The 288,358-nt window shown below is 42.3% G+C and overlaps 2 pseudogenes; one reads left to right on the top strand and one right to left on the bottom strand.

Moving 5' to 3' along the window:
- The first annotated feature begins 12,496 nt into the window (after positions 1 to 12,496).
- Positions 12,497 to 190,943, top strand: LOC124594627 (annotated as a pseudogene).
- LOC124597089 lies at positions 180,605 to 180,721 on the bottom strand (annotated as a pseudogene).
- Positions 190,944 to 288,358: the final 97,415 nt, after the last annotated feature.

Genomic DNA, 288,358 nt, shown 5'->3' on the forward strand with positions numbered 1-288,358 from the left:
ACTTAGTTATAGGAAATTAAGATAGGGACTGCAGCGAATTGAACATCGAGGCCTGCCCAGTGCCAGGGGCATGCTCTTCGGGGTTAGCTCGAAGAGCAAGGCATACGAAAGTAGGTTCATATCCTCACTGGCACACATGTGACGCTGCAGATTACATACATAAATTAAATTAGTTGTAGGAATTAGGTACAAACAGTATATGTAGATAGTAGATACCCATTGTTATGTTAATAACTGTAGCTCACATACTAACTTTAAACTAGCTGCAAAATTTATATATAAATGTATAACTGTTTAGGACCCACTAATGAATTAAGGAAGTGGGTTGATTTGTATAGCTAATGGTTTAATAATAATAAAGAATAATGGTTTAAGAAAGTAGCAAGGACTAACATCTGATGCGAGACGGAAAGTATTTAATACATTACTGGGAGAAATTTTGGTTCCACTATAACTACAGTAGGTAACTGTAGTGACATCAGTGCATGAACATCAGGCCCGTATGTGTGTGCAACTTTAATGTGAAACTAATCAGATGAAAACTTGCGAGAAAAGTAGTGTAACTTTTAAATTCCGATTACAGTGTCGCTCATGTATTATGATCTATAACAGCTTTTGCTGCCCGACTTTCGAGCTCGAACATTAACTCTGTGTGGTGTCACGCCAGACACCACACTTGCTAGGTGGTAGCCTTTAAATCGGCCGCGGTCCGGTAGTATACGTCGGACCCGCGTGTCGCCACTATCAGTGATTGCAGACCGAGCGCCGCCACACGGCAGGTCTAGAGAGACTTCCTAGCACTCGCCCCAGTTGTACAGTCGACTTTGGTAGCGATGGTTCACTGACAAATTACGCTCTCATTTGCCGAGACGACAGTTAGCATAGCCTTCAGCTACGTCATTTGCTACGACCTAGTAAGGCGCCATTATCAATTGCTATTTATCTTGTGATGCATGTACCGTCAGACCGATGTTCACCAATTACGGATTAAAGTTAAGTATTCCAGAAGCTACGTACTATTTTACTAGACTCAACTCCTTTAACTGTTCCAGACCTCACGCCAGCCTGCGTGAGCTTAAACGTGTGCCTTTCGGCTACCTCATAGTGGCTTGGCTGTCTCGCCAAGTCACAACACTCTGTAAATTACTTTCTCTGTGAGTGGTGCAATTACTCTAAACTAAATTTGCCGGTCTGTAAGTGAAACTGAATAAAAAAAATGACAATCAACTGTACAATAACTTCCTCATCAAACAATCACAACACACTGGGTAATTGCCGTGTATTGAAACCGCGTCCTGTGCGCAAATGCGTGTACTGATTTATGTCAAAGATATGTAAATGAATACTATTGTCTGACTTCATCTTACCAAGCCCATTCGCCCCTATATCATTGTTTTGTACCTGCGCAACTGGCAAATGTGCTCCTCTATCTGCTCAGATGTTGAGCTGCTTGTACCTGAAAGTGATCCTTGCGCGACTAACTACCTCACCATCTACTTTAAGTTGGCTTGCCAAATGAGAATTTGTAATTTATTTCAAAAGACGCAGCTCGCGATCCACACGCTAATGCAAGGCGTGACAGCGCAGATGTGTTAAGATTTGCGTTCAAACTGCGAAGATATACTTAGTGAAATGTTCTCAAATAAAACAAAAGGTTGCTTTAAATTGAAATTGTGTTAAGCTCCTTTTAATGACAGAGTGCAACATGAGACTACGATCTACCTTTGCATTATTGTAAACAATGAACACTGATTCAGACAAACAATACTTAAGTTAGAGAACTTAATCTTTGATTTTCTAATAAGATACGTTTAACTGAAACTTGAGGGTGACAAATAATAAGAGTCTGAACACATGGCTATTAATTTCTCCTTGACAACAAAACTTAGATATGGAATCTTTCCACCACAATGATTAGACGGCTAGCGCTTTCACCAAATAAGAAATATATTAATGTTACCTTTTATTTCCAAATGTGTAGTCTCACTACGAAGTTATCCCAAAAACATCCTTTATCCTCGGTTACTTCAGGAAGCATCTCAAATGAAACTCGTTCTCTGTTCAGTACGCCCTCCGTCAAAGCTCCTCTCAACCGAATACACATCACACACATTCGATTTGATTTGATCTATTCAGTTCTCGTTCCATAGACCCAAAAAATTAGATGATTCTCGCGGGTATTGAACACGTCAGGAGGTATAACACTAAAACATAAAAGATTTGAATATAATACTTACCAGCCTGATCATATGTCATGAGATTGTCGAAACGGATGAAAACAATGTGGTACACTCAACAGCTAATATTTAAAGAATTAACACACTGTCAGAATGTAACACTGTCAGAATGTAACACTGTTAAGCACTATTAACAAATTTATCATACAGAAAATACCTTATCTTGACAGTTAAAACTGAAATCTAACAGATATTTTTACTTAAGCTGGCTTAACAGTCTCTGTTAAGATATTCATCTTATCACACTCTCTCTCTGTCAACAGGGATTACCCTGGAACGCCTCCTTCCTCGATCCAAATTCTCACTGCCGCCGCAGTCTACTTTAAATTCATTTCGCTCGTATAAGCACCCGCACCTGGGTTTCAGGATGATCCCCCACTTAGGTTCGATGCTGAGATGCTGTAACAGATTATGGAGAGCCTCGGCAATTCTCTTCGTGTGTAAGGGCGAATTTAAAGCAGACTGAAGCGGCAGTGGAAATTGGGATCTAGGAGGAAAGCGTGCCAGTGTGATCCGTGCCGTTGTCTGAACATCTGTGGCAAAGTGGTTTAGTGGCCAATGCACCTGCTTAGGAGACATGTGTTTGATTACAGAAGTATCACGTCACTACACTGAATAGATATTTGAATATTTAATGAAACAAAACTTCTAATTTTTGTTGTTTATAGGTCCCCTAACTCTGACTTCAGAGCATTTCTGCTCACGGCAGAGAGTGTTCTTTGTTCACTTTATAGGAAGTACCAGAAATTAGTTATATATGGTGACTTCGGTATTAACTTTGTATATGATTGTGCAATAAAAAGGATGTTGATAGATCTTCTAAATTCATATGATCTGGTGCAGACTCTGTTTTTTCCAACTAGGGTGCAGGGGAACAGTAGCACAGTTATAGACAATATTTTTATTCATTCTTCATTACTACAGGGGCATTCTGTAAGTATAAGAGTGAATGGCCTTTTTGACCACGATGCACAAACTTTAACACTAAAAGGCTCTTGTACTCAAACAAATGTCATATATAATTACAAACTGTGTACGGAAGTTAATCCAAGGCAATTTTTAAAGCTCGTGAAGGAACCAAGAGTGGCAGGATGTTTCTAGTGTCGATAACATAAATGACAAATATAATGCTTTCCTTAACACATTTCTCATGTTCCTTGAGAGTTGCTTTCCATTAGAACGTTCTAAACGGGGTACTAACAATAAAAGGCAGGCTGGGTGGCTGACTGGTGGGATAAGGATATCATGCAGAACAATGCGGGAATTATATCAAAATGTTGGAAGTAGTTATAATCAAGTTACAGCTGCCGGTTACAAACAGTATTGCAACCTGCTTAAAAATATTAATAGGAAGGCAAAGAGTTTGTGGTGCGCAAATAGAATAGCTGATTCACAGGAGAAAATTAAAACCTTATCATTACTTGTGAAGGAAGTGTCTGGTCAACAGCACAAGGTCGACAGTATCAAGTCAGTTGGTAGTAAGAATATTTCTGTTACTGATAAATCACACGTATGTACAACATTTAACATTCATTTTCTCAGCATTGCTGGTGAATTAAATAAAAATTTGGTTTCTACAGAGACTAATGTAACTCTTTGGCAGATGCCTTTCTGATACTGATGTCTGAGATACTGCTCTGTGATGCAGACAAGGGGGAGATTTGAGTCAGTAATTAAATCACTGAAGACTAAGGATTCTCATGGATATGATGGAGTGTCTATCAGAATGTTAAAGTACTGTGCTGCACATGTTAGCTCTGTACATAGCCATATTTGTAATTTTAGGAATTGTCAGTTTCCTGAACGATTACAGTGCTCAGTAGTAAAGTCGCTTCATAAAAGAGGAGAAAGGGATAATGTAGACATTTCAGACCTACGTCTATGCCGTCAGTGTTTGCTAAAGTTATTGGAAAGGCTGTGTATGTAAGGATAATTGATCATTTGATATCACATAGTTTGCTATCAAATGTACAGTTCGGCTTCAGAAGTCGTTTAATAACTGAAAATACTCTATTCTCTTTCCTCTGTGAGGTACTGGATGGGTTAATTAAAAGGTTCCGAACGCTAGGCATATTTTTTTGATTTAACTAAGGCGTTTGATTGTGTTGATCACAAAATATTGCTCCAGAAGTTTGACCATTACAGAATACAGGGAGTAGCTCATAATTGGTTTTACTCTTACTTTAACAACAGACAGCTAAAGGTCCTTATTCAGAGTTATGACAATGGCTGTGATGTGGCGTCTGACTGGGGTACAGTCAAATGGGGAGTGCCCCAGGGATCAGTGTTGGAGCCACTCCTGTTCCTTATTTATACAAATGATATGCCCTCTGGTATTACTGGTAATCCTAAAATATTTCTGTTTGCTGATGACACTAGCTTGGTAGTAAAGGATGTTGTGTGCAACACTGGCTCGGTTTCAAACAGTGCAGTTCATGATATAGGTTCACAGCTTGCAGAAAATAAACTAACACTGAATCACAGTAAGACTCAGTTTTTACAGTTTCTAACACATAATTCAACAAAACTGGACGTTCTAATTTCTCATAATGGGCATATGATTAGTGAAACTAAACACTTTAAATATCTAGGTGTTCAGATAGATAGTACACTATCACGGAAAGCCCACGTTCAGGATGTTATTCAAAGATTTAATGCTGCTATTTTTACTATTAGAATGGTATCTGAAGTAAGTGATTGTCCGACACGTAAAGTAGTCTACTTTCCTTATTTTCATTCGCTTATGTTGTATGGTATTATACTTTGGGATAAGTCTTCCCATTCTGAAAGGACATCTTTGGCTCAACAACGGGCGGTTCGGGTAATACGTAGTGTATGTTCGCAAACCTCTTGTCGACCCCTGTTCACTAGTCTGGGTATTCTGCACTGGCCTATCAATATATATATATATATATATATATATATATATATATATACTGTCGTTTCTTGTTAATATCAGCTTATTCCCAAGAATACTCACTTAATACTCGGCAGAAGTCCAACCTACATTTTGTTCGGACTTGCTTAACTCTTGTGCAGAAAGGTCTGCAGTATACTGCTGGATCCATTTTCAGTAAGCTACCAGAGGAATTCAAATAACTTGGCAGTAATGCACGCGCTTTCAAATCGAAACTGGAGAGTTTCCTCATCGGTGACTCCTATTCTGTTGAGGAGTTCCTTGAAAAATTAAGCTGATTTTTATGTTATATTGTTGACTGCGTTTACTGATACTTACGGCTTAACATTTTTGGTCTCATAAACGTTTTATGTTTATCTGTTATTACTTTTACTTTGTAATTTCATATACTGACACGTTCCATGACGTTGGAGATCCGCTTATTAACTTTATCCTACGGAACTTGAAGTGTAAATAAATATAAAATAAAATTATCTGCGTTTGTACAAATTTTCACTCGCCGCTTCAGTCTATACGCATAAAATCATATCTGTATGAGATCAGTAAAGTCTCTGAAAGTGTGTTATTTCAGTTGCAAGTTTGTCTGGTGTTGTGAATACAAGTAAGACGTTTCGAAATGTTTCCGTATGTAATGGATTAGGAACGAAACATGCTCAGAAAAGGCTGAACAAGTGATAAAGACATAAAGTTGATTTTATTATTAACCATCTCGTACATAGTTTGTTTAATATGAGCACCAGAAATGTTGATGAGATTTTGCACCGATAAAACGACGTGATCAACTGAACTCGCAGCTGTTCCAGTGGATCTCAACAACATCTGTAACACCCTATCTGTCACTTATCTGGTTTTGGCGTGTGTTCACCCCAGGTAATTGACTAACAGATCAACAGAGAGTGCAAAACTGCAGCAATGTCGGATAACGCAAAGAAGGTAATAAGGCCCTGTGACTCCTGATTGAACTGCAGTGGCAATGTTGACATTAATTGATTCAGAATTGATCCCTTTTAATTAAAAAGGGGTGCACATTGATGTTATATTCAGCTATTGAACATCAGATGCAAATGTTGAACACAAAATTAATTAAGAAAGTGACTTGGGATTTCAACTACTTGATTGAAAACAGATGCAGTCCATTAGTACAAATTTATTTTAACTCACGACCTTCAATCATCATATTACATGTCTCTGGTGGTAATAAATTGCGTTTGCGTGGAGTAAAGCGTGATAAATCAGAAGTAATTCCTATCGACTGACCCAGGCGTAATGCGAAGTGCGAGAGGAATTCTACAATACATGGTCCATGAAACCCTTGTGGAAACTTTGCCGACGTGATCCAATAAATTAGTCAGTGGCCTAACTCAAGCCGGAGCGGGCTCAATAACACCGAATTCAGCGTGACTGGGCGGCGTCGTTGTGTGGACATCGGCCGACCTTGTGGTGCTGCAAGGTTGCACTTGTCTATTCACTCCTGGATATCTTGCTCAGTACATAGCTGAACGAAAACTTTCTATCTCGAAGCTCAATCGTTCCGTTTGCTAAGTCCTAAACTGCAGAGATGCTCACTCTCTCTCAGGCAAGCTGGGAATGGAAGACTTCTACGGAGACTTCTACCAGTCCGCTCTTCACCTCGGTTTCCCCTCCAGCAAAATCACTTACGCCAATTGCAGTGCAAGTCGCGTTAATTATACGTCGCTTCCCAGCGCCGACCAATGCCTGCTCTGGGAAGTGAACAAATTTCAACAAAATTTCCCTTCCTCTCAACTTCTGCTATTTAGCTCCTCCCAGGCCACCCATCAAGTTAGCGTCTGCACAAAACACCAGTTTTTCCGAAATTCTGACTCCCAGGAGAGTTCTTCAAATTCCTTGGTCCTATGTTCCCATCGGAGGCTGGCGTATATCATCCTGTCGATCTTCACCTAATTTACTTCAGACTCTGTGGACCATGAATTCAGGGTGAAGTTGCTATAGTCACGAACACACACATTTTGGCTTCTGTTGACCGCACCACCATAGCTTTGCCCGGCTTTCTCGCATGTTTCACTGAAAATGGGACAACGGACATTTATCAACAGGCGTACAAGTTCTCCATCTGCTTCCCAGTACACCAGCATGGGGTCAACCCCCACCCCCCCTCTCCACTCACTGTCACTCATCTTAAGGCAGCTGGAGGCCATGCCCGTTACCGCTTTCTCAGAGTTTCAGCCGTCCTATGCTGCTATTGTCGCTTCCCTTCGCCGCTCCCCAGCCTGGCCATGGTCAACTCTGATTACTTCCTTGGGATAAACAAGCCTCCAGGAAATCGAGACGGTTTCCATAAAGTTTTCATGTCACGTGAATTACTTTAAAACCATCACCCAACATTAATTATTCCAATACGTCCATGTCAGTCATTTTTGTTCAGCCCTACTGTTTTTCACTCAATGTGAGTTCGGTGATCTTTAATGACTTCATGAAAGGAGCATAGTTCTTGCCATCTTACACATATTCCTGTATACTGACCTTCAAATCATTTGAAGATCACACTTGTTTCTGGCAAACGCATTCTTTTAGATATCCCCAGAGCCAAAAGTCACAAGTATTCGGATAAGGTGATTTTGCACGCCATGAATCTGGAAATATCTGCATATAACATGTTATTTGAAGGTTGCATTAACCAGATATTTCTCAGCTTGCATGAGAACAGTGGTTTTCACACAGCAGGAATCACGTTCTGTAGCAGATGGTACGCCTGACAGAAGTCTAGGTGTATTCTCTTTGGAGAAGGACGGACCGAGAATAAATATTCTTGTGAATCCACACCACATAGTCGCATGTGGAGAATGCAGCGGCTCTTCTTGTACAACATGTGGTTTGACTGTTACCCAAATTTGGCAGTTCTGTGTATACACTGAACCCTGTATTGTAAAATGTGCTTCATCACTCCATACAATATTGCCCGGCCACATGCCATCAACTTCGATCCATCCCAGAAACCGAAGAGAAATTCAGAGCGTTGCTGCGGAGAATGAGGTTTCAGTTTCTTCTCTGGGATCTTCCAAGGGTATCAGTGTAAAAAATAGACCCCAAAACGTCCGTAGTGTTGACCATGGGTTGGACAATTCTTGTGACACTGGACGGGCACTAGCACCATCCGAGGCATTTGCAGCATGGTCAGATATAGCAACAGCAAACTCGTCATAACTTCCGCTGGCATATAACTCTTTCATATTCTGGGTGTCAAACGAAGCTTACCAGTGATTTCGAATTTCGTTATCATCGCGCCTCACTTCAGACGTTTCAGTTGGTGGTACTCTATCACTGCAACACTTTAGTTGCTGCCATTCATACTTAAACAATTTCACTAACAGTGCACGGTCACTTTTATCAATAGTCATACGTTCATTCACGTTACGGCTTGTCAAATGAGAGCATGGATGTCATATCATCATACAAACGCTGTACACCGCCAGATTTGCATCTGATGACCAAAACCGGAAATACTCTGTTTTCCAGTGTAAACTGATATTAACGCGTTAGCGTTACTATCAAGTTTCACTGCCACGTGATAATTGCAGCCAACACTGGACTTCGTCGAGTAGCTGCACTTTCATTATAACTACCCAGTACAAAACTTTCAAGTGTTGTTGTAGTTATCTTCACTCAGAAAGCTCGTTTGTTGCAGCTTTCCACGTTAGTCTGTCCTCTGTAAACCTCTCCATCTCGGCATAATTACTGCAAACCTCCCACCCATTAGTAGCTGCTTTCTGTGATCAAGATTTGGCCTCCCTGTGCAGCTTTTAACTCTCCTCCTCCCTCAAACTTCCTTCCATTGCCAAATTTACTATTGCTTTGTGCCTTACGATTTGCACTATCAGCCGATCCCTTCTTTTGGTCGAGTTTACCACAGATTTCTTTTTTCGCAGTACGATGAAATACCTCATACCTACGCACCTAATTTTCATAATCATTCTACACCACCACCTTTAAAAAGATTCTATTCTTCTCTATTGGCCACGTTTGACTTCATTAGACGCCTACATTTATGACAAATATCTTCAGAGGAAACTTCCTAATACATAAATATTTTATTAGATGCTAACAAACACCTCTTGTTAATAAACAGTTTTCTCACTGTTGCCAGTCTGTGTTTCATATCCTCTCTGCTTTGGACGTCATCAGTCATTTCGGTGACCAAATAGCAAGACTCATTTACTAGTTTCAGTGTCTCATTTTCTATTGTAATTCTCTCAAAATTTCTTGGTTTAATTGGACTAGGTTGCATTACCGTTGTTTTAGGTTTGAGGTTCATCTTATAACTCCTTTTCAAGAACCAACCAATTCCGTGCATGTGCTCTTCCTAATCCTTTGCCGCCTCTGACAGAATTACGGTGTCATTGGCAGATCACTAGGGTTTTAATTTTTCTCCGGCACATTGACATCATTTTGGTTTCCTTTGCTGCTTGCTCGAAGTACAGATTGAGTAATACCGGTGATGGGCTACAACTCTGTTTCACTCCGTTTTCAACTACTGCTTCCCTTTCATGTCACTCATTCTTACAACTCACTCTGGCTTCCGTATAAATTGTAAATAACGTTTCGTTCCTTCTGTTTTACCCTAGCTACCTTCAGAGCTTGAAATAGTGTATTACACTTAATATTGTCCAACGATTTCTCTATACTCGCACATACTGTAAACGTGGGTTTGTTTTTCTTCGACTTACCTTCAAAGATGAATCAAAGGAGAAGTACTTCCTCGATGTTCCTATGTTTTCCCTCAACCGAAACAGATCTGCCCCGCGGTTGACTTCTACTACTTTTTCCATTCATCTATAAAAAAATCGACTCAGTATTTTGCCACCATGACTTATTAAACTGGTAGTTCGGTAATATTCACACCTGCCAGCAGCTCACTTCTTAGATATGGAATTATTAGATTCTTCCAGAAGTCGTTGATCGCTTCCGCAGCTAACTGACCAGCCATGCTGACTGCCATGCGAGGGATCCAGTTTCGATTTCAGGTACCGCCAAGGATTTTTACTAGGTGGAAGGGCAGCTACGGGGTGCACGCAGTCTCGAGAGGCCGACTGAGGAGCTACTCTATCGATTAGTAGCGATTCCAAGCTGAAGAAACCCGACAATGGGTGGGAGGGCAGTGTGCTGACTATATGTGATTCTTCATCAGATCCGATAAGGCCACTAGCAGAGGATGGCACGGCAGTCGGTCGCTCCCAATTCGACCTTTAGAGCCAGAACGTGGAACTATGAGGGCTATACTTTTTTCATATTCGATACCTCGTGAAATGGAAACCACGTTGAAAATAGGAAACGTTTCATTTTGCAGTTTTTAGCTATAGCTTTCAACTGCTTCTCTACACACCCGCTGCTCAGGCTTAGGCATTTTTCGTGGCGTGGTACCAACTTACCAATACTCTCATCATAGAAGGCCCTTGATTTTCGCCATTGCCTACTCTCTTCTGCAGCTGTCTGTCTGTGCCAAAATTCTGTCCTCGTAGCCAGTGGTTCGGGTGAGCAAATAGGTGAAAACCACATGGAGTCAAGTTCTGGCGTATGCTGAGTGATCAAACACATCCCTTCGAAAACGCTGCAGTGTTGTCATCGTTGCACATCCAGTACGTGGTCGAGAAGTAACATTAAGAAGGAAACGCATGACAGTTACGTTAATCCGGCAGCATGATATCAGGCGAAACGCCTCAGCAGGTAGTCACACTTGACGGGATACACTATTTTCTAGACATTACTATGTGCTCACTTTGTGCTCTGAACTGAAAAGAGCCACGTGACGCAATATAAAGCTATTCTAAACACACTGCACGACACATCCGTGCAAAACTTCACCAGATTGTCACTGTGACGTTAACTCGCGATCTATTGGAGTCTGATCCAAAATAGCCTTATTCTGTAATTTCCTAGAAGTTAGAAGATACGTCGCATGTCTCGTATGTGCTAAGCAACTGGTGGAATAATTTTATTATGGGCCTCAATAATTTTGAAAAAATCGTTTATTCCTTCCTTTGCAGATAGTTATCTCTTACAAAATCTGTTTCTTGTGTAAGGTATATCTCGCATTGACTGTGCTGCGTAAACGGTGTTATCTTTCCTACACAATAAAAACCAATAAATGTTGGAAAACTGAAGTTAGATCAGAGACAGAAATTTCGAGTAATTTTAGTCGCATAATGACAGGTACGTACAGGGTGACAATTATTGAACTATTATGAATAAAACGTAAATTAATTACAAACTACATGTCTGCCATCATTCGCTAAGGTATGGCGCACACGAATAGTGAAATGCTGCATGACCCGCTGAACTGTCGGGAAACCGATGCTACCAGTGACCTCCCGAATGGCTGCTTTCAGCTCAGCAACGGTTTTGGGGTTATTGCTGTACACTTTCTCTTTAATATAGCCCAAAAGAGGAGTCGCACGTCTTCAGATCTGGAGAATATGACAGCCAATCGAGGCCCATGCCAGTGGCTTCTGGGTACCCCAGAGCCAGAATTCGGTCCCCAAAGTGCTCCACCAGGACACCAAACACTCTCCTGCTCCGACTGTGTCGATGTCATTCTTGCATGAACCACATCTTGTCGAAATCAGGGTCACACTGGATAATGGGGAAGAAATCATCTTCCAAACGTTCACGTACCGTTCGCTAGTGTATCGTGGCATCAAAGAATGTCGCACCAGTTATTCTGTAACTGGGCATTGCACAACACACAGTCATCCGTTGAGGGTCAAGAGACTTCAAATACGGATTCTCAGTCCCCTAACTGCGCCAATTTTGCTTATTGACCAACCCATCCAAATGAAAGTTGCCTTCGTCACTGAACCAAACCATATATGCGCATACCGTGAATTTTAAAATTTTCCCGGCGAATTGACTGTGCAAAAAAATTTCGGGCTTGCAACCGGTCGTCATTCAATACCTCACACGATATTCCAACTGGGCACCTGCCAGAGGTGGCTCAACTGAAGAGGACTGGCAGGTGCCCAGTTGAAATATCGTGCGAGGTATTGAACGACGACCTGCTGCAAGCCGGAAATTTGTTTGGACATGCGCGTACTAATTTCCGTCATGACATGCGGCCAGTTTGAACGCCCTAAAGCAAACTGTTCAGAAGTCATGACGATTTAATTTCATATAGTTCAATAAATCTCCCTGGATAGTGCACGAACACCAGGCTCAGATCAGTATTCGTTCATAATCTATTGCAGGAGAAAGTCAGTGACAAAAATCGCAGTGGGAACACTTTACGCCGAGCCTCCCAAGAGCCGTGTGAGCGTTTCATCCCACGTCTTGCGCAATTTTATCTGGTGCTGCTGTGGCTGGGTTCCGCAGAATGTACGGGGGTCCGCTGCTGCTGCTGCTGACGGACGCCGGCTGGCAGCAGGCTCGTTACGGTAACCAGATTGGCTCTCATTAGCAACGCGGTTCGACTGCTTAGTCTAGTCGCCGAAATGTCGCGGTCGTGCGTCCAGAGTGAGTGTACAGCCGGCTCTCTCTCTGACACTCACTCTCTCTCTCTCTCACACACACACACACACACACACACACACACACACACACACACACACACACACATAGCAGGCAGCTGAGCGCCTGGACCGCCGCTCAAAGCCTCCGGATTTATGGTGCGTTCGCCGACTCACCAGCGCGAAAGGTCAAACGTTGCACGTGGATTCTCCAGGATGTTTTCTACACGACACTACATTTGTCGCCTGGCGAGCGGGTTTTGCCAACGTCCAGGAGGTGAATGTACTGTAGAGCCGGTGTGCGGTACGGACCGGTGCTACCTGGCCTTAAGCAATGATACAAATTATATTTTACGACCTTTCAGCAAGAAGTGTCCCACCTACAATTTGTATCGGACATTTAGCTGTCAAAACATAAGGACACATGGTAGTCACTGCTTAAAATTCTTTACTCTGAAGTTTACGACTAGAAGCCAGGCGATTCCATTAAAAAGTTAATGGTCTTCTTGTTCCTCTTCTTCTCCCTTTCAGTTTCTTATAGTCTCTCCAAATCACTCCTTTTTGAGAATAAAACTATATCGTTACCACCAAGGCGCTAATGTAAATGAGGATTTTTTACCCACACTAACTGCCGGCCGCGGTGGTCTAGCGGTTCTGGCGCTGCAGTCCGGAACCGCGGGACTGCTACAGTCGCAGGTTCGAATCCTGCCCCGGGCATGGGTGTGTGTAATGTCCTTAGGTTAGTTAGGTTTAAGTAGTTCTAAGTTCTAGGGGAGTTATGACCTAAAATGTTGAGTCCCATAGTGCTCAGAGCCATTTGAACCCACACTAACTAGTTTGAAGAGTGTGTTCACTAGTAGGCGAAATAGGTATTCGTAAACCACACATGTGGAAAACTAAACCTGTGAGATCTGAAGCAACAAGTAGGATGGATCAAGGAATTTGAAGAGGACATGGGAGAACTAGATAAACCATTGGATGACCTGCAAAACAAGACAGGAAATCTCAAGAAACTGAAGGCCAAGAAATAAGATTTAAACCGAAAGTAGACAAACGACACACAATGAAAAGGGTATTTACAGATGAGAAAACACAGATAAGATCAGAACGAATGAAAATATACTCGGCAGTTAAGAAAGAACGAAACATGCTCTTACTGAAGAAGAGGACCAGGGAATGATTGACTGAAGTTGTCCAGTGAGGCCATAAAAGCAAATTATAATAATCAACCACACATTGACTATTCACGATTCAGTCTCAAATGTGTTATACCGTATTTTTGCTAATACGGGTTATAACTGCGTATGTTCTGCTTTCCTCTTAATTATTATTATTATTATTATTATTATTATTATTACACTCTTTTGCTGGAATATTACATCATTATTCAGGCTTTTTTGTTTCCTTCTTGATTTTCTCTTCGCAAAATATCATCGTTCTTTGACTGTGTTACAGAATCTTGTGCTCTGTCCATATTTTTGCTGTTTTTTTTTTCCTTTCGTGTTCACAATCTTGTTTCTGAATTTTTCTCTTCCTTTTATCGTTTCCCTACTGAATACTGCATGTTTTAGGTCTTCTTCTGTTTCCTGAAAGCAAATGGTTTCTTTGATTGACCTGCTTACAACATTAAAAATATGCTGTTGTGCATTCTACGTATGTGTCCATCGGGAGTTAATCGGACTTTTTTGATCGTATATGAGAGCCTGTCTGTGCGTACGTACAAGTCTTCCATACGGCTCTGCATCCTTATACTAATACTGAGTACTGTCCCAAAAAATTTTCAGAGGATTTGATATTCAATTTTTTCTGTCTCTGCGGCGTCTAACGCTGCGGATTTGGTCGTTTCTTGTACGTAGAACGCTTCTGGTAGTCAATTGTATTGTAGTGCCCGAGTTTGGCATGTCTCTAAAAGTTTCTTTCAGTGTAGTGCATCAATGTCAGTTGTACGCTTTCTCAAGCTTTTCTGTTCGGTCTATGTTGGATGCCTTGTTTGATCCTCCTTTTGTACAATGAAGAGCCAAAGAAACTGGTACACCTGCCTAATAACGTCTAGCGCCCCAGCGAGCACGCATAAGTGCCGCAACACGACGTGGCTTGATCGTGGCGTGAAGTAGTGCTGAAGGGAATTGGCACCGTGAATCCTGAAGGGATGTGCATAAACCCGTAAGAGTACGACGGGGTGGAGATCTCTTCTGAACAGCACGTTGCAAGGCATTCCAGATATGCTCAATAGTCATGTCTGGGGATTTTGGTGGCCAGCGGACGTGTTTAAACTCAGAAGAACGTTCATGGAGCCACTCTATAACAATTCTGGAGGTGTGGGGTGTTGCATTGTCCTTCTGGAAATGTCTGGCAGACATGTTGCTGGAGATCATTGTAACAAAAAAAATTTTGAGGTGCTGCTTCCACACAAATATTCATATAATAATTCTTTATTGAACATAATGAGAATTACACATGAAAGAATGGTGTTTTATCTACACACCACATTTTTCCGCGTAATCTCCATCCCATTCTATGGCCTTCCTCCAGCGCGAAACAAGGTCGTGTATGCCCTAATGGTACCAATCTATTTCCTGGTGGTGGAGCCAATGCTCCACTGTGTGAATCACTTCCTCACCGTGCTCAAATTGTCTTCCTCGAAAGGTATCCTTTAATGGCCCAAACAAGTGGAGGTCCGAGGTGGCTAGATCGGGGCTGTAGGGTGGATGGGGTAACACTGTCCAACCTTGTTTTGCGATGTGTTCAGCAGTCCTCGGACTTGTCTGGGGCCGAGTGTTACCGTGTTGCAGCAAAACATCTCCTGAGTTCCTGTAGCGCCACAGTCGCAGGTAGCCTGTCTTTTGTTAATGTATTGACATATATTTCTGAACTCTTGGCATCACATCAATGACAATCATACCTTCACAGTTCCAGAACACGGTGAACATCATCTTGCCGGCGGAAGCAATTGCTTTGAATTTTTCTTCTGTGGCGAGTGGGATGGCGCCATTCCATCGACTGTCGTTTTGTTTCGGGCTCAAGATAGTGCACCCAAGTTTCATCATCTGTCCCAATCTGGGACAAGAATGCCTCCCCCTCACTTCAAAAGATTAGTACAAGTCAAAACAAATGTTACCTCTGTGCGATTTGTGATCTACCGTTAGACACCGCGGGACCCATCTTGCACACACTTTTGAACATCCGAGAGTGCGGATTATTGCATCCACACTTCTTTTGCTGATTAGTAGATTCAGATAATAACCGCACACTTTAAAACAAATGTGCGATGTGTCACTGTAATTCAATGCTATGCAGTTACTGAAATAGCAAAAGGAAAATTAAAAGATGCATTTTATACAGAGCCTAACGGAGTCCTTATACAAACAAATTCTGGGACATAAAAATTTTAATGGGTGATTTGAGCGCAAAAGGTGGTTCAGAAAATGAAGGGCTTGAACATATCATGGGCGTGCATGGAATGGGGATCACGAATGTAAATGATGAAATGTTGATAGATACATGCGCTGAACATGACCTAGTCATTGGAGGCACATTGTTTCAACATCGATACTGCCATAAGATAACGTGGGTTTCTCCAGACCACGATACCAAAAATCAAATAGAGCACATAGTCATAAGCCGCAAGTTCCGACTCTCTCTGTTAGATGTCAGAAATAGAAGAGAGGCTGACGTTTGAAGTGACCACCACCTTGTTTTGGCGGAATTCAGACTGAAGGTAGTAGCAAATAGAACCAAGCTCAATCACAGGTGCAAGAAAATAGATGTGGCTAGATTAAAAGACCAACAGATCAAAGAAACATTTGCCCTTGAACTACAAAACAGATTCCAGGTCCTCTCTGAATAAAACTTTATGGAAGAGGGAATTGAAAAATGCTGGCAAAAAATCAAAGACATTTATTTAGATGTGGGAGAAAAAATCTTAGGGTCTAGGGCACATCAATGGAAGGAATGGTTCTCCGATGCTACGTGGAATGAAATCAGCCACAGGAAAGAACTAAAACTTAAGTATTTGTAAGACAAGAGCGCAGAAGAGCGAAGCGCATAAAGAATGCATGGAGGCGAACAAAAAAGTGAATGCATTGCAACGTCGAGATGAAAGGAGATGGATGGATGACCAAGCAGAATTAGAGAACTTCAGACATGAAAGACCAGTGAAGAACAAGGATGGGGTGATGCTTACAACTCAACAGGCACAGCTACAGAGATGGGAGGAGCACTTCAAGGAACTATTAAATTGTGAAGACAACCAAAAGGAACAGGTAAGAGATGCTCCAGAGAAAGTCGAAGAAGATCAAGATATAAATTTGCAGTGCCCCACAATGGAGGAAATTAGGATTGCCTTGAAAACACTAAAAAATACAAAGGCTCCAGGCCTAGACAACATAGCACCGGAGCTCTTAAAAGCCGATATTGAAAGTACTGTTAAAATGCTCCATCCTTTGCTGAAGCATATTTGGCTTGAAGAGAAATCTCCAAAGGAGTGGAAAAATGGTTTCGTGGTAAGGCTCCCAAAAAAGGGAAATTTGTCACACTTTAACAACTGGCGTGGTATTACATTGTTGTCAGTGCCCAGTAAGGTCCTCACCAGAATTATTTTAAACAGAATTAAAGAATCCCTTGAAAAGCGACTGCGTAAAGAACAGGCCGGTTTTAGGGCACAACGTAGTTGTGTTGATCTTATTAACACTCTTAGGATCATTTTAGAGCAAGGCAAAGAATTCCAAGCAACCATGTACCTGTCATTCATTGATTTTCAAAAGGCCTTCGATTCCGCGAAACATAAAGTGCTCTGGCAGGTGTTGCGGAAGTATGGCATACCGCAGAAGGTCTTAAACATCATAAAAGATCTATATGATGGCTACAAATGCTGCGTACACCACAAGGGAAATATGACAGAGCCCATAAAAGTAACAACTGGAGTCCGGCAGGGTTGCATTTTGTCACCGACACTTTTTCTACTCGTTCTAGGCTCTGTTACGAGAAGAGTCCCAGCAGGCAGGAGACGAGGAATCCAGTGGGGGATTCACGAACGTCTGGTGGATTTGAATTTTGCAGACGACGTAGTTTTATTAGCTCCAAGGCTGACTGATATGCAAGCTAAATTAAACTTGCTGAAAGAAGAAGCAGAGACTGCTGGCCTCAAGATAAATACAGGCAAAACAAAGGATGTGAGAGTAAATTCAGGGAACATGGAGGTGCCATTGTTAATAGGGGATCAGTGGGTGGAGACTGCCAGCTCATTCCTGTATCTGGGTAGTATAGTGGAGGAAGATGGTGGAGCTGGAGATGACGTGAAAAACCGCATTAAAAAGGCAGTATGGAAAAATAGAAATATCACGTACAAAACTAAAATCCGTATTTTTAATACAAATGTGAAGGCTGTCCTTCTGTACGCCAGTGAAAGCTGGAAAATGGATGAAAATATAACATCCCAGTTACAAAGCGTCATAAATAGATGTCTTCAACGCATTATGAATATCTGGTGGCCAGAAAAATTGTGTAATGAGAAACTCTGGCGAATAACAAAACAGATACCTATAGAAGATCAGATACGAGAGAGAAAGTGGGGCTGGTTGGGGCACACCTTGAGAAAACCAGATGGAGACTTCGAGAAAAAAGCATTGGAATGGAATCCCCAGGTAACAAGGAAGAGAGGAAGACCAAGGGGCACATGGAAAAGGACAGTGGAAGGGGAAGCAATAAGACTTGGCAAGACCTGGGCAGACTTGAGGCAAATGGCCAAAGACAGAGACGGATGGCGAACTCTTCTGGATGCCCTATGCCCTCATAGGGGCCAAAGGAATTAAGTCAAGTCAAGTCAAATGTTAGTGACATGTACACGTCCAGCCTATATTCCATTCTGGCCCACATTCGCCCTATAATGTCCGCATTGATCCCTCATACCTCCTCGCAAGTCAGCCGATGTTATAGGGAAATAGAGAAGTGAAAGCAGTGTCTTTGATGTAGCCCCAAACATAAAAATCACATGGTTATAGGTTCGGGAATATGAAGGGTATGCCAGCAACTGGAGATTACCAGCTGATGCATCACTGATTCATTGTTGTAGTAGCTCAGTGCCCAAGAACTCACGAACATCATTGTGGAACTGCAGTGGGGAACCATCCTGTTGAAAAATGATCACTGTCCTCTTGAAATTGACACATGAACTGTGGAAAACGCATTCGCCACCGATCTGGCAGACATGTTGCTGGAGATCACTGTAACAAAAAAATTTTTTGAGTTGCTGCTTCCACACAAATAATTAGATAATAGTTCTTTATCGAACATAATGAGAATACACACACGAAAGAATGGTGTTTTATCTACACACCACATTTTTCCGCGTAATCTCCAGCCCCTTCTATGGCCTTCCTCCAGCGCGAAACAAGGTCCTGTATGCCCTGCTGGTACCAATCTATTTCCTGGTGGCGGAGCCAATGCTCCACTGTGTGAATCTCTTCCTCACCGTCCTCAAATTGTCTTCCTCGAATGGTATCCTTTAATGGCCCAAACAAGTGGAGGTCTGAGGTGGATAGATCGGGGCTGTAGGGTGGATGGGGTAACACTGTCCAACCTTGTTTTGCGATGTGTTCAGCAGTCCTCGGACTTGTCTGGGGCCGAGTGTTACCGTGTTGCAGCAAAACATCTCCTGAGTTGCTGTAGCGCCACAGTCGCAGGAAGCCCGTCTTGAGTTTTGTTAATGTATTGACATACGTTTCTGAATTAATGGTACCATCTCTTGGCATCACATCAATGAGAATCATACCTTCACAGTGAACATCATCTTGCCGGCGGAAGCAGTTGCTTTGAATTTTTCTTCTGTGGCGAGTGGGATGGCGCCATTCCATCGACTGTCGTTTTGTTTCGGGCTCAAGATAGTGCACCCAAGTTTCATCATCTGTCCCAATCTGGGACAAGAATGCGTCCCCCTCACTTCAAAACATTAGTATAAATCAAAACAAATGTTTCTTCTGTACGATTTGTGATCTACCGTTAGACACCGCGGGACCCATCGTGCACACACTTTTGAATATCCGAGAGTGCGGATAATTGCATCCACACTTCCTTTGCTGATTGATGGATTCAGCGCCAAGTGCCGAGTCTTAATGCGCCTGTCCTCGTGAATGACACAATCAGTTCCCTGCAACATGTCAAGTATAACAGCCGTGGATGGTCTCCATGACCGCTGCAAATCGTGGGACTTCGCCGAACAGCCTTCTGATGACCTCACCCTCCGTGCCGAGCGAGTAACTATTGTTGTTTCGACAGCAGATGATCCATGGACATTGCACAAGCGTTTGTGAATATATCCGACAGTTTCTTTCCCTGCAGTGAGAAATTCAGTGACGGCGCATTGCTTATAACTTATCACCTACAAGCGCCGTTTTGAAATTGCTCTACAGCTACGCTCTCTGTCGGAAGTGACGGAAACTTGGGCGCTCACTCAGACTTTAAATAATACATTCGTATCGTTTCGCATTCGTAGCATTGTATTCGGATGAGAAAAAAATACGGTGTATTACCTTCTGGTTAACTCTCTTACCCTACCTCTGCACGAATGTTTTTACAATAGACTGAAAGTGTTTAGACCATTTTCAATAACCTCTTCAGTCCCGACCACGCATTAAAAGTCCAAATGAGCTACGTCTACGGTAATTGCTTTTTGTTAATGCTAGTTACCAATGAATGACTCTCAATTTTTTTTAAACCATAGTGAATTTCTTGTAGACGGTATCATATATGAGACTCAAGCTGCACATTTATACACACACCAATATAGTTTCTGTTGTGTCGGCAGATTAGCCAACACAACGCACACTAATTGAGAGAGGAGGCCGAAATGCACGCGTTAACTCACGCAGGATGGCGTGAGGTCTGAAACAGAATCCGTAATGAATGGTATAAAGAAAAGTACGTAGCTTCTGGAATACTTAACTTTAATCCATCATTTGTATACATCGTTCTTGATGAGACATGCTTCATACGATAACTATCAATTGCTATGGCGCCTTGCTAGGTCGTAGCCATTGACTTAGCTGAAGGCTATTCTAACTATCTTCTCTGCAAATAAACGAGGCTTCGTCAGTGTTGCATCGCTAGCTAAGTCGTCCATACAACTGGGGCGAGTGCTAGTAAGTCTCTCTAGACCTGCCGTGTGGCGGCGCTCGGTCTGCAATTACTGATAGTGGCGACACGCGGGTCCGACGGATACTAATGGACCGCGGCCGATTTAAAGCTACCACCTAGCAAGTGTGGTGTCTGGCGGTGACACCACAGTTTCATGTTGCCTTATTACAAAAGAAATTACCAACATTACACATATTTTCCGCATTTGCTGTAGATTTCACAAAAAGGTCAAACTACTAACTTGGTACCAAGCATTTCGACAACTCTAAGTAAAAAATTCAAAATATTTAAAAAAGTTCTAAGAAAACTGTCTAGAGGAAGACAGGAATAATTTTAATAACACACTTATTCTTACTCATTTTTATGTTTCCATAACTCGTTTCTTACTCGTATTTGAGAGACAGGCACTGTTTCTTCTTCTGACGCACTGCATCAAAGCGTCATATTCATCATGAGATTCATCGATCTCTGTCAGACTCATCTCGATCTATTCTGTCGACGAACTGGGCGATCGCTTCATCAGTCAAGTCTGGGGTCAAGTGCAAAAAATATAACCACACTTCAACTGACACAAACAAAGTCCTGAGGAATCATATGTGATACCCTAAAGTTTTAATTTTATAAATCCGTTATAACGGTAATTTATAGTTCACTTCTAACTGAGGGATATCAGTACAGTTTTTTATCCTACATTAAATCACATGAAAACACATGTAATTGGAAAAAGCTGGATCTTTATTTTTATTTCGCTGAGACATGCTGTGCAGTCTCAGAATCCGAAGTTTCCAGTCAGTACTGCCATATCATGATGCTCGTCAGGAGGACGAACAAGTGAGATGACGCAAGTATGATATCTATTGTACGTGATACCACAGACCAGAAAAAGTTCAGTTACGTATGGGAGTGAGAAAAAAGTAAAACCTGGAGGCCCCATATATAATACCTCGGGACTGAAGAGCATAACCCTGTATTTGTCTTCTTACATAGTTATACATTGTGGCAAAGGCGTTCCCAGGATCTGAACTGGGGGGGGGGGGGGGGGGGGCAGGTCGTACTAGTCTCAGGAAACAAGGACTCGAGACAACATACAACACTTCTTATTAAATAAAACAGTAAACGAGTGAAAAACTGCTTTCAATAAACATTTTAAATATAAGAACAGTAGCATAGCGAGGTGCCCGTTTACACTGCGGGCTGAGCAGAGAGATGCTGAACAGTGCTGCACGGTAGCTCCGAGATTTGTTTCGTGCAATCGTTGGATGCGATTTCTTGCGATGGACGTCGAAAGTCCCATATGTACGTCAACATCCCGTGTTGTGGGATCAGAAAAACAAACACTGCCACGACAGAGGTCTGGTATGCCAAGCCTGGAATGAAATGTTTAAGTGCAAAAAATTAAAATAAATAACTACCAAAAATACTACAGACAAGAAACGCATAAACTTTGGTATATTATCATATTTGAGTTACGTACAAATTATATCATTTTAATAAAGAAATGGTAGCCCCAGTAGTTACAGTATTCAATAAACGATTCATGAGGTAAATTTGCAATAATGACAGTTGACAGGTTTTGAACACCTCTCCTCCGCTCCTCATCCTTCTTGAAGCTCCACTGTTTGCTTCTGAAAGCATGCTTCAAAGCGCTGTTTTCGATCATGTCCTGGTAAAAACTCAACTGAAGGGAGATTTTGTGTCTACCTTTATCGATTAATATGTTGTGAAAGAAGGATATGCACTGAATAACAATGTCTTCGTGTTTTAAAGGAGTTTTTTTTTCTTTGGGAGAATATGCAACTTGCTCGTCAAAAATCCGAACGTGCGTTCCACAAGCACTCTAGCCGCCGATAATTTCTTGGTAAATAATCTTTCTTCGTCACTTAGTAGCAATCCAGAAAATGGACTCATTAAATTATGTAAGTCAGCAAGGGCTTCAGGCACCCCTAATGGGGCTTTTACTGAAGTGCCCGATAGTTTTTTCGGTGATGGCCAGTTTTGTGGAACGTTCTAAAAATTATTTTATAAATCACTTGCACTAAATGTCTCGCCATCTACTGCTTGCCATAACCTGCACGACAACTGCTATTAATCTACAGTTAGCGTCAGCTGTAACTAAAAAATTAATAGTTTAGGAGCAGTAAAGCATTTTACATTTAAATAAGGTAGGCGAAACGATGTTGTTCGTTAGAAACTTCACATAGTCATGATCCCTGTGGTGTCACCGCCAGACACCACACATGCTAGGTGGTAGCTTTAAATCGGCCGCGGTCCATTAGTACATGTCGGACCCGCGTGTCGCCACTGTCAGGGATCGCAGACCGAGCGCCACCACAAGGCAGGTCTCGAGAGATTGACTAGCACTCGCCCCAGTTGTACGGACGACGTAGCTAGCGATGCACACTGACGAAGCCTCGCTCATTTGCAGAGCAGATAATTAGAATAGCCTTCAGCTAAGTCAATGGCTACGACCTAGCAAGGCGCCATTGGTAACATTGTATGTATCTAAAGAGTCTCACTTGTATCGCCACAATCTCCAGATGTACCAAAAGGATGGATTAAAGTTAAGTATTCCAGAAGCTACGTACTTTTCTTTATAGTATTCATTACGTATCCTGCTTCAGACCTCACGCCATCCTGCTTTAGCTTAGGGCGTGTCTTTCGGCTTCCTCTCATTGTGTCTAGACTGTCTTGTCTAGACACAACAATCCCTTACTGCCTACAAGTGAATACGCTCTTCCTTGGGGACGTAACATGCCTGTGAATAGCAGAGCGGATTGTTTATCGCTAAATTTATTATTTCTATAAACTTCCCTGCCGACAGTAACGTGCCGAAGACAAAAAATTTATCCCGGATCTGCGCGAACGAGTTCGAATATCTTCTGCCACTCGCTGGGTACGCCCATGCATTGTGGTTTATCTTAAATAGATGGGTGTTCATTCGATGCTCGAGCGTGTTATGTTGATATTTCGATTTGGGCTGTTTGAACAACGGAAGTTACTATCCTGGGGAGCTCGGTAACGGACTGCTGAGGTAGCGGCGTGGGAGAAACCCACGCAGGGCAGGATGGGCTGCCGAATGTCACGCACCAGCCCCTCCTCCCCACACCCCGTCTCTTTTTCGATTTGCAAACGTCGTACGCGATGTCACCTTCCCAGACCCGACGCGGGTCCAGGTCGGATTGACTATCGACCGAGGCGGCCGTCCTCCGGCGCCGCTATTAACCGTGGCGTCAGCTCGCACGGTGGTAGGGTGCTGACAGATGCAGCGCAGCCGCCCACGACAGCCGCGGGTACCCACCCACTCACCCCTGAGGGCAGATCGTCATTTGTCTGTGTTCGGAAGCGGGGTCAGCGCCAGTGCACCATGTTGTTAAGAGGCTGACCGTCTGGAATGAATGGCGGGAGACGCAGGCACAACCGCAACGGGGTGATACTGTGACAATTGCAGATTTGTCACAGCTGTGCCTATCCTCGACGCCATAATCCCGCCCCCCCCCCAACCCCCCCTAAAAAAAAAACAACTTCTCGTGAAACGTTTTTAGTGAATTGTATAATTTTGATGTAGATCTTATTGAAAATATGCATTTTTTTACGCTGTGGGAACTAAGCCTAGGTGGGAAGACCGGACTGGTCCCAACTACCGTGAAGGACACCACCTCCAAAGCGAAGTTCAGGCGTGAACTCTCCGCAAGCTTTCCCATCCAGACAGGAGTGAGGCAGGAGGATGGTCTCTAATGCATCCTCTTCAATTGTGTTCTGGAGAAAATCCTCAGAGAATGGACTTCCATATTGTCACCAGAAGCAGGACTGAAGCTTGGGTGAAAGAAAGACAGCCTCAATGTACCCTGTCTAGCCCTTTCTGATGATCTCACCCTACTGGCCAACAGCGTGGGGGGGGGGGGGGAGGGGGGGGAGGGAGTGTCTACTCACCAACTACAGAGCCTCCACAGTACTGAGGCAAACCCAGATTAATTCAAGTAATTCATTAATCTGTCTGTCATAATTGATTCTGTTGTTTTTGAGAATGGTGACTGCAGAGAAATAGGCCAGTAATTTTCTGTGTCCTCTATTGCCTTCCCGGAAATTTTTCTGATGTGAAGGATTCATTTATTATCTTTGTTAATGGAGTTGGCGTACTCTCTGTTCATTGTTTCCATTCACTGACTTCATCAGATTCTGTGTTGGGTAATAACATCATTATTCTGACTGCATATCTATTCACAGGTGTTATATTTGGCACTGGAAATTTTTGTTGTAACTTCTCTGCAGTACACGAAGAATGTTATATAATTTGTCAGACAGTATCATTATCGTTACATTCTCTCTCTCTTCCTCATGAGTACGGTGTTATAACACTGTCTGTCTCTTCCTATTTCTTTATTCATGGCATCCCAGAATGCTTTGATTTTATTTTCTGCCCTACCTATTATTTTCTCATTAAATTTTTTTCAGCAATCAGCGCCTTCCTATGAATTTTTTTGCACCCATAATGGAAATTTGAGAACTCTGCCTCATTATGTCTCATTTTCATGTAATTGAGGTTCTTAAGGGTATGGGGGCTCATTAATACCTGCTCTAGTCCATTTGTTTTGTGACATATTACATGGGGGCTTAATTATATAATGAATGCAAATACTTTTAAATTTTTAGTAGCTGTCTGTCCGATTACGAAGTCTCGTAAACGGTTGGCCCTGACTGGTATTAGTACGCAATCTGACTGCATAGAATAACAACAAAGAATGAGAGAAAACTTCCGTTAACACAATTTATTAATTAAGTCCCCAGCAACTATAAAACCTACGAAACAACAAAACACAAGTGTAGCTGTTCTGTGTGTGGAAGTGTGATTCAACGTACACATCTGGCACGGTTCTTCCTCAATAAGACCAGATATTTTAAACATCATTTATACTAAAGTAATTAAAAAAAACAGAAATACTATAATTGCACATGGAAACCAGAAATACAGTCTAATACAAGAACACGAGCCAGATGCTTTGTTGACTGAACCTGTAACCAATAGGTATTATTGTTCAAGACATTGAAATAATACAAAAAAAAGGAATTTTTTTACCTTCATATATATTGACGAAAAGCACAATACAGCATCCCTAATCCCACAACATCTGGTGTCTAGCCCATCAAAACAATATGACAACATCTGAACAAGCACTCTCCATGGGAACCTCTCAACAACGACTCACCACTGCTACATCTCAACAAGCACACCTACTGCTACTTCTCAATAAGCACTCTGCACCACGACTTCTCGACAAGAACGCTCCACTACCACATCTCAACAAGCACTGCCTACTGCTACTTCTCAATAAGCACTGCCCACCACGACTTCTCGATAAGCACTGCCAGTGGAGGCGGCTGAATAATACTCTTTGGCGCAATCTCTGGCGCTGTGGCTCAGTGTAGCCACCTTTCATATGCCCCTCCTCCACGGGCCAGAATTTGATGGTATTTTTGCCAGCATTGGTGATGAAAATACCACAAAATTCATCCAAAAGAAACGCAGACAAAAATAAAAGATAATATTAATAAGTAAATATCACTTCACTAAATAAATTTTGGCGTTGCAATGACCATTCCATAACCTAATATATAGAAATACAGTAAGGAATACAAATGATTTCATACATGTGATTTTACATAACAGTTTACACAAGTACCATTCAATCAATGGCACCAGCAATGTCAAATAGGTGTAGGTAAGAGTCTCATAACATTTCACAAACAGTAAATACACAAAAAAATCAGTTTATACAAATATTCACATAAAATGCTTTCCACAGTTCAATAAACAAGTAGTTGACAGCTCCAGCAGTAGCACCCAGCAATGGTCAACAGGTGCAGACACCAACGAGTGACATTATTTCAGTAGAAACAGTTCCATCAGTGGCACCCAGCAATGTTAAACAGGTGCAGACAGCAAGAAGTAACATCATTTCAGTAGAAGCAGTCCATCAGTGGCACCCAGCAATGTTGAACACGTGCAGACACCAACAAGTGACATCATTTCAGTAGAAGCAGTCCATCAGTGGCACCCAGTAATGTTGAGTAGGTGCAGACACCAACAAGTGACGTCATTTCAGTAGAAGCAGTTCCGTCAGTGGCACCCAGCAATGTTCAGCAGGTGCAGACAGCAACAAGTGACATTATGTCAGTAGAAGCAGTCCATCAGTGGCACCCAGTAATGTTGAGCAGGTGCAGACACCAACAAGTGACATCATTTCAGTAGAAGCAGTTCCATCAGTGGCACCCAGCAATGTTTAGCAGGTGCAGACAGCAACAAGTGACATTATGTCAGTAGAAGCAGTCCATCAGTGGCACCCAGTAATGTTGAGCAGGTGCAGACACCAACAAGTGACATCATTTCAGTAGAAGCAGTTTCATCAGTGGCACCCAGCATTGTGGAACAGGTGCAGATACCAACAAGTGACATTATTTCAGCTGAAGCAGTTCCATCAGTGGCACCCAGTAATGTTGAACAGGTGCTTGTAACAGTCAATAATATACACTATCACTAATTAGACAGTTCATTAGCAGAAATTGAACATTTCCAAGTGGCACCCATCAATGTTGAATAAGTGCAGGTACGAACCACAGTTTGAAGGCACACACAATTGCATTTACAAAATTATTATCAATGCTCTTACACAAAACATACAAATTATAATAAACACACAACTGATATCAGATAATTGTCATATTAAATATTACAATCCACAAATAACAGTTATCCTATAATATTTATGGGTGTCAGTGCAGACCACAACAAACAAGTAAAATAATATTTATGAGATAGGTCGGTACCAATTATTTGGGATTAGGAAAGGAAAACACACAAATCACACTCACTCATCTCTCATCCACGTTAAGTACTACTGTGTAATTGAATAGTGTTAGTTGTGTAAATGCAATTCTGTCCAAAATTTTATGTTCAACTTGTGTATCAAGTAGTAGTGGCAGCAATGTATAACAGTCAATAATAGTTAGTCAACGTCATAGTCATCATGTCAAGACCAATGTTTGCCAAGCCAAATCAAAATGTACGGTTGCTGAACAACTGTCAGCGTGCCAAGATATGCAAATGTTTCCTCTCTCCAAAAAAAAGTATATACTGCTTAGTGATTTAACAGAGTATGTGTGTAGACAATCTTCTTTCCACTTGAGTGTTCTAGTCTGCTATCTTCATCCTCCTCGTTCCATATAGACCAACAAACAAACAAAAGTTCTCCTCACTTTCTTCACGTCTTATCCACCAAAACTATAATAATAATCATCATCACATAATCTTAATACTTCAATAATACCTCTTATGTCGATACATATAAACCTTATCATCAATATCATTTACCTTAACTCTTGTCCACCAAAACTCTAATAATCATCAACTTCACACTATCTCAATACCTCAATAATACCTCTTCAATACGTCGACTCATATAAACCTTATCGCCAATATCATTTCACTTCCATAACAACTCTTTCCTCTAGCCAGTCTCCTCGAACAAGTACAGATAAAATCCTAGTGCAAACTTCAATTCATCATCCCATACAATCCGAAACACAATGTCCACACACAACCTCTGTGTAATCCATCTGACCCAAATCTTCTACTCGTTATGAATTATAAAATATTTTTTGGGTACCTTGTCCATCATTAAATAAAAGAAATGCATACATGACCTCTAACAGCCTTTAGTTCGAATAACTTCCAGTAAGTAAATACAAGTACGGAGTGTGTACAATCATAATATTTCACAGTGTGTACACCACTAGAAGAATCATGGCAAAGCAGAAGCAAAAATGTGGAGTATTTCTTGTGTCAAGTGTCACTTGCTATTTCAATTGCTCACGAAGAATGCAGTGTAATAACTGCCAATGGTCTAAACCTAGTGTTGGTATGTCATGTCGTTAGCTTCCTATTAGCATACATTTATACAGCTTCCATAAAACCTCCAGCTCATGTGACTTCTATGACGTTTCTTGTACTAATGTCGTTCGTCGAATTATAGCAGTTCACTTTCTTATCTTAAAAATATAAGGCACTGAGCGTAAACAAAACATGCAATAGCGAATAAATATACCAGTGGAGAACAGAATGTCAACAAGTGGATGCAGCACAATTCCTACAACGAGGCTCTGCCAAGTAAACAATCTATAATTAATACCATAGTGTAACCTAAACTCTATGTTCGTACACAGTATATCAGCATTTCTATATACCAAATTAAAGAGTAGTTATGACAACAAACAGAAATGTATAAATATGCAATCCATACGCAAAGCAGCAAATATGTATCTTACACAATAAACCGGTCTTTAGCATCATATCAGCATAAGCAAATAAATGTTCATATGTAATCTTAATAAGTAAACATGAAGGCGCAAGCAGATAAATCACAAAGTGTAACCTACATACATAACCACATCAGCACAATTAATCAAGTGACAATTATAATTTAAATAAATAAGCACAGCAGGCACATAATAGAAAAATATGACATCAGTGAAAAAGCAGTGCAACCAAGCGATGCATAATATACATAATTAACAACCCTGTTCGTTAATCAATCATTGTCAATATCAGTTAACGTACGCAAGCACGTCGCTTCACAAGTAAATTCATAGAACATAAAATGTAGCACAAAGTATAAATCAGTAATCGCGAGCAGCAAATTACGTCTAAAGTACGTACCTAAGTGGAAATAAGTTACCTGAAAAATAAACTCAATTAATAGTTACCTTTTTAGTTTATTACTTTCTTCTTCGAAATTACATTCTTCCTGAAAATTTCTCGATAGCAAGTCCTCTTAACGTCGGACATACACAGAATTTACCTGAAGTTCTTAAATATTTTGTACAACCGTATCCTGAAAAATACTGAACGTTAATAACATAATTTTTCAAGTCACTATAGCTTTATACTGAATTTAATCGGAGAAATTAGACTGTGTATTTATTTACGGCTGTCAGTGCATTCGCACTGAGCGCTCGATCAGCTGTAAGTACGCGTGACGTAGGAAGTAATTGTTTGCGGTCAACGACTGCCTTGTGCGGCGCGCAGACTTGACTGTTGCTTTGAGCATGTGCCGCCGCCGGAACACGGCGCGGTATCCTTGTACTCTCCGTATGTTTACATATAACTGTTAGTTTCTCAAAAGTATGTCATTCCACAAAAATTTTAACGTTCGATATGTGATGTATTCCCTCAGAGCGCCGAGATTTAAGAGTTTCTACTTCGACAGTGTTATCATGAATAACTTTGCGAACTCTATATGGACCGTTATAAAGCAGAAAAAATTTGCGACACAAGCCTTTTCCTTTGTGAGACAAACGATGAGACTTAACTAACACATTGTGACCAACTGACAAGGTTTTTAAACGACCAGGACGTTTAGCTGATTTCTCTCTTCTAGCAGCCGCAGATGCAATATTTTGCAGAGCCAGGTTCACAACTTCAGAATGCCACAGTTTCCGTGTAGGCGAAAAAGGAACGATTTCAGAAATGCGATTTGTCGGTGCTTAATTTTTTAATATCAATATCGGCGGTAAAGAAGTTGAATCATTAGGGAGTTCATTCAGAATGTTTTGAAAAATATGAAGATACTGATCCCAAGTTCTGTGATTCTGATGACAATAAAGTCGACACAATTTATTGATTTCCTTCATCCATCTCTCTGAAGCGTTAGATTGAGGGTGAAAAAGTGAAATGAAAATTTGTTTAATCTTCCAATGCCATAGAGTACGAAGCCAAATTTTAGAGCGAAACTGTGATCCATTATCTGATATAATCTTATCAACATGACCCACTTCTTTAAGAAAATGTTTGATGAAAGCGTTAGATACTGAACGAGCTGTTGCTTTGCGTAAAGGTGTAAAACACACATATTTTGATGTCAATTCCACTGCTACCAAAATGTACGCAAAACCATTAGTAGAATGAACCACTGGACCGAACAAATCGACTGCAGCCATCTCCTTTAATTTCGCTGGAATAATAGGAAACAACGGTGCTCTGTGAGAAATAGTTGGCGGCTTAGCCTTTTGACATAATTTGCATTTGGCAAGAACAGATCGAATACGTTTTTCCACGTTACTGAAGTAGCAATTTTCTCGTAATTTATGAAAGCATTTTCTGGGACCAAAGTGTGCATAACTGAAATGTGTGTACCAAATCAATTTATTGACCCACTCATCAGGAATACAAACTAACCAAACAGAGTTGTCGACCGATTTTCGTTTAAAAAGAATATCATTGCGAACTAAATAATACTGTCTAATCGCTACGCTTTCCTTTCTCCTCCATTTCTCCTTAAAGTCCTTCCAGATTGGATCCTTGTTTTGCTCCTTAGCGATGTCCTGGAGCGAAGACGAAATAAAATTCTCAAACGCAGCACCTTGAATATACATCAAACAATAATTGTTTTCTTTGCAGTCCTCTTCAGCACTTTGTTTCAAACCCATAGGTGCACATGATAAAGCATCAGCAATAATATTTGAAGAACCCTGTATGTAAACAATACTAAAGTCAAATTCCTCTAGATACAGCGCCCATCGTGACAATCTGCCATGAGTTAATTTTGTTGACATAAGAAATTCCAGAGCTCGATGATCGGTGTAAACCTTAGTATGTCTGCCAAACAAAAATGTGCGAAATTTTGTGAAAGCCCAAACAACAGCAAAAGCTTCAAGTTCCGTAATCGAATAATTCTTTTCTGATTTAGAGAGAACACGACTTCCAAATGCAATAGTTTTCTGTACTACAAAGCCGTTTTTTTCTATCTCTTGAAATAAATGTGCACCTAAGCCTTTGTATGATGAGTCCGTCGCCAAACAAAAATCTTTAGATAAATCCGGATGTGAAAGAAGTGGAGCAGGAACTAAAGCATCACGAAGTTGTTCAAATTCTGCTTGAGCTTCCTCATCCCAACACCAATTAGAATTCTTACCAGATAGTTCACATAAACGAGGTGTGGCCAAATTGTCCAATCTAACACAGCGTCTAAGAAAATTACAGACACCAAGAAAACTACGAACATCACGTTTTGTAGTAGGAACAGCATAATTACGAACAGCATCTAGTTTCTCTGGATCAGGAAGAATACCTTGTCTAGAAATAATGTGACCAAGAAATTTCACCTGAGAACGACCAATTTCAGATTTTTCCAAGTTCACTGTAATGCCAACTCTTGCAAAAATACGTAATAATGAATCCAAAATTTTGTTATGCTCACTCCAAGAACGTTTAGCAATAAGAATATCGTCAACATATGAAGTAATATTGTCACGAAGATAAACAGGTAAAATTTCGTTTAAATTACGAATGAATGCTGCTGAAGATACAGTAAGTCCAGACGGTAATTTCCGAAATCACTTTTGGGTAAAATAGTCATATCCGGTTATTCTTTACCGTCTCTCTAGATAGATTGATAGTCGAAGAGTAGTTTTGATAGATACAAAGAATAGTAAAAGAGTAGGCAGCAGTGCAGAAAACGAAAATGGAAATAGCACTACTGCAGCTCGGGGCCCTGTGCACGTTACGGCACATATTCACTTAGTGTAGTGAATCCCCTGAGGACATAAACAGCCGCACATAAATTCCAGTTTGTGACTTGGTGGCGAACTTGGCGGAAGTGCGTACGTAAATTGATCTAACCATGAAAATGGATGTATGTCATTCTTAGAATTGCGAAAGATCTTAAATTTCCGAACAGTTAAGAAGTGTTTATAGTCAAAGTTTTCTCCTCGTGGCGACAAAGACCTACCGCATCTGTCCCAGTCCGAGTTTCGATTATTGTCAAGTTCGCGCGCCTGGCGCTCTCTTGTTGCATCCCGTAAATGAAATAAATTACTTTCTTCAAACCCCTCTGCTATCTGTGATTCTAAATTTCTTCTGCTGTCTTTTCCTACAATTTCGCCTTCAATTTGTTTGAATTGCTTTCGTAATGCCTCAAATTCCCTTTTGATGCGTTCATTTTTCCTTGATTTTCAACATGCTTCTTTATGTTCTGGTACTCTTCGGTTTCTGCAAATGGCAATGGAGCTGTATCATCTGAATCTCTGTCCCCATTTAAACTAAGACTTGTCAATTTATCTGCAATCTCCTCAACTCTTTCCGATAAGTCACCTATTTGTTCCTTCTGTTTATTTACGTCTTCCGTAAGTGTCGCGACTCGGGTTTCAGTATTGACACATTTAGTAGTTAACTGTTCATACTGTTGTGTTAAGTTATTTATTCTGTCATTTGGTACGGATTCCTCGATTCTTTCAAATATTTCTTCCTTATTGTGTGCACGTTGTAAATTTAACTCTGAAAATTTTTGATCTCTTTCTTCCTGTTCTCTAGCCTGTTCCTTTTGTCTGATTTCTATTGAAATTAATCTATTATTGTGAGCATTCAAAATCGGTTGTACTTCTTCTCTAATTTCTTTCTTAAATTCATCTTTCATGTTTTTGAAACATGTCCCTATTCGTGAGTCCAACGGTGTTTCCATTGTTCCCATATCAGTTTCTAGCCGTGTTGCCACTGTTTTTAATTCAGATCCTAACTGTGATCCCAATGAGTCTAACCGTATTTCCATTGCTCCCATCTGTGTTTTTAATTCAGATCTTAACTGTGTTTCCATTGTTCCCATATCAGTTTTAATTGTTCCTATTTGTGAGTCTAACCGTGATCCCAAATTTCATATTGCACTCATCAACTGCTCCATATCTTCTGTCGTTAATCTCGTATTCTGAAAATTTTTTGATTGTGAAAAATTTTGAACTGTTTCCGGACTATTTTCCCGACTTGTTAAATTGTTTTCCACTTCATTATTCATCATCCTGTTCTCCTGTGTTGGCGAGTTCGCCATGTCAACAATTTCGTTATTCTGACTATTCATCATTTTTGCCTTTTTCATCGATCGCATAATCATTTACAAAATATACAAAACTCGTCACTATACGAAAATTACACACAATGACATTTTATCTCCAACAATACCATTCACACGAAATGTTTCCCGACAAACACGCCTAACGAACAATTAGAAGCTTCACAATTGCACAAAATTGTCAGACCTGTGTACAAGACATCAAAAATTAAATTCTGCCAATATACCATTAGAAGATTGACAATTACCAAATCTACACATGCAATATAGACTACAATTACTAAACTACAAATTACTACAACAATACTACTGTCTGCTATTTTTACAATCAGAATAATTCCAAGGGACGATCCGAAGCAGCGGTCGCCACGTGCATGGGGGCTTAATTATATAATGAATGCAAATACTTTTAAATTTTTAGTACTGTCTGTCCGATTACGAAGTCTCGTAAACGGTTGGCCCTGACTGGTATTAGTACGCAATCTGACTGCGTAGAATAACAACAAAGAATGAGAGAAAACTTCCGTTAACACAATTTATTAATTAAGTCCCCAGCAACTATAAAACCTACGAAACAACAAAACACAAGTGTAGCTGTTCTGTGTGTGGAAGTGTGATTCAACGTACACATCTGGCACGGTTCTTCCTCAATAAGATCAGATATTTTAAACATCATTTATACTGAAGTAATAAAAAAAAAACCAGAAATACTATAATTGCACATAGAAACCAGAAATACAGTCTAATACAAGAACACGAGCCAGATGCTTTGTTGACTGAACCTGTAACCAATAGGCATTATTGTTCAAGACATTGAAATAATACAAAAAAAGGAATTTTTTTACCTTCATATATATTGACGAAAAGCACATTACAGCATCCCTATTCCCACAACATCTGGTGTCTAGCCCATCAAAACAATATGACAACATCTGAACAAGCACTCTCCATGGTAACCTCTCAACAACGACTCACCACTGCTACATCTCAACAAGCACACCTACTGCTACTTCTCAATAAGCACTCTGCACCACGACTTCTCGACAAGAACACTCCACTACCACATCTCAACAAGCACTGCCTACTGCTACTTCTCAATAAGCACTGCCCACCACGACTTCTCGATAAGCACTGCCAGTGGAGGCGGCTGAATAATACTCTTTGGCGCAATCTCTGGCGCTGTGGCTCAGTGTAGCCACCTTTCAATATTGATACTGGTATGAGTACTTCTGGAAATAATTTTTAAAGCTCAATTTAAATAATGTTCAAAATTTGGAAAATTTCATATCGTCGTTGCTTCCCCCAACTTCATCCCAGGTTTGGTTTGTTAGGTCTTTTGAAAAATCAGGTACTTTGATTTCTGATAACTGTATTTTGTAGGCTCACAGCTTAAAGAATCTTTGCATACACTATTTTACTGTTACTACTTGGCGTAAATGGTCTGGGAGCCTACAGTCCTTCAAACTGCATCACACTTTTTTGGGTCTATATGTGTGGTCACATGATTAATTATTGATATAGTAATTGTACGTTTGGAGCACAGCACTGTGAGGTAGAGAGTTATGGACAGTGGGAAAAAAGAGCTGGATGAAAATCGAAGTTATTAATTAATATGAAAAATAAAATATGACAGTTTGACGCTGAGCTCCAATTATTTAACTCGACAGTAGTTTGTGTCGTTGAGCACTGGTGTAGAGATCAGAAATCAAATATGTAGTACTATCGTTCATTGACAGGGCTTACTCTTACTGTAGGACAAAGGACGGAGGTACATGCATTTATATCAGAAAAGGAGCACAATTCAAGTCATGACATGACCTTAATACAGTAAGTGAAGACTAACATTTTCAAATTTCAGCTATTAAATTAACAGAGATTGACATCACCAAGAAATTAATTATTTTGTGTGTATATCCATATCCCAATGGTAGGGTGGACACATCTCAGATAAATTAACAGAAGTTCTCCATGAAGTCTCAAGTGGAAAAGTCAACATTTGTGGAGACATCAGCACAAACACAAATATCATAAATGAAACCAACACCCGCTCATAAACATTTTTCATACTTTTGATATGTCCCTGTTTGTCAATAGCACAACAAGGGTCGCTACAATTACTCAGGAATTTCCTCAGACTAACGATAATGTTTGTTAGCAGTAGACTTCTTTTGGCCAGGAATGACCTCTTTTCCTGTACTTGTCTGCTTTTTATGTCCTCCTTGGTTGGTCCGTCATGTGTCATTTGGCATCCAAGGTAGCAGAGTTCCTTAATATCGCCTATTTCGTAACTACCAACTTTGACTTTAAGTCTCTCGCTGTTCTCATTCCTGCTACTTCTGATTACCTTTGTCTCATAGGTTCTACACATCAAATGGAATAGTCGTTTGGTGGCCACCTCCCCGAATGGATTTTCGCGGCTTCAAACAAATTGTACTTACATATTCCCCTACACAATAATATCTGTTCATTGTTTCAGATACTCGCTTTTTAATTCGTCCTGTCTCTCATTTTACGTAGTCCACATGTAGCGTTGCAAATCTGGTATCAATTTTAACATGAGGCTCTCGCAAAACCAGAGTCTTTCGAAACACATGGTCAGTAAAAGCTAGAGAAGCACATTGTTGACATCGCTTAAACAACCATCTATCATTTACTTAATTGTTTATTCAAACGATACTTTCTTACTTAGAGCAAAAATTTAAAATCTTAAATCAGGAGGCAATTTTATGGTAGTCAACACGGAAAAAATTAATTACACCTAGTCTATTTGTTGTCACATATTCTACGTAATATGGTCAACTTTCCATACACTACGAAGAGAAACTCAACGTAAGTTTTTAGATATGGAAAAAAATAAGATACGTGCGTATGTCTTTTTCCTATTTCAGGATGAAAGACACATTTATAAGGTCCAATGTAGCCGTATTTTTGCTATTTATTTTCATTTCATTGGCAATAATAAAAGTAAAGTGTACACTCAGGTCTGTCTGTAGCGGCTCAGTGCTACCAAAGACTACAAGAGTAAACGAACACGCATGTATTAGTCAGTGACAAGTGTACCGCTGTCGTTTTTCACACCCTAGCATCTCGCATAGGGTATTTAATCCCAAGCAGTTCATACATTTAGCATCCCTGCTGTGTTTCACGTGTTTGACACTGATCCCTTCAGTACCAATCTAATTACGACGACATTAATTCGATTGTTGTGAGTCTGAAGCTTAATTGCAGCGTATCATTGATGCTCACGCTTTATGTTCTCAGTTAATTACTGCACACATTCAACCGATTTAGCTGACGCTGTAAGCTACAGAACACAAAATCGGAGCGTATATCTCCGTGATACACCGGATGTAGTGCACCAGCGTACGATAACGAACTGATTACACTGGATTTAATGGGCACCGTATGTAGTTTGTCGTCCAACATGTGGGACAGAGGCGTCCCTAGATGAATTATAGGAAAAATGAAACGTTAAAGAGCAAGGCATTGTGTTTACAGATGGGTAGTGCCTGATTTTCTTAATTTACGTATACAAATGTCTTGGTACGATATATTTTTTTGTTATGTTCTGATGTTGACTATACGCTATTCTCGTGCCTACGGACTGAACGACTCTAAAGATTGTTCAACAGCTGGAATTCGACCTGGAGATATTCGGTTCATATATACATAGTGGAAGCAATTTGATTCATCCTAACTTGCATGACAGGGGAAGTAGTGGGAGTGTACAGCTTGCCAGGATTTTACTGGGTACCATGGTTTAGCAGTCACGACTTAAAAAACGTATTCTAACGAGCTCGATCACGAAAACTGTTTACTTGCTGAATAAATAAATGTCATGTCCTACGCTGGTCGAATGCTTCCGGTAGCCGCCTCATTCAACAACAGCCTTGTCAGGACGGGACGGAATAGCGGGTAGAGATTTAGGTCACACCGTTGAACTAGGGATGGAAACAGTTCCCATAGGAGGAAGACTCACTGTTGATCAACACGGTGAGAATGAAGAAGATAAAGAAAATCACTACGTTAATAACATATAAAGTGTATTCACATGATATGCAGTCTTCATCTTTGGAATCCAAGGGCGTGGCTTATCAGGACTACGAACGTCCTACTAATCGGAGCGTTTGATGTTATGAACTGAAGAATGCAAAAAGAGAGGAAAAGGTCGAAATTGGACTTAGTGGTGATCAGCGACATTAAATGCAATGGGGACAGATTTCTGATGCGATGTTTATCGGGAAATATCAGTAGCATCAGCAGATGGCGTAACTGTTATCGTCATTATTATTGATAGGAAAGTAGGGTACATGGTATTTTCCCGTGAGGGACGTAGGAATTGAGGACTGAAACTAAACCAACATCCATGATCATTAGAAAGTAGAGAGAATGTAGAAGGAATTCCTTAAATATCTGATCAGGTGTGATAAGTACATAACCCTAGCTGAGTGGAACACAACAACAAGAGACTGTAGAGTTTCCACAGAACGCGGACTGGAAGAAGGTATTATAATGGTTCTGATGTTCTGCCATAAATTTCTTTCAAAATCACGAAGGGGACTCACAGTGGGAAAACTAGAACAGAAGGAAATAGAAGCATCTGAGATGTGGTGCAGCAGAATAATATTGAAAATCAGATGGACTGATAAGATAAATGTGCTGGCATAAGCTGCTGCCAGCACACAAGGCGACAAAAAGGTTGCGAGAAAATCGATAGAGGCCAAAGACAGACTCGCAAGAAACGCGCCTCCAACGCCCCCTCGGCCGTTAGCATTTAGATCGCTGCCATGGACAAGAGGGCCCTGTCAGTTCCAGTCAGTCATTCAGCAAGTCAACGAATCGAGTCATTATTCGCAACCCAGTGGGAGTCGCAGTCGCAGTTAGATCAGCCTCTAGCTCAGAATCAGTCACTACTTAGCGACCAGATTAGTGTACATAGCGGACTTGTACTCCACCAGCAGTATGGATAACGTGGTTTATTATGGGAGAGCTAGACTATCTTAAGTAACTCCTTGTTCTTATTAATAAAGAACCCTGTTAATACATGCGTGCAGTTTGTGTTATAGAAAGAGGATACCGGCCACTAAGCAACAGCTTCTCGTTGCTTTCCATAGTACAAACCTACAGTTACATCGAGAGGACACAAAAAGTATGGAATGAAGAGGTTCTCTGCAGAATTGGCGAAGAAATGACCATATGCAAAACACTGACAGGAAGAAGCGATATGATGATAGGATATTTGTTAAGACATGAGGGAATAATTTCTGTGGTACTAGAGGGAGCTGTAAAGAGTAAAAACTGTAGGGGTACACAGAGGTTGGAATACATTCAACAGATAATTGAGGACGTCTGGCGCAAGTGCAGCTCTGACGTCTTTATAGGGTGACTAAGGCTTCCATAAGGATAGGACGGCTTTATTCGCTCTGTTAGACCCACGGAATATAACGTACAATTAGATCTAGTCACACACAGTAAATGAATGAATATTGGCACATACATTTAATTATATATTTCAATAATACTGGAAATATTGGATTACTAAAGCTTGTTTAATTTCTCCATCAGCAAACGATGTGTTTTATAACTGTACATGAAACGTGCCAAAAATAGTAACTCGATATCCAACATATGTTTTCATTGGGAAATGATATGCTTTCTTTCTCATATGAATCCCCCAAGTTCAATACAGTTTGTAATTAAAGAAACTAGTTAAATTGTGGGGCAAAATTACTGTGGGAGAGTTTGGCTGGGGATTGTGTAAGCATGGGATCTTAAACAACAATAGTTTAAGTTACTGCCGGCACCTGAGGCCGAGTGGTTTTAGGCACTTCAGTCTGGAACCGCACAACGGTCGCATGTTCGAATCCTGCCTGAGGCACGGATGTGTGTGATGTCCTTAGGTTAGTTAGGTTTAAGTAGTTCTAAGTTCTGGGGGACTGATGACCTCAGATGTTAAGTCCAATAGTGCTCAGAACCATTCGAACCATTTTTTTAAGTTACTGTCAAACAGCTTACACTGCCAAAACGCATACAAAACACAGCAAGAACTTGTGGCCAGTTTTCCTAGGTATTTAACTTTTCATATAAAATATAAAATTCGTAAAAATTCGCAGACTTCAGGAATAACTAAAATTTCACAGGGGAGAATAACGCATTTTTTGATAAAACCGCAATGGTGAGCTCTTGTGCCTGATTGAGTAGTCCGTTACAAGCAACAATAGTAATGTCAGATGATATTCCTCCTTGTAGACTGTTAAGTAACAGTCCTGATTTTATTCCAATTACTATAGTTGTAAAATTATTTTAAGTACATTGAGTTTTTAGTAAAGGAACGTCTTCTAATTGTATTATAAAAAGCAGTCTTTTGGAAAATTAACGTCTGAAAGCTTCTGACGTTCTACTGTTGTAATAATCTTTGTTTTACGAATGTGTAATCACATTGTCCAGGAAAATACCGAGATGTGATTGTTTACTTCCTTGGTCCCTGTCTGACAATGCACATTGCAGATGTAAGTGCATTTAGTGTAATGTTTTGCCAATAATAATAGGATCTTTCTATTTTAAACTATGTTTAATTTAGTGAAACGAGCAACCTCATACAGTTCCTGTTTCAAATCAATAACGCAAGTAGTTTGTGGCCGTTCAAGTAGGTTGGAAATAACTTGCCTGTTGACGCAATAATCGAGCACTTATAAGCACTCTATCGGTTATTTTATTTTTTGAAAGTCTAGTCTGCATCTTAATTCGAAGTCCGGTTAACTATTTACAGAATAATTTCTTATATGTGAACATTAACTGTATAACTCGTCACCAAGCATGCCGTTAACCAATAATGACCATTTTGGTCTGAATTTAATTTATGTAAATCTATGACACCAGTGAGCTTAACTTTATTCAAATTAAAAATAATCAGTACTTATAACAGTTTCAAATGGGGATGAAAACAACTGTATCTGCCCAATTTTACCAGCTGTACAGTGAAGCCTTTTCTTTGAGACTTTGTGATGTATGTGAACAGGGAATTTAATCAGCTTATTCGAATGGAACCACTTCGGCAACAAGGCACATAAATAAAGTCTTAGCACAATGTATGTATATACAAATCACCGAGATAAATTGCTACGCCCCATTGAAACTATCTTTGCAAAAGACAACACTGAAATAATTTTGCAACATCATACAGCTGATAGTACTACCACATGTATGCACGACCAACACCTTAGTCATGTACTGTGCAGCACGTATGAACATGCACGACCTACACTGACACAACGATCTAGCATACAGTCATCTACAAAGGAACATAGACTAGCAACTGAATCACTAAAAGCTTATCATTACATGACAACTAGATTACACCAGTCTCCACGTGTTTCATGACATAAAGCACTTTGCTACCAACATAGGCCCAACAACGGCACCACTGCATTTTACGAATTAAAATCTTGGTCACAGTCTAATGCTAGAACAACTTCAATGATGAACACATCATTCTTAAGCCCATATTCGAACTACTGTGTGTAGAGGCTTGTACTACAAGGATGCAAGGGAGGGGGTTTTGTTATTAGTGGCCAGTATCATCTTTCTACAACACAAGTGCACACGTGGATTAATATGGTTCTTTATTCGCATGAACAGGAAGCTGTTACTTAACTGTACATTGTGGTACAGCATCATCAGTAACAGGCCTCCTGCAGGCAATGTCAGTAATCTTGCTATCTCGAACTTTAGTCTCACGCTGGTAAAGTACAAGTCCTGCTATATTGAACAAATCTGATCGCTATGTACTGTCATAGCCTGTGATGAGCTAAGTCCGCTCTGTGAGTGAATGACAGACGCCATCATCAGAAATATATATTTAAATCAGTTCTTGACTGGTCTCAGTCATCGTCACTGGAAGAAAAATTATACATCTGTTTCATAAAAAATGCATGTATGTCATGAATGACGCATTAGCGTTCCAAATATAATTATGACGCGCTATGGTATGTAAAATAACAATAATTCAGCAGTGTCAATACATACAGAGGAAGCTTGCATTGCTAGTAGTAGTTAGTAAGAGAAATCATAGTACGTATGGAAGTATCTGTGTTAATTTTTCCTGTGCTCTTTTCAAGAGTGGAATGGTAGGGAAATAGCCTGAAGGTGTATGTTTTTGGATAGGGTCCGCCTTTAGCAAAACACAGTTTTGTTTTTTAACCCAAATATGTTTCGCTGCAGTTGCAGCATCTTCAGTGGGCTTTTATGTTTCATCTGTTAAAGATAAAGAATGTTCTTTGCTGTGTGTATTCATGTAAGTATTAGTTTTTAAATCGTAATTACAGATATTTGAAAAAACACATAAATTATGAATTCGTACCTTTTTACCACAAGGTGTGGTTTTTCTGACGTGTTGTGTTTCTACAGCGACTGTTTTGTTTTCCTTTCCTTATCTTCATCACTGCCACATACTATATATTGGGGTGACACTGTCACTGTCACTGTTTCTCTGTTTACCAGCTGTAAAAACAAGCATGGCGGGCAGTCGAACAGTTGAAGGTATAAAAACAAGATGGCTGACAGTGGAACAGTAGAAGGTGTTCCTGGCGGTTGTTCTCAATCTTTCAGATGTGTCTGTGAATTTGTGTGTGTGTGTGTGTGTGTGTGTGTGTGTGTGTGTGTGTGTTTGTGCGTGTGTGTGTGAGTGTGAAAAGGGAGGGAGAGAGAGAGAGAGAGAGAGAGAGAGAGAGAGAGAGAGAGTGAAACACATAAAAAAAATAATCCTAAAACCTACAGTCATATACTCTCTTTCTCTCCCTCCCTGCCTCCCTTTTCACACACACACACAAAATCACAGACACCTCTGAAAGATTCAGAACAACCGCCAGGAACACCTTCCACTGATCCACTGTCAGCCAACTTGTTTTTACACCTTCAACTGTTCCACTTCCATGTTTTTTTTTTTTTACAGCTGGTAAACAGTGAAACAGTGACAGAGACAGTGACAGTGGCAACTCAATATATAATGTTTGACAGTGATGAAGATGAGGAAAAAGAAAACATAAGTGAAACATTACGTAAATAGACACACAGACGCACACACACACACACACACACACACACACACACACATAGAATTATTTAATTTCAGGCATAGAAATAACAATTCTCAAATCGTAATTTTGGCTTAAACAATTTATCTACTTCAAGGTGTAAGTGGTTGCAGATGACAAACTGTGGAGCAAAACAGTCACTGTAGAAACACAACATATCAGAAAAACCACACCATGGGGTAAAAAGGTACGAATACATATTTTATGTGGTTTTCTTTCAAATATCTGTAATTACAATTTAAAAACTAATAGTTACTTGTATACAAACAGTAAAAAACATTCTTTATCTTTAACAGACGAAAAATAAAAGGCCACTGAAGATGCTGCAACTGCAGTGAAACATATTTGGGTTAAAAAACAAAATTGTGTTTTGCTGAAGGCAGACCCTATCCAGAAACATACGTATTGTTAAAGCAAACACGAAGATAAAAAAGCTTTAACCCCAAGATGATTATTAGCCTAAAGGCGGTTCAATGAACCCTCTGCCATGCACTTAAGTGTGAATTGCAGAGCAGTCATGTAGCTGTAGATGTATACAAGCATTATACAGGGAATTGTAACACCACTACGACCATGTTTAAAATTCCTTTATCTATTGCGACTGCTGTCGAACATCCTGCATTAAACGTTTATGTTGATCATGTCGCAACTATGGCATTTTACACTACTAACTCACATTTTGTTTACAAACAATTGTGAAGTGTGGGCGCGCTTAATCTATGTACGAATATCGCGCGCCTGCCCACGGGTCCATCTATCGCCTGGGAGGGGAGGGAAGAAACTGGAATTGCTCTCATTTAGTGCCAGAAAAATCGCTTAGAATCGCCGCAAACTAGACCAGTAGCATGAATCGCAAAAAAATCTCCATGTTTCCAACACAGAAATGAATATTTCTTGTTTCCGCACTTACTTGCGAATTCCTACAGAAACTATAGGATAAGACAACTCCTTTCCTCCGAAGTTCAAATGGTTCAAATGGCTCTCAGCACTATGGGACTTAACTTCTGTGGTCATTAGTCCCCTAGAACTTAGAACTACTTAAATCTAACTAGCCTAAGGACATCACACTCAGCCACGCACGAGGCAGGATTCGAACCTGCGACCGTAGCGGTCACGCGGTTCCAGACTGAAGCACCTAGAACCGCACGGCCACACCGGCCGGCTCTTCCGAAGTGCCTTCCAGTATTCACGACAGAGACAGTGAAAGAGGGAACATTTTTGTCTGAATGTTTGAGGGAGAACATCTTCCGGAGTCCCGTATCGACGTTTTCCCTAACTCTTCACACCAGTATTGGTACAGAGCGAGTTGCCGCACTTAGCACACTTGTTTCGCATTCGGGAGGACGACGGTTCAAACTTGCGTCCACCAGTCCTGATTTAGGTTTTCCGTGATTTCCCTAAATCGCTTCAGGCGAATGCCAGGATGAGCCCTTTGAAACGCTTCGGCCGACTTCTCTCCCCATCCTTCCCTAATCCAATATGACTGATGACCTCAGTGTTTGGTCCCCTCCATCGACTCAGTCAACCAACCAACATTGTCACGCCTCACTAACATACACTCCTGGAAATTGAAATAAGAACACCGTGAATTCATTGTCCCAGGAAGGGGAAACTTTATTGACACATTCCTAGGGTCAGATACATCACATGATCACACTGACAGAACCACAGGCACATAGACACAGGCAACAGAGCATGCACAATGTCGGCACTAGTACAGTGTATATCCACCTTTCGCAGCAATGCAGGCTGCTATTCTCCCATGGAGACGATCGTAGAGATGCTGGATGTAGTCCTGTGGAACGGCTTGCCATGCCATTTCCACCTGGCGCCTCAGTTGAACCAGCGTTCGTGCTGGACGTGCAGACCGCGTGAGACGACGCTTCATCTAGTCCCAAACATGCTCAATGGGGGACAGATCCGGAGATCTTGCTGGCCAGGGTAGTTGACTTACACCTTCTAGAGCACGTTGGGTGGCACGGGATACATGCGGACGTGCATTGTCCTGTTGGAACAGCAAGTTCCCTTGTCGGTCTAGGAATGGTAGAACGATGGGTTCGATGATGGTTTGGATGTACCGTGCACTATTCAGTGTCCCCTCGACGATCACCAGTGGTGTACGGCCAGTGTAGGAGATCGCTCCCCACACCATGATGCCGGGTGTTGGCCCTGTGTGCCTCGGTCGTATGCAGTCCTGATTGTGGCGCTCACCTGCACGGTGCCAAACATGCATACGACCATCATTGGCACCAAGGCAGAAGCGACTCTCATCGCTGAAGACGACACGTCTCCATTCGTACCTCCATTCACGCCTGTCGCGACACCACTGGAGGCGGGCTGCACGATGTTGGGGCGTGAGCGGAAGACGGCCTAACGGTGTGCGGGACCGTAGCCCAGCTTCATGGAGACGGTTGCGAATGGTCCTCGCCGATACCCCAGGAGCAACAGTGTCCCTAATTTGCCGGGAAGTGGCGGTGCGGTCCCCTACGGCACTGCGTAGGATCTTACGGTCTTGGCGTGCATCCGTGCGTCGCTGCGGTCCGGTCCCAGGTCGACGGGCACGTGCACCTTCCGCCGACCACTGGCGACAACATCGATGTACTGTGGAGACCTCACGCCCCACGTGTTGAGCAATTCGGCGGTACGTCCACCCGGCCTCCCGCATGCCCACTATACGCCCTCGCTCAAAGTCCGTCAACTGCACATACGGTTCACGTCCACGCTGTCGCGGCATGCTACCAGTGTTAAAGACTGCGATGGAGCTCCGTATGCCACGGCAAACTGGCTGACACTGACGGCGGCGGTGCACAAATGCTGCGCAGCTAGCGCCATTCGACGGCCAACACCGCGGTTCCTGGTGTGTCCGCTGTGCCGTGCGTGTGATCATTGCTTGTACAGCCCTCTCGCAGTGTCCGGAGCAAGTATGGTGGGTCTGACACACCGGTGTCAATGTGTTCTTTTTTCCATTTCCAGGAGTGTATCACGGCTTAGGATGGAACAAATTTTTTAAAGTGGCCCAGTCAAATTACTCGTCTACTTTTTTTGTCGGCTTGTTTGACGCGTTCCGCTAAGAGCTCCTCCCTGGGCTGATCTCCTCATCTCAGAATAGCAGTTACACCAAATTTCCTCAATTGTTTTGTTGGATTTATTCGAATCCCTTATTGAAAACACAGTTTTAGGTTATTATGTTCCTTATAGTGTCGCACAAGTTATTCCCTGACATCTTAGCACATTAAATATCATTCAGTCCAGTCTTTTCATTGTTTTCCACATACTTCTGTCCTCGCCGATTCTAACGAGAACCTCATACCTTACGAATCCACCAAATTTTCAGCACCCTTCTACAGCACCACATCTCAGACGCATCGATTCTCTTCTTCTCCAGCTCCCCCACAATCCATGATTCGCTTCCATGCAGTACTATGGACCAAGTGCAAGTTCATAGAAATGTTCTTCTGAAATTGAAACCAATGTTTGATAGTAGTAGACTTATTTGGGCCAGAAACGTTCTTTCTCTCTGATAGTCCGGTTTTTATGTCTTACTTCCCTCATACGTCGTACCTTCTTTTTATTCCAATGTAGCACAATACCTTCATTTCCCTTACTTCGTAGTTCACAGTTTTGATGTTAAGTTTATGGCTATTTTCACTTCTGGTACTGTTCAAAACTTTCGTATTTCTTCCGTTTCATCTCAATCCACAGTGTGTGCTCATTAGACCGCTCAATTCAGTCACCTTGACTGAGGACAGCAATGTCTTCAGCGAATCTTATCATTGACATCCTTTCACGTTGAACTTTACTCACACTGTTTAACCTTTCTTTCATTTCCATTATTAATTTTTCGATGCACAAGCAACAGCTGGAGTGAAAGTTTGATCCTTGTCTTGCAAGTTTTAACCAGAGCATTTCGTTCTTAGCATTCCATTCTTATGGAGCCTTCCTCTTCCTGCACCCATTGTCTATTACTCATCTTTCCCTGTAGCTCACACGTATTATCCTGAGAAATTTTACATTCTATAACTCATGTTTTATGTTGACAAATTCTATGAACACATCTTGATTTTCCTAAAGTCTGGCTTTCAATAATAAGCGCGGCGATAGAAAAGTTCTTCAGTGCCCGTATCTGCCAAAACCCAAACCAATCAGCATCTAATACATCAAGTGACTTGTGTTGTCGTTTTTGCAGCAGCTGCACATAAATTACAGTTGTTTAAAAGAAAAACGCCTTTTGCATGCTGCACATTAAGTTTCCTTCTATTATTATTATTATTAGTTATCTTATGCACCCAGACGCGTCTCGTCTAATTTACAAGTCATCTTAAGTGAGTGTCCTGAAATGTTACCTGATTGTTTGCATTTGCATATACAGGTTATCGTCTACCCGCCAGGGTAGCCGAGAGCGCTAACGCGCTGCTTCGTGGACTCGGGTAGGCGCGCCGGCCCCGGATCGAATCCGCCCGGCGGATTAACGACGAGGGCCGATGTGCCAGCCAGCCTGGGTATGGTTTTTAGGCGGTTTTCCACATCCCGCTAGGGGAATACCGGGCTGGTCCCCATGTTCCGCCTCAGTTACACGACTCGCAGACATCTGAACACTATTCCATGGGTCACAGTCGACGCAGACAGTTGGGGTACACTAATTCCATCCCGGGGGGTATGGGATGGCTTCAGGAAGGGCATCTGGCCACCCCTTAACCATTAACACGTCAAATCCGATTAACAATGGCTGACCCTGCGTAACTGTGGGACTAGGCTCTTATATTTAAAACAGTTCGTTGAAGTTTCTGTAATAAAATAGAGAAGTATCTATAGAACAGCGTCTGTTCATTATTTTTAAGCCACACTCCTCTCAGGTGGCAAACTGGTTGTGGTTCAAATGGTTCAAATGGCTCTGAGCACTATGGGACTTAACAGCTGTGGTCATCAGTCCCCTAGAACTTAGAACTACTTAAACCTAACTAACCTAAGGACATCACACACATCCATGCCCGAGGCAGGATTCGAACCTGTGACCGTAGCAGCAGCGCGATTCCGGATTGAAATGCCTAGAACCGCTCGGCCACAGCTGCCGGCGAAAACTGGTTGTGAGTTTGCACTTTACTTTTGGTCACTTTTTTCAATGTACAGCAATTTAACTGTAATTTTTTGCGTGTATCATGTCATTTGTTACTGAAGTGTTGCCAGCTCTCTCAAGCTTTGCTTTCGACGTTTTTTCTGTGACTATATGTGTGCTGATGTAAGTCCTGTGTGCGCGTGCTCGTGTGTGTGCTTGTCTGTGTGTTTAGTTATATTTTATTTCTTTTATTTATTTTTCTCGTACTTTATATTCTTGAGTGAGAAACAGTGTTTGTGATCATCCATTGGGATTACTGTCTAGCATATCATCAGTCAGTGTAAACAGAGTGTAGTTATATTCACTTGGCCATTTAGTAATACCTTCCTTTCAGCCTTTCTTTTGTATATGTGGTAATTTTCTTGTAAGATTAGCAGCTGTCTTTCATTATTTATTCTAACTGTTTCATGGCTTTCTCTCTTGTAGTAGTTTTGTGATTATTTTCCCTTGTGTGTTCTGCGAACGTTGAGTAGCTTGTCCCATATTTCCGTGCTCTAAAGTGTTTTTTGTACCGAGTGTCGAAAGTTATGCTGTTTGTCCTACATATCTTCCATCATATGTATTGCATTGCAGTTGGTATATCTAACAGATCTTCAATTTCCTTTTCCCTTTTCTGTACATCATTCTGGCCTGGAACCTGGATGCATGAGGTGCTGATTTACAAGAACACGAACAGAAACTCAGCTCCTGCTTCCACCCTGTAATTCAAATGGTTCAAGTGGCTCTAAGCTCTATGGGATTTAACGTCTGAGGTCATCAGTCACCTAGACTTAGGACTACTTAAACCTAACTAATCTAAGGACATCACACACATCCATGCCCGAGGCAGGATTCGAACCTGCGACCGTAGCAGCAGCGCGGTTCCGGATTGAAGCGCCTAGAACCGCTCGACCACAGCTGCCGGCCCCTGTAATTCCTACAATGATAAAATATCTGATTAGGCCTCAGTTTAGCATCGGCAGCAGTGCTTAAAATATTGTTATTGTTCTCCAAACGTCGTAGTGGACTTTTTTTAATTCATTTAGGAATATTCCCCTGCCACCCAGGACATTTCATGAAAAATGTATCATTTTATGTCATTTACGACTCCATTCTTACCATTTCAGTTGAAAAATTGACCAACACATACATGATGGCCTAAAGAATGACCTATTGCCAAACTACAGTTCAGGACAAAAAAAGAAAAGACGACACACTACGATGGAATGAAGGAATTATCTGAATGGATAGGGAATTGATAGAAAGAGCTTCACAAATTGAGCAAGTCAATAACGCCTTGGCTCTCCTCTGACCCTTACTCAAACTGTAATTCGGTTTGGCACCAGTTGACAGAGTTGCTGGATGTGCTCCCGAGGGATATCGAGCAAAATGGGCGTTACATAGTCAAAATCCTGAGCTGGTTGGAGGGCGCTGCTCATAATGCTCCATACGTTCTCAATAAGACAGAGATCCGGTGACCTCGCTGGCCAAGGTAGGGTTTGGCAATCACAAAGACAAGCAGCAGAAACGCTCACCATGTGCAGGCGGGCATTGTCATACTGAAATACTAATGTAAGAGCAGCCTTTTTCAGGATACGTGTGGTGATATGTTGCTAGATGTGATGAAGCGTCTGTAAATATTCAGAAGAAGTATCGCAAACAATGCTATTTTCCTATTCATTATTAAACCTACCCCTGCATTACCCCTTTTTGATTTTGTATTTATAACCCTGTATTCACCTGATCAAAAGTCTTGTTCCTCCTGCCAGCGAACTACACTAATTCCCACTATATCTAACTTTAACCCATCCACTTCCCTTTTCAAATTTTGTAACCTACCTGTCCGATTAAGGGATCTGACATCCACGCTCCGATCCGTAGAACGCCAGTTTTCTTTCTCATGATGACAACGTACTCCTGAGTAGTCCCCGCCCGGTGATCCGAATGGGGGACTATTTTACCTCCGGAATATTTTACCCAAGAGGACGCCATCATCATTTTTTCATACAGTAAAACTGCATGCCCTCGGGAAAAAATTACGGCCGTAGTTTCCCCTTGCATTCAGCCGTTCACAGTACCAGCACAGCAAGGCCGTTTTGGTTAGTGTTACAAGGCTAGATCAGCAAATCATCCAGACTGTTGCCCCTGTAGCTACTGAAAAGGCTGCTGCCCCTCTTCAGGAACCACACGTCTGTCTGGCCTCTCAACAGATACCCCTCCGTTGTGGTTGCACCTACGGTAAGAGGCTATCTGTATCGCTGAGGCACGCAAGCCTCCCCACCAACAGCAAGGTCCATGGTTCATGTTATAATATTTGTATTTCAGAATATATTGCAGATAGTGTAGTTACTACTAGCGTCAAAACAGTATATCTCATTTAATGGATAAAAGGAAGTTAAATAAATAAGGCCGCACTTGTACTAATGGGGATCAGCAATCTCCTCTCAAGACAGATATTGACCCAGGCGCTTGAAGTGTACGGTCTTCAGTCATTCTGTTCATTTAGTTGGAAGGCTTACGAAGAGCCTGACAGTTCTTTATTAGAACTGCAAATTAAAGTTGAAGCAGTGCTTAAAGATTCAAGGTGTGCAAACTCACGAGGAGCGGATCAAAGAATGACAGAGTCAATTCCCCCTCGTGAAGGAGGGCTCTCCATCTAGACAATGCCGCCGGCTACGGCATTTCGGCATTTACAGTGCTATCGAGGGAGTCTAAGTGGCGCAGGAGCTATATGTCCCATGGCATGACGTAACAGCATACATATTAACTCAGAATAAAGGCGTGCTTTTGGAAGATCTTGAAAACGTGACATTGAGAATTGAAGAAACAGGAGATACTAGGAGAACAATCGCTGGAGAAATGAGTTGCTGGTGAAGAACGGATTTTACGTCTTGAATATTCTGTCAGAACACAGTGGCTCGGATGTTGTCTCTGCCGTTTCCAATGCTGCTGTAGCACAAGACGATACTTAAAGATTTTTTTATGGACTGCACGGGTTTCCAAAAATTACGGGAAAAAGCGAAAAACCATCTTCTGACATGGAAATAGAGTACCCTGATCCTATAGCGTGAAACCATCGACGGTGTAATCTGTTTGTGGATTCGTTATGTAGCAAACATATGCACGGAAGAGCTTGTCACATCTGAGTTTTAATAATTTTACTATCCTACGGGATCTCGTACTAAGACCATAATCAAAGAACCTAAGGGAAGATAATAATTCAGAGAAACATTTATTCACTTACAAAACTTTTCTCGATAACATAAATCTAATACATTTAAAAAGCAGTCATAAGGAAAAAGAGTTCTCATGTTTTCATTATGTTCAGTGTACCTGACTGGTAAATTATATTTAATGTAAATGATGACGTTCTTCAAACAAGGCCTCTCGTGCAGAAAATGGGAGTCTGTCGTGTTCTATTATAGTAGCATCCTTCTAGGAAGTCGCCAGTATGTTACAGCTGCGCTAGCTGCATGCCATGGGATGTGGGCATGTTTTGATATGGACGTTAGCTGAAATAATTTTGTTGGAAACGAAACCTACCCGAATAATCGATATCATTATTTCGTCCTCATTGCACAGTAATTTTGGAACTGCGACTGCTTATGATACAGAAAAAACATTATATCGTTTATCTGTTCCAAGCACTTTTATTTTCTCGCACGATGTTTTAAAGGGCAACATCCTAATGTGATTAACAGAGAGTCTAGTCACGTTACCCCACCGCCTATGTTCGACAACAACGTGCAATAACCACTCATAGAGTGTAGCTGGCAGCACTAGCGGTGGAGTGTGTGTAAGCTTATTGCCATATCGCTGGCTCAGTTGCAGAATATCTTTGCGGGCAGCCGCGCCTGCAGAGTCGGGCACGGGACGCGGAACTATTATGGTGTGCTGTGGGTAGCTCTGCATGTGAGACGCTTTGTTATTATGAAAGTTCAAGTGTTACTACAAGTGCTATTACAGTAAGGTGATGAAATACGGAAGTGATTCAAAGGAAAGTGCGTAATGATGTAATTAAAAATGAGCAGTTCCGCCGATGACGTATTTGTGTATCCTCACGTAGCGTGTCGTACAACATCAATCATCCGCGCCGTGTTCGGTCTCTCCGCATGAACTAATGTGGATCAGTAAAAATTAGTTACCTTTTTTTTTTTGGTCATCAGTCTACTGACTGGTTTGATGCGGCCCGCCACGAATTCTTTTCCTGTGCTAACCTCTACATCTCAGAGTAGCACTTGCAACCTACGTCCTCAATTATTTGCTTGACGTATTCCAATCTCTGTCTTCCTCTACAGTTTTTGCCCTCTACAGCTCCCTCTAGTACCATGGAAGTCATTCCCTCATGTCTTAGCAGATGTCCTATCATCCTGTCCCTTCTCCTTATCAGTGTTTCCCACATATTCCTTTCCTCTCCGATTCTGCGTAGAACCTCCTCATTCCTTACCTTATCAGTCCACCTAATTTTCAACATTCGTCTATAGCACCACATCTCAAATGCTTCGATTCTCTTCTGTTCCGGTTTTCCCACTGTCCATGTTTCACTACCATACAATGCTGTACTCCAGACGTACATCCTCAGAAATTTCTTCCTCAAAATTAAGGCCGGTATCTGATATTAGTAGACTTCTCTTGGCCAGAAATGCCTTTTTTGCCATAGCGAGTCTGCTTTTGATGTCCTCCTTGCTCCGTCCGTCATTGGTTATTTTACAGCCTAGGTAGCAGAATTCCTTAACTTCATTGACTTCGTGACCATCAATCCTGATGTTAAGTTTCTCGCTGTTCTCATTTCTACTACTTCTCATTACCTTCGTCTTTCTCCGATTTACTCTCAAACCATACTGTGTACTCATTAGACTGTTCATTCCGTTCAGCAGATCATTTAATTCTTCTTCACTTTCACTCAGGATAGCAATGTCATCAGCGAATCGTATCATTGATATCCTTTCACTTTGTATTTTAACTCCACTCCTGAACCTTTCTTTTATTTCCATCATTGCTTCCTCGATGTACAGATTGAAGAGTAGGAGCGAAAGGCTACAGCCTGGTCTTACACCCTTCTTAATACGAGCACTTCGTTCTTGATCGTCCACTCTTATTATTCCCTCTTGGTTGTTGTACATATTGTATATGACCCGTCTCTCCCTATAGCTTACCCCTATTTTTTCAGAATCTCGAACAGCTTGCACCATTTTATATTGTCGAACGCTTTTTCCAGGTCGACAAATCCTATGAAAGTGTCTTGATTTTTCTTTAGCCTTGCTTCCATTATTAGCCGTAACGTCAGAATTGCCTCTCTCGTCCCTTTACTGTTCCTAAAGCCAAACTGATCGTCACCTAGCGCATTCTCAATTTTCTTTTCCATTCTTCTGTATATTATTCTTGTAAGCAGCTTCGATGCATGAGCTCTTAAGCTGATTGTGCGATAATTCTCGCACTTGTCAGCTCTTGCCGTCTTCGGAATTGTGTGGATGATGCTTTTCCGAAAGTCAGATGGTATATCGCCACACTCACATATTCTACACACCAACGTGAATAGTCGTTTTGTTGCCACTTCCCCCAATGATTTTAGAAATTCTCATGGAATGTTATCTATTCCTTCTGCCTTATTTGACCGTAAGTCCTCCAAAGCTCTTTTAAATTCCGATTCTAATACTGGATCCCCTATCTCTTCTAAATCGACTCCTGTTTCTTCTTCTATCACATCAAGTAAATTTTCACCCTCATAGAGGCTTTCAATGTATTCTTTCCACCTATCTGCTCTCTCCTCTGCATTTAACAGTGGAATTCCCGTTGCACTCTTAATGTTACCACCGTTGCTTTTAATGTCACCAAAGGTTGTTTTGACTTTCGTGTATGCTGAGTCTGTCCTTCCGACAATCATATCTTTTTCGATGTCTTCACATTTTTCCTGCAGCCATTTCGTCTTAGCTTCCCTGCACTTCCTATTTATTTCATTCCTCAGCGACTTGTATTTCTGTATTCTTGATTTTCCCGGAACGTGTTTGTACTTCCTCCTTCCATCAATCAACTGAAGTATTTCTTCTGTTACCCATGGTTTCTTCGCAGCTACCTTATTTGTACCTATGTTTTCCTTCCCAACTTCTGTGATGGCCCTTTTTAGAGATGTCCATTCCTCTTCAACTGTACTGCCTACTACGCTGTTCCTTATTGGTGTATCTATAGCGTTAGAGAACTTCAAACGTATCTCGTCATTCCTTAGTACTTCCGTATCCCACTTATTTGCGTATTGATTCTTCCTGACTAATGTCTTGAACTTCAGCCTACTCTTCATCACTACTATATTGGGATCTGAGTCTATATCTGCTCCTGGGTACGCCTTACAATCCAGTATCTGATTTCGGAATCTCTGTCTGACCATGATGTAATCTAATAGAAATCTTCCCGTATCTCCCGGCCTTTTCCAAGTATACCTCCTCCTCTTGTGATTCTTGAACAGGGTATTCGCTATTACTAGCTGAAACTTGTTACAGAACTCAATTAGTCTTTCTCCTCTTTCATTCCTTGTCCCAAGCCCATATTCTCCTGTAACCTTTTCTTCTACTCCTTCCCCTACAACTGCATTCCAGTCGCCCATGACTATTAGATTTTCGTCCCCCTTTACATATTGCATTACCCTTCCAATATCCTCATACACTTTCTCTATCTGTTCATCTTCAGCTTGCGACGTCGGCATGTATACCTGAACTATCGTTGTCGGTGTTGGTCTGCTGTCGATTCTGATTAGAACAACCCGGTCACTGAACTGTTCACAGTAACACACCCTCTGCCCTACCTTCCTATTCATAACGAATCCTACACCTGTTATACCATTTTCTGCTGCTGTTGATATTACCCGATACTCATCTGACCAGAAATCCTTGTCTTCCTTCCACTTCACTTCACTGACCCCTACTATATCTAGATTGAGCTTTTGCATTTCCCTTTTCAGATTTTCTAGTTTCCCTACCACGTTCAAGCTTCTGACATTCCACGCCCCGACTCGTAGAACGTTATCCTTTCGTTGATTATTCAATATTTTTCTCATGGTAACCTCCCCCTTGGCAGTCCCCTCCCGGAAATCCGAATGGGGGACTATTCCGGAATCTTTTGCCAATGGAGAGATCATCATGACACTTCCTCAATTACAGGCCACATGTCCTGTGGATACTTATCACCACTGTTTTTCCAAGATGCTGCTTAGAGAAATTAATTTCCAGTATGTTATTCTCCGTTAACCTCATGAAGTCCATGAAATTCTGTTTTGGGTGAATTACGGTACCTGAAATCCATCTCCAGACTCAGGCATTCACTCGTAAACTCTCGTGTCATGGAAATACTTACTGCTAGAAATTATTACTGATGCTAAGTGATGATTTATTTCATATGTGAATGAGAATTTTCCGCTTTTGATGCCGAGCACCACTATAACTTCTGGAAACATCTAATCACAGGGTGAGTCACTAACTTCACTAACTATTGCCGCCAAGAGTAACTCCGAAAGTGTGATAAAAGCTGAAAAGTTTTAGGACAAAAGTTGCATGGCGCAATGGGGGCCATAATATGACGTTGGTTTTTTATTGCTAGGTGGGGTCACTTTAGAGATATGAAGGTCAACTCTGTTTTTTTTAAATGGGATGCTATAATTCGGTAATTATTTTCTGATAGAGGCTATCGAGACGAATCAAATGATATGTAACAGTAAGGAATTTGAAGGCCAGCGATGGTCACAAAGGTGGCATGAACGTCCAATTTACTGAAGGTGTTCGAAATTATGACCGTTGGTATCATTGCAGTGCTGAAATCTTCTTATCATGGACTGAGTGGTATTTCTTATCACATCGACACTTATCGAAGCACATGTCCTGACAATTCTCCCTTGAATATCTTCAGGAGTAGTTGGAACGTCTTTATAAGCAATCTCTTTTACGAATCCCCAGGCGTCAAGTCTTGTCAACGAGCCGGCCACGACACATCTCCACCGCGTCCGATCCAACGATCTGGGATTGTGTCTGCAACTCATTTCTAGCCATCAGCGAGAAATGTGTCTGGCGCCCACGGTTCTGATACCACATTCTGTTCCTTGTTTCTAATGGTATTTCTTCCAATAACAGACATAATGTCTCTTGCAGGGATGTGGTGTAGTTCCTACCATTAAGATTTCCTTCGATGAAATAGGGGGCCTATAGTTCTGTCGTCCAGAACCCCACACCATACATTCACAGACCACGCTTTTTGGTATGCAGCTTGCCGCAGCCAACATGGGTTTTCGGTTGCCCAATAATGCATGTTAAGCAAATTAAGATTCCATGATTCGTGAATGTAGCCTCGTCAGTAAATAAAATCAAATTAATAAATGTGCCATCCCTCTGAATCTGAAGTTGAGCTCATCGCCAGTTATATCTTGGTGCACTCTGATATGGTAAGGATGATATTTATGGCGATGCAGAACACGAACAACACTTCTATGACTCATGCCAGATTCCTTGGGATATGACGCGAACTAACACAAGGATCTCTAACCACAGTGGCAAGAGTACCAATTTCCGTTTCCTTGTTAGTAACTTTCTTTTGCCGGATATGTTTCCGATGCGTTAAAGATCCAGTTGTTCTCTATTTATCATACGCACTTTCAAATGAATGACGTGTAGGGTGAGCACGTTGAGGATATCCTTCAGCGTAGAAGTCTCTAGCTCTCGCTGAATTTCGTTGGCATTCTGCGAAAATGAGAAGCATATCGACTTGTTCTTCGAAGGAATATATCATTCACATTCGCTTGATTCGACGATACTGTTCCTACCATTCCTATCAGTGTTGCATTGCGAAAGCGTGGAATGTTGTTTACATGGCAATGGCACGTTAGATGGATACACCGTATTCGGCAAATATTTATTATTTGCTCAATATACGAGAGAGAACGGTCTACCACTCAATCCATGATAAGAAGATTACAGCACTGCATTGACGCCAGTGATCATCACTTCGAAATCCTTCTGTAAATGGATGTTCTTGCAACCTTTTTGACCTTCCTTGACCTTCAAAGCCGTACTGTTACACGTCATTGGATTAATCTCGATAGCCGCTATCAGAAAACAAGTACCAAACTATAGCATTCCATTCAAAAAAAAAAAAACACTGTTGACCATATTCCTGAAGCGACCCCACCTAGCAACAAAAAACCAACGTCGTATTATGGCTTCCGTTGACCCGTGCAACATTTGCCCCACAAACTTCTCAGACGCTATCTTGATTTCGGTGTTATTCTAGATGGCAATAATTGGTGATTCGCCCTGTGTATTGAACTTCACCTCTGCGTCGATGAAGCTCCAGTCTGCGAAGACAACTGGCAGTTTTATCTTTTCCGGTCAAAATATTCATCACCTCTTCTCGTAAGCCGCGATTAAGCGAACTTGTATCTACAAATAATTTCACAAGGTATGCCACTGCGGAAGTAAACATACCATCTCTTACACCACGCATAGTAAGTAAGGCTGAATGAGATTTTCTCTTACTGTAAGGTCCTTTCAGATTCAACACTAGGCCATGTGACTGGAAAATGTAGCTTAATCATTACATGTGTGAACTTAACAATGCAGCTTCTTTGAATAACCCAGAATCTTTTCTAGCGAAGTCTGCAAGCATCTTTCAAAGCGGTCTTTAATTCCCTGGTCTTCATACTCTCGGCTTTTAACACTTTACTGACAGAACACAACTGGGATTTCTTTTAGCATTATCTCCTATCGTGGCAAGAACTCACTGTAGGAAAGCTTCCTTGTATGATGTTTTATCTTAATATTGCAATGTCCCTGAAAAAACAAAGAAATGTCTGAAGTACGAGTCCTTGAGGGCAAGAAGCGCACCATGACGCTTTCTTGGTGAAAGGTTTCCCGGAATTGAAACATTATTAGTTAATATTATAATACGGCTGATATTTACTGTGTTGGTGAGTCTCAGATTACATCTATTTGCAGCTGGATTACTGTAATTTAATATTTTGTCATACATGTACGCCTCAATTTATTATGAAGCACCTTCAGTAGCCTGAAGTACCCTCCCTGACCAAATAAGTGAAGCACCCAGATGACATGCTCACCCTTTCAATACAGCTTCGCACACGTACACACCATTACCAGGTGTGTAAACGATTAGAGCTGCAGTTCTATTTAACAAGTAGAGTGTCCACCAGATTGCATTATTATCTGTGCGCAACACGTTTCCTGTAATCCTGTGAGAACAAAACTTTTTTTTTCTTTTTGAGTCATCAGTCTTCTGCTTGGTTTGATGCGACCCGCCACGAATTCCTCTCATGTGACAACCTCTTCATCGCAGAGTAGTACATGCAACCTGCATCCTCAATTATTTTCTGGTTGTATCCCAATCCCTGACTTCCTCTACAAATTTTGCTCTCCACAGCTCTCTCTAGTACCATGGAAGTTATTCCCTAACATCATAACAGATGTCCTATCATCATCTTCGTTCCTTTTGTCAATATTTTCCACAAATTGCTTTGCTCTCCGATTCTGCGCAGGACCTCCTCATTCCTTACCTCATCAGTTCCCCTAACTCTCAACATTTGACTGTAGCACCACACCTCAAATCCTTCAATTTTCTTCTGTTCTGGGATTCAAACAGTCCATGGTTCACTTCCATACAATGTTTTGCTCCAAACGTACATTCTCAGAAATTTCTTCCTCAAGTTAAGGCCTGTGTTGGATACCAATAGACATCTCTTGGCCAGGAATGCCATTTCTGCCAGTGCAAGGCTGCTTTTGATGTCCTTCTAACTCCATCCGTCATTGGTTATTTTGTTGCCTAAGTAGCAGAATTCCTGAAATTCATCTAATTCGTGACCATCAATCCTGATGTTAAGGTTCTCACGTTCTCATTTCTGCTACTTCACTTCAGTGTTTCTTCGATTTACTCTCAATCCATATTCTTTACATGTTAGACTGTTCATTCCATTCAGCTAATCATGTAATTTTTCTTCACTTTCACTCAGGATAGCAATGTCATCAGCGAATTCCACTCCTGAAACGTTATTTTATTTCCGGTATTACTTCCTCGATGTACAGACTGAACAGCTGGCGCGAACTACTACATATTTGTCTCACATCCTTTTTAATCCGAGCTCTACGTTCCTGGTCGTCCACTCTTGTTATTTACTTTTGGCTCTTGTACATATTGCATACTACCCGTCTCTTCTTATAATTTGTCCCTACTTCTCTTAGAATTTCGAACACCTTTCACCATTTTATACTGTCGAACGCGTTTTCCAGGACCACAAACCCTATGAACGTGTCTTAATTTTTGTTTAGTGTTGCCTCCATTATCAACCCGAATATCAGATTTGCCTCTCTGGTGCATGCATTTTTCCTGCAACCAAACTGATTATAATATAACAGATCCTCAGTTTTCTTTTCGTTTTTTCTGCATATTATTCTTGTCAGCAACTTGAATGCATGAGGTGTTAAGCTGATTATGCGATAATTCTTGCACTTGTCAACTCTTGCAGTCTTCGGAATTATGTGGATGATATATTCCCGAAAGTCAGATGGTATGTCCCCTGACACATTCTATACACGAACGTCAATAGTCGTTTTATAGCCGCTTCCCCCAATGATTTCAAAAATTCTGATTTTATCTATCCCTTCTGTCTTATTTGAGCTTAAGTCCTCAAAAGCTCTCTCAAATTCTGGATCCCCTACCTCATCTAAATCGACTAATGTTTCTTCTTCTTCTACCACATCAGACAAATCCTCCTCCTCATGGAGAGGCCTTTAATGTACTCTCTCCACTTATCCGCTCTCTCCTTTGCATTTAACAGCGGAATTCCTGCAGCATTCTTAATATTTCCACCCTTGCTAGTAATTTCACCTAAGGTTATTTTGACTTTCCTGTATGCTGGATCAGTCCTTCAGACAATCATTTCTTTTTGGATTTCTTCACATTTTTCATACAGCCAATTCGTCTTAGCTTCCCTGCACTTCCAATTTATTTCATTCCTCAGCGACTTGCATTTCGGTATTCTTGAATTTCCCAGAACATTTTTGTACGTCCTTCTTTCATCGATTAACTTAAGTATTTCCTCTGTTACCCATGTTTTGTTCACAGTCACCTTCATTGTATCTATGTTCTCCTCTCCAACTTCTGTGATTGCCCTTTCTAGAGATGTCCATTCTCCTTCTGCTGTTTTGCCTACTGAGCTATTCCTTACTGCTGTATCTATAGCCTAGGAGAACTTCAAGTGTGTCTCGTCATACTTGCCGGCTGCGGTGCTCTCGCGGTTCTAGGCGCTCAGTCCGGAATCGCGCGACTGCTACGGTCGCAGGTTCGAATCCTGCCTCGGGCATGGATGTGTGTGATGTCCTTAGGTTAGTTAGGTTTAAGTAGTTCTGAGTTCTAGGGGACTGATGACCACAGATGTTAAGTCCCATAATGCTCAGAGCCATTTGAACCATTTTTTTTTTCGTCATACTTTTGTATCCCACTTCTTTGCGTATTGATTCTTCCTGACTAACCTCTGAAACTCCAGCCTACTCTTCATCATCACTACATTGTGATCTGAGTCTATGTCTACTCCTATAGTACGCCTTAAATCTATTATCCGATTTCGGAATCTCTGCCTGACCATGATGTAATCTGAAATCTTCCTGTATCAGCCGGCCTTTTCCTGGTCTACCTCCACGTCTTGTGATTCTTGATTACTAGCTGCAATTTTTTTACAGAACTCAATCAGTCTTTCCCGTCTCTCGTTCCTTGTCCCAGGCCCATATTCTCCTGTAACTTTTTCTTCTACTCCTTCCCCTACAACTGCCTTTCAGTTCCCCAAGACTATTAGATTTTCATCTCCCTTTACGTACTCTATTAACCTTTCTATATCTTCATCTACTTTCTCTGTCGGCATGTATACCAGAAATATCTTTGTCGGTGTTAGTTTGATGGCGATTTTCATAAGAACAACTCTATCTGTGAATTGTTCACAGTAACACTCTCTGCCCTACTTTCCTAATCATGACGAATCCTACTTCCGTCATACCATTTTCTGCTGTTGTTACTGTTATCCCATACTCATCTGATCAGAAATCCTTGTCTTCTTTCCATTTCACTTCACTGATCCCTACTACATCTGGATTGAGCCTTTGCATTTCCCATTTAAGATCTCATAGCTTCCCTACAACTTTCAAACATCTGAACAAAACATGCAAATCGAAAATCTACGGTATTTAATTGTATTATGCAAACTGTAAAATGTGTTCCGAAAAAAAAACAGCTTCAGGAAGGAATGCACCTTTTCTTTGTTTACATAAAGAAAATAATTTCAGCAGCGCAGCAGATGATTAAACTTATAGTTTTCTGCTTTTCTGGAATCAACCATACATTCGGATACCAGTTTTCACATGGCGGGTCGAAAAAGTCTGCCACAAAGAGTTAGCGTGAAAGAATTGTAGGAACGAGTTTGAACAATGAATCAAAGCTTTACAAGAAAAGTGCTGTCGCGGGCTACGCGTGTACGAGTAGATCAGGGGTGTTCAGGAGGCGAGCACAAGCATCGTTATCTAACTGGGTGGGCGGACAGCGTTATATAGCCCAAAGTGACGAGATATTAAATTTGTTTTATGTAGCCTTGATCGGAAGCAAAGACGATTACTGCGGTATGATGATAGTGCTTGAAATCATACATCTACGTTCACAACTTTTATTCTGCAGTGGAACATGTGGCTCGAAGCACTTGTGGAGTTCAGTCCTTATCTAGAAGTAATTTTATATTGTAACTGTGTATGTCCTTTATGGTGATATTTTTGTGATTACTGTGCAGTGGGACCACTACTAATAATAAAAACCTACATACCTACTTACATATAATGTACTCAGCTACTTATGTCCAATCTGAAATTATAGGTAGCTCTGTAAATTAGGAATTTCTCACCCAATAGCTGAAACAGTGAACGGTAAATATTTCACTCATGCCTCGGTTTCTCGTCTAAAAATCCGAAATATGTCTTGGTCGCAGGCATTAAAAAAACTGAATGCACTTCACATGTGAGTCAACTTCGTTGAACAGGGAATGAATGACTAACGAAAAGAACAACCAGTGGGTCAGTAACTCGAAGGAGTGAATAATGAACGTGGCGCACCAAGCAAACGGCTATTTGTCGTGACCGACGAAGCGTGGATTGTCGTTAATACATTATCTGTGCCATCTGACGCGTTGTGTCATGCATTAATGTTCATTTTTAGAAGTTTTTGAATTAAAAAGTATTAATCTAATGCAATAGATATGATATGATAGAGATGATAGATGATATAAACGAATAGATATGATAAGATATGCCGATGATATAGCTGTCCTGGCTGAAAGTGAAGAAGATTTTGTAGTCCTACTGAATAGAATGGATAAAGTTATGGGTGAAGAATATAATATGAGAATTAATAAAGCAAAAACAAAAGTAATGGCATGCGACCAAAAAGATCAAGTGAAAGTCCAAGTTCATGTAGGCAATGAATTGCTTGAACAAGTTGATAAATTTTCTTATCTGGGCAGTAATATTACCAGGGTTGGTTCAAATGGCTCTGAGCACTATGGGACTCAACCGCTGAGGTCATTAGTCCCCTAGAACTCAGAACTAGTTAAACCTAACTAACCTAAGGACATCACAAACATCCATGCCCGAGGCAGGATTCGAACCTGCGACCGTAGCGGTCTTGCGGTTCCAGACTGCAGCGCCTTTAACCGCACGGCCACTTCGGCCGGCTAGTATTACCAGGGATGGAAGGAGCAAGGCAGAAGTGAGAAGTAGAATAGCTCAAGCAAAGGCTGCTTTTAACAATAAGAAAAACATTCTAACATCTAAGAGCATCAGCCTTGAAGCCAGGAAAAGATTTTTGAAATCATGTGTGTGCAGTGTGGCATGCTATGGGTGTGAAACATGGACTCTCGGGACAGAGGAACAGCAGAAGCTAAATTCTTTTGAAATGTGGTGCTATAGACGCATGCTCAAAATAAAATGGATCGATAAGGTCACAAACGAAGTGGTTCTGGAAAGAGCAGATGAGAAGAGAAGCTTCTGGAGTTTCATTGTTAAAAGAAGAGTGCAATTTACAGGCCATCTATTAAGACATAAAGGACTCCGGAACACAATCAGAGAGGGATATGTCGAGGGAAAAAGACCAAGAGGAAGACCACGACTGAGGTACATGGATCAAATCGTGAAAGATGTGGGATGTAACACCTATAAAGAAATGAAGAGAAAAGCTGAAAGACGCACAGAATGGAGACAAGCTGCCATTGTAGTTGTAGCAAACCAATCCTCGGATTGACCACTACAGAAGAAGAAGAAGAATCTAATGCAGTCAGTATGATTTTTTAAAGCAATTTAGTTTCGTGACCAAACCGCAATCGAACTCTTCTTCCTTTTACCCATTTCAAGCCGGCCATCGGCAGTAACTGCCTCCATGTTGGGAACTACTGTTCTAGATAAACGCTACAACAGTACAGTTGTTGGGGCGTCGTCGACACGTAGGTCAGTTACTGTCCCCATCAACTCTCTCGGAGCTACGAATCCCTAGTTCTCCTGGAGTGTGAACTCTGCAGAGTACCGTGACATTATATCGCCGTAAAACTAGGTCACCGAAACACAATAAGCCCGACGTAATCCGATAGGCACACGGCCTTCCAAAGCGAGTTTCATCCAATTTTGTTGGCGTTATTGCATCGCACCACAGGCGAATCGATGCTCCCATGTAGACGGTGTGAGTGCTGGAAGCTCGGAGGTCCCACGCAGCCCCCACGCCTCCACCCCCTCAAGACGATTGCCTCTCAAATCGTAGCAGCGCCACGCTCCAGCTTATAGCGCCCATAATACACGGCATGAAATTCAAACAGGTTAAATGAAATGAAACGATAGTATGGCACTGAAGGCCTCGAAATAATTAGAAGGATAGTTTTCTAGACGTTTCTTGGCACTGGCAGTCTTATTTCTGTTTTCGAGTTGTTTTTCAAAAATGGTTCAAATGGCTCTGAGCACTATGGGACTTAACAGCTGTGGTCATCAGTCCCCTAGAACTTAGAACTACTTAAACCTAACTAACCTAAGGACATCACACACATCCATGCCCGAGGCAGGATTCGAACCTGCGACCGTTGCAGTCGCGCGGTTCCGGACTGCACGCCTAGAACCGCGAGACCACCGCGGCCGGCAGTTGTTTTTCAGAACGTTTGCTTTTCCAGCTGAAAGTGCCTTTGTGCATGTGCGGATTGTAATGGATCTTGCCTCCGCAGAACTTTCGTACTTCAATTGAAATATTCGAATCCGTATATATTTCGAATAGACTTGAGTCAATTTTTATACTTGAATTATATATTCCGTACCTATAGATAATTTTGTATGTATTTGGTCACGAAAACATTATTTCTCTGATAATATAATTTTTTCATATTGATATTGAACTATGAAAATTAGTAATCACAATTGTTAACTTAAAGAGTCAAAAACCATTTTACAGTGACTATTAGTATGTTTAATGTTCGTGGAAACGAAATTTCTGTAATAATTTTTATAATTTTACTATCTATAATTCAATCTACAATTACACAAAGACAGGAAGCTGTCAAAATTGCAACTTTCTTTATTAATTATCAGGGTCGTAAATTTTTATTTAAATAATTATTTCCAGAAAAAAAGTGTAAATTATACATGAAAAGTACTTCCAATTAAGACAGTTATAGTAAAATTCATTTGAACTACACCTATTCTAGAGGCATCTGGAAGCTATGGACGGACTACATATGGAAATTTTAGGCACAAACGATCGCAATAGTTTCAGTTGATTTCGAGATTGGTCACTGTAACTATCGAGTTCTTTGTGACACGCTGAGATGTAGCACAATGCATTTGCTTAGCAAGTGGTGCCGTAGAAACTGCCAAGAATTTATGAATAAATACTGATGATGTCGAAAAGCAACAACATTCCAGCGACATTTACTGAAAAAAAAGATCTGGGACCTGTTAACTGGAAAGCGTAAACAGAAAGCGACACCCTTGACAACGAGAGAATCATAGCAAGATAATAACATTTGTCTGCTAATATAATGTTTCTGAAACTATACAGCCTTTGACAAAACTACAGTAGTCAGTTCAACGCAGGATATTTACTATCTGTACATCAACGAATATTTTGATGAACTGATTGATCTCCGATGTGATTCCTGCTTTGAAGACAAACCCTTTTAATTCAAAATTGTCCAGGACGTCTCCATTGTTTTCCTGAGCCAGAGTTTCCATGTCTCCATGGTGAGTTTGGAAACGTGATAAAATATTTGGATTAACAGGTGTGTGTGAAAGGCCTATTTCAGTGAGCCAAAATATTAAATAATGCTAAACATTTTTTTTGATTTTTTAAAGGAATACGAATTAGGATCCTACTAGTATGCAGTACAACTACATTGCTACTTAAATGGGGCACGTTCAGTTTCCCCTCTTCCTTCTCCTTCTGCTCAAATAGCGTGTCGTGGCGATGGGGTAATTGTAAAGCCATGCCGAGTGGTACGGCATGTGACCAGGGGCACAGCTTACAAATGACTCTAAGCACTATGGGACTTAACATCTGTGGTCATAAGTCACCTAGACTTTGAACTACTTAAACCTAACTACCCTAAGGATATCACACACATCCATGTCCGAGGCAGGATTCGAACCTGCGACCGTAGCAGCAGCGCGGTTACGGACTGAAACGGCACTGCTCATATATTGATTTTTGACCCCCACTTCATAAAGAATAAAGATTGATTGGGTAAATGGGGAAAAACTACAGGAAACGATCCGTGAGAGGATAAGTGGCGCAAAGTTTCTTCGGAAACACCGCCAGAAATGCGTTCCAAGGAAGTACACCCACTTGAAAGTGGAGATACGAGGTGTAGGCTTAAATAACTGAAACAAGACATGAGAACACACCAGGCAAGTGGGCATATTCTGTCTGCTGTAGCGTTCAGGCGCCACACGGAAGAGGGCAGTGACCTAGAGCACCATCACTTAGCAGCCACCTTAGTCTTCGTACTGCCAATCCCACGTCTTCCAGCGAAGAGAGAGGATCACCCACGGAAAGAGCAGATACGCCTCACGCTGTGAGGCGTTGTAGAATGATGACTGGTCTCCAAGAGGCAGTCGTCAATAATCGACGTCCACATATTCAGTCTGAGCCGGCGGCAGTGGTTGCTACTAACATACCCTGTCGATTCTCCGTAGCCTAGAGATGGTTGACGATACAGGCCCATGCAAAGACAGCCTCGTCTGTGAACAGAGTGCATGGCAGATATCCCAGGATCGTGGTGGCCTGTGTGACGAACCACCAACGAAACCGTACGCCATAACGCTTGCACACATCGCAAGTGGCACGGATAGTAGCATTTACCGCAGAGAATGTTCTACATGGTCATCTGACCTTCGCCATCTGGTGGGCCACTTTCCCGGTGCTCATACCGCGATTACTTTCGAGGATATTTTACCTGCATCTTCAAGTTAATTACATCCCTTGGAATGCATTTACCGCCATCTGCCCGTATGACCTTTTTGCCCCTTGTTCTTTAAAGTTTTCCTGCACTTTGTCATCATTTAACAAAATTTGACAGGTAGGTTCTCTTCACATTGTAAGGTGTAAGTTGGAACGTTACAACTCTCAGATGTAGATACTAAAAATAACGATACTATGCACTCGGACTTTTTGCGTTGGGCTCTCTGTATCGTGCAGGGTGGATGTCGCGGGCAGTACTTTAAAGCAACACTTTAAAGCCGACTTGAGCATCCACAAAGTAAGAACGTTGGTGCACTTGGGCATTCGTCGGCAGCGAGGACCCCTATCGGTGTTCACAGGTAGGGCTAGCGCATGCTGCACCCCAAATGCAGCCTCAGCAAATCAGATAACAGCTAGCATTTGAAAAAGTACAGCAAAAATAACAATTAAAATTCATAAAAAAGAAATACACTCCTGGAAATGGAAAAAAGAACACATTGACACCGGTGTGTCAGACCCACCATACTTGCTCCTGACACTGCGAGAGGGCTGTACAAGCAATGATCACACGCACAGCACAGCGGACACACCAGGAACCGCGGTGTTGGCCGTCGAATGGCGCTAGCTGCGCAGCATTTGTGCACCGCCGCCGTCAGTGTCAGCCAGTTTGCCGTGGCATAAGGAGCTCCATCGCAGTCTTTCACACTGGTAGCATGCCGCGACAGCGTGGACGTGAACCGTATGTGCAGTTGACGGACTTTGAGCGAGGGCGTATAGTGGGCATGCGGGAGGCCGGGTGGACGTACCGCCGAATTGCTCAACACGTGGGGCGTGAGGTCTCCACAGCACATCGATGTTGTCGCCAGTGGTCGGCGGAAGGTGCATGTGCCCGTCGACCTGGGACCGGACCGCAGCGACGCACGGATGCACGCCAAGACCGTAGGATCCAACGCAGTGCCGTAGGGGACCGCACCGTCACTTCCCAGCAAATTAGGGACACTGTTGCTCCTGGGGTATCGGCGAGGACCATTCGCAACCGTCTCCATGAAGCTGGGCTACGGTCCCGCACACCGTTAGGCCGTCTTCCGCTCACGCCCCAACATCGTGCAGCCCGCCTCCAGTGGTGTCGCGACAGGCGTGAATGGAGGGACGAATGGAGACGTGTCGTCTTCAGCGATGAAAGTCGCTTCTGCCTTGGTGCCAATGATGATCGTATGCGTGTTTGGCGCCGTGCAGGTGAGCGCCACAATCAGGACTGCATACGACCGAGGCACACAGGGCCAACACCCGGCATCATGGTGTGGGGAGCGATCTCCTACACTGGCCGTACACCACTGGTGATGGTCGAGGGGTCACTGAATAGTGCACGGTACATCCAAACCGTCATCGAACACATCGTTCTACCATTCCTAGACCGGCAAGGGAACTTGCTGTTCCAACAGGACAATGCACGTCCGCATGTATCCCGTGCCACCCAACGTGCTCTAGAAGGTGTAAGTCAACTACCCTGGCCAGCAAGATCTCCGGAACTGTCCCCCATTGAGAATGTTTGGGACTGGATGAAGCGTCGTCTCACGTGGTCTGTACGTCCAGCACGAACGCTGGTCCAACTGAGGCGCCAGGTGGAAATGGCATGGCAAGCCGTTCCACAGGACTACATCCAGCACCTCTACGATCGTCTCCATGGGAGAATAGCAGCCTGCATTGCTGCGAAAGCCCGCATCTCGTGGTCGTGCGGTAGCGTTCTCGCTTCCCACGCCCGGGTTCCCGGGTTCGATTCCCGGCGGGGTCAGGGATTTTCTCTGCCTCGTGATGGCTGGGTGTTGTGTGCTGTCCTTAGGTTAGTTAGGTTTAATTAGTTCTAAGTTCTAGGCGACTGATGACCTCAGCAGTTGAGTCGCATAGTGCCCGGAGCCATTCGAATTGCTGCGAAAGGTGGATATACACTGTACTAGTGCCGACATTGTGCATGCTCTGTTGCCTGTGTCTGTGTGCCTGTGGTTCTGTCAGTGTGATCATGTGATGTATCTGACCCCAGGAATTTGTCAATAAAGTTTCCCCTTCCTGGGACAATGAATTCACGGTGTTCTTATTTCAATTTCCAGGAGTGTAGTTGCTTAAGATCGAAGAAAGAGTGACTGACGTAAGAAAATAGAAATTTAATATGATTGAGCCGTGGCGAGCTGGCGCCAGTGTCATTTTGTTCATGTATCGTTGAGATCGATTGTGGTTGAGCTAAGCTATCTTTGCTTTTCGCGTGTCTTACCTACCGCGTTGGCGGGCGAAGGGATTAGGTTGTTAGCCTTCGACGGGTAACCGTCGAGATCTCGTGACATTCGCTGGGAGACGAGTGTCAACGGCTGCCGAACGAGCGTGATGACCGTTAAATGTTGTGGTGTGAAATTGGTCGGGAGTTTCGGAGACATGGCCTGCTTGGAGATACAAGTTCTGTGACTTCGCTGGAAACAAGTTTTGAAGTGAGACGGTGAAGCTATGGAACCAGCTCCTTCGTATTGTGTAAGTGATATGAAGTAAGTGTTCGTAATTGTGTTTTGTTACCGACGCACTCAGATGCATTTAAATTTTATTGTTATTGTGGGACTTTCGTAGTCGAAGCCCGCCGGAGTGGCCGAGCGGTTAAAGGCGCTACAGTCTGGAACCGCACGACCGCTACGGTCGCAGGTTCGAATCCTGCCTGGGGCATGGATGTGTGTGATATCCTTAGGTTAGTTAGGTTTAAGTAGTTCGAAGTTCTAGGGGACTTATGACCACAGCAGTTGAGTCCCATAGTGCTCAGAGCCATTTGAACCATTTTTTTTCATAGTCGAACTTAAAGTTGGTGTGGAAGAGTTCAGTTGGCCTAGTTTAATGGTGGCCGTTATTTGAAAGTTTTTCAGAAGTCATACTAGTAATCTGTGTTTCTTGTAATCAAGTGATTTTATGTTGGCGTTTCCAAAGCCTGCACGCTATTAATACTGGTGTCCATGTGTAAAATGCTCAAGGTAAAAGTTACGGATTTGTCAATAGTGTAACGCATTCCTTTAAATGCTTACCCATATCTCGAGTCAAAGGTTCTGCCGCGTGTTTCTACGTTTCAGAGTTATTGGAATGACTTTGTGATTCGCGCAAAAACCTCTGATTGTGCCGACGCCTTGGCGGGGTGTGAAATGTCATCCGAGGTCTAGGCCTGACAGTGTTTAAGAACCTGGCCACTACCAGAGGTTGTTCACATACCGCTTTCCAAAGTTTGGTATTTATCTTCCTTCCGGCAAGGTGGGTTAAGCTGGAAGATATATAAATAAATACATATTGTATGTATCTTGTTCTTATGCGAACCTGTTTCCTTAAATATTAGCGACTGGTAACTGGCTAAACTTTAAATTGCATAGCATTTGCTGATTTCCTTGTGCAGCTCTTTCTAGTAGTCATTCATTAACACATCTGAGCACGTAAACATTCATTTTTAAAGATCAGTGTTTCTACTGTAGTATTTTATGTAAGTGGTACTGTCATGTTATGTAATTGGATCTTAGCTTGGCACTAGTGTTGAAGTGTCATTAAGTCACCCTTTATTGGTACCTGTTTTGATTATACGTATTTTGAGGGAAATCCTATATGGGAGTTTATATTTCTGAAGTTTGTCAGTAATTCTGTTTTCTTAATAAGAGAAAATAAAGCGAGGGGTATTAGTGCCCGGCAAAGTTAAGTTTGTAATTGACCTTTCAACAAGCACTTCTTTAACGGGTTGAAATAGTAAGTTTATAAGGGTATCTTAGTGAATAATGTTAAGTGTGGCCATTTTAATGTAACAACTGGTTTTAAGAAGTTTGATGAAGTGGCTATGTGAAGTAATTGATAATTGCTATGCTTAAGGTTCCTATAAAAGCCTGGTACATTAAGTTTTTATAACTTTCTCTTAAGAGACTGTTTATTTCAGTACTAAGTACGTTGGGTTTCTAACTGTATTTGCAAAGCTTCATTTAGTGGCTCGTCCACAATTTGTAATTGTGAAATTCCTTAAAAGGCGTAATGTCAATAAAGTATTATAGATTGTGACTACTAACCGTGATTCCATCCCGCTTCCTCTTTTGTGGTATCTAAGATATGGTCGATAAGTGTGGTACGAAAAGCGATCCACGTAACAATGATATCAAAGTGGACAGCAGAGTCGTGCACAGAGGCCCGGCCCGCTGGCTGCAGTCGCACAGGACAGCTTAAGTCTCCAGCCAAGCGAACCTGTGACGTCACCGCACGTGTCGAGCAGTGCTGTGCGAAAGCACAGGTGGGCTGCTGGGTCTTCAGAGCCGCGCATAGAGACGCAGCCCGTGGGTGGCGGCCGCAGTGCTCCGCACTGACGTGAACAAGCCTGTGACGTCACTGCAAGGGCCATCGAGGTCCTACATAATAGGCTGAACCGTCCGCCACATTTCCCAAACTCCGACGGTTCGGCAGTTGCTTACCTTGTGGGTGCTTATTCTATGCACGCAACGTTTATTGGATGTATGAACACTACCGATCAGTAATGACTTGTATAGAGAAATTTAGCATGCCCCTTTCACAAAATAGAAAAACTGAAATGTAGGCTTGGAACTTGGGTGTTAGTTTGTAAACATAAAATGTAATGTGTTAAGAACTCGGTACCAGTTGTAATGTGTTCAAGTCATTTTGATTTTTGTACGTCATCGATGTGAACAACAGAGGGAGCAAGTTAGGTTACGGTTAAACAATCTTTGATCTTGTCGTGGCACAGTCTATGGTCTATGCCTCTGTGCGCGGTCTAATACATTCTTAGTTGAAATGTGGTAGGTGATGGACTTTTTTGATAGTGTTTTTTTTTTTGGGGGGGGGGGATTTGTGGTAAGGTGTTATAAGACCAAACTGCTGAGGGCGTCGGTCTCTAAGCTTACACACTACTTAATCTAAACTTACGCTAAGAACAACTCACACCCATGCCCGAGGGAGGACTCGAACCTCCGACGGGGGCAGCCACGAGGACCGTGACAAGGTCCCCTAGACCGCGCGGCTACCCCGCACGGCTTGCTAATGTTGTGTGGACTTGTGATTGTATCTGTTGGATGATGGAAGGACAGAAAGGATGAATATGATGTAGACAAAGAAAGATGAAAGGAGTATCAATGTGACTGTTTTTGAAGAAAAGAAGTTTACGGTAAGACTGCCGCGCTGCGCACCTAATTTGCCGGAATGATTATTGCCAGCTAGTTTACTTGCCCAGAGCTGATAGAAAGGCCACCCAACTTCCCTGAATCATGGATTAATATATTGAGTGATTAACCTGTTTGATTTTTATAGGAATTCTCTGTTAATGTTGTACTCTTTTTAAAGCATTTTTCACTTTGTTAAGCGTAGTATTCTTCAGATCAATGTTCTGTGTGAAGATCACGTGAAGTTTTACTCTGTCTTTTGAATATATTCATCCTAAAACCGTTGTCTTCGCATATTGCCGCACGGGGTAGCCGTGGCGCCTTGCCACGGTTCGCGCGGCTGCCCCCGTCGGAGGTTCGAGTCCTCCCTTGGGCATGGGTGTGTGTGTTGTCCTTAGCGTAAGTTAGTTTAAGTTGGATTAAGTAGTGTGTAAGCTTAGGGACGACGCCCTCAGCAGTTTGGTCAAATAGAACTTACCAGAATTTCCCGTTTCTTGGAATATCATTTCATAGGAATAGTTACTCTACCCACCCCACTGTTTATCGTTCCGCATAAATATATGCAACAGTTTGAATGTTATAAAAGACATCTTATTTACGCCAGTGACTGTAACACTTTCTTTATTTCACGATTGCAATTTCGGCCTTAGGCCACTATCAAGCGAAGATGTTATGGCTATTAGGCGATCTCAACCTAAAATGAGCTGATACATTTATGTCTTTGTCATTACTATTAAATATATTTGTGACGCTGTTACATAGGGCTTGTTTTAGGTTGACATGTCCTAATAGCCGTAACATCTTCACTTGATAATGGCCTAAGACCGAAATTGCAATCGTGAAATAAAGAAAGTGTTACAGTCACTGGCGTAAGTTTGATGTCATTCATAAAGTTCTACATGACTGTGAATCCCAGGTACAAAAAGTTTGAATGAGTATTTAGAAAAAGAAATGTAATTTATCCGCTGTCTAGTTCCTGTTTGCCGCCGTGCTTTCGAAAAATCTGCAGTAGTATTGTCAAGACACGAAGGAAGTGGAAATTTTGATTAGTGCCAGATAACTGCTTTTTTTTCAGCTGTGTATTTAATACAAAGACAATCCGCATTCACATCAGTTACAGTTAAGTTCAAATTAGGTTCTGTTTAGTCAAAGGTTATCAAACAAGCGTAAGTTGGATAACAGTTTCAGAATACGTAGTTTTGGTAATACGTAGACTCTTATAGAGTGGGAGGTAAAGTTGTGCTAAATTTCATACAAGAACAATTTCCGCGGGCAGGTTACACAATGTCTTCAAACAATTGTGCTAACCAGTGCCTGTTTATTAGTTTGTGTCCGTATAAAAGCATTTACATCTACATCCATACTCGGCAAGCCACCTGACGGTGTGTGGCGGACGGTACCTTGAGTAAAAGTGGCACTTATTTCTTAATCACAATTAGGCCCCTACTGAAAAGTACATAAATTATCACAAATATTTCTCTCCTCTTCGTCAGCTGCGAAAATATCTCAGGAATCGAAAAAATCTGAGACGGACTGCTTCAGTATTGTTTTCGGCTTGGGGAAGAAACGCAATTCTAATACTACTGGTTTCATTTTTACAACTATTTTTATTAACTCATATTTTTTTTATTAACTCATATTTGCCTGTCCGGTAGTTTACGGCCCATCTTCTTCTGCATTCTGGGTCACTTGCAAATCCAAACATGCGAAAACCATTTTTGCAATGCTTAGTGCCGGTCACATGATAGCGGCGACCCGAATTTTCCATGAATTCTTCGATACATTTAATTAGAAATCTCCAGTCGCATTGTGACTCTCATGTAAACGAGCATGAATATGCAATCCGTTGGGGAAAACATGGCGGACAGTTCAGCTCAGGTTGTAGGCGACTTACGCCGGCTAGTGCAGTGAGCAAGATACGGTCTGCTGCGACTCGTAGTTGAACTGACCGCTATTGTGAACTACTGTCTACGAGCGGCGAGTAGAGCAGATGCTTAGTCTAGTGCCATTTTTTTTTCTAAACACAGAAAACGAGCACGGAAACTAAAGGTGGTTTGCAGGGGAAGGAGCGCATGTCTATAAAAAGAGAAGTAAAAGAGAAACTAATCAATGGTGAGTATAGAACCACACAGCATGAAACGAATCTTAAACGCTCAATTTGGTCGATAATCATGCCTATAGTGGATGGCTATGGGATAAACGTTAATTTTGTTTGCTGTTCGCTGTGCAGTGAAATTTACCCTCATGCTAAAGGGTCAAGCGTCACATCGCACTTTTTTGCCATCCATGCGCTTCGGGTAAACCAGGGTCTTGTGTGGACGAGAGACGCCTTCCAAAGCCTGCTCAGGAAATGATTGTCGATAAATGTATGGGCTATGTGTGGGTAAGACGTAAGGTCTTTCAGACCAGTAGGAGCTGAAGGTTTTTCAAATATTGTTCAAACATTAGTTGACAGTGGAGTGACTTACGTAAAAGAATGTGCAAAGCCTGTTATGTCTTATTCGACAACAGTGTTGCGGCACTTGACAGAAAGTACTAAAGGCCTAAGAGAGATAATTATGCCTTAAATTATTGCTCGTATAACAAAAGATGAATTCTCAGCAACTACAAACATGTTGACATGCAGCGCAAGAAGAAACTATTATCTGACGTACACTGTCTACTATTCACTGCCGGCCGCGGTGGCCAAGCGGTTCTAGGCGCTTCAGTCCGGAACCGCGTGACCGCTACGGTCGCAGATCCGAATCCTGCCTCGGGCATGGATGTGTGTGATGTCCATAGGTCAGTTAGGTTTGAGTAGCTAGGGGACTGATGACGTCAGATGTTAAGTCCCATAGTGCTCAGAGCCATTTGAACCATTTTTTTGCTAGGGTATAAATGTCACACGGAAGTGACAAGCTTTTATGAAAGCCCCTTGCAAATTCGCTCATGTTCAGATCTGGTACTTATTTATAATAATGAATACGAATTTAATTTAAAGCTGTTGAAGAGTTCAAACACACAGACAGTTGCAGTAATGAGAAACAACACGATATCTATCGATGTCTTCCCACTTCTGCGGAATGGAACTAGGGTGGCGAGAGTCACTAAGTTTTGTACAATTACTTTTTACCTATGAGAGGTTTGCAGGGGAGGGGAAGGGACCACATCAACTTTCGGGCTGGAACGGCGGTGCAGTGGCAGCGTCTTGTGTACTACTGTCCACGTGCCAATCATCTGCTGTGATAAAAATATCACACGGAACGATGCCAATACATGAAAGCGCATTTAAAAGATGTGCACGATCAAATGTGGTAGAAAATGACTGCAACAACACGCACACAGCTCACGTGCAAGTTTTGGCACCACGGTTATTCGAGTGTGTTTCAGTAAGAAGCTTCGAACCAAACAATAAATCGCTAAGATTGGTGGCAGTGAGCCAAGGCACGAAGTACAGCAATTTCTACCTAGCGGATCTAGGATGCCTGAACTCAACTCAGAGTGTAATTCACACACTGCATGTTGACGTTGTTTCTATTTTCCTAGACATGTGGCTTCATCGGGTTTCCCAAAAAATCAGCGTTGCTGGTCACCTGGTTAGTTTCTCATTTCTTTAATGTAGTTAATTGTGGTGATTGCCGTGAAGTGAATCACTGTTTTCTCGATAGTGCTTTATAAGAGAGTTGAAAAACATCTTAAACTAGTACCATTTTTGTAAAAATATATACTACTTCTCGCAATTAATTAAAAAGATATTTTGTCTTCTTTTGAATCTGAATGAAACTAAATGAAATAACCATATTGCTACATGTTTGAAAACTAGGGGTTCTGTAATGCAAAAACATAAGCCTGTGGAAAATGGTATTTATTTTTTATTAAAATTACGTAATTCCTTGTTTAACATTAATTCTCGATTGAGCATAACGAAGGCAGTTTTATAATAAATACACCGTATTAACGATAGATAATCGCGAAACTGGAAAACTAGTTTCAGGAACCGATCGATAATTAAATGAAGAGGATACAATAAGTAACTGTGAGAGATTCGAAGAAAGATCTTCTTGTTTACAAAATGGCTCTGAGCACTATGGGACTTAACATCTGTGGTCATCAGTCCCCTAGAACTAATTAAACCTAACTAACCTAAGGACAGCACACAACACCCAGCCATCACGAGGCAGAGAAACTCCCTGACCCCGCCGGGAATCGAACCCGGGAACCCGGGCGTGGGAAGCGAGAACGCTACCGCACGACCACGAGATGCGGGCTCTTGTTTACAAATTGACTGTACAGTGGGACCTCGTTTAACGAGGATAATTCACTTTTGAGTCTTACCTGCTTCGCGAGACACTCGTTATGCGAAACATGTTTTTCTGTTGGAATTCACGAAAAAAATGGATAATGCATTCCATTCCGAAAAAATACTAAAACAGTTTATAAACTGTACATCCCTTTTTATAAGAAGTCGTCTAAAGAGATCTGCTTTTACCTTATCTTCAAAACGATTCATAAACACAGAAGACAGCTAGCTGAATCAAACACTTGCCTTCGTGTTGGTTAATGCACAGCTTAATGGAATTCGTGTTGGTTAATGACGACATATTTAAATGGAATGCATATAGAGGTATTTCAAGGCCATGAAGTAAGCCTTGCTTGCAACACCGCCACAGAGAATTTGGCAATATCGTCGAGGAGACCCGAGCGTAGGTATCGGTTACAATAACTGCAACGTGATGAGTCGTTAACAGTACAGCTGAATATTGCATTGCCGGCGGCGTTGGCTTTGTCGGAGTGTCTAATGTACGCCGTAATAATAACAATAATAATAATACTGATGTAAAACAAACGCTCTTTTTTCCTCCGCGATTTCTGTTATTCCATTCCAGAGCATAAGCCATAAAGTCACGAAAAAAAAAAAATTGTGGCAAGGTCTTATGGAACCAAACTGCTGAGGTCATCGGTCCCTAAGCTTACGCACTACTTAATCTAACTTAAACTAACTTACGCTAAGGTCAACACACGCACACCCCCATGCTCGAGGGAGGACTCGAACCTCCGACCGGGGGAGCCGCCCGGGCCGTGACAAGGCTCCTGAGACAGTGCGGCTATCCTGCGCGGCTACCGTCAGGAGTAAAGTCAATGACAATAACGGTAAGATCCTGTGATCATACACAAATGCACAGCGCTTTATAGGCACAACTACAATTTTATGCCTAATGAGTAATGTCGCTCATTTGCGTTATTAAAAAGCATTTGTATTATTAAAAAGCATAGATGGAAGCCAGATGGAAGTAGGCAAGTTTTATACGTCCTACACTACAATAAACTGCAACAGTTTCAATGAGAAGGCTGTGCCTGTTTATTTATTAATAATTTGGCAAATCATGGTTCTATTTTTGAAGCACAAATCACCAAATCATTTTCTAGTTGAGGTCTATTTCTCTTCTTGGTTTTTATGTCCACCATTGAAGAGAACTGGGCTAGCACTTGGATGGGTGACCATTCAGTCTGCCGAGCGCTGTTGGCAAGCGGGGTGCACTCAGCCCTTGTGAGGCAAACCGAGGAGCTACTTGATTGAGAAATAGCGGTTCCGGTCTCGTAAACTGGCATACGGCCAGGAGAGCAGTGTGCTGACAGCATCCACTGATGTCTGTAGACTGAGGATGACACGGCGGCCGGTCGGTACCGTTGGGTCTTATGGCCTGTTCGGGCGGAGTTAAGTTTAGGTTATTGAAGAGAACACTAATTAAGAGGTAGGAAGTGGCGAATGGCACTAATAATTTCAAAGTTTCCTTGGCGATCTGTGGATACTCTTCTTTCTCTTCATCCAGAAGACGACAATCTTTTGCGAATTAAATTCCATTTTAAGCAACCAGCCTGCTGCTAAGTCTATAAGTGTTTCTTTCATCATCGTGCTCAAGTCAGCCAGTTGTACTGAAATATATAAAAAAGGATTTAGTATTCATCTATGACCGTTGTCAGCACCAGATTTCAGCTCTGGAAAGTAACATAAAAGTTTCCCTTCCAAATTATGCAAGCTCTGTGTCATGCAAGGAATGAAAGAACTTAGTATCACCGACTGGTCCATTGCACTTTCTTCGACAATCGTCTGCATACAAGGGAGTCAAACATCTTTTGTAAAGACGTTGACCACAAACTAAGTTTTTCGAGGAATCTTTTGATTTTATCCTTAGCTGTTATAATGTTTCCTTCTTTCCCTTGGAGGCTCTTGTTTAAAAATGTAAGTGGTTAAAAGGATCAACGAGAAATGCTAATTTTAATAGCCAGGCAGGGTCACAAAAGAAATTCGCATATCCCGATTTAGAATCTTGTAAGAACGTTTACGATTTACCTTTTACTTCCAGAACTCGCGTCATTACCTTTGCTTTGGAAAGCCACCAGACCTCTGTGTGCTAAAGGAGATTTTGATGGAGCGATCCCAGGTCTTCACAAATGATCCTTAACACTCGAGTCCTTTAATAGTTTACAGCTTTGATCACCTCTTTAAGCACATCATTTACACCAGAAGTTAAAATCGTGCCTGCCAGAGCTTTTCGATGAAGAAAAATTTGGCATTATTGATTTTAATTTCGTGACGAACCGACTTTTACAACCAGTGATAGCTTTAGTCCCATCAGTACAAATGGTGATGCATTTTTCCCCATCAATCTCGTAGTTGCGACTGCTTTCTAAAAACACTGGCCAGTAGTGTTCGCAGGGAGTGCTATGCAAAATAAAATGTCTTCCAAGATATTTTCATCTGCTTCAAAGCGTACAAATACTATAAGTTGAGCACAATCTGAAACATTAGTAGATTCATCAAACTGCAAAGCAAAATTTGGGCTCTTCTTTAATTTTTCGTCTAACTATTCTCGAATGTCACCGGGCATATCGTTTATTCTGCGTTCAGTGGTATTATCAGAAAATGTTACCCATTTAGCTTGATTCCCACTCGCTTACCTAAAATAGTTTCAACCATATCTAGGGCTGCTGGGTAAATAAGATTCTCTGCATCTGTATGCTGCTTCGCTGCGACTTCGTAGCTAGCTAGTAACGCTTTCTCGTTGACTCTGGATACCTAAAATGAGATAAGAGTATATTTAAATCAGAAAAACGAATAAAAAGTCAGAAACTTTATACTATTTTAAATCAACAAGTAACATTACTATTTTATTACCTGAATCATAGTAGTTTGCTAACGGTTAAGTGTTTTCAGTTTCCTTTCGAAGAAATCCAACGTTTTATCAACTTTCTTGGGATGTTTAGTTGAGAAGTGATGCAGTAACTTTGATGGTTTCAGACTCTCACGTGACAATACTTCGTCGCAAATTACACATTGAGGTTTATTGTTCGTGACAGTAAAACCATACATCAGGTGACTGTCGTCATAAAGTCTACTTCTTTTTCGATTTTGATTCACTTCCGCTACTGCATCTTGTACCAGACGTGGAGGGCTGTACGGATCTTTTAAGAAACTTGTCCATTATATGCTCGATCAGAACGAAGAGCGAAGGCAATAATCACGTACTTGCTGGCGTACTCGGACAAACGATTGAAGTGACCAAAAATGCGCGAATAAGCCTCCGCTGACCCCTTCTCACCCCACGCATCTACCGCGGCAAAGAATGTAATTGTACCTGTGCCCGCAAAGCACTGAGACCTCTTTTCTGATTGTATTTGATTTGTCGATCAATATAAAGAAATTAAGTACTTTGCCTTTGAAATCGCTTACATACTTTTATTATGATTCTGGGGGTCGCCAGAATATTTTTGCTTGGAAAGGGGTCGCGTATTCAAAAGGTTTAGCTGTTCAGTGCAATGCGTCAACTGTCCACAAGTTTATAATCTTCTTACTGCGGCGAAAGAAATCATCACCTACGCAAGGAAAAGTGGCATTCTTAATACTCTTAATAGATCATTGGAACAATCCCACGATAGTCGCTGGAGTAACTGGCCGACAATGTTAGAGTCGGTAGAAAGCCAATTTTCTTGTTTGTACAAAAAGGCCTCTCAGAAAGGAGAAATAGCTCGAACTGAAGGAATTGGTATCAAGCTGATGAAAGAACTAATTTCTCTTGTCACAGTATGGTGTTCTATTGTTGTAATTTTTACATGTTATCATTTATTTTATACCTCTTAACACATGAGGGCTTTTGCAGCACTTCAAACGGGCAAGGAAGGAATTAAATCTGGAGAAATCACTTACATGGCACTTGTATTGCCACGGAAGATGACAATAGTACATCCTTTGAGTCAGGCGTCCCAGTACAGAGAAGCCTCTGAAACAAGATTTCTACGGAAATGCCTCAAGTTATACTTAGAGGAAACGTTAATTATCCAGAGATGCCGCCACGAGATAGCAAGTTTTCTTTGTCCACTATTTCGTCATTTATAAATTACTTCTGAAGATAAAAGGCGTGAAATTATGACAGACGTATGACGTGCAATCCATTTACTGCTACGTTAATAGCTCCTCAGTGGTCAGTTTCAAAGGGAACTGGCGATTCTCAGTCGAAACCAGGGTCGGTCACAAAATCGAGTATAGCATCACAGGATCAGAGTCGACATTCCTTCGTTAAATAAAAGTCGAATACATAATACTTTATCAGATCGCCCGATCTAAATGATGAGCAACCTTGGCCGAGACCTGAAATTAAATGCAATCAAATACCTTCGACAACAGAACATTTGCTTTTATTTTCAATCAACTACCATCTTCAGAGTAGGGCTCATAATGGCATGGATTTGAAAAGTGATGTATTACAGAGCTTTGAACTTCCTCAATCAGGTGAAAACCGTTATGTTGGAAGAGGCAATTCTTTCATTAAATTCCACAAAAACCCCGTTACCAGAGATAGTAAAGGAGTTTGATTTGTGGGCAATTGTCGATAATAGTCTTGGTCGAATAGATGGGTTGAAGAGATATTTAAATAAAAACCGCTGCATGGAGCTCCGTTTTCTGTTGTTTGTAGTGATGGGACAGTTTTCGTTTATTGCACATTTTGTTGCGTGTCTTTATCTTATGTACACTGTTTCTCAAATTAGTTTTGAATTTTTTGAAATGAAATACAGCCCGCTTTAATTCCAGATTATAGGCTCTGAGCACTATGGGACTTAACATCTGAGGTCGTCAGTCCTCTAAAACTTAGAACTACTTAAACCTAACCAACCTAAGGATATCACACACATCCATGCCCGAGGCAGGATTCGAACCTGCAACCGTAGCGGTCGCGCGGTTCCGGACTGTAGCGCCTAGAACCGCTCGGCCACTCCGACCGGCTCCAGATTATTACTGAGCAGAAAAGCCAATATTGACAGCTTTATTTCAGTCTTAGTTTATCATGTTTTAAAATTAGTATTTGGAAAAATATGTCATTTTATTCACAATTATCTTGATCGCAATTATTATTCATTAACTTTGAAAACCGCTGAAACGACGTAGATGACGCTGAGACAAGTAATTTAACATAAGACACCCGGGGCCGCAAATGTCGGGAAATACCCGAAAAGTGGATGAAAGTTGTTGAACACGGGACGTGACCATATGACGTACCTCACCGGACGTGCTCCAGTTGGGTCTGTCGATCTTACGTCGCCGGTAGTGGGTTGGTTTGGTGGGGAAGAGACCAAACAGTGAGGTCATCGGTCTCATCGGATTAGGGGAGGATGGGCAAGGAAGTCGGCGGTGCCCGTTCAAAGGAACCATCCCAGCATTTGCCTGGAGCGATTTAGGGACATCACGGAAAACTTAAATGAGGATGGCCGGACGTGGGATTGAACCGTCGACCTCCAGAATGCGAGTCCAGTGTGCTAACCACTGCGCCACCTCGCTCGGTGCCGGTTGTGGGCAGCGCCGCACATCACCCCACGTCAAGTACTGACGTCGGTGTGGCTCCGGATCTGGTTGCTTCACTATAGCGCGTGAGGCTCTGGGTTCGAATCTCGCGCGTGGCAAGAAGTATTTTCTTCTCTCGGTTCGAAAATTATGGATTAACACTTAGTGTAAATTTTTAGTTTCACGGTCCACTCAAAAAAGATTATTCATATGTTATTACCTTAAAAATTGTTTTATTAAAAAAATATTCGCCATTAATATATACGGTGAAATAATAACAGACTGGTTAACACTTAGATACCATTTATTATCTCATTTATCGGTCTCGCAGACCGTGCAGATTTGTTGAAAAGAACAGTACAACAAAAAACTAGGATAACGTGTCCCAAGTAAATGAGTATAAGCTTCCGAATTGCATCGTTGCCAGTAAATGACCCACGTTTTTCTTCGTTAAATAAAGTCTGTAAACAAAAAAGAAGGGGCAAAAGCCAACAAAGAGAACTTTTGCTTGGTTAGAGCGAGAACAATAATTTTGTAAGTTATATATTTAGAACAGATCACATTTACAAAAAACAGTAGCCTACCAGGAGCGACGTGCAGTGCAATAACGTACCGTCGAGGATAGAATAGATAAACACGACTGCTACGTGTGAGGTCCGTTATCTGGTGACGTCACATGTTCCTAATTTGTCATTCACTTCTCAGACATTTCCCAACATTTACGACGCCATTTGTCTCATATTAAATTACTTACACAGTGTCATCTACCTCACTTTGAGGTGTTTTAAATGTTCATAAGAATTACTTGTATGGTAATTCTTATATATAAATGGTAATTCCTATTAACATTTAAACCACCTCAAAGAGAAGTAAAATCTATGTATGGTGTTTATTTTAACTGAAGACATTAAAAGGAACTACTCATCGGATGAAAACAAGTTATAATTCCAATTTGTTTTTCTCAGAGGGGTACATCCAATGATACCACATTCGAGCCCCACCCCCTCCGCCCAGTGCATGCGGGCCGAGGGAAAACTTTAAAATCTTCAATGGGAATCACCGTTCTTTGTTAGAGATTTCGATACTGCAGAAAAATCTAGATACGTTTTGTCTGAAGCGTTTTCTTCGTTTCGCCACAAATAGCGCTATAATCAGAGGAATAGATATGCGTAGCACAAAGAAAAATCAGTCCAAAGTTGCAAATTATATTCACTCGACGATCTGCAGGCGCTGTAGCTGTTCGCTGCAGATTTTGGCATGGTTTTCACATCTTAGGGAATGTAATTTTGGGCATATTAAGATGATCTGAAAATGAGTCTCCGCCCGAACTTAGTCATCGAGCAAATAAAGAAAGTAAAATTTGCAACTTTAGACTGGTTTTTCGTTGTACTGATTAACAGAAGTTTCTGATACACAGCTATTCCCGCAAGTTCATAGAAATGGGTCCGCAGTCACAGCACGTGGGACACCACCTCCATGCTGCGCAGGTAGGACTGGCCAGTATTTCATAACTTCTAATAGGATACCCCATTCGCAACGTTGTAGTCCTCCGCCGTGCCGAATAGGGGACTAATCTATGAGCCACGGTGGCCGTGTAGCGAACTACGACGTATCATGACAGGTAGTACACTGCGACCGAAGCTCACGTATCATGCAGACGTCGAACAGATAGCGGCTCTAAACGTTACAATACTTGCGCAGTGTTTATTGTCTGCACACCTACCTGTCATTTGGATAACAGACGTGCAAGTGGATGATGAAATGATCCTGGTTGACGGAGAATGTAGATGAAATGGTGAGGCTGCTGTTGCCTTGTATGCTGACCGTTTTCCAGAGAAAACTCGGTCTCTTTCGTTCTTTTACAAGGCTGTGATCGCCTTTATATCTGACGGCGGGGTACAGACCGGTATACTTTGGTGACCACCTGAACATCGCAGTATAAATATTCTTCTTAATTTAAAGTCGTTTCATGCTGAAAGTAAGCGTGTAATGACAGTGTTACCAGCTACGTGCAACACACGCTGTCGACTTGTTTGACACTGCAATGCTATTTCAGACACACATAAATGAAATAAATGATATACTGACAATGATTTAATAACCATCAAAACTAGACATGTTTGTCTCAATGGGAATCCCGCGATCGTTCATTAAATAAAATATGGCGTTTCAGTCTTCGATCGCTATTCTTTATTTTCAGTTACCGATTTCGGGCTAGCTGCCCATCTTCAGATCATAAATTGTAGTTACAGAGTAACTTGTCCGTACAGAACATTCGGTTCGCTGTCATAAGTGAAGTAAATTTCAATGTGTTAAAACCTTATATCGCAGATTTTAAGAGTAACCTGATTGGTAACAGTAAAAAGTGTCCTCTACCTATAGCAATTGTGCATCTGTTATTATTTCATCGTACATATTAATGGCGAATATTCTTTTTAATAAAACAATTTTTAAGGTAATAACATATGAATAATCTTTTTTGAGTGGACCCTGAAACTAAAAATTTACACTAATTTAAAATTTCTTTATAAAGAAACATAAAATATAAATAAAATGTAGATATTCTTTCGAAAATGTGTGTTTCCTCTTCTTTGTTTTGATTGGTGGTGGAGTGGATTTACCTACGTCAGAACGTATACAACGCCACGCCGAGTCCTCTTCCGCCGCGCCCAATCAACACCGACTCAAAGGACGGCCTCGGCGCTTCTTGGTGACGTCACGTCAGCTAGGCACGGCGAACGCCAGGTCTGTTGCAGGCAGAAACGCCTGGGGGTGCTTATCACTATAAATCTCTTACTTTTGGACAAAATGTTTGGTATTGTTTTGGATTCTGCAGTTTTATTTAGATGAAAGATTTTCTTATTATCGTAAAGCTACAAATGAAGATCATAGTTCTGTATTACTGAATCCTGTCGAAACCAACGTAGATCAGTATGAGAAAATGCTTTGCCCCATTGCAAGCTTCGGAAATTTTACATTCAAGAAACTATATTTACTTGATCCATTTTGTTATCGAAACTTACCCCAACCCCCTTACAGTTAACTCGTTTCTTTTATTTATTTATTTGTTTTCGTTTGACATCGTCACTGGAAATGTGAACTAATTTACATGTGTAAATGTCCAACTGTTGCCAGTCATTAGATTTCAGTCGTTTTCAACGAAAGAAATTCTAACCAGGAAACAAAATAGCTTCATACATCGAAAACACTGCTGAGCTTAAACTTTTTTAAACATGCACATTAGAAAAGATTTTATTTATTTATTTGTTTTCGTTTGACATCGTCGCTGGAAATGTGAACTAATTTACATGTGTAAATGTCCAACTGTTGCCAGTCATTAGATTTCAGTCGTTTTCAACGAAAGGAATTCTAAACAGGAAACAAAATAGCTTCATACATCGAAAACACTGCTGAGCTTAAACTTTTTTAAACATGCACATTAGAAAAGGTAAATATTCCCCTCTTGCAACTGAAAGGAGAAACTTTATAAGATAAAAAAAACTTTATTTGATAAAACAAGTTCTCTTTTTTGCCTCTTCTTCTGTCCCCCATCCCCTCCCCCAACGTGTTAAATCGCAAGATATTTCATTAAAATTCAGTGCTCCTCACCCCATAGCCAACCAAGATACCTAAACAAGAACACCAATATGTTCAAAGTTTCTTGTAAAAGCAACCCAGTACAAACGTAACTTCCTCAGATTTACAAATAAGGCAAAGAAGCACGAATTCTGTTGCTGCTGGACCATGAAGTTGTTTTTGTATGTCAATCCTTAAAGCAGGTGGAATTTTAAGTTCAGGAGCACACTATTTGTTAAGAATTATAATGAATTGCTCAATTAATTGATTGCAGAAATCTCTCAGAACAATGTGTGTTGTTCAACTACCGCCAATAGTTTCACATTTTCCTGTGTCAGGGAGGGAGACACCACCATTGAGTATGCCTGCAACAGACCTGGCGTTCGCCGTGCCTAGCTGACGTGACGTCACGAACAAGCGCCGAGGCCTTCCTTTGAGTCGGTGTTGGCCCAATTCACCACGTCGCCAGTACGCTGGGGGCCGTTCCGCTGTAGCTGTTTCTTACTGGGGCGTGCAGTTGCGTTTAACAGTAAGCCTAAAACAGGTCTTTAAAAATCCCATAATTCCTGTGCATAAAATCACTTTGCTCAATAAATAGTAGGCCTGGGGTTTTTCTTTGATGAGCGTATATTTCAATCTCTTCGAGCACGTTGAGATAGAGACTTTTTGGAGCTTTATGTAGCACCTCCATTTGTTCATTTATATTACTCACTTCATGTCTACTTTCTTTTACATGTGTTCCAAATGCTGTTCGATTGCTATGACTGCAATGTTCCCTGTATCGAATTTCAAAATTCCGCCCTGTTTGTCCTATGTAATAACTGTCACATTCAGTACATTTGATCTTATATACTCCGGAATTATTATATTTCATTTGTTTTGTCGTTGCTGGTTTATGTCTTAGTCTATGTGCCATTTGCTCTTCATTCTGAAATGCCACTGCGATGTTGTTTAGAAAGCATTTAGCAATTCTTTCCGACACACGTCCTTTGTAAGTCAGGGTGACAAACTTCTTTTTAACTTTAATTTTCCTAGAATCGCTACTGATACCCGCGGATTTGTTTTTGATCTTGTTAAACATACGTGTAACACCTAGTGTCCTGTATCCATTAGCTGCTGATACTTGCTTAATAATACCTAGTTCTTTCTGCAACTCATCTTCCATTAGTGGCAATCTGAAGGCTCTGTTGCACATTGCATGAAAGTACGCTCTTTTATGCTGTGCCGGGTGGAGCGACGTAGCTACTATGATGTTGTCGGAGCAAGTGTCTTTTCTATAGACGCCGAAAACGTGCCTGTCTCCCTTTCTGAGCCATTTGAGCCACGTCACACTCGGCAGTTCGAATCTTCCTTCAACATTTTCGGTATTTTTTTCGACTTTATGCTCATTGACACAATCGTTTGTTTACACAGAATTGAATAACGTACTACAGTATACATCGACCAGCTAGAATATTATAAGCACCGCCTACTCTCGACATAAATCCTCGGAAACTTCACAAGTTTTCGCGTGTTCTAGGAGTGCTTTGGCGAGTGTATTCAACACGTCGTGAAACCAACGTGAAACTATGTCCAGCCGTCGTGCGATTGGGCGGCCTCCCTTTATTACAGCTGTCGTACGTCGTACGCTGGGCAGACTGGTAAAACATGCAGGCGCCGAACTGAGGTGAAACTAGCATCAGACTTTAATGCTGGGTGGAGTAAAAGTGTGTTTGAACACTCAGTGCACCTAAATCTCCTAACGATGCCCCCCCGCAGCCGACGATCCATGCATATGCCAATGTTAGCTACGCCTGAAAAGGGCACGTGACCATCGGCACGGTTCTAAGTGCTTCAGTCTGGAACCTCGCGACCGCTACGGTCGCAGGTTCGAATCCTGCCTCGGGCATGGAAGGGTGTGATGTCCTTAGGTTAGTTAGGTTTAAGTAGTTCTAAGTTCTAGGGGACTGGTGACCTCAGATTATAAGTCCCATAGTGCTCAGAGCCATTTGAACCATCGGCACTGGACGTTGTCGCAGACGGAGAGCGTTGCATGATCTGATGAATCCCGATACCTTCCTCATCGCTTTGATGGGAGGGCGCGAATCCGTCTTCTTCCAGGGGAGTAGCCCCCTGACACCTGTACCGCGGAATGGACACAAGGTGTCAGCGGCTCCATTATGCTCTGGGGAAGATTTACGTGGGCATACATGGGTCCCGTGGAGCTTATGGAAGGCATCATGACGGCCAAGGAGGATAGAACACTTGCTGCAGACCACGTACACCCCTTCATGACGATCATGTTCCACGACAACAGTGGCACTTTTCAACAAAATATTGCAGCACCATGTCACCAGGCCAGGAGTCGGATGGAGTGGTTCGAGGAACACAGTGCTGGTCCCCCCATGTCGCCAGATCTGAAGCCGATCGAACACATCAGGGATGCTACTGGACGTGGCGTCAGAGATCATCGTCCCAATCCCCGGAATTTATGGGAGTTAGGTGGCTTGTGTGTGCAGATGTGGTGCCAACTCTCTCCAGTGACCTACTAAGGCCTCACTGCTTCCGTATCACGATGCGTCGCCGCTGTTACCAGACCGAAAGGCGCACACTCCGTCTCTTAGATAGGTGGTCATAATATTCTGGATGATGTAACAATGACGCCCAAGAAGCACAAATCTTTCAACTTCGCAGGCCCCTCTTCCTCACTTAGTCTTCGTGCTCTTATTGCGAAATTTGCAACAATACGCAGTCTCCACCGCATGAAGGATTCGATGCGACGGCGGCTTGATGCGTGTATGATTGCTATCGGGCGGCATTTTGAACACGACGCATAAGAATGTGTTTCATTCCGTGCTGATATGTTTTTCCCCTGCGTGTTTCCTACGATCAACTTGTTGAAGATTGGTAGAACCAGCACTCTGATATGGAAATAGAGCGTTTTCGGTCCTATGTTTATGTAACATATTTTCCGGCTCTGACCACACCTAATAGTTACACCATTTATTACGATCACTTGAGCAAAAACTGGAATAACGCACGCGCCTGTCCTCACTGCAGCCGGCCGCGGTGGTCTAGCGGTTCTAGGCGCTCAGTCCGGAACCGCGCGACCGCTACGGTCGGAGGTTCGAATCCTGCCTCGGGCATGGATGTGTGTGATGTCCTTAGGTTAGTTAGGTTTAAGTAGTTCTAAGTTCTAGGGGACTGATGACCACAGATGTTAAGTCCCATAGTGCTCAGAGCCATTTGACCCTTTTTTTGTCCTCACTGCAAGCAATAAAACCTTCACAAACAACACACGAACGAAAAAATCTCTACGTATGTTCAGCCCTAGCTACTACTCCCTCTACCTTCCTACCCCCGCAAGTGTAAGTCCAAACCTCTTCAACAAAAACCTGTGCTCCCCACACAGTCGCGCGCACGCACACACACACACACACACACACACACACACACACACACACACACTGTTGATAAAGCCGCTCCACCGCCCCATTTAAACAATTCATCATAAAAGGTATCATCCCATTCGAAACCATAGTCCCCTAAAGTATCCACACATGTGAAAGAACACACATTGTACATCAAATAACCCTCCTGTACCTTCTTCCATCTCAGTGGGTATGCCACATGTTTCCAAAATCCGTTCCATTTCTGATCGCCTCGAAACACTCGTTTGAACCTAACTCTCATCCGTGCCGTCTGTAACTGAAAATGGACCTCGTGGAATATACTACATTTAAACATCCGTTCCGTCAGCTGCAGTAACTATCTTCTTACTCGTACCCTCTTACGACGCGAGATCCATCCCTTCCTTCCCAAGGAAACCTTCCTCCATTGCCACCATTCCATACACATGTCTCCCAACATCCTACGTGCATAGCACTGAGAATCCCAGTCCTACCGCATGCTGTGTAACCATCTAATAAACATGCACATCTACATCATACTCCGCAAGGTGTGTGGCAGAGGGTACCTTTGGCACCACTAACTAGTCCCCCCCTGCCCTGTTAGACTCGCGAATGTCCTGCGGGAAGAATGATTGTCGGTAAGCCTCTGTATTAGCTCTAATTTCTCGGATGTTCTCATCGTGCTCATTTGGCAAGAGAAAGTAATGTGTGGTCTGACTCTTCATGAAAAGTTCTCTCTAGAGTTATTAATAGTAAACCTCTCTTGTAAGTATGCAAGTGGAAATTGTTGAGCATCTCTGTAACGCTTTCGCGCCAATAGACGACCCCGCGACTCTCTTCATTGGATCCTCTCTATCTCTTCTATAAATCCTACCTGATAATGAAACCAGATAGATAAACAGTACACAAGACTCTGTCAGACAAGCGCTTTGTATGCAGCTTCCTTCGTGGATCAGTTACATCTCCTTAAGATTCTTCCAATTGATCTCATCTTGGTATCTACCATTCCTAGTGTCTACTTGATGTGGTTATCCCACTTGAGGTCGCTCTCGATACTTACTCCTAGATGTTTTACGATCGATATGCTTTCCAGCAATTTGTCATCAGTAGTGTAGCTGTGCAGAAGGGATTTATTTTGCTATGTATGCGCAGTATGTTACTTTTATTCACGTTCAGAGCCTGCATTATTCATAAATCCTCAGCACCTCAGTCTGCAAATCGACATTCTTTTCTGGCGTTGCTACTTTCTTATAGATAACTGCATATTCTGCGAGCATTCAAAGAGCTTCTGACGCTTTCTACTAGACCATTTATTTACATTGTAACAGAAACTGTCCGATCACACATCCTCGGCGATCTCTGCAAATTCCCTTTACATCTATCGATTTTTTTTTTCTCTAAGAGCGACGTGTTGAGTTCTGTCTGCAAGGAAGTCTTGAATCCCGTTACAAATCTGGTCCGATACTCCGTAATGCTCGTAGTTTTTCACTAACCTTAGTGCAGGACGGTGCCAAATGCCTATCTGATGTCGAAGAACAGGCTGCAGATACCGGCTCCCAGGTTGATGCGATGTTTCTCGACTTTCGAAAGGCGTTCGACTCAGTGCTGCACTGTCGCTTGCTACAAAAAGCGCGCGCTTACGGTCTATCCAATGACATATGCGATTGGATAGAAAGTTTTTTAACAGACAGAGCAGTATGTCGTCCTGAATGGGGTAACTTCAACAGAAACACACGTAACTTCAGGTGTACCCCAGGGCAGCGTAATAGATCCGCTGCTTTTTACGATTTAGATAAACGATTTGGTTGATGGTATTGACAGCGGCATTAGACTGATTGACGATGATGCTGTAGTCTACAGGAAAGTAGTAACACACGAAAGTTGTGAACAAAGCAATGAGGATTTGCAGAAAATAAATGCGTGGTGTAATGACTGGCAGTTATCTCTCAATATTAGTAAGTGTAACCTACTGCGTATAACAAGGCGATAGTCCCCATTAATGTACGAGTACAAAATAAATGCCCAGTCCTTGGAAGCTGTAACTTCCGTCAAGTATCTGGGTGTGATTATTCGAAATGATCTCAAATGCAATGATCAGATTACACAAGGAACGGGAAAGGCGAACTCTAGATTTAGGTTTATTGGTAGAATCCTGAAGCGATGCAGTCCTTCAGCAATTGCTTACAATACGTTAGTTCGTCCAGTCTTAGAGTATCCTTCGTCTGTTTTGGATCCTTACCAGTTGGGTCTGATTCGAGGTTGAGAAGGTCCAAAGGATAGCGGCAAGATTCGTGAGTGGTACATTTAGCCATCGCGAGAGCGTTACAAATCTCATAGAAAGTTTGAAGTGGGATACATTTGCAGATAGGCGACGCACTAAACGGAAGAGGCTGCTCACTAAATTCCAAAATCCGATCTTCGCCGAGGATGTAGAGCATATATTGTTACCACAAACTTTCAAATCGCGCAATGATCACCATTCAAAGATAATGGAAATTAGAGCTCGGACTCGGGCGTTCATACAGTCGTCTTTCCCCCGTGCGATCCGCGAGCGGAATACAGGGGGGAGGTGGGGGGGGCGAAGTATGCCTTTGGTGCGAATTCTGCCCTCCGCCACACACCGCTTGGTGGCTAGTGTATATATGTAGATGTAAAAAGAACATTGCATATCCTGAGCGTCTTTCTCTATAGCAGTCTGGATCCTATGGAGTAACGGTACGAGCTGAGTTTCGCAAGGCCACTGTTTTCGGAATTCATGTTGATTTTTACGAAGCAGAATTTTGTTTTCTAAAAGCATCATAATTCATGAGCATAAAACACGTTCCACAGTTGTACAAAAGATTAATGCTCTTGTAGATACATAATCAAGTGCACCTGTCCTGCGACCCTTCTTGAAGACGAAAATGATCTGAAATGATCTGCGTTTTTTTTTCTTCCCAGTAGCTAGATGCCTTTCGTTTGTCCATCTTTCGAAGTACGTCTACGCCACCAATCACTCCTAAATGACCCAAATGATCACCTCACCCTCACCATTTTTTTCTGTCAGAACTCACAATAACCCTTGCCACTATCTACTTCTGCCCTAATTAATATGCTTCGAGAAATTTATGACACACACTGTGCTGTCTTACAGTATACTTATTCACTACTGGTTTCGCTCATGGACCATCTACAGGGGCAGTGGAAGAATACCAGTTGTGACAACTTCACTTGCCATACATGCTAGTTAACCAGAAAAGTATACGCCATTCCTGACCAAAAAAGACAAAATGGTACTTAACGCCACAATACCGGATTAAGTAAGCAGAAAACTTTGAAAACATGAAAACATGTAACAGCACTGAGTACACAGCACCACTTCTCGGGGACAACATCCAGCAGGTTAACGCACAAGTGTTCAACCTAACACGTGAATACGTGTGTGTTAACCTGCTGGATGTTTTTGTGGCTGAGCACTAAAGACAAAAATAAAGAGGGAAGTTGATGCAAGCCATAGAGGCGTACATAATTTTAATTTTTTTGTTAATGTAATTACTGCTGTGGTTTCTTAGCACGTTAGTAATTCTATGTTATTTTTAATTCAAAACTATCCATGAATAAACAGGGAAACAGATACAAATTTTATCAGTGCTATGTCTAACGTTGATGTATATATTCGCTGCAGCTATAAACAGTGAAAATAACTTAAGATCGCAATTGCAATAGTGGATATTCTAATAAACAGTACAGTGAATGGCGAACACCTAGCAAAAAATTCAATTTTTCTATGTGTTCTTCGCTCCACCGGAGTTGATGTGAAGTCGGTCTTGTTCTGTTATGAAGAAGTGAAAATCTATTATTAAAAAGATCATCATATATCGAAATGTATACAGTTCATATGAATTTTCTCTCTATGGTTGTTTGTGAATCATTTGCGCTGTCGTAGGTGACATTACATTTGTCATTTGAAACAGTAATGCAGATACATTGAAGTAGATTATGTAAACAAGTTATGTAATGAATCAGTGATTAAGCACAAAAAATGTAAAATATATGATTTTATTTTGCTATATTGTACCACTATTGTAACTGTAATATTTTAAACTGATTAAGTACTCAATTTATAGTGAGAAGGGGTAGGGGGCGAAACGAGGAAAGAGAGCTGGGTGTGGGCAACGGGAAGTCCAACAGCAAATGAAATTTCCGTCCCAGAGGATGGTGGCCGCTAATGTGAGAGTTCGGAATTTGTAACTCCCTGTTTCCTGCGCCCGCATGTTCGCTGAGAGAACCCTCTACTGGATCTTCTGTGGACAGCGAGATAACCAGCATTTTCCTGCGAAAACGCGAAACGGATCGAGCCTCTCACATAGCAGGAATAAAGTTTTGAAATGCTTCTCCCCTACCACATTAAGATGCAGATGATTTCTGGACGTATTAAATACCGTACAGATATAACAGTAGCTAATAGTAAATTATTTACGTATATTTTAATAGGTAATTTAAGTTACGACACTGTTAATGACCTATTCAAAATCTCAGAATATGTTTTTAAGTTCCTTGAATTCAGGTGATAAATTGAAAAGTTTAGAAGTTTTCAGTACCGTTCAGAACACACTACGATGGTATAACTTCATACTGTCTGTAATAGAAAATATTTCTACATTATTTTAAGTTGCGGGCAACCGCAGCCAATTGTCAACATTTTTATAAAAAGGCAAAAAACACCGCTATGGCTGTAGAAAGTTTATTAATACCGTGACCGGTTTCATGCCAATTTAGGGGTTTGTCAAATTGATAGTTAACGTTTCCAGCGGGTGTTAATTTATTAATGGCGTGTAGGATGGGGAGGGCCTTCAGGACGACGTAAATTAATATTGTAGGCACAATTTGTATCATCTGAAGATAAACGTAAATTGGAGAAACGTAAGTTGGTGAAACCGTTCGTGGTTTCAATAAAAAACTTTCTACAGCCAGAGTGGTGTTTTCCGTCTTCTTACGAAAAACAAAAATTTTAGAGCAGGCATGGCGAGATCAAACCGCTATGTAAGTCATCCAGCAGCAATTCTTTCGAAGTGAATAAGCAATTTTCCTATAGCGTTGAAAATATGGGAGTATGTGATGTAAATTTACCGGGTTCCTCATGTGCATACGGTATTAGAGGTGCTGTAGTAAGAAAGTTTGAATTTGAGGCCTCCCTTGAAGTACACACTATCGCTTCCTTCGCACAGTATTCATTCAGTTTCAAGAGTATATCAACCCTAGGAATACCAAGGAAATTTCCGTAATGGGTACTACCAAGAGGGGTGGTACGTGTTGGCCCATCACAAAAAATTAAAAAAAAGCATGTAATTGCGTTAATTGTTATGTTTTATTAACAAAATCAGTTCTAATTATGCACTTATGTATAAATAGGGTCCAGAGCCTGATATTATCTTTCTGCACTATCTTTGAAAGACCGAATGTTTTCTGTAATGGTTGGGCCTGTTACATAGAGAGGAATGGTGCTTTATGACAACCACAGAATATTTTAAAAAAATACAATTTTCGTTAACTATTGTTGAGTTTTATGAACAACATAAAGATATATAGATGCGTAAGAAGGATCCTGAATTTGAAAATACGATTGTGACATTTGTTACAAGATGTCACATTCACTACCACGACTTAAGTTTTCGGATTACGTTTTACTGAAAAATTCAAAACAACTGCGTAATCCGTTATAATAAATCAATAAAAACAATAAATATTTGTTTTCAAAATTTTAAAATACAATGTACAAGACAAGGTTGCAATGTTTTCAAAAGGTGGGCATAAAGCATCCCCTCCCCCTTGCTACCGCGAACGTTAAATGACAAGCTCCATGGCAGTAACGTAGCACCTACGTTTATTTGGAACTAATGCCATGACAGCCGCGTGGAGTGGCCGCGCGATTAGAGGCGCTATGTCGCGGATTACGTGGCCCATCCCGCAGAAGGTTCGGGTCCTCCCTCGGGCATGGGTGTGTGTGTTGTTCTTAGCATAACTTAGTTTAAGTAGTAAGTCTAGGGATCGACGACCTCAGCTGTTTGGTCGCTTACGAATTCACACACATATGAACACTAGAATGCTGTGACGTAGCGACGTGACAGAAATACAGCCGAAGGAGTGTAAGAAAGCCCGAGAAATTCGTTGTGGAGGTAACCGTTGTAAATCTTAAATGATATTCTAACTAGATCGTCTTAAATGCTGCCTAGTTTTTTTGCATAAGCCGTATACGTCCGACGATCTTAACATGGTTAAATGCAGTAAGCTCAAGCAAAAGATACGCAAGGAAATGGAAGCTGAGACGCTGATAAAGTAAACGATACAAAGAAATTGATCTTCTTGAACCTGTGAGGTACACGTTGCGTAGCAACGGCGTGCCGGGAGTAACGCGAAACCGAAGACTGTCTCGAGCCAATTCCAAATTCGATCGTATCCGCCGCGCACTGTGACCGAGGACAGCTTCTGGTCTTGCGGTAAACGAGCACGTGGGGAGCGCTCGCTAGGCAGAGCCATGAGGAAGCACAGCAGGCTGAAGGTGGACCCTCTGACAGATGCGTGTTGCCAGCCAGAAGTTGGCGGCGGGATCGCGGCGGTACACGAGGTGGGGCAGCAGCGCAGCGTGGTGACACTGTGTGTGTGAGAGAGAGAGAGAGAGAGAGAGAGAGAGAGAGATTGTGTAAGACATCATAGCTTTAGGTCCGTAGTATCCTTAGTCAGTACATTTGGGATCAGGAGATACTTATATAACCAGCCGTCGGATTTGCCAGGTAATGGAAGACTGCTAAGATGTCACTACCTGGCGAGTCTTTTGAATTGGATGTTTAAAAAAAGATCTGACCCTTAACATAGACAAATGTAATGTATTGCGAACACATAGAAAGAAGGATCCTTTATTGTATGATTATATGATAGCGGAACAAACACTGGTAGCAGTTACTTCTGTAAAATGTCTGGGAGTATGCGTGCGGAACGATTTGAAGTGGAATGATCATATAAAATTAATTGTTGGTAAGGCGGGTACCAGGTTGAGATTCATTGGGAGAGTGCTTAGAAAATGTAGTCCATCAACAAAGGAGGTGGCTTACAAAACACTCGTTCGACCTATACTTGAGTATTGCTCATCAGTGTGGGATCCGTACCAGATCGGTCTGACGGAGGAGATAGAGAAGATCCAAAGAAGAGCGGCGCGTTTCGTCACAGGGTTATTTGGTAACCGTGATAGCGTTATGGAGATGTTTAATAAACTCAAGTGGCAGACTCTGCAAGAGAGGCGCTCTGCATCGCGGTTTAGCTTGCTCGCCAGGTTTCGAGAGGGTGCGTTTCTGGATGAGGTATCGAATACATTGCTTCCCCCTACTTATACCTCCCGAGGAGATCACGAATGTAAAATTAGAGAGATTAGAGCGCGCACGGAGGCTTTCAGACAGTCCTTCCCGCGAACCATACGCGACTGGAACAGGAAAGGGAGGTAATGACAGTGGCACGTAAAGTGCCCTCCGCCACACACCGTTGGGCGGCTTGCGGAGTATAAATGTAGATGTAGATGTAGATGTAGATGTCTGTTGCGTTTGAGAACCAAAATTCTGTCTCTTCAGTTTCGCTGGAAATTCTAACATTTCGTCGATTTGTCACCCATTTTTATCGAGAAACATGGCTGTCGTCTGGGTATTGGTGTTGCGACCTATTACGTTCACAATTTTTGTTTAAGTGTGAGTGCCGCTCGTGTGTCATTGTTCAAAGACGATGACTAGTATCCCAGTTTTTCACTTTATCCAACATGGTACGCGTGAAAGAGCACTCAGTGAATCTGTCGATTAATGACTGTGAGTGTCGAACAGGCACTTTCTTCCCAGTAGTCTTTTGACGAATCAAAGTAATAGTGTAATCTACAGATGTTGTCTCTGTTATATAAATAGTCTCTTCTTCGTAAGCCTTACCTTCCCTTAAATGTTCGCTAAGGACAAGGAATCGCTGTTGCTAGTAAAGCTGTTTTGTTTATCGTTGTGTGACGGCTTTGTGTTGCGAAGGCTTTATATCAACAACATTGTGACTCAGGCAGTCGGCATGAGGGGTGCATCTACATCTACATTTAACTCCGCAAACCACCCAACGGTGTGTGGCGGAGGGCACTTTACGTGCCACTGTCATTACCTCCCTTTCCTGTTCCAGTCGCGTATGGTTCGCGGGAAGAACGACTGTCTGAAAGCCTCCGTGCGCGCTCTAATCTCTCTAATTTTACATTCGTGATCTCCTCGGGAGGTATAAGTAGGGGGAAGCAATACATTCGATACCTCATCCAGAAACGCACCCTCTCGAAACCTGGCGAGCAAGCTACACCGCGATGCAGAGCGCCTCTCTTGCAGAGTCAGCCACTTGAGTTTATTAAACATCTCCGTAACGCTATCACGGTTACCAAATAACCCTGTGACGAAACGCGCCGCTCTTCTTTGGATCTTCTCTATCTCCTCCGTCAGACCGATCTGGTACGGATCCCACACTGATGAGCAATACTCAAGTATAGGTCGAACGAGTGTTTTGTAAGCCACCTCCTTTGTTGATGGACTACATTTTCTAAGCACTCTCCCAATGAATCTCAACCTGGTACCCGCCTTACCAACAATTAATTTTATATGATCATTCCACTTCAAATCGTTCCGCACGCATACTCCCAGACATTTTACAGAAGTAACTGCTACCAGTGTTTGTTCCGCTATCATATAATCATACAATAAAGGATCCTTCTTTCTATGTATTCGCAATACATTACTTAGCATGGAAGTTAAGATCCCCTGTAATGTCGCTCCTTAAACACAACTACCAAATAAATTACCTATTTATTCAAGACAATATTTTTAAAACAGTTAAGAGACAATCAACACGTGGCCATGTTTAAGACAATATCAAAATGTCACATAGCTTGCTTCTTAAGCAAGGCAGCAAATTCTAAATACCAATACTAACTTAAAGAGATAAACCATAAAGATTTCAATAGTTAAAAGAACAATAAATTACCATCAGAAGGTGATTTAAAGGTTAAAAATTAATACAATTCATTCCAGAACAAATTAAAAAATCCTTTTTTTCTTAAAAAAATAGGTGACTTAACTTAAAATGCCTGAAGCAGCAGACTAGCCGTCTAAAACAACACCCAAACGTCGGGGCCCAACAGGGAGTCACTTCCCATTAGACGGCACGTCACAGCTTCTGTGCACAGAAGCGAAACGTGGCGCCGCTCCAACACACCCCAACTCGCAGAAAACTGGAACACAAACAGATGGCAGAAGACACGGCAAACACCAACCAAACATCAATTAATATAAATTAAGAGATCAATAAATAACAATATAAATGCAGAAGCAATTGCTCTAATACTGAGTGAGTGCATTCAAATATATGAACGTATATAAAGGAAGTACGTATAAATGACTAGCATTACAAAATACGAGTCTTTACTACTAACTGAGTGAGTGCTTTAAAATAAATGCACGTATATAGGTGACTCAAATTTTACAGCAATAAACAAGGGACGTCGACTTGATGGCAATCAAAATATACTGAAAATCTCACACAGACGATACATAAAATTCTGGATACTGTCCCAAAAATCCAAAAAAATATAACACACACACCTTCGTGCTACTCAGCTTCCTAATAGTAATGCAACCAGTGGATTTTTAAAAGGAATTAAGTAAATGCTGGTCTCCAGGCGCTCATACATTTTGCCGGCTGCTCTTACTTCAACGACGCGTATATTAGGGCAACCAAGCAACAAATACACTCGCTGGAACGCGAATGGTTCTACGAAACGAAGGCACCAAAATCACTTACACCTTAAATGGAGAGCGTTGGTCGAAATGGTCTCCATGGATGGGTCTCTCCGAGAAAACAGGCACCAAGGCAATGCGACTAACAGCAGTCGGAGTTGACATCAGGCAGGTCCACCAGAAACTCGAGACCGTCTTACGAGGTAGGCCCGGCGTGCCGCTGCTGGCCGAGCACGCGTGTTTTCCCCTTTCGTGCACTCAAGCACGTCCTCGCACCCCGTAGCGAGTCCAACACCAACTGCCGCGAGCGCGAAACACCCGCGAGATCACAACAGGGGCAAAGATACTCGTACAGCCGGGTAATCGGTAGTGTCTCTCCCAAGAACTGGTATTCAGAAAAGGCGCACAACGGCTGAAACATAATGTAGATCATTGTTTAATGGTATGAAACGCATACTGGCTGTGTACATAAACAAATAGAGACCAAAGGGCACCACGTGAGCTGCAGGTAGTCTCGCTGGATCGTTGACTATCAAACTTGGAAGTAGGGTTATTGAAGAGATGCATGAATTTCCCGATAACGAACCTAGAATAGACAAAGAAAGAAATGCAAGTCAGATACAGTAGGGAATGATTATTCATGGCATTGTGTAAGAAGAAGCAGATCCTAACATCCGTAAATATATGCCTTGACAGAAGAAAAATATTCATACTAATTAGTTCTCTATCGGTACAAAATGTGGGCAACGGGAATGACAGTAATGAGGCTATTAGAAATCTGTGTAAAGACGCTTTCATGAGATGGTGGCATATCAGATAAATGAAGCAAATAAATAAAAAAGACATGCACCGAGCCAATGCTTGTCTTATTACAACGGTGAGTCACTGAAATGCATTGCATAGTAAGATATCTGTTTATGTAGACAACAATCAGGTTTCACTATCTGAAACGTATTTCAAGTAACCATCATTTATACAAATTATTATAGGCGCATGCCTAGATGGTTCATACTAAGACGAAATGGCACACATGATTGATTGTCCTTGCGTATTTTTAAGAGCTGAAAAATCAAGTAATCCCCTACAATATATGTTTTTAAATACTGGTGCTGTTTTCAGTATAATTTCTCAGATACATGTTTTATTATTCTTTTTCCTTTTCTTTCAATAAGTTCGCAGCGTGTTTTTCGTATTCCATAACATGGCGTCAGTCATGCGCATGTACATTTAAATTAGATTTATCAAGTATTATTACAAAAATAAATAAAATACAAATATCCTCTATACTTCTCAAACCCCAGAACAACTAAATACCTTGAAAAGTAATTCTTTTATCACTTAAAGCTGGTTCGTGGAATTTTTGTAGTAGACTTCCTTGGGGTAGTTTGCAGCTATCTTCAAGTGTTTGCCAATTAAGTGTTTTTTTTTTCTTTTTTCTTTTTACGCCCTCCGTTGGTTCAAACAAGCTGTGACTATTCCTGGCGTACTTACTTGAAATCATTCAATATCCCTTGACAGTCGTATTTCGTACGGGTCCCACAGTATTCTAGATTGTGTTACAAGAGTGCTTTCTAAGCCATCTCGTTTGTAGGCTGGTACATGTCGCAAGTGTTCTACCGCTGAGCCCAAGTGGGCCACCCGCCTAGCCTAACCTATGTGATCGTTCCATTACCAATCCTTGCAAAAATTATCACACCAAAGTATTTGTATGAGTTGACCAATCCCAATTGTGAATCTCTGATACTGTAGCCACAGGATACTACGTTCTCCTACGTCAGGCAGTGCTGCATGTGGTTAGCACGCAACCCGGCGCATCTTCCAGCAACCACCCACTCTTTCAAATACACCTGGTTCCATTCGGATTGCGTCAGAACCATCGCACGCATTAGTAACTCGCTCCTGTAACCTTTAGATATTTATGGATGCGTTGGGAACACACCAATGCCTTTAAATCGCTCCAAACCCTGTAATCAAACGGACTCACGTGCGGTAAACTGGGACGGCATGCTACACCGGACCTCCTCAACTAATCCGTCGCTCATGAAACTCTCGGGTGAGATACTGTCGCACGATAGAAAAAAAAAGTGAGCTGGTGCCCAGTCGTGCATAAAGCACAGTCGCTGTCTTTCTGTAAGGCTCACGTTATCCAATAACGCTGTTAATTCGTGAGTAACGAACTGCTACAATAAGACGGCCTACATCACCGATTGGAAATTATTCATCACAAGTAGAACAGCCCATATCTCAACAGATACTGGTAGTTATAGGACCTTTTCTTTAAGTTTTGACCAATACTGCCTGTTTTCGAAATGTGTTCCACTTTCTTCAACTACTCGTACAGCATACTAGCTGCAACACGCGTCTGCGCTCCCCTATCAGTAGTTTTGTAATTATATGTGCTGGTGAGTGAGTCATTTATAAGTGACGAATATCTGCGTACATAGTGGTGTAGACATGTATGTGTGTATGTATGCACTTATGTAGTGCCGATATATAGCAACATAATCAATGGGTTTTTAATATTTTTTCGTATGTCATTTAAGGCTACTCCGACGTAATTTTTGTAAATACATTTCTCGGAATTATCATCGGATTTTATTGTTGTATCTCCACAATATTTCGATGCAGAAACTGTCCAGCTTCGCTAGATGGTGTAGCAGCTCTTTTGAAAATTTTAGAAGCCACGAACACGGGTAAACATTGGGTGCCCACCGTCAAGGGGTAATCTACTATATAAACCCTCTTAGTCAACGAAGTCTTCACAAGTGTCGTCTGCATCCCACACAAATATACCATATTTAGAAATATCAATAATACTCAAATGTACGAGACAAGTACCCAACTCAAAGGAAAGATGGAGAGATTTTTTTTATATAGTAAAGATTGAAAACCCTTCAGAAATTGAAAACAAGACGTTGTTGTTACAGAAAAAAAGAAACAACTAAATGCTCTACAACTACCCAATTTAACAGGACCGTTGCAAAATTACAAGACAAAGAATTTTGCTAAGGGTTCTGCGACTTAACTTTTCTAAATACATTTCTCGGATTTATCATCGGGTTTTATTGTTGTATCTCCACAATATTTCGATGTTGAAACTGTCCAGCTTCGCTAGATGGTGTAGCAGTTCTTTTGAAAATTTCAGAAGCCACGCACACGGGTAAACATTGGATGCACGCAGTCAAGGGGCAATCTACTACATAAACCCTATGAGTCACCGAAGTCTTCACAAGGGTCGTCTGCATCCCACACATACACTCCTGGAAATTGAAATAAGAACACCGTGAATTCATTGTCCCAGGAAGGGGAAACTTTATTGACACATTCCTGGGGTCAGATACATCACATGATCACACTGACAGAACCACAGGCACATAGACACAGGCAGCAGAGCATGCACAATGTCGGCACTAGTACAGTGTATATCCACCTTTCGCAGCAATGCAGGCTGCTATTCTCCCATGGAGACGACCGTAGAGATGCTGGATGTAGTCCTGTGGAACGGCTTGCCATGCCATTTCCACCTGGCGCCTCAGTTGGACCAGCGTTCGTGCTGGACGTGCAGACCGCGTGAGACGACGCTTCATCCAGTCCCAAACATGCTCAATGGGGGACAGATCCGGAGATCTTGCTGGCCAGGGTAGTTGACTTACACCTTCTAGAGCACGTTGGGTGGCACGGGATACATGCGGACGTGCATTGTCCTGTTGGAACAGCAAGTTCCCTTGCCGGTCTAGGAATGGTAGAACGATAGGTTCGATGACGGTTTGGATGTACCGTGCACTATTCAGTGTCCCCTCGACGATCACCAGTGGTGTACGGCCAGTGTAGGAGATCGCTCCCCACACCATGATGCCGGGTGTTGGCCCTGTGTGCCTCGGTCGTATGCAGTCCTGATTGTGGCGCTCACCTGCACGGCGCCAAACACGCATACGACCATCATTGGCACCAAGGCAGAAGCGACTCTCATCGCTGAAGACGACACGTCTCCATTCGTCCCTCCATTCACGCCTGTCGCGACACCACTGGAGGCGGGCTGCACAATGTTGGGGCGTGAGCGGAAGACGGCCTAACGGTGTGCGGGACCGTAGCCCAGCTTCATGGAGACGGTTGCGAATGGTCCTCGCCGATACCCCAGGAGCAACAGTGTCCCTAATTTGCTGGGAAGTGGCGGTGCGGTCCCCTACGGCATTGCGTAGGATCCTACGGTCTTGGCGTGCATCCGTGCGTCGCTGCGGTCCGGTCCCAGGTCGACGGGCACGTGCACCTTCCGCCGACCACTGGCGACAACATCGATGTACTGTGGAGACCTCCCGCCCCACGTGTTGAGCAATTCGGCGGTACGTCCACCCGGCCTCCCGCATGCCCACTATACGCCCTCGCTCAAAGTCCGTCAACTGCACATACGGTTCACGTCCACGCTGTCGCGGCATGCTACCAGTGTTAAAGACTGCGATGGAGCTCCGTATGCCACGGCAAACTGGCTGACACTGACGGCGGCGGTGCACAAATGCTGGGCAGCTAGCGCCATTCGACGGCCAACACCGCGGTTCCTGGTGTGTCCGCTGTGCCGTGCGTGTGATCATTGCTTGTACAGCCCTCTCGCAGTGTCCGGAGCAAGTATGGTGGGTCTGACACACCGGTGTCAATGTGTTCTTTTTTCCATTTCCAGGAGTGTATATACCATACTTAGAAATATTAATAATATCCAAAAGTATAACACAAGTACCTAACTCAAAGGAAAGATGGAGAGATTTTTTTTAAATAGTAAAGATTGAAAACCTTCAGAAATTGAAAACAAATTAAAATATTGTTACAGAAAAAAAGAAACAACTAAATGCTCAAAAACTACCCAGTTTAAAAGGACCAATGTAAAATTACAGGACAAACAAGTTTGCTTCTTTAACTTATTAAAGATTACTTCAAAAAATCAGTAAAAATGTTTATATCGAAAACTGTCACAAGAAAGCGCAATAAATTGTTAAACAACAGTTTGAATTGTGACATTATTATCAAAGCTAAATCAAATACAAAACTGAGACTTACCAAGTATCTACTATCTGCTAGAAAAGGCATATCTGTTTCAAGGAATGAAAATAAAAAGTTAAACTTTCTAAAAGTGTCAAATAGCACCAAACTGACGAAGAAACAAAATAAATAATTTTTGGTTTAGTGCAGAACAAATTTTATAGTATTTCAACATTCAACAACGTCTGCTACTCTCATATGTCTGACTCCCTGCCAACTGTCACAACACACGATCACGCAGCACATGCCGCGTCACTGCCGAGTTATGCATGCAGAGGGGCACGGACAGGAGTGTGCTTCTATACGCCATTACGCCGTCCTACTGAAGTAGCTGTACATTGTACCATGTGTTTACTGCACAACAAATTTAATAATGTTATAACGTAGTTGATGTCCACTGACCTACTTCAGCGTCTTAGGAGTGGATCTTTTTTTTTCGTTCTAAAATAGTCTATGGTCCTCTTCAGGGTTCAGGCTATCTCCATACAAAATATCGTCAAAATCAGTCAGCAGTTTAGTAGTGTAATGTAACAGACAGCGTCACTTTCATATTTTACAACGTTAGTACGTCTGTCCACTGAGGTGACCGATGTCATGGGATACCTCCACACATATTGTGTCGGATCTCCTTCTGCCCGGCGTAGCGCAGTAGCTTTACGTGGCATGGATTGAACAGGTCTTTGGATGTCCCCTCCAGAAATATCCAGCCATGTTACCTCTATAGCTACCCATAAGGGCGATTGGGTTGCCGGTGCAGGATTCTGTGCACGAACTGACCTATCGATTACGTCCCATAAATGCTCAATGGGTGGTCAAATAATTCGCTCGAATTCTCCTGGATGTTCAAACCAGTCGCGAACAATTGTGTCCCAGGGACATTGCGCATTCTCGTCCATAAACGTTCCGTCGTTGTTTGGGAACATGAAGTCTATGAATGGCTTCAGATGGTCTCCAAATATCTGAACATAATCATTTCCACCGGATGTTCCAGTCTGCCCCGACAGATGACTGGTCAGCGTGATGGACTGCCGTCCTAAGGGGCCCGGTTTCGATTCCCGGCTGGGTTGGTGATTTCCCCGCTCAGGGACTGGGTGTTGTGTTGTCTTCATCACCATTTCATCCCCATCCGGCGCGCAGGTCGCCCAATGTGGCGCCGAATGTAATAAGACCTGCACCAAGGCGGCCTGACCTGCCCCGTAAGGGGTCTCCCGCCCAATGACGCCAAACGCTCGTTTCCACTGCCGGATGTCCCAGTCCATTGCATATGAAAACAGTCCACAGCATTATGGAGCCAGTGCCAACTTGCATAGTGCCTTGTTGACAACTTGGATCCATGGTTTCGTGGGGGTCTGCGCCACACTCGAACCCAAACATCAACTCTTACCAAATGAAATCGGGACTCATCTAACCAGGCCACCGTTTTCCATTCGTCTGTGGTCCAACAGATATGATCCGAAGCCCAGGAGAGGCGCTGCAGGGAATGTCATGCAGTTAGCAAATGCGCTCGCGTCGGTCGTCTTCTGCCATAGCCCATTGACACCAAAATCCGCCGCACAGTCCTAAAAGATACGTTCGTCGTCTGTCACACAATTATTTCTGATGTTATTTCACGCGGTGTTGCTTGTCCGTTACCACTGACACCCGGCTATGCAATCGCTGCTGTTCTCGGTCGTTAAGGGAGGTTTACAATCTTTGGCGCGAAAAACGCATGTCGTTTGAGAATTATTTTCAAGGGATGTGTTGTAGATATCAGTGTCAAATTTGGTGAAAATGTTTATTGATATCTCGTCTACAAACTGGAATTTTCTCGACCGGAAATGTCGAAGAGCAAAGGCGGACGTGCCGTGGGAACGAAACAAAATTTCGTTGTAGACATCCACGCCCGGTATGTCACAGGTCAGCCGGTTCCTCTGAAATCAAAATTGAGTTGACGTTAGCGAAGTATATAAGATTCTTTAGGAGTTGTACCTCGCTTAAGTTATTTGGACCATGAGAAACAAAATGGCGGCCATTTGAAAAAAATAGGTTTTTTTATCGATTTTTCGACTTCGTCGGCCAAGTAAAAATATTTATAGTTGATGGATCGGAATAAAAGTGGTTCAACTCCTAGACAATTTAGTTATCTCCGTCTGAAACAAAGAATCATGCCAATCGGTTCAGTAGATTTGAAGTTCCCATATCACGCGATTAATAACACGTCATTTCGAGAACAACGCGTTTGAAGTTTTGACAACATATAAGTGCAATATTATGCAACGTACGTTCAATCTGCTTTTCGGGGTCCATAAACTAGTCCTTTCTCTTCCTCACAGAGGGGGTTCTGCTTGATCTGGACCATCCTGCGCTGCTCCAGAGCCGCTCGTACGGCCGGTGACAAGCGGTTTTCGGCCGCTTGAACCTGGTGGTCGTCCGAATGCTTGGCGAACTGCGTCGAATAGAGTCCCAGGGTGACGTCCATCGTTGTCATGGTCTTCAGAACTGCCGAAAACCTTTCGATGAAGCTGCTCACTGCCAGGAAAGTCGGAATCTCCACAGTCTTCGCACCAGAATTCATATGCTTGGGGGCTATCTTCCAAACACATGCGTTCAAACTTTCATTTGGATTTTGGTGTGTTTCCTCCCAGCCTCCGGTACAATAATTGGTCCACCGAAAGAAAAAACTTGTGCGTGAAAAAGGCCGACTCCAGGCAGGTGCATTTTTTTGGTTCAACCGCGAATAACAAACGTTTCCGTTCCGTATTCGGAAAAACCGTTTCAGGTGTGGATTCTAAACACGTTTATCGACCCAAAAATGCAGTTTAAAAAATAGAATTTTTGAACCAAAAGATAGTAAAGGCCGTCGGCTACTGCGTTGTCCGTCGTGAGAGGTAATGACTGAAATTTGATACTCTCGCCAAACTCTTTACTCTGTGGATTTCGGAACACTGAGTTCTGTAACTATTTCCGAAATGGAGCGTCCCCAGCGTCTAGCTCCAACTATTATATCCCCTTTCGATGTCTGTTAATTCCTATCGTGCGGCCATAATGACGTAGGAAACGTTTTCATATGAATCGCCTGAGCGCGAAGGACACCTCCACTGACGCACTGCCCTTTCATACCTTGTGTACGTGACACTACCGCCATCTGTACAGTTGCATTTGCCATCCCACGACTTTTGTCACCTCAGTTGTAGCACCTGTGCGCCAACGTGACCGTCGTGTTGCAGCTGATCGTGCACCAAGAAGGTGAGTCGGCCAGCTGTGAGATGGAAGCAGCGAAGGACGAGCGGAAGAAGCCGCAGCCGCAGCAGGAGTCGCCGCAGCGGCCGCCGCACGCCAGTGACAGGGATAAGGGCAGGCCCAGCCGCGAGGACTCGGAGGAGCGGCGGCGTCGCCTCGCGCTCTTCCAGGTGCGTGTCCAGCGACCAGTGTCCAGTGTTCGGTGTTTACTGATCTGCACTGCGAGGCGGAGGGACGCCACTAATGCCGGTGATGGCATCCTCACGTTCTCCACACGTAATCTATCACAGTTGGTTGTGAAGACACTAACTCCTCGTACGTAATGTTCTTTCGTATCTAATTAAATGTTAATTTTTATAATTTTTAAACAGTTTCGGTCACTACAGTTACTGTCCTACTCGTGGTAAATGTGTTACTCGTTTCAAAACTTTTATCATTAACGTTGGAGCTCGTGGTATCAGCTGCATCAAGGCTTTATGGTGAATCTGTGGCGACGAGTGAAGACATATGGCGGCTTGGGACTCGCACTCAGGATCTCCTGTTTACTAGAGAGTTGCGTTAATTACTGCGGCTCTGGGACAAATCGTTTATCGTTAATGCGCGGACTATCTCGGCACGTTCCCTGGACGATCCACATTGCCGTAGATGAATGCATGGTATCTGTTTTTTCGGAAGAACTGACACCACGCATTCATATAATCGATGGGCAATGAGCCCACAACCTTCAGTGCGGATGTACATTAACGTTTGACTTCCAGCAGGAATCTAAAACTAGCGGTCATGGAGGACATGAATGGGTTCTGCTAATAAGCGGCGCCAGGTGGGAATGTGGATCGGCTGGGGAGCGTTCCGAGATAGTCCGCACATCTACAATAAACACTGTGTCCAGGTGGCTCAGTGTTAAACGCCACTGCCTAGTAAGCTGGAGATCGTGATCGAGTCCCGGTTCGGCACTCATTTTCACTCTCCACTGATTGTGCACAAAGTCTTCATGCAGCTGATACTATTATTCCTTCCCGTAATTTTCCCTCCCAGTCACCTCCAGTTTACACAATATGAGCCTGTTTTTCGGCTTGGTGAACCAGCACTGTCCTACATCACTCTCTTCATCTGGATTTCCACGTACACCACCATGGTCACCATTGTACGTTGCAAATAGTTATCGATCACATTCCGTGGACGGGGAAGCGAGCCACACCGGTTCGAATCCGCTCAGCGGATTGCCGAAGAGGGCTGGTGTAGCAGCCAGCCTGGGTCTGGTTTTTAGGCGGCTGTCCACATCCCAACGGATGAATATCCGACAGGTACCCATGACCCGTTTCAAATACACGCTGCACAATCATTTAGAAAACTGTCACCCCCCCCCCCCCCCACGTGCACATAGAATTATTCTAGGCCAGACTGATTCCACCCTTGGAGGTGAATGGAACACTGATGATCTTACAAAATAGACTTCGCCAATATCTAGATCGAGAGCTATCAGAAGAACAAGCTGGATTTAAGAAAGGAAGAGGAACTAGAGATCAAATTGCTAACATTCGGTGGATTATGGAAAAAGCAACAGAATTCCAGAGAGATGTGTACTTCTTCTTTATTGACTACGCCAAAGCCTTTGACGGCGTCGATCACAACAAATTATGGAACGTACTGAAAAACATGGGTGCACCAGATCACCTCATTCATCTAATACGGAGTTTATACCTTGACCAAGAAGCCACGGTGAGAACTATGTATTTAACAACGAAATGAATAAAGATTCAGAAAGGGGTCCGGCAAGGCTGCATACTGTCACCGTACTTATTAAGTCTGTATGCAGAATATGTTACGAGCAATGTGAGGCTAGATGAAGGAGAAACAGGAATTAAAATAGCTGGAATAAGTGTAAACAACCTCAGCTACGCGGATGATACGATCCTGTTGGCAGAAAGTGATGAAGAATTGAGAACACTCTTACTGAAGGTGTAAGACGAAAGTGAAAAGGCCGGTCTTAGGCTGAATGTGAAGAAAACGAAAATTATGGCTACTACTCCTACCAATTCGTGGGATATAGCAAGAGAAACCATTGAGGTAGTGACCACATTCAGTTATCTCGGTTCCCAGATCCATGATGTTTCGCGACTGCAGCCATGAAATCCGGAGACGCCTGTTGCTCGGTAGACAGGCGATGTCAAACCTTGACAAGGTTATAAGGTCCAGAGATATAACACTAGCAACAAAGATCCGTATTGTGAGGGCTATGGTCTTTCCAGTTCTGATGTATGGATGTGAGACCTGGACCATTAGAAAGGCTGAACGGCGAAGAATTGACTCCTTCGAATTGTGGTTTTGGAGGAAACTTCTTAGAGTTCCATGGACTACAAAGAGAACCAACAGATCAATATTGGATCAAATAAAACCAGATTTCTCCCTGGAAGGTCTAATGTTAAAACAAATGCTGACCTACTTTGGAAACACAATGCGAAGGCATGCCTCGCTGGAAAAAACCTTAATGCTGGGGAAGATGGAAGGAACTAGAAGAAGAGGACGTCAGAGGATGAGATGGATCCATGGCATCACAGAAGCAATGGGTTCCAACCTGGAAGGTCTACGGGAGAAAGTGAAAGACAGGAAAAAGTGGCGTGATTTGGTTCATGGGGTCACGAAGAGTCGGAACCGACTAAACGAATATATATATATATATATATATATATATATATATATATATATATATATATATATACTACGATGGAGGGAGAGGGCTGGTGGTTGGACTTATGTTTTTTTTTTTTCAGCCATAGGCCTGGATATTCGGTTTTGGATCCAATTATTGTATTTTACATGGATTTTTTGATCGAAGGGGTTAATTCTAATCTGGGGTTTCACCTTAAGGTGAGCAATTACAAAACGTCCCATTTATGGAGATCTATTGCGTCGTATTCTTCTCCTGTCCTCTATGTGTATTGTGCTATTGTATGTGGTAGTTAACTCTACTGAAATCTTCGAAAATTGAAAATAACGGTTTTCTTTTTAAATATTTCCGACGTCGGTGTACTGCTATTTGTTCTGTTCAGTCAGATTACACTGGAAATTTGAATAGATCAGTATTTTAAAGGTTTAGTATTCTTTGTTTTGTATGTGGCGTTGTTTCCCGTATATGTGCTTCAACCTGTTGCTGTTCTTAGTATTTATCTTACTGTGCTCAGTACCTTTTTTGTTTGGGTTTCGTTAGCCATCCAAACAGAAGCTTCGTACTCGAAAACTGTTCTAATGAAGGTTTTGTAAGTATGTTCTAACTTTGAAGCGCCGTTTGTGTGTCATTTAATCAGTTTTTTTGACTCCTATTCGTCGCCTTGCTTTTTCTGTGATGTTATCCATGTCAGGCTTCCATAATTACATAGTATCTATAGTCTATCCGACTTGATCAGCTTCCGTTTTTGGTGTCATTTCGTTCCCCAATTTCTTTAATTTTATATCTTTGCTTGTTTGCCTTTTATTTGTTGGATAGTTTTTGTGTCTGAAAATGCGATTCGACTGTTATGACTCAGCCATTTTTCTAGTTTGGTGATGTCTTGCCTGTTCATTTGTTGTAGTGCTTATACTGTCTTCTCGTCGCAGCAATATACAATGTCATATGCTTAGAATGCTAAGCTTTCGTTCCAGTGAGTTGAGTGAGATATATTGGCAGTGCATATATTACACAGTTATGGAGATGAGGTGATACCCTGTGGTACTCCAGCTTGGGATGAACATCACAGAACGTTTGTCACGAACTGTAGCGGTCGTGAGGCTGTCGTCTAGAATAGAGTTGAGTAGTTGTATCACTTTAGCGAAAGTGCCGAAACAGGGAAGTCTATGACATATTGCGGGATACCACATCGTTAAAATCGTTTTCTGTACAAAATGGCGGGAAAAAATCTCAACAAAAGGCAGGAGTTTTGCCACACAAACGGAAGGTGGTAGGCGTGTTTCTACATATGGCAGATGTGTTTCTACATATGGAAGATGTCTTCAAACACCACACCAGTCGCACAAGAGTGGCCCTCGTAGCCCCACTACGAGATGGAGATTGGGTTTGTTTTAAATACAGGCTGTAGTGGTCGTGAGCGTTACTTACCTTTTAAATGGGAAGTGATGAATTGATGTTTAGTCAGGAATGCCTTTAATGTGACATAGATATCATTATGAACACCTCACTGAGTTTGAACGAGGTCGTGTAGTAGAGCTACGAGAAGCATATTCCTTCTGTCATAGTGCAGAAAGATTTGGCAGGAATGTAGCGATTGTATGTGATTGCTGGCAGTGATGCTAACGAGAATGTGGGATCGCAATATGGCCGGGCTCCAAATAGCGACCTGGCACCTCTCTAGAGGAAACAGCCGATGCGCGGTCTGGGATCTTCATTGATTTTGTGATGTTGCGACAGGTAGTATAGTGTCGGTGATAGACTCCTGATTTGGAAATCCGATTTGTGTACCAAAAATTGTCTTCTGGTCTTCAACGAAAGGTTGGAGGCGCACATTTAATATTGTCTCGAAACATTTGCGTATTAAATGTATTAAAGTGATTGGTCTATATGAGACAAGGTTATTTAATAGTTTGCAGGCTTTGATAACATCATTACCTTAGTTGTTTTTCTGTTGGATTTTCATTTGTGTAAGTTTAAATGCTCCGTTGAACAGAGAGTGTGAAGTATTAGTTATTTATGTTCCTGGTGCTTTATGTGGGTGATATCTACAGGCTTCGCCGGTACCACGAGCAGAATTTTTCCCTTTGTCTGTTGCAAGTTCTTTCTTTTTTCTCTAGTGAGGTTCATTTGAAATCTCTGGTGCTGTTAGAATTTTGCTAATCGTGCTTGTGATTTCAGTTTTCTGTGTCTTGTCGAAGAGAGGGTCATTGGGTATTTTGTGTATCGCTGTTAGAACTACTCGAAAAATTTGTGTATTCGTTTGGCTGTCTGCAGCAATGTTTCTTTCGTATAGAGATGGAGGTTCCCATTTTGCATTAGAGACGGTTACACACTTGAAGGTGTTCCAAAATAAAGTTGATTGCCTGCGGTCCAGGTTTTCACTTAGAAAAATGAAGACATGGTGTACTACGAATCTCTTAACGTGAAACTATTTGATAAAAATTACATATCCTTCAGTTGCTAAACCTGAATCGGGGAATTAAACATAATTATTGTAAACATTCGTTACAGGTACTCATTTCGCTAAACTGCCACTGCTTCTACACTCATGCTCATAAATTAAGGGTAATTGCAGAATGTGGTGCCACACAACGTGGCACTACACGAAACTGGCGCTAATAGCATAGGCACATAGGGAACACACACGACACAGATCTGTAAGTCCACGGTATTGGTGATAAGTTGAGAAGACCGTCCCGAAACACATGTGCTACAAAACGCAACTGTTTCTTGCGCATGTACCCCGACATCAGTATGGAATATGATGACCATGCACACGTACACAAGCTGCACAACGGGTTGGCATACTCTGGGTCAGGTGGTCGAGCAGCTGCTGGGGTATAGCCTCCCATTATTGCACCAGTTCCCGTCGGAGCTCCTGAAGTGTCCTAGGGGTTTGAAGACGTGCAGCGATACGTCGACCGAGAGTATCCCAAACGTCCTCGATCGATTTTAGTTCTGGAGAACAGGCAGGCCACTCTATTCACCTGATATCTTCTGTTTCAAGGTACTCCTCCACGATGGCAGCTCGGTGGGGCCGTGCGTTATCATCCATCAGGAGGAAGGTGGGACCCACTGCTCCCCTTAAAATGCGAACATACAGGTGCAAAATGACGTCCTGATACACCTGACCTGTTACAGTTCATCTGTCAAAGACATGCAGGGGTGTACGTGCGCCAGTCATAGTCCCACCCTATGCCATCAAACCACGACCTCCATACAGGTCCCTTTCAAGGATATTAAGGGGTTGGTATCCGGTTCCTGGTTAACGCCAGATGAAAACCCGGCGAGAATCACTGTTCATACTGTACCTGGGCTCGTCCGTGAACATAACCTGGAACCACTGTTCGAATGGCCATGTACTGTGTTCTTGACAGCAGGCTTTAGGGGCTCTCCTGTGAGCAGGGTCAGTGCAATGCACCTTGCAGGTCTCCAGGCGAACAAACCATGCCTGTTCAGTCGTCTATAGACTGTGTGTCTGGAGGCAACTGTTCCAGTGGCTGCGGTAAGGTCCCAAACAAGGCTACCTGCAGTACTCCATGGCCGTCTGCGGGCACAGATGGTGAGATATCAGTCTTCTTGTGGTTGTACAATGTGGACGTCCCGTACTGTAGCGCCTGGACACGTTTCCTGTCTGCTGGAATTGTTGCCATAATCTTGAGATCACAGTTTGTGGCACACGGAGGGCGCGTGCAACGACCTGGTGTGTTTGACCAGCCTCCAGTCGCCCTAGTATTCTATCCCTCATAACGTCATCAATGTGTGTTCTTTGAGCCATTTTCAACACACAGTCACCATTAGCACGTCTGAAAACGTCTGCACACTTACTCGCTGCACCGTACTCTGACATGCACGAACACACTTCTGCGTATGTGGACTGTTGTCAGCGCCACCTTGCGACAACCACAGGTCAAACGCACTGCATGGTCATACCCCGAGGTGAATGAAACCCGCAAACCGCCCACCGGAGCGTTGTTTCACCATGTATCAGCATTATCCTTAATTTGCGGGCATGAGTGTACATTCGGCCCATTACGTGCGACTTTTTAGCACATTTATCTACGTTAACGTTAATTAAGCAATTATGTATGGGGAAGGTGCTTCAGAAGTCTTGGTGCGAGAAAAATGTCATCATATTTGACGGTTTTCCAAGCTCGCCAACAGTCTGTCGCCAAGAGCACCGTACCCAGGACACATCTGCAGCTTTCTGCACAGTGTAGCCGCGTTTCCGCGAACCGGAACGGGAGGGGGGCGGAAGCGATGTACGCCTTAGCTTACGCGAGGCAACAGTCAAATGTGGCTGCTTCGGATCACACCCACTGGAGTTGATAGCCAGAGCCAACTGGTGGAAGAACCGCTGAACTATGCATCCGCCTCGCCTCTTTGTCCTAAATGTAGCTGCTCAGTCGCTTGCAGTCTCCTCGGTCGGCGCCTCTGGCTCTTCCTGGACAGTCACACCAACTTCCCCACACGAGGTGAGCCTGTCTCGCCATTGACGTCCTTGCGACACACTGAATTCTCTGAATTCCTGTTAGGTCTTAGCTACTCCACAGGTGACTAGCTCTTGTAAGGCGTAGTTCTCACCGAGGCGATATGATATGCGATATGATACGTTGCCATAAAGGTTTGGCGACGTGATGTTATACGTGCGGCGCTAGCGTTTCTACAGGTGCGATACTGCAAGCAACAAGTCACAGCAGGCAGCGATAGCCTCGCCTCTGAGGCGTCACAGTCAGCTTCATCACGGACAGCTACCAATTATGTCACGCATTTACTCGAGACTGGTAAGAGTTAAGGCTGTCATTCCAGCTTCAAAAACAATTTCAATGCGTTAGCTAAATTTGTTATGCAACACTGTACGACCTAAAATTCACCAAACGTAAACTAGTCAGCAACTATCATTTTTACTGCAACCGTTTAAAATATGCACTGTGTTTCACTTAATTTCAAAGTATTACAGTAACAGAGGACAGTAACGAAATAAAATCAGTTTAGTGTCAGCCTCAGATAACACTCTAGGATGCAAAAATATCATTTTTTTACCGTTTAGTTTTCTCAAAATCGAATGAGAAATATTGCGTAGCAAAGAATGTGTCTGAATCCCACTACAGTGGGTTTTAATGTTTCATGCGAAAAGTGAAGGTTTTATTGAGAAACTAACTACAGTGAAGGATACAACTTTGCTTCATCTACATAATACAATTTTTTTCTGAAGCACATCAGATGACTTGAAATTTCACTGTCCCTGCATCGCACGATACAGTTGTGTCGAGCAGGTATCACTCCATGTTGCATCGGGCGATATGACAAATGGTTCAAATGTCTCTGAGCACTATGCGACTTAACTTCGGAGGTCATCAGTCGCCTAGAACTTAGAACTAATTAAACCTAACTAACCTAAGGACATCACACACATCCATGCCCGAGGCAGGATTCGAACCTGCGACCGTAGCGGTCACTCGGCTCCAGACTGTAGCGCCCAGAACCGCACGGCCACTCCGGCCGGCGATATGACAAACAATCGCTTTAGTTTTCTGTCGCTGTCGTCCCATTGTGAACCAGTTAAACAGCTTCAGCTACGTATCTGTATGCTCCACCAACGCTGGTTGCTTCTTCATGTATCGTTAGTCACGTCGCATATTCAGTGAGAACCGTGCCCAAAGGCAACGTTTTCGTTAAAACGTGCGTGTGTGTGTACGTGTCTGTACTCCCATGTATTGTTTTATTTCATTTATAGCCACCTGTTCCCCATAAAGCCAACGAACCTTGCCGCAGTGGTAGCACCGGTTCCCGTCAGATCAGCGAAGTTAAGCGCTGTCGGGCTGGGCCAGCACTTGGATGTGTGAGCATCCGGTCTGCCTAGCGCTGTTGGCAAGCGGAGTGCACTCAGCCCTTGTGAGGCAAACTGAGGAGCTACTTGATTGAGAAGTAGCGGCTCCGGTCTCGTAGACTGACATACGGCCGGGAGAGTGGTGTGCTGACCACATGCCCCTCCATATCCGTACCCAGTGACGACTGTGGGCTAAGAATGACACTGCGGACAGTCGGTACCTTTTGGCCTTTATGGCCTATGCGGGAGGAGTTTAGTAGTTTTTGTTCCCCTTACCTACGTGCTATCTTTAATATAAAGTACACGGTCCTGCTAAACAAGATTCCATTGGCTGCCCGAGGCAATAATAAATTCAGTTGTCATTTTCCTTACGAATGCCACTGTTTTTGTCTTCAACAACAGTAAAAGAACGGAGGTGAGCCTACCCCTTGTACGTCCATATTAGCAGGAAAGTTACTGTCATCGAACGTACGGGTCACAAACCTCTCCTGCAAGTATTAAAAGAAATCAAGATCGTTTCTAGGAGGGGGCAAGTTATGTTTGAATTGATAAAATCACCGGCACCTGTTGCTGCTGATGTACCATGAGCTCTAACGCGGAAATATGGCCCAAGATGCGTGGGTCGCTCAGGGTTTCTATGTTGGCTTCCAAAATCAAATCTCTCGATTTTTCTTTCTTGATTCACTCAAAACTGAAGTGTACAGCACTCATGTTGATATGACATAAACTAGGTCTCTGTTAGATGAGGAATTAATCTGAAAGTTTACTTTTCAAGTAGTCTTGTACTAACTAGGACAATACTTCACACTGAAGTCAGCGGCGACTTGTAACCACACGTTCGCAATTACGTCTACTATTGTGTATATTCCTTCATGTCAGTTATTGCTGTTGCTTGAGAGCAGTGGCATGGACATAAATAGACAAGTGAGACTAACCAATGCGTCTTGTGCAGATAATAAAAATCATGTATGAAGACACCAAAGCCGGCTGGGTTGGCCGAGCGGTTCTAGGCGCTACAGTCTGGAATCGAGCGACCGCTACGGTCGCAGGTTCAAATCCTGCCTCGGGCATGGATGTGTGCGATGTCCTTAGGTTAGGTACGTTTAATTAGTTGTAAGTTCTAGGGGACTGATGACCTCAGAAGTTAAGTCCCGTAGTGCGCAGAGCCATTTGATCCATTTTTTCCGGAGAAGAAAAACGTTATTATTAGGAAGACCAATAAATAAACCTTATTGAGAAATATTCCACATTTTCTACTACACGGTATGTTATCCCTGATCCAAAAAGTTGCATGTACCTCTCATTGAAACCGAAATGTCAATATGTATAACTATTGGACATGAGGAGATTCTGCTCAAAAGCGTGGATATGAGGGTTTTTAAATCAAGTACATTGCAACAAACTGCGTTTTAGTCTGATTTATTAAAGTATCAATAACAAAATAGTGTACAAAATGTGCTGCAGTGTATATCATGAGCTGTGGGCAAAAAGCCATTCTACTTCTAATTCTTGTGTTTCCTGTTTTTCAGTCTCACTTCTAATATCACATTTACGTTTGCTGTTTTGGTTCTACATCACTCTTATTTGAAGTGCTTTAATAGTTCAGAAGTAATGGACAATAATAATGTAATGAAAACTAAATATAACATTACTTGCATTACTGCCACATAACGTTTATGTATATTATTGACTGTCAGCTGTTTAGCAGTCAGATACAACAACCTTAGAAAACGAACTAAACTACCAAGGAAACCAATCAGAAACCAAAGAGAATGATATTTCCACTCATTAGGTGTATAACGCTTCATTTTGAGTGATATGAGGCGTTTTTGAAGAAAACAGTAAAATTTACCATTTCATAACACGAAAATCATTAGGTGGAAATGAGGTATTTCTATCACAATCAGTGTCGCTACCTTCAAAAAATACATAATCCGCAATTATCTCATTTTGCAAGAAAATGCGGACACGATGGGTTTCTATACTTGTCGATTCATTTATTCTAGTTGCGTGTGGTTTAATTTCACATGCACAGCAATAATTCCGAGTAGCTGCCATCTGTTCCCTCTACTTCGCCTCTCCTCATTGCCTAGAAATTCTGTGTGGTCAGGTCTGTTGGATTTGGTAAGTGGCTGTAAACACTCTATTCATCTCAGCTGTAGGTGCAGCTATCAAGTTTCTTGCTCCTCGCAAGCTGCTGGATACGGGACGCATGTTCCTCCCTCGGCCACAAAACACTCTCGCTTGTCACAGTACCATTGTAACCCGACACGTGTGTGACCTCTGGTGGAACAGCCGGCGCCATCACGCATAAATTGCGTTCTGGTCTTCCAGAACAATTCGGTCGTAATTCTGGTAACGAACTTTTTGCGGGTGCGAATAATTATTTGTGCGTACATTTCAAAGCAAGATAATTAATATGCAAAATGAATGATTAGCGTAGTGTCAGAATATGCATCAAATACTAAATCAGCATTGTAACATTCGGTAACCAAGCATTAACTCCTTATTGTCTATTGATGTATTGGTGCTGATTGGACACCGTGTCCGGTTTAGAATATAATTTCTGTGACACACGCTGCTTGTTACGTCTGACAGTGATATCTGAATATAACTCATATCAAAACATGATAACGAAATGGTTGTGTCCTACATCAGGTATATAAAAAAATTCGGAATAGTTTTCAGGCAAACTCATTTGCGTTAATGTCTTAAGAAATGAATTGTATGTGAGATGTATTTTCAGGTAATTTACTTCTCTCAAACAGTATCATTAATTTGGCTTTGTATTCAGTAAGTGAAGCGAATTTCTAAAACATAGATCGAATCTGTAGAAGAGGTGCACTGTAATTGTAAGGTCTTCCAATTTATAATATAGAATATGTATTCTGGACTATACCTTGATCTTGACATTCTGGTTTACATGATCCATCATATACTTGAGCCACTTACGAGAATGTCGAAATTCTTTCTCCATGTCCGCCCCCGTTAGCTGAGTGGCCAGCGCGGCGGAATGCCACGCCAAGGGGCGCGGGCTCGATTCCCTGCTGGGACAGGAGATTTTCTCCGCTCAGGCCCTGGGTGCTGTGTTGTTCTCATCATCATTTCATACCCATCTCCAACGCGCAAGTCGTCCAGTTTGGCGTCGAATGCAATAAGTACTTGTCCTCGAATGGGAGACTCCCGGCCCACAACGTCGTACGCTCATTTCCTTTCTTTCCCCAGAAAAGCATACCGTATATACCGTTGGTAATTTCCTCCTTCATTGTAGAATAAGTAATATCTTACGGAAACATACAAAGAATGTTTCTTATTTGAACATAGCAACGAATGGCAATGAGCTGCAAGATACTGCTGGAAAAACTATAGTCCTTTAGTATCAAACCTTTTGTCAAAATATGATGCACTGTCACTCGACAGTTTCAGAGATGATGTAAACCACCCTTCGTGTTATTATTGGACCGACTGTGTGGACATTATCTGCAAACTAAGTTTTAATAGGTGTCATTTTGCTAAATGTCATGTACACTCTGGTTAGTACATATCAGTGATAAACTAAGTGCTTAACCTCGCACGAAACATCATTATTTTGGTTTCTAAATCTAATGTCACGGCATCACAATAAATAGGGTTACTACAGGGAGACAATTATTGAACTACATCGAACATAGTCGTCATAGCTTCTGAACGGTATTCCTTAGGACGTTCAAACTGGACGGTTGGCCGCGGGGCATGACGAAAATTAGTATGCGCATGCGTGGTTTGGTTTAGCATCGAAGCCCACTTGCATTTGGATGTATTCGTCAATAAGCAAAACTGGTGCATTTGGGGGACTGAGAATCCGCATTTCGCGATCGAGAAGTCTCTTAACCATCAAGGGGTGACTCTGTGGTGTGCAATGTGCAGTCACGGAATAATCGGTGCGGGGACGGTGACTACCGAACAGTATGTGACGGTTTGGGAAGATGATTTCATCTCCACTATCCACAGTGACCCTGATTTCCACAAAATTCTGTTCTTTCAAGACGGAGCTCGACCTCGTCGAAAACTGGGAGTGTTTGATGTCGTGGAGGAACAATTTGGGGACCGAATTCTGGCTCTGGTGCACGCAGAGGCCACCGGCGTGGGCGGCTATCGGCCGCCATATTCTCCGGATCTGAACACGTGCGACTCCTTTTTTGGGGTTATATTAGAGATAATGTGTAAAACTATAACCCAAAAACCATTGCTCACTTGAAAACCGTCATTTAGGAGGTCATTGACAGCACCGACCTTCCGACACTTTAGCGGATCCTGCAGAATTTCGCTATTCATCTGCGCCACATTATCGCCAATGATGGCAGGCATATCGAACACGTCGTAACCTAAATTCGACTATCTGCAGAAGCGTTCACATGCTGAATAAAGTGTGTGTACGCCGTAGTTTGTAAGTAATTTACATTTTTTCAGATAGTTCAATAATTGTCACCTTGTATCTTGAAACACTGTTGTGCTCCACACACATTAATGATTTGGTGGACAGGGTGAGCAGTAAGCTGCCACTGTTCGCTGATGACAGTGTGGTGTATGGGAAAATTTCCTCGTTGTGTGACTGGTGGAGGACACAGGGTGACTGAGGCAGAACTTTTATTTGCTACGTCGAACGGCAGCGGAAAAATATTAGTTAATGCGTATGAGTAGGAAAAACTACTATGTAATGCTCGATTACAGAAAGTGGTGTTATGCTGTTCACCAGAGTCACTGTGGTTCAATATCTGGCCAAAACGTTACAGAGCTGTATGAAAAGGAAGGAGCACTTCAGGTAGGTAGTTCGGAAGTCGAATAGTCGACTTCGGTTTAATGCCAGAATATCGCCATGTCGGATGAAAGGAAGACATCAGAGCTGGTATAAATGTTTCCGGCAAGTTCAGTCAAGACGTGAGTGTTGTGGAGATGCTTCGTGAACTCCAATGAGAATCCTTAGAGGAAAGACGACGTTCTTTGTACGGAACAGTATTGAAAAATTCAGACAACCGGCTTTTGTGGCCAACCGCAGATCGATTCTACTGCTGCCGTCCTGTACATTTCTCGTAAAGACCGCGAAGCTGACGGAAACTGGGACTCATACTGAGGAAAATAGACAGACCCTCGCTCCATTTTGAAGTGGAACAGGAAAAGGATTGACTAGTTGTGGTACCAGGTACTCTCTGCCATGCAACGTATGGTGAATCGCAGTTTGGCACGCAACGTACATGTAGATCAATGTAAAAGTGTCATCAGTTACTTGAAATACGTGTCAATTCAACTAAAAACATATATGTTCAAGTGTACCTTAACTTTCATTTACAATCACCAGCAAGTAGTTTACTTACGACTCTTACAAATGATGAGCAAAGGACGATAATCGTACCTAACATATTTTATTCATTCGCACCAACTAAAAATTATAAAAACACGCCATTCGACAACACATCGGGAACTAGGTCACTGCTCGTAACTGCAAGAAACACATCGTCAGACGCTAAAAACGCTCTGGGGAGTATCTATGTGCCGTAACGATAGGCTGCTCCACAAAGAGGCCATTAAACCTAAAGCTTTCACGTACAACGTGTTATTAGTTCGTTATATGTGAATTATAAAAGTTGAAATGTAAGAATACATCGAAATAACCTATGTCCATATGAAATATAGTTTATGACACATATTACCGGAGTTCCCCATGGTTATTAACAGCTTTGCACGAGCTGAAACCTCACAGAAATTACCTGATTTCTACCGTAAACTATTTATATTTATGTAACAATAAACATCTTCCGAGTGCATTATCTGCACATATCATAACTACCATGCCTGTCAACAAAATGTGAAAGTACGTTAACCTTTTATCGCTGTTCTAGTCAAATAACGCACCAAAGAAAGGAAATCATCGCTACGAGACGAAATTTTTAAGCTATTCAGTACTAGCAACTTGCAGTTATAAAATATATTCCTGACAGTCACAATTTCAGTTCGTTTCTTCTTTTACTCAGTCATTTTCTGACGATGTGTTTTGACTGAAGTAGTACAACAACCCATTTTTACTGAAATGATCTATTCCGTTATATTTCTGATAATTCCATCCACTTCTATATTGTTGATGATTATGATACGAAATAACATAATTACAGTTGTCCAACATGGTAATGACATAAGATATACACAGGGCTGCCACAGCCAAGATGCCACTCCAAATACATCCAGTATGACAAATTTCCTGACGTTCGAAATACACTTTTATCATTATTGTCACCGGATTACCTCTCCGTTTTATCCCTACTGGAACTATATACATTAATCTGCAGCACTTTAAAGAAGCTTCTAAGAGACCTTCAACGACATAACATGTATGAGACGATAAAATAGTACCAAGATAACAACATCGCAAAACCAAAGTCCCGCCGTCAGTAGAAGAGGTTCCACTAACGTCTCCCCTGTTATGCAAAATGTAAGCAAACATGTAACTTAGATATACTTCGTGTGTTCGTTATCACGGCTGTACTCCACGTTGAATTTCATCAGCAGTTATCACCAGCACACGCCCACGTCACAAGACATTTCATTCCATTGTTGTCGTAGGTGTTTCCTAATAGACCTCTTCTTTTACTTTTCGCCGAACATAAAAATACAGAAGTGTTAAGTCTGGTGAGTGTGCTGACCATTTTGCGTTTCCCGGACGAGCATTCGAATGTTCTCCAAATGTTGTCTAAAGAGCGTATGTCATTAGGTGTGAACATCGGACGGACAACTGACACGTTGGTACAAGACTGATTGCTGTATGATTAGTGGGAGGTCCTCCAATAATTGCTGCAGGACCTCAGTGTACTCGTACTTGAGTGAATTTAGATTCCCATCAACAAAACAGTGACTAATAATGCGTGTCTTCAAAAACTGAGGTACAGGATTTCCCCATTACGTCCAAAGCTGGGGTGCTATTCCAGTGGCGGACAGAACTGCCAATAGTGACAATTTAGGGGGGAAATAATCGGAAGATATGAACTGAACTTTGTAATGGTTAGCATTCCTGCCTAGTAAGCAAGGAGACCAGAGTTAAAGTCCCATACGTGGCACAAATTTTAATTCATTTATTCATTTTCCACCATTATCTTGAAAACAACGTACCAGGCCTTGATAGACCAAGAGCGTTGTTTTTAACCGCGGATTTTCAGCTGACGATTAGCGCATTTGTGAAGATTGGCTTTCCCGTTGATTGTGAGTGATGCTTCTTCCTTAAAAAAGTTCTGTGTATATGCCGCATCGCTTTGCAATTTTCGAGGGTAACATTCGGAGGACAGTAACCAAGTTTGAAACTCATTTCCATACGCTGTAGATGCAGCTAAGTGTTAAGAGGACGAAATGTGATAGAATGAAATGTCCGCAGAACATTCGTTCGGAGGATTCCTCTAGTAGTTCCGAGATGTCTCTTAGTGACATTGCACGGTGTGTGACTGCTTCCAAAATCTTAGTTTTATATCTTTCACCATTTGCTCTCGTTTTCCCTCGGCGTATTTTATTCTCCACTTTGCAGTTTCTAGAACATTTTTTATAATGTTTGGAAAGACAGATTGTGAACGTCAATCAAATTCGTCTGGGATGCTGGCCGCATTGTCAGTATATAAAATTCTACAACGTTTCGGCAACTATTGCAAGTGGCCTTCCTCAGGACTGTGCTGTGCTGATCGTGAATGCTTGGCACGATCCTGATGCTTTTCAGCTTACAATCGCACCCGTGCTCCAGTAGTCTGGCGACGTTCGCCATTAACGGTATTCACTTTCTTTTCCATTTTTCGACTGTCATTTGTAAATGTCTCGAAAGCTTTACGAGCATGTTATCTGACTTCTACAACAGCAGAAAACAGTGACGGGCTTCAAGAGCATACGGAAACAAAAGTACCCCACCTCACGTGTTTCTTTGCATTCGGTATAACACAAGTAGGACAGACGTTTGTAGAACCTCTTCTCCTGATGGGGGGGGGGGGGGGGATATTGACTTGCGGCACTGTTATATTTGTACTATTTGACCAATTTCTGTATATGTTATGTCCCTGAAGTTCTCTTAGAATCTTTTTCCAAATACCAAAAAGGAAGGATGTGGTTTCATTACAACAAAAGAAACTTGGTGCATAATTAAATTTCTTGCGAAGGTACTGAATGTCTGATTGTGAAATATAATGAAAAGCAGATAGAAGAGATTGCTAATGTTAAATTTCTGTGATTACATTTGCTTAATAAATTCATTTTGGAGGATCATACCACAAAACAGCTAAAGAGCCTTCACAAATCTTTATTAGCAATGCGGATGTCGTCAGACACAGATGGTATAAAAATCAAAAAGGTCACTACGTTTCCCTTACTTTCACTCCAATACCGTACGTGATAATTGTTCGGTGGAACTCATAAAGTCGAATTGATGTTCTATACATTTTAGAGTCAATCGTCTTCTGACTGGTTTGGTGCTGCCCGCCACGAGTTCCTCTCCTATGCCAACCTTTCCATTTCAGTATAGCACTTGCAACCTACGGCCCCAATTATTCGCTGGATGCATTCCAATCTCTCTGTTTCTCTATACCTGTTTTTACCCTCTCCTCCTCTCTAGTACAGTACCAAGGAATTTATTGCCTAATGTCCTCTCATCCTGTGCATTCCTCTTCTCAGTGACTTCTATATATGCCTTCCTCACCGATTCTGCGGAGAACTTCCTCATTCCTTATTTTATCAGTCCATCTAATTTTCAACATACTTCTATAGAACCACATCTCAAATGATTCGACTCACTTTCGTTTTCCCACAGTCCGTGTTTCTCTACCATACAAGGCTGCGCTCCTTATCCACATTGTCAGAAATTTCTTCCTCAAATTAAGATCTCTATTTGATATCAGCAGTCTGTCCTTGGAGAGGAAGGCCCTTTTTGCCAGTGCTATTTGCTCAGTCCATCCGGGTTGTTTTGTTCCCTACGCATGAGAATTCCCTTACTTAGTCTACTCCGTGATCAGCAACCCTGAAGTTAAATTTCTCACTGTTTTCATTTCTGCTACTTCTCACTACTTTCCCTTTTCTTCGTTTTACTCTGTCAGTATTCTGTATTCATTAGACTGTTCATTCCATTCTACAGATCCTGTAATTCTTCCTCACTTTCACTCAGGATACTGATTTCATCAGTGAACATTATAATCTTGAAATTTAATCTCACTCTTGAACCTGTATTTTATTTCCATCATTGCTTCTTCGATGTAAGGAATGAACAGTAGAGGCGAAAGACTACATCCCTGTCTTATAGCCTTTTTAATTCGAGCACTCCATGCTTGGCCTTTCATTCTTTTTTTTTTTTTTTCTTTGTTCACGTAGATGTGGTAATCACCCATCTTTCCTGCAGCTCATCCTTATTTTTCTCAGAGTTTCGAACATCTTGCAGTATTTTACACTGTCGAACCCTTTTTCGACATACCCTATGAACGTGTCTCCATTTGTCTTTAGTCTTGCTTCCATTAACAATCCCGATGTCAGCACTGCTTCTCTGGTGCCTTTCCCTTTTCTAAAGCCTAAGTGATCGTCATCTGACGTTTCCTCACTTTATTTTCCATTCTTCTGCATATTATTCTTGTAAGCAACTTGGATGCTTCAGCTGTTAAGCTGATTATCGGACAGTTCTCGTATTTGTCGGCTCTTGCAAACTTCGGAACTGTGTGACTGATGTTTTTCTGAAAGCCTGATCCTCCTGTTTTTTCCTCTATCTCACCATCAGTCGTCCCCACCTTAAGGGCCTCCATTACATTCCTTCCACCTCTTCGCTCTCTCCTCGGCATTTAACAGAGGAATTCCCATTGTACTCTTGTTACCATGATTGATTTTAATTTCTCCTAGGCTGTTTTGACTTTTCTGTACGCTGACTCAATCCTACCGGCAGTCATTTCTTATTCTGTTTCTTCACATTTTTCATTCAGCGATTTCGTCTTTGCTTCCCTGCACTTCCCCTTTATGTCATTCCTAAGTGACTTGTATTTCTGTATTGTTGAATTCCCCTGAAAATTTTACGTACTTTCTTTTTTCTTCGATCAGCTGAAGTACTTCTTCTGTTATCTTTGGTTTTATCGCAGTTAGCTTCCTTGTACCTACATTTCTCTTTCCAACTTCTGTGATTGCCCTTTTTAGCTATTTGCACTCCTCTTTAACTGAACTACTTACTGAGGTATTCATTATACAGTATCTATAGCCGCCTACCTGTTTATCCCTTACAACTTCTATATCCCATTTCTTTGCGTAATGCTTCTTCCTGACAAGTCTGAAACTTCAGCCTATTTTTTCATCATTAGTTATTTCTGATTTGAGTCTATATCTGATACTGGGTACGGCATAGAATCCAATGTCTGATTTCCGAATCTCTGCCTGGCCATGGTGTAACGTAACTGAAATCTTCCCGTATCTCCCGGCCTTTTCCAAGTATACCTCCTCCTCTAACGATTTTTGGAGAGATAATCTAACTGAAAAATTCTCGTATCTCCAGGCCTTTTGCAAGTCTATCTCCATCTCTTGTGATTCTTGAAAACGATATTTGCCATTACTTGTTGAAATTTTTGCAGAACTCATTTAGTCTTTCTCTTCTCTCATTCCTACTTCTAAGTCTAAATTGTCCCGTATCCCTTTTTCCTTTTCCTTTCCCTACAACCACTTTCCAGTCCCTCATGAAGATTAGATTTTCATCTCCCTTTACGTACAGAATTACCTATTCAGTATCGTCACACAATTTCTCTATCTATTCATCCTCTGCTTGCGAGGTCGGTATGTGTACCTGAACTATCGTTGTCGGCGTTGAGTTGCTGTCGATTCTGATGAGAACAACTCTATCAATGAACTATTCACACTAACACACTCTCTACCGTACCTTCCTATCTCTAACGAATCCAACTCCAGTTACATCATTTATTGCTGGTGTTGATATTACACTATACTCATATGACCAGAAATCCTTGTCTTCTTTCCGTTACGCACCACTGACCCACACCATATCTAGAGTGAACCTTTTCTAGGTTCCCTGGCAAGTTCAAACTTCTGTCATTCCACGTCCCGATATGACTGCTAACAATAACGAAGAAAATATAGTTTGTCCATCACCATCTTATAACACGCGCAAGTATTTTTTGTCGTTACACATTACTGGATACTCCCTTCAAAACGGAGACGTAGTGATTAAAAGAGCCCTATCTTAGTGTCGTCACCTTATTCCAGCATTCACCGCTCCAAAATATTGGGTTCGTCTTGTGATGTTAAAGGCCGCCTGTCCTTGGGTTGGTAGTTCCTTAGTTCGGCTACTGGTAGCCTCTGGTCAGTAGTGCGTAATGGGACAGAATGTTGCCGCGAATCCATTACTTGTCTCGAATGCCAGGCGTAGATCTGAAGAGGCTACGGTGTGGGGATTCTCCCTCGTGATTGTCAGATGTGGTCGACTGGAACGTTGAAGACGAATATATCTGCCCTCATGTTCCCACGCAGTCGGAATGCACCACACATCTGGATTCTGCACTTATCGACCAATCGGCCGAATGGAGATGCACAGTGTGGAACCTTTCAAACTCTGGTAAAGCAGTGTCGCACATATACCTGACTGTTCTACATCCACATCTACATCCACATTCCGCAATCCAGTGTATGGTGCGTGGCGGTAGGTAACTTGTAGCCTTATTACTCATTTAGTTTCCTGTTCCACTTGCAAACGAAGCCACGGATAAAAGACTGTCTGCGCGGCTGCGTACAAGCCCAAGAGAGAATTGTCAGAGCATGTGCTTCGATGAGTGCCAACGCGATAAGGAATACCACTCAATCTATGATAAGAAGATTGCAGTACTGAATTGATACCAATGGTCATGATTTCGAACTCCTTCTGTAAAAGGATATCCATGCCACCTTTTTGATCTTCGTTGACATTCAAAGTCCGTACTGTTACACATCATTGGATTAATCTCGATAGCCGCTATCAGAAAATAAGCACCAAGCTATAGCATGCCATTAAAAAGCAAAGTTGACCTTCATATCTCTGAAGCGACCCTTCCTAGCAACAAAAAAAATAACAACGCCATATTATGGCCCCCAATGTCCCTTGCACGATTTGTCCCACTAACTTACATATTCCTACATTTAGAGCACGCTGCCATTCGTCACACCGGTGAGCATCTGTCAGAGCAATCAGTAAACATTTTACGCTGTCCACTCCCTTTATACACTCTACGAGGCCTGTCAATAACGCTAGCAACGAGCAACTCGAAGGCACTTTATTTGCCGTATTACCTGACACAGTGAATCCCATCTCCACTCCTTTACATACCCTTCGATGACTTGCACGTGGGCGAAGTAACATTGACAATAGATCACGTCATCTGCGCTCTTCTCTTTTTTTCTTTTTTTTTCGTCAAGCACTGTATTAAATTTTTTTCTTCTTCTTCTCCTTCCCAGCCTTATTCACTGTCCACTGAGGTCAAGCACTGTATTAAATTTTTTTCTTCTTCTCCTTCCCAGCCTTATTCACTGTCCACTCAGGTAGGCATGTTGTTTCGTTTTAGGCATTGTTAGTGAATGTTCTGATGCCCTTACTGCCGCAGTCATTTCCTGATTAAGTGCACCCCATCTGTCTGCACCTAATTTTATTTCATTTCGGAGACTGAGAACATGGTCTGAATGTTTGGTGAGTGTGCATCTGAGGCACAATGTGGGTACCAGTCCGAAATTTATCTGTGTAAACGTGTATGGATCGACAAAAAAATACTCGTTGGCACAGTGGTAGGTTCTTAGATTACTTGTGGGGGAGTTGAGGTGATACTGCAACACACACAGCATATTAGAATTCTTTGCTATAACTTTATCATGACGAAATACAACAATCCACATCCACAGGAATGTCATGAGTATTGGGTACCGTCACTGAACTGCAACTTATCACTTGATACAGTACAAGATAATAATCTCTTCTGTCAAAGTTAAGTCGACTATAAACTTAGCTACATGGTTAGGTCTAATACAGTTCTCACACTGCTGGCTGTAGTGAGATGCTGCTATTGTCTTTGGCGATGATTACAGACTAGGCTGAGCGGTACTCCCCTCTGGCGTAAGCAAGCATGCTGCTTTGCTGCAGCGGTGGCATATGGATCTCTTGATGGTGTATGTACGCCAATTTCGCTCATTCCTTGCTGCGACTATGCCTACTTGTGGTTCCGTCGCGAGGCACAAGCTTTGCCTTGGGACCTAGCTCTTTGGATCACGTCACATTTCTCCCCCTTCCCCCAAACTTTCGCATCGTCATCGTGTACTGCTGTGTCACGTGACGACAATGGGGATCAGGCCTGAATGCGGACGTAGTGAGGATACAGAAAGTGGAATGACAGTCGATTGCATTTCCTTGTCCGCACACAGGTGCCCACCTTGCGAATGAATGGGAACACCCGCCGAAAAACCGGCTACAGGGTGCACGCACGCATCCAGTGAGGCAGATGCTGTTACCAGGTTGACATCAATGGGGGAGCTCCTGGGGCGGCGTGATGGTTCTCCAGGGCCAGCGACTCTACAGTCAATGATTGGTACTTCTGGATCACGAGGTCTCGGTTTCTATTCCCGGCTGGGTCGGGGATTTTCTACACCCGCGGACTAAGCGTTTGTATTGTCCTCATCATTTCATCATGATTCGGGAAAGTGTCGAGATTGGACAGTTGGAAATTTGGGCATTTTTACGGGCTGATAACCACTGAGTTGAGCACCCCATACACCAAATGTCATCTCCATCATCAGTGGTTCATGCTGCAGGACGGTTGCCAGCGTTGGCTACGGCAATCACTTCTGCTGCAGCGTTGTATGAGCGGTGCTGGCCATAATTGGTGGAGAGGCAGAACTGACTGCTGTTGTGGACACCAGTGGAATGCCGAAACTGTCTGTGGCAGAATCATTAACAGCGCTGTAGCTATTCTGGTGACGCCATTGCTGCCCAGCAGACCTTGAACAATGTAAAATGAGCGTCACAAATCATCTGCGATGCCACTATGCTCCCAGCGCTGTTTCTTGCCAAAAGCTTCAAAGAAGACTTCATCCTGCAGCTGAAACTTTGTCTGACCTGGCGTAATGAATTGTTTCTGAGACTGACGCAGATGACGTAACACTTACGATAACGACGACCATGCAATAAGTCTGCCGCCGACTTCCAGTCACGTGGCAAGGGGCCGTAGGGGATAGGAAAAGTCTTTAAAGTTTGCTGCTGATTGTGGGAGGATCGGAATTTTTCCATGTGATTCTCGAACGTACGAATGAATCGTTTCGCTTCAATGGCGAACAGGAGGAGTGGTCACATGGTGTATCCCAGTGGCAGCACAAAACTTTTGGAAATCTGCTGATCTGAATTGCGAATCCACTGTCCGAGGCGAAGACCTCCAAGACGAAAACAGGAGGCAAAGCTGATACCGTTGCTGCAGTTGTGGCATATGTCATGGGGACAACAAAAGGAAATTCACTTTATGCATACAAGACCAACAATAATCACATGTTCCAGAATGGACCTGCGAGATCGGTATGGATGCATTTACACGGCCCTGATCAACTTCTTCACATATTGCATGGGAGACAAGCCTTATGTAAAAAAAATGAAGTTGCACATTGTCTTTAACAGTAATGTGCGCTTCGGAAGCAGCACTGAAACAATGATTTGTAACACATTGTCTTGCATGCAGAGGTTGAACAAATCAAGTCTGAACCAAAAAGGGAATTCTATCCATAACAAATTTAGTTGAACTCTGTGAATATTCCTTTATTGGGAAGAGTATAATCACCGTTACCAATCGCAATACATGGTGATTCTATCTATGTACGACCGTTTTCAGACTGGTGCTCATCTTCAGCTCGTTTACATTCAGTTGCATGTTTCAATACTCAATGTTGGAGAGCACTATTTAAATAAATAATAAATAATGTGATAATTATTATATAGACTAAACTGAAACAATCGGTAGTTTCTAAGAAATATGTGTTGTGAAGTATTACAGTACTTACACAGCTGTAGTATCCATGTCATTTCTACGTTACATTCATCACATTTTTTTACAAAAAGTATGTCGATTTTGTACACTTTAACTGTACATTACGCATCATTGTAAGTATAGATACCTCCACGTTATGACTTTCGTACAGCAGATGTTAGTAACTTTAGAAGCACATACACTCACATCTAAATGAGTTTACGTGGGTTATGGTCGAAGACATTAGATCTAAGAATTTCGAAGACTTTGTCAAATTGTTACATGATTATGGATCCTCACTGTATTCACAATACATAAAATGGTGCCAGAAAATTACATAATGTTGTTATCATTCTGTTTTTTCCTTTTACTAGTTTCAAGGCGGGACTGAGCAACATTCAAGATCTATAGAAACGACTTGTTTGCCAAGTCTACTTGTCCATTGAGAATGAGGTGCAGTGAGTTTGAGGTAGAGATGTAAGTTGCAAGTTTTTAAAAATATTCATTTTCTTTTCTTCCCTGACTGTGTAGTATCTGCAGGTTGTCGTAAATAATTAAGGCTGAGCGGCCATGTTCTTTCAGATGTGTTGAAAAAGTGGATTTATCGAAGTTACTTATCCGGAAGGCATCCATGTGTTCCTGGTAGCTTGTAGTAGAACTACTTCTTTCCTGACCTATGTAGAACAGTGTGCAATTAGCGCATGAAAATTTTTAACTATGTAATTTACTGTGACCCTGGGTAATTGTCTTGCTGCAGTGAATCAAGTGCAGTTGTAGCTTATCGTTAGCCTGAAATACATCTGAATGCCACGGTTAGGGAAAAAATTAGCAACTTCGTGTAAAATTTATTAAATAAAGGGTATGCGATAAAATGTGTATATTTGTCCTTGTGAATCCGATTTAGGAGGTGTGCATTGGTTCTTTTTGATTTTGTCGTTAAGTTGGTTATTTATATCTGGGTTGTATCCATACCTGTTTGCAGTTCCTTTGTTGATGTTAATAACTTTTCGTTCATCAAGAGGACTGTGTGGAACTTCGTGTATGCTATAAAGCGTAGATCGTAACAACCCCTTTTTGTGTTGTATCTGGTGACAGCAAGAGTTGTTCATGGCAATTTCACTGGTGGTTTGCTTTATGTAAGTTTCATAGGCATGTCTGTTATTTATACTAGAGGCAGTAAGATCATAAAAACTTATTCATCTGCTTGACGTTCAACGGTGAAGATGAAATTGTAATGCATGCTACTGCTAACATTTTCAAGTTATCTAACCTCGGCAGTTGCTTCAGAACTAAAACAGTCTCGATTGCGAAATTATTTAATGTCAATGACGCGCTTCACCCTTTCGGGACCTCATCAGATCGTCTACAAAATAAGGAAAACAATCAATTACATAAAGTGCAGGAAAAGGGCATGGTTCTACCTTGCACGGGTAAGCAGACAACGTGAACTATAAGTAATAAAAACTTACGTAAAAGTAACCTGATACGTAACTCATCAGCCATAAAATCACATGTAATGTAAAATGGACAGCAAGGTAAGCGGATATACATTATGAAGACTTCTATGAACATAAGGTTTAATAGACAGTGTGTCAGCGAGAAGCTTATCCCAGTGTATCTCTATAAACATCTTAGAATACGTAGTAGTCTGTATCCTACCAAGAATGTACTGAGATGCACAGGAACTCTTATTAGTAATGAAATTATAGCATTTTATAAAGAAAAAGATGGACGTAACAGTTAAGTGCTTCATGCTTATTTTTCTGCCGTGAAAATTTTGTCTTAAGAGGTCTTAGATGATATGATGAGAGTTCTGAATGCTGTTGTTTAGGAAAATAGTGAGTTGATCGCTCAGATTCATGAGCGAAAACTGCAGAAGTTAAGGAAAGTTTACTTTCGTCCAGTTTATGGATCCAATAATGATGAGCATACCCACTTCCCCTTTGCTGAGCGTGTAGTAATCTGACGGAGATAGACTTTAGTATGCAGTGGGACTTACTGAGTAAAGGGCTTCAATACAACATCAAACCAAGGCTGGATGACAGAACGGTTACCTCTCTGGCGGCAGACTTAAAAATCACGCTAGATGCGAACACATGCAAAAAATCCGAAAAACTAAAACTGACTTGTAAGGCCAGTGATCTTATTGAGGTCACGCGTAAAACTTCTATTACTAAATGTCAGGTAATTTTAAATTCTACTTCAAAATGGTTCAAATGGCTCTAAGCACTATGGAACTAAACATCTGAGGTCATCAGTCCCCTAGACTTACAACTACTTAAACCTAACTAACCTAAGGACACCACATAAATCCATGGCCGCGGCAGGATTCGTACCTGAGACCGTAGCAGTAGCGCGTTTCCGAACTGAAGCGCCTAGAACCGTTCGGCCACAACGGTCGGTTTAAATACTATTAATGAGAAGCTGAGTTCAGGAGAGGCATTACTTGTACGAGCTGATAAGAGGAAGGCGTCGGTCTTTGTTTATAAAAAAGATTATGTCGCTAAAACTTCGCGATGTTTTGAGCAGAATTACATCCAATAGATAGATTACGATCCCACTCGAAAATACGCGAAGGATCTTGAGATCTTTGGTTCAAATGGCTCTGAGCTCTATGGGACTTAACGTCTGAGGTCATCAGTCCCCTAGAACTTAGAACCACTTAAACCTACCTAACCTAAGGACATCACACACATCAATGCCCGAGGCAGGATTCGAATCTGCGACCGAAAATGTCGCGCGGTTCCAGACTGTAGCGCCTAGAGCCGCTCGGCCACCCCGGCCGGTAATCTCGAGACCTGTGTACGTGGTTGTCGCAGTATTTTTTGTCATGACCTTGTATCGAAAATGAAAGTGATAAATAATAGGGCACCGGCCAATTGCACTCAAATTAAGACTCATAAACCTGGATTCCCATACGTCTGATAATTAACGGTATAGGAAACCAAGGTGAACCTGCTTCTATATACACGCTACAGTTATTACGAAAGAATTTTGTCTATGAAGAAAATTTTGAAATGTCCAAAGAAAAGATTTGTTCGCCCTCTAGATGGTAAGACTTTCCAACCTGACCCTACTTTGCTATCCTTGGTTGCTAAAAATCTGTATACTTCTGTACCTCTGGATGAAACGGTCGTCATCTTAGAAGACAATTTCCTCAGATATCGGCGTCTGACTTCAGACGAAATAGCAGATTCTTTCACATTACTTAGGTTACTTACGTCCTACAACTACAATGAAGAGCCAAAGAAACTGGTTCAACTGCCTAATATCGTGTAGGACCCCCGCGAACCGCAACACGACGTGACATGGACTCGACTAATGTCTGAAGTAGTGCTGGAGGGAACTGACACCATGAATAATGCAAGGCTGTCGATAATTCCGTAAGAGTACGAGGGTGTACAGATCTCTTCTGAACTGCATGTTGCAAGGCATCCAAGATATGATTAATAATGTTCATGTTTTGGGACTTCGGTGGCCAGCGGAAGTGTTTAAACTCAGAACAGTGTTGATGGAGCTACCCTACAACAATTCTGTACGTTTAAGGTGTCGAACTGACCTGCTAGAATAGCCCAAGTCCGTCGGAATGCACAATGGACATTAATGGATGCAGGTGATCAGACAGAATGCTTACGCACATGTCATCTGTCAGATTCGTATCCAGACGTGTCAGGGGTCCCATATCACTCCAACTACACACGCCCCACGCCGTTACAGAGCCTCCACCAGCTTCAAAAGTCCCCTGCTGACATGCAGGGTCCATAGATTCATGAGGTTGTCTCGATACCCAACCACGTCCATCCGCTCGATGCAATTTGAAGCGAGACTCGTCCGACCAGCAACATGTTTCCATTCATCAACAGTCCAATGTCGGTGTTGACGGGCCGAGGCGAGGCGTAGAGCTTTCTGTCGTGCAGTCATCAACGGTACACGACTGTGCCTGCGACTCCGAAATCCCATATCGATGATGTTTCGTTGAATGATTCGCACGCTGACACTTGTTGATGGCCCAGCATGAAATCTGCAGAAATTTCTGGATGGGTGGCACTTCTGACACATCACTTGTCTTTGGTCCCGTTCTTGCAGGATCTTTTTCCGGCCACAGCTAGGTCGGAGACTTGATGTTTTACCGGATTCCTGACGTTCTCGGTACACCCTTGAAATGGTCGTACGGGAAAATCCCCACTTTGCCTCTACTTCGGAGATGCTGTGTCCCATTGCTCGTGCGTCGACTGTAACACCACGTTCAAACTCAATTAAATCTTGATAACTTGCCACTACAGCAGCAGTAACCGATGTAACAACTGCGCCAGACATTTGTTATCTTGTATGGGCGTTGCCGACCGCAGCGCCGTATTCTACCTGTTTACAAATCTCTGTATTTGAACACGCATGCCTGTACCAATTTCTTTGACGCTTCAGAGTATTTCACTTTCAACAGTCAGTATTACAGACAGGCTGATGGTCTGGCCATGGACAACTGTTTAGTAGGGTTTCTCGCGGATATTTTTTCTAACCATCTATAATTTAAATATTTTAGACAGAACAGCGTTCTGTCTAAACAGGTACTACTTACTCGTCGGTATGCAGATGAAATTATTATTGTCTTCAACGGTCCGATTTCTCACGATACGTTTCTACTTAAGAAATTTAACGCCTTACACGAAAAGATGATGGTCACTCAGGAAGCGATGGACCATGATAGGACTGTTAACTACATAGACTTGCAACTTCAGCTTGTTGGGGGAACTATTCGGTTTGACATCTATCGTAAACCGACGACTAGCTACTCCATAATCCACGCTTCCTCCTGTCATCCTCACAATATAAATTTTTCTGAAATCAATGGTGCACCTCATACTGAGATACCTTTCATCCAATCCTCAATAGAGAGAGAGTAGACAAATTTGAAATACGTTGTTGTGAACAACGCGTACAGTCCTGCAGTAATTGATAAGATGTATAAAGAAGAAACTTCAGTAGTAGAGCATAGAGATCTTACCGTCTCACGGTCCTAATTTGTGAAGATTCAGGTCGTGGGGAGCCTTTCTTATAATTTAGCTAAACTCTTTGAAAATCACGATTTGGTGTGTTTACACTACTGGTAATAAACTTCAGAAAAACTATATTCACAATGAAAGCCCCAAGAGCGACAGGTATGGATAAATTGGATGGTAGCGATTGCGGTAAGTCATATACAGGTATATGGTTCAAGACCAGGTTCTGGGAGTACTTGTTCACTACGAAAGGTCAAATAAAACAAAATTATGCGTTCGCTGAGCATCTAAAGTCCGGCGATCACCAGTCTCTCGCACTACAAAACCTAAGATTACTACGTCTTCCTCAGAAGGGGAAGAAATTGAATCTACAAAAGGAGCTGGACATTGTTAAACATCTCGATGTTGGCAGAGACAGACTGCTGAACGATCAGTTGATTTGCAGTAATCAAATATATTATGATGCAATGTTACCAGGGTTCCGAATGTTGTTGCAATGATTATTTTATGTCGACAGCATCACTCTCAATTTGTTAGTTTTTATGTGGGAAGTTGGGGGAACCATTTTTTAAAGGAGACTTTTTAATGACTTTTTATCGTGGATGAATTTACCTCTTAATATTTTTTGTAACTTATGTTTCTTTATTTTAACGACTGAGTAAATTTTTGTCTCTTGTTTGTGATACTTAACTCTGTCCCCATACCTGGTGTCTTGAAGTTTTATGGATTCAGAACTCATACGCTGCGAATGTATTGCAGAATTTAGCTTTTTACTCCGTATGGCGGAGTATTAAGGACGTATTTTGATTCACAGTTTTTCATGTAAGCATTTTACCTATTCTTTATATTGGGGTACTTTTATTTCATTTTCTTGTTTTATATGTCTGCATTGGTTAGCTTATATGCATTTTAATTACTAGTTTTATGCACTTTTATTTTTCGAAAATGAGCCTAAAGCCGGTCATGAGCTCCACCATGGTACTTCTTGCCGCACTATACGTGGCACATGTACCTAAGTTTGTCATAGTAATGTTTGGGTACGCTGCAGTACAGCCATCGTGCCATGTGCGGCTCGTACCACAGTTCTGTAAGAGTGTTCCTATCTTGTACTGTCACAGCTGAGCCGTCTGGTGCGCTCAAGGTAACATACGATGACCGTCGAAAATTTTTCCGCCAAATGTTTGTACTTTCTCGATGTTACTCTGGCTGTTTGTCTCCTCTCATTAGGTCCACTACAGGGTTTAAATGTTTCGTGACGGTAGATTATATAGCCGGTTACCTTGGTGCCCAGATGGATCACGTATCCAGTTATTTTCACGTAATTTTTATTACTTTTAGTTCACGTTCTGTGCGTAGCCGTACAAGATAAGACCATGCCATTTTCCTCCACTTGTACCTATTTGATTGGTTTTCGTATTTTTGTAGACAATATGATGATGCTCTAAAAGGGTGAAACGCGTCGTTGACATGAAATAATTTCCCAACCGAGACTGTTTTTGTTCCGAAAAAGATATAATTGGAAAATTTTTACTCCTCAGTTGCACCACTGTGCATGAGAATAGTATCATCGAATACCTCTCGTAATAACCTACTTTATGTCCAAACAAACCGTATGACCTGAGTAACTGATTTTCTGCGTGATTAATGTAAATATCTAAAAGGATGCTGTCAAACTGCTATACACTGCAAGACCATCTTCTTGCTAATAATTTTTTTTTGTTACGAGAGAAATAATGATGAAACTTGATTGATTCTAGCAGTTCAGCGAGTCAGTAAATCTCAGCCTTACATAACTATTTCTGTTCTAAGGCTTTTTTTTATAATCTGGATTGTGTCCTTAACAGGTATGTTAGTGTAAAGTTTTATAATGTCAAATGAAATAAATTTGGAACCCTTTACTGTTGGCATGTCTTGGATATGTTCTATGACACCATAGCTGTTCTTAATTAAGAAAATCTTTTCATAAATATAAAAAGTGAGGTGTTAATGTAAAGCATATCATAAACAAAAATTACAATATCTAGAAACTCACAACTGTGCAAAAACAGACTCCAGACTATTCAGAAATATTCATAGAAAACTACCTGAAAACAAAGTACTGGCAGTGAAATCTGTGAAAGGGAAATCAGTTGTAGTTAAGTATGAATCTGAATATATCAACAAAACTTTCGACCTTTTTCATAAAACAACGTACATTAAGCACAGATTGATCCCACACCCAAATATCAACCACAGCTAAAGAAATTACTGAAATCGACCGAATTCCTATTACCTGACTCTGATGGTCTAAAATACTTCGTCAGGAGCCCGTTTGCGCTAAAACTGTAGTCACAATCGAAAGTTCATAAGCCCACTTGTACTATATGACTTTCTGGTAACTCAAGCAATAATCTAGCATAATCATGTACGTGTTGAAGCTCTTTTTCTCTGTATTTGCTTTAACAATTATATATGTATTTGAGTGGGGTCCGCCTTTAGCAAAACACAATTGTGTTTTTTGTCCCAGACATGTTTCACTGCAGTTGCAGCATCGTCAGTGGTTTTTTTTAATTGTTATGGCTGTTAAACATAAGGAATGTTCTTTACTATTTAAATACATACAAATATTAGTTCCTAAATCGTAATTAAGGTTTTTGAGGAGTACATAAAATTGTGTATTCATACCTTCTTACCACATGTTTTGGTTTTCCTGCTCTATTACGTTTTTATAGTGACTGTTCTCCTTTCCAGTTTGTCACCTACAACTGTATACAACTTCATGTAGGCAAAACATATACGCAAAAATTACAGTTTCTCAACTGTTGTGGCTATACTTGAGATTAACAATTTATGTGAAAGGTTGTGTGTGTATGTGTCTATTTACATTATGTTTCGCTTACGGTTACTTTTTTCATCTTCTTCATTGTCAAGTTCAGTGTTTTGAGTTGTCACTGTCACTGTCTATCAGTTGTGATAACAACATGGCGGACAGTGGAACAGCAGAAGGTGTGAAAACAAAATGGCAGACAGTGGAACAGTTGAAGATGTAGGGCATAGAAGAGAGTTCCATTGCAGAGAGCTGTGTATTCATTTATTACTTGCTTTCCTGCAACCATGGCCTTTTGTTTTTGATAATTTTCTTCAATTATTAGTTTTTGTGGGGGGCCTGTTGCTGCGTTTGAGAATTTTCAAATCAATGTTGACGTCTATTGGGATATGTTTATTGTCTATAAGGTGTTCAGCAAATGTGGAGTGACAGCTGTTACTTTTTAATGCTCTCCTGAGTTCTGTGTATCTGGTATTAAAGTTTCTGCTTGTCTGTCCTATATATACTGATTATCAGTCCTGACACGTTAGTCGGTAACTACCAGATGTGTTGTTTTTGTCTGTGCTTGTGTTGGTTGTCCTTAGTTTCCTCTGTGTTGTGTTGTCTGTCCTGTAGTCTATTTTTAGCCCTTGTTTTTTTTTAGTATGTTGCCAATTCTGTGGACTGCTTTGTTGTTGTAGGTGAGAGTCAACTACACGCTCTATCGGACATCTCCAAAAGAACAGATACCATCCTCATATAGCTAAGGCTAACCGGCCATTGACTTTCTTCTTCTGTGGGGATGCACACGTATTGCCCGATCTCTTAAGGGACTCGGTAAGATTGTCTGCGACAAGTAATGAGTGTAATGGGAAGGGGCACTACGAATGTAGTGTGTGGACATTAAGTTGGGAATGTGGGTCTCACGGGGAGCGTGCAAGGGATAAATCCCTGCAGTCGCTCTATCCTCTGTGCCCTCGGTGGCTCAGACGGACGCCGACACGATAGCTCAGCGTGTTCGGTCAGTGTGTTAACTGCCCTCTGTAATAAAAAAACCTAGTTAATCGATCAACAACGCACTTAAGCGAGTGTATTACGGCTCCTCCCCGACCTGATGCAGCGAACGAAAGCGAAAAAAACGAGATAAAGAAAAATATGTATAGAAAGTCTGCCATGTAAGCAGGAGATCCCCGATTCGAGTCCCGGTCGGGGCACACATTTTCAACTGTCCCCGTTGCTGTATTCAACGCCTCTCGACAGCGTAAGGTCTTGATTTAATTATCATTTCATTATAGAGTGCTGCAGGGTCACCGATGGTATCTGTTCTTTCGGACATGTCTGAAAGAACAGATACCATCTTCATATACGTTACTTTTGTCTTCCAGAGTCATTCGCCAACCTTTTAGATCCTACAGTACCGCAGGACGTAAAGCCTGCGACTCCTGATTGCTTTTTTTTTCTTTTTTGAAGTGTTGGAGAAAATACTTTTTTGGAGGATTTATAGGGGAACGGAAACCGTGGGGAACTTTTCAGGGCGGGAAATTTCAGTACCAAGGGAACTGTGAAAGTACTTCATCAGCCTAGCCTTACTACCAATGCTATCTCAGACATTTTAGTCCGAACGAAACTATTGTTTTTCTATATATTCACCAGATGTCAGTCTCTCTTCAGATCAATCACTATACCTTTCCTTTTGCGGAAGATGTTAGTCTCACCGCGGTGATACTCTCTGTGACGTCAGTACTACGTGTACATGGCCAGTTTCGACTTTTTGGGATGCTATCGCCTTTCTTGGTCGTATCTAGTTCTGGGGAGACCGCAATTGTATTTAATTGTTTTAACTGAAGCTTAAATTTGATGGGTTTTATATTATAACTGATGTCCTAGGAATATATGTTGTTTCAAATATTGAGGATCTCTCGAAAAACATCGGTATTGGTATGATTTGCTGTAATTAAATGTAAGGTTAAGAATCATCAGGAGTTGTAAGTAAGAAACATATACATATATTTTATGTTTTCACAGTAGCGTAGTGGATAGAGGTGTCGATTTTTGAAGTGAGATGTAGGTGGTGCGAAAATGCTTAATCAACAGAACAGTGAAAAATACCCGCAGAATGTGAATGTGGCGCCCCTATAGCAGAAAACATTTATTTTATGTTCTTATTATATGTCCGATAATTTCTAGGCCCCGAACTCATAATTTCATGTCTTCGAGCTGCCATCACAGAGAAACCATAACAGTGTAAAGGAATAGCTAAGTTTAATATTTTGGGGGAAAGTTGCAGAAATGTTATCATCCTGTAGATTTTTCTTTTTTTTTTCTTTATACCGTCTTCTGTGCGGAATTTGAGAAACACAATATGGAACCCTGCCTAGAGCATGAGCTTCATTGCTGAACAGGAGGAAGTTGTGTAGGTGCCAGCTGTGTGAACCGAGCGCACTGTTGCCACATAAACCACATTGGCGATGCTCATGTGTTCGGTAGTAGTCGTTTCTTTATGATACTACTTGGACGAATTGACGCTATAGAAATGACACCGTGACAGTTACTTGCGTTTCTCTCTGAACCGTGGGAGGGACTTCTTGTATGCAGAAGACAGGAATAGGAAGAGTAAGAGAACTCACGTAGTTCTTCCGCTTAATTCGTTAAGTCTTTTTATCTTGGGTTTTTCTCTACTAGATTTTGAGCCTTCTTCGTACCTGCACCATTTATAGGAGCCATCTCTGCAACCCATCGATATGGCCATGTTTTTGATACCACCTGGCACAATGAAGATCGTACATCTATTTCTACGTACGTATTCCGCAAGCCACCGTACGGTGGGTGGCAGAGGGTACCATATACCACCACTAGTCGGGTACTTTCCTGTTCCGTCGCAAATAGAGCGAGGGAAAACCACTGTGTATGTATGCCTCTGTATCAGCCCTAATTTCTCGTATCTTCGTGGTCCCCACGCCGATTGTACGCTGGCGGCAGTAGAATCTTTTTGCAGTCAGCTTCAAATGACGGTTCTCTAAATTACCTCAGTAGCATTCCTCGAAAAGAATATCGCCTTTCCTCCAAGGATTCTCATTTCAGTTCCTGAGCCGGCCGGTGTAGCCAAGCGATTCTAGGCGCTTCAGTCTGGGACCGCGCGACCGCGGGGATGGATGTGTGTGATGTCCTTAGCTCACTTAGGTTTAAGTAGTTCTAAGTTCTAGGGGATTGATGACCTCAGATGTTAAGTCCCATAGTGCTCAGAGCCATCTGAACCATTTCAGTTCCTGAAGCACCTCCGTAACACTTGTGAGTTAATCGAACCTATCGGTAACAAATCTAGCAGCCTGCCTCCAAACTACTTCGAAGTCTTCCTTTAAACCGGTACTCAAGAATAGGTAGCAGTAGCGTCCTATATGCAGTGTCCTTTACCGATGAACCACACTTCCCCAAGTCCTCCCAATAAACCGAATTCGACCATTCGCCTTCGCTATCACAATCTTCACCTGAAGGTCCCGAGTTCGAGTCTCGGTCCGGCAGAGACTTTTAATCTGCCAGGAAGTTGCAATCATCACCTGCTCGTTCCATTTCGTGTCGCTTTGCAAATTAACGCCCAGATATTTAAAAGACGTGACTGCGTCAAGATGGACACTACTAATGCTGTGTTCGAACATTACTGGTTTCTTTACCTACTCACATCCATTCATTTGCATTTTTCTTCGTTCACAGCCGCGGGTTCTGGACACTCCACCGCAGTGATGAAAGACCTCAGGCTGGAATGCTGTCCACAGACGCAGCGGCTGCTGCTGTCGGCCAGGCAGTACGACCCGGTGGAGTACTACCTGCTGCAGCGCGAACTGCGACACTACCTGCGGCTGCGCGGGGGCGGAAGCGGGGGCGGCGGCGCGGGGGGCAGCGGAGGCGCCGCCACCAGCAGCGGCGGCTGCGGCGGCGGCGGGGGCGGCACCAGGGACAGCGGCAGCGGCGCCGTGTGCTCGGGGCCGCGGCGCGAGGCCTGGTGGCGCCGCCTCATGGGCTGCGTCTTCAAGAGCACCGCCTCCTCCGGCTGACCGCTCGCCGCCCTGCGTGTGTGCGCGCCTAAGGACAGTCTGCTGACACACGGAGGAGTTGCTTGACCTACACTTTTATTTTGTTCGTTGTCATCGACTTATTGTGAAAATAAATATCGAGTGTTAGTTTTCACCACAACATTGAAGCGTTGCCTCTGGCTTCCGAGGATCTGCTTTGCTTTTTACGACCGTGCTCAAACACAGTTACTACAATAAACAGTAGGGATAATGTGAAGTATGCTGACGTCACAGCAAGCCCTGCCACGAGGAGACAACACAGCAATCGGCTTTTTTTAAAAAAAATACACTGACGGAAACATATCGCAACACCATAGATAATTAATGCAGAGAAAAGCAATTTCGGGAATGCTTTTGTTCATGAATAGCAGCACAACAGGTCGACTTACTAGACTGAGGTAGGCTACAAATTTGCAGTCTGGGTCACAACGGTTCTAGGCGCTTCAGTTCGGAACCGCGCTGCTGCTACGGTCGCAGGTTCGAATCCTGCCTCGGGCATGGATGTGAGTGCTCTCCGTAGGTAAGTTAGGTTCAAGTAGTTCTAAGTCTAGGGGACTGATGACGTCCGATGTTAAGTCCCATAGTGCTCAGAGCCATTTGAACCATGTTTGGGTTACGAGAGTGATCCTGCTGTCATACGAAATCGCACCCCAGCCCAAACTCCAGCTGTACATCCAGTGTGTCTAGCACGCAGACAGGTTGGTTAAAGGCCCTCCACTGCCCTCCTCCAAAACCAACACACTTGACACCGAGGCAGAACCAGCCTTCATCAACAAGCACAACAGACCTCCACCCTGCCCTCCAATGAACTTTGGCTTGACATAACTGAAGTCCCATATGGTCATGGCTTGGGGTCAGTGGAATGCACGCTACAGTTCGTCTGGCTCGGAGCTGCCCTTGAAGTAACCGATTTGGAACAGTTCTTCGTGTCAGTGTGGTGCCAACTCCAGGTCATATTGCTCCTGCAGAAGCAATACTACGCGCCAGAGCCATACATAGAACATTACTGTTTTCCCTCTCGGTAATACCACAGCCGTCTGGAGACTAGTGTAATTGCGGCTATTCATTCTCAAGACCACCGCCGCCGGCCGTCATCTACAGTGGCTTCATTCCTCCCAAGTTTTTCTGCAATACTGCAGAAGGAACGTTCAGCTTCTCGTAGTCGTCTTCCACGACCTCGTTCAAACTCAGTGAGATGGTGATAATGGTATCTTTGTCCCCTTAAAGGCATTATCGACTGACATCAACTCACCACGTCCAATCCCAAAGGTAACTAAACCTCGCAACCACTCCAGAGTGTACTTACAGCAAACCTAATTTGCATCCTTTTTCTTTTCGATGTTGCGGTTTCTTTTCCGTCAGTGTATTTATGGTATGTTAAGTTGTACAGAGCAGTTAGATGCAAGTCTCAAACATTCTCGAGAAAATTAGTTTTGAAATTTTCCGATCTTTAATACCTTGGAGTTTGACGGACTATTCTTTAGGCAATGTGGGTGGCGACTTTCGATTCTCTACTGCCACAAAATGTTTAATGAAATAGGATCTTCTACTTGAATTTCCATGAAGAGTAAAATACTCGGGGATAAAAATAATTTAATATCTAAAGATTTTTAATTTAAATAATGGTTATTAATAATCCTTTGTTAAGAAGTGTGTGCGACACGCATTTAGAAATAAGAGCATGTATGTTCTCACAAAAATCACAGATATGATTTAATTACCACATATTTGATTAATTTTATATTTAAATGACGTAGGTTTCCGAACTGAACGAAAAAACTTATGGCCGAAATAACAATCGAAGAAGCTATTACCGGTCTCGAACGTTACCGACTTTTTTTACATCTTAGTGTATTTTAAGGTTCATATGTACCTTTGTTTATAAGTTTACATTGGTTGGCTATCAAAGCAGGTGAGCTTTTTACCACAGAGCAACGCTGCTGTCAAATAATAAATATTCTTTAGGCTATTGAATCAGCTCAGAAAATCTTTAAGACAATTTTCTCCAGGATTTTTTTAGAGATCCATCGTGCACTTTGGGGGACGGATAATTGAGTTGTGAACGTCACGTATTTCACGTTTTTTATTATCGCATATACGAAAAGAGTTACGTGAAATACTTTTAGCAATGCTGTGCTTTGCTTTTCTTTATCATCATTACCTTTTAGCGGAATAAAATGTATATATGGAAGTCTTATTGTTCTGTATCTGGCCTACAATTTAAGGAACGATTTTTCATAACTGCAACTCATGCTAAGAATCAATATATCTTCCCTACTTCATAGTGATTAAAAGTTAAAATTACTTTGTTATGAACACTGATGTTACAGTTCGTGTGATCGTTCAAAAACACAAGTTCGCAGTGGATTTTATTTCTCGTTAAAATGCTATTTCATACCACGACCAGCCCAAGAACATGAGACTCTCATTAAAAAATATGTTGTCACTATAAAGTTTGCCAGATCAGAACGGAGCACAGCAAGATTACTATCAGATTCTGAAGGTACATTAAATTATTTGCACTGTAAATTATATCCTATCAGCAGCCCGCGTCAATCTGCAACACATCATAAAATCTGCTGATCTTCACTGCCAGTCTGGGAGATAAAAGAAATAATATTATTTTACTATTATTTTACCGCTTCCTTGCGGTATGCTCGACTATATTGTAAGTCGTTTAAATACGCCGCGGCAGCGGCTCTTCGTTCTCCACGCAGCTCAGCACCACAGATAATATTTATATAACTGAAAAATGTCTCAACAGGATGGGATAATATGCAAGCAAGCTTAACAATAAATAATACAAGTTTTCATTTAAACAACTCTATTAAAACCTTTAAATATCTCAGTGATTACAGACCTTTGTGAATTCACACGTAATGGCGTACATTGCTTAGTCTCGACAAAAGAATGCTACACTAGCGTTCGCTCCTACGACACAGGATATCTTACTCGTTCGACTCCCAGATGAAGAAGACAAAGACATTCATATTCAACACGTATTATATACTAGTTCCTTTTTTAATCTCTGTTTAACATTTATCTTCTGCGTCGGTTTTATTACTCGCCGACGCAGACGTTTTCAGAAATAAATAATAATAAAAAATACATAATTTTATACAATGACACAATATGATACATCTAATTCTCTAATTACTACATAATATATTGTTTTTGTTTCTCTAGACGTTACAATGCCCCCTGGCAGCAATTGACTAACGTTGGAAATGTTCGGCAATATGCTGCCACTAACGTCTGTTTGGTTATTGTCTGTTACCTTGGTTAGAACATTCACTTTAAACTTCTTAGTTCTTTTACACTGTAGGTTTAATTACACTTTTTATACTGTTCTTACACTTTGCGAGGTGACCATAAACCTAGTCCCAGGGTCATTACATTTATTTGGCTCCCCCATTCATGCTACGTGCGATCAGAAAACCTGGGAAAACTGCGCCGGAGCCATGGTCATCTCGTCTGGTTTGTTTTAATACCCAGTTTGATCACAAAAAGTTCAGATTCTATCCAATGTTCACATATAACAAAGGCTATTTGTGAGAGCATGTTAAACCTTTAGTCTCTTTGTTACCCATATAATATTTGTGTTTTGGATTGTAATGAAAGTCACTTGTTACACATTTTTACAGTAGTATCATGAATCGTCCTTGCATTTACTCGCGACAATTGGTTTAAAATGTCCAGCATTCATGCGAGTATACTTCATTAACATGACGAAAACATATTATATCTATATATCACTGAACCAATGAATACTTTGAGCCCGTAGTGAATAACTCAAGAAAAAAAAACAAATGTTTGTCACGTCATTTCGTGTCCACTAAACCCTATTCATGTTAGTGCATTAAACACATATTTGGTAGTTCATTTGAATGACAACAATGTTGTACGGAGCTGGCGGCGCGAAGCAATTGTTGAGTCGCGTCGTCTGGAACGCCGCGTGCCGACGGCCGCTGGGTTCGACGACCTGCTCTCAGTAACAGCGACGTCGTGCTGACGTGGCGCCCAAGCAGTCGCGAACCGCGGCGAACCATTCGCCGATGTCGGTGAGTGGCAGTGGTTTACCGCGACCGGCTGGCTGGCGGCACGGCACTCGTCTCGGCTTCTCCACATGGCTCCCCGTTGTAGCGCATGAAACAAACATTCCACAACGGTGTACTGCCTTTAAGGACACAGATTACTAGCTGTGGAAGAAGATGCAACTTGTTAAAAGCGATTATTGTTCAGTAAGCCGTCGCTTCACTGGTATGCACAGGATGGTTTGGCGTGATAACAGGTTTCTTGTGGCATTGTGACACTGGTATTCAAGGTTCGTCACACGCACATTGTACTACACATTTTCACTCACTCCACGGTTGGTACACTGCCAGAGCGTCTTTCAACACGTGAAAATGTTTCGTAACACACATACTAAATGTCCCCGTCGATCGATGTTCGTTTAACTCGACTCCGAACGAATCAATAACTACTGTTTTTATACACTGTCTATTGTTCGTTGAGCACTGCACTAGGACAGTCTGTCACTCAACACTAGACTTATCGACGTATATATTGGTGCAGATACAACAGTCATTTTCTGTCCCTGCTACACACAATATTCCGTCCTTTCCTCCATTGTTTATGCACACAGTTTATTTTTTAATACCTTATAACTGTTCTTCGCACACTCACTCTCATCTACATGGCGTCTATTTGTTTTTACCTTATCACAACACACTTTTCATATTGTTACTAGGCGTATATAGCCCTTTTGTGAAATTTTTTAATTTTCTTATCAGTGTAGCTTGCCTGGTTATCACCCATCTATCAAACAGATTTTACCATGTGCATGACAGCTTGACTTGGGCATATTGATCAATAAATTCTTCATTTAGCACTAGCATTATTTTTGATAATTTTTCCTATATGACTACAGTGTAGGTTCCACATTGGTTGACTTAATTCGCGTATCGCGTAATGAATATTCAAGGGCGTGTACCAAGTACACAGGCTTCAATTGAAGCATTGTTATATACAAAGCGGATTTTCCACGGAACGGGCTTGTTTTTTGATTAGCTTATGCTCCAGTGTCGTTCTCATATCACTACTGGCAGCAAACATCACATAATTGTTGCATATTACAGAGTCCATGTTTGGTTAGTCAAGACTCTCTCTCTCAGGGTTCCTTATCCTAATACAATTACAACAGTTACCTTACTACATTAGATTGCATCATTAATTGCACTTACATACTACACATAGAAAATGGTTCAAGAAATTAATCCTTTGTATAATGATTCAAGAAATTAATCTTCACTTTATCAACAAGAAGATTGTTCGTTGCTTAATGAGCCTATAATTTTTAAATGGCTCTAATTGTCTGTAAACAAAATCTTTCCTGTGTAAGCTATTGCCTACTTTCTGAATCCACTTCCTCCAAGTTTCATTACACACAAATTTCTTTCTTAATACTAACATACTTATATTCTAAAACACAATTAAAATCTTCTTACAACTATTACTCTTTATCTGTGATATGTCACTGAATAAATAACTTCACATCTTTACGTGGATACAATCCTTTGATCTTCCCCGTATGGGGATGTGCTAACAAATAGCTACATTCGTGTGGCACGCTTATTATTTCAAAAGGCCCTGAATATAGCAATTGCCACTTACTATTCTGTTTTAAGGTGGCTGAGGATTTAACGTGGTTACGAATAAGTACTAGATCTCCTACATTATATTTCTGTTCGTTAGTTACACCTCGGTCGTACTTCCTTTTCCTCTTTGCCGCACAGCTGGTTAGTCTGTTCCATATCTTTTTCATCTTTTCCTCCCTTGTTTCTGCCTTGACTGGTAGTCTCGGCAAAGGCGTGAGCCATTCATTCGGTGTCTCATTTAATCCCTTCAATATCTCTACCGGTGGATAGCCTGTACTTGAATGGGGTGTTAAATTGTGTATTTCTACAAATTTCGGTACTAGCCCTGGCCATTTTGTATGTCGGTTCCCTATGTAGATTCTAAGGAACTTATTCAATTCTCTGAATATTCTTTCAACTAGACTGGCTTCGGGATGGAACCGGGATACCAGAATATGCTGTATATTTTGTTCCCGTAGGTAATTTTTCCAAGTTCGACCCGTGAAATAAGAAGCATTATCAGTCGTTATGGCTTCGGGTTTTCCCACTTGGGGCAAGTATTCTTGACTGATCCGCCTGACCATGGTTTTGGCAGTAGCTGATTTTATGCAATAAATTGCCAAGTATTTGGAAAAAATATCGTACATGGCCAGTATATATTTCATACCTCCTCTGGCCATGGGGTAAGGACCGGCTACATCCACAGATACTATTTGAAGCGGCCTGAGTGGAACTATGGGATGTAATTCAAACTTAGTGGATCTATTATAATGTTTTGCCTTTTGACATATGACGCAAGTTCTAACTGTTGCCTGAATCGGGTGTTTCATACGAGGAAAGTAGCAGTATCTCGCCATGATCTCTGCACACTTTCCAATCCCTGCATGGCCCCATGCCAAGTGCGTGTGCCATATCATAACTTTTACCGACTGGTTAGGTATACATACCGCCCAGCAGTCTTCTTTCGTACTAAGTTTATGATACAAAATATGGTTCACTATTTTAAAACCTTGCTCATCTCTATTGTTAACACCCTCTTCAATATTATTAATGATTTTTTTCCACATCGGATCTGCCCTTTGTAATTCGCACAGGTTTTTACATATATATAAAAAATCCTTCATGTAAGTATTGTCACGCACTAACAGCACTTTATACTCCGCGGATTGCTCTAACATTTCTGCTAAATCCGGTAATCCTACCGGCAGTCGCGACAGAGCATCCGCTATTACGTTATCTTGACCTTTTATGTACATAATCTTTATCCGGTATTCTTGTAAGACAAGCATCCATCTTCTCAGTCTGGTATGGAATAGTTTGCATGACATCAAAAAACTTAACGCCTGGTGGTCACTATACACTTTAATCTCCTTCCCTTGTAAATAATAATTAAACTTTTTCATAGCCCAGACTACTGCAAGTGCTTCCAGTTCGGTTGCCGAGTAGGCTCTCTCGCAGCTAGTTAAAGTCCTACTGGCGAAGCCGATAATCTTTATTGTTGTCGGGTCGTTTCCTTCCTCCCACTGAAATAAGCACGCTCCCAGGCCATAGGAACATGAATCCGTCGCAAGACAAAAATCTTTTGACAGATCTGGGTGCTGCAAAATATTTGCATTCAGTAGGGCGGTTTTAATCGCTTCAAAAGCTTGTTGACATTTGTCAGTCCAAACCCACTGCACACTTTTTCGTAGCAGATTTAGTAGCGACGCGTCATTTAACAACTGATTGGGCACGAACCTTCTGAAAAAAGACGTGAGCCCAAGAAACGCTTTCAATTGCCTCTTAGTGCGGGGGCTTGGAAATTCTCGGATCGCCTCTAGTTTTTTGTTGTCTGGGCGTATACCAAGTGGTGTAATAAGATGGCCTAAAAATTTAATTTTATTTCGTCCAAATTTTGACTTTTCTAGGTTTGCTGTCACACCTGCTTGCTTAAATCTCTCTAGTACTCTACGCAACAATTCCATATGTTCGTCCCAAGTAGCAGTAGCGATTACCAGATCATCATCATATACAGTGATTTTTTCTAATAAGTCTGGACCCAGTACCGTGTCTAGTGCAGTAATAAACACTCCAGCACTCACATTCAATCCGAAGGGAAGTACCTTGAATTGGTAACTCCGCCCTCCGAATATGAAAGCTGTGTACTTCCTGGATTCCGGTGTAAGGGGAATTTGCCAATATGAACTTTTCAGATCGACCGAGGTCAAGTACTGTGCTCCATGAAATTTTTGTATCTGCTCATCTAAATTCTCAGGGCGGGTCCGGACAGGTATGATAATTTTGTTAATGTCCCTCGCATCTAACACTAGCCTGATTTTTCCATTGGCTTTCGCCACTGCTACAAGAGGACTACTGTATGGAGAGAAGGAGGGCTCAATGATATCCCACTCTAACATCTTCCGAATCTCTTTAGCTACTAATTCCCTCCTCGACCAAGGGATGGAGTAAGTTGCGCGACAGTATGTTTTGTGGGGCATCACCTCTATGTGATAGTGGTACCCTTTGACTATTCCTGGTCGGTCGGTAAATACCATAGTGTATTCCGATAGCAGCTGCGTCAACTGTTGCTTTTGTTTACCGCTTAAACCTTCAGATTCCTGCACTTTGGTTTGAAATGCCTCAACATTTGTTTCAAAATTTCGATCCTCTAAATTCGGGTAATAGAGGTCTGCTACATGTGAAAAATCATCGAGGTGTAGTACCCAGGGGTTCCTACATTTGATATTAATTCGATTACAACACGGCACAAGTACCTCCTTCGATTTCATCATAGATAACTCAATCCTCCTACCCCTATTAACTATGCTTAATTTCCCCAAGGAGAGGTCGATCAATGCGTCCCTCTCACGGAGAAAATCTACTCCCAGAATGCAGGCCACCTTCAATCCTTTAACAACGAGGAACGAGCTCACTATGGCTTCGCCCTCCTTACAAATCTTCACCTGCACCTGGTACTTAACTGATTGGCTCTGTGCACCAATGGCTCCAGACACCTTACAATTATTAACCGGGAAAGTCGGAATGCTATGTCCTTTTCCCAGTGCCTTAAATAACTCCATACTCATTACACTTACTGAGGCACCTGTGTCGATGATTATATTCACTGCAACATCATTGATTTTCGCTTCGATAATAGCTTGCACATTTTCGTTATTATCTTTCTTACATTCGTGTGGTTCGTTCAGTAGATCTTTATCCATACTGACACCATCGTTGTATCGCAGCATACGTATCCCAGGTATATTATTATCACTCGTGTTGCTCTCACTCCATCCCTCGGCCATCGATGGAGAGCATATCGAGGCCGATTCTAGTTTGTTGGATTAGTTGCTTGTGAAGTACTTGGAAGGCTATTGTCCGCGACCTCCACTATATGTACACTCTGATTTGTTGGCCGTCACGGCTGCGCAATAGGCGCGTTTTGCGGCGGTGGTCTATTGTTGTCATACCGGTCATTACCCTGTCGCTCTGGGCTTCTTCCCTGATTTTGCTGCCAATTTCGATTACTATCACTATAATTGCTCTGCCACTGACCTCGCGCATTTTTCCAGCGGTTGGTCCCTGACATTCCAGATTCGTACCGGTCGTCAAATCGACGCCTTTTGTTATAGGTTGTTTGTCCATACCCGTTCTGGCCTCTACCATTACTACCATTTTGCGAATGTTCTTGCCGCTTGTTACCACCCCCACCATTTCCATGGTTGTGGTTTTGTGCACTACTATTTCTGTCATGTTTACATCCTGACCCATTATTCCGCGAGTGATCACACGCTGATTTTGCGTCTTCCTGTATCAAGTCTATAGAATCTAGAACAGACAGGAAGTTTTCCATATCGCTTTCTGGTACGTGTATTAATTTCTCTTTGATATGAATGGGTAAATGTGATTTTAGTAGTCTTATTATGTCTCTTGATGATATAGGCTCGTCCCAGTAGCGTGTTTTGTTTATATATTTTTCAAAATACCGTCTCAAATTCCCCAGACGAGGTGAGTACGGTTCGGGATTATATACTTCTTTTCTTAGCCGCTCTTGTATACAAGGCGACCAATATTTCGATAGAAATGCCCTTTCGAACTGTTCATATGTCATGCAGCTGTCTGCTGCTTCTGTAGCCCACAACGCTGCATCACCTTGAATGTACGACATTACGTATTGAATTTTCTGTGTTTCGTTCCACACACTGGGCAAGATATTTTTAAAGCTTTTTGTGAATACTACTGGGTGTACTGATTTCCGTTCAGTAGTAAACGTTTGAAATTGTCTATTTTTGATTAAACTTTCTTCCACTAATATTTTTGAACTACATGGTTTTGCTCCTTGGACAAATGCTGTGTGCTCCGAACCGAAGCTACAGCTCTTCGCATTATCGACTACAGATTCCCCATTGTATCGCGTATAAGTTTGTGCGTTGCCGAAACCATGGGCTGTTGGCGACAGAGGTTCCTGTTCCAAATGTTTTCTGCTTTGTGCTAAACCCTTCTCCAGGTCGGATATCCGTTTGTTCATATTCACTTGCCACTGCGGAATATCCTCACTGAGTATTTGTTTGATGGTTTGCACGTCGTTCTGTACCTGACTATTCACTGCGGTACTGAACGATTCGGAGCCTCTATTTGCTATGGCTGCTTGTACTTTGGAATTAATGTTCTTGTCAATCTCACACTCCTTCACTTCTAGCCATGAGTTGAATTCTGTTTCAATTTTAGTTGATTGTTCATTCCACTTCTGCTCTACAAGCTGCGTGGAATCTGTTTCTAGCTTTTCTACTCGATTGGCTAATACACCTATTTCGTCTACCCTGTTAGTGTTTGCTACTTGCAGGTTGTTGACCTGTTCAGTCAGCTCCTGCACGGCCTTAGGTATCGACTCATAATTCTGTTTCATATCTGCAATCTCTTTTTTCATGTTTTCTAACGATTGCACAAGTTGCTGGTCCCGCTCAGCTAGCCGGCGATCTCGCTCAGCTTGCTGGCGGTCTCGCTCGACTTGCTGTTGCGCAAATTCTGCCTGGTAATTCAGCACGCGCTCTAATATAGCCTGAAGCGAATACCCACCAGGCAGATTACCACTCTCTGGTTCCTGCTTTTCTGATGGTGGTACAACTTCTTTCTCTACATCCCCTTGAGGACTAATGGGCGGTGGCACCACTTCCTGTGCCCCTGCCCCCACATTCTCACATGTTATCTCCTCAAAGAGAGTACTAGTACTACTTGAGGTACCCGGTTCCACATTTCCTGCACTAACTAATTGTTGTTCCTCAGTATCCATATTGCTCGGACGTTGACTACGCAACTTAACCATATTCATAAATTGCTTACTAAACCACAAAGTCTGACAGTTTTGCCCCTTGCACACAAAATACGTTAATTTATCTACACTAACTGCACACTAAAAATTACTATCTACCATCAACTTTGTCCTGTCACAAACACTAACATCAAACTACGCACAATATGCACACCACTAGCGAAATGAAATCACTTCACTGGAGCTCGACTTCTACAAACAGGACAACTACACTGTAGTCTTACCTTTAGTTTATCTTATCTCGGGGTTCGGCTGCCCCCGGATTACGTAGTCGTTACAGCTTCTCAGTACTATCAGGATCGTCTTCTCAGACTCGTTTGCAGTAGTACGTTTTGTCATGAAAGAGTGTTTACACATTCATTAATACATAGCATTGATCATGATATACACACATACATTTATCACTAAATACATATATATCTACACATACATAACAATCAACACTGAAAGAAAAATACATAAAATTTTATATTTGTGGTCACTGCAAATTCGGGCCCCGCGTTTTTGGGCGACAGTTTCACGTTTTTTATTATCGCATATACGAAAAGAGTTACGTGAAATACTTTTAGCAATGCTGTGCTTTGCTTTTCTTTATCATCATTACCTTTTAGCGGAATAAAATGTATATATGGAAGTCTTATTGTTCTGTATCTGGCCTACAATTTAAGGAACGATTTTTCATAACTGCAACTCATGCTAAGAATCAATATATCTTCCCTACTTCATAGTGATTAAAAGTTAAAATTACTTTGTTATGAACACTGATGTTACAGTTCGTGTGATCGTTCAAAAACACAAGTTCGCAGTGGATTTTATTTCTCGTTAAAATGCTATTTCATACCACGACCAGCCCAAGAACATGAGACTCTCATTAAAAAATATGTTGTCACTATAAAGTTTGCCAGATCAGAACGGAGCACAGCAAGATTACTATCTGATTCTGAAGGTACATTAAATTATTTGCACTGTAAATTATATCCTATCAGCAGCCCGCGTCAATCTGCAACACATCATAAAATCTGCTGATCTTCACTGCCAGTCTGGGAGCTAAAAGAAATAATATTATTTTACTATTATTTTACCGCTTCCTTGCGGTATGCTCGACTATATTGTAAGTCGTTTAAATACGCCGCGGCAGCGGCTCTTCGTTCTCCACGCAGCTCAGCACCACAGATAATATTTATATAACTGAAAAATGTCTCAACAGGATGGGATAATATGCAAGCAAGCTTAACAATAAATAATACAAGTTTTCATTTAAACAACTCTATTTAAACCTTTAAATATCTCAGTGATTACAGACCTTTGTGAATTCACACGTAATGGTGTACATTGCTTAGTCTCGACAAAAGAATGCTACACTAGCGTTCGCTCCTACGACACAGGATATCTTACTCGTTCGACTCCCAGATGAAGAAGACAAAGACATTCATATTCAACACGTATTATATACTAGTTCCTTTTTTAATCTCTGTTTAACATTTATCTTCTGTGTCGGTTTTATTACTCGCCGACGCAGACGTTTTCAGAAATAAATAATAATAAAAAATACATAATTTTATACAATGACACAATATGATACATCTAATTCTCTAATTACTACATAATATATTGTTTTTGTTTCTCTAGACGTTACACATACCATAACTATAAAAAATACGAAACTGCGATTGCTGTGTATAGATGCAAGCTGAGTTCGTGAGCCTTCCCTCACTGCTCCAGGCTGTGTTGGCTTCCTTCACATAGCTTGAGGCTGCTGCCAAGAGCATCACTGTTGGGGATCGGATGCGGGGATGCGAGGGACATTGAGCACGTCCCACGTGTTCCCCGATCGGTCCACTGATGTGGCCGCCCTGCACTTAGGTTGACCCCTCACCTGTGGTGGAGTGGGAGGTCATTCCAAAAGTCTGGGAGGCAGCGAAAGACATTCCGAGAGGTCGATCATAGGGCCTCCCAGGGTTCGTTTGACGACAGGTTTCGGGCTTTATCTGTGTCTGACGAAGTCTTTAATCCAGATGCAAACATCCACCCTGTTCTAGAGGAAGCTTCTCGGCCCACAAGGTCTGGCCTTTCACAGATGGTGGGTTTTCTGGCAGCTGGGATCTCCATTGTTAGGCGCGTAATGGATCCCTTATGAACATGTCTGCCAAGGAGGGGAAGGAAGCCAGTGAGCACTCCGTTTGCATACCGGATGTGGAAAGAATGCTTCCGGATTCCACGAAGAGTACAACGTGCATCCAAGTACAGGTTGTGGTTCGTATCAGTACCAATGAAGTGTGTCGCTTTAGATCATAGTAGATTGTCCCAGGTTTCGGGCGGCTAGTGGAAATGGTAAAGACTGCCAGTTTTGGTTGTGAGATTAAGGCGGAGCTCACCATCTGCAGCATCGTCGATAGAACCGACTGTGGTCTTTTGGTACAGAGCCGAGTGGAGGGTCTGAATCAGAGGCTCATGCGGTTCTGTGATCGTGTAGCCTGCAGATTCCTTGACTTGTGTCGGGTGGTGGGTTCCTGGGTTCCGCTTAATAGGTCAGGAGTCGGCAACACACAGGAAGCAGCTGCGAGGGTAGTGGGGGCTCGTGGAAGGCACTGGGTGGTTTTTTAAGCTAAAGGGTTACAGGAAACCACATAAAGGGTGAACGTCAAAAGGTGGGAAACCACAGAAAGTCCGTCTAAAAAAGGGCAGGTAAAAAAAATAAGGTAGTTGTAGAAACGATCAGTGTTGTAGTTGTAAATTGTCATAGCCGTGTTGGGAAAGAACCAGAGCTCCGAACTCTAATAGAATGCACTGAAGCTCAAATACTTTCAGGAACAGAAAGCTGGCTAAAGCCGGAAGTAAGTTCAGCCGAAATTTTTTCAAGCAATCTAACGGTGTTCAGAGAGGATAGATTAAATACAGTTGGTAGTGAATTATTTATTGCTGTCAGAAGCAGTTTACCTTGTAGTGAAATTGAAGTAGATAGTTCCGGCGAAACAGTATGACTAGAGGATATAGTTGACAATCGGTATCGTTCTACCGACCACCTGACTCAGAAGATATTGTTGCTGAACAGTTCAAAGGAAACCAGAATCTCGTTTCAAATAGGTACCTCAATCATACAGTTATAGTCGGTGGTGATATCAACCTACCCTCTATATGTTGGAAAAATTATACGTTTAAAGCCGGCGGCAGGCCTAAAACGTCATCCGAAATTGCACTAAGTGCTTTCTCAGAATCTTACTTTGAACAATTAGTTCATGAGCCCACTCGAAACGTAAATGATTCCGGAAGCATAATTGACTTCTTAGCAACAAATAATCCTGGACAGATAGAGGGTATTGTGACAATTACAGGGATTAGCGACCACAAGGCAGTCGCTGCTTAGCTGAATACCGTAACACCTACAACCATCAAAAAGAAACTCAATGTATATATATAAGCATTTAAAAAAAGTGATAATACTGCTCTTAGCGCCTTTTTCAGAGACAGTCTTCACTCCTTCCGATCTGACCATGTAAGCGTAGAAAACTTGTCGAATGATTTCAAAAAGATAGTATCGAAAGGAATCGAGAGATATATACCACATAAATTAATAAGTGATGGTACTGATCCCACATGGTACACAAAACGGGTCAGATCGCTGTTGCAGAAGCAACGAAAAAAGCATGTCAAAATTAAAAGAACGCAAAGCCCCCACAATCGGCAAAGTTTTCCAGAAGTTCAAATATAGCGCGTACTTCAATGCGAGATGCTTTTAATAATTTCCACAACGAAACTCTGTCTCCGAATCTGGCAGAAAACCCGAAGATATTCTGGTCATACATAAAGCAATCTATACCTTCACTGCGCTATAACAAAGGTGAAGTCTCTGCTTTACAGGCACTGCCATCAGAGTTATTCACCAAAGACGAAGTAAATATCCCTGAATTCAAACCAAGAACAACTGTGAAGATGAGAAACATAGAAGTAGATATCCTCCGTGTAGCATAGCAGCTTAAATCACTTAAGAAAGGCAAGGCCTCCGGTCCTGACTGTATACCAGTCAGGTTCCTCTCAGAGTATGCTGATACAATAGGTCCATATTTAGCAATTATATACAACCGATCGCTCACGGAAGGGTCGGTACCTAAAAACTGGAAAATTGCTGAAGTCACACCAATACCCGAAAAGGGAAGTAGGAATAATCCGATGAATTACAGGCCCATATCACTAACGTAGATTTCGTGTAAGGTTTTGGAACCTATACTGCGCTCGAACATACCTGGAAGAAAACGATTTATTGACACATAGTCAGCACAGATTCCGGAAATATCGTTCTTGTGAAACGCAACTAGCTCTTATATTTATCAAGCTATGAGTCACATCGACGGTGGATGTCAAATTGATTCCAATTTTGAGATTTCGAGAAAGCTTCCTCAGAAGCGTCTTCTAACCAAACTGCGTGCCTACGGAGCATCGCCTCAGTTGTGCGACTGGATTCGTGATATCCTGTCAGAAAGGTCACAGTTCGTAGTAGTAGACGAAAAGTCATCGAGTAAAACAGAAGCAATATCCGGCGTTCCCCAAAGAAGTGTTATAGGCCCTCTAATGCTCCTGATGTATATTAAAGACATAGGAGACAATCTGAGTAGCCCTCTTACATTGCTTACAGATAATGCTGTCATTTACCGTCTTGAAAACTCATCAGATCATCAAAACGAACTGCAAAATGATTTAGTTAATATATCTGTATGGTGCGAAAAGTGGTAATTGGCCCTTAATGAAGAAAAGTGTGAAGTTATTAACATGAGTACTAAAAGAAATCAGCTAAATTTTGATTACGCGGTAAGTCACACAGAGCGGAGGGCTGTAAATTCAACTAAATACTTAGGGATTACAATTACAAATAACCGAAATTGGAACATCACATAGATAATATTGTGGGTAGAGCAAACCAAAGACTGCGACTCATTGGCAGAACACTTAGAAGGTGCAACAGGTCTACCAAAGAGATTACTTACACTACGCTTGTCCGACCTATTCTGGAGTATTGCTGTGCGGTGTGGGATCCGCATCAGGGGGGACTGACGGATGACATCGGAAAAGAACAATGAAGGGCAGCTCGTTTTGTACTATCGCGAAATAGGGGAGATAGTGCCACAGACATGATACGCGAATTGGAGAGGAAATCATTAAAATAAAGGCGTTTTTAGTTGCGACGGGATCTCCTCATGAAATTTCAATCATCAGTTATCTCTTCCGATTGCGAAAACATTCTTTTGGCACCCACCTTCATACGGAGAAATGATCATCACGATAAAATAAGAGAAATCAAGTCTCGCACAGAGAAATTTAAGTGCTCGTTTTCTCCTCTCACCGTTCGAGAGTGGAACGGTAGAGTGACAGCTTGAAGGTGGTTCATTGAACTCTCTGCCAGGCACTTTGTTGTGGCTAGCAGAGTAATCACGCAGATGTAGATGTAGAAAATCCGAAAGCTGTGTTATCTCCTTGACAGTAGCCCGTCACTGTCCTAAAGTATTGCGTTTTCATCGCGTTTTTGATGTGAGTATCTGCTTGCTGTGATTGTTCTGCGGTTGTGCAGTCACAAAAAGTCAGCCTTTTTGCCTATTTATTCGCAACATGTTACATTTGTTTACGTCGAGTACCGAGTGGCAGTCGCTGCATCAAGTATCAGTCCCCCGCAGATCATCCTCCATTTCGCTGCGATTTTCTAGCGTTGAGACTTCTGTGTACGGCGTGTCCCACGAGGTAAGGTCAGTTCTCAGCGATATGAAGGGAAAGATCGGTCGAAGCAAAAACGTCTAGTAAACAAAGGCTGTAAAATGTGTACTTGAAGAGTTATGAGCACCCCTTCATCTTCGATACTATGAAACAAAGCTCTTCTGCTGAAAGCTTTTTATTTTCAGTATTTCCGAAGGAGGTGGTATGGTTCAGTACAATAAAAAAATTTGTGTAGTAAAATGGGTTTTAATATTCATTCCTTAAGCACTAGGAGCACTTTTCCAGTAGAAGAGATGTTTCACAGTAGCGAATATGAACAAATACTCATAGCTCTTAAGCTATGTACTTCAGAGTCCATGTTTACTTGATATATTTTTCTTATTTCGGTCCATACTACCACCTCTCAAAATATGGAAAGGAAAGAACGTCCAGTAGAAGCGACTAATTCGACAGTATCTAAAATGAACACTTGCTCGTAGCTCTGCATTTTAGAGCCCATGTTTGCTAAACATTTTTGCTTCGAACGATTGTCTTGTCACATCCCTGAATATTGACCATTCGTCCTGGGACCTCTTGCATTTAACAGGATCATCCGTAATTCACAATTAAGCGCATAGTTACGCCACATTTATCAGAGTATTGAGGAGTACTAAGAGCATTTTTCAAATTTTTCGCACAGAAATATAATTGTTTGGTGTGTGTACTACGTACGGTAGACAACGAATAAAGTTAGATACTAGATTCATATATTTCCTAAGAAGAATGAGGCGAAAGAAAGTTGGATGACTGCCTGTCATCGTGCCGGTTCATATCCAGCTACTAACGCTTCTGTGATCTCAATGCAGTTTGAAGATTCTCTGATGAAAAGGATATGAATAGTGAACTGTTCAGTCTTCCTCGGCAACGTAAGATGAAGCTGATTTGCCGGCCGGTGTGGCCGTGCGGTTCTAGGCGCTTCAGTCTGGAACCGCGTGACCGGATCCAGGTTCGGATCCTGCCTCGGGCATGGATGTGTGTGATGTCTTTAAGCTAGTTAGGTTTAAGTAGTTCTAAGTTCTAGGGGACTGATGACCACAGATGTTGAGTCCCATAGTGCTCAGAGCCATTTGAAACATTTGAAGCTGATTTGGGACATTATAATGGGTCTAATAATGAGAAATAAATTCGGGCACAAAAACGAGCTTAATCTAAATAAACGGAAGACAATTTAGAGGTAATTACTACTGAAGAAATTACCAGAAGTGAATGCATTAATGATGAAAACAAATAATGCAGTTAATGTCCGAACATGTGTTACCACCTAATGAAGAAATTAGTATGAGAAGATATATTAACGATGAAAACAACACGTCTTCGCGCAAACAATTTGCAATGGAAAATTAAATAAAAAACCTACGCAAAAAATACACATTAAGAGGATCGCCTTTCTATGTGTAATTACTTTAAATAAAACGTTTTCAAAAAGCGGTTGAAGATTCTATATTTGACAGAGCAATAAGACAGTGGGCCGCGGACCTGTGTGTCAGGCAAGACAGGCGACGTCCAATCTCCTCAGGGTCCGAGGTTCGACTCGCCGGACTGCTCATTAGTTGAATGAGGCCACTAATGGCGTCCAGCCATTGCCATTCAGCGCCATGTCGGCCTGATGCTTTCCAGTTGAGGGACAACCGCCACAGCCACGCCGCTAAGAAGACGTAATGCAACGACGCCAAGCTGTACCCACCACATGAGGGAGCGCACCGGCACATATGATCTAGCTTAATGAATAATAAAGAGTTTCCATGAACTCTGGCTACCTTACTGGAACCATCCTCAGACCTGACTCCCTTGCTGCCTATTCAAATCATAACGCTCGTGTGCAAGAGCAAATTACAATTCTTGCAGATCTAAGAAAGGCACCTCCGTCTTACAGTAATGACGAGTTTGTTGCTGAACCGTTACAGCTAGGTAAGCTATGTAAGGGCAATGGTCCCTCCCAGTTTCTGATTCTAGAGACACGGCACTGTCATGAGGCGCACGAGACACTGTAGGTCTTACGAGTGCCAGAAGCTGTCTCCAGCGGGGACTGAGTAACTATTCCAGACGAGTTTAATAATTTTTGACTGTGCATTTAAATGCATGCAAGTTCTCAATAGAACACGACAAAATTAAGACCTTTAGTGGGTACCTTTTCAATTAAATATTAATTACTCGTAGGCCCTGCACGGAGCCGACCGTTCCCGAAGTGTGGAGGACAAACCTACTAGTGTGACGTCACAAGTTCGTTGCAGGGCCCGCATATCTCGTTGGTCCAGCTCTGTCAGAAGGGACGTCATCATTGTTGCCACACATACGAAGTCGCTGGACGTTCAAATGACTGTCTTGAGATGCGACTCGCTACGTGAGGTGTGCCTCTGCTTTATTAAAACTATCCATTGGTTCACGTATTGCTATAACGATATGAACAGAGATACTTCGGGCTTCTGCAGACAGGTGCTTCAGTTTGCGAAGTACGGATGTTGATATTAAAGACGGAAGTTTGACGTCTTTCATACATCAACACCTTTAGATTCAGAGAACAGTCCTGGCCAATGAGGATGCGAGTCCCGGAATTGTACTGACGTCTTCTAGTACAATCGTGGAAAACTTACATTAAGATTCTCGTTGCTTTTATTTATCCCATCGTGAGGAGTTCTCTGCTTTCATGGTTTGGGAAACGTGTTTTAACTCTGTGGCCGGATGCCCTTCCTGTTGACATAGTCACCAGTTAAGCTAATCGAGGAAAGTCGCGTGAGACAATTGTCTGTGGATAGCGTAAACTTCCTTTCGTTTGGTGACGTCTTTTAGTTATTGGAGTACCGTATTATTTGAAGCAGAGTCCAGTATTTGCCAAAGCAAGCGTGGAAAACCGTTAGAAATTACTGCTGTCCAGGTCATTGTACCTGATTAACAGTCGTTAAATCACCGCTCGCCGGCCGCTGTGGCAGAGTGTTTCTAGGCGCTTCAGTCGGGAACCGCGCGACTACTACGGTCGCAGGTTCGAATCCTGCCTCGGGCATGGATGTGTGTGGTGTCCTTAGGTTAGTTAGGTCTAAGTAGTTCTAAGTTCTAGGGGACTGATGACCTCAGATGTTAAGTCCCATAGTGCTGAGAGCTATCACCGCTCGGATTCGATTTGGGTCTTTCTAAGCGCCCAGTTTCGCGAGCTGGCGCACTGCATGTTACGCTACACGAGCAGATAGGAAATTTTTGGTGGAGATTGTCAGACAGAAATGCGAAACGAGTTTTGTAAATTACCAACACAGTAGTCCTTCTGTAACACAGTCCTATATCATAGACGTGAGGCGCCAGATTTTCGAAATATGCAGTGAACGATCAAGCCTCTAAGCAATCAGATTACGGTCCTCGGTTCTCCATCTGGCACTTCCATTTCCCGTGCCAGTGTCTTCATCTTAGAGTATCAGTCGCAAACTATGTCCCAGTTTTCTTATTTCTTCGATGTATTCCAATGTCTATCTTCCTCTACAATATTTAGCCTCTGCAACTTCCTCTACTACTCATACCACGCAAGTTATTCCCTGACTTCTTAACACACGTCCTATCACCCTATCCTCCCTTTTCGTCAGTATTTTCCATATGTCTCCTTTCATCGCCGATTCTACGGAGAACCTCTTCATTACTTATCTTATAAGTAAACCAAATTTTCCCAATTCTCCTGTAGTGCCACATCTCAAACGTTTCGATTCTCTTCTCTTTCGGTTTTCCTAGAGCCCACGATTTACTGCCATACACTACTGGGCTCCAAATAAACTATTGTTGTCTGCGTTAACTCGCTGTCGAATCTAATGATAACAACCCTATCACTCAACTATTCACAGTAATTCACTTTCTACCCTCCATTCCTATTTATAACGAATCTTACTCCCGTTATATGACGTCCTGTTGCTACTGATATTACCCTACATTTTTCGGTCCAGAAATCCTTGTCTTCTTTACATTTCATTTCACTGACCACAACTGTATCTAGATCGAGCATTTCCTTTTCAGATTTCCTAGCTTCCCAGTCACGTCTAAACTTCTGCCATTCCACACCCCTTCCCGTAGAATGTCACTCTTATGTTGATTACTGCATCTGGAGTATAAAGCGGAAATAGTTGCTTACGTATGTGATCGTTTACTTGTCTGTTTCTGGTATAGTATGCAGTATGCAGGAAAAATGTGAAGCCATGGAAAAAGATATGATTGTCGGAAGCACAGACTCAGCATACAGGAAAGTCAAAACAACCTTTGGTGACATTAATAGCAACGGTGGTAACATTAAGAGTGCAACGGGAATTCCACTGTTAAATGCAGAGGAGAGAGCAGATAGGTGGAAAGAATACATTGAAAGCCTCTATGAGGGTGAAGATTTGTCTGATGTGATAGAAGAAGAAACAGGAGTCAATTTAGAAGAGATAGGGGATCCAGTATTAGAATCGGAATTAAAAGAGCTTTGGAGGACTTATGGTCAAATAAGGCAGGAGGGATAGATAACATTCCATCAGAATTTCTAAAATCATTGGGGGAAGTGGCAGTAAAACGACTATTCACGTTGGTGTGTAGAATATATGAGTCTGGCGACATACCATCTGACTTTCGGAAAAGCATCATCCACACAATTCCGAAGACGGCAAGAGCTGACAAGTGCGAGAATTATCGCACAATCAGCTTAACAGTTCATGCATCGAAGCTGCTTACAAGAATAATATACAGAAGAATGGAAAAGAAAATTGAGAATGCGCTTGGTGACGATCAGTTTGGCTTTAGGAAAATCAAAGGGACGAGAGAGGCAATTCTGACGTTACGGCTAATAATAGAAGCAAGGCTAAAGAAAAATCAAAACACTTTCATAGGATTTGTCGACCTGGAAAAAGCGTTCGACAATATAAAATGGTGCAAGCTGTTCGAGATTCTGAAAAAAGTAGGGGTAAGCTATAGGGAGAGACGGGTCATATATAATATGTACAACAACCAAGAGGGAATAATAAGAGTGGACGATCAAGAACGAAGTGCTCGTATTAAGAAGGGTGTAAGACAAGGCTGTAACCTTTCGCCCCTACTCTTCAATCTGTACATCGAGGATGCAATGATGGAAATAAAAGAAAGGTTCAGCAGTGGAATTAAAATACAAGGTGAAAGGATATCAATGATACGATTCACTGATGACATTGCTATCCTGAGTGAAAGTGAAGAATAATTAAATGATCTGCTGAACGGAATGAACAGTCTAATGAGTACACAGTATGGTTTGAGAGTAAATCGGAGAAAGACGAAGGTAATGAGAAGTAGTAGAAATGAGAACAGCGAGAAACTTAACATCAGGATTGATGGTCACGAAGTCAATGAAGTTAAGGAATTCTGCTACCTAGGCAGTAAAATAACCATTGACGGACGGAGCAAGGAGGACATCAAAAGCAGACTCGCTATGGCAAAAAAGGCATTTCTGGCCAAGAGAAGTCTACTAATATCAAATACCGGCCTTAATTTGAGGAAGAAATTTCTGAGGATGTACGTCTGGAGTACAGCATTGTATGGTAGTGAAACATGGACTGTGGGAAAACCGGAACAGAAGAGAATCGAAGCATTTGAGATGTGGTGCTATAGACGAATGTTGAAAATTAGGTGGACTGATAAGGTAAGGAATGAGGAGGTTCTACGCAGAATCGGAGAGGAAAGGAATATGTGGAAAACACCGATAAGGAGAAGGGACAGGATGATAGGACATCTGCTAAGACATGAGGGAATGACTTCCATGGTACTAGAGGGAGCTGTAGAGGGCAAAAACTGTAGAGGAAGACAGATATTGGAATACGTCAAGCAAATAATTGAGGACGCAGGTTTCAAGTGCTACTCTGAGATGAAGAGGTTAGCACAGGAAAGGAATTCGTGGCGGGCCGCATCAAACCAGTCAGTAGGCTCATGATAAAAAAAAAATTTTTTTGTAATGATGTCTGAACGTCCGTCACTCGACCAGTCATCATAAATTTACTGCTTTACGGGATGTCGCTTATCACGAACGTAAATAGTTATGGCGCTCCCATTCCAACAGCCCACATTTCTGGAACTATCTGCATTCTTTATGGCGTACCACTGCGAGGGTACTAATTACTCTTTAGGGAGCCGTAACCTAGAGGTCTTTACGCGAACCAGCGGTTACGACCGCAGTGTACACTTCTGAGACGGAAGGCACCCCCTGTGGTACTACCTGCAAATTTAAAGCGCCGGTCGTCACCTGAATCGCATCTGGAAGTTCACAAACTGTACATCATTGTATCTGGTTTGCTATTAATACATAATATCAACTGTTACGTCAAGATACTCATACAGCGTGAAAACTTCTTGTATTACTGCCTAGTATACAATTTGCAACGTTTCTCTTGAACGGCAGCGTACGAAACGCGACAATAAATTCAAAACTAGTAGCTCAAATCGTGACTCACTTAGAGCCATCATAAAATTTCAAGTATAGAGGGAAGGGTATTTGTTATCCGTATAGGTTACGCGATTTTGTAGCACGTACTAACGCCTGTTGGTCTATAACAGTGAACCTCAACCGTGCTATCAAAGACAGTCGCACTAAACTGAAGAAATCCGTGATTATCTCATTAGATCGCGTACTCTCAACGATGCCATGAAGGATACAACGCTGCAAATAAAGTTAACTAAGTCACCATCGACCGAACATTCGGAATCATCCGAAAGATATGGATACGGTGTTATGAACTTCTTCTTCCACTACTGCTTCTGTATAAAGACGGGTATTCCTTCCATGGTTTGTATTTTCTTCCTTCCCTCTCCTTCCTTTCTCTTCTTTTATCAAGCTCTTCAAGGTCTTCTCTTGCCTGGTCGCTAATGACTCTCCATTGTTTTCCTTTATCCCTCTCTATCCTCGACCTCCGTTATATTCGTCGGTGTGTATTTTCTTCTCCAATATTTTCCTTCTCTTCCACCTTCATGCCCAATATTGATCAATTCTTTCTGAGTCCAACAACCAAGTGCGTTCCATAAGCAACAGTATCACACGTCCCCAAATCTTGGCCGTTTTCAGTCTGATAATTATCTTCATGTAGGGGAGAGAGTTGTGCGTAGTGGGTAGTGTACGTAGGAACACACGATGTGTTTTCGTCGGTACATCAGTTTAATGACTGGTTTTAAAACCACACGAAGGAATGAATGTGCAGTATTGACGTTATTATCTACAAATTTAATGTTGTTGAAAACGAGGTCGTATTTTGCACAGTATTTGTAATTATTTAGCGTTCTACACTTTGTGCTGTACAGTATACTGAAGTTATTTAGAATACGGAATTTTTTAGTTACAGGACTTTTCTTTGAATAAACAATCTTCTGACTGGCTTAATGCTACCCCCCCCCCCCCCCCTCCCCCCATGACCTCCTCTCATGTGAGAATCTTTTCAACCTGGAGTGGAAATTGCAACGTACGTCAAAAATTATTTGTTGGACTTATTCCAGTATCTGTCTTTCTCCACAGTTTTTACCCTCTACGATTTCCTCTGGTACCACGGCAGTTATTCCAAAATGTTACACACGTCCTACCATCTTGTCTGTGTTTTACATAGTTCCATTCTTCGCTTCGTCACTCCTTACTTCATCAAACTACACAATGTGATGAAAAGTATCCGGACACCTGTCTGAAAATCACTTACAACCTCGTGGCGCCCTCCATCGGTAATGCTGGAATTCAATACGGTGTTAGATCACTCTTAGCCTTGATGACAGCTTCCACTCTCGCAAGCCTACGTTCGATCAGATGCTACAAGGATTCTTGGGGAATGGCACCCCATTCTTCACGGAGTGCTGCACTGAGGAGAGGTGTTGATGCCGGTCCGTGAGTCCTGGCACGAAGTCGGAGATCCAAAACATCTCAAACGTGTTCTTTAGGATTCAGATCAGGACTCAGTGCAGGCCAGTCAATTGCAGGCACGTTATTGTCGTGTAACCACTCCGCCACAGGCCGTACATTCCGATCAGGTGGTCGCTCGTGTTGAAACATGCAGTCGCCATCCTCGAATTGCTATTTAACAGTGGGAAGCAAGAAGGTGCATAAAACATCAATGTAGGCCTGTGCTGTGACAGTGTCACGTAAAACAACAAGGGGTGCAGGCTCCCTCCATGAAAAACATGACCACACCATAACACCACCGCCTCCGAATTTTACTGTCGGCACTACACACCCTGACAGATTATGTTCACCGGGCATTCGCCATACCCACACCCTACCATCAGATCGCCACATTGTGTACCGTGATTTGTCACTCCACACAACGTTTTACCACTGTTCAGTCGTCCAATGTTTACGCTCCTTACACCAAGCGAGGAGTCGTTTGGCATTGACCGGCGTGATGTGTGGCTTATGAGCAGCCGCTCGACCATGAAACTCAAGTTTTATCACCTCCCGCCTAAGTGTCCTAGTACTTGCAGTGAATCCTGATGCAGTTTGGAATTCCAGTGTGATGATCGGGATAGATGTCTCCCCATTACACATTACCACCCTCTTCAACTGTCGGCGGTCTCTGTCAGTCAACAGACGAGGTCGGCTTGTACGCTTTTGTGCTGTACGTGTCCCTTCTATTTCCCACTTCACTATCGTATCGGAAACAGTGAACCTATGGATGTTTAGGAGTGTGGAAATGCCGCGTACAGACGTATGACACAGGGGACACCCAATCAGCTGACTACGTTCGAAGTCCGTGAGCTCCGCGGAGTGCCCCGTCCTGCTCTCCCACAATGTCTAATGACTACTGAGGTCACTGATATGGAGTACCTGGCAGCAGGTGGCAGCACAATGCACCTAATATGACAAACGTATGTATTTGGTTGCGTCCGCATACTTTTCATCACATTTTCAACATTCTTCTGCAGCACTATATCTCAAACGCTTGGATTCCCCTCTGTTCCGGTTTAACTGCAGTCCAAGTTTCACTACCATACAATGCTGTGCCCCTGACGTACGTTCTCAGAAATATCTTCCACAAACTAAAGCCTATCTTTGACGCTATTAGACCTCTTTCAGCTAGGAGTGCCTTCTTTGGCTGTGGTAGTCTGTTTCATATGTTCTCCTTGCGTCGTCCGTCACGAGTTACTTTGTTTCCAAGGTTGCAGAATTCCTTAACTTCGTCTACTACGTGACCGCCAATTTTGATATTAGTTTGTTGCTATTCTCAGTTGTACTAATTATTATTACTTTTACATGGTTCCAGTTTACTCTCAGCCCACATTCTGTACTGATAAGTCTGTTCATCCCATTCTAGAGATCCTGTAAATGTTATTCATTTTCCCTAAGCACAGCAATGTCATCAGCGAATCTTATCATTCGTAAACCGAGTTGTCATCTGATGCTTTCTCAGATTTCTTTTCCATTCTTCTGTGTATTGTCTTTGTCATCAACTTGGGTGCGTAAGCTGTTAAATGGATTGTACTACAGTTCTCGCTCTTGTCTGCTCTTGCTATGTTCGGAACTGATTAGATAATATTTTTGCGAAAGTCTGATGCTACGTCTCAAATTTCATTGATTCTTCACATAAACCTAAATAACGGCCAATGATTTTAATATTCCGATCCAGCGTTATCTGTACCTCTTGCCTTATTTAATCCCATGTCTTCGAAAGCTGCATTAAATTCTGATTCCAATGCTGGATACCCTATCTCTTCGATATCGACTCCAATTTCTGTATCTATCACATCAACTGAAATTTATTGTGGAACCTCAATGAGACTTTCTGCTCTCCCATTCCTACTACAGAGCCCATGTTCTCCTGAAACTTTTATGCTCTTTCTTCCCTTCAATGTCATTCCAATCCCCCTTCATTATTAGATTTTCATCTCGTTTTACATGCTGAATAACCCGTTTAATGTCCACATATATTTTTTTCTGTCTCTTCATTTTCTGCTTGCGACGTCGTCATGTACTCCTGAACTACCATTGGCGGCGTAGTTTTGCTGTGTTGTGTGATGAGAACAATTGTACCACTGCAATATTCACACTAAATCAGTCTCTGCCGTTACTATCTATTCGTAACGAATCCTGTTCCTGTAATACCATTTTCTGCTGCTTATCGTATTGTGCTATATCCGTCTGATCAGAAATCCTTAACTTCTTTCCTTTCCATATCACTGACCCCCACTACGTCTAGGCTGAGCCTTTACTTTTCTCTTTTCTGATTTTCTAGCTGCCCCATCATGTACAACCTTCAGTCGTTCCACCCTCTGACTCGTATCTAACGCCGACAGTTAAGGCATATTTCTCGGTTGTGCACCATCTAGACACTTGAAACAGGTATTTTACTATGGATCATGTGATACTTGCAAATCAACTGAGTTTCTTTAACAAATAAATTTGTGTTGGTTTCCAATAGCTTCTATTTCGAAATGTACTTACTTACAAATGGTTTTTGACAATATTTCTACTTAATTTGATCTCACTTACAGATTATTGATGTGTAGAAGATTAATACCGTAATGGAGAGACTATTACATGCAGTGTTTTCTCCACTGCAGTGTTTATAAGTTCCAAAAATACTTGTCACATTTGGAAAATCCTTAATGTTCTGTGGTAGTTTTTGAGATTTGAGAAGTAGTCTGCTGCTGGAAAAAACTGAGTGTTTTAATTTGAAAATGGAATAAGGAAACGTATAATCTTGTACCAAGTTGCCACACTTTCTCCTGCTATAGTATTCTTCCCTAGACCTTTGATATGTCCCACGTCGGTTGGGACACAGCGAGAAAACAGTCCATATAAACAATGCAAAAAAGTTATTCAAAAAGAACATAGACAATGACGACTTAGTGTAGTAAGTTATTTACAAAAACTGTTTGGATAGGTTGTGGTAATACCGCTCTTACAAAAGTTCTTGAGTTGGCAGATGGCCCCAATAACGGACAAATTCTGAGTTACCTTGAAGCGGAGCAATTTGAACGGAAGTCCTGTGCAACCTTCAGTGCAGAAGTCACCTGTTGGCAATGACTGGTGGCTCTATGTTTAATGTTGACTCGCAGTGACGTCGAAGCTTCCGACGGTGTCCTTAGTAAGAGCTCGGACTGATGTGGTCGGCATCTGACACAGAGGGTTCGAAGGAAATGGCAGGCCGAGAGCGGCTTGGCACCGGCCTTAAGCCCCTGACGGCGGAAGGATGCAGCTGGATCTTTTTGCGCAAATCCGCAAGGCCAGTGACCTTTGGTGGCGCCCTCGCTGCTACCTTTCGGCTCAGTGAGCACGTGCGGTCTTCTGTCTATCTCTGCTAGTGTGACCCTTGTGGCTTCGACGTTTAGGTCACCCGCATGTCGCTGGTGTGAGAAGTGTTGCTGGTAAAGCTGCGCATAAGTTACATTCTTAGTGTACATCTCTGACCATCTCTTTTATGGCCCAGTATTTCATTCAGTATTTTTCTTTCTCTAGATATTCTGCGCCATCTCTTTCTCGACTCATCGTCTCAGCGAAATACAGTACCACAGTCCTCATCATGCCCTTGTAATGTCTGATCATTTTTTATGTCAGTATACTCTTTTTATTTTATATATCTCTAGTGCTACGGTTGGCTGAGCTCATCCTCTCATCCTCTCTACTATTCCCTCATTGTACTGTCTGTTCTTCTTCCTTTTGTATATTCTCCGAAGTACTTAAATTTGTAAAAAAGAAAATGGCTCTGAGCACTATGGGACTTAACATCTGTGGTCATCAGTCCCCTAGAATTTAGAACTGCTTAACACTAACTAACCTAAGGACATCACACACATCCATGCCCGAGGCAGGATTCGAACCTGCGACCGTAGCTGTCACGCGGTTCCAGACTGAAGTGCCTAGAACCACACGAAATTTGTCCATCTTACGCACAGTGCCATATGGTGTTTTCCAATTACGTGTGGTATTCATTGTCTTTGTGTTGCTATTGGCTACACACTATTCAAAACCCTTGGCCAATAGGGGAGGCAGGGGGAGAGGGTATTCCAATATGTGGAAGAGTCCCTGCCTGCGGCCGTGGAGCGTGCATAGTGCAGTGGCCTCCCGGCCGTCGCTCATGTAGGCACCAATGACAAATGTCGCTTGGGTTACGAGGCCGCCTTATTTTCGTACTGGCGCCTGGTGGAAGTAGTAAAGAGGTGTTCTCCTGGGGTACAGGCGGACCTGGAAATTTGCTGCATCGAGCCCAGAATCGACCGGGGTCTTTCGATTTGGAGCCTAGTGGAGGGGCTCAACCAAAACCTCTGTCGCTACCGTGACGTAGATTTCTGGATTTCGTTATGCAGCGGAGAATGTAAGAATCCCCATGATAGGTTAGGCGTACACTGCTCAAGATAACAGCTACTCACGTGGGACTAAGCGATAGTTTGAGGCCCTCTTCCAAATGTCACCAGTCGATACCCAGGGAGCGTAATATGACCGCGCACAAAAACGAGACATGAAGACACTGAGAATGTCAATATTTTAACCGTAAATTTCCAAGGGAATCGTAACAGAGTCCCTGAATTTAGCGTCCTGCAGGAAAGTTGTCGTGCTCAAATTAAACTCGGAATGGAAAGCTGGACGAAATGTGATGTAGAAAGCGCCGAAGTATTAAACGAGGAACGGAACTCGTACATATGACAAAGACGTGTCAGACGTCATAGAAGGGGGAGTGTTCATAGCAAGCGACCATACAATATCTATCGAGGCTGAAACTGAGCCTGACTGAGAAGTTATTTGGGCGCGAATGACGGGTCAACGTGAATTCAAGTTAATCATTAGACGTTTTTACCAGCCGCCCGATTTCACCGTAACAGGTCTGTATCATTCTAAGAAAGTCTATGCTCAGCCGTGCGGGAGTATCCCAATGGTGCTATATCTACAGAAAGCATAATGGGCCGCCTGTGGATTCACTGCAAGAGATACGGACAGACATTTTTATGCGGTAGTTCTGAATACTTTCTCCGAAATCTATCTTGAGCAGCTACTTCGACGACTTACAATGAAAATATTGTAGACATTGTAGCTAAAGACAGGTCTGATCATAACGAAACTGTCAGCGCAGAAACAGGGATTAGCGATCATGGTATTACACCGAAGATGATTACGAAAGTTAATAAGTCAACCAAGATGGTCAGGAGAGCATTTTTTCTACAAAGGAGTTGTTAGTACCCCACATAGGCAATGAATGGACATCAATTAGTTCCAATACGATAGACGTAGAGCAATCGTTGGTGCAGTTTAAACTGGTTGAAAATCGCTCTCTGGAGAAATATGTGCCGAGTAAGTGGATTAAATGGGCAATAGACGCACTGTGATACAAGAACGAAATTCGGAAAATGCAGGGAAAATAGAGAGTGTTGCGCCCTCAGTTCAAAAAAAGCTCGCAGAAATGTCGACAGGCAAAAGTTAACAGCGATTCGAATATTTATAAAACTATCGATGGACATAGCATTTAATAAATTCCACTGTCAGAAGTTAAAGGAAGATTTTGTCGAGAACCCGAAATAATTCTGGTCCTACGTAAAATTGCTAAGATGATCCATGGCTTCGTCGACCAGTCTGGCGTGGCATTTGTAGACAGCGAAAATCAAAGCTGAAATTTTAAATTAAGCGTTTAAAAAACATCATTCAGTAGGAGGATTGTACAGACATACCATTTAGTATTATATCCTTCTTTAGCATATGTAGTTGTATATATCGAAGTAATCAGCCACCAGCTGCATAAAATAAATTTAATTTCTTATTGGCTTTAGACACTTAGTAGTGCCCGTCTTCAGAAGGTTACAGCTGACGCATTATTTGCCAGTATTGGGAAAGTTTTAGATACTGGCACTTGCAACTGGCTGGAGAATGATTCTGCCGGCTCCAGAGTACATCTTGTGTAAGGGCCAGTAAGACAGGGTAGTGGAAATTGGGGCTCGCACTGCAGCATATGGATAGTCGATTTTTCCTCGCTCTATTTGCGACTGGAACAGAAAGGTACTGACTAGAAGTTGTATCTCCGCCGTACGCTGCACCATGAGTACGCACGTAGATGTAGATGAAGAATGCAGACATAAATGCTCTTTTCAGTCAACATATCGGGAAGCAGACGAAAACAACTACAAACTGTTATGGTGACGAGGAACAAATCGTCGGCAATTTGAATGACTGGTGTCCAATGCTAAATGGAATTATATAAATCTCTTCTTTGTGTATACAACAGATTTGTCAGTGAAGTCGATAAGGAGCTGGATGAATGGTCTGGGTCTAAAACGTCTAAAATAATTAGAAATCGATGGTAAAAAACACGAGTCTTCATACTCAGGAGCAATATAATTATAAACAGAGAGCTATAGAGGCATCACATAGGCCATACATTAGCTATGCGCCTTGTTAGAGGTTACTTCCTATCACCTGAAGGTTATACTACTTCCTTACTTGACGTTCCGAGCAAGAGTGGCCGAGCGCACGCTAGAGACTTGTTGCAAGCCGCGGAGCGGCGCTAGCGACGCTTGTCCCGACTCGCGGATCGTTCTATAGTAGTACGGACTGCGGTCGATAACTGCAACCCCTAAAAAGTGTGGTATCCAACGTTGATACAACACAAACAGTACACTGTTTCTCGCTTTTCGATTCGTGTCACTAGTTTCATAGTTTACTCGCAAATACAGTCGTGCAACGTGAATAAATGTAAGTGAATGAGCTATGCTTCAGTTATAGTGAGACTCAGTAGTCCAATGTGCTTCGCGAATTAACTATTACGCGCGATAATATGCAAAATTTGTGAATAGAATTTGATATTTCAGTGCATTGGAGCTTAGAGTTAATTAACGTAGGTAACTGAAAACTCAATTTTAAAATTTACAGTTATTTTCATCAGAATGGTAAAAAATTTTCTGATGCTGTTACCTGTCAACAATGCTCAGGACCATTTAGGAGCTGTTTTATAAAAATCAAAAAATTAAGCTGCGTGATTTTAGCTGATTGAAATTACAAAGACAGTACGTTGAAGGATAACAGCTTGCGAAAGAATCAGGCTTTAGGCAATTAGAATCTAAGGTGATAATTGGATTGGACCTCTGTCAGCTATTCAGATGGGTTAGCAACATGGACTAGCCGTTCTCTTTTGCTGTTACACTGTAATTGATACCCCTCATGTCACAATGAGTACCTCATGCATATAATTAATTGGCAGTGCATTTCAAGTACCTCGATCATGCCCGTTACGAATAAACTTAACGCTTTGTTGTGTCGGAAAGAGCATGCCTCTAAAATTGTTCTGACATGACTCTCCTTAAGTGAACAGTATAACCTAATACATGACCCCCCCCCCCCCCCCCGAAATATCGTGTTTTTGCGGGCGGCTTTTTGGAACGAACTGGTGCAGTGCACTGCCGTGCCAGAGAGTTAAAGTTTGTCTCAGCTTCACCCAGTGATTGAAGAAATTGAGCATTGCGCGAAGTTACTGAGAACAAAATGAAAATACTTTCGTGTCAGTTCATTATTAACATAAGCCACATGATATAAAAATCATTTTTCCCACGCTTCATACGTGAATGGAACAGGCAAAAACCCTAAAAATCGGACGTACCCTCTGTCATGCGCTTCACAGTGGTTTGCAGAGTACAAATGTAGAGGTAGATGTAGATACTCCCTCGAGTACTTCTCATTTCAGCGAAATATCGACGGGCCCCAATAATATCGAAGTCTGAAATGTTCCGTGTGAACAGTTTACACATTTTTGTCTTCGGAATTAACAACCGCTTCAGCTGTATTTCGTCCTTTATTACTGTATCACTACCGGTTTCGTGGCGCTAAAAGCCACGTCTTCAAGTCAACATGTGATTTAAACATTAGAGCGGAAAAGCTCGGAATCTCTTTTCAAATGGTTCAAATGGCTCTGAGCACTATGGGACTTAACATCTGTGGTCATCAGTCCCCTAGAACTTGGAACTACTTAAACCTAACTAACCTAAGGACATCATACACATCCATGCCCGAGGCAGGATTCGAACCTGCGACCGTAGCGGTCGCGCGGTTCCGGACTGAGCGCCTAGAACCGCGAGACCACCGCGGCCGGCGAATCTCTTTTCCAAACATTCGTTGTCTGCCAAGACGAAACATCACTGAAAGATAGTATGTCATGGATTATAAACTGTTAGATACCAAGATAGTGGAGGGGTCCAAAACAAATCGCACAGTAGTGATCGCTTCTCCGCTCTATAGGGAACAGCTTAAAGGGGACGCGGCCACGTGCTCTGTCAGTTTCTTGTGTAGTTACACTCTGGTTACTTTATCGTTAATATAGTGCGAAGTTTATCATTTTATATATAAAATCTTGAACATGTACTGTATTCTACCTCATTTGATCAACCTAGTGTTGTAATGGTGTAACGCCCCAATGATGAACACAGGCCTCCTGATGAATGGAAACTAGACAGATCATCACATTCAAGAATTATTATCCTGGCTGACGCACTGGCTAATCACACCAAAGCCAAAAAAAAGTCTGTTACTTCTATATGGCGAATGAAATTGAGCGACAGAACGAGATACTATCCATCCGGGACGACTATCGAACTCTGATAATTGAAGAGAAAACCTCTCCAGGCCGCCAAGTACAATTTTACTGTCCAGCCAATAAATCGGGATTTCGAAAGTAAATGATTGAGTAAATAACCGCCAAGAGAATGAATGTAATCAAATAATGACACCCTTCCAGAATGAGATTTTCACTCTGCAGCGGAGTGTGCGCTGATATGAAACTTCCTGGCAGATTAAAACTGTGTGCCCGACCGAGACTCGAACTCGGGACCTTTTGCGTTTCGCGGGCAAGTGCTCTACCATCCCCCAGGCTGTGGCTAAGCCATGTCTCCGCAATATCCTTTCTTTCAGGAGTGCTAGTTCTGCAAGGTTCGCAGGAGAGCTTCTGTAAAATTTGGAAGGTAGGAGACGAGGTACTGGTAGAAGTAAAGCTGTGAGTACCGGGCGTGAGTCGTGCTTCGGTAGCTCGGTTGGTAGAGCACTTGCCCGCGAAAGGTAAAAGGTCCCGAGTTCGAGTCTCGGTCGGGCACACAGTTTTAATCTGCCAGGAAGTTTCAATAACACCCTTGTTCGTAGTTGGGAATTGAAAAACGTCTATTTTCACTTATGAAAACACTCTGTAATGGGATACCGAACAAGCAATACAGAACAAGCAACTAAGCCTTCAAGCCATACTCAAATAGAAATGCTATCAACAGGAAACTATTCCAAACGTCTAAAAAACTATTCAGTTAAACGCAAAGTACAAAAGAGGAACACATTTTTTGGTTTTATGGGGATTACAATGCATCATGTTATTGCCCACTGTTTTAGCTACAAAATCCTATATTTCAACAATAATCTCCGTTCAATACGACGGCCGTACGTCACCTTACTGAGAACGCCCGTACACCACTCTAAGGGGCGACGTCGGAGTCAAAGACGTCTCGATGTATCAATCCCATCGTCCACGTACTGCTTCTCGCGGAATCCATCCTTCATTGGACCAAACCCATGGAAGTCGAAAGGTGCGAGGTCCCGGCTGTATGGTGGATAAGGAAGAACAGTCCAATGAAGTTTTGTGTATGCCGCTCGAGTGTGCATATTTATTCTAGGCCCTGCGTTGTCATGAAGAAGGAGAAATTCGTTTGAGTTTTGTGACGACGAACACGTCGTTTCTTCAGTTTCCTGCGAGTAGCACAATACATTTTGCAGGACTCACAGCTGTGTGCAGCCGACCATCAAGCGGGAGGTCGGACAGGTTTGCACGATCTTGTTGCGATGATGACAGACGCCTACCTCAACGAGTCACCGTTGTTTTGTTCTCTAGCAGGTCTTGGAGACACTCTGCAAGAGCCTGTCCGTGTTTGCGATGCTATGAGTTTCCAAAAAAAGAAACTCAATAACAGTTCTTTGCTTGGAACGAAAATACATTACAGACGCCATTTTGAAGGCTGCGCATACCGCTGCCACCTATCGGAACTTCATGAAACTATGCAGGAATATTCCACCATGTCTAACTACAAATTGCACATTTTTTTCAACTAAAATTGACAGAGAAGAGAAAATGTTGCATTACTTACTCAACGGCCCTGATAAATGCAGAATGGTAACAGCAACGGGGGTTTCAAAAAATACTTTTAACAAGCTACGTATCAACAATAAAATTAACAGCAGTTAGAAAGAAGTGCTCATAATAGAATATGTACGGGCTGATTTTCCAGAATTCTAAAGCTAATAAACGCTATCACGGAAAAAGGAGATAAAATTTCTGATACGGTTTGAGATAATTACGCAAAAGATCATGATACGTGGATGATAGCAAACAGAAGTATAATCTACCGACCTGACTGGGGGTTTTAAACAAGATGATGTTAAGGAACAAGCTACTAAATAAGATTAAAAAATTTTACATAATAAAAAAATGTGGATGATGCAAAATAAATTACGCCATGAGCGGAAATGACGAGTAACCCGACAGTTGCAATTAATCCAAATTTCCGATTACCATCGCAGTCAGGTCCCTTCAATCTCACAAACCAACCAATCCAAATTACGATGAAATGATGATATACTTCCTTCAAATATTAACAATAAAAACAGTAAAAGAGATGTACGTACACCATTCAGCATAAGATAATATCCCTGTCTGGGCCAGCCACTTTAAATTCGGCCCCAATCAATGACAAGTCGTCAGCGTTATAAGTGAAAAATTCACTGTTCTCATTTTGTAGAGTTTATTATTCTAGTTATGTAAAAGATGAAAGAATGTAAATCAGGATTTGTCAGCTTAAAACAGGTATTATCCCTTTCGCTCATTAATAATGTGTACATGCAGGAGCTGACATTCGAGGAAGCCTTCAGATTCTGTTTCATACAAGTTATGTCTTCCCAGAACGTTTGATTCGGATACACGCGAAATTCTTTCCCGAATTATCCAATACATTTCCGCTGATGGTGGACAGTGAATACTTTGTAACGGCACAAACCCAATTCTTTATCGTCTAATCATGCTGAACAACATTGTCAATTGAAGACAAAGTCTGTAAACGAGTCTACAGTCATGTTATGACACTCTATTGGTAAAGATCCGTTTCGAACACACAAATTTTACAATTTACAGTTACCGGTTTCGGCTACTGCCATCTTCAGATCATAAAATATTCTGACATACGTAGCTACCTACTAAGTGCTCACTTACTATGCACTTACATTCGATGGTTGCCCATACAGTAATGCACCGCATTTTTTCCTTCAACAGTTCTTTATTGAACATAATGTGAATTACACACACACGAAAGAATGGTGTTTAATCTACACACTCTATATTCCCATGTAATCACCATCCTGTTCTATGGCCTTCCTCCAGCGCGAAACAAGGGCGTGTACGCCCTGTCGGTACCAGCCCTTGTCCTGGTGGCGACGCCAGTGCTTCACTAGTAAAATTTTATCGTATTCAAAATATCTTCCACGAATGGCATCCTTTAATGGTGAATGACAACATCAGCTCGCTGCAACGTGTCTCGTGTGACAGCCGTGGGTGGTCTCCCCAAACGCTACAAATCGTAGAGTTCCGCCTTCTGATGACCGCAGTCTCCGTGTCCAGCGAATAATTGTACTTGTGTCCACAGCAGATGCTCCATAGACTTTGCACCAGCATTTGCGAATATTTCCCAAAGTTTCTTTTTTCTACGGTGAGAAATTCAATGACAACACGTTGCTTGTAACGTACGTCACCTATGGACGCCGTTTTGAAACTGTTCTGCAGCTACGCTATCTGTAGGAAGTGACGGAAATCTTGTGCGCTCACTCAGGAGACTTCAGATAACACATACGTAGCGTTTCGCATTCGTAGCATTGTTTTCGGCAGAGAAAAGAAATGCAGTGCAATACTTTCTGAGCAACACTCGTATACAGATTCTGACGTTGATATTTACATCAGAATATTTTGTGATCCGAAGATGGCAGTAACCGAAACCGTTAATTGTGAAACTCCCACTCTCCATGCGACATCCGTATAGATGGGTAAGCAAGAGTGCCCACACAACGCAAATTACAAAATTTTCAACTGAACTGACTCGTTCGACGATATCAGTATTATAACAGAATGGTATATCTTTAATGTGCTGGTGGTTTGTGTATTACATTTCAAGTAACATGAGTGTGAAGCATAATAAATAAGCTACCGTAGCCTAATAAATTCTACGGATACCAGTAAAATTCGACCCCCAGTGTTTAATGAACCGAACCCTCTTGTATTAAACATCTTACCTCCAGAACTATGTGTTGTGACTTGGCAAGACAGCCAAGCCACTAGGAGGTGAAGCCGCAAGGCACGCGTTTAAGCTCACGCAGGCTGGCGTGAGGTCTGGAACAGGTAAAGTAATTGAGACTAGCAAGTAAAGTACGTAGCTTCTTGAATACTTAACTTTAATCCATAATTGGTGAACATCGGTCTGACGGTACATGCATCACAAGATAAATAGCAACTGATAATGGCGCCTTGCTAGGTCGTAGCAAATGACGTAGCTGAAGGCTATGCTAACTATCGTCTCGGCAAATGAGAGCGTAATTTGTCAGTGAACCATCGCTAGCAAAGTCGGCTGTACAACTGGGGCGAGTGCTAGGAAGTCTCTCTAGACCTGCCGTGTGGCGGCGCTCGGTCTGCAATCACTGACAGTGGCGACACGCGGGTCCGACGTAAACTAACGGACCGCGGCCGATTTAAAGGCTACCACCTAGCAAGTGTGGTGTCTGGCGGTGACACCACACTATGTGCCATACAATGATATAATTTTGTGAGAAAATTCAGTGCTATTTGTGGATCCTGCCTGCCATATGTGTTGCGAGTAGAATAAATAAATAAACTAAAACGTCATGCCTAATGCGACAGTTTTACTGCATGAACAGCGAAAATATGGTAAGCTATAATTTTTTTTTCCTTTTATCATTTTGCGTGGGAAGTAAGAGACAGAAAGTTTCGAACGGGTCTCAAATTATGGATAAAGTTTGCTGGAAGTTGCTAAGTGCGCTCATTCTCAAACGCATGACACATGTAGCGAGAGTAATTGGGGCACCGTGACTTACGCTTCCTCTACGTCTAAACATAGATTCTAAACACTAATACTTCACTTATTGTGTTAAACACAACGAGTGACTTATGACAAGATTTTGAATTTTTAAATCCAATCAATAACTGTATGAAATAATGGAAATCAAAGAGCGTACCCGCAGAATTACAGGCCAATATCCCTGACTTGGGTGTGCTGCAGAACCCTTGAACGTATTCTCAGTTCGAATATAATATATTTTCTTGAGACTGAGAAGCTCATGACTACGAATCAGCGTGGTTTTGGAAAACGTCGCTCGTGCGAAACTCAGCGTGACCTTTTCTGACATGATATGCTGCGAACTGTGGGTGAAGGGCGACAGGCAGATTCCATATTTCTAGTTTCCGGGAAGTATTTGACACGCTGCCCCACTGCAGGCTGTTAACGAATCTACGAGTATATTGAATAAGTTCACTGATATGTGAGTGGCTCTAAGACTCCTAAGGTAACAGAATCCAGTTTGTTGGCGTCGACGGCGAATGATCATTACGAAGGAGGATATGGTCAGGAGTGCCCCAGGGAAGTGTGATAGCACCGCTGTTGTTCTCTGAATACAGAAATGATTTGGCCGACAGGGAGAGCAGGAATCTGCGGTTGTTTTCTGATGATGCTGTGATGAACGGAAAGATGCCGACGTTGAGTAACTGTAGGAAGATACAAGACTACTTAGACAAAATTTCCAGTTGGTGCTATGAACGGCAGCTAGCTCTAAATCTGAAAGAAATGTAAGTTAATGAGGATGAATAGGAAGAACAAATCTGTAATGTTCGGTTACAGTATTACTAGTCTCCTGTTTGACACAGTCAAGTCGTTTACATATCTGGAGGTAACGTTGCAAAGCGACAGGAAATAGAAATAACATATGAGGACTGTGGTAGGGAAGGCGAATGGTCGACTTCGGTTTATTGGGAGAATTTTAGGAAAGTGAGGCTCATCTGTAAAGGAGACCGCATATAGGACTTTAGTGTGACCTGTACTTGAGCACTGCTCTCGAGTTTGGGATCCGCACCAGATCGAACTGAGCACTCCGTGTCTTCAGGCTACAAGTGGCCCACCGGGACCATCCGACCGCCGTATCATCCTCAGATGAGGGTGCGGATAAGAGGGGCGTGTGGTCAGCACACCGCTCTCCCGGTCGTTGTGATGGTTTTCTTTGACCGGAGCCGCTACCATTCGGTCGAGTAGCTCCTCGATTGGCATCACGAGGCTGAGTGCACCCCGAAAAATGGCAACAGCGCATGGCGGCTGGATGGTCACCCATCCAAGTGCCGACCACGCCCGACAGCGCTTAACTTCGGTGATCTCACGGGAACCGGTGTATCCACTGCGGCACAGCCGTTGCCCAGATCGAAGTGAAGGAAGATGCAATTCAGAAGCGGGCTGCTACATTTGTTGCCGGTATGTTTGAACAAAACTTAAGTGTTACGGAGATGCTTCACGAACTCAAATGGGAATCCCTGGAGGGAAGGCGACGTTCTTTTCGGGGAACACTATTGAGAAAATTTAGAGAACCGGCATTTGAAGCTGACGGCGGAATGACTCTTCCGCCGCCAACATACATTGCGCGTAAGGACCAGGAAGATAAGACACGAGAAATTAGGGCTCATACGGGAGCATATAGACTGACGTTTCTCCATCGCTCTTTTTGGGAGTAGAAAAGGAAAGGAAATGACTAACAGCGGTACAGGGTACCCACTGCCACGCACCGTACTGTGGCTTGCGGAGTGTCTATGTAGATGTAGATGCAGATGTAGAAATAAAAATTTTGTTCTTCCTGACAGCTGTTAGATAGGCTACTTGCAACTGGTATTTGTCCTGGGTTAGCTGATTAGTAACACAAATCTTGAAAAATGTCACCCAAAATAGGAACCCTACGGATGCTGTACGGTAATACTTTTGCATGTTGTTCTTTTTCCTGGTGAGTAAACGAGAAGCCTTTTTTTCTGGTGAGCGTTAGGGAGTTTCATTCGTAATCTGTGTGTATTTTTCCGTACGGTAAGCAGATATTGTATACTCTCAGTATATAAAAAAACTATAACTTAAATTTAAAAGTTTTACTCTACAAGCTAGCTTGCAATTAAAGGAGTGCACGTCAGTTATTGTCTTTTCTGTTATTGTTTTCACTGACGCCAAAAAACTGCTGTTGTACGTAGTAAGAGACAGACGATCCAAAAGAAAGTCGCGAGTAGCATTTGGCCTTGAGCGATGGAAAATTAAAATTCAGGGAAGCGATCCAGAGACAGTTTAATTTTGCGGCATAGGTGATGTATTTTCATGAGTTTCAACGTATATAGGGGTTGCGAGCAACGATTAAACACTCTTTTTAGTCAGAATTTCTAGGGGTAAAATCAAAGCATAATTTATGTGCTTTGTAATCTTCCGATTTGTTCTATAGTGCAATATATTGTACATTATTGAAAAAGGTTAAATTTATTCTCCAGAATGCAACCGGCTATTTTGGACGATTCCGTTCGTAGACTTTGAAGATAATGTTTTCTTAAGCTAACGAGTAATTACAGGATTTTGGTTTTACCGTAAATGGAACAGATTCATTTCAGAACGAAACAAAATGTTCTGGTAGAACAGTTTCTAAAGCGCTGTTGTATGAAAGGTGCTTCTTTTATGGAGTGCCTGTCAAGTGTATACAATTAATTTGTCGGAGCAGCACATTAATCTACGTGGGGCAAATACCAGTGTAGCTAGTCATAATTTTACACTGAAGTAGAGAGAGAACCGAACTTCACGAGATGTGTCTGGAAATATAACCCATATTCTAGTAGTGGTGGTATAATATTCTTTCTGTAATTTGAATATTTGAGGGCGTAGTTGCCTCTAAGCTTGCGACGCTGAAGTTTGAATCAAATTTAAACTTAACTTTTTCTAAAAAGTTTGCGGAGAGAAGATTGCTTCTCTTTTTAGCCACCACATAGACACGACGATAAAGAAAGTTATTATTCGTGAGACAAACATCAGAACATGTCTTTAATTACGCTGAACATGTCGCGAGAGCCTCAGCTTCATCGATGATTTCAGGTTGATTGACTGATGATTGATTCAATGATGATTTTTGTCTCGGATACAGGTCTGTTGGCCACTAGCATCCTGGAAACCGAATTGTTGATTTCATTTATTTACAAAAGTACTTCGTTCGCTTCATTGACGCAGTTCGTGTACAAAGCTTCTTGCGACGGCGGTTTTGGGGCGAAAGTGAGGGGAATCAAAGCCGTCTTTTATTATCACGATGACGCCAGCAGCGGAGTCGATGGCACACACACACACACACACAGACACACCCACACACACATACAGGCGCGCGTCATGGGAAGGGACCTGGCGCCAGCCATAAATCGCAGAGCTGCGACCGCTGGCCTCAGGGTCTTTTGTGGAAACGAAAAAAGATGAGAAGGGGTGAGGCGGCGGTAAAAATACGCACCCACGTGGGTGCCGGGCGTGTGATCGCTTCATCCGGTCCGTCGGGCACGCCGCACGGTCACAGCGCGTGACGTCACCAACGGCGCCGCCGTCGACGTCGTCGCCTACAAGGCATCGGACAGACCCCAGGGGAACGCGCTCATTAAGAGCGAAGGGCTGCAGGCGCCAGCCCTCCACACGCTAGTTGTCAATGACCCTCTACACGCAAGCACCGGTTCGTGCAGACGTGGATGAACCTATCATTACTGCGTTCCCTAATCATTTTAATGAGTTCACGGCGGTTCTACTGTGTGATATTAGAAAGTCTTTTTCTGGGCCGCTAGGTGAACTATAGTCTACGACGCAGCGGCAGATTCACTCTGTTTACTTCATAGTACCAGAAATACGGAAAAGCAAATACATTGTAAACGAAATCTACCAAATTTCGGTTACACGATAAACCACGCAAAACTAAAGGCTGCGTCCACTAAATACCTAGGGATTACTGTTACCACGCTTGTCCACCCTCTTCTGGAGTACTGCTGAGCAGTGTGGGATCCGCATCAGATGGAACTGACGACATCGAAAAAGTTCAAGGAAGGGCAGCTTGTTTCGTATTGTCACGAAGCAGGGCAGAGAGTGCCACGGACATGATACGTGAATGGGGTGAGAATCATTAAAGCAAAGTCGTTTTTGGTTGCGACACGATCTTCTCGTGAAATTTCAGTCACCAACTTTCTCCTCCGACTGCGAAAACATTCTGTTGGAGGCCACGAACGTAGGGAGAAATGATCATCATGATCAAATAAGAGAAATCAGATCTCGCACAAAAAGATTTAAGTGCTCGTTTTCCCCGATCGCCGTTGGAGAGTGGAAAAGTAGAGAACTGGCTTGAAAGTATTCGATGAATTCCAGGCACTTAAGCGTGAACTTCAGAGTAATCATGTAGATGTAGATGTAGTATTGTTTCAAGTAGCTAGTACCGAACGATAGTGCTCTATGCGAGAAAATTGGCACTCAAGTGAGTGCCATATTAATACAGCAATACAGACAGCTCTTAGTTCTTTCGTCTGCTGTAAATGACATTTCACTCATGGAAACTGTGAAACTATTCTATGTCTGATATAGCTGAATTATCTCCCAGAAAGAGTGGAAATGCATGCCTCCGTAATTGAGTGATCAGAATTGGGAATTAGTGAAGTTCGGTGGCAGGAGGTTGGTTGGTTGGTTTTGGGGAAGGAGACCAGACAGCGTGGTCATCGGTCTCATGAGATTAGGGAGGGATTGGGAAGGAAGTCGGCCGTGCCCTTTCAGAGGAACCATCCCGGCATTTGCCTGGAGTGATTTAGGGAAATCACGGAAAACCTAAATCAGGATGGCGGGACGCGGGATTGAACCGTCGTCCTCCCGAATGCGAGTCCAGTGTCTAACCACTGCGCCACCCCACTCGGTGAGTGATCAGATGCAGTGATAGTCGGGACAGAGGGATCAGGACAAGTACCTTAGGTTTCAAGGGGTACTATTGTGGTGTCACCGCCAGACACCACACTTGCTAGGTGGTAGCCTTTAAATCGGCCGCGGTCCGTTAGTAATACGTAGGACCCGCGTGTCGCCACTGTCAGTGATTGCAGACCGAGCGCCACCACACGGCAGGTCTAGAGAGACTTACTAGAACTCGCCCCAGTTGTACAGCCGACGTTCATAGCAATGGTTCACTGACAATTACTCTCTCATTTGCCGAGACGATAGTTAGCCTAGCCTTCAGCTACGTCATTTGCTACGACCTAGCAAGGCGCCATAGCATTTGATAATTAATATTGTGAAGCATGTACAGTAACGAGAGATGTTCTACAATTGTGGATTAAAGTTAAGTATTACATCCACTACGTACTATATTTGCTACTATTAACTCCCTTAACTGTTCCAGACCTCACGCCAGTCTGCGTGAGCTTAAACGCGTGCCTTTCGGCTTCCTCTCATAGTGACTTGGCTGTGTTGCCAAGTCACAACAACTATATTCCAAATTATGTTTAAATTTTTGCTACTAGCTGTGGCAAGACAGCCAAGTCACAACATTTTGGCAACAAGGATTTAGCGTTCGTATTGCCCTAATTTACTTGTGTTATGGCTTCGCCACAATCTCCAGATGTACTGTCCAAATTTTATCGTTTGCAGAATCAGCAGACGCAGGCCTTATTGGATGCCCTTGCACAGCTCGTCCAGGGTCAACGTGCAATGCAAAACGATGCGGCAGCCGCCGCTTCACCGCTACCGCGGCCACAACACGCAGTTGCACCACCTTTTCGTCATTTTGATGCTGCACTGGAAAGCTGGACGGAGTGGTCACGCCAATTTGGATTCCATCACGCCGCCTACAGAATCAAGGTAACGAGCGGCAGCCTTTTTTGTTAGCATCCGTCGGGGTGCACACGTACCGTGTGATAGTGAAATTGTTTCCCCGACGCGACGTAGCAACTCTGTCCTACGACGAAATTTTGTCTGCATTAGATGCATATTTCAAGGAATCAGTCAATGTAGTTGCCAAACGGTATACGTTCTTTCGTACAAAATGTACGGCCAGTCAAACTAATCGGAAGTGGGCTGCAACTTTGCAAGGCCTTACTAGGGATTGTGCTTTTGAGTGAGAATGTGGACTTCCTTATTCAGATACTATGGTGGGTGATGCAATTGCACAGAACGTTTCTGATGTTCGTATACAGGAGCAAATTTTGAAACTAGTCAATCCCTCCCTTCAACAAGTGATGGACATATTGGATAGGCAAGACACACTTGACTTTGCTCAGGAATCATTTGAAACTTCCCCAGCTGTGTGTCACATTAACCGGCTCGCCAGGGGAGCTGCTCGGAACTGTAAACAGACCCTCGCGCACTTCCGCGCAGCTGCTGCCGAGCTCTTCGCTAAGTGTGCCGCGCAAGCAGGCAAATGCAGTGCTACAATCATGTCCGCGGTGTGCTACTAGACATTCGCGTGAGAATTGCCCGTCACGCCAAGCTATTTGCTTTTTCTGTAGTAAAAAGGACATGTTCAAAGTGTTTGCCAGATAAAGCTCCGGTCGGACACTAAAAACCATTCCAGGCCCTTTGCTTCGCGCCGGAATTGGAATCGAACCAAGAATACTCAGGCTCGTGAACCTTCGCCCATGGACATACATGTAGTTAATTCCACTCCGCCCAGTGCCAATCTCTCTAACAGTGACTGTGTTCGTCCCACAAATAGTGTGCGTCGATGTCGCAGGAAATCACGTCAAGTAGCAAGTGCTTCTGTACCCGTGTCAGTTCACATTGCACGAGACAGTCGCTCTTGTCGTCAGCAGGACAATAAACGTTTTGTAGACTTGGTCATAAATGGTAACGTGATCCCATTCCAGCTCGATACCGGAGCTGCAGTTTCTCTGATCAATCACGTCACGTACAAACAACTGGGCACACCTCCCTTGCGTTCCGCAAATGTTACGTTAACTAGCTATTCCGGTCAGAATATCCCTGTGTTAGGACAGTGCAGCCTTCTTGCAACATACATGGGACAAACAAAACTTGTGTCATTGTACGTCCTTCGTTCTTCTTCTGCAGTGAACTTGTTTGGTTTAGATTTATTTCAGTTGTTTAACTTGTCTATAGTCAATCAGGTCCTCTCAGTGAACCAGACTGTGCCTTCAGCCAGTGTTTCTCGTCTATGTGAAGAATTTGCAGACATTTTTGCACCGGGCCTAGGTTGCGCTACGAACTGTAAAGCACATTTGGAACTGAAAGTCAACGCGCAACCGAAATTTTTCAGAGCGCGCGATGTTCCCCACGCATTGCTTGATGAGGTCGCACGAACATTACACGATTTGGAATCACAAGGTGTAATTGAACGTGTGCAGGCTTCTCTCTGGGCATCACCCTTAGTAATTTTGCCGAAACCTTCCGGAAAATTGAGACTTTGTGTGGACTTCAAAGCTACAGTGAATCCACAACTAGTGATTGCAACTTTTCCTTTACCCCGCCCAGAGGATCTTTTTGACAAACTGTGCCCGGGTAAATATTTTTCGAAGTTGGACCTAGCAGATGCGTACTTGCAAATACCAGTGGACGACGAATCCCAGCGCGTCTTGGTGGTTAACACGCATCTTGGTTTGTATCGCTTCAAAAGACTGCCATTCGGGTGTGCATCCGCCCCTGCATTGTTTCAGCAATATCTGCAAACTGTTTGTGCGTCGGTCCCTACTGCAGCAAACTATCTGGACGATATTGTTATCTCCGGAAAGACGGAAGAAGAACATTTAGCAAATCTCAGAACGTTATTTCAGGTCTTGCGACAAAATGGTCTTCGCTTGCGGAAGGACAAATGTGTGTTTTTTGCTCGTGATTTACCATATCTGGGACATGTAATCAATGCCCAAGGCATACATCCCAGTCCAGAGCGCCTCCGTGCCATACAAGACTTGCCTTCGCCGCAGAATTTGAAGCAGCTACAGAGTGTGCTGGGAAAAATTAGTTATTACCGTAGATATGTACCACATGCCTCTTCCATTTCAGCTCCGCTTCATTGCTTACGCCGTAAAGGTGTTCCGCTCGTCTGGACGACGGAATGCGAACGCGCCTTTCGCCAGTTGAAATCGGCGTTGCTTTCTAATACTTGCCTAACGCCATTCGATCCCCAGAAACCCCTTTTGTTGATGGTAGATGCATCGGATTTCGGGATCGGTGCTGTGCTTGCGCACAAAGATTGATCGCACGATCGCCCTATTGCCTTTGCGTCCAAATTGCTCTCGTCTGCGCAAAGAAATTATTCACAGATCGAGAAAGAAGCTTTGGCTCTCGTATTTGGTGTCACAAAGTTTCATGATTTTTTGTATGGTCATCACTTTACCATCATCACAGACCACAAACGTTTGACATCGCTTTTTCATCCGAACAAGCCTGTACCTCCACGTACAGCGCAGAAATTCATTCGCTGGTCTATTTTCCTCTCGCAGTACCGCTACGATATCTTGTATCGGTCCACTGCTAAGCACGGAAACGCCGATGCGTTGTCCCGTTTGCCTGTTGCTGAGGATAGAGCATTCGATTCTTTCGAACTTGCTTGTCTGTTCATTGATTCGGAAACTGATGACGTGATCGAATCGTTTCCGATTGATTTTCATCGTGTAGCTACAGCCACAGCTGCTGACCCTGTCCTTGCTACCGTTTTGCGTTTTGTTGCTACGCAATGGCCCTTGTCAAAGTCACGTATCGAGGATCCGTTGGTTCGCCGATTTTTTGCTCACAAGGAGAGACTTTTTGTACGACGTGGTGTTTTGCTGTTGCGTTCTGATAATGATCAGTCCAGGGTCGTGGTCCCACGTTCGTTACAGTCCTCTGTCTTACGGCTTCTCCAAATGGCTCTGAGCACTATGGGACTTAACATCTGTGGTCATCAGTCCCCTAGAACTTAGAACTACTTAAACCTAACTAACCTAAGGACATCACACATATCCATGCCCGAGGCAGGATTCGAACCTGCGACCGTAGCAGCCGCGCGGTTCCGGACTGCGCGCCTAGAACCGCTAGACCACCGCGGCCGGCTACGGCTTCTCCACCCAGGGCATTGGGGTATAGTGCGAACGAAACAACTTGCTCGTCAGCACTGTACTTGGTTCGGAATCGATGCTGCGATTACGAAAATGTGCTCTTCTTGCATGGCGTGTGCCGAACAACAATCCGCACCGCCGTGGAAATTCTTTGCATGGCCGAAAGCCACTTCCCCTTGGCAACGCTTACACATCGATTTTGCTGGTCCATTCTGGAATGCTCGATGGTTGGTTCTGGTCGATTCATTCAGTAATTTTCCTTTTGTTGTCCGGATGTCTTCCACGACGTCATCTGCCACCATCCAAGCGTTATCCGCTATCTTTTGTATTGTAGGTCTTCCACAGACTATTGTTTCCGACAATGGCCCACAATTCATGTCCGCAGAATTTCAGTCATTCTGCAAGGCCAACGGTATTCAACATCAGACATCCGCGCTGTTTTCGCCTCAGTCAAACGGTGCCGCTGAACGATTGGTCCGGACTTTCAAGTCACGGATGTTGAAGCTGCAAGAGTCGCATTCTCAGGAGGACGCGTTATTGCTCTTCTTGTCGTATCGCTCTCAGCCCCGAGATGGTCGCTCGCCGGCTGAGTTGCTCTACGGTCGTATTCATCGAACCTTGATGTCTTTGCTGCATCCGCCGCATCAAGTTCCTGTGCAGCGGCAGACACCTGCTTTTGCTCCAGGCGACGTTGTATACTATCGCAACTATCGAGGTTCACAGCGTTGGCTCGCAGGGCGCATTCTTCGCTGCCTCGGCCGCGCTATGTATCTGGTTTTGGGGGCCTCTGCTGAGGTGCGTCGGCATCTCAATCAGCTGCGCCTCTGTCGTCGCACGGGTTCTGCCGCTCCCCGTCTGCTTTCAGCGACGGTGCCGTCCGGTCAGCGCCCTGGGGACCCATCTACTGACTCGCCTCATCCCCAGGTGTTACCGACGCTGCCTTCCATTTTGCCCCATGGCGACACGCCGCCGCCGCCGCCGCCGCCGCCGCCTGTTCTCCCGCCGGCGGCGCCACCAAGGACGCTTCGCTGCAGCCGCCAAGCGCCTCCGTGGGTCACGCGCCGCCGATCGCTTCCCGTGACCAGCTGTCCTCCGACATGGAACTCTTGCCCGCTCCGGACCAGAAGTCGTCTTCGCCCGTCGGTTGCCCCGCCCCAATGGAGGTCGAATCTTCGGCCCCTCCGGTCTCTTTAAGGGCGCGTACACCGCATGTTGGCGTGCACCCTGGACTAGGTTTTCAGGCGTTTCCTAGCTCCCCTCGGACCGAATGGCCGGGTGCGGGTGGCACAGCCTCGCCTGTTGTTAGGCTCCCCACCTCGTCGCATACGTCAACAGGGAGTCCTCCCCACGGCGGGCGGAAGCCTTATAACACAACCGTACGCCGATTTGCGGGGGAGGAATGTGGTGTCACCGCCAGACACCACACTTGCTAGGTGGTAGCCTTTAAATCGGCCGCGGTCCGTTAGTAATACGTAGGACCCGCGTGTCGCCACTGTCAGTGATTGCAGACCGAGCGCCGCCACACGGCAGGTCTAGAGAGACTTACTAGCACTCGCCCCAGTTGTACAGCCGACGTTCATAGCAATGGTTCACTGACAATTACTCTCTCATTTGCCGAGACGATAGTTAGCCTAGCCTTCAGCTACGTCATTTGCTACGACCTAGCAAGGCGCCATAGCATTTGATAATTAATATTGTGAAGCATGTACAGTAACGAGAGATGTTCTACAATTGTGGATTAAAGTTAAGTATTACATCCACTACGTACTATATTTGCTACTATTAACTCCCATAACTGTTCCAGACCTCACGCCAGTCTGCGTGAGCTTAAACGCGTGCCTTTCGGCTTCCTCTCATAGTGACTTGGCTGTGTTGCCAAGTCACAACAACTATATTCCAAATTATGTTTAAATTTTTGCTACTAGCTGTGGATGAAAATCCCTTTGGGTTTCCTTTAGGAAGTGTGTCGTGCGCTATACCGTTGGCGTGAAACCTGCGACGTCTACAGAATTCCCTGTTTGTGTGTCGTGTTAATTTCGTTCTCCAAAATATTTTGCATTGGGCTTGGTGGACTCACACACAAAATGGTGGCTCCACTTCATCTGGTTAAATGTATTATTCAGGTTCACTTCGCGAAATATAAATCTATCGACCATTAACAGTTTCTATGTGGTGCTGAAAGAGAATGGAAAGCGAGGCTTGGCTAAAGGATAGACACCAACATTTATTGGATGTTCGACCCGAGGTCATTGTAAATTTAGCTTCTATGACGTTTTCGAAGTTTTGTACTCAGAAATTTTAGAAGAGAGGAAATATGTTTGTGGCGTACATCACTTTGCCTTATTGCATCAGATTCTGCACGTTTCTGCCGATAGCGCTCTGAGCCTAGTGGATGCTGTAAAGGTTAGGATTCAAATTTATCCACAATTTTATCAACTTTGAGACAAATTATGCCTGTAATGTACTGAGAGGAAAGTTTAAACAGCTTCTACAAAAGTATCTTCCTGCTGTGTCGAGGAGACAGATTCTTTACACTATGATGATGTTTACCTCTTTCGAAAGAGCAACTGAAGCTTTGTGAGCCGTGGTGGTGTCAATTTATTTTCTCTCTCTGTCTTCCCGGTGCCTTCTTTCACTGGCTACCCTATAGGCGGCGCGAATTTAACTTGCAATTTTCGTAAATGATCTCTGTCTCAGAGAATCTGAAACAGGACAGCAATGGGTCGTGAGATGAGAAAAGGGTAGGAGGGACACATTGTAAGGGTATCAGGCGTGGATTTTCGCGCGCCACGGTTCCTTCGGCCGTTAGTTCTGTTTCTGCCGAGATCGACTTGTCGCCCGTTTGGGTAGTAGTAATCACATTGGTGTCCTCCTACGGCCTTCAATGGATTTGCACTTCCCTGTTTATTCACGCTGTGCGAGCATGGACGCTTGTAGTTTTTCCCGCATCGTGTCCACGTATGCAGGAACCATTACTGGAAATTTAGCGATCAGTACTCCTCGCGCTCTGATATCTGTGCCTCTGCTGTTGGTGCCACGCGGAGCACTGGAATATTCTAATTTATCGTGATTAATCTTGGCCGCAACCATGTTGTATCCTTGCATTGGTGTATATTTTGGGTGTAAATTAGTGACTGTTCAAAAATGGTTCAAATGGCTCTGAGCACTATGGGACTTAACATCTGAGGTCATCAGTCCCCTAGAACTTTGAACTACTTAAACCTAACTAACCTAAGAACATCACACACATCCATGCCATAGGCAGGATTCGAACCTGCGATCGTAGCAGTCTCGCGGTTCCGGACTGAAGCGTCTAGAACCGCTCGGCCACCGCGACCGGCATTAGTGACTGTCCCTGCACTGGCGATAAAGTGTGCTTCTAAGACCTTTACTTGGTGTGGATTACCAAAGCCGTAAGCTGTGCAGCACATTCAGATTCATTGGTTTACTAGTGGAACTTAATTTGCGCCTCGTGTGCATGTCAGTTCGCTGTTTGAGCTCTAAGTGTTCAATGAAGTTCTTTATTCAGTTTTATTAACTTAGTCATGAGCCGTGTGGTATAATTCCTGTTCACTGACTTTGAGATTTTTCTGCATTATGTAAAGTTCATAATTTTACCTTTTAATTATTTTGCGGGGCATTCCCTGTACTAATATGTGTGTTTTGAAACTAGGTTGCAGATAGTTGTCAAGCCTGAGAACTAATACAAGGAAACACTGTTTGTAATACCTAGTCACTAAGTATTCCTTTTAAGGAGTAAGCTCGTCAGTTACTTGTTCTGTTTGATTGAAATAGACACTTGGCCGTGCGATTTCGGTGGAACGTTTACCTAAATTGTTTGGTGAGACGTTAGTTATCTTATTTTTACACTCTGTTACCAGTGATTTAAATTCTACCTCCTTTATTCAGTTTTTTGGGGTACTTTTTGCTACCTTACGATGGATATTTTGGGCTTATAGCCGTGATCTCTTAAGAAGCTGGCGATTGTGGTTTCTGTCATTTGTATTTCTGTAGCCTACACCTCACCTATGGTGTTTGATACCAATGCCTCTTTGTCTTGTGGAATGCGAGCCCGACATTACTACGGCTGCCGGCCGCGAGTGCGTGTTGCTGTTGTACCATTGCAAGTGTCTTTCGGCTGTCTTTGAGGCGTGTCCGCTGTTATTATAGTGGAACCGCTCACCTCTGCAGCTTCCCTTCTTCAAGTTAAGTTTTGCCTTTCCCTTCTTAAAGCTTTGATGTACTTGCTTTAAATTCTATACTCTCTGCCTAAAGGTCTACATTTGAGCTATATTGTAATTAAATTTTGAAGTAGTTCTTTTGCCTGATCAAATATTTTGCGTATGTATTAGGGGCGTTAAAAAAGAAATGAGTCGGAGGCATAATTACAAAAACCAGTACCTGTATGTTAGAAGTATTGACCTTGGCTGTTGAGACACTACTCCCACTGTGACACAGTGAGGCTGTCTCATAAAATTCCCGGGGCTGCGATGTGAACCAGTTCCGCTCGTACAGTTGGACGTCGTTGTCCACACTAGTGCAGGAAAGATTATGCTGACGTTCTTCTTTGACCAAGATGACCCCCTTCTGATTCACTTCCTGCAGGACGGGGCAACAGTGAATGCCCAGCGTTACTCGCAAACCTTGACCATCCTCCACCAAGCGATCAAATCAATACGATCAGGCAATCTCACCCGTGGGGTCATTCTGCTCCACGACAATGCAAAGCCTCATACGTCCAACACAGTCGGGGCACTCCTGGAGAAATTCAAATGGGAGGTTCTCGGCCACTCTCCATACAGTCTGGACCTCTATCCCTGTGATTACGCCATTTTTGGTCCCCTTAATAAGGCTCTGAGGGGCACACGATTCACTTCGGATGACGACATCCAGCTGTGCGTGCGGAACAGGTTAACATCGCAGCCCCGGGGATTTTATGAGGCAGGCATCCACCGCCTTGTGTCACAGAGGGACAAGTGTCTCAACAGCCAGGATCAATACTTCTAACATACAAGTAATGGTTTTTGTAATTACGCCTCCAGCTCGTTTCTTTTTGAACGCCCATTATACTTGGTGTGCTGAACAAAATTTTAATGTAACTTCAGTTCTAATTGCCCTGTTGATAGATTTCTATTTTTAATCATACTCACTATTTTTTACTTGAGCTTAAATTGTCAGTATATCCATTCGATGGATGTCAGAATATTTATCAGATCTCCCATACTTGGGTGTTTATTCTAAATTGCCAGTTCTTAACTTAACAACTGTGACTGTTTTGGAAGATTGTGCCAGAGTCATCTTTTACTTACTTATTGTTTACCATAGGTTTTATTTATTGCTGGCACTTATTCCTCAGCGTAGCAAGAATTGAGTCGTATCATTCTGCTGTTAAAATTTAAAAAAAGGTTATTTTCATTTAACAACCTCTCATGTCCAGACATATTTGGTGGTTATTGTATTTTATGTTGAACTATCATATGCACTGTAAATAAACGTGATCATTCAAAGGAAATATAATGTAGCAATTGTGGACGCATTCTGCCATATTTTTCTTTTACTATCGCAACCTGTATCTTGAGGTTTCACTTTGTACAAACTTTTAGTACCAAAGTCTAGATTTTCTGCTGCTGTCTTCTGTGTAATAGCATCCCATCCAGCTGACGGTGTAGTTTCAAAGCTCAATGAAGAAAAGGGATCCGTTGCCACAGAAGCAGCCAAGAAGTTAGGCTCTGCACGTCTGTGGAAAAATTTGACACCAAGGATAATAATGACTGGTACTCTGACCGTTGCTCGGTGGTTTATTTATGAGACTGTAAAAGTATATCTGCGTCGTCCAAGACCACCCCACCAGAGGTACAACAGTCACTGAAGAACGAGCTGGCAGCGCAGGAAGCGAAATCAGAAAAGTCTCCATGGTCACTGGAGACAGAATAGAATTTGTTGAATGTATTTAGTTTTAGATTTATACAGAACAAATACAGGGTCAGTAGGTTATTAACTGAACTTTATTTTGTAAAACAGTTTAACCCAACAATTTATGGTTAAGTGAACGTTGAAGATTTGAAGGACTTGTGCAATCAAGTTGGTGCATTTCCAGATTTCATGTACTCAGGTATTTATTGTGCACAGTAGAAAACGTAAAAAAAGGAGGTTTCGTTAACCATTTAACTTCTAGCGATGTATCCGTGCACAGTAATCGCGTCTCCAAAGTTCAAATGTGTGTGAAATCTTATGGGACTTAACTGCTAAGGTCGTCAGTCCCTAACCTTACACACTACTTAACCTAAATTATCCTAAGGACAAACACACACAAATGCCCGAGAAAGGACACGAACCTCCGCCGGGACCAGCCACAACTCGCGTCTCCACTCCTAATGATGTATGTATACGACAGGAGCTGAGCTGCCAGGAGCGCTAACGTCGGATGTATACGTTTAATAGTAAATTCATGCTAGGAAACAAACGTAATATGTGGCCAATTGATATATTAAGTCTATCTCTGTTCTATTACTTGTATTAAAGAACACGTGCGATAGGCGTTAGTCGCATGAGCAGGAAAGGTACGCCAAAACTTGGAGCCAGACTGGAAAGAGGTGAGACGGAATTTAGATCAACAGGCACTATGATGGCTTTGAAGTTGCATGGCAAAAGAGGCTTATGTATGTTGATGACAGCCATGCAGCTGCAATGAAATCAGTTCCGAAAACGGACCGCCAAAACTAATACTGAAAAATTTAAACCATAATTTGTGTTGGATTACAACAAAAGTACGGGTGCAGAGAACAAATACGACATGTAATTTAGCTCAACGCAATGTTTTTACAAAACACTGAAACGGAACAAAAGCTCTTCTGAAACACTTCGTTGACTCCTTAGATTTGCGCGTGCTAAGTTCACACGTTATTTCTGAGGATCATACCGGAAACAACGCTTCAGTCACCGAATTTCATCTCAGCTTCATTTGTGAGATTTCAGAGATATAATACCAAGAAAGAAAGGATCAGGATCCCGTCTATCAGACGACGAAAGTTCATACCCGTTTTGAGAAAGGCACTTTCCAAGCGCCGTTGCATCGTCAGTAAAACAGAAAGGAACTGTAAAGTGCATAATATGCATGAAATGCAAAGTAACGACAGGGATCGCGCTACTGCTGTAAACAATGCTATGTTGGACTGTATGTTGAGGCCCGTCTCGAGATATATCAAACAAGAAGTCTTTGAGAAACGTGCTTCTTTGTAATCTCATCGAGTTTTAAGAAATGCGGCAATAACCAACATTAAAAGTACAATTTAATTTAAGATGTTACCAGTGAGAATAAATTCGAAAGAACTTGCAGTGATGAAGATGCAGCGTCCCAACCTCACAGGGATGTCCACACGCTAAGGCGCACTCAGCAGTGAAAAGGTTAAGAATCCTGCAATCGTACAGCATTTTTGCGAACATGTCAGAAGTAGCACATAGCCTACCCGTGCTAAAGAATAACAAAACTCGGCGCTACTAACCGAGAAACTACTCAAAACGAAGTCATCGTATAAGCGAGAGAAGATGGCGCTCCACTGAAAAGTACAGTTTAACGCCGCTCATTGTGACGTGACACAGACGAAAGATGTGTTGTTTATCCACGGTTGTAAATAACTGATTACATTAAACGCTGCCGCTTCCTAATTGCAAAGTTCCGAAAAAAATATTTTAAATAACGAAGTAAATTAAGTAGTGGATGAAATATTACAAATTTTTTTGTGCCGTTAATATTCCGTTTACCAGGTCCTCTTTTATTGTTATCAGCTTGAACACGTACTCGCCGGTGCTGCAAATTGTCCTGGTATTATACTCTCTTATTCACGGTTTCCTGCATCAGGCCACGCTGCTTTTCCTGCTTCTCGCAGTGGAGCGGCGGCTGTATTCAGACGATCTAGGCAACGATTTTAATGTACTGAACTTGTATTTTTAAAACTATGATGACGTCCGAAGGGCGAGGCACCGTGCCGAGGTTAGTACCTCGCGATGGAACCACTGAAAGTAATTTGCTCTGACCCGATCGTTCGTTCGTTGAAGAGCATTAAAATGTTTGCCTGCTTTTTCTAGTCAAAACTGAATGTGCAGTCCTCTGTTATAAAAAGCTTGAACTAAAATTACTGTTGCGAACACCGAGTCTCAGTACACAGATTTACATAAAGGCAAATACTAACTGGCGTTTACTGTGCAAGAAGTTAAATCAAAACTGTTACTCAAAGACCGCTACCAAAAGCAAATTGTGCACTGCCCAAAAAAGTTGAAACACTGAAATTACGTAGCAGCACTATAAAACACACGCTCTTCACTGGCCCATTAAAGATCTCGATTACAAAGACAATGCTTGGAATCAGCGCAATAGAAACGTGAGATGAGTGACGAAGGAACCAACAAAATACAGGGTGATTCAAAAAGAATACCACAACTTTAAAAATGTGTATTTAATGAAAGAAACATAATATAACCTTCTGTTATACATCATTACAAAGAATATTTAAAAAGGTTTTTTTTCACTCAAAAACAAGTTCAGAGATGTTCAATATGGCCCCCTCCAGACACTCGAGCAATATCAACCCGATACTCCAACTCGTTCCACACTCTCTGTAGCATATCAGGCGTAACAGTTTGGATAGCTGCTGTTATTTCTCGTTTCAAATCATCAATGGTGGCTGGGAGAGGTGGCCGAAACACCATATCCTTAACATACCCCCATAAAAAAAAATCGCAGGGGGCAAGATCAGGGCTTCTTGGAGGCCACTGATGAAGTGCTGTGTCACGGGATGCCTGGCGGCCGATCCATCGCCTCGGGTAGTTGACGTTCGGGTAGTTACGGACAGATAAGTGCCAATGTGGTGGCGCTCCATCCTGCTGAAATATGAATTGTTGTGCTTCTTGTTCGAGCTGAGGGAACAGCCAATTCTCTAACATCTCCAGATACTGTAGTCCAGTTACAGTAGCACCTTCGAAGAAAAAGGGACCAAAAACTTTATTGGCTGAAATGGCACAGAAAACGTTCACCTTAGGCGAGTCACGTTCATACTGAGTTGTTTCCCGCGGATTCTCAGTGCCCCATATACAGACATTGTGACGGTTGACCTTCCCGTTAGTGTGGAAAGTTGCTTCATCACTAAACACAATCTTTGAAACGAAAGATTCATCTGTTTCCATTTGAGCAAGGATAAAATCACAGAAATCGATTCTTTTAATCCTATCAGCTGCAGACAGTGCTTGAACCAATTTCAGACGATAAGGTTTCATAACTAACCTTTTTCGTAGGACTCTCCATACAGGTGATTGTGGAATTTGCAGCTCTCTGCTAGCTCTGCGAGTCGATTTTCCTGGGCTGCGAACAAATGCTTGCTGGATGCGTGCTACATTTTCATCACTCGTTCTCGGCCGTTCAGAACTTTTCCCTTTGCACGAACACCCATTCTCCGTAAACTGTTTATACCAACGTTTAATACACCACCTATCAGGAGGCTTAACACCATACTTCGTTCGAAATGCACGCTGAACAACTGTCGTCGATTCACTTCTGCCGTACTCAATAACACAAAAAGCTTTGTGTTGAGCGGTGGCCATCTTAGCATCAACTGACGCTGACGCCTAGTCAACAGCGCCTCAAGCGAACAAATGTACAACTAAATTAAACTTTATAGCTCCCTTAATTCGCCGACAGATAGTGCTTAGCTCTGCCTTTTGCCGTTGCAGAGTTTTAAATTCCTAAAGTTGTGGTATTCTTTTTGAATCACCCTGTATAAAAAGAATCTCACATGGAAAATAACAGCATAATCAGCAGCGGAAGCACATCATGAAGAAATTGCGCCAACTAAAATATACTAAAGTAAAACTGACCTACTGGGAGAAAGATTGGTATGATATTCTAATACTAAAAAACTTCTTACTTGAAATGGAAATACTAATCCGTTCATCACAATGATAACCCTTTATTTTAAACTCTTATTTCACAAGAACATGAAACTCACAGAAAACCAAAAACTTTACTTACTTTACAAAAGTCTTACAAGGCAGTGCTTTTACGATTATGCAAATTGAAATGACCTAAACTGAGATGGGGAGGGGACTATTCAGATGCAAGGATCTCTAACATTATCAGTGCTTGACAGCAAAAATTATTATACCTAAAAGCTATCCATAATGCAAATCCATTCTCTCTGTTCCATAAATGCTGTGTCTGTAAGTCCTTTTCTTCCGTAAAATCCTCCTCCAGTAGGCACTACGATAAAATTTCTGCCAGTTTACTCATGTGTATCACTCGACTACTCTCCGTCCTACAACTGAGCCAAAGATACACAAGTTCAAAGATACTATTGTCACTGCCGTTAAGTCGATATTTCACAGATGTCACACGCGACTGCTTCGCTCTCGTAACATCAAATATCCACTCATTCTGAAAGTATCCGCAAACAAATGTCCAGTCCACCCATATACGTCCACCTTTAACCAAAGGAAACATAGTTGCAGCAAGAAGTGGCGACGGATGAGCGACGGTGGCATAGAAACGTCCAAAAGAGTTTTCCTCCGCCATCGCACAAGCTCGCCTACTTACGTCTGAGAGTCGATATGGTGAAGAATGGAAAATAAAACTGAGGATCTGTCAGATGAAGTTAAGTGTGGATTTAGGAAAGGAAAAGGCATCAGAGAGAGGCAGTTCTGACGTTACGGTTAATAACGGAAAAACGAGTTTTAAAAAATCATGGCTCTGAGCACTATGCGACTTAACTTCTGAGGTCATCAGTCGCCTAGAAATTAAAAGTAATTGAACCTAACTAACCTAAGGACATCACACACATCCATCCCCGAGGCAGGATTCGAACCCTCCACCTTAGCGGTCGCTCGGTTCCAGACTGTAGCGCCTAGAACCGCCGGCCACTCGGGCCGGCGAAAAATCATGTTCATACGATTTGTCCAACTGGAAAAAGGGTTCGACTATGTAATACGGTACAATATGTTCGAAATCCTGAGAAAAATAAGGGTAAGTTATAGACAAAGGTATAATCAAGTATGTATGAGAACCAAGAAGGAACAATAAGACTGAACCTGGCTGCAGATGGACACTGAAATTGAAGAAGTTTGGCAGTCTTCTGTGGTACAACATGGGCACACCATGTGCAAAACAGAAAGAGAGAAAAATTAACATTCTTCGCGAGTGTGCAGAAACTGCTAACAGATAATTCGGTTCGTGAGAGAAAGAGAGCGAGGCAGCCATCCAACTTATTTGTGAACTAATAGCTCAATATCGTACTTGCGATATAGAAGTATTCCGTGTGAAGCACCTCTGCACCTGCTGGGAGGTCCAGGAGAATTTTGTTGTGCGTGTAGACACTGGCAGCCAGGTGGAGATATTTACGGTGGATACGTGGTTCAGTATGATTCAAACGGTGTCACACTCGCGTTGGCCAACACTTGCAGAATTCTATGTTTCTCTGGAGCAGAGATCGGATATTCTGCAGTGTGTGATATTACCTGCAGACCTGTTGCTAAGGTTACATGGTGACAGCGCAAACGCACTGTGGTGACCTTTTTATGCGTCATTGATAACTGGAATCGTCTGCTATCCGCTGATAATTCGTTTTGTATCTGCATCGGATCTTTCGCCATGGGAACTTATTTACACTGTCGACTCCCATTAACGTGACCACCTTTCTGGCCCAGATAACAATCTTACCTTTTGTATTATGCACGCTTTCGAGACGTTGAGGAATAGTGTCAGTTAGCTTCTGGGAGGTACCGACAGGGCATAGCCATGCGGACTCCACTGCCATTTCTAGTTGCGCAAGGCTTCTCGGTTGAGGATCCATGGCGAGAACAGCCCCATCGAGTTTGTCCCACAGATTCTCGATTGGGCTTTGCTATACCGGAGCCAAGGTGGCCCCTGATGGCCGACAACCCACATAACACCACAGAGGACGAGGTTGCCTAGTCCCAAAGGCGTACCCAAAAGTACCGTGGTAAACACCGGCTATATACACACAAGATAATGGAGACACACATTCCGTGCACTACTTCCTGCAGGGGGAGCTCGAGCCACAGCCTGCAGGAAGTATCACTACGCCGAAATATGATTGGCTGGAGACAGCTATTTAGGGGCTAGAACCAGGCCCGAAGTTTAGTTCACGCCGGATACCGACGTCGTGTACTGCAACCGTCGAAGATTACGTGTTCGTCTCGGAATTGGACTGTTACTAGTGTGTGTGTGTGTTACCACGAACCTTTGTGGAAAAAAAGAAGTGAACTTTTGGTTGCCTCAATTAGAAGACTTTTTCTTTCGTTATTGTTACCTTTCGTTTGTATGTTCAGTCATCAACTTCGTGAATTTACATCAATAAAAGTTGTGTTGTGAAAAATTGCTAATTATTAGTCACAACAGGTTTCAATCCGAAAAGTTTGTTACCAGGGGAGTACATTAACCTCATTCTACTGCTCTTCGAATCAGACACGTAAACTGCGCGCTTTGGGTTACATTGCATTGTCCTGCTGGTAGATGTCATCGTGCTGAGGATAAAATAGGGGTAGACATGGGGTCCAAGAGTAGATACATACTTCTGTTGATCTTGTGCCTTCCAGAATGACGAGATCATCTAGGAAAAGCCACCAAACATTACCCAGAAGAGAACGCTTCCTCGTTCTATTGTTGCAGGACGTACACTGCAATATGGTCATATAAAATTAATTGTTGGTAAGGCGGGTACCAGGTTGAGATTCATTGGGATAGTGCTTAGAAAATGTAGTCCATCAACAAAGGAGGTGGCTTACAAAACACTCGTTCGACCTATACTTGAGTATTGCTCATCAGTGTGGGATCCGTACCAGATCGGTCTGACGGAGGAGATAGAGAAGATCCAAAGAAGAGCGGCGCGTTTCGTCACAGGGTTATTTGGTAACCGTGATAGCGTTACGGAGATGTTTAATAAACTCAAGTGGCAGACTCTGCAAGAGAGGCGCTCTGCATCGCGGTGTAGCTTGCTCGCCAGGTTTCGAGAGGGTTCGTTTCTGGATGAGGTATCGAATATATTGCTTCCCCCTACTTATACCTCCCGAGGAGATCACGAATGTAAAATTAGAGAGATTAGAGCGCGCACGGAGGCTTTCAGACAGTCGTTCTTCCCGCGAACCATACGCGACTGGAACAGGAAAGGGAGGTAATGACAGTGGCACGTAAAGTGCCCTCCGCCACACACCGTTGGGTGGCTTGCGGAGTATAGATGTAGATGTCGGATGGAGCATAGAAAGCGATTCATATGAATAACTCGCCTGACTCCATTTAGTAGACGTCAGTTGCGGTACTGCCGATAAAATTCCAGCCTTTGTCGTCGACGAAGAGCAGTCAGCATGGATGCATGAACCAGGCTCCAGCTGCGGAGGCCCGTAGTCAGCAAGGATCCCTTGGGCTGAGGAGACACCTTTGGTAGCCCCTTGGTTCCTCTGGGTGGTCAGCTGCTCAACAGTTACACGTCTATTTGCCTGCACACATCTCCGTAGCTATCGTTCGCCCCTGTCACCTCTGGTCCATGGTGCAGCATCGGTTTAGGATAGGCCAATTTGCCATGCACGGTACACTTCAACCATTGCACCATGCGAACCGTTTATGAACTTGGCCGTTTCGGAAATTCTTCTGCCCTTATCCCAAAAGCCAAGACCATGCCGTTTTGGACATCAAATAAATAGTTACGTTTCCGCATTACAACAACGACTGCTCTGCTTTCCACGACCGCCGACACGCTTTATACACCCTCAGCTGCTCCTGCTGCCACCTACCATCTGTGAGTGATTATTGCACGTTGACGTCGAGCATAGCCGGTAACCACAATAATGTGACTGGATCGTGTCATTGTTATCAATGAGTGTATTCTCGTTTGCTGCGGCTTGAAGAGATCGATAATATCTAATGAAACTGCGCTCCTAATTTCTTGTTGCTTCCAAAACATCCGTAAAACATGCTGCCAGCGTCATGGAAACTGTCCGTATGTGATTAAAAGCGAGCGATTCTGGTTTTCATTGTTGTCGTCTGAGCAAGACAGCTGAGCCATTTAGCGCGGCTTTAGCCTGGCAAATGGCAGGAAGGCGAGCATTGGGATAGAAGTTGGGCACGCAGCCAATAAAACGCGCCTGACGTCAGCGGGTGCTCAGGCGCTGCACACACCCCCACCTGCGAGAGGACGCCGCCGAGGCCTCTCGGCGCCCTGCCTCCACCCTCTCGCCTCACGCTGACGTCACTGAGCGGCACGAGGTGCGCCTGCGGTAAGTGACGCGCAGCAGATGACACGCGCGTGGCCCCAACTACGCCGTTCCTGTCCAAATGGAGATCTAAATTTATCGCAGTCCTCGCTTGGAGAACCGCTAATTACTACGTAGGATGTTGGATAAACAGTGGCACAGACTTCTGGAGAGAGTGTGTGGCGGAGAGTTTTCATATACCACTGTCGTTTTCTCCCGTTTATCTTGCAGTGATGAGCGTTGTGCATGAAGGCCGATTGTTGGCAAACCCCCACATAAGCGCGAATCTCTCTGATTGTAGGCTTATGGTCTGTTCGAAAGATATTCAGAGGAGGAAGGAATGCATTGGTTCTCTCTTCCAGGAATGTACGCTCTTGGAATTTTACAAATAACGCTTGTCTGGTATCACATGCCACTGTAGTTGGATGGGGACTTCTGACGCTTCCGCGCATACTGAACGAATCTGTGACGAAACGCACTACTCTTCTTAGGATCTTCTCTGTTTATTTCCTGGAAAGGGACCCTGACTGACGATGAACGCTAATGCGAGTTTCGAAACTTGCCTCCTTCGTAGATGAACTATAATTCCTGAGGATCTTTTCCAACGCATATCATTTTGGTATTTGCGTTTGTTACTATTAGATTTATATAAGGGTCTTTCAAAAAGTTTCCCTTTAAAGGCCGTACAGTGCAGAATCTGTACGCTATCAAGGAAAATCGCCGTGCGAATTGAGGCAATCATCCCACCAAGTACCAGGTTAAAGGTACTAGTTAGTAAAATAGTGTCCTGCTGTGTAGGCAAATCTGTAACTGCCCACTGTACATCCTCGTCCGATACAAGCAGTAGACTCTTCAAGATCTTTTTTAAGAGACCAAAACCGTGATAATTGCATGGAGACAAATCAGGACCCTAGGTCGGGTGTTCGAAAGTCTCCTACTTGAATTGGCATATATTCTGCATAATCCCAGATCGACTGCGGCTTTTTTGTTGGATTGCGACCAGCACAGAACTTGTAATACCATTCCACAATGGTGGTTTTCGACAGAATGCTGCCCCATACGCTTACTTCATTATAAGATGGATGTCTATTGGTGTTTGTCCTTCGATAGCCAAGAACATAATAATAGCGCATTGGTCCTGTCTGGACACATCTGATAATAATGTAGTCATAGTTCTTGTTTCGGTATTTACCGCACGGCACACATCTCGGGAAGACAGCAACGCTCTCAAACCGAAACTTTTTGATTCCTCCTTATATTTTAGTTCCACTTTGAATCGCTTGGGATGAGTATTGCAAAGTATTTAATGCATGTGACTGCTTCCACGGGTTTTTCAATAATTTTTCTAGGCACTTCAGTCCGGAACCTCGCGACTGCTACGGTCGCAGGTTCGAATCCTGCCTCAGGGATGTGTGTCATGTCCTTAGGTTAGTTAGGTTTAAGTAGTTCTAAGTTATAGGGGACCAATGAGCTCAGATGTTAAGTCCCATAGCGCTCAGAGCCATTTGAACCAATAATTCTTCAGTCATGAGTCTTTCCAGCAGTTACTGCGCGTTATCACTGTTTATCTTGAGGGTTCAACTGCCAATCTCTCCACCACAGCCCCATGGAGCTCTTGTAAATATCCACTATATATAGTGATGTCTCTGTTTCGAGAATGAAATTCTCACTCTGCAGCGGAGTGTGAGCTGATATGAATCTTCTTGGCAGATTAAAACTGTGTGCCGGACCGAGACTCGAACGCGGGACCTTTCCCTTTCGCGGGCAAGTGCTCTACCAACTGAGCATATCAGCGCACACTCCGCTGCAGAGTGAAAATTTCATTCTGGAAACATTCCCCAGGCTGTGGCTAAACCATGTCCCTGCAATATCCTTTCTTGCAGGGGTGCTAGTTCTGCAAGGTACGCAGGAGAGCTTCTGCGAAGTTTGGAAGTTAGGAGACGAGGTACGGCCGGAATTGAAGCTTTGAGGACGGGTCGAGAGTCGTGCTTGGGTAGCTCACTTGGCAGAGCACTTGCCAGCGAAAGCCAAACGTCCCGAGTTCGAGTCCCGGTTCGGCAAACGGTTTTATTCTGCCAAGAAGTTTCGTGTGTGTGTGTGTGTGTGTGTGTGTGTGTGTGTGTGTGTGTGTGTGTGTGTTGTCTTACCCCACAGCTATACTTGTGTACACATTCAACACACATACTGCACACAGCTACTCTTCCACCCTCTCTCTGTCCTCATCCTCCTCTCCCTCTCTCTATTTCCTCCTCCATGCTCTTCCTTTTCCACCACCTCACTATCGCTCTATATCTTCCATCTGCCTCCACGTCCTTTCTCGACTCTCTGCACAGATCCTCTCTCTGTCCATCTCTTCCTTGTCCCTCTCCTTCCATCTCCTCCTGCTCTTCCTCTCTGCCCATCTACTCCGCCCCATTTTCACTGTCCACCTCATCCTTGCCCCTCTCTTACTATCTATCTCCTCCACCTGTAACTCTGTTCAGCCATACCTATTATACCCATTCGCAAGTGTGATACAGATCACCAAAGCAGGCCAATATTACTCGAACACAACACAGCTGTTGTGCAAGGCAGTCTGCATGGCAGGCACCAAGAAAATCGTTTTTGGCTTTGTCTCTGCTCCTAATGATGATAGGAGGCTATAAACGCCACAGAGCAGATCTCGTGGACTTTGCTGTTAGTCTGCCAAATTTGGTTGATATCGATCCATGGGTTTTGGAGGAGATCCTGGACATACAGTAACAGTTCTCTAATACTCTCTTAGGGTACACGCTAAGTTACTTTCCATCTGAAGATTCCCCTCCTTGAAGAATAACGTGCTGTTTTCCATTAACTAGCAACTCACCAGTCCAGTCCCAAAGCTACTCTCATATCGACTATGCTCACACTTCCTCATTACGCAGCAATTTAGAGCTGTATCAAAAACCTTACAGAATTCACAAAATACGGTGACGTTCTGGGCGCTGTCGTTACTACGTTCTTTATTTCGTGGGGGAACGACCATAGTAACAGACGAACAGTCTTCGTGGAGGCCATCTAGTAGGTGCACCTGTACTGTTACAAGTGTCTGCTACGTATGACAGTAGATCTCACTGAAAGTCGAATCATTCACAGTGTGTCCCACTTGAGCTCTGATAGTGCATAGTAAACTTATCACTCTGATTCAATGATAAGTGCTATAAATAAATAATGATTTGTAATTCTACAAATGTAGTCATACCTCGTAGATACAGCGCACTGATCTTACATTATCGTCGCTCAAGCTGTGTAAGTACACCGTGTCCGTCCTCATAATATTCGTATCGTACCCATGTTATGAGGAAATAACATGAACCATTAATATAGAATACACTGGGGGTGCCACGGATTTGAACTGTCTATCCTAACTGATGGTGTACTTCGAAAACACATTTAGGAATAAAACGCTTTGTGGCTAGATGCCGGAATGCACACCTACTGATAAGTCTATCGTCATGAATAATAATGCCATGTCACGGATGTGACAGAGCTATAATGTTGAAGTACAATAGCACCTTGAACTATTCGCAGTGGAGAAAATTAAGCTTTCTAGCAGTGCACAGTGCTATACTAAGCTTTCAAGTAATCCAGCTTTCGAGGTGGTCTCTGTTTAGGACAATGCACTTCCAGTGCTGTTACTGAAGTTATGAGAAATACCCATCTCCTGCTGCCATAACATCTTAGTAGAATTTAAATGCTTCGCAACCACAGATGCTCTAGGACTGGGAACTGGTGGAAGTCAGAGGATGCCATATCATGTGAATATAACATATGTTCCAGTATTATCAATTAATATCCTTTAGTTTCTTCCAATGACACATTGAACTACAATTGTACATAGTAAGTCTTACAATTAGATCTAGAGCCACAGGTTCCGATAAATCACGTTATTATGACATTGTACTACATTTAACTGGACATCTCTACACATTTCTACCGAACACCGAGATCCGTGGAGCACCAGTACTTGAGAAAAGTGTCATTTATCGATCACGTTTTTAGTTCAGGTATCAGTGTTAGAGGAAGAGCCTCTCTACTTTTTATTCTTTGTCCCTCAGGTAACGCTCTGCACTGCACTGTAATTATCGCATGGAACAGTATATTTTCTGAGCGAAATGCGGTCCTTGATTGACAAGATACCTCTGGTACAGACACAAACGGTTGACCGAAAAACAGTGCAGTGGAAAATACCAGTAATATGTTTGTAATTGGGAGGTTACGAACAATGCAAAAGACGACCTGTAACTCATGACCTGTCTACACTTTGTTAAGGCCAATAATTAATCAAAGAATTCTAGGTTTCTTCCCAGAGGAGGAATACAAGTTTTGTAGCTGGAGAAGCAGTGATAGGTATGTATACAAAGCAGACAGGCTAGAAGAAAGAGCTACTGATGTTCCAGTAAACGTTAGTCACATGATGGTTTGTTACATCCATGGATGTCATGGTATTCTATCAGTCTTCACAAAATCGACTCCCGTCCAAACAAATAAATTAATCAACCTAAAATTTGTCTTGATTGTACATTTACAAAATAATGAGTGGTTTCGAATACTCGAGCAACTATTTTCCTATCTAAAATTGAATAAAATGCTGTTCGTAGAAAGTTCTACCTACTTACAATACGTATAGAAATAAAAGAAAATGAAGGAGAACATACCATCGAAATTTCGGTGCAGTGAATAACTCGTCACATGTAGTACAAACTGTTTCATTAAAACTTCGCTTTGTTCTGTGAAGGTAGTATTTAAAATGGAGGCCAACTCACATCTGCTAGACGGCACAACAGTGTGCAGAGTTGTATCATTAAATTAAACAAAATACACGGAAAAGTATTTTAGAAGCTCAACTGAAGGAAGTAAAAGAATTCCTCAACTAATATTTATAAAATACAAAGTAATTTAGCAAATAAAAGGCTAGATACGAATGACAGAGGTTAAACGTTGCAACGCAGATGAGTCTGTATAGCAGCGAACTATCGACGTTTGGTTCTGGAGCGCTCTAACTACTTCTTGTCTTCAATTGCTGATGTGTGTAGACGAGCGCAGAAGGCCCATGTGGAAGCTGTCTCACTTAACATTTGATTCAAAGGGAGCCTATACACTACGCCAAAGAAGGCGTAGTGTGGACGCCAGGTCGAATGTTCTTTGGTTCAGCAGCAACTTGCTTTTTCTCTAGGATGAGTGTGTATGTAAGTACACTCCTGGAAATTGAAATAAGAACACCGTGAATTCATTGTCCCAGGAAGGGGAAACTTTATTGACACATTCCTGGGGTCAGATACATCACATCATCACACTGACAGAACCACAGGCACGTAGACACAGGCAACAGAGCATGCACAATGTCGGCACTAGTACAGTGTATATCCACCTTTCGCAGCAATGCAGGCTGCTATTCTCCCATGGAGACGATCGTAGAGATGCTGGATGTAGTCCTGTGGAACGGCTTGCCATGCCATTTCCACCTGGCGCCTCAGTTGGACCAGCGTTCGTGCTGGACGTGCAGACCGCGTGAGACGACGCTTCATCCAGTCCCAAACATGCTCAATGGGGGACAGATCCGGAGATCTTGCTGGCCAGGGTAGTTGACTTACACCTTCTAGAGCACGTTGGGTGGCACGGGATACATGCGGACGTGCATTGTCCTGTTGGAACAGCAAGTACCCTTGCCGGTCTAGGAATGGTAGAACGATGGGTTCGATGACGGTTTGGATGTACCGTGCACTATTCAGTGTCCCCTCGACGATCACCAGTGGTGTACGGCCAGTGTAGGAGATCGCTCCCCACACCATGATGCCGGGTGTTGGCCCTGTGTGCCTCGGTCGTATGCAGTCCAGATTGTGGCGCTCACCTGCACGGCGCCAAACACGCATACGACCATCATTGGCACCAAGGCAGAAGCGACTCTTATCGCTGAAGACGACACGTCTCCATTCGTCCCTCCATTCACGCCTGTCGCGACACCACTGGAGGCGGGCTGCACGATGTTGGGGCGTGAGCGGAAGACGGCCTAACGGTGTGCGGGACCGTAGCCCAGCTTCATGGAGACGGTTGCGAATGGTCCTCGCCGATACCCCAGGAGCAACAGTGTCCCTAATTTGCTGGGAAGTGGCAGTGCGGTCCCCTACGGCACTGCGTAGGATCCTACGGTCTTGGCGTGCATCCGTGCGTCGCTGCGGTCCGGTCCCAGGTCGACGGGCACGTGCACCTTCCGCCGACCACTGGCGACAACATCGATGTACTGTGGAGACCTCACGCCCCACGTGTTGAGCAATTCGGCGGTACGTCCACCCGGCCTCCCGCATGCCCACTATACGCCCTCGCTCAAAGTCCGTCAACTGCACATACGGTTCACGTCCACGCTGTCGCGGCATGCTACCAGTGTTGAAGACTGCGATGGAGCTCCGTATGCCACGGCAAACTGGCTGACACTGACGGCGGCGGTGCACAAATGCTGCGCAGCTAGCGCCATTCGACGGCCAACACCGCGGTTCCTGGTGTGTCCGCTGTGCCGTGCGTGTGATCATTGCTTGTACAGCCCTCTCGCAGTGTCCGGAGCAAGTATGGTGGGTCTGACACACCGGTGTCAATGTGTTCTTTTTTCCATTTCCAGGAGTGTATATTAGTAAAGACGCAAGTCGCAGTTAGTACGTTCTGTAGACCGCTTTCGCTCTTTAATTCAACAAGGACATCTTTCGAAACGCTGAAATTTGCAGTTTAAAGTAGCTAGCTGCTAAGTTAAAGAGGGAAACCGGTCATACTAAATGCGAAACCTGGCTGTTCTGAAAAACTTAATTTAAACAGTCACTGTTTCCGCTGCAGGCCAATGCCCACTCAGACTAAGGGTGTGTATACATACGAGAGTACGGAGTGGAATAGCTTTAAAGCTGACAGTGTTTCATCGTGAACGCCAATGTTGTAAAAACAAATAGAAAAGATAAGACGCTTGGAGGGACATAAGCGAGCCGTTAGAAAAAAATGTCCACGATGTGGAAAAGAAAATGGCGTCTTTGTTCACATCATTTTGCCGTGAACGACAAAGAGAAACGAACGTAACTGAGAGTGACCATTAATCTCTTAGATGCAGTTACAGCTATCCTAAGAGAAGTGTCATATTTGAAAAGTTTATGGCCTACACAATTCAATAACAGTTCGAAATCTGTACCATTCATTCGGAAAAAGTACGAAATAGCCCATATTCCTAGTTACCTTTAAGGTAGATATTAATTTTGTCCACAACATTGCTCCCTAGTTTTTAGAAGACGTCCACCAGCGTCGTTTCTTCTTCTTCTTTTTCTAATGATAAGTTTCTTGGAATAAAAGAAATGCTGCACCTGCGACTATTGCTATATCCACTTTTCCCTCATAATATCGGTCGGTGAAATTGTGTTTAAGACGTCATTTCTTCACAATAACAGAACGGGAGGAACGTCTGCAAGGTATCAGAGTGAACTGCGATTTCACACGGCCGAATGCCTCGGCCCCAAGCCTTTCATTTGGTGCCGATGTGGAGCCGAAAGCAAATGCATTGACGAACAACGTTCGGCCGCATCCATTCTCTACAGTTCGTAGGCCTTTGTTGACTTAGAGTTACGCGCCTTCCCACAATTGACGACATGACGTTCAACTGTCAGATCACTAAAGTAGCACCAGAAAAATGTTACAATACTCATTCTGACTAAATTTGCGTTGTTCATTTAAAATCTCTTTGGAGCGCCCATGTTGTTGCTAAATATTTCTATTTTCTCTAGCACATAGAGCAATGTGGCAGTCGAAGAAACCATGCACATTAAAAAAGAAATTTTTTAGCACAGAAAAGGATATATAGCGTGAGTTATTTTACCTAGAGTATGGTGTACCCATGGACACACGATGCTTTTTGGCCGGTACGTCAATGGAATGACTGGTTTTAGAATCACATGGTGGATTGCCCACTAGAGACCGCCGTAAGTAATTTCCACCACTTTCTACAGTCTTTGGTGTTGTTAGACATAAGGTTGAGCTTTGCACAGCACTTTAAATACTTTGCGTTGTGCACATTTAAATCCTGCATAATATTTAAAGCTGTTTGGAATATATTGTCAATTCTTCAGATGCAGAATGTCATGCTGAGTAAAATGCTATATGTTTTAGAATTACTTACATAACATGTGTACAGTTAAGGAATACTTCGTCGGGCGTGTACCATCTTATAGTGAAACAGAGGAATATCCTTTAACATGAAACGTCCATAAATTGAGGTTCCTTAATGTCTTAAAATTTTACCTGTCTTGAACGTGTACATAGTGTTTAGTAACACCTCTTAATTTGATTTTACCTACTGATTACTGAATTACTGGTGTGTAGTACAGATGTAATGCAACAGATAGACTATTGTTTTATAGTATTGACAAGAATCTCGATTGCAACGCTTTTAAATTCCAAGCGAACATTTCTTCCTAGTTGCATGACCATTTTGTATCTTGGAACAAGTTTTCACGTTTGAAAAAAACCTTAATCTGTCGGAGAATCTTTTGTAATTGCAAAATAAAGGAGTGCAGCACCAAAAAAGTGAATGCCATCATTTAAAATTACGATAAGAAAATATTTGTGTTCCGATTCTCTTTTTCAAAGACAATAAAGCAGACAAATCAACTTTACACTATGAATTTGATGTATCCTAAAATCAACTTCATTCTCGAATTTGAACGTGGTAATTGCTATGCAACCCGAAAACATGATTGACATATTTCCGGAAACTTACAGAAACCAAACTGGTCACCGACCTGATAATAAATGCTCATTCGTGTCGTCCACAACTTTTTGGTGATTCACTGCCTAGTACGTCTGCCATTACAGCTAAAGGAAGATAGACTGAAACAAATTGCTGTAATGAACGATTATAAAACCACAGTACCAACGTTCTCCAAAAAACGAAGAGACGAAGTCATTCACACCTAGATGAACCAATTACAAACAGAGTCCAAAAAAGAAAAATTTAGTATTTCGCTTAGACATATTACGGCAAAAATAAATAAAAATTAAGCAATGTTTCAAAAAATCAAACATTACAACAGGTTTTCAAACAAATGACACTTTGGCATTATATCTCGTCATAAAACTGGTCCTAATCATAATAATTGCTTAAATTCAAGTATCTATAATACGAACTGAGTGAATACGACCAGTGTTTCATAGTTCAAAGACGACGTTTACTTAAAACACATTTTGAACAGCATTAATATTTCCAAAATAAATCGGCGTTTGGTACACTAATTTACGAAAATAAGCAATCCACAAGAAACATAAAACGGAAAATGGAAGTGCTACATACAGAAACCAAGGTAAGACTGCTCGTGTCGTAAAGGAAATGGTAATCTTTAAGCACAGGAAGCTTTCTCCGGAAGAAAACCGGTTCAGATGGCTCTGAGCACAATGGGACTTAACATCTGAGGTCATCAGTCCCCTAGAACTTAGAACTACTTAAACCTAACTAACCTAAGGACATCACATACATCCGTGCCCGAGGCAGGATTCGAACCTGCGACCGTAGCGGTCGCGCGGTTCCAGACTCAAGTACCTAGAACCGCTCGGCCACGCCGGCCGATCTTCGGAAGAGATTTTAAATAAAAAATTAGTATTACCAAAATGAGTAGGAGCTGCTGCAGTGGTCTGATATTTCATCGTCGTGTTTTCAATTATGGTGCATTACACAAGAGTAATTCTGACGCTTACTAACTCATAATTAAACCAAACAGACAGCGATATGGCTTCCACATGGCCACTTTGCCATCTACCACAACATCAGCGACTGAAGACAGCAAAAAGCTAGACCGCGCCTGAACAAAGTGACCCTGCAGGTTGCTATGAACTCGTAGTCCCCGCGATGCTTTCCTTCTGTCATTTTATACCTTGCACTTTTATTTGTTAAATTACTTCGTATTTCATAACAATCAGCTGAAGAGTTCTTTTATTGCCCTTAGTTAAACAACCAACATACTTTTTTGTGTATTTTTATTAAGTTTGCTTATACGATCATTTTATTGATATAACACTGCACGCAACTGTACCCTCTACCATATGTACGTTTGCTTCCATATTGAATACTGTAATCATAGAACACACGCTAGTCTTAATGACATAACACGTGTTTCTACTACATGTGACTCTAACGAAATTTTAGTCCTATCTTCTCTCTCACCTTCGTTTCATTTTATATCGTACGTACTGAAAGTAGGTAGAACTTTTTACGAACACTTTTTTCAGTCTATTTTAGACCTGAAGACGATTGCTTCTGCATTCTAAACCGGCCATCATTTTGTAAATCTACGATCAAGGCCAATCAATTTTACTGAAAATTAAAATCTGGCACCCCACAAACTTCATCAGGTCCGATCTTGTAAAACGAATTAATCGTAATGTCTGCCCCCTTTTCCAACTGCCTTCACCGCCTGCATATACATTATGAGGCATCTCGCACGGATTCGGCAATAATGTCGTTTACTGCAGGGACAAAAATTCTGAGGGAAATTTCGTGAACTAAAGGCATATTCCTGTAAGCTGTCATGGCCTTACTACACGACGAGCACTTTGAAGTTTGCTATTCTCTACCGTTACCTCGATAGTTCCTCGTGGACCATTATATTACAACTGTGTATACGCTAGATGACGTTCTAACATACTATATGTGTTTGCCAAAGAAAAGGCATTAATCTACGATGACAATAATAGGTTCGAAGACCTCATGTTTGCATGGTACCTTTCACAATGAATCCATATAATTAGAATGTGTGCCATGTAGCCTAGTGATACTGATCTCATGGACTCCTTAATTTGTTCAAGTCAATATACTCTCTGCTGACCGGGATGAAAGACTTAAATTGATGTCAAATAACTTGATTGTACGACAAGACATTACAGTAATTATTTAAGAGTTTCACAAAAAAATGGCCTACAACAAATTTCCGTAACATTATTAACTAACGAGATAAAGACATAACGTTTCATTTTCAAACAAAACTGTGAGATTTAGCTCCAAAAAGTAGTTGCCAACACGATAAATTCAGGGTTATAACGTTTTTCTTTCACAAAATTTGAGATGTTATACTTTCCTGAGGTTCAATATGTCACGATGTACAATTTCTGGATCACCTTAACGGCAGCAGGAGTCTCCAATGCAAGAAGTCTCCATCGGCTGTGCATTTCGATTCAGAGTGATGACAAGACGCGGTGCACCCACTAAATACGAAGGTCCAGACAATTGTTACATGTGCAACAAATTAATACTTGCTGTATTGAATGAAGAGAAACCGTAATACTTACAAAATGAAAAATCCTTTAATCCCATACTGAACATTTAACATTGAATTTACAACAACTTTTTTACCAACAGTCATAACATATACTCTCCCTCAATTACCTAAACGACCTGTGTGCATTTTACGAATGTAACGATTAATTACAGTAAATGACATAATTTTAACGTTAATAATGTCCGTTGTGTTAAGAAGCACCATAACGTCCTTAGACAACGTCTTTTATTGTTTGTTGTCTCAGACAACAATTATCATCTATTGCCTGTTCATTCAGAGAGTTTGTCATTGGTCTTCGGTCCTTCCATTGCCACTTGCAGTTACAATTAATATACAACGACAGTAATCGTAGGCTAAGGAGTCACAACGTGCTGGGTCTTTATTTGCGAGACGTCCTCCTTACGACACCACACAGTCTCGTACCCTTGCTGGAAGTTACGTTTATTGCTGGTAACTGAGTGGAACTCCTTCTTTAATTAACTCCTCTGTAAATAGTGTAATAAAAGAAACGTGACATCGAATATTTAGCCATATTTATGCAGGATTTGATTGTAAAACGATTATTAGCCCTGTAGAACTGATCTTAATTTCTGTTTCTTATACACCCTGCAATATATCTTGCTCCAATGTGTATTTTTATTACTTTTGAATAGCAACAGTAAACGCAGGCAGCTGGGGACAACGGATGCAGTGATTAAAAACATTATCAAGAGGCTACGTGAATCAGATTAAAATTTAGTTGTTGAAGACGAGCAGCGTCCTTCTCAGCAGTTTCCGGGAAAACTGGGTGGTTGATTGACCTGCCCATGTAACATTAACCAACGTGCAGCTGGTACTGCGAACGGCTGAAAACAAGGGATAAATAAACTACGCAGATAATATTTCCCGAGAACACGCAGCTCCACGTCTACATACATACACGGCAGGCCACTGCTTGGTGCAAGGCGGAGGGTAGTAACTAACACTACCAGTCATTTTCGTAACTATCCCATTGTAGATAAAACGAGGGATAAACAACTGTCTGTATGCCTCGGAACGAGCCGTAATTTCTTTCATCTTATTTCGCGCTCCTTACGTGACATTTGCTTTGATGGTAGTAGAATCGCTCTACAGTCAGTTACAAATGCCGGTTTTCTAAATTTTCTCAACGGTGTGCCGTGATTTGAGAAGAGAACGTCCTCTTCACTGCAGGGATTCCCACTTAAGTACACGAAGCATATCCGTAATACTCGCCTGCTGATGAAAGCTATAGAAAACATATGTAGCTGCACGCTTCTTAGTATTGCTTGGAAGTCTTCCTTTAAATACCGGACGGGGACTCCAGACACTCGATCAACACTCAAGAATGAATAGCACAAGTGTTCTATAAGCAGTCTCCATTGTAGATGAGCTATAGACCAGAGTCGCCCATTAGCTTTCACTGCTACCGTCCATATGTGCTCGTTCCCTTTCGTACCACTTTACAACGTTAGCCCACATAGTTTAAGGACGTGACTGTGTCAAGAAGCACACCACCAATAGTGTATGCGAAAGTTATTGCATTGTTTTACACACTCATCTACAGTTTATCCACATTTAGAGCAGTCTATCGTTCATCAGACCAACCATAAATTGTGTCTGTCACTGTGCATCCTTCTATAGTCAGTAAACGATGATACTTTCCGTATACCACAGTGTCATAAGGAAATAGTCGCAGATTGCTGCTCATCGTAAGTCCGTAATTTTTCGGATCCGTTGTTTTCCTCCTTATATACAGGAATCCCCTGCGGCTCAGAATCTGAGCTGAGCGAGAGATTTGCGATAAATGTAACCTAGGTAAACGGCCAGTGCAGTAGTGAACTCTTTGCAAAATCGAATGGGTATTCCATCTGGATCTGTCGCCTTATTTTTAAACTCTTTCAGGCGCTTGTCTACTACAGAAATGCCTGTAATCATGTCCTACAAATGGCAGTGTATTTTTCGGTCAAACATTGGTGTGTTCGTAGGATCATCCTGCGTGAATAGTTTTCAAACTCGTAATTTGAAACTTCACCTTCCCATTTGCTGTCTTCTATTCGCACGCCAGACTTTTCGACAAATGACTGAGTAGAGGCCTTCAACCCGCTTAGCGATTTACCTGGAACCAGAAATTTCACCGGTTGTCGGCAAGATCCTTCTCTAAGTTATGACGGTGGAAATGTTTGTACATTTCGCGCCTCAATCTCTACTATATGATTTAATTATGCGAGCTCTTGTTGCAGAGATAAAAATAGCCTTCTCCTCCCACCCGCCACCATTCGGATCAATTAGGGGCGAATACACAGCAGGACGTTTGAGCGAATCGATTTATTGAACTATGAACAGTGCTGTTTATACGAGGGTTGTCCAGAAAGTAAGTTCCGATCTGTCGTGAAATGGAAACCACAGTGAAATCTCAGTGAAGCTTTGCACAGATGTGTTGGGTAGTGTCTCTAGTACAATCGTCGATCACATCAAGAGGCTCTTTTTAGTTGTGAGCGCATTGTGAGCACGTACAGGTGCCTAGAACAACGATGTCTCCCGCCAAGTAGGAGGGCCCACAGAGAGGCTTCGCCTTAATGAATGCAGCCCATCTAACACAACTGCCATGCACTTCCTTCTTCATGGCAATTCTCAGCCACAGTCTGCAGGGGCAGAGAAGACGCTACTGCTGCCTTTTCGATGGGAAGTGTTCGATCACCCACAACACAGCCCTAATTGGCTCGTCCTGAGTAATATCTCTGTTCACATGAAACGCTGAATACGAAGATAACACTTGGGCTCAGGCTACCCGCCACAGACCAGCGTAGAGAATTATCAGAAAGCACCGGCGGCTGCCATCTATGACGATGGTGTAGGAAATTTAGTATAACGCTCCAACAGATGTCTAAGTGGGAGCGGCGGCTATATAGAGAAGTATCTGGTAAGTGTAGCTAACTCTTTCAAATAAAGTGTTTATGATTTTCACTGAGGTTTGCATTTAGCGACCGATCGGAACTTGCTTTCTGGAGAACCCTCGTAATATGAATGGAGGTGCACTTAAAACACAAATAAGTTACTCTTGATGACATATGATGTAATCAAAATGACAAGAATTGGCGCCAAGAGCCACGTTACAAAATACGCTGTCAATCACATCACATCATAGAATAATTAGAACAGGAGCAGTGGTCTATTTGCATAAATGTCAAAGTCTTATACGAAGTGTTCTACGAACCATATATGTCAAAATGTTATACGAACTGTTTAACGTGGTGAGGAGCTGCTCAAGCTCTCATTGACTGCAGTGTCGTGATGTTGTGGATGTTGGTTGTGGTGGAAGAGATGCTGGTGGGAGCAGGAGGGTAGGAGAAGTCGGAAGAGCAGTTCGCGATATCAATTGTGAAAGAGAGATTCTAGTTTTCTGGCATCACAAATTACGGCAGAGTTGTGTGGTGTGACTGAATATACGTAGAGACACTTCGTATCGTTTTTCCGATCCACGTCACGCGCATCTAACAACGCAGATGAAGAAGCTTGTGTTGAGTACACAACATGGCCTTTTTCGAGCGGGAATTCTGTCATCGTTCGTGCCACATGTAAGGTATCACTAGTTTGCAGATAAGAGAGCATTTTATTGTATATCCAGTTTTCGTATTTCACATACGTGAAGTGAATGTATTAGCGACGCAGTATGTACGGAGTAAGAAGCGGGCGGTATGTTCCCATGCTGTCAAGTGCAGCCCCACTGAGATATTAGGAGTCATACACACCAACTTTCAGCAATTTTGTAATGCCAGAAAACGTTGAGAGTAATAAATAAATGAATAAGTTTAGCATAACCGAAGATGTACGATATTAAACCAACTATAGCGGTTTTACGCTCAAGTTATAGACTGTGCGCCATAGTCGGCAGAATTCGCTATGATGCCTTTCGGTCCATTCATGCTGTAGATCGTGCTCCCGTTCAGTTAAGAGTTAATTACAGTCAGTGTGGGCAAGTTCATTTTACGTTATTTCTTAAATAAGCGCACCATAATGGCATCCCGAGTAACATTATATGCACAAAAGTAAGCTTCTCCGCGCTTCATTACATAAAACGTAGACGGCTGTATTGCACTTTCAGAATCCGATGGCGCTGCTACTCCTCTGCAAGGGGACGTAAAAGTACGAGAGCGTCTCCACATAACAGGTAGGAAGCCAGTTCAAGGGCGGATTGTCTTAATTATCGCAAAAACTGTGGTGGGAAAGCGAGACCACTTATACTGTACGCTCCTTATACCACCATCTACGGGCTCACCAGCTAAACTGAGACATTTCTGAAGCTCCAGTACGAGTGGGGAAAGGGGGGGGGGACAGGTTCTTGGGCCCGCTAGATAATGCAAGGACTGTGATATATTCCAGTAATTGAGTTTATTTACGCATAAAAGTGTACGTAGGACCACAATTTAGTAAGAGTTGGGAGCTTACTGAATAAACCATCTAATCTTTAAAAGTTAAATATACAATTTTGCCTAAATTTATTACAAATGTTTCCCTGTTTGTTTATGTACGTTGATTTACAATTCGCATAACTTGTTTACCCTCAAATATTCAACCACAAGACTACCTTTGAGTAAATTATTTGCCAATACAGCAACAGGGCGTAAAACAGACGATGTACGGCTCGTCCCTAGGACTTTGACTCGCAATTTTTCAAAGCCATGCTTCTGTCCCTATGTCTCATGAAATGCAGAGTAGTAACGTCGCAGTCAACAGATACTACAAATTAAAGTCTGCCGCCGCGTTTTTCTCTCTGTATGTGAAGGCTAATCTAAGGGACTACCGTAGGGATTTTGATACGGTAAGTAACAGACAGACTGATTCACGAGGCAAGTTTGTGTATGTAACTTACTACTGCTACGCAAGAAAAGTAGTTCGTACGAAGATAGTTCCGTCCATGCGAAGCTGTGGCGGTTGTGTGAAGTGTTGGGCGGTCAATTGTGAGTATTTGTCTAGAGTTTAGTCTTGTATGGTAGGGGAACGTGGGCACTAAATTGATCAGACCAGATCAGAATAGTAGCTTCTTTGTGGTGCTAGGGAAGAATGCTGAACATTAGATGGGAAGACCGAACGCGTAATGAAGAGGTACTCAACTGACTGGGGGAGAAAAAAAATGATTGCACAGCTTTATTAAAAGAAGGGATCGTTTAGTAGGCCACCATAATGATACATCAAGGAAACGCCACTTTGGTACTGGAGAGAAGGGTTTATGGTGAAAGCTGTGGAGGGAAACCAAGGCTGGACTGTGCTAAGCAGGTTTAATTGGATGTCGGTTGCCGTAGGCTTGCACATGACTGACTGCTGTGGGTAGTCTCATAAAACTAGTCTTTCGACTCAAGACGAGAACAACAGAGGACTCATACGCCGTTAATGGATGAAAATAACATCATGTTGACGTGTCGTCAGAAAAAAAATATGTACGATTCCGAAGTAGAAATAGGTTTACTTTGACACTCAGTTTCCTCTTACGGATGGTGTATGACCATTTACAAAATACCGGTGATGGGAGCTAAGCTTCGAAATTTCGCTATGGGTACTGAAGTCTTTGAAACATAGCAACTTCAATGTTCGAGACTAAATGTCGACTTTGATGATAAAAGAACAAAAAACCAAGGAACTGGCTACTTGTTAGCATTGTAAACAATGTTTTCCTCATTTTAACGAGTGTTATTCTGAACACATTTGCGACTTATAAAACGTGGCTACGGTGAGAACGACGGGGGGGGGTGGGGGGGGGGTAGGAGGGGGGGGGAATTGCCACCATTTTTCAACGAACTAATGTCCTTCGCTGTTAATGCTTTCGTTGTGTCAAGTAGTGAGGATAACACGTTGAGCCTTTACTAGAAACCAGAGAACGTTATAAAATACCTCGAGAAAACAATACTTTGGAAACTGGAATAGAAATGGAAGTACTGTGATAGCTCAGTTATTATAAAAAAGATCGCCTTCATTATGCCTTAAAAAAGCACACAGTCGCATGATCAGTACAAAAGTTACAAAGAACTGCACTGAAATATTCGAGCTATATAGCCAAATCGTTACCTTCTGGAAGACTGTTCTCAAAAGCAGCGTATACACTTTCTGAACAACGCAATAAACAGTTTCTAAAGACACGTTATTGCTACAGTCTGCAGAAACGAATTGTGGGATATGTAACGCTAATTATTGCTGCATTTATTGAGTAATAAATATGATATTAGATGTATTTTTGTATTGATATTTACGCCATTATGTAAATTTATCTTTTAACATAACGATGTTTAAATATAGACTGGGAAACCGAAATCCACAGCGCTTATTTCCAATTCCTCGTCCGAAAACAGCCGCAGCGCGTAGCAAACGGTGTCACTGCTCTTGCTGCCGCCTGCGCAGTCGGCTACCCTTCCGACACTGGTGTGCCGCGGGGAACGGCGTGCGCCCAGACGCGGCGCTCAAAGGCAGCATCCCGGGCGCTGGCAGCCGCCGGGCGCAGGTGGCGCGACCGGTTAAACCCGCCGACAGCCAGACAGGTGGCCGTGGCAGTCCGCAGCGGTCACAGGCGGTTCGGGTACACGTGACGGACTCCGCGTTGTTCGTCGCAACGTGACCGCCAGCCTGCGAACGTCAGCCCCATGCCCGGTATTAAAACACAGCTAATGTAATCTCGATCGTTCGTACGTTCTTACGAAACAAAAACAGCAGGGACGCTAAAGACTCTTAAAAAATATGAATAAATCATCTTTTATATTTTATTTGCACATGAAACTTTTCCTCCACCATCGTTTTCTTCTTCCGCCATCTTCAAGATCGGTTGCTAATTTACGACGGATCCCCTCCATAGATTCTCTCTCATGTTGTTTTATCGTGCTTTTACTATTAATTTTTTCTGTTCTGAGTCCACAAGTATTCAAGTAGGCTAGAAGAGTTGGATCATACTTGCCACATTGCATACTCGTAACGAAGTCCGCACATATGGAGTTGTTGTTGTTGTGGTCTTCAGTCCAGAGACTGGTTTGGTGTAGCTCTCCATGCTACTCTATCCTGTGCAAGCTTCTTCATCTCCCAGTACCTACTACAACCTACATCCTTCTGAATCTGCTTAGTGTATTCATCTCTTGGTCTCCTTCTACGATTTTTACCCTCCACACTGCCCTCCAATACTAAATTGGTGATCTCTTGATGCCTCAGAACATGTCCTACCAACCGATCCCTTTTTCTTGTCAAGTTGTGCCACAAACTCCTCTTCTCCCCAATTCAATTCAATACCTCCCCATTAGTTATGTGATCTACCCATCTAATCTTCAGCATTCTTCTGTAGCACCACATTTCGAAAGCTTCTATTCTCTTCTTGTCCAAACTATTTATCGTCCACGTTTCACTTCCGTACATAGCTACACTCCATACAAATACTTTCAGAAACGACTTCCTGACACTTAAATCTATACTCGATGTTAACAAATTTCTCTTCTTCAGACACGGTTTCCTAGCCATTGCCAGTCTACATTTTATATCCTCTCTACTTCGACCATTATCAGTTATTTTGCTCCCCAAATAGCAAAACTCTTTTACTACGTTAAGCGTCTCATTCCCTAATCTAATTCCCTCAGCATCACCCGACTTAATTCGACTACATTCCATTATCCTTGTTTTGCTTTTGTTGATGTTCATCTGATATCCTCATTTCAAGACACTGTCCATTCCGTTCAACTGCACTTCCAAATCATTTGCTGTCTCTGACAGAATTACAGTGCCATCGGTGAACCTCAAAGTTTTTATTTCTTCTCCATGGATTTTAATACCTACTCCGAATTTTTTTTGTTTCCTTTACTGCTTGCTCAACATACTGATTGAATAACATCGGGGAGAGGCTACAACCCTGTCTCACTCCCTTCCCAACCACTGCTTCCCTTTCATGTCCTTCGACTCTTATAACTGCCATCTGGTTTCTGTACAAATTGGAAGTAGCCTTTCGCTCCCTGTGTTTTACCCCTGCCACCTTCACAATTTGAGAGAGAGAGTTCCAGTCAACATTGTCAAAAGCTTTCTCTATGTCTACAAATGCTAGGAACGTAGGTTTGCCTTTCCTTAATCTTTCTTGTAAGATGAGTCGTAAGGTCAGTATTGCCTCACGTGTTCCAATATTCCCGGAGGTCGGCTTCCCTCAGATATGTGAATGGCTCGAAGACTTTTTAAGTAATAGAATCCAGTGTGTTTATCTGGACCGAGAGTGTTCGTCGAAGGAAGAGATGTCATTAGGAGCGCTCCATGGAACTGTGAAAGGACAGCTGTTGTTCTGCACGGACAGAATGAGCACCAGTATGTGATTGTTTGCTTGATAAAACTTTAGTGTCAGAAACGCAGCGATGTTGAGTAACTATAGGAGAATATAGGATGCCGTAGAATTTCTCTTTGGTAAGATGAATGGCAACAAGCCCTAAACGTGGAAATGTGGAGATGAGGAGGAAAAACTCTTCTGTACTGTTCGAATACACTGGGCGGCTATAATTAAAGCGCAGCTACCCAGAGGGGTCCAATTTTGGCTGTAATTATCGTGCGGCAGCAAAACTTGATAGATATTCTAATGCGTTATTCGGAACAGAATTACTTTGGAAAAAATTAGTTCCAATTTTGGCCACCTGGTGCAAATCTGGTGCTGGGAATGAATGAAAGACGTACAGAATTGTTTCGATGAGTAATGGAATGGAACGTGGGCAGGAATGGTCAAACAAGTTGAGAAAAGCATAATGTTGGTTTCGTTGTACATCGCCGCTTGCATACTTCGCTCAATATGAGCACCGGAGAAGACGACGAGATGCTGCAGCATTAAAACGACGTGATTAACAAATGTTCGCAGCAATTCAATGGAATCTGAGTAACGTGTTCCTACATAGTGACCTACAAATCAGGTAGAGACCGAACGTTTACCTGGTGAACGCGTTCCTTTAGATAACCCCACTGTTAAAAGTCACATAGATTTAGATAAGGTAATGTTGCAGGCTATGCGTCTGGAAAACCTCTGGTGATTGTAGGGAAGCAGCCTGCTCACGCCATATAGAATTCATATGTTTTCCATTCTGTGCCAGCATAGTCCGCTGTAACTAGCTATGACGTCACGAATGTTGCGCAATACCTTAAAAATAAAGTAAATAATCTGAAAACCTAATAGCATGTCAGGAATGATGATAAAATAATAATGTGTTAAGTTTCAGTTTAGTAACTTTAAAAGTTTTCGAAATTTGGACGTTTTAGCCCATATAGGTAATCATTTGTCTGGAATTTTATGCGTTATCGTTTTCAGAATATAGTGAAAATTAATATAGTAAAGTGCATTTTCTATGAATCCCAGGCATCATCCTAAATCGTCAGAATAATGAACTTCTATAATCAATAACTCTTTCTCCATCAGAGTAGGCACAGTGAACTCTAATTGCAGGCATCACGTTTTTGCTAATCACTTTCTGGTTGCCAATATTGTAGTTAGAGAGACGGTGTTGAGAACGGCAATACAAACAAAATCAATTCTTTTATTTTCCACCCGCCGCCCCACAAGATGTCGCGTTAGTGGAAGGTAGCAGTAAGCAGATCCTTCACTGAGCAAGCTACATGAGATGTTATCCCATGAATGAGAACACCAGTTACACATAGTTGCTCACTTACAAAACAGGAATCTCTTGCTGTACGAGGAGATCATGATAACGTGTAGAATTTGCAGTATACCTGCCATTCATCTGGGTGTATTCTCTGTAAAGAAAACATACCGAGAATAAAGGTTCCTGTGAATCCACGCAACACAGACACATCGACGAGTCCAGTAGCTCATCCTTCACAACATGCTTTTTAACATTACCCCAAATTCGGCAGGTCTGTGTATTCTCTGCACCCTGAAGTATAAAATGTGCCTCGTCAGTCCATCGAATATTGCCCGGCCAATGTCATCATCTTCACCCCGTGCGGGAAACTGAGGAGCAAATAGATTACGTTCCTGCAGATCACGAGCTTTCATTTGCTGCACTGTCTGGATCTTGTACGGCTAAGAGTGCAAAATTGACAGCAAAACTTTCCGTACTGTTGACTACGGGATGGACAATGTTTGCAGCACTGCACGAGCACCAGCACGACACGGGGCACGTGCTGCATGGCCAGTTACAGAGAATGTATCCTCGTCAATAACTTTGAGCGGGATAGGACGCCTTCCTCTGCCAGATGCCACACCAAGTTCAGCCGCATTTCCGGATTTCACTGTCGTCTTCTTTAAACCATTTAGTGACAAAAGGCCAGTCCTCAGACCTTTAAGTCGGCGATACTCCTTCAGTGCTGCACTGTAATTGCTGCCGTTCTGGTAAAACAGTTTCACTAACAGCACACGGTCTCTCTCCTCGACAGCCATATTGGTCATTCACTTTGTGGCTTGTCAAATGACAGGGTGGTTCCATACCGTCATACAAACAGTGTACAGGGCCATATTTGCACCTGGTGGCCAAAACTGGAACTATTTTCTTTTCTAGCGTAAATCTGTTCCGCACTAACACATGAGCATATTTTCCAAATTTCGTTGTCAAACAATAATTACAGCACTCACTGGACCTCCATGAGTAGCTGCACTTTTAATTTTAACGTCGGCCGCTGTGGCCGAGCGGTTCTACGTGCTTCAGTCCGTAAATGCGCTGCTGCTACGGTCGCAAATTCGAATCCTGCCTCGGTCATTTATGTGTCTGATGTCCTTAGGTTAGTCAGGTTTAAGTAGTTCTAAGTCTTGGGAACTGATGACCTCAGATATTAAGTCCCATAGTGCTTAGAGCATTTTCAACCACTTTTTAAATTTTAACCACCCGTAGAATTTGTAGAGTGGTGCTTGAAAACCTCATGTCGATTCAACATCTAAGCGTAACGTTACAAAGCGACTTGAAAGGGAACGAGCACGTAATGTCGGTTGTAGGGGAGCTAATAGTTGACTTCGTTTTCATGGGTGAATTTCAGGAATGCGTAGCTCATCTATAAAAGGAGACCGCGTACAGAACACTAGTGGGACCCACTCTTGAGTACCGCTCTAGTATTTAGGATCCCTACCGAGTCGAATTAAAGGAAGACATCGAACCAGTTCAGCAGCGTTGGTGCTAAATTTGTTATCCGTAGGTTCGACCAAACCACGGGTACTACGAAATGCTCCATAAGTTGAACTGTGAATTCCTGGGCGCAAGAAGACATACATTTTGTGAAACTTTAGAGAATCGGCGTTCGCCACAGGCTGTAAACCAATTAGGGCTCGTACGCAACAATATAGGTAGTTATTTTTTTCTTTCGCTCCGTATGTAAGGGAATGAGTAGCAATGTTAGAAAGTACCCTCCTTCATTCATATAGTGTTGGCTTGAGGAACATGTATGTAGATGTAGCGGCAGATGTAGAGTGTTATGCTTCAAAGTAGTTCACACGTATAGTGGTGGACAATCATTTGACCTGGTTGCTAGCGTCGGTGTGGAGTGTGAGTCAGTGAAAGGACTCTGCTCTCATCGGCATTTGAACTAGACATAGCTTCACTGTTATAAGGAGATGGTTCTCCAAACACTACGACGTATGGGATAGCTCGTCGTGTCTCGTGATTGGGAAATTACGAGGTTATAATGACACAAAATTCCCTCCCTCTCTGTCCCCGTTCCTCCCTTTCTACTGTAGCATTTACCTGTCGTATAGGATCCTCTGTCTGAACAGCCAAAGAAACTGATACACCTGCCAAATATAGTGTGGGACTCAAGCGAGCACGCAGAAGTGCAGCAACAAGATGTGGCATGGACTCGACTAATGTCAGAAGTAGTGCTGGAGGGAACTGGCACCATGAATTCTGCAGAGCTGTCCACAAATCAGTAAGAGAACGAGGGGGTAGGAATCCCTTCTGTACAGCACACTGCAAGCCATCCCAGGTATACTCAATAATATTCATGTGTGGAGAGTTTGGTCACCAGCAGAAGTGTTTAAACTCAGTAGAGTGTTCCTGGAATCACAGTGTAGCAATTCTGGATGTGCCGTGTGTCGCATTATCCTGTTGGAATTGCCGTCGGAATGCACAATGGCCATGAATGGACGCATGTGATCAGCCAAGATGCTTACGTACGTGTCACCTGTCAAAGTCGTATCTAGACGTAACTGCACGTGCCCCGCAACATTACAGAGGCTCCACCATCTAGAAGAGTCCCATTCTGACATGGAGGCTCCATTAGCTCGTGTGGTTGTCTCCATACCCATAAACGTCCATCCGTTCGATACAATTTGAAACGAGACTCGTCCGACCAGGCAATATGTTTGCAGTGATCAGCAGTCAGTGTCGGTGTTAACAGGCTCAGGCGAGGCGTAGAGCTTTGTGTCTGCAGTCATCAAGGGTGCACGAGAGGGCTTTCGGATGACACTTGTTGGTGGCCCAGCATTGAAATCTGCAGCAGTTTGGGGAAGGGTGGCACTTCTCTCACGTTGAACAATTCTCTTCAGTCGTCGTTGGTCCCGTTCTTGCAGGATATTTTTGAGGCCTCAGTGATGCCGAAGATTCCCTGTTTTACCGGATTCCTGATATTCATGGTTCACTCGTGTAATGATCGAACGGGAAAATCCCCACTTCCTCGCCACCTCCGAGGTGTCGCATCGCTCGTGAGCCAACTATAACACCACGTTCAAACTCACTTCAATCTTGACAACCTGCCATTGTAGCACCAATAATCCGTCTAACAACTGCACTAGACACTTGTCTAATATAGGTGTTCTCGACAGCAGGGCCGTATTCTGCTTGTTTACATTGTATTTGAATATGCATCTCTATACCAGATTCTTTGGTGCTTCAGTATATATATCGAGCCGCGTTATTATTCCAATAATTACAATTATTGTCAACAGTTAGTAATTTCGTATTTGAGTACTGTGACTACAATTAGAGCACAAGATCCCTGTTGTACAGAGTTTAATTTTGCGTTGGTCACTGTCACATTCTCCTACTTTTCGTAAGATCTTACGAGTACATTTTCACACTCGCTGAAGTTAAATTGCAGGAGCTTTGCCTGGCTTTTATTAGTACAGCGATTTTTCGTATGGTTACTTTTCTGAGTTGATTTATTATCAATTTTCAAAGTGAGACAACCTTACCATATTGTTTATTGGGTCAAGAACTTATTTATAACAAGGCGCAGTTTCACTTAATCAGGACATAGTGAAACTAGATACTACTTGTTTTTATTACCTAAAATCTAATTCAGTAAAATGGTAGCCCAATTACAAACACTGTTCAGCTCTTTGACTCAAATCTGGATTTGCCTAATAAAACCTAAAAAAAGGACGACTGATTACTCGATGCATGTTCTTTGAATACAACTGAATCAACGAACTGTGACTGACTCCCGAACAACAGGGAAGTAACATGCATCGAGATTAGAAAATGTTGCATTGATAACGGCTAGGCACTAGCCGAAATCTGGATCTGCGTAATGAAACCTACAAAAAAACGACGACTGATTGCTGCGCTCTATAACTTACAAATCACAGCCGCTGAGTGCACCCATTTCCCTAATGCAAGGTAGCCTGATCATTGTTCTGGGTGTTACCGCATTGTAATTGTTCATGTATCGTACATTCTGAGGCGGAGAGTGTGCAGCAGCAAAGTATTTTCCGAAAAGAACGTAGAAAACCATGAAAAAATCACACGCAGGTTCATTGGTGTACTAAACCACCGGTAGTTGATCCATTAAGCTGATTCGATCCGGGTGACAGTCAATTGCCTTTCTCGCAAGCTAGCACGTTCCGCTTTAAGCTATAAGCGAAGGTCATAGAAAACCACTCTCTGTATGACGATATTTATTTCCTTCATCACTGGTTTCGATCTTATAAAAAGATATATCAGAATGGTACTCCTCAGCACAAACGTGCTTTGGAAATATCTGTTCATCATTTTGTAACCGGCAATCAAAATAAGAAATATAGTAACCTGGAAGGTCATGTTTGTTGACACTGTTAATGCTGGAAACAATTTTTGTATTAAGGATTGAAAATGCTCGAAGTCCAGATTGCAAATAAATTTTTATTTCGGTTATTAGTTTCAGTCACACACCAGCCATCTTCAGAACATAAAATCATTCTTGATTAGTGTAATTGCCATAACGGTTCAACACATATTTCAAATCTTTTTTTTAAATTATAACATCGATATCAACATCGTTCGTAACCAATCAAGTAGAACGAAAGTCATAAAGCTAAGGCGTTGTGTCGCTCAAACTTAGTAACTGACACAATTTAATGAGTATCTCTATTACCTCATAGCAGAGACCATCATGAGTACGTTATTACTACGTGGTATATGAGATAGTACTACTCTCGTATACCACGTTGTAATAACGTACTCATGATGATCTCTTCCATGAGGTAATACAGATATTGATTAAACTGTGTCAGTTACTTTTAACGGCGTGACGCCTTAGTTCTACGACCTTCGTCCTACTTGAACGGTTAAAAACGCTGTGAAGTTATTTTACCTCTACGTTCTGTATGTGTATTATTTTGAAAAGATTTTGACGATGTGTTGAGCCGTCATGGCATTCACACTAATCACGAACGCTGTTATGACCTGAAGATGACTCGTGAGAAGCTGAAATTAATAGTCAAAATAAAAGTTTATTTGCTTTCTTGTCTTCTAGGATTTTCAAACCTTAATATAAAAAAAACTAGAAGGTGTTATCTTTCATTACACCAACTGTGTTCACGAATTTGGCAATCCATTATATCTTCAACTATGAACCATCGCCGGACCGTGCAGAGCCCGTCGGCCGTGGTCAAAAGGGCGCATTTGTACAGCAAATGATTTGAGGGCAGGCGTATGGTGTGTGTTACATGCGTGGTAAGCATCAACTCAGGGATACTGCGAGTACCGGTATAGCCGGATTCCAAATAGTCATGGAATACACAGAAATTTTCAGACGGCATTCTTTTGGGGATCAGTTATGTTATTGGTTCGGTGCGTCACACAGCGACTTCTTCCCATGTCCCAGTCTCTTCATCTCAGAGTAGAGCTTGCATCCAACATCCTCCATTATTTCTTTGACATATTTCAGTTTTGTCTTCACCTACAGTTCTTCCTTATACAGCTATTCCTAGTACCACGGAAGTTATTCGCTGATGTCTTTAAAGATGTCCTGTCATCCTGTCCCTTCTTCTCGTCAGTGTTTTCCATATATTTCTTTCTTCCAAGATTCCGCGAAGAACCTCTCAATTCCTTATCAGCCCCAACTCTGTTACATCACACCTCAGATGCCTCGATTCTGTTCTTTTCCCGTCTCCTCACCGTCCAAGATTCACTTCCATACGATTCCTCCAGACGTGCATTGCCAGAAACTTCTTCCTCAACGTAAGGCCAGTAGCGTCTTCCTTGCATGTGATAGTTTGCTTCTTACATCCCCTGTGCTTCGTCCGAGGTACATGCATTTCTTCAGTTTGGTTAGTGGTGGCAACTATTTTGATATTACGTTTATTGAAAATTTAATATCGGCTACTTCTCGTTAGTTTCGACTTTCTTCGGTTTACTCTCAATCCATATTCTGTGTTGAGTAATCCGTTCATTTCATTAAGTTCTGTAATTATTCTTCGCATTCATTGAGGACATCAATGTTGTCAGTGAATCTTATCATTCATATTCTTTCACTCTAAATTTGAATCATTTATTTCCGTCATTAGTTCTTCGATGTAGGGCTGAAAAATCACATCTCTTTGTTACACCGTTTTTAATTGCAACAAATCGTTCTCGGTCTTCCATTCTTATTGTTTCCTCTTGGTTCTTGTACATATTGTTGTTGCCAATCTTTTTCTCTGGTTTATCCCTATTTTTCTCAGATTTTCTAACATCTTGCGACATTTCACATTGTTGAACGCTTTTCCCTGGTCCACAAGTTATACGAGCGTGTCTTGATTTTTCTTCGGTCTTGCTTCCGTTATCAACTGCAAAGTCAGAACTGCCTCCGTGGTGCCTTTATCTTTCCTAAAGCCGGCCGCTGTGGCCGAGCGGTTCTAGGCGGCTCAGTCCGGCACCGCTCTGCTGCTACTCGCAGGTTCGAATCCTGCCTCTGGCATGGATGTGCGTGATGTCCTTAGGTTAGTTAGGTTTAAGTAGTTCTAAGTCTAAGGGACTGATGACCTCAGATGTTAAGTCCCATAGTGCTTAGAGCCATTTTAATTTTACCTTCCCTAAAGCGGTACTGATGGTCATCTAACACATCCTCACTTTTATTTTCCATTCTTCTGCATGTTATTCTTGTCGGCAACTTGATTGCATGAGCTGCTAAGCTGATTCTGCTATAATTCTTATATTTGCAGTCTTCTGGATTGTGTGGATGATGTTTTTTTTTTTTTTTTTCTTTTTCGGAAAGTGAGATGGTACATCGTCAGATGCATATATTCTATCCAACAACATAAATAGTCGTTTTGTTGCCCTTCCCTAATGATTTTAAAAATTCTGATGGAATGTTATCTGTCCCTTTTGCCTTATTTGATCTTCAGTTCTCCAGAGCTCATTTAAATTCTCTTTCGCTACCTACTGGGATATCTGCATTATTCGTCACCTGCATTTGACGCGTTCATGCCTGCACAGTTTTCTGTCAGACTGGAATAAATAAGAGGCTGCAATTACACCCTCAGCCGCAGCTGAAGATGTCTGTCAGTTGCGCCGACGAAGTATTGCGAAAATGTAGCAATGAAGTCCTACGTCCCGCCCGATAACCGTATTTATAACGCTGTACTTGCTTTTTATGATGTAAGTGTGCTCGCTCTTCAGGTTGTCAGCCTATGAAGGGGGAAGCGTATGACCACAATTCGGTGGAATGCGGTCCCTCACACTTCTACTCTCTACCTCCCCTCCTCTCTTGCCAATCACGCCCTAAGAACATAATTTATCCGTTAGTACCGCTCTACTGCACACAATATTCTTAATACGTGCTATAAGTCAATACTCTGCAACGCACAAACTATTGGTCCTAGAGAAACAATGCATACGATTGTTTTTATAATTAATTTAATGTAGTTTAATTTTGTACTGTAACATAATTTCGCTAGAAGCTGCGGATTTCGAGTTATTCATGAAAAACATGATAAGTGACCTTTGAATGTGCTTATACTTCTACCCCCACACCACACCGGTCAGGATTTTTAGTATGAGGGGCCTTCAATAAGTAATGCTACAAATTTTTTCCTTGGCCAATTTCGGTTGGAAAAACGGCGAATTTCTTATGGTAGATCGTCGAATAGGCCTGCTTCTGCCACTATTGTGCAATGAAGTTCTGATAGGCGACGGTGCTATATGTAGCCTTCAAAATGTCTGTAACGGAGGTTCGTTCCACGGAGAGAGCCGTCATTGAGTTTCTTTTGGTGGAAAACCGGAACATAGCAGACTAATAGGCGCCTGCAGAATGTCTGCGGAGACCTGGCAGTGAGCTAGAGCTCAGTGAGTCGCTGGGCGAATCGTCTGTGATCATCGCCACAAGGCAGCGCAGACGTGTCCGGTCTCCCTCGTGCCTACCGGCCGCACACAGCTGTGACTCCCGCAGTGTCGGACATCAGCGTGTTTGTCACCAGAAAAACGCAGACGAACTTCTCCTCCATGACAATACAAGGCCTCACACAAGTCTGCGCACACGAGAGCGCCTCACAAAACTTCGTTGGAGTATTCTTCTACATCCGAGCTACAGCCCGTATCAGGCACCTTTCGACTTCCATCCGTTTGACCCACTGAAGGATGCCCTCCAGAAGGAGCAGTACGTGGATGATGGTTGGAGGTGGAGGGGGGGGGGATTACTGATGCACTAACAAGGGGAGGCCGCCAATTGTGAAATTCAGATTCGATTCATACTGCGCATAATGAAAGCTCATGGCCAGAGGTGTAATGTGGCAAAGCACCAAGATGCACTTCTCAGCCGTTGTCGAGAAAATCGACAGTTGAAAGAAACCGTTGCGGTGAAATACTCTCTACCATTAATAATTATCTACAGCGGCGTGGCGCAGCGGTAAGTGCTCGGGTTCGTAATCCGAAGGTCGCCGGATCGAATCTCGCGCCATGCGACCTTTTATTTTTTTTTTAGTATTTGTTTTTTGTAATTCAAATGTGTATATATCTATATATATAATTCCCGGCAATCAGTTGCAACAATTATGCATATAATAAGCTGTTGAAAGTCGTTTGTCGTGGAAAAACTGGCGACTTCGAACATCATTATGTTTTCCGCAAACAAAGTTGTATTTCACAAATGTTATTAATTGTCTTCATAATGTTAACCACGTATAGTTAACGGAAGACGTAGAAACGATATTGCGAAACGAATACGTATAGCGTAAGTCAAACGTTCGAATTAGAATAGAGACCCCACGAACACAAATTTGCTGTGGCAGGTATGAAATATAAACTCCGTTACTCGCTCGTTACACTTGAAGGACAGATGTTGAATGGGCCGAAACGAGCCACCGCATAACAGCGTAGTTGCCTGCTAACTTCGAAAGAAGGTAGATACGGTCCCTAGCGCAACTTATAACATCGCCGAAAATCAGTGCGGACGGGAGAGCTTTGGTACACCCTCTTAAAAAAAACGGAAAAATGGAGGCGGTACAATTGGAGAGCGATCCGCCTTCGCCAACATGCATAAGCAATGAATTAATAGTTATATATATATATATATATATATATATATATATATATATATATATATATATATATATTTGAATTATAAAAAACTACTAATAAAAAGAAGTTGCATGGCGCGAAATTCGATGCGGCGATCTTCGCATTACGAGCCCGAGCGCTTACCGCTGCGCCACGACGCTGTAGAAAATTATTAATCGTAGAGAGTGTTTCACCGCAACGGTTTCTTTTAACTGTCGATTTTCTCGACAACGGCTGAGAAGTGCATCTTGGTGCTTTGCCACATTACACCTCTGGCCATGAGCCTTTATTATGCGCAGTATGAATCGAATCTGAATTTCACAATTCGCGGCCTCCCCTTGTAAGACGCTGGTTATGACGTCGACCAGTAGACTGGTACCAAGCGGGCATACAGGCCCTCCCAGTAAGGTGGTGTCAGGTCGTCCAACTGACCGGAGATGATGTTCAAAAACAACATTCTGTAGCCAAAAGAATGGGGAATAAAATGGTGCATTGAAATCCTGAATTAAACCAACCGGCTTAGAGAGAAAAAAGTTTTGCATTATTTACTAAACACCCGTCGTGTACTCTTCATGGCACTCCCTCCTAACAGCGTAAACAAAAATTGAGACTACACTAAATTTTTCCCCTGATCAACCATTTGTTCAATATTTTGACTGAGCTATCGCTACGTTAATAAGAGTTAGTTTCCAGAATATGTAAGTTTTAGATGCATTGTCGACTGCACCCACGTGGTACATATTCCATTGTTGCCAAGTCGTGCAACGAGTGACGAGGGACAGATAAGGAGGACAAACTAGAGACGCAGCGATCGATGTATTCTCCGTGTCTCTTTCGGGCAGAACGCGCCACGGACCAGCTATCTGAGTCACACTCCACTATGGTATGTAGCAGAAGGGAATCGCAGCCTTTACGTTATGATGCTACAGGTGAATGTTGAAAATTAGGTGGACTGATAAGGTAAGAAATGAGGAGGTTCTACACAGAATCGGAGAGACACGGTACTTGTGCAAAACAATGACAAGGAGAAGGGACAGAATGATAGACAATCTATTAACAAATGGGGGAATGACTTCCATGATACTAGAGGGAGCTGTAAAGGGCAGAAACTGTAGAGGAAGACAGAGATCCCAATACATCCAGGAAATGACTGAGGATCTTGGTTGCAAGTGCTACTCTGAGATGAAGAGGTTGGCACAGGAGAGGAATTCATGACGGGTGTGGTGTCACCGCCAGACACCACACTTGCTAGGTGGTAGCCTTTAAATCGGCCGCGGTCCGGTAGTATACGTCGGACCTGCGTGTCGCCACTATCAGTGATTGCAGACCGAGCGCCGCCACACGGCAGGTCTAGAGAGACTTCCTAGCACTCTCCCCAGTTGTACAGCCGACTTTGCTAGCGATGGTTCACTGACAAATTACGCTCTCATTTGCCGAGACGATAGTTAGCATAGCCTTCAGCTATGTCATTTGCTACGACCTAACAAGGCGCCATTATCATTTGCTATTTATCTTGTGGTGCATGTACCGTCAGACCGATGTTTACCAATTGTGGATTAAAGTTAAATATTCCAGAAGCTACGTATTTTTTTTTACTAGACTCAACTCCTTTAACTGTTCCAGACCTCACGCCAGCCTCCGCGAGCTTAAACGCGTGCCTTTCGGCTTCACCTCCTGGTGGCTTGTCTGTCTTGCCAAGTCACAACAGCGGGTCTCATCAAATCAGTCAGAAGACTGACGATCCAAAAAAAAAAAGTAAGAACGCAGCTACGTAAACATCGGATGCGTAAAGTCTCGAAGAGCACGTTCTCTGGACTGATTAGTCGTGATGCACGTTGGCACACGCCGATAACGGTGCGCTGGTGGGTCAAAAACACCACGGGGTCATGCATACCCTCACGTGACACTACAACAAATGGCAGGCCCGACACGTGCAAAGACGTGCTACAAGCCCAATCTCACAATGTCAAATAACAGCCAAAGAGGTTGCAATTAATGCAGATTTTTGTTCGTATGGAACATTAATCTCCTGGTTGCAGTTGTATTTCTTTTCTTAATACTAATTGTTGCTTTAATGGTTTGGAAATAACAGGAACGAGTTGCCAAATACGGGTGCATTAAATTTTGACCATGGTTTCGTCAGTTTTAAAACTGTTTTCTTCAGAAAGTATTGTAGCTGTATGCGCCGTAGCGCATCTGTTTATCTCCGTGTGTCGGCTCTTCAATTTAGCTTGCATTACCACGGCGTGATTGGCCACGTGTAGTTTCAAATGAACGGGCCGAGCTGACGAGTCGGTTTCCAGCGGTGTTACGAGCTCGTCTGGGGGAGGGCAGTGCTTCCGTGTACCGAGGGCGATACGGCTACGGCAGCCGCGGCGGGCAGTCAGCCCTGAAACAGCGTGGGGTCGCTGTCGGTTTGGCGTGACGCGGAGGAGCGACACAGCTGAGTGGGTCGGCACGGCACAGCGAGGCCACATTGGCGTAGTGGTACTGGGGTTAGCAGTGTCCGCAGTGGAAGCCGCTGCTGTCAGTGGGCGGTTTAGGCATGTCCTGTGCCATCACGCAGTATCTTCAGCCCTGGTGCTGCTGTTGCCGACGTCCTTTCATGGGGTGAGCCGTTTTAACAGTATGCCGTTCGGCGACACCACAGTGGTGTCGTGTGCATAGTATCGCTCAGTGGCCGGCGACAACACAGTAGTGTCGTGAGCATAGTATTGTGCAGTGGCGGCGACAGCACTTTAATATCTTTTGCACTCTGTTGGTGTTTTGTTTACGTAACAATGTGTTACACGTCAACAAGAAAATGCCCTATCATCAAGGCATACGAAAGAGACGATACGATTACTTACGATGAATGCGCAGACGTCTTGTCTGACGTTTCGGACGACTTGGCCAAGTGGGAAGAAGACACTGAATATCAAAAAAATGAAAGTTAAGCAGAATCGTGAGAATATAGGGAAATACGTCCAAGAAGAATTCGGCGAACGCTACGGTTGCCAACTGATTCCGATGAATCAGAAGAAGACGACAGTGCACACTGGTCAGACTTTGATTTACCGAGGACCAATATTTAATTTGAAGGATCTCTCTGTCCAAATATATTTCCCAAAGATACACAGAGCGTCGAGGATATCTTAAAATTGTGTACTGGGAACGATCTATTTGAATATATTAGCAACGAAACCAACAAGTACTACAGTGAAAATTGGAATAAAAGGAAACAACATTTAAAAAACGCCAAATTTGTCGACGTTACGGGACCCGAGCTTAGAAAAGGGTTTGGGCTTGCTATCCTTATGGGAACTGTAAAACAAGCAAGGATCGATGATTATAGGTCAACGATTCCATTGATAAACACACCGATATTTCGCAAAACGATATCCCGCAACCGATTCAGACAAATATTATCATTTTTACATTTTTCCGACACCAACAATAAATCGGATAATGCCGATCGGCTTTCCGAAGTGCAATTCGTAATTGATTATTTTTCCATAATGTTTAAAGAAACCTTTAATCCAAGTCGAAACATTTCCATTGATGAAGGAGTGATACCGTGGCGTGGATGGTTAAATTTTAAAGTTTACAATCAGTCGAAAATTATAAAATATGGCATACGCATTCGGATGTTGTGTGATTCGAGTGCGGGATACATTTCCTCATTTAAGATATACAGTGGCGTTGGACAACCTTTAGCAAAAACACTGATGGAAAGTGGAATCATCTCTACACGGATAATTATTATAACAGTGTAGAAATTGCTGAGAAGTTACTTGAAAAGAAAATTCGCGTTTGTGGAAAGATACGGCAAAATATAGGATTTCCGGAAAAATTAAAGCGCGCAAAAGTCAATGTGGTTGAAGCTTGTCATCAACGGAAAGGTGAAGTACTCGCACAGGTATGGAGAGCTTCGAAAACTATAACGATTCGTATGATCTCTACAATAGATAATGCCACTTTGAGTGACATTCAGAGAAAATGTAGAGAAACCAATTACACAATAAAAAAAACTTGAAAGTGTATTAGACTAATCAAATACATGAAAGGAGAGGATCGGTCAGACCAATATTTGAGTTATTACTCTGTATACAGAAAAACTATAAAATGGTCAAAAAAGGTTTGCATGTACCTCTTTAACTGCACATTATTTAATGCGTTCCGTACATGGCAATATTTCAATACAGACCACAAGAATCTCCGATTTCACGATTTTTCATTGAAAGTGTCTTATTCGCGCATGTACCTGCTTCTGAGCAAGACTTGGGGGTTGCCACTTCCGGTTGACAGACTTTCCGGCCACATAAAGCAACACCAGCTAATACTTATTTCCGAAACGAATAAACGAAATGGAAGGAACTGCCATGTATGTTCCAAAAACAAGAAAAGGAGAACAACAAACTTATTGTGCAAGTCTTGTGGAAATGCTTTACATCTTGGAGACTCTTTTGCTGCATATCATACGAAAGAGAAGTACTAAGTACCGAAGACGATGCAAATGATCAAATATATGAAACAAACAAATATTGTATTTATTTACTTATATATATCTTCGAAATTTTGTGAAAGTTGGGACAGGGTTGTGAACTTACGAGAAGTAACGACGAGATTAGTAGAACTTGACAATTCATAATCTCCTGATAATGTCAAGAACGGCCGGCGACAAGCCAAGTAATCCGAACTAGCGCTGCCGGCTCCAAGCGAATGCATTTGTACGAGACGTGCGGGCGGCAAAGTGTTAAGTTCTGTGCTCCGATCTACCAGGTTGTTGGCGCTTATTTTTATCTTGGAAATCTTATCGTGTTGTGATTGCACTACTTTACTTTCAGGCTCAGTAGTGCCCGAGTTTTGCCCCTTCTATACTGTTATGTATATTTAAATGAGTGTGTTGTAAACATTCATGTGGCCTGTGTTAGCGGTTGTGTCTTAAAATGATATTCTGTGGTTATGCCAGGGACGTACCATTTAAAATGTTTTAGTGTGAAGGCAGTGAAAAACGTTAGATGTCTGTAGGTCTGTTAGCGATTCTTAAACTACATTCAGTCTGTGATGTTTCATTATAGACACTGTAAATTTCAGATCTTTCTACTGAACGTTACTGGTATTCGGTGTGCTTCTATAACTTGCGTTGTGTAAATAAATACTAATATGCCGTCAGTCTGTACTGGTGTTATCCAAAGAGGAAAGACTGAATCCGACTAGTCTTAATTTTCACCTCCTTGTCTGAAAGTTGGCGTATATGAGCTAAAATAAGAGCTGTCTTGGTGTTTACCGAAAATAACTGATTCCTTTGATCGGTTAAATTCAGTGTTTGCTATCTCAAATTAGTGCTGTGACAATTGCTTACGGGTTCACAAGAGTCACAACGCTTGGCTATTAATTTATTGGTTTTTCCATATGTTGTAGACAGGAACTTGTTTGCCTGTGTCCGAAGGCGCCTCAGGTGCTGCCGCAGTTGGGCGCAGTCAGTGGGGCATAGGCTCTTCCTAAAAATGTTCAAATGTGTGTGAAATCGTATGCGACGTAACTGCTAAGGTCATCAGTCCCTAAGCTTACACACTACTTAATCTAAATTATCCTAAGGACAAACACACACACACATGCCCGAGGGAGGACTCGAACCTCCGCACAGTCCATGACTGCAGCGCCTCAGACCGCTCGGCTAATCACGCGCGGCATGCTCTTCCCAGGGTGTCTAGTGCAACAACACAATGCTGATGATAATGTGCATTCTTTAAATTTTTCTAGTTGTAGTTCGTACTATTTTCAGCCAGATGAGTTAGATGGTACTGATTCTACTCCACCCATCAGGCTGCACAACAAACTAAAATTGCTGTCTGAAAGATTCGGTTGTATTCTTCCATTTTTCTCTAAAACAAGTTTGTTTAAATGCTGTAAAATTGTGTCTTGCTTAAAGTAGCCTTGACGTGGGATCGGTTGTAACCTTGTGACGATTAATTTTTTATTGAATTGCGTTATTTGAATCTGAAGTTTAAGTTCAAATGAGAAATAAGTTCACTACCCTTGCCTAGGAGTGATTTTGTTTTACGTTGAGTCATTCGTAGATCAACGTTCTGTTTTTCATAACAATTTACGCTTTTAATTATTGTGTGTGTTACATGTCACGGGATAATCGCTGGTGGCTCCAGTCTATAAATTCAATACATTGTCAGCTTTAGTTTTCATTTTAGCCAGACGCGGTGGCCGAACGGTTCTAGGCGCTTCAGTCCGGAACCGCGCCACTGCTACGGTCGCAGATTCTAATCCTGCCTCGTGCATGGATGTGTGTGATGTCCTTAGGTCAGTTAGGTTTAAGTAGTTCTAAGTTCTAGGGGACTGATGACCTCAGATATTAAGTCCCATAGTACTCAGAGCCATTTAGTTTTCATTTTATTGTACACTTTATTTAAATAATGTTACCGCCTAGGAACTGGTCACTGTAGTCTTGAATATCTATGCTGATACCAGTGTGCCATGCTGTTACGCTATTACGTAGAGGTAAATAAAGGAAGTGAAAATCATGTTATCATATTGTATCCTTAAATGAGTCTGACCCTCCCACTCCAGCACCAACGTGACAGGATCATTAAAATAAACCAAAATTACAGAAATATTCGTAAGTGATTTTGTGAAGCATACGCAAGTAAAATAACATGTTATCTATATCCAATTTGGGAGTCGTTGACTCTAGTAAACGTACGTGTCACCCACATAATCACCATTCAAAAAACGCGATTTAAAAGTATTTGCTCTCCACTATGGAGATTTGTCTGAAAACTTTTGAAAGCATCACACATTTGACAGTGGCTCCAGCAGTGTGTAGTGCGTCAATTGGAAGGTTTATGACATCAAATATAAAACATGGCATCGGATCCAAAGAGCTACTGACACGCACCGACTGGCTGAAGAGTAGAGGCTCTAGTTTCAGGTGGCCCCTGGGAGGTGGCGCTCCGGCGCGTCCTGTAAGCTCGTAGTCGCAATGAGCAGCGAATGTGATTTCACAAGTACATATCCATTACTATATCTAACATAGTAACCACAAAGTCCAAAGGGGGAGAGTAGAGGTGGTGGGGGGTAAGGTGTACCATTGAAATCAGACGGTTTATAAAGAGCCAACAGCCTCAGTAAACGCAGAAAACTCCTCAAAAACCGCAAGAGCGCGCAAGAAGCACTTGTGCTTGATTACGCAACTGTCACAAGCACGAACGTCAGGGCAAAAACACTTAGAGGAAATAGTATTAGTATATAAGAGGTCCAATACTTGACGTATTAAGCTGATCCCTGATATGAAGGAATACTGTAGAAGAACCTACTAATACGGAGAATCTACAAATATTAAAAGTCAAACGGGGAAAGAGTAAGGAGGAAGGGGGGTGGCGGGGTTAGGGGTAGACCGGCCACTTACGAAGCGTTATCCCAAAGGAGGTGGAGGTAATGAGAAAGCATGCTATATGAACAAATATAATACAAGAGGGTGTTATAAAAAAGAAGTAAAATAATGCATAAAGGAATGCACACTAATCAATGTACACATTCCTAGAAATCACGATGTTACAGGCAGACCGAGGCATACAGAGCATTGCGAATAAAGCGTTTATGCTCAGAAGCCAATAAACATTCTGTATAGAGAGTAAGGTGAAAAGAAGCCCCGCGTATCATCTAACCAAACGTAATACCGAAAGCATTTAGAAAACGGTACGTATATGTGAATAACTTCACGAAAACATATCCTGAATTTGCTACAAGGCATCTACACTTCACAGCAAGATTATTTAATTTTTCGCATTTACGTTTTGTTATATACTTGCACCATTTGTCTCCTAACTAGTTTCTGTCGCAAAATGAGAAGTGAGTGTAAAATTATCGACAAGTACTTTCCCTTTAACATACAACAGAAGACTGCCCTTGATTCTGTGTTCTTTTTTCTTGTTTGCGGTGTCGTGATAGCGCGTCTAATAGCAAATTTTCTTCGTAAAGCAGAAGTTTTTTAATTACGGAGAACAGACTGCTGCGATGTGGCAGACGCTTACTCATACCCTGCGTGGAAAAAAAAGTTCATCCGCAGTACGATGTCGTACATCACAAAAACACCATTCAGATTTAGCCATAGAGTGTGACGGTTCTTTCCTTCAGAGGTGTTTCGTAGGTTCCAATATAGCTGGAGATTATTTTCGAAAGCAGAAATAAACCAAATGCAGCATTAACCTTGGGATATACGTAACTCCCACTGTATTGTCACTCAATAATTAAAGGGAGGACGACCTTACATGCATAAAAGTACGTTTCTCAACCTTCCGCATTGCAAATCACTGTGATCAAAAGCTTCAGTTATAACGAAGGAAGATGGTGTGAAAAATGTTTGTTGAATTGAGCGAAACAAATCATGCTAATTTAAACAGATTAGAAATGTCATGTAGATATGAAGATTACGGCAATAGGAACCTGTCTAGAATACGCTGTGAAAACTGCAATAATTCAGTTCAACTCTGTTACGACAAAAATATTTTAAAGAGGAATCATAGTAACAAATGGATAACAAAATCTGATATTGAGGTAAAGGGAGAATTAAAAATTCATACCAGATTAAAACAGCGGTTATTAAGGCAAGGAAATTACAAAAAAGGCGTATGAAAATTACCAAACAAGTAAATGATATTCCAGTCAGGATGTTCACAAAGCAGAGAAGGAAGCATGTTGAGAAGCCGAAGCTGGTTTTTACAAAGAAGAATTCTGTATTTCAAATAATATGCCTAAGACAGTGTGCCCCACTGCAAGTTTGTTAATCTTCCTGTCTTCTATTAAAATCGTATTTCATATTGTCAAGTGCAACTTAACGGCTGTTTCTTTGTGACACAATGGATGAACTTCGAAATCGATAAGTGGATTTTATGTCAAGTAAGCAAAAAAGGTGACGTTTACTATGGACTTTGGTACTTGGCTTATCTCAGTACAGGGAGGAAGCATGTAGTTTACGTTACGTCTCACCCTCGTCCATCATGTGAGCGGCGATGACCAATCTGACGATTTTTGAGAAACACTGATTTTCAGTAGAGCAACTTTATGATCCCTGTGAGTTAGTCCGACTATTCATAGACAGCGTGTGCGTCACATACACACGAAACTTCATCAATTACCCTAATAAAGCTAGTAAGCTGTCCTTCATCTTTTGAGGAGAATAATTGCAGGGAAAGGGAATGTGTAATACGAGTTGGAATACTTGTAAAGCAAGTGCAATTTATTATAGTGGTTAACACCCCACATAAGTTAATAACATTGAACTAAAAGTGAAATTACAGTCCCGTGCCTATACGATTATCGAAACAAAGGGGAATGAGTTTAAAGATGGGCACAAGAAAAACTGGAAACTAAATGAAAGGAGGATACTTCCGTATGAATAATTAAATAAAACCATATGTAGCTTAAAACGTAAAAGGAACGTTCATTAAGCGCCAGTGAAACGACAAAGACAAGACAGAGGTGTCCCAAAGTCAAAATTGAAGCCTATCCAAGGAAAGTGATAAATTACTTAACGGTCAATCTAATCGCCAAAAATTATTCACAGAAGGGATCGATCTGTGAATTAAGTATTCTACACAATGAGATAACCTTCATTTGCGATGTCATAACATTGTTCACACGTAGCGTTGAAGCTACACAATCAATCGTATTCCAGAAACAGAAAAATTAATCCCGAATTCCGTGTTCTGATTTGGTTGTTACAGGACAAGAATACGAGTGACTGTTGAAGAATAACTCAGACAGGTCCAAGCAACATGTGGTTCGTCACACAGGAACTCATCTGTTTAAGGTACAGGAAATGATGTCAAAGAGTTATTCTTGAAAATTTAAGAAACACTTCATTCTTAAGCTAAACACGGTAGGTATTCAAAGAGAGACCAAGTCTGACGTCACATGATCACTTTCGGTATGAACAATGACATTTTTCCATTCTACCATTACTCATAAAATTTAACTGAGAAACTCAACGAAACAAAACAAAAACTACTCCCGAACAATCTGTGAAATAGACGAAATGATTTAATCGTAACTGACAATCACTATCCACACTAAAGGGAACAAATACCAAGATGTGTTCCAAAGAACACCAGGGCAGCGGCAGGATCCAGGCAAGGAGGTTGCCTTCGACTACCTTTTTTTATGTGGTGGAGAAGGAATATCTTCTAACGTTTGGCGAGAGAAAGCGAGAAGCCTTCTGATTCGCAGAGAAGCAGCTTTACTAGAACTCTCCGGGGAAAACTGTCGATATCGGTATTGAACACCTCAGAGCACACAAGGTGGTCTGTACTTCCCTCACCAGCACATTTACACACACACACACACACATCCACAGATTCATATCCGGTGACACGGAGAGGGCATGGAGAGGCTGCTGGCTGATACACCACATAAATACACACATCAAAAAAGTTTGGCATCACCTCGGTTCCCAGAACTCCTGAAGATAGCTGTTGACTATGGACATTGTATCACAGGCACAGTCCCTTTGACCGCTCAGTTCCAGTTATTCCACCAGGAAGGAGGTACACGGCTAGTGTTGTCTGTAGTTCACCCATGCCAAGACGGTCAATACCGACGTTCGATCGCGTCCGCATTGTTACTTTGTGCCAGGAAGGGCTCTCAGCAAGGGAAGTGCCCAGGCGTCTCAGAGTGAACCAAAGCGATGTTGTTCGAACGTGGAGGAGATACAGAGAGACAGGAACTGTCGATGACATGCCTCGCTCAGGCCGCCCAAAGGCTGCTACTGAAGTCGATAACCGCTACCTATTGCATAATGCTTTTCGTGCAGCCACAGTACGTCGTGTTACGACTCAAGCTGTGCGCAATAGGCTGCATGATGCACAACTTCACTCCCGACGTCCATGGCGAGGTCCATATTTGCAACCACGACACCATGCAGCGCAATACAGATGGGCCCAACAACATGCCGAATGGACCGCATCACGTTCTCTTCACCGGTGAGTGTCGCAAATGCCTTCAACCAGACAATCGCCAGAGACGTGTTTGGAGGCAACCTGGTCATGCTGAACACCTTAGACACACTGTCAAGTTAGTGGAGCAGGGTGGAGTTTCCTTACTGTTTTATGATGGCATTATGTGGGGTCGACGTACGCCGCTGGTGGTCGTGGAAGGTGCTGTAACGGCTGAACGATACTTGAATGTCATCCTCCGACCGATGGTGCAACCATATCGGTAGCATACTGGCGAGGCATTCGTCTTCATGGACGACAATTCGCGCCCCCATAACGCACATCTTGTGAATGACTTCCTTCAGGATAATGACATCGCTCGACCTGAATGGCCGGCATATTCTCTAGACATGAACCCTATTGAACATGCCTGGGATAGATTGAAAAGTGCTGTTTATTTACGACCCACCAACCACTCTGAGGAATCTACGCCGAATCGTCGTTGAGGAGTGGGACAATCTGGACCAACAGTGCCCTGATGAACATGCCACAATGAATACAGGCATCAATGCAAGAAGACGTTGTACTGGGTATTAGAGGTAACGGTGTGTACAGCAATCTGGACCACCACCTCTGAAGGTCTCGCTGTATGGTGGTACTACATGGTGGTTTTCATGAGCAATAAAAAGGGCAGAAATGATGTTTATGATGATCTCTATTCCAATTTTCTGTACAGATTCCAGAACACTCAGAACCGAGATGATGTAAAACGTTTTTTGATGTGTGTGTTATCGCAACCTGTGTATACTCTTACCAGGTGTGTACAATACACAGAAAAACCATCTATGCAATCTATACGGGATAATTATGTTGTATCAAAAACTAAAACTTCGCTCATCCAGCCCATTTTGACAACGTAAATCTTAACAGAAAATTTTATAGCAATTTTGTATCAATAACTCCGCAAACATCTTTATTTTGGACCAGTTTAATTAAGACACATCGGCTTCGTGGTTTACAGCCACGTCATCAGGCGGGTATAATCACTAGCGCGAGTTATTCCAGTGGGAGTTTTGCGTGTGCCTTCTGGACTGGCTTAAGAATACAAGCAGTGCCAAAATAATGATAGTAAACAACATGATGAGGAATGAAGGAGGTCCACCTTGTTAGCTCAAACCTTAACGTCTGTATGATGGATAGTCAGTGACTGAAAAGTCAGGTGAGAGATTACATATGCATAAGAACATTAAAACATCGTAAACAACATGGTAGAGAACACACAGCGAGAACTTCATACTTAAAACCACAACAGAAAAAATACAAGTATGGCTGACAGTGCCGATATAGATGAAAAGGAGGATGCGAAGGAATACAGATATCACAATCAGGTAAGTAATACACTTAATCAGCCCTAGACTGAGGTAGTAGACAAATTCAAAAATCCTATAATGAAACACACAGGCTGTGTCCCTAGTGTAACAATATCTTTTTATATTTCTAGCAAATGAAACACAGATATCAAAATAAATACAAAGTTGTTAAACCCAAAGCAGAGCGAGATATATCGTATATCAACTAAGATATTTAACACTATTTTCATTTACTGGTGATACTACTGATGTTTCTTCTAAATTAATTCCCAAACGAGGGTATAACTAAGGTAGTGAATGTATATAAAGGCTGAAATACGAAAGATCCTGCGATTATCGGCCTGTTACTATTACATCTATCTTATCGAGAATTGTGAGATCTGCCTTGAGAAACAAAATGGTAAATTTTAGATTGAAAAAGACTTACATTAAATTAAGAACAGTATGATTTTAGAAAGCATAGATCTAAGAAGCAGCAATAGCAAGTTGTTTAGTTTGTGTATAAGAAGCATTAGATAAATATAACATAATTTGTATTTTATTCCTTATGCTCCAGAAAGTATTGGATTGCGAAGCCATAGAAACCTATAACAAAAATTCAGTTAACACGATGTAAGGGGTCTATTGTAAGTAAGCGGTACTGTTTGTAAGCCAGTATTAATGGTCTAGTGGTAGCGTGTTTGGCTAATAATCTAAATTCACTGTGTCCCATGTTCGATCCGAGCCATTAAATAAATATTGAATAAAAACCCTCAGCAGTGGTGGCTGAAGACTTTCTTTATAAGCAGTCATCCTCGTTCAGCCAAGGGTGGAAGGGCGAAGATGGAAGGGGAAGGAGCGGACAGATTTTCACAGCAGATTCTTGTCCGTGGGCGGGAAACTGACCCTGAGAAGCGGAAGAATCAGCAGTGAACAATGACATGAGGATGAAGAGAGAAATGGAAACCACCGAATTAAAGACACATAAAGCGTATCCACAGGATACGATGTCTGTAATTGAGAAGTGTGTAGATTATATCTACACTGGCAAAAGATTAGAGATTAGTCCCGTATTCAGATCTCTGGGATGGGACTGCCAACGGGGATGTAATTTTGAGAAAAGACTGAATAGCCAGCGAAAGAGTAGCGTTATATGAACCGGAGAGCCAGAAGTCTGAGCGTTGTAAGGAAGGTAGAAAACCTGAAATGGGAAATGCAGAATCTCTTTACATATATAAGAGGTGTCACTGAAATGAAAAAGCAAGAAGATGGGTATACCTGGTCATATACACAGAGGGTAATATTAACATTCCGTGGATGAGACGGGGCAGTGGAATGTTATCTCACCGCGCACGCTCATTTCAGAGTTGATAAGTTTGCAGATTAAAATCATGATTACTAGAAGGAGGCAGGCAGGTAACTGTGTAGACGGATGTGAATGTTTTATTAATATCATACTGGCGAAAATTATGTTGTGGTCTGAGCTTGGGATCACAGAATATTTGAATTTTGACAGCATAATAATTGTAGATCATGCTAGAGGGCAGCGGCCACATGAAGCCATATTAGCTCAAGAGAGAGAAGGCGCACACAAATAGCCAGATCGTACTGGCGGGAGCTCCGAGTACATCTTCTGGAACTCTAGCTTAAGAATATCATCGGAGCCAAAAATAATGACACGGTGTAGTTCGCAGGGAGTGGACGTCCTGTCATGTGGCTTAACTTGGAATCAATATTCGTATGCCCTCGTTTCTTGGAAAACGCTTTTTGTAACTGTAGCAGTGCAATAGCTTCATCTGCACTTAATTCTTCAATTTTTAGGAGATTTTCTTCTTTGACTTTTACTTCTGTTCCACCTGCTTCATTTTGTCCCACCCCCCATTTTTGTGTGAATATTTCCTTCAGAAATATAGTCGCTATTAGTATTCCACTAGATTTGTTCCCTCAAAACCTGTACTCTTCTGTTGTTGCTACTTTGTGTTATTTCTTTCATCTTCGTCTTTTATTTTGATCTCGGCCTCAGTGAAACTTAACACTGCCATGCTTATTATTAAGCAATCCCAATATAACATTTGCTCATTTCCCTGGGACTACTATATCACTGAAAGTGAACCTCCAACGCTACCTAAGGGTAACTGCTAGTGTAGTTGCTCTTCTAAACAGGAACAGAAACGAGCAAACCGGTTGTGTCTTTGCCTGTGGTTACTCGTACTTTAGGTACTTGGGCTGCGGACAATTCCGTTTAAAAAGTGATGTAGTCATGGGATCGAGCCGCACACGTCTGCTTTCATGCCCCGCAGCTGATTCGCTGCGAATAATAACCTGCATCTGTCATCCTGCAGTTAAGTAGTCTACGCATTCGCTAGAATTGCGAGTTGATAAAACACACAGAAATACAAAATAAAGTTAAGTGGAAAATGTAATAACAAGGATTTCTGTCGCCTGTCATTGATATGATGTGATGTTGAAGAATAATTATTATTTATTTATCGTGTCAAATGTACAGAAATATAAAATACAAAAAAATATATGAGTGTTGACATAATTTTACACAAAAGAAGACCAAAAATTGGACACTTGGTGGTTGGTGATGAGGAACACTGAAGGAAATGGCTGTTAGTCTCCTCAACGCCACACTGCCAAAGAACTGAGTCCACACAGAAACCCCAGTCCGCAGATTGGTCTTGCATCTCGTTGTTTTGATGGTAATCTATTGAGAGACATCCCTATTGACCACTTCTCCGAATGCCCAGGGGAAAGTTCTTCCTTTGGAGCTATCCATTCTCCCAAATACCGACATTTCTACCACCATCGTGACATCCTTGCCGCGTGTGGATTCTCGATGAGAGACTCAGCAGTTGTCAAGAAGCTCTTTCTTGATTTCGGCCTAGGATTTGCGGACTGACGACCACATAGTGGATGGGCTTCCTTCGTTGTGGCCTTACTCTTCTTATATCTGGCAGCTACCTCACGTCTGATTTCAGGAGGAGCTTTGCCAGCGAGGCAGTGGAGTTTGTCCACAGGAGTAGGTCTTAAGCAACCTGTCATAGTCCGGCAAGATGTTGAATAATGTTTATTCAAGACAAGACATTTCATATAAGCGGGAAGTGGTCCTACGATATTCAACTAAATATAGACAGAAAATACTCCTATTAAATAAAGTAAAGCTACGATGAGAATTTTACGTGAATTCTAGCAGTCCGTTTGTGTATAATGGAAATAAGTGTGGTCCTGTCACACTTTTCTCAAGACATACTTCTCGCTGATGGACACTCGCCGTCAGAGACAAAATACTCACTTCTATTACTTCGAGCTACTCAAGTATCTCCGAACCCATTCCTTATGCTAGGAAACTCGTTAAAAGTCTACAGTGTGTAACGATACGTCACATAAATTGACATTTTAGTAAAAGATAAAAGGTTTTTGCTTGTGTCACGTGAGCATTATAAATTATTTCAAGACTGCATACGTGTGCGCGATGTATAACAAACAGTAAAGAACGTGAGTTACTATTATCTAAACACAAATATCGATGTAATTAACGAAACACAGTTTTTAGTATAATCTCTGTGTAACATAGGCCATGAAGATCAGAGACAATGCTTTGATTGAACAAGCTCTCCTGTTTTGTTTCGTCTGGAGGTAGGCCGCCGTTGTAGCGCTGGATATTATTTAATGTATGTTTGGTTGTAATTTATTAAATATACTTATAATTGTTATTAGAAAGTGTGTATTATTGACTTAGTTGTCACCTCTCATGATCGCAACCATTAATGATGATTAACAAAATTTTTACAGAACTTCGTAGTGCATGGAGCTCATCTCCCCTAGCAAATGGCTCTGAGCACTATGCGACGTAACTTCTGAGGTCATCAGTAGCCTAGAGCTTAGAACTAATTAAACCTAACTAACCTAAGGACATCACACACATCCATGCCCGAGGCAAGATTCGAACCTGCGACCGCAGCGGTCGCCCGGCTCCAGACTGTAGCGTCTAGAACCGCACGGCCACTCCGGCCGGCTCTCCCCTAGCAGCATTTAGTTGGCCGTTACGCTGACAATTTATGTTATTAAATGTAAATGCGAGAGACGTCTCAATTTTGATTTCTCATTAATTTCAAAGTTAAAAAGCGTAGTAATAAATTTCAGTTACTAAAAGCCACAGCACTGAATTAGTCCAGTATGTCTCAATTTGGCCGCCTAACGGCAGATGAGATTCTTTCCAGTTTTCCCTTGCAAATAATAAACAAAAATATTGAAAATCATTACATTCCGCAATATCTCAGTTAATCTATGCGTAGTTTGGTACATAAATAACCAATAGCCCCTGAGATCCACATTAATAATTACAGTTTGCGTAAGAATACGAATATTTTCTTTTCTAAATAGCAGCGCTCACGCAAATTAATTATTAGAAGTCTGTGAGTCGCGTGTTGTGTGTGGAAAATATTATATCGTACGTACGTCGGGGCATCCGATGTCCGTTCGAGTGTTATCGCGGTATAAATTAATTAAAAGTCTCATGCTAGCCCACAATATTTAAAGCCACCCCAACCAAAATCATAAAATAAAATTATCAAAATAAAAATATGTAATTATCCCGTGATAAAGTGGCCACACACACATATACACTTACACCTTGATAAGTGGTTTGTTTTGGTAATAAAACAATAGTGTATTTTTCTAAACGGAGCCCATATGAAATACACACACCTCACTTATTCATTGCGACCCCAAAATGGCTGTCTACAATTACTAGCTAAAATACGGCGTGCTTCTCACTCGTTCACTAACTGAGCGCGAATCCTTCCTTCCTCTTAGTACAAGAAAAACTCTGTTTTTTTTTAACAACTGAAAATCAAAAATACCTGAGGGTAGGCATCGGCTCTATGATGGGATACCATATTTTCTCTTTGCCTTTAAAGAAGACGAAAACGTAAAAGAAATGCAAAAGGCTTATCACAAATGCCCCCCTACTGTATACTGTCGGAAATAACAACATACTCACTTCTATTACTTCGAGCTACTCGAGTATCTGCGAACCCATCCCGTATGCTAGGAACCTCGTTAAAAGTCTGCAGTGCTACACTATGTCACACGCTTTCCGGATATCTATGAATGCTCGATCTGCCAGGTGCCTTTCATCATTGACAAGGAAGCAAAATGAAATAAGAGAATTCCAGTCCACTTGCAGCCCATCGGTCTTCCCTTAGAAAGACTGCATGGAGACGGACTGCCGAGGACCTCTGCGAGACGGCCGTGACAGTGGCGTGCGGTGGTGTGGTGGGCGGAGATTATCGTTCTCGGCTAGGCAGACGGGGGTCGCTGACCGGCTCCTCCAACGCCGCGAGCAGCGGTCAAGTTCAGCTCCCTCCTCCCCCCCCCCCTCAACACCCCTCCCTCTCTCTCTCTCCTTCCAACGGCCAACGACGATGCCGCCAGGCCTCGGCTAGTGTGCACTGGACACACAGCTGCGCTTTCGTCATCGGCGGCCCCAATTTGGTAGTCGCACCAGCGGATGCCCTTTGTGATTAAATTTTACAATCTGAGTCCACTTGCAAAAGTAAATGAAATTTGCATAAGAGCCCTGGTCTAACATCGTACAATGCCGTCCATGATGATTCGGAAGAAGGAACGTTAGAGCTAGCGCTGCGTCGCTGATCAAATCACTACGCATGATTCTACATCTACATAAATACTCCACAAGCCATCGTATAGTCCGTGGCGGTTTAAGGTACTAGCGACACACGCAGCAACCTGGGCCGCTGAGCTGTGACTGTAAAATTATTCTTGCGTGACATAAAACAGTGATACTTATTTTTGTAAACATCCTACGTCTCAACATGTATTGTATCTTCGTTGTATTATATTGGAAGGAACAGTGAAATGATTTACTGATCTCAGCGCATTTTGATTAATAAACTGTAACTGCTCTTCACATGCAAACACAGAGCGCTTTGGCAATGCTCAGTCACGAGGATTACACTCTCCGCAGACACAGAACCACGCGCCGTAGCCAGCTACTGCGCTTCCCTCCTCCCTGCCCCTCACTGCGTGGCCAACAATAACACGCAGACAATGAAAATGGTTCAAATGTCTCTGAGCACTATGGGACTCAACTGCTGTGGTCATAAGTCCCCTAGAACTTAGAACTACCTAAACCTAACTAACCTAAGGACAGCACACAACACCCAGCCATCACGAGGCAGAGAAAATCCCTGACCCCGCCGGGAATCGAACCCGGGAAACCGGGCGTGGAAAGCGAGAGCGCTACCGCACGACCACGAGATGCGGGCTGCAGACAATGAGGACGCAACATTGTATTCCAGATCGCAATGTGCTGTTGGTGTTATAGAGTGTTGTCGTTCTGTGGCAGCTCGTTACGCTGTGTCTGATTGCCCAGTATCTTCGTAACATTACTCTGCATTTTTTTACTGTGTTCATACTAAAGAACCAAATGGAGAAAATATTTGAAAAAAGAAACTATGTAACGCGTATTATTAAAAAGAAACGCACAAGAAAGGAAGGAAAACGAAAAACCCGTTAAAGCCATAAAAAAATTTTTAAGTCACCTTCTACAAGCAAAGAAGAAACTTGTGCAGATGTTATCCCTCCTAATATGAATACTGCGAGCTCTTCAACTGCTGTACACTTGACGATGAAGGTTAGAGGTTTTGTTGTTAAACTCAGTGGCTTGTTTACAGAAAATTAGCGAACTTCATATGAGAATTGAATTTTATTTCCGCAATTCTTTATTATTATAATCAGCCAATAGTATGTTATCAAAGAAGTAAAAATAACATGATCTTTAAAAAAGGAGGAATGCAGTGAAGTATCGACTATCTGGCTATCGAGCATCCATCCGTCCCTGCTATACAGCCGTCAGCCTTTACAAAAAGGCAGATGGCGCAGTGATTAGCAAACTGGACTCGCATTCGGGAGGACGACGGTCCAAACCCACGTCTGGCCATCCTGATTTAGAGTTCCCTAAATCGCTTCAGGCAAATTCTGGGATGGTTTCTTTGAAAGGGCACTGCCGACTTCCCTCCCCATCCTTCCCTAAACCGATGGGACCGATGACCTTGCTGTTTGCTCTCCCCCACCCCCAAATCAACCAACCAAAAACGCAGATTTTTAACTGCACTGTAAGTAGGTGCTTGCTTCGATCCGTGTCCTGTGTACAAATCTGTTGCATAATGAAAAGGATGGATACCCTCCTCTATCATGCCCACCATTTCACGCTTCGTTTAACTAAGTTAAACACAATGTATCTTAAAATTTTTCTGTTATCCTAGGATTTGTTCTTGTGTAATCAGTTTCAAACGTAAGTGCTGCTTGTTAAATCAGGTACCATCTTGTATTACCAAGCCACAAAGTATGAATCCGAGTGGGTTTTGCTGAATAAAAATTTGTAGAATGTCGAGCAGTTTCGTTTTTCGGGTTTTACCACGTTACAAAATATGAATTTGAGTGAGTTTGCTTGAATAAAAACTTATAGTATCACGTGCAGTTTCTCTTTTCGGGTACGCATACGGGCAGTCGTCGACAGGAGCTACGGTTTATTTCCACCATTTCACTGACATTTTTGGTTCGCGCTGTCTGAAGTATTTTCCTTCACATCTTTGACAGTACAGACATTTTCAACTATCAATGGGTTAGAAGTAACAGCCAGCCAGTTACAAAATACAGGTCTATTAAATCATCTTTTTTAGAAGATATTGTACGTCAATCATACTATACATAGTCAATGTGGGAATCGTTGACCATATAGTACATGTCACCCATCATTTCAAATAAACTGTGATTAAGTGGATAAATGTTCTAGACAGACTCAACGACTCCCTCATCGGCTATAGATAATGTGACTTTATGTACAATAGGTTTTAAAATCGTCGTAAACATGGACAAGGTTTTATAAATCTGTATGATGCAACCAGTTGGCTGCTATTCCTAATCCGTTGAAGCTGTCTAATGCACAGTTGCTATAACGCAGCAATGTTCAAAACCTTAAAAAAATTTCAACTGTGTTTCGCTTCACACTTTTGACACTCCTGACCATAGATCAGAGCGAAATGTCAGGAAACTGTCAACGATAGCAGGGAAGTAAGAAACCTATGTGGAAATCTATATAGACGCCGCGAAATCCTTAATGTTTGTATGTAAATAAGATATGTTTTTCCTGGTACATACGGTCGAAGTAATGACGAGTTACAGAATTGTAGCCTATCTGAAATCATCCCAGTCCAGCTGGCCCTTCCACGATCTTGTTCCATATCGTCCATAGTCAATTCTACGCGGATAAGAATTTCCATTGTCCCTTGACGCACCAGTAATTATTGTACGTTACATGTTATAGTTGTAAGTGGTCATGACATTCTCATATGTCATCGATGTGCACGCCAGAGAGAGATCAAATTACGATATTGTTAAACAATCTTGGTTTCGTCGTGGCACAGTCCTCTGCACAGTCTGATTTTTTCTTAGTTAAAATGTGATAGATGATGGACGCATGTAGTAGTGCTGTGTGGACTTGTGATTGTATGTGTTAGATGAAGAATGGATAGCAAGTTTGAGTACGATGGGTACACTGAAAAATGAAAGGAATATGTATTTCGAATAATGTCATTCATTTTTGAAGAGAAGGAATTTGAGGTAAGAGTGCAGCACTGCGCAGCTGGGAATGATAATTGTCAGTTACTTAACGGGGTCAGAACCGCACGTCCCTGAATCATGGGTTTGCATATTAATTGATTAAGTTGTTTGATCTTTATAGAAATTCTCTGTTAACTTTGTGGCCTTTTTAATTTATTGTTCAGTTTGTTAAGCGTAGTATTGTTCATACCAATGTTATGTGTAAAGATCACGCGAAGTATTACTCAGTCCTTTTGAATATGTATTTCATTCTAAAATCGTTGTCTTCGCATATCGTTTTATATGAATAGTTACTCTACCCTCTCCATTTTTTTCATTGCACATTACGTAATGTAACAGTTTGAATACGTGTTTAGAAACAGATATCTAGCTTAACCTCTGCGCGCTTCCGGTTTGCTGATGTCCTTTCAAGAAACCAGCAACGATGTTATCAACACGCGAGGTAAGTGGAAATTTTAATAGGGGGACAAATAATTGTTTTACTTCAGTTACGCACTTAATGCAAAGTCACATTTAATACACTCTGTATTCAGATCAGCTACAGTCAGTTCATATTATGTTCTGTAAAGTTGGGTTAAATTTCATACAGAAAAAAATATGGAGAGCAACTTGCATATGTCAACCTTTCAGCCAGGGTAGTTCGTTGGTTCTCTTGTTTCTAGACAGCAAAAATACCGCTGCGCTAATTTTAATAATGTTGTACCCCTTCTTCAGGCAGTTCATTTAAAATTCTGTGTTCAATTTGTGAAATTTTGCTTCGTGTGACGATTATCGATTACTTCATTGTGTAAGCAGTTGGCATAATAGTACGGGTTCTGTGTGGATTTCTTTCATTGTTGAATATTTGCGTGCACAATAGCAAAGTTTTGTTTTATGTTTGTTTGGTTATTGTCGGAATTTTTTTTCTCCAAGAAATAGCATTTCATCATGTTTGGTACAACAGAAAAGAACTGAAATTTCACCGTAGACAGCAGCGGGCCTTGCAAGATAACTAGATAGTAAAGGATGAGATAAACCAGCTTGAACAACTAGGAAACACCAATAGTTTACAGGAGACTGCTGGAAATCTCGGAGATCCACAATTATTAACCAGTTTAGAGAACAATAATAAAACAGAATAAACGATGAGTAATGAACACACAAATTCTGATGTTGAGTCGGTCGGTGATAATTCACCTCAGTCTACCGAAAGCTTACAAAATTCACCACAGTCGAGCGAAACTTTACAACGACAGGTAATAGACAGCGTCTTTCGAATGAACACATCACCTTCAGTGAACAATTATGAAGAAACACAGGTCACGAGTCAGACTAATTTTCTAGAATCAATTCGTCAGATGCTTAAATAAACACAAAATGAAAATATAAAATCGCAGGAAAAGGATAGGAAATTACAGGTAGAAAATAGTAAATCACTTAGAGAAAAAATAAAAAAAATTACAAGAAGAGAACAGAAAATCACAGGAGAGAGGAAATTAAAAATACCAAATTTATCATTTGAGATTACGGAAGAAATTAAACTTGACCTTCAACCTATAATTAACAGTTTTGCGACAAGAAGACGTGATCTTGAAACAGAACACGAGAACTTGAAGAAAAGTCGCGTAAAGACAAGGACGAATTATTAGCTAAAATCAGCACTGTAGTTCCGAGTGCGATAATTACTTAGATAAAAGAACAGAACGAAAAGCTTAACACAGCGGTAAAAAAAATTAGCAAACAAGTGGAAATTTGACACTAAATTCTGAAGTACAAAAAAGACACCTACGCACAATTATAAAGCTGACGTCCGCACGTGTTATAGGCTGTTGACTATATTGCGCTATATTGTGGTGTCTCAGTTGTCACGAGACAGAAAATAGACGGCACTCTATTGTCAGTTCCCAGTTCGAAGTACCGCCAATGCCTGTGATTGTCTTTCGACATCGGTGTCGGTCGTTTCGTATGAGCGGCAAATGTCATCAATGTGCATTAACAATGAAAGAAGTGGAGTAACCAGGTCAATTTTACCAAACAAATAAGAGTGGCCGGCAGCGGTGGTCTAGCGGTTCTAGGCGCGCAGTCCGGAACCGCGCGACTGCTACGGTCGTAGGTTCGAATGCTGCCTCGCGCATGGATGTGTGTAATGTCCTTACGTTAGTTAGGTTTAAGTAGTTCTAATTTCTAGGGGACTGATGACCATAGATGTTAAGTCCCATAGTGCTCAGAGCCATTTTTTGAAATAAGAGTGATTATAAGAGACTGTCACTTCACAAAGGAAGTGAATATAAAATTATCAACATTTTGTCTCTAAGATTTTATGGCGACAAAAAAATAAAGACAGAGTAATTTAAACGGTGATTTACTTCAATTAATATTAAACTTGAAATGTTAAACTTGGAATAAATGTTACACGAATGTTAAGTTACATGTTGAATGTTGATGTATTTCACAAAGAAGTTTTTCCCTTTAATTAAAAGTGCCTTTAAATGGATAAAAGATTCCAGGAGTGTCCAGCTATGCCTGTGTTTAATAAGTTTACTTGTCTGATGTAAGTTCGTATAGCAGCCGTAATGATCAAATGGCAGAAGCGGTACGAAGCTGTAGCGTCCGCACTGCCCACCGCTGTTGTTGCACGCCGCCCTTCTGAGAAGCTAGTTTATTTCTCACGTTAGACATGCGTGGCCATCTACACTCGTACGTAGCGCACTCTGAGATGAATGAGTGTGTTCGTCTCAGTTTTAGGGGGAGAAAATGTCAGTAAATTACAGTCCCAACGTAAAGATGGCGTATTGCGAAGGAAACGGACCGCGTGCAGGCTCAACTGTCAGTCATAAAGACGCAGAGACAAATGCCTAATCGTGCGTATACGTAAACTTGAAGCACACATTTCCAAAGTTGTTAAAAAGATGAAATTGCTCACCTTTTAAAAAACACTTATTTATCTATATTTCTGTTTAACAGAACAACCACTTTCGTATTTCTCTTCACTAGATACTACGTCTCAGCGTTTAAATAAATTTAATTCTAACGAACTCCGTAATGGCTGCAGTGCAACAATACGATTAGGTCCACTCCGACCATACGTCTTTCCAAGGTTACTCGTCTTTCTATTCCAGTCTTTCAAACCTTTCAAAAAGTATTATTAGTCCAGTGTCAAGGATGCTGTATCAGCAAACAGTAGCTCCGCGCACACAGAGTTTATTATCGCAGACACTTTCTTTCGCTGTCGCAAATAAGTTAATTCTCAAGCGCGCAGAACGCGTAGCTCGTAGAAGAGCAGTCTCTTCCATAAAACACTGTCAAATAACTTATTTACATTAGCATATTTCTCATCTTTTAAGTCTGTTTGCGTCATTACAGAATTTTGTGATGCACAGGGCTTTTGCAGTCGCCAACACGCATCTGAGAAAGGAAACTCTTCACCAATGAAAATGGTATCGAGCTTCTGTGAGTTCAGGGTGCGACTATAATACAACAATATGAGTCACTGAGAATGGGAAAAAATAGGAAGGTCAAGAACGCCAAGCCGAAATGGATGCTGGAAAAAGGTGAAGAAATAAAAAAGGAAACCGTCCGCGGAAGAACTGATTCAGCATACAGAAAAATCAAAACAAACTTTTGTGAAATTTAAAGCAAGGGATGGACTGTTTTGGTTATTTTGTAAGGCTCATTATACAGTGAATGGAACATTGATCTTAATTACATTACAACTAGCTCTTGACCTGTTAATAAGTTTTCTTGATTTGTTGATCCTTTCTTTTTGTAACATTCTCGTTTATTGGTTTTAATGCTAATTCTCTTTCCTACTTGGAAAATTTATCAGTTCCTTCATCAACGTATGTGTTGTTTTTCCAGTCAGCAATTCAACTAGCGATATTTCGCCTACAGAGTAAGGAAGTTCATTCATAATTCCAATTATTCTCCGCATATATAATGTCTCTTCGAGTGATAAATTTTGAACAACGTATTGAGCTCTCTTATGAATTATTCAGACGGATTAGGCTCTGTAGATTGGTTGTATGTACATTTACCGTAACAAGTTTTTCCATTGTTCTGATGTAAGTTGTGTACCATGGTCGCAAATAATTTTCTCCCGTTTGCTGATTTTCATTACGTAATCTCTCTTAATTTTATCTGAAACTGGTGTCCCTGTATTATTACATCTTCGCACGTACCGCTTCATCCGCTTCGATAAAACGTCCTAAACTACCAAAACGTAATTTTGTCCTCTGAGCAGTTGGTAACATGCTGCAGGGATCCACCGCCACACATACCTTTGTCGTTACAACACAATGCATCTCCGTTTTGCTGAAAAGCGTGCAGCACATGTGGTGAGTGGAAGTTATCTTTCATGTAAAAACACCACAGCCGCGCTTTATTAGCCGAGCGGTCCAAGGCGCTGCAGTCGTAGACTGTGCGGCTGGTCCCGGTCGAGGTTCGAGTCCTCCCTCGGGCATGGGTGTGTGTGTGTTTGTCCTTAGGGTAATTTAGGTTAAGTAGTGTGTAAGCTTAGTACCATAAGATTTCACACACATTTTTTTAAGAACGCCACAACTGTTGTACTGCGTTACTCGCAGTTAATTACCACTGTAGTGGTGTACAGAAGGGTGCAGAGATGTATGTAGAATCTTTTGTTAGGCGATTCTGTCGTTTTTATAATTAGTTACTCATATCTGCGAATTAAACGCACTTTCTGAAAAATTTTAACCCCTCCCTGGGCATGCCTATAGACTGTGTCGCCAGTGACTGGTAAGGTGAGCAGCAGATGGGTCGTTATAAATTCATCAAACACCTTGCAGTTTGTGCTTGTAGAGTAGTGGTAGAGACTCCCATGCTCGTTCTATGCTTTACAGACCTGTGGAGAAGGGAAGGATGATCACTATCCTGGGACCAACCTTCCCTCACACTTTTAACCTCTATCTCTCTCCCTGCCAGCTTGTTACTCCCTCAAACCAAAATCCATCCCTTAATATGTATCAAAGCAAATTGTAAAACGATACAGGAAAGATATCTGTACGGTGGGAAAACCTAGAGAAGTTACAAGTACATCCATATTTACATCCATACTCCTCCAGTTACCATTAGAAGTATGGTGCAGCGAGAAATGCTCCTGTCATAAATGGAGCGAGGAGAAAACGACTGCCTATATGCCTCTGTCAACGTTTTGATTTCTCTTCTCTTCTTGCTTCATACGCGAGATGTAAATTGTTGGTAGGAGAATCGCTCTGCAATCAGTCTAAAGCTCCAGTAGTCTAAAATCCTCCATAACATTTCACGGATGGAACGTCGTCTCGGCTGCAGGAAATCCCATTTGGATTATAGGAGCATTTTCGCGGTTCTCGTGTGTTGATGAAACCTACCAGTAAAAAGATTAGCAGAAGGCGTCTGAATTGCTTCGTCGTCTTCCCTCAATCCGACTTCGTGGGGATCACAAACACTCGAGCGTGTTCTTGAATGCGTCGCGTAAGTGCGGTCTCATTTATAGGTGAGCCAGAGTTTCACAGAATACTCTAAAGTGAACAGAAGTCCACCATTGACCTTCTGTACTGCTTCCATTTCTCGTGACTTTCCAACGTTACAACTAGACACTAGACACACTGCCTAACAAAGAAGTGAAGCGCCAGTAATAGATTGTCGGATGTCAGTGCAGACTGTATATGTACACACCACCCGTGTGTGTGTAGATGATAAGCGTTGTATTTGTGACAGATAGAACACCCACCGGATTGTTTTAGTGTTGTTCGTTTTTTGTGTTATTACCAGACCAGGTAGCGTATATAAAGGGCTTCAAGAGGGTCAAATGTTGAGTTATCAGTGTGAAGGACACAGAGATATTGCGAACCCATTTGGGGCAGAGTTATCAGCATTGGACAGAGTTCCGCAGCTCGTGGTCGTGCGGTAGCGTTCTCCCTTCCCACACCCGGGTTCCCGGGTTCGATTCCCGGCGGGGTCAGGGATTTTCTCTGCCTCGTGATGACTGCGTGTTGTGTGATGTCCTTAGGTTGGTTAGGTTTAAGTAGTTCTAAGTTCTAGGGGACCGATGACCATCGATGTTAAGTCCCATAGTGCTCAGAGCCATTTGAACCATTTTTTGGACAGAGTTTCAAAGCCACCTCATTGTGAATCTCCATTTGACCGGGTGGTCGAATTGTGGGTCATCCAGATTTGTGAGGCATTCGGACGGGAGAGTGGTCCAATGGTGGACTGCATGGGAGTGTGAGGGCAGGCATGCTCTTTGTCAAGGTTCAAGCCGACCACATCGGACCTCCACAAGGGAGGATCACGGTGTTGCGCACAAAACACGTCGCAATCCGCCCGCCACCCTAGAATACTTCGGAACTTCATGTGTCATCCTGCAACAATGATAGGAGAAGAGCAGCAGTTGGATTGTTGATTTGCTGTTCCGTGCGTGGGTTGCCGTCAACACCTCAGCAGTAAGGACTGTGTTTGGAGCGATGCCGACACAAGAAAACACGGACTGCTGATGAATGGTGTCACACTGTGTTCGGCGATGAATCGCAGCTCTGGCTATCCGGGATGACAATCGTCGATCTGAGAGGAAGTTTCATTCTCCAAATGCCTTGCAGAGGCACAGCGGAGCTACTCCTGGCGTAATGAAGTGGGTAGACATATGGGATGACCCCAGGGAACTGTGACGACACAATGGCACGTCACGAACCTCCTACGTGTTATATACCTCATTCTATTGTACCATGGTACTATATTTCAACAAGATGGTGCTCATCTACACATCTCAAATGTCTGCGTGTTTTGAACAACTACCGTGATCAGCAAGTTCCGGAAATCTGTTGCAGGTAGAGCATGTGTGTGACCACTTGGGACGTCAATTCCGTACCGGTGCTAGCATCCAGTGTATGGAGTTACAACTATTAAGGGTCAACTGTCTTCAGGAGATGATACAAGGAATCAGTAAATCTATCCAGGCCGGAGGGATGTAATGTTATGCGGATAAGACGGCTTGTACTACGAACTTCTTTGTAAATTTGAGTCGATTTTGTGCTCGCTGAAATAGCATCACATACATTCTTAAGCTGTAAAGTTCCGTTTCCTCCTCTCCTAGAGACTTCACTTCTTTTGTCACGCAATGTATGTAATTACCGTGAAGGCTTCAAGCAGCACACCGCTAAACTGTATTCGAACATTACAAGATTGTTTCTGCTACTCATCTGCCATAGTTTACATTTTTCTACATTAACAGCACGCTGCGATTCACCATCCCAAAGGGAATTCTGTGTAAGTCACCCTGTATCCTCCGACAGCCACTCAACGATAATTTCCAGTACACTACAGCATCACAGAGCAAAGACTCGGAGATTGTTCGTAGCCTATCGTGTCAATCCGTTTGTGTATAATGGAAAAAAAACTGAGGTCCTATCACACGTTCCTGAAGATACACTCGTCGCTTGTGCAGACTCGCAGTCACCGCGCGGAATTAGCCGAGCGGTCAGCCGCGCCGTACGGGCCCAACTTGTTTGTCGGACGGGGCACTCGGGCGCCGCTGTCTGGTGTAAGTAGGCTGTTTAGGTTTTTCTTATTGGTAACGCCACGTAGCGCTCTGTATGAAAATCACTGGCGGTGCTGTGTGCAGTCTGTGGCTAGTTTGCATTGTTGTCTGCCATTGTAGTGTTGGGCAGCTGGATGTTAACAGCGCGTAGCGTTGAGCAGTTGGAGGTGAGCCGCCAGCTGTGGTGGATGTGGGGAGAGAGATGGAGAAGTTTTGAAATTTGTAAGACTGGATGTCATGAACTGCTATATATATTATGACTATTAAGGTAAATACATTGTTTGTTCTCTATCAAAATCTTTCATTTGCTAACTATGCCTATCAGCAGTTAGTGCCTTCAGTAGTCTGAATCTTTTATTTAGCTGGCAGTAGTGGCGCTCGCTGTATTGCAGTAGTTCGAGTAACGAAGATTTTTGGTGAGGTGAGTGATTTGTGAAAGGTATAGGTTAATGTTAGTCAGGGCCATTCTTTTGTAGGGATTTTTGAAAGTCAGATTCCGTTGCGCTAAAATAATTGTGTGTCAGTTTAAGCACAGTCATGTATAATTTTTCAAAGGGGGACGTTTCATATGTCGACCCTTAGCCGAGGATACCTCACTGGAATCTTCTGATTTTTTCTTGTAATTTGTGTAATTAGTGTAGCTTTTGTTTATTGCTAGAGCGTAATTATAGAGAGAATTTCCTTTGTAGTTGTAGTTTTTCATTGTTGCACACAGTTGTGGCATGCATGTAGATTTGCACCAAGTATATTGCAGCTGCGCTTGCAATTAACTAGATATTATTTTCAATGCTATGTTAATGTGTTTTGTTATTTTGCTCTTCAAATTGTGCTTTTCTGTGTTGTCGTGTGAAATATTTGACAATAATGGCGTGTGAAAAACGAAATACTAGGCTTCAAAGTAAACTGAGAAATGACAGTGAAGACGAAAGCAGTGTGTTAGCGCCGCAGAGTAATGAATTAACTAATGTTCAAAGTAGTAACTTGGTAATTGTGCTTAGGGAAATGGAGCGGGCTGCAAATAATGGTGTAGGCAGTGAAACAATTAGTGAACAGGGAAGCATTATCGATCGATCGGTCGGCAACAGCTCGCCTCAGGAATCCGAAATGACAGAACACAATATTGCAAATACTGTAGACTCAGGTTTTGGGTCCTCACCGTTTATTCAAATGAGTCAAGACACATTTTTTGCTTGTCAAAATGTGAATGTTGCCAGTGAAAATGCACTGCCAAAAAGCATGGAGAAACACATTCCAGACACTAATACATAATTATTGAAATTATTGCAACAAAAGGAACAAAATCAGAGACAAACGCAGCAAAAGCTTCAAAAGTTAGACACAATGGAACAACACCAGAGACAAACACAGCAACTGTTAGACACAATGGAACAAAATCTTCGGAAGTTAGACACCACACTTTAACAAACACGTGAAGATTTAACTACTGAGTTGCATAACATTGAATCGAAATGTTAAAAAGTCTGTAATGACGTAAAAACACAAATTTGTGAGCATTTCCAACCTTTTTTTCGCGTCATGAATATGCATTACAGAATCACCAATCAGCCATAAAAGAACTGCAAACTATTGTTCATGAAAATCACGACACCTTACCAGCTAAAATTGACTCAGTTGCATCTACCGATTCGGTTACGCAACTTGCAAAAACTCAGGAAAACTTAAAGGACACAGTAGATACGATTTCAACACAAATGGACACTCTGAAACTTGGTACAGAAAAACACACAGAGGAAATAATTTCACTATCGGGTAAAGTAGCCGAACTTTCAGATCAGTTCACTAACTTATCTACAAAGGTAGATGATGATCTGAATGACACAAGAGCTGTAGCCTTCATGGACACTGAAGAGTATGAACAAATTAGAAAATTCAAACAAAATCAAAATCAAATCAAAACACAGTACAAAAGAGAAATCCGGAAAGTACAAGATCAGTTGGCACAAGTAATACAAGAATTACATATTTCAGAGGACACTCGCACTGCAGTACGGGAAGAGGGACATCGAAATACAGAACAACCACAAAATAATAACACAGGGCACTTCGGAAATTATGAAAGAAATTGGCAAGGCGCATTGAATTTTGAGATGGAACCGCCGAAATGAAGTAACAAGGAGCGATTTGCGACCCGCCGACACGATGATTTTGACTATAAGCTGCTCATTACTACACGTAAATTCAAAACATTTAAGAATTCTGGCAACGACATTCATCCACAAGCGTGGCTCCATCAATTCTCTCATTGTTTTTCTCCCAACTGGTCATTAGAGCACGGATTAGAATTTATGTGTGGCTACTTAGAGAATGAACCAGCTGTAAGAATGCGATCGGCCACTCACGATTGTCACAGTGAAGGAGAAATTTATCATGCCTTCCTCTCAGCATATTGGTCTGAAGCTACACAAGACCGAGTAAAACATAGCATCATAATGATGAAAGATTTCGAACAATCTGAATTTTCCAGGCAGTAGTGGCGCTCGCTGTATTGCAGTAGTTCGAGTAACGAAGATTTTTGGTGAGGTGAGTGATTTGTGAAAGGTATAGGTTAATGTTAGTCAGGGCCATTCTTTTGTAGGGATTTTTGAAAGTCAGATTGCGTTGCGCTAAAATAATTGTGTGTCAGTTTAAGCACAGTCATGTATAATTTTTCAAAGGGGGACGTTCCACTGGGATCTGTTCCCGGCGCCGCCCTGCCTCTACCGGTCGATCGTGGGTGTCTATATTTCGATGTCGGGACTCGGAATCGTCTGTAGACGACTTAGGTACCGGGCGGGGTGTTGGTAGAGCAGTTGCCACGCTGTGATCTGTTGAGACTCAGCCATAGCTTGGGGGATTCGTAAAATGTTCGCCGGCACGGTAACTCAGCGTGTTTGGTCAGAGGGCTAGCTGCCCTCTGTAATAAAAAAACTGAGTTAATGGGTAAACAACGAACTGAAATGGGTGTCTTTCGACGTCCGCCCCGAGCAGATACAATGAACAATAACGAACAAAATGAGATTTAAAAAAAGCTGTCTAAGGCGGTGCATTCATGGACTGTGCAGCTGGTCCCGGCGGAGGTTCGAGTCCTCCGTCGCGCATGGGTGTGTGTGTTTGTCCTTAGGATAATTTAGGTTAAGTAGTGCATAAGCTTAGCGACTGATGACCTTAGCAGGTAAGTCCCATAAGATTTTCACACACATTTGAACATTTTTTTGAGACTCGCAGTCCATGACAACGTACTTAGTTCCATTACTTCGAGCCACTCGCGTATCTCAGAACCTATTCCGTATGATCGGGCCCTTCTTCATAGTCTGCAGTGCGGCCTAAGTCAAACGAGTTCCGGAAATCTGTGAATCTGGGATCTGTCAGTTGCCTTTCACCTTCGATATGGAAGTGAAATGAAATGATTGCAGTGCAGCTGTAGCCCCAACGGCCTTCCGTTAGTGAGGACGACTGAATGGAGGCGAAATGTCGAGGACCTCTGCGAGACGCTGGGCGGCCGTGACCGTGGTGTGGTGTGGTGGGTGGCGCTTATCATTCGCGGCGAGGCAGACGCGGGGCCTCTGGCCGCCACCGCCGACGCCGCGAGCCGAGGTCAAGTTCAGGGGTCTCTCTCTCTCTCTCTCTCTCTCTCTCTCTCCCCCCAAGGACGATGACAGGCATGTCTCCGCTGGTGTGCTCCGGACACTGCTGTGCGCTCACTTTATCGATCTCAGTTTGGCAGTGACACCAAATGATGGAAGATATTTCCGTTGCGCAAGTCTGTGCAATAGTCGCTTTTTGGGTCATCGTTCTACACGTATATACATTTAACTCAAGCGATTCGTACACATCTCTTTCAGCAACTAAAAAAAAAAGTTGTTCAAATGGCTCTGAGCACTATGGGACTTAACATCTGAGGTAATCAGTCCCCTAGAACTTGGAACTGCTTAAACCCTTAAGCCTAACTAACCTAAGGACATCACACGCATCCATGCCCGAGACAGGATTCGAACCAGCGACCGTAGCGGTAGCGCGGTTCCAGACTGAAGCGCCTCGAACCGCTCGACCACTGCGGCCGGCCTTTCAGCAACTAACACTCTTCGTTATTAAATTTTACAAGCGCAATTCACTTGCAAAATAAAATGAAATTTGCATAATAGTTCTGATCTAAAATCGTGCAATTTCATCCATGCTGGCTCGAAGGAAGAATAACCTCGCTTAGCGCCAAATCGACGATCAATTTATTACATATGCACCTACGTCTACATAAATACACCGTAATCCTTCGTATAGTCCGTGGTGGAGTGTACCTTGTACCCAGAGCCGGTTTAAGGCGCAAGTGACACACGCAACTGCTTGGGGCGCCAAGCTAAGGGGTGTGCCAGAGCGCCCAAGTGCAAAATGATTTTTCTGTGACGTAAAAATTTGCTACTTATCCTTGTAAACACCCTAAATGTCATCGCGCAATTTATCTTCTGTGTATTATACAAGGTGTAACAATATGTACGACACAAATTGCAGAACACATTGCTCACACGTAGACGATGAAATTATATGAACATGGATCTGAAACGCTTTGTTTCCGTATTACAACTCGTTTTATATAACTCATTAATCAAGGTAAACACACAAGAACAGGACGTTAGAATCACGGGGAACATCTACACGGATACTCTGCATATCACATTTAAGCTCCGGGCAGAGGGTGCATCGAACCACCTCCACTATTCTCTATTATTCCAATCTCGTACAGCGCGCGGAAAGAACGAACTCCTATATTTTTCTGTGTTAACTCTGATTTCTCTTATTTTACTACCGCTATCGTTTCTCCCTATGTAGGTCGGCGTCACGAAAATATTATCGCATTCGGAGCAGAAAAGTGGTGATTAAAATTTCGTGACAAGATTCTGCCGCAACGCCTTTGTTTAAATGCTGTCCATCCTAAATCCTGCGTCATTCCAGTGACACACTCTCGCCTGTTTTGGGATAATACGAAACGTGCTTCCCTGCTTCGAACGTTCTCGATTTACTCCCTCAGTCCTACCTGGTAACGATCGCACACCACGCAGCAGTATTCTGAAAGAGGACCGACAAGCGTAGTGTAGGCAGTGTCTTTGGTAGATGTGTTACATCTAAGTGTCCTGCCAATAAATCGCAGTCCTTGGTTAGCCTTCCCCGCAACATTTCCTATGTATTCTTTCGAATTTAAGTTGGCCGTGATTGTAATTCCTAGGTATTTATTCTAATTTGCGGCCTTTAGATTTGACTGATTTATCATGTAACCGAAGGTTAAGAGATTCCCTTTAGCAGCCATGTGCATGATTTCACACTTTTCGTTATTTAGGGTCAGCTGCCAATTTTCGCACCATACACATGTCTTTTCTAGACCGTTTTGCAATTTGTTTTGATCTTCTGATGACTTTACTAGCGTCATTTGCGAACAACCTGAGACGGCTGCTCAGATTGTCTCCCCACATCGTTTATATAGATAAGGAACAGCTAAGGTCTGTAACACTATCTTGGGCAGCGCTAGTAACCATTTCCGTTCTACTCGATAACTTTCCGTCAGTTACTACGAACTGCGACCTCTACGACAGGAAATCACGAATCCAGTCACATAACTGGGACGATATTTGATAAGTATACAATTTCACTACAAGCCCCTTCTGTAGTACAGTGTCAAAAGCCTTCCGTAAATCCAGAAATACGGAATCAATTAGAAATCCCTTGTCAATAGCGCTCAACACTCCTGTTATTTAGAAACCGACGGACACTAAAACGGAAATGAGGAGGTGCTCCATCGTGCATCAAGTACATGTTTTGTCCCTCACGTAGAGGCACCTCTGTTAACAACAGAACGTTCTCTACGAAATTATGATAACTTTGTCCGTTGAGCCTTGGTGGAAGAAAGTAAGGCCCTACCGAACTGTCAAAATTTAAAGTCTGATCTCTTGGAAATGCATTAAAGTTAGGGTTGACACTTTGTTGAATAAACCACTCGCAGAAAATTACCCGTGCAAGAACGATGTTTTCTAAATCAAAGTTGACTATGTGTCAATAGACTTTTTTCTTCGAAGTAGCTCATAACATGCACCCTTGGTAACGTAGTTAGTTTATGCACAGCGTCGTTTGTTTTAAATGTCCCCGTAGACACGTGACGTACGTCATTGCTTCATTACAGGTAACGTCATTTGTTCCAGCGATCAGCACGACCTTTGCAAGTGCACAGCTTATTACGTAGAGCTGATCACAGAATTGGCTCGTGCAATGACAGTGTACACAAATGCAGAGCTGGGAGATGCCCATTTGATGCACGGATTAGCTGACGGCAATGGTGCTCGCGCTCTACGTTTGTACCGGGAGATTTTCCCAGGACGAAGGGGCCCCGAGAGGAAAAGGTTTGAAGCCATTAGTCGTCGTCTTAGGGAACATGGGGCTTTTCGGCCTCATAGCCCCGAACGAGGGAGGCCTAGAAGGACGAGGACATCGCAACGGATGGCGGCAATACTTCACGCAGACAGCGTCAGTACCAAAGATGTGGCTGCAACACTGAGTGTTGACCACATGGCTGTCTGGCGAGTGCTACACGAGAACCAGCTATATCCATACAATGTACAGCGTGTTCAGGCACTATAAGCAGCCGATTTTCCTGCACGGGTAATTTTCTGCGAGTGGTTTATTCAGCAAAGTGTCAACCCTAATTTTAATGCAACGGTTCTGTTCACAGGTGAGGCTTCATTTCCACGAGGTCAGAGGGTAAATTTTAACACTTTGATAGGGCCTCACTTTCTTCCACCAAGGCTCAACGGACAAAGTTATCATAATTTCTGAGAGAACGTTCTCTTGTTAAAAAATGTGACTCTAGGTATGGGACAAAATATGTGCTTCATGCACGATGGAGCACCTCCTCATTTCCGTTTTAGTGTTCGTCGGCTTCTAAATAGCAGATTCGGTGACAGATGGACTGGCAGAGATAGACCAACTGCCTGGTTACCACACTCTCCAGACCTCTACCCATCGGAGTTTTATTTGTGGCGGCATTTGGAAGCTCTATTGCATGGAACCCCAGTGAGAGATGTTCAGAGTCTCTGTGCTCGTATTATGGAAGGCTACGAAACCATAAGCTATACTCCAGGGATACGTCAGTGCATCCAAGATTGACTTCGACGGCGGATTGATGCATGAATTAATGCCCCCGGAAGTCATTTTGAACAACTCCTGTCAGAAGGAGTTTCATGTGGTGTGCTGCCGTGTTCTGCTCATATGTGTTTTCTATGATTAATGAGCTTGAAGAAACGAGTTGTAACACGGACAAAAAGCTTCTCTAGGCCCATGTTCATACAAACATGTCTTTGGCTACGTATGAGGAACGTACTGTGCAATTTGTGTCGTACATTTTTGTTAGACCTCGTACTAGTGACAAAAATCATTGTGGCTGGATGTTATTGACTTTGATTAATGAATCAACTCCTCTTCACATAAAAATACACATCGCTTCGTCAGTGCTCAGTGATGAGGAATACACAGTTTACGGACACACAGCCAAACGCTCCAGCTAGCTGCGACGCCTCCCTTCTCTCCTCCCTTTCTACATGGCCAACAATGACATCCAAACAATGTGGTTGCAACATTGGATTCCAGACCGCAATGTTCAGTTGCTCTCGTATAGTGCTGTCGTTCCGTCCAACAGTACGCTGTTCTGTGTCCGCTTGCCAAGTACTTTCTGTGATGTTACTCTGCATGTTATCGTGCTCATACTAACGAACGAACTGACGATAATGTCTGAAAAAAAACTATGTGGTGCATATTATCTAAAAAGAATGGCTGGGATGCGAGGGACCAGCAAAGCCCTTTTATTTTATTTTTTTTTTTTTTTTTACGTCGCTTTCCGCAAGGCGAGAAAAATCTTAGGAAGAGGTCATGTCTCCAAATGTAAACACTGTAAGCTTACGTAAAGGACTTACGTAAGAGGTTATGTTACTTACTTGTTGCTAAACTGAGTTTCTGATTTCTAAGAAATTACGGACTTTATATGAAAATTGAATATTGTTAGCGCAGTTCTTTACTACTACAATTCACAGTTAGGTAGGAAATAAGTAAAAGTAGAATGATCTTAAAAAATCGAAGAATGCAGTAACTTCTCGACTATCTGGCTAGCTACAATCCAGCCCTGTGTACTATACAGTTGTCAGCCTTCACAAAAACACACATTTTTAAATGCATTGCAAATGGGCGCCTGCTTCGATCCCTCAAGTTCTGTGTTGTAACAGAGCATTAAGTGGAAGGGCTGGGGATGAGAAGGTAGGCGCAATACAACAGTTCTAAGCATATTTTTATTAACGGTAAATGACAACAGCCAAACAGTTGCAGGATAAAGATTTATTGAAATCCTTGACCACGGTTTCGGTACATCTAAATATACCTTCATCAGAAGCAAAAATATACTAAAATCACATCCTGAAGTGGATATTTTAACTAATGGTGCCGCCTTTGGCACGATTGCTTTATGCATCTCCACTGCAGGATGTGATTGTAGTGTAATTTTGCTTCTGGTGAAGGTATATTTAGATATACGGAAACTGTGGTCAAGGATTTCAATAAATTTTTATCCAATAAAATGAACTGATACTCCTAAAACTAAACTTCTAAAAACAACACGAAATAATTGATTTACAACAATATGTCAAAAAACTTTACAGTGAAACGCTTAATTTAATTTAATGTGGTACCTTGGCCAAGAAAACTTTGCAACGAGAAGTGAATATAACACATGCACTCATCCTACCAAAATTACTGCAGGTCCTCATTCGTCTATCTTTGCTCAATGCACACAGTTACAAAAGAAAACACAACTATCAGAATTTCTCTGGAAGGGACACGAAAGTAACCATCTGAATACAGTACATATGAGTAGCTGACAAGTTTTCAGATCCCCCCCCCCCCCTCCCTTGCAGAGTTCTCTTAGTTCAATACACGCCACAGCTGAGCCACATAGAACACGCCCGGTATTGAAACCCCTTGGCGACGACCGTTCCAATCACCACAGCTCACTATAACTCAAAAAGGTTGAAGATCGGCACTACCCACGGTGTCACCGATACCGACCAAAGGCATCTTCTGTCCGGAACACGTCGTCTAGCAGGTTGACGCAGTCCGCAACTCCGCTCTTCTGTCTCGCGCACTGGTTGCAACCTTGCTCCACATAGCTGGCTCCGGCCGCCCCTCACGGCAGTCGGCCGAGGGAAGGTTGAGAGCGGCATTCAGAGGCGTCGGACATGTGGCGATGATACCATCTTTTGCATAATGAAAAGGGTGATTGTCTTCTGCATAATGTCCGTCATTCCACGCTTCGTGCAACTGCGTCAAACATTACAACTTCTATCTTAAAATGTGTGCGATTGTCCTTGGATTTCTTTTGCTGTTATCAGTTTTAAAAGGCATACTGCAGTTTATTAAAGTAGGCACTAGCTTATAATAAGAGGTTAGAATGTATAAATTTGAATGGATTTTGTTGAATAAAACCTTGTAGAATCACACAAAGTTTCGTTTGTCGGGTATACTCGCCGTAATCTACAGTACCTATGGTTTATTTCCACCATTTTGCTCACATTTCTGCCTCGCCCTATCTGAACTATTTCCCTTCACATCTGTGATAGTACTAACATTTTCAGCTACCAATGGATAACAAACAGCAGCCAACCAGTTGCAGAATACAGGTTTATTAAACCTTCACCATTTTTTCGACGGTTTTAAAACCGTCTTCTTCAGAAGATATTGTACGTAAAATCACATTATCACTAATCAGTGTGGGAGTCATAGGCTGTCTAGTACATGTCATCCACTTAATCACCATAAATCAACGTCTCCAACATGGACTATAGATCATATCATTTTATGTACAATATCTTCTGAGGAAGACGGTTTTAAAAACGTCCAAACCATGGTCAGGGTTTAATAAACCTGTATTTTGCAACTGGTTGGCTACTATTTCTAATCCATTGAAGCTGTTGCATGCACAGTTGCTACAGTGCAGCCATTTCAGAATCTTATAAAAGATTCAGCTATCTTTCTCTTCACACTTTTGATATTCCCGAGTTTAGACGTCAGCGAAACTCCAGAAAGTGACGACGATAGCCAGTTCGTAAGAAACGAAACTGTGTGGAATTCTATATATGTGGCCGCAAAATCCTGTACGTTTTTATGTAACTAAGATATAGTTTTTACTGATTCATGTGGTCCAGACAATGATCAATTGTCGAATTTTAGCCAATCTGAATTTTTTGTTGTCCAGCTTGCGCTTTTGCGATGTTATTCCAGATCGCTCATAGTCAACTGTATGCCGAGAAGAATTTCCATTGTCGTTGACGCCCAGTAATTGTTATCCGCCATATGTTACCATCCCAACAAATTTTCTTTAACATGTATGGTGACATCCATTTATGTCAGTCCTTGTACTTAATATAAAAAGTTAATTTTTGAAAAAAAAATTATTGCAACGGTGTCTCAGTTGTCTCTAGGCGCCCTGGTGTCTGTTACCAGATGCGGGATCGCCGGCACCCGTGACTACCTCTCGCCGCTGGTGTCTGTCATTTTATAGGAGCGGAAAATGTTGAGAGTAGGCAATACTCTCTTAGGATGTAAAGGTTGGCTACAGCGCATACACAAGATCTGGAATCTAAGATATTGTTGTCGCGCCTCGCAGCGCACGGATTAAGTAGTAGCAATTTGGAGGCCAGTGTAGGAGCCCGCCTGCTCTGGTGCGCACGTGTGTTGGGCGAGGGGTCGTCGCCGAGCTGCCAATAAAAAAAATAAACTTTAGACGATCTCTGTAATAGTAAAGTTAACAAGAGTACAAGCACGAGATTTTCAGTAGAAAACACGAGATAAGAAGAAAGAGTACGCAACTTTCATCTGTCGACATGCCTGCCAGGATACGTTTTTTTTGGATGAGTCGTACTTAGATATGCTTCGTCTTTCTACTGCCAACTGCAAGCTTACGCAACAGTAATCATTAGTGGAGGCACAGCATTTTGATCGCCTGCGCACTGCTTTGTACTAACACAAAATTTTATTTCAGCAGTTTTGTCGTTTAATTTGTTGGTGCAGTGTGTAATAGTTAATTGAGCAGTGGAATTTTTAGGATAGCGGTGTATTTTAGTGACATGTTTTCGTTCGTATTCCGACAATGAGGACGCGAGCACAAAAGAAAATGGAAAATAACGCAGATGCTACTGCAAACGCGAACGTAGATACGGTTGCAAACATGAATGTAGGAGCGGTTTCAAACGCAGTTTCCGAAATTTCGGAAGAGAGAGTAGAAAATTCTTTTGAGAATATTGAGATCCAGGAATTTTCGAAGAATACTGCGGAGAATCGGATTGTAGGCGATCATTTGCCAACAATGCGAGATGAACAACTGTGTGCTACACGCAACTTAGGACATGACAATACAGTGACGCAAACCCAACTCATTATGAGAAATTCCAGCGTTGCTTCCGCCCCAAAAGTGCAGAGTGATTTTGTTTTCCCCACTTTCGGTGGAAATTAGGTCTGGTTGCCACTCCGATAGAGTGGAGTAATTTTGCCTTTCCTTCTGTTAGTCGAAATGCAGGCACTGCTTCTGCTTTTACAGAGAAGAGTAACCTTGTACTCCCTGCCCCCAATAATGTTGTTTTACAATTATTATTGAGTAAACTCACTGAATTTAGTGACAGACAGGAGAGTAAACTCACTGAATTTAACAGTAAACTCACTGAATTTAATGACAGATAGGAGAGTAAACTCAATTTAAGAGTAAACTCACTGAATTTAATGACAATAATGCAAAGAATTTCAAATCGCTTCAGAAGGAAATTAACGAGAATCTCACATTGTTTCAGGGTGAGGTGAATGACACTTTAAATAGTAAATTTCAAGAAATGACCAGTCAGTTGAAAAGTCAGATACGTGAAGAATTCAAATCAGATATTAACAATCTTGTATCCCGACTTGATCACGTACAAAATGTTGATATTGTTGAAGTGAAACGACAGACGTCACAACAAGAACTGCAAGTAGAGTAGGGTGACCAAACGTCCCGGAAAACCGGGATTGTCCCGGTTTTCATCCCTGTGTTCCGGTGTCCCTGAAAATTTGTTTCGGGACGCTCAAAAGTCCCGGAATTCGGTTTTTAAATGCACTTCGTGAAACTTTCTCAAATTTTTGGGATTTCGCTGTATTAAAGGAAATACAACACAAGCAATTACTATATTTTAGCTTATTTGTCTAAAACCTCCATTGTCCCATACTAGTAATCACAGTATCAGTATTGATACACTCAGGCAATAATTTACTTTGAGCGGTACTTTGGCCAACAAGTAGTAAGTTGCATTATTGTAACAAAGCTATGAAAAAGTCCGATCGTCGCGCCGCTTACTCACACATTCATTGTCAGAACAGTGTAGTAGTTGATGTTTTGTCGGACAAACTGCAATAGTTTTTTCTCATATTAGTAGTATTATTGCTGCAGTACTCTGAAACGAAGCAGTGTGTTCCGCGTGTAACTGTTTTATTAGTATAAGCCATGGTGGACGTTCCGACATAGTTGATCACATCAGGTCAAAAAAACACATTAACAGATACAGTGCACCGAGCTGCAGTAAAACTCTACAGAATTATTTTGTGAAACATCAGTCAAGTGATGAGAAGAAAGTTCGAGCAGCCGAGCTTACACTAGCTACCACACGGTAAAACATCACCAAACTTATAGATCTAGTGATTGTACTAATAAGCTTAACAGCATTATGTTTGATGATTCTTCCATTGCAAAAAAGTTTAGTTCAGCAAGAACTAAAGTGTCACCCTTAGTGAAAGGAGTTATTGCTCCCCAGAGTGTAAAAGAAAGCCCTGAACGCATCAAAAAGTCTTCCTTCTACGGGATACCCACTTATGCCAGAAATCATAAGGCCACTAAAATATTTCCGTTTGTTGTTCAGTTTTTCGATATTAATCAGGGAACTCAGACCAAACTTTTGAAGGTGAGTTCCCTACCAATACTATCGAAATGTTTGATCTTGAGAAAAATAAATTTGTGGCATTTTGTGGAGACAACACCAACACAAACTTTGGTGATTTAAAAAGACAAGCCAAATGCAACGTATTTACCAAATTAAAGGCAACATTCCATGAAAACATTGAAGGCATGGGGAGCCCTGCACATGTTTTACACAATGGCGTGCAGACATCTGCTGACAGTTTAAGCTGTGATGTTGAAACTATCGTCATGAAGGTATACTCACACTTTCACATATATACTGTTAGAACAGAGAGGCTTAAGGAGTTCTGTGATTATGTGGGAACTGAATATATGAATGTAATGTTTCACTCGAAAACTCGCTGGTTATCACTGTTTCCAGCAGTTGAAAGAGTAATCCGCCTGTTTGAACTGTTAAAAGATTTCTTCCTAAATGAAGGCAAAGCCCCCAAAATATTGATTCAGTTTTTCAGTAACCCTTTAAGTGAAGCCTACTTATGGTTCATTCACAGTCAGCTTAGCACTTTGCAGCATGGGATAAAGACAATTGAGGGAAGCAGGAAAAGTGTAATAGAGGTAAATGATGTTTTGAAAAATACTCTTGGAAACTGTTACTAAAAGGAGAGAACAGCAGTTCATTTATTTTAATGTTAAATCTGTCCTTAAAAGAGCAGAAATATCAGAAGCAGCGGAAAGGAGTTTTAGAGAGGAAGTTAATAAGTTTTATGACACTTGTGTAGAATATCTCAGCAAGTGGAGCGCCTCATATTTACCCTCATCGGCGGTGTTTGATTGGATTTTACTGAAGAGAGCGCCAAAATGGGAAACTGTTGAAGAGACAGTTTCTTATTTGAAGAGTAAAGAGATTGAAATCGATGATTCCATTCTCTTTGATCAGTTCGGCATACTGACAAATTTTGTTGAAGAAAGTCTTCCCAAGTGGAATGACGAAAAAAAAAAAAACACCATTGGAATGTCATGAGAAGTGGGTGAGTTTTTTTAAAAAGCTGTGACTGTCTTCAGCATTACTCTGAGTTGGTAATAATTGATAGGTATTTATTTGCAATCCCAGCCCATAATGCCAATGTGGAAAGAATATTTTCGTTCATGAATATCCAGTGGACTGATGAAAGAAACAGAATGGAGGTGGACTCTCTTGAAGCAATCCTGCAGATCCTGTACAATTATAAAATGAATTGTGCCGAGTTTTATTACTGTGTCTCAAAGAACAAAGACATGATCAAGAAGGCTGGAGGCAGTGAAAAATACCGTTTTCGCCAAGGACAGTCAATTCCATCTACAAGTGCTCAGTAATATTGAAGCTCATGTTAATTGATTAAAAGTTGAATGGCTGCAAAATTTTGTAAAATCATAATAAATTTCTTTATTACTGTATACGTTTATTAAATGTCATTAATTATAAAGATAATCTAGATTATATGAATCTTTTGTATCCTCTTATTAGTTATAATAATCGGGTTAACAAAATGTATCAACAGAACATTAATATTTAAAATTAAGAAACCTGGGTACATGTGGAATGAGGTATCCATTGGCACCCGGGTGAATGTGTCAGATACGAGGTCAGATGACACTCAGCCGGTACCGATCGCGGATACCGAAGAATTTAAGTCTCTGCAACGTTTTAAACAAGGGCAGATGACAATTAATCAGCAAAACAAACGTGACATAAAAAATATACAGGAACAGCTTGCCAACATCGAAGAAAAGATCGATCGCAGCAATGACACTGGTAGTTATGATAATAACCAAATTGGTAACGACAATGAGCGCGTTAATTATGGAAATGCCGACCACGTTTCTCGTGGATATGAGACGTCTGCGGGACGTAATGAAGGAAACGTGAGTCATACTGTAAAAGAAAACTCATTCGCTAAGAAAAATGACGAGTTTGACTATAACCATTTTCTCACACTTAGGAAATTTAAAATTTTTAGGAATGCTCGTCACGAAATCCACCCTCGAGAGTGGTTACAACAATTTGACTATTCTTTACCACCAACATGGCCATTTGCCCACAAACTGGAATTCATTTGCAGTTATCTTGAACGAGAGCCTGCAACAAGAATGCGCTCAGTAGTACGTGAATGTAACACATATGGTGATTTTTATCACGCGTTCTTATCTGCTTACTGGTCAGAGACTACACAAGATCGTGTAAAACATTACATCATTATGATGCAAAGTTATGAGCAGTCGAAATTTTCAACTCCTGTGCCATATTTTGAAAACATGATGCGCATGAACAGATATTTAACGAATCCGTACAGTCAGTCGGAATTAATTCGTATCTGTTTGACAAAACTGCCGATCACATTACGCCACATAATTTGGGCAGGTAGGTGCAAAGATGACTTGGAGGCATTCCAAGCTCTTTTGCAAGAATTAGAATTTGACAACTATGAAAACACACAAAGAGATAATAGTAATTAGTATTGGGAAAATAATAATCCGCGGCGTGACCGTAAACGCGCATGGAACTCGGACGAACCTCACGCGTACAGGGCGGAAGAAGATAGGCGCGATATGCGGCATCAACCGTATAACACAGATCGTAGACACCAGAGAAATGATTTTTATGATCATAGGAGCTCTCAGTACAGTAATAGAGATCGCGGACCGCGAGAGGAAAGGCGTTATGGAAATGAAAATTATTTTAGAAGGAATGGTGGCGGTAGGGCCAACAGAAAATGGCGCGGACACGCATACTACAATTCCGAACGCGGTGCTCATGCAGATTACAGAGCATCGAGCCCACGTAATAATTATGGTCATAACAATTATGAGAACCAAAACAGTTATGATGGGGGGACAAATCAAAATTGACAGGATCGCAGAAATTTCAATTTAGAGCGTGGAGACAATGTAGCCATCAGACCACCCAACCCAAGCAATAATTCGCGGCAATACGAGCCGGCACAACAATGACTAGCAACAAGGACTACAAACGAACAGTTTGTAGCGGCGGAAAGCCGACACACAAATTTAGTTAACTTTGTTGGACTGGAGGACATTAAAGACACATAATTACAAGAAAATGATAACAGCGAAATTATGTATGCTCACCCAATTATAAAAATCTCGGCAGGAAACATCCTACTTTCAGCTGTATTTTATTCTGGCAGCCCTGTGAATGTAATTAGCGAGACAATGTTTAAGAAGTGTGAACAGGCATGTGTTTGCCCAACCTTGCCATTATTAAAGACCAAATTAAAGGGAGTCATTCAAGGAAAGAGTGTAGACGTACGCAGACGTCTTTAGTTTTCAGGTGTCAAGGACACGAGTTTTCTGCAAATTTCTTAGTAGTCCCTCTTTTATCAACAGAAATGATTTTTGGTGTTGAATTCCTACGTGAATATAAAGCAATGTTAAACTTTTGTAATGCTGAAGTCATGTTACGAGTAAATCAAATGCTAGTCACGCTTAAATTTCCAGGATGGCTAACAAAGGAGGATGAGGAAATGAATTTTCTCTCTCTGCTTGAGGCACAACAATCACTGAATTTGTCTAATAGTTGCACAGATAACATCACTACGTTTTACTGTGAAACAGAACAACCAAATAGTACAGAACAATTAATTAAAAGGAAAGTAGACGAAGTAGATCCTAATGCAGGCACTGATGAGTTATTTGAAATATTACAAACAAATTGTGAAGTTTTTTCTCACAAGACAGGAACAATACGTAACTTTCTTTATGAATTCAACGTCAAGGAACATAATAAATTTTTTGTACCACCATACGTCATCCCATTGACATACAGAGACAAAGTCAAACAGGAAATACAATCCATGTTAGAGCAGGGAATCATCGAGCCTGCTGTGAGTTCATATAACAGCCCTTTACACGTGGTTAAGAAAAGCGATAATTCCATTAGACTGGTTCTTGATTCCAGACAAATTAACACAGTAATCCAACCCGAAACCGATAGACCACAGACACTAGATGAACTATTGCAAAAATTCCATGGAGTGAAGGTGATGTCATCTTTGAATTTACGAAGTAGTTTTTGGCAAATAGAATTAAATCCGAGGTGTACGAAATACACAGCATTCCTCTGTTTTGGAAACTGTTACCAATTTCGAAAATCGCCATTTGGTCTCAACGTTTCGTCAGCTGCATTTATCCGTGGTTTGAATACAATATTACCGACACACCTAAAAGTCAGGATCACCACTTACGTTGACGACAATTTGATTGCAGAAGATTCATGGACAAAACACAACCAAGTATTAAGTGAATTATTACCAAACATTTCGGGAACATGGCATTACAGTCAATTTAGAAAAATCGGACTTCGGTAGAACACAAATCAAATTTTTGGCCACAACAACAAAAGGCATTCTACCCAATCCAGAAAAATTAAATGCAGTCAAAGAAATGTCCCTACAAACAGACAAGCGACAATTAAGAGGATTTTTGGGACTAATAAATTTTTATCGTCGTTTTATTAGCTTACAAAGCTTGTCAACACCTAGATTATGTCAACTAACAGGTAAGAACACAGTTTGGGACTGGGATAATGTTGCTCAAACAGAGTACCACGATTTCAAAACTGCACTACTGAATGCACCCATATTGTCACATCCTGATTTAACCCTTGTTTTTTGCCTTTCGACAGATAGCTCGACATCTGGGCCTGGTGTCCATTTGTTCCAAGAAGTTGTTGAAAATGGAATTCTTACTCAGAAAAGTATAACTTTTGACAGACGAGTATTAACAAAATCAGAGCGCAACTATTCAGTCACGGAGCTGGAAGCTTTAGCCATAGTATGGGCGTTTGATAAATTTCGTTACTATCTGCAAGGCAAGCACACAAAAGTATATACCGACCATCGGGCGTTACAATTTCTCATGTCAGCCAAATTAAATCACGACCGTTTAAAACGTTGGGCTTTGTTTCTTCAGGAATTTAACTTCACTGTTATATATATTCCAGGTTCACAAAACATCATTGCTGATGCGCTTTCACGAGCACCTGTTGGTTTAGCTCAAAGTAACGAGGAAGATTGCCTAGAAAATAATTACAGCTTACTCTACATGCAGAAGGTTGCTTTTGAAAACTTATTTTCATCCGCATTAAATGACATTGCTCGTGAACAAGAAAAGGATTCGATTTGGAAGGATATAAAAAGGAAGTGGGAGAGTAAGTCACATCCTGCTATAAGACAGTTTTATATCATACGTGATAACATCTTATTCAGACGCAGACGTCCTGACAGTCCTTCTTGGATGTTATGCATACCAGACAAACTTGTAAATAAACTCATTTGGTACACACATCTCAGTTATGCCCACTTTGGTGCGAAGAAATGTTTTCAAAACTTAAGAGACACGTGTTATTATTACAATATGGAAAAGAGAATCCGTAATGTCCTGGTGTGCGCGCGGGCTCTTCTTCCCGTGGTGGCACATTGGAGTGTGAATGTATAGTGCGAGAGAACTTACTGTCCTCCCCTTGTTTCCACTCACAATAACTAGACGGAACAAGTTGTCTGTTATAATTGTTTATTACATTAAACGTTACAACTTGCACAGGCAGCGCGCCAACTGCGGCTCCTGGCTTAGCTGGAAGACATACACGCCCGTCCGCTACGGGGTCTCGCAGCTACCTGCTTGGCCGTTACAACGGCTAATCCTACCTGTGCACACAAAGGACCTGGGAGGTCCACTTCCGCACATAGGTTGCAAATTCTTCCGACAGGGAGCAGACTATACTGGACAGTCTGACCTGGCCAGTCTGAAGCTGCCACTAGATGGCAGTCGGAGTGAGTAGCAGACTCCAAACATACTCCGACTCTAAAATGAGTTTTCTCATTTTACAAATACCAAAATTTTAACAAACAACAAAACCAAAACAAGTAAACAATAAAAAATATAACTAGGTACAAGATCAATGCACATAAAACATGAATACACTAACATTTTTTACAAATAACCAACATTTTAACAAACATCAACACCAAAACAAGTAAACAATAAAAATATAACTAGACACAATATCAATGCACATAAAACATGAATATTATAACATTTGGGATGCCCACATCACCAAACACCACTGTCATGCTGCATGTGAAACACGATGGGTACTAACATGCAGGACACAAAACAATAGAGTATTAATATTATACTGCATAAAAACATGAAATTAATACTAACAGCAGTTAGTCCACAAGAAACATCCACAGCCTCCCAAGCCGATTTGATGAATTATGAGGTTATTCCAGTAACTGACAATTTGGCAGTGGCTCTGTATCATATATCACTACACAGATCTGAGGGAACACTTAACTGATTCACTGTTTAGGTAGGGGACACAATTTTGCTATAGGCCTCTTAACATGCCCATTAGCAGTTTTTACCATTACCACACGCACACACTTATCAGGACTGGGAAACAGCTGGTCAATGACACCCAGCCTCCACACCAAGGGAGGCAAATTATCCTCCTTGACCAGCACATGATCGCCGATCTGGGGTTTCCATGCTCCTTCCGATGTCCATTTTTTGCGTTGCTGCAGATCATGTATATATTCTGTGGACCACCTCTTCCAAAAGGACTGATGCAACTGCTGCACAAGTTGCCATCTGTGCAACCTGTTGGCGGGAACCTCAAGGACAGAGGGTTCAGGATGAGCACAAAGGGGCTGTCTGATTAGGAAATGACCAGGAGTGAGAGCAGCAGGAGAATCTAGGTCATCAGAGAGAAGACACAAAGGCCTTGAATTCAAGCATGCTTCTATCTGAATTAACACAGTAGTCAGTTCTTCAAATGTCAGCACTGCATTGCCGATGACACGTTTGAGATGCGACTTCATGCATTTGATTCCTGTCTCCCAGAGTCCACCAAAGTGAGGTGCACGAGGTGGAGTGAACCTCCAACTGTTTCCCTCTGAGGTCGAATAATTCACCACACCTTCAACAGTAACATCGTTGGAGAGAAAACGTTTAAGCTCATTATCTGCACCTACAAATGTGGTACCATTTTCACTGTACATGTGAGTAGGTTTCCCTCTTCTTGCAATGAATCTCCTGAGGGCGGCCAAAAATGAACTTGTTACCAAGTCACTAAGTAATTCTAAGTGGGTGGCCTTGGTTGCCATGCAAATAAATAAAGCAATATAAGCCTTGGTGGTAACCTTACTCCGCCTTCCACCATGCTTTACAGCAATAGGGCCTGCATTATCTACTCCACAGTGCTGGAATGGATGAGACTGGTTTACTCTAGCTGCAGGTAGCGGACCCATGAGTTGAACTGCTGTCTTGGACTTAAGCCTAAAGCATTTTATACATTTTCTGATAACTCCCTTGACTGTGTTACGCCCATTGGGGATCCAAAACCTCCTACGCAACATAGCCAACAAATTTGTGACCCAGCATGCAACAGATTTTCATGTTCACGTATTATGAGAGTTTTGTCAAATGATGCATAGGCGGTACGATCATAGGATGGCGCTCATCATATGGTACACTAGCATTCATTAATCTCCCTCCCACTCGTAAAATACCTTCGGCATCAACAACGGGTGCAAATCCCTTAATTTACTATTATGTGGAATAGGGGAACTGTCCATCAGCAAAGCGATCTCATTACCATATTCATGCATGAATGCAGCGTATTCCTTCTGCAGATTCGGTTGCCTTTTAAACCTCCTCTCAAGATGCGCCAATCTCCGAGATGCTTGTTGTCCTGATTCGCCTAATGATTTACAGTCAGGTTTCAATGGTAGTCGAACCACAAATCTCCCTTCTTCATCTCGTGCCGTGTGGCGCTGAAAGTGAGCATCACATATTTTACCCTGCTTACTAATCGTTTTCGTAGACAGTTCCTCTAACTCCCAAAATCTTTGCAGTTTGGCATATAAATTGTCACCTCTAACAAAGCACGAGGTCACTGTAGAACGAGGCATGTTGCATGAAACTAAAGGCACCCTACCAGGCAAAATCCAGCCAAATTTTGTTTCGACCAGTGAGGGATGACCTGGTTTCACCAGCCTTTCCTTAGAAACAACGTCAAAGAAAACCTCAGCACCAAGAATTAAATCTACTGTGGCAGGCTTGTTGAATTCTGGATCAGCGAGCGGAAGATTACATGGGACACTCCAGGACCTTGTGTCTATCTTGCTCGCTGGTAGGTCACTGGTGACATGATCTACGACAGCACAAGTGGTTCTGACACGAAAGTCGTTGACCCTAGACGACAGTTCAACATCACAAGTGTAAGACACTGAGGCAGCAAAGGCATTGTTTATACCCTTCACAGGAAACGAATGTTTACTTCGTTTCAGTTTTAATTTCTCTGCCATGCCCTTAGATATAAAGGATAGTTGACTCGCACTGCCTAGCAGAACTCTGCAAACCTGCTGTCTACCCATGCTGTCTTTAATGTTGACAACAGCTGTTGCCAACAAAACATTACAACGGGTGTTTGCCTTCCCGTTCGTAGTTTGATGGGCCAGGGAATGGCCTCCTGGTTCACTATTCTGCCCATTCCTTGGTTCAGCAGGCTTGTGGAGCAGTATATTGTGCCTTCCTTTACAGGTCTTACAAGGAGAAATCCTGCATTTAGTCGAGAAATGACCAAAGCGGATGCACAAAAAACAAAGCTTATTTTTTGTGACATATGCCCGCCGCTCATCGACATTTAGTGCTTGAAACCCTTTGCATTTAGTGATAGTATGAGGTTCACTACAAAAATTACATGGTTCCTCAGCATCAGCATTAGCGAGATGAGCCCTCCTCACATGTCTCGTTTGATTTAAATTATTAACATTTCCTTGCAAATCCCTTGAGGTGTTATCCCTGAACCTGATCAACTCAAGGGCCTGACATTTTGTTTCCAAAAAATCTATTAGTTGATTTAATGTGGTGAATGTCGACCCAGACATCTTTACCTCCCACTCATGACGATCTGTGGGTCGCATACTGGACAGAATCTCTTCCGAAAGAATAACTTCATGAAGTGGAACATCAGGTTTGAGAGCTTCTAAAGCCTTCAAATGGCTGCATACGTGATTAATTAGTTGCCTATAATCGCTCGCTACGCCGTGGCCGACTGTAGGCAAGGCCAACAAAGCCTTAGCATGTCTGGCTGCAATTATTTTTGGGTTGTTATACCTCTGCGTAATAAGTCCCCAGGCTATCGCTAGATTTCCTGCTGTGACAGGTATATGTTTCAAAAGGTCTTTAGCTTCACCTCGCAAGGACGAATTAAGGTAGTGAAGTTTTTGAACGTCATCAACTGAATTGTTATTCATAATGAGGCTCAAAAACGTATCCCTGTATGATGACCACTTAAGGTAGTCACCTTCAAAATTTGGCAAGTTAATAGCGGGTAGTTTCAAAGAACTGACACTGCCTGATGGATTCGAGCCCAAAGGCTGCGGAAGCTGGGTGTACCTCTTCATTGAACCCTTGAGAGTGGATTCAACAAAGTCCCACGAATCCTCGAATTCTGCCCTGTCCTTACTGTGATCTGATGATTCGTCTTCAATTTCCAGCCGTGTTTGAGACGACTCAAAATCAGTCCGAATCCGAGTCAAACGATTTAATTTTGATTCCAGCATTTCGATGCTGGCACTGTCTGCAGACTGCACAAAGCTCGCTAAGCGCGCGAGAGCGGCCTTTGCTACACCTCTCTGCTTGACTATTTTTGTTTTCTCTGAGGGCTCCATTTTAGGACCAGGAAGATGATAGCAGGAAGCCAACAGTTGCACTTACCAGGCTGCAGCGGCAGTACGGACTGGAACAGCAGCGGCGTCACGGACACTGGCAGCTGGCGTGGCAGGCGTTGCAGTCTCCGACGGCGCGAAGTTTCGACGGGAGCAGGAGGTGACGTCACCGATGATGGTGGCACCGACGCGTTTCTCTGCCTCTCGCGTTTGAATTAGAGACACATTAAATGTTCACAAATACGTCCCCGATCGTCGTTGTTAAGGCTGTTATTGTCGAAGTCCCGAACAGGCCTTGAGTCACTCGATAGCAGTCAACAACGAAACCGATAACGTGTGCAGCTCACACGTGGTTTTTTAGAAGTTCAGAAATACCGGAAAATAAGTCCGCGCGAACGTAAATTCCGCGTGGTCACTGTATCCGGCCCGGAGGACCAAAAAATGTGCGCGCGGGCTCTTCTTCCCGTGGTGGCACATTGGAGTGTGAATGTATAGTGCGAGAGAACTTACTGTCCTCCCCTTGTTTCCACTCACAATAACTAGACGGAACAAGTTGTCTGTTATAATTGTTTATTACATTAAACGTTACAACTTGCACAGGCAGCGCGCCAACTGCGGCTCCTGGCTTAGCTGGAAGACATACACGCCCGTCCGCTACGGGGTCTCGCAGCTACCTGCTCGGCCGTTACAACGGCTAATCCTACCTGTGCACACAAAGGACCTGGGAGGTCCACTTCCGCACATAGGTTGCAAATTCTTCCGACAGGGAGCAGACTATACTGGACAGTCTGACCTGGCCAGTCTGAAGCTGCCACTAGATGGCAGTTGGAGTGAGTAGCAGAGTCCAAACACCTGGCAATATGCAAGTTATGTCATAAAGCAAAACCACCAACAGTGACACACAGAACACCACTATTTCCAAACATCCCAGTCAAATTAAAAGAGATTGCTGCCGTGGACATCTTCGGACCATTAATAAGATCTAGACAAGGCCATTCATATGTTTTCGTAGCTGTTGAGCTTACTTCTAAATTTGTCTCATTCACACCCTTACGAAAAGCTACAGCAAAATCAGTTTCCACAGCATCCGTCAAGAATTTCTTGAAGGAAGTAGGGCACGTTGACAAGGTGATTTCTGACAATGGCCCACAATTCCGTTTCAACAGTTGGCTGAAAACCTTGCGACGCAGGAAAATCAAGTCAGTATTTATATCACGTTTTATGCCATCATGTAACCCATCAAAACGTATGATGAAGGAGTTAGATAAACTTTGCAAATTGTACTGCCATCGCCAACATAGAAACTGCGCCGTACATTTATCCGATTTCGAAAACATTATTAATGAACTACCTAATGATTCCACTACCCTGCCTCCACTGCTTGTATTGAAAAACAAACAACCACTAGACAAGATAAAACAATTAGCAGCCTTCCCTGCACAGCGACGTTTAAGACACCATGAAGTGGTAAGTATAGCATTACAGAACATCAAGAAAGCTGCAGACAGAAGAAAGAAGCTGCATAATCCACGAGTCAACGTCAAGAATTTACAGGTAGGTCAAGAAGTATTGCTTGGATCACATCGACTATCTCATAAGGGAAAATATTTGAGTAGGAAGCTTTTCTTGGTCTACGAAGGACCCTTCCGTATATGACGCATTGCACACACAAACGCTGTGGAACTTGAGACAATACGAACACACAAATCGCGAGGTCTTCATCTCTTATCACACATTAAAACTTTCAAGGAAAAGGCCCTAGGGGGTTAACTGATCTTTAGTAAATATGTGTTTGGCGAGCATAGGTGCCCCACCCGTTACAGTATATTGTTCCGATTTTAATGTTCAGTACTGTTTCATAATATTTGACTAACCTGTTTATCTATTAATCTTTTACTATCAATCTATCCTGTGTGAAAGACCAAGAATGAATGATTATGAATGATTTGTATTGTTTGAGAGAATGAGAACTTTGCAAAGGACATTTCTGACGAGAGGATTATACCAGCTGTTGACATCTTACGATTGTTCACTGAAAGAATGAAATTTTCGTGACTTATTTGAAGGAAAATGCAAGAAATAACTACGTACGTTTTTAGGAAGAAATAACATGAAATAACAGAAACTGTTGACATTACCTTCCGGTAAAATATGGTGTATAAGTGGCTCTGAATTGAGAAGGTATATTTGATGGGTAATAGTATAATTAGGAAACCTTCGAGTTGACACTTGTTCTGATTTATGAGGTAGTTTGAAGAGTGATGATTTATGTGGACTTATCGTGTTTATTAGTTTACGAGGTAAGGCGTATTAGGATTTCTGGACCACTCATGATTAGTATGACACAATGAGGGATCACTTTGCAGACATTTATAGAACAAGAGAAGGTGAAGCTTTGATACACCTCTAAACGAAGAAACCCACTACGGTATTCTATGAAGGAAGATATAGCTTATACACATTTGCGTAAAATTTAAGTCATAGTAATGTTAAGGTAGAGTACACACTCAAAATCTAAGTCACAGTAAAGTTACGACATAGCTATGAGTCACGAAAGGGGTTCTGATACAAATACACAACAAAGTGTTGAATTATGTGATGAATGAGTGCCAAGAACTTTTTTTTTTTTTTTGCTCTGTGAAATTGTGGAATGGTAAGAATGATAGTGTTGTTTCTCTTCTTATTGTTGTTAAGGTTGACTTTATTGCATTTCTTACAGAAAACATGATCGCAACGGAAGTTTTCTCCATTGCAGAAGTTAAGCACTTAACGTGACGTAATTTTGTGCAGTAGACAATATTTTCAGATCGGAGCGTAGCACGCTTACCGTTAAGGATCGCGAGAAGAAAGACGTTCCAGAAACAGTCGGCCGTGACAAAAACACCGAGCTATGACCTAGATAATTATGTCGTGCATTAAACGATTTCTTTTCTCTTTCCAGAGCGAAATGACTCTTATGCCAAGAGGCGAGAGTACCTGCCATATTTTATGAATGTGTAAATAGTAGTGTAACATAAGTCAATTTAATATTTATCTTGTGTTTTTCTATTTCATGATTGTAATTTAGTGATGCGGTGCCGATTCCAGCACGAGGTTAATTGGAAGGTGATGATTTTTCTCTTGTGATGTCATAAATTTATTTCTTGTTACCTTGATGAATAAACCATTTCTTTCAGTTTCTACTGGACAGATGGAGGGGTTTTGTGTGTTGTATTTTGTAAATAATTTTATTGTTATGTACTTTCTAGGTTGTTTCTTATTCTTGTCCTTTGTGACAGTCTAAGGTATGGCCACACAGATTCATACAAAGACTAGGGAGGCCTCCAAACAGAGACAATGAGGACTCCATACAAAAACGATTGAGACGCTATACCACAGACAGTGATGTTTGACATCAGAAATATTGACAGTCATTACAGACTAATAATTATAAATTTGGTATAACTTAGTAATTAGAGTGTAAAAATTCTGACGCAAAGTCACGTAATTATTCACTAAATTTTGTACATATTCATGAATTGGCGAGCCGTTGGGTAGACTTTTTCTAAATGGTTTTGCAACTTTTGTTATGTATAATAGCATCACTGTGGAATTACTTCTCTATTTGTAGGATTATTTAAATATTTTATAACCAAAGTGTACTGAACAATTATTGTAACAAATATTGTAACATTTTTTCAGCATCATTAGTAATGTAATAGTAGGTGATTAGAGTTCGACGGCACAGGATTTATGCCTTGAAATTAAAATGATATTTTTTTGTGTGGTGCCACATTTGTAATGATTCGTGGTCACAATCAAAACTTGGCCACTGTTATTGGCCAAATTAATCGTAAGAAAATTAACCTGCCACCGTGTGGTAAGCCTCATATTATGACTGAATAGAAAAATACATGCCACAAATCGGTGATTGCTGTGGCGAGAAATTTAAAGAAAATTGACTTTGCCACCGTGTAGTGAGCCTCACATTATTCATGACTTGAGATATATGCCACAAATCAGTAATTGCTGCGGCAATAGAGTTAAAGAAAACATTTAAATGAGCTCAGAGCTCACATGCCTGTTTATATGATATAATATTATTCTCTGCTTCATTTCTGTAATAAGGTTAGAGATATCGTATTTTAAAGGGAGAACTATTTTCTATAAAATATGACGTTTTCAATATGCAGAAATACCTGACCGAGACTTGTACTACATACGTTTGAGGAGGCACTTATGCAATAACGCAGTGACGCGCGGTTGTCAGTGGACACGAGGTCCCTGAGTCGGCCAACACTGTCAAACTGTGTCATCCTGGGAGAATGGACGTTACGTATGGCTGTAAGTGGGCAAAAGGCCCCTGAGTCTGCCTACGTTGTCAAACTGTGTCACCAGAGGAAAATTTGACTTCAGGTGTGGTTGTCAGTGGATATGAAGTCCCTGAGTCTGCCTACACCGTAAATTAACTGATGTTGGAATATTAGTGTGGTTGTCAGTGGATATGACGTCTCTGAGTCTACTGCACTTAAAACATGTAGACCTGGTTTCTTTTGACCAGAGGGAACTCCGAGCATAAAAACATACAGTATCATGTAGTCAGACCACTACTGCTTAATGTCATGGAAACGTAAGTGCCCAAATGCAGAAAATAAAATACACTCCTGGAAATGG

Source organism: Schistocerca americana, chromosome 2, assembly GCF_021461395.2.
Source record: "Schistocerca americana isolate TAMUIC-IGC-003095 chromosome 2, iqSchAmer2.1, whole genome shotgun sequence".
NCBI classification, from domain to species: domain Eukaryota; kingdom Metazoa; phylum Arthropoda; class Insecta; order Orthoptera; family Acrididae; genus Schistocerca; species Schistocerca americana.